Below are 280321 nucleotides of genomic sequence, written 5' to 3' on the forward strand. Positions count from 1 at the left end.
AAAAGTCCTGTTAAGAAAGACCAAAATCTTTTTACAGTGAGAACATTTTAATATGAATAATTAAAAGAGAAGAAAATCTTTTAATTAGTGCAAATGTAAATCTGAACATGCGATGTTCCTCTGATCAGTAAAACCCTTGTTATTAATATCGTTATTGAATTCATGGTAAACCACATATATTCAAAAATTAAACGAAAACTCCTGGTCTAGAATTGGCTTAGCTACCCGATTTAAACCTAAAACATTTAAATCATAAGTGCTATTTTGATAAATGTTTATTGGAGTCAACAGTTGGAAAATTCCTGTTTTTGTTACATTTGTTTGGAAGTGAACGGATCCTTCTTCAACCTATGTGAATATATAGCACCTCAGAGATTAAAACTTTCTGTTTGTTACTTGTGATTTTGATGCAGAAAATCAGCCTGACAAATGATCAGATAAATTCTAAGTCCTATTGAAATTGTAATTCCTCTATCTAAACACTAGAGGGAACGTGTGGGTTAGAAATTTCAGGGTACACCCTGCTTTCTGATTCCAGCTTGCATGAGTGCAAAGCTGCCAACCTGTGGCCATTTCAGATAATGCGCTCTGATTGCTAATTTATAATCCCCTGTGATGTATATTTGAATTGGATGTCTAAATTCTCGATAATTATTTGCATTTACAGCTTTGCTCGTGCGAATATTATTACAGGGAAACAAAAGAATGTTCCCTGCCTTTGACTGTTTACATTTACTTTGAGTTTGGTTCAAACATGATTTGAATTAAAATGTAATTGTTAATAGTGGAAATCTAGATGTGTCAGGTCAACCACTGATTGACCCACTTAGAAGGTAAGCCATCTAGTGGCAGTCTCCTGTTAAATCGACTAACATACCTCTGTCTTTCCATTCTGTTTTGAAGTGCATGCCCACTTCTACCCTTTTTAATTAATCTCACCCTGTTTGATTAATTTCATAATTATTAATGATAACTTACAAGCTATCAATGGTTATTATAGGATATTATTCCGACTTTCCTTTTAATTCTTACATGCTTATTTTAAATTTTGATTTGAACCAGTTTGAATTTTTAATTTGAATTAAGTTTTCTGCTCAGCAGGTTAAAGACAGAGAAGCAGTACTTTCCCCCCCCTTGTGGTGAAAACCAGCTACTCCTTCTCCCTTGTTTCATTCCTGTCTTTTAATTTGATGTTTATTATTTTTCTTCTCTCTTTTGACTTAGGTTATTTTGATAATTACCATTATTATCATAATTCATTTGTTTTGTTTTATTGTTATTAGGTAAAGCTGTTACCTTTCCTCTCTACATATATAGTTACTCAATTGATGTTAAACAAACCAAACCTTAATTAACTTTAAGTTTCCTTTGTTCATCCTTTGTGTATTTGATTGTAGAACTCCCTTGGTGATTGGACAGTCATCTCAGGTTTCCAGTGAGCAAGGCTGCCCGACCGGTGTTACGATACTGGCTGCGAGTGAAACTCGGTCCCTCTTGTCTCAAGAGACATCAGCAATTTTGGCACTCCAAAGGTTGTGCTAAAAGTCACAAGCCGTGCTTTCCTGCGACACGCCAGAGTAACGGAGGACCGGGGACACTGCGGTTCAGTGTTTGGGGAGCACCGGGGAGGTTGACCAAGCCACTGGTTCCCACCTGAATGACTTCAATTCAACCAGGTGAACCAAAAGTGATAAAACCTATCCACTTATTATAAGCCACAGAATATTAGATATTCCCCCGGATATATTTTAAGTGTTCTGACCCTTTTGCTTCTTTAAGCCACACCATATTTCTAGGTTTCCTACCCAGATAGCCCACTCACCTGTTGGCCCTATCTTAAAACCTAGCAGTAGGCTTAGGCCTCCTTATTCTCACTAACACACTGTGTTTCTATTGTTTGTATCTCATTTCAAGTGTTGTTTCACTTTGATCTTTTCTACCCTCTGTTCTGTTGTGATTTGTCTCTTTCATTTCACATAGAGACAGTAACCTGGGAGCCACCAACGAAGTTAAATAGTAGAGCGACCACCAGCAGCCGGTGTCATCACACGACCCGCTAGGCTACTGCCTGTCAAATCTCCATTTCAGGTCCTTCGTTGACCCAAGTTAATTGGCTACTTAACTGTCTGACTGTTTGCATCAGTCAGCCCCAAAATTCTCATAAACGGCACAGCCCGTATGAATATAGCTCGTTAAATGTAGAACGAACTTGCATTGGTCTTTTTGTGTGTGTGTGCTGTGCTTCTCTCGCCGACAGAGAATCAGGATGTTCCAGGCATCCAGTCCAGCAGTCCACGGGGGCCACCTCTCGACATGGTTGAAAGCAGTGACGACCCCCTTCCTGCCCAAGGACGCCAGTAACCTGCAGCACCCAGAGCAACTAGACACCGAGCTAGATGAACTGATGGCACGCGATCCAAACCAAAGCGACTACTACAGAGAACTCGCCAGGATCTTCGGAAGCCTAGTTCCCATTCTCGTCGCCCAGGCACCGCTCAGTGAACGGAGCAACATCGCGGAGGAGGCCTGGAAGGACCAGGCCCCAACCCAGAGTCATCTTGATCAGCTTCTCCTCGAGACCCAGAACCAGCGCGAGAAAGAGGACGACACAGATCCAGAGCTACAGAAAGGAGTTGAAAGACTTCACAATGCCCTGCAAGATCTTCGCCTCGACACAGATCAAAGAGAACATCTGGAGAGAGAAGCCAGAAAAGAACTCAACAAAAAACTCCAGCAAGGCGACGCTCTCCTAAAAAGAGCAGAGACTGAACTAAAAAATAAAAATAGACTATAAAACCTGGGCCTGCAAAACACACTTGCAAGCGGCCCAAGCTAAATTCAACAAGCTTACTCTGCAGAGAGACAAGCTCCAAGATGAACTTTACACTGTTCACACAGAACTGAGACAATTTCACAGATTACAGAGTGGCTGGATCGGAGAAACGCACACCACAAAATTTCTCCCGGGCCGCCACTCCAACCCTTTCAGCCAAGAACCCAGAGCTGGAAAAGGGGGTGTAATCTCCCTTCTAAGGAAATGACCAGCCAGCTTGCAAGAACATCTGTCAACAACAGAGGGAAGAGAACCCTTCCAGAGAACGCATGTCACCAAACCCTGCACTGCTCACAGAGAACTTCACAAGCTAGCCAGAAGCATCTCTACATTCAATCCAGATCCTGCAGGAGGACATGACGTTCATGCTTCTTTACAAGCCATTGACTTTCATTTGCAAACTGTCGCTAACGTGACAGATGTGAACACATTGTACCTGTTAAAAATCACGTCCAGCCGTGATGTGCATTGCTTTCTGGATCGTCAACCAGAGACTGTCAAAGCGTACTACCAGCAACTGCTACAGACTTTGATTCTTGAATTCTCTGATCCAAACTCAGATCATGGGCTCCTTATTGCTATGGACCTCAAACAGGGCCGATTTGAAAACCCACAGACTTTCTGTAGTCAGCTACGAAACACCTACTTCGGAGCATGCAACGAACCAGGTATGGAACAGGATTTCAACTTAAAAACTCTGTTCCTCCTAAACCTACATGCTAGTTGGAGTTTTCATCTCAGAGTCCCAGCGTGTCCCCGTAACAGGACTACACAAGAGTTACGGAACTTAGCCCACAAAGCTTGCACCAAGCAAAAGACGATTTGTGAAAAGACTGTGAAATACCCCAAAGTCTCTGTCTCTGAGCACTGCTTGGAGTTAACCCTAGATGGCGCCCTACAACACCACAGTCACAGACATTTTTACAGAGAGTCAATACCGTTCCAAGCCAGCAGAGGGCAACACAGTGCAGCCACGTCTGAGACAGCAGAGATCCTGAGGGTGCTGAAAGTGCTTCTTCACATGAAAACTCACAAGGAAGATGAGCCAAGCACCCAGAACACTGCCCGTCATCTACAGACCACAGAGCTAACTGTCACAGCACAAGGTGACAGCAACACCCAAGCTCCACAGTCAACACCTGCACACCCTGAACGAGACAGCACAGGTCCTCACGCCAGGTACCACAAACACAAGGTACCAGAAAATGCTGTTTCGACTACCTGCCTTCGCAGCGAGCTACACAAGACCACCAACCACCGATCGTCCCACCTGCCCTGATGCCAACATTCCTGGGCAGCCCTGTCAAAAAGGGGGTGGGTCGAAAAGGAGTCAACAGGGAAGACCTGATCGACACAGGATTAAACCTGACGGTGATCTCATCTTACCTTTTCAAAAGACTCCAATTTGAAGCTAAGAGACAAGATCGAACTCTTACACCTCAAACTTATCAACTGAATGTACAGGTGTACAGACAGGATGACATCCAGTTTGAACAGGTTGTTTCCATTCACCTGACATTCGTTCCGATGAGTCTAATACATCCCATGTATGTCCCACCAATGAACACTCATACATTGCTCATCGACATAGACCTGCTAGAACACTTTGACCCTTTTCTGAACTTCAAACAGCTAAAAGACTTTGCTCAAGTGCGAGAACCTCTTTCTCTCCAGCCACACAGGTTGCTAGAGCCAGACTGTCAGGTCGCAGAGGTCACGGGAACTCCCACAGAGCCAGACGGTCAGGTCACAGAGGTCACGGGAACCCCAGCAGCCAGCCATGAGTACAACGCCCTAACAACAGGCCCAAGTTCAAGCCTCTGTACCTTAGTCAACAAACAGGGTACGGTGGTACCAGCTTACACCAAAGGGGTCGCTGTTCGGCTCAACCTGCAAGGTGGTCAAACCTTACACCACACGCTGGGTTTCTTCCAATCCTCACCTGAATGTGTGGAACTCGGACTCACACTTGCAAACAAGCATGTCAAACACCAACACCTGTTCCAGCAATGTGATAACATCACAAAAACACACAATGTGATCGTGTACTGGAAGAAGGAAAAAGGACACTCAAAGTTACCAAGTCTAGACGAGGACTTTAAAGATCACACTGACACCCTTGCCAAAACTGGCACACTAAACAACATTCTGTGGTCACTCCCAACCCACCCACCCACATTCAAGGTTGAAGTGATTACACACAGCACAAGAACTTTACTAGCTAAACTGCCTACCTCAGAATCGCTTACGCAGGCTCCGTTGTCTACACAGACCAACATAGCGGACATGCGGGCTTCTGAAACCTTGATAATGACTTTGATTTACCACCTCTCAGACCCCTCCATCCACCCTGGCAACCAGTCTACAGTCACTGACAACCAAAGCCCCAGACCACTGCATGATACACAAACCATGCTGCGTGCACAGAACAATATTGTGGGTTGTGCACCGTCTGACATCACAATGCCAGGGCTTGTAATGCCACGGAGCAAAAGGGGGATAATGCCAATATATTTCCATGACGCAGCATGTGCTGCACCACGCAGCACCAGAGCCACTGACAAAACACTGAAGCAAGCGTCATGCCAGCAGCAAGATGTGGCAAAACATGGGCGAGGGCGAGCTAAACCCAGTCACCGCCCACGAAGCAAAGAGACTGTCCTGTCCAACCAAAGACAGGCCTTGTTTGTTTCTTTCTCCCCTTTCTCTCTCTCTCTCCCTATTATCTGTACCAGGATGATGCTGCGGTTTGCCGTGCCGTGCTGTCAGCCAAAGAGAGGACAGCTGCCACCGAGAAAACCGCTGAGACTCCTGACTACCGATTACAGGGCACACTACCCCAGCACTGTAACCGAATACAGCTGTACAAGGTTCCGATGGAGAGAGGACTCCCTCACTCACACTGAGGCCGATGTCAAACACCTGTTCAGCCAACATAAGAAAGTGACGGTTACACAAATGGAGTTAGGTGGACACCACCACCGCTCCAAACAGTTCCCGGGAGCTTTGCTTAGAGCCGCTGCTGCCGCCAGAATGTTTAACATTGTTATGTCCAGTGTCAATGCAGCGAACCAGACTGTAAACTCCTTGAAACCACTGTTTACTGTCTTCCAGAAGGACTTTACCCAGACTCAGCTGTTTACAGCGTTAACAACAGACATGCTGTGGGAGGTTAGCTCCTCCAAAGACAGCCTAACCACGAGTAAAACCCCACCATACATGATACCCTTAAGCCTTGTGTTAACTGTGCTGTCTTACACCATCACCATGCCAGCTGACCAGCTACGAATGCACCTGGCCAACTCTCTGGATAGCGCCTTCCTACGGCACGTAAACCCCAAACAGAGAGAAGTGAACGTGCTCCTGAACCAACTCATCAGCGAGTCAAACCAAGTCTACAGACCTAAAGACATTGTCAGTGTCAGGATGTGGAAGAGCAACACCCACACCAAAACACACATTCCAAATGTGGTGGCCTACCACGACAGCAACACACAGCTGTACCTGGCCCCAAACATGCACATGTGTACTTTAACCAAAGACATTCATTATCTCTGCCTTAGCAAACCCTTCCTCAGACACAACTCTGAAGGAATCTGCGAGCTGCAACCCTGGGTCAGCGATACGCGCTGCCCTGCCGAAGCCAAGCCTCGTACACAAGTCACAGAAACGCAAGCAGAGATTGTGGGTAACAGATGGCTCGTCAACACTCCTGTGCGCTCAGCTATGCTGACCTACGACCAGCATGACACCGCCACCCGTGCCAACCTGCTGGACCAAGTACTGAAAGGTACCACCCAACACATTGACATTACTCCTGTCGATACAGCCCTCCAAGCACTGTCTCGACAGCCCATTCTGAACCAGTCATCTGCGGTCCTAGCCTGGACTGCTGCCGACACTGCACGGTGCATCTCCACCGTCATTGGTCCCGCCCTTACTCTTGGCGTGACCTTCATCCTATACAGGATACTCAACGAGATGCAAACCTCTACAGCCAAACTCACGACAACTGTGGCTGGAGGTCTCCGATGGAATCCCCGGAAAAGGGACGCAAAGTCAAAGACAATACCGAACCTCACCAAGCTGAATCCTCAGCTTCAGGAACCACCTGTCATCATGACCCACCTGCTGCATGACCATCACGATTCACCTGTCATCTGCCCATCCGGATGATTGCCGTCCGATGATGTCCACACAGGGACTTCATCTGACGTAAAGGGGGAGATGTAACAGATATGCAGGTCAGCGATTCATGGGTTAAATTCTGTTTTATAAATTCAGACTGTTGGTACTAAATGCCAGCCTGGCTGGACTTAAATTACTTTACGATACCCATGCGAGCCTCAAAGGATACCTGAAACCAAATTCCTTAACACACACACACACACAAAAAGAAACCTTTCTTTTTGTTCCTTACTTTTGCAAGTCCTTTATTAAATATGTATTTTATATGTTTGTGTATTGCATAAAATGGTTAATCCTGGGTAAATGGTTAAAGTGCTGACTTATAAGTGGAAATGCTTGATTTCAATCTTATACTTTCTCAAAAAGAAATGTTCTGCAACCCCCACACTCCTTGGTAGCTCGTAAAAGTTTACGACCACACAGGACAGGAGAGAAGCCAAGTCACTGGCTTCTTTTGAACAATGCATTCTATGGAATGTATTCATTAACTTTCTGTTTTCATGTTTTATAAATGTATTACGTATTCCCTTTTGGTACATTTAGATGTTTCCCAACATCTGCAGTGTTATCATGTGTTAAACAAATCTTTAAATGTGTAATTCGATCTAAAAATTAGATCTTTGGTCATATATATATTATTTCTAGTCTTGTTCTAATCGTCATGCTTTGACAGACCCACTTATCTAGAGCAAAGTAATGAAAAATGTATTTAATCTGGAATAATGAACTTGCTTTAATATTCCTGATGAAATCGGACAGGCCCTAAATCATCAGGGGGTTGTCTCAACCGAGACAAAGGAACTTTCCCTCCGCTTCAGATCGCGGACATTCATTGGATGCTCCCTCGAAAATGGGCGTGAACTATTTCAAGCTATAAGAATTGACCAAACAAGGTCCACCCTCTCTTCTTGCGCTCTTCTTGCTCTTCTTCCCGTTCTCCGTTCTCGGACACGTCGCTCCGCGCGGCCTCGGGCCGCGCTCAGTTCTCCTCCCCCCTCAGCACACGGACTGAGGAGAGGAAAGCCATTTTCATGGCTCATTTGGAAACTTTCATTTTCGTTGTTTTGTTTTCTTTTCTTTACTAAGTTTATTCAACGATTCGCCTCTCCACACAATGAAGACGAATTCTGGAACATTGTTTGTTGAACCTTTCAAATACCGCGCGAAGATGAACGAACACCTCTTTGCAACAAAGGAACACGTGACTCCACGCTCACGCCAAGATCCAGCGCAGCTTGCACGCGCGTCACACGGCCTCCGGCCCACGCGCGCAGTTTTCAAAGGACCACGTGACATCACACGTGCGTCGCCGGTACCACGCTCACCCACTGGGCCATGCAAGTATCGTTTTCTATGGAGATTTAAATGCTGCTTTAAAGTGTTGCTATTATTTGATTCGTTGTTGGTTCCACTAAGGTTTACTGACTGATTTTCATACCTGAGCTCATTCTGTGATCTCTCTCGCTTTCTACACTTCTCTCTCTCGCTCTCTCTCTCTCTCTCTCTCTCTCTCTCTCTCTCTCTCTCTCTCTCTCTATTATTTGGATTCCGTTATGTCTGGTAAATGTTTATTGTCTGTATTTTCGTATGCATATTTACTCTGTGTGATTTGTAGTTTGATGTATTACTAGTTGAATTATTAAAAACCCATATATAAAATGATTGGCTTTGGACTCCACCCCACTCACATTACGAGTCACTGAAATGTTTTGGTCTTTAGCTACAAGCTCTAAATTTAGAAACTAAATTTATCATAAAGATAGGATAATATTTTCATGGCCAGAGAATACTTTTCCTTGAATTATAAGGCGTGATAACTTTATTGAAAATTGATAGGTCTACAGTGGTGTGCTGGACATACCACGGTTTGATCTGCAGTAATTTACAGTAAGAGATCACAATAATTGATATGAAGAATGTAATATTGACATATTAATGAGTAAATCACAGTGCCCTGTGATTAGTATTGGTATTGGCAATTGAGCTATTTTTCATAATCAATAAAATTAAATGTAACTGTCATCTGAGATATATATTAATCAAATTCTTGATTAATTATTCAAATTCCCTATATATCATTTGAGTTAATTACTATGTAAAACTCATTGTTGTTACATTATCTGCTGTCAGAAAACAATATAGATTATGATTTTACCTTTTATAAGGCTCTTTAATTTTATTTTATACCAGCCAGTCTAATACATTGTTTTCTGTAATACATGGAAATCTAAAATTCACATATAAAAATTCAAAAAGATGAATGTTTTATTTTTTTTCTTTATTTCTTACTTTTTTGTCATTTTTACAGTGATATTCTCTGAATGTTAGTGTATTTTGTGATTATATTAAAGTAAATATCGTATTCATGCAGGTTAGTTTTAGAGATGAGAGCTTGCTCAATTACCTCAATTTTAAGAATTGAATTGATCAGTTTGAAGAAGATGGCTCACAAGATGAAATACTGTTTAGAAGTTGTGAAGGGTGACAGTTTCACTGAGAGTCAGCTCACGTGCATTTAGTTATTATTCAAACTAAGGACAAATGTAGGCTACATTACACAAATTGTTGCATACATGCCAAAACACACACATGCAACAAAAAAAAAAAATAAATAAAAATAAAAAAAGAAATTAAAATCATATAAAATTAATTGTATTTCATCTTTGTTTGAAATAAGTACGATGTGAATCAAATCTATAATCTGTAGAAAAAACTAAATGTGAACATCCATCCATGAAAACTGGAGCAAAAGCATGTCGTAACAATTCAAACTGAAATAACCACTAATTTGGCAAAACAAAACATTTAAAAATCAAGATTGTTTTGGAGAAAGTGTGATGTACAAAGTGCTTGAAGAAGCTTCAGTTTTTGACGTCTTGTTCAGGAGTGAGAACGAGCTGCTCTTGACTGGTTTCTGGTTGTCAGTTTTCCACTGATTATCAGTTTTATCTGCTGGTTTGTGCTCAGTGTGGTTATAGTTCTCATCTCAGCTCTGACTGTGGTTTCACTAATAGATCTTTATCATAAGAATCTGAAAATACATAAATGCATGTTAGTTCTGCTGCAGGTCTGTGTCTATTACATTAACATGATCTTTTCTAAAATAACTTTCAGGTCACACTTGATTTTAAGGTCCAGTTCTCACTATTAGCTAACTATTAACTATGAAGTGTGCCTCCTTATTACTGCTTATTAATGGATAATATGGTATGGTATGCATTGGTTAGGATTAGGGATGTAGATATATGGTCATGCTGAATATGTGCTTGATAAGTACTAATAAGCTAATATTCGATTAATATGCATGCTAATAACTAAACTAATAAATGGTGAGAATTGGTTCTTATAATAAAATGATACCCGTTTTTCTTTTGTTGTTGTACAATCTACAGATTTTTTTTTTTCTTTTTTGTTCCCAATAAACTAATTTAATCATTTATCTGCTCATATCATGACAACTTTTAACTGTTTGGATTTCAGAAAAAAATAAAATCCTTACCTACCCTTCATTTTTTTCTCTCTATTCTCTCCAAGTTTGTATTCTTCCTCACTCCTGGTTGTTTCTCACTGTGATGGCCGACAACGTGGCCACACAGCAAGGTGGTAACTAAATCACACACACAGACATGAATCTTTTTCTTTAATTTGTTTACATGCAATTTTGTACATGCAAAAGTTTATTTCATAACTAAACATTTTAGTTGCAGATCACCTTATATATATATATATATATATTCATAATAAAGACAGACACATATTTGGTTCATTTTCACCACTTTATTTCTAATTTACACTTTTACCATACATGACTAGTTTGGGTGCACACTTTTATGAGTGGTATATTGTGTTAACAGTTATTTCTTTTGAGTTTAAGTTACCTATGTGTGAAAGGCAGAGGTTTGACACTGTCTGGGCAAAGCCAGTGGCCGCCATTTTGTTCCAGTGGTTGAGCCCATGTTGCAGATTAGCTGGGGGGATGTAGGGTTGTTTGTTTATTAGTTTGTTTTTGTTTATTTTAATTGTTTGTGTATATAATTAATTTGTTTATGACCCATGTCTTTATTTTTTGTGAATGAATTACAGTATTCATTCTAATTGGATTTAATTGGTGTTTGTTGTTCTTGGTGAGCATAATGGACTAGTCCTTTGTGTATATAAGTTTCCCGATGTGTGGCATTTGGGAAGCCATGTTTTTCTTTGTCTGGTTTGTTGGTTTGATTATTGTTCAGTTTTGATTCTCTTTAGTTTACATTTTTTATGGACTCAGACCTGACTTTATATTCATTCAGCTTTCCAAGTTATTTAATTTGTAATTTTGTCTGGCATTTAATACATAATTTTTTGGTCGGAAATCCTGTGTTCTTTGTCCTTGACTGCTTGGTCCCTCACACTCACTTATAGCTCTGATATCAGTGTCTGTGTGGGGCCTCACTTAAATGTGCTCTAATCAATTCTGTCCACTTAAAGTTGTACACTTAAAACTGATTACTCACATCACACGAGACTCGAGTCATTTCAGTGACCATGTATCAGGTATATAAAGCTCTGGATGAGCAGCTGAATGTTACATCCATCAATAGAGCTGAAGGTACATGTGAACACAATCAGAGCTGTAGATTTAGCTAGGGCTGATGCAGACATGACTCTACTAACTTACTGAAAACATTAAATGTTTCATTAGTAATAACCTGTTACTCAGAATAAAACTACAAATCTACACTGGATTTATAGAGTTGCTACAAAATTTGTTTACTTTACTTGTGTAAATACTTTTATACAATTATGGAGATTATTCATGCCTCTTACTAAAAAAGTCAGAGCTCAGATATGAGAGATAAGATCAAACCAGCAGATAAACCAACAACCAGAAACCACCAGTAGAAAAAAAGAAAGAAAGATAGAGCAAAGACACACAGACAGTATGACAGATGAAATCAAATCGAGTTTGAAAACGTTCTTACAGTATGTCATGAGAACAGTGCTGTAGAAATCTGAATATATCTGACAAAAACAAAATTGTGTTTTCACTTGAAGTTATATGAAATGTCATATAATACATGTCATGCATAACTATTTTGTTGTTGTACATTAAGGTTTAAAAAAAAAGTGAGGACTTCAGAATTGTTTAGGCGTTCCTCCACTACACCTCGAGAAGGACTATTCTTCTCCTTCAAACTCTCTACCATCTCTGAAGATGCTGCTGAAACACTCAGATCTACAGTCTCAGTAGTAGTTACAACATTAATAGATTAAAAAGGTACAGGACTCACATAAGGTTTCAGCAAGTTAACATGACAAACCTGTGTTTTCTTACGTAGAACAGGAATGCTTAAAAAAAATAGTTATTTGGATAACACTTAGTGATCGTATAGGGTCCAGTAAACCTAGCCTGGAATGGACCAGACAAAACGGGTAATAAAGCAAGTACTTGATTGCCTACTTGAAAACTTCTGGACTTAACATTTCGATTAAAACAACCTCTGAATCTTTTCCTTAATTTTTTGAGAGCAATAGCTCTAGCTTCATAGAGTCTATAACAGAAACTACTCACATAGTCTAAAATATTCTAACATGGATCAACTGTTTTCCACTCATCTGCCAAGACAGCAATAGTGCCCCTAACAGCGTGTCCAAACAATAACTCATTAGGGCTGAAACATGTGCTTTCTTGCACAACCTCATGAACAGCTAACAGCATCCAAGTCCATCCTCCCAGTCTCAGTTCAGTTCAACACAATATGATCTCAAAAGTGACTTAAGGGTCTGGTGGAATCTTTCCAGTCCTCCCTGGCTTTGAGGGTGATAGGCACTCAAGATAGTTAACCCTAACCCTAAGTTGTTTATCTGCATGAAAACTTTAGAAAACTGTCTAGACATGTGAGCTCAGCACTGCTTTACAGCCATTACCAGAGAAACCTCCATCTCTCCTGCCCTTAAAGGGGAAAAGTCGTGACCTAGTGGTTAGAGAGTTTAATTCGAATCTCAGGCTGGCAATACCATGATTGAGTGAAAGTGAAGTGAAGTGACATTCAGCCAAGTATGGTGACCCATACTCAGAATTTGTGCTCTGCATTTAACCCATCCGAAATGCACACACACAGAGCAGTGAACACACACACACACTGTGAGCACACACCCGGAGCAGTGGGCAGCCATTTATGCTGCGGCGCCCGGGGAGCAGTTGGGGGTTCGATGCCTTGCTCAAGGGCACCTAAGGCGTGGTATTGAAGGTGGAGAGAGAACTGTACAAGCACTCACCCCACCCACAATTCCGTCCGGCCCGAGACAAGAACCCACAACCCTTCGATTGGGAGTCCAACCCTCTAACCATTAGGCCACGACTTCCCCACAAAGGATTGAGGTGCCCTTGTTCAAGGCACTGAACCCCCAACTGCTACCTCAGCGATGCAGCATAACTGGATGCCCACTGCTCCGGGTGTGTGATCACTGCTGTGTGTGTGCGTGCACTTTGGATGGCTTAAATGCGGAGCACGAATTGGGTCTCCATACTTGGCTGTATGTCACTCACTTTTTCACTGAAGCGCCTCCTGCTGTGGCAGAAAATTAATTTGCAAATATATGTATAAATGGGGGCGGGTGGAGTGCCGCCACATATAGAGTGTAAGGCTGTGGGAAACACTGGTGTGAAATATGCATGCTCAGCCTTTGATCACGGTAAAGGTCCAACATAATCAACAATCAACTGGGACTCTTTCCCAGTGGTCACGTCTTTAACATTAGTACACGTTCTAGTTCTGTTGGAGAAGAATTTTCAGAAGGAAATAAAGGTGTCACTAAGAATGCTCTCAGGTTCATTAGGCACACATTTCTTAGCCATCACTTGAGTTATCACACATACAGGGAATATATTTAGACAGTCAGGAGACCTATCTAGTTTCTCTATATCAGAAACTATGATAGGTGGGAGGACAGCATCTGACTTCTCCCAGACATTTCCCATGGAAATGTAGAAATTAAACCAACAGGTTTAACAGCTTTCTCTTTCTTTTTGAGAGCAACACAGTCTGACATTTTATGTCCTGGCTTTCTAAAATAAAAGCAAACCATCTCACCTTTTGTTCATATGACTGAACTATTGTCAGCTGAAGTGTTTGACACAGCATTCTGATGTACAACCATATTTGTATTGTTCTCAGAGACACTTAACATACATTTGCTTAGATTATTTAGGTGACTAGTAGACATATGATGAGTAAGAGCAAATTAATCTTCCATTAGAGCAGCATCGGACAATTAAGTCACTTTGTGTTCATTTACAGTAGATATAACATAAAAGAACTTAGAACACAATTTTTAAACTCTTCCAGAAGAATGAGCTCTCTAAGCTGTTCCTCTGTTGCAACTTTTACAGATGAACACTCCTGGTCAAACAGATTTTTTTTATCTCTAGAAAACTCAAGGTATTGGTGGCAGTGTTGGCGCAGTGGATAAGACACATGCCTTTGGTGTGAGAGACCTGGGTTCGAATCCACTGTGAGACACCAATGCATCCCTGAGCAAGACACTTAACCCCTAGTTGCTCCAGAGGCATGTGACCTCTGACATATATAGCAATTGTAAGTCGCTTTGGATAAAAGTATCAGATAAATGTAAATGTATGTGCACTTCTCAGACTAATGACTCCTGAATTTTTGACAGTATTCAGGGACTCAAAATATTGGAATTACTTATCGACATCCTCGCTAAGAATGGTGGCATTAGTCATTATGTTTTATAAACATCAAAAACAGGTATAACATGCACATCAGCTGACACAGGAATGGGAGTTTCAACACTTTTTGCTTTTAGCTCTTACTCAAGTTTTCTTCACTGAAACTATTTATTTCTCCAATTTTAACTCAAATTGCTGTTGTAACTTCTTAAACTCAATATCATTTTCTAACTCTTTTTGTTTTAGCGTGCAAATGTAATGCTCAGCACAAAATGTTTTCTCATCAACACAACTGTTTCTCCTGCAAAGAAATCTCACCAAACTTCACATATGCTCAGGGTCATAAAGAGGAGAGGTTAAAGATGTGTCAGGGTTAACAGGTGTCATGAGACACCACTAAACTAGTGGTGCCAGTAAGCTAGTAATCCAATCAGCCACTTAGCCAGGGATCGTCACATACATGCTCCAGTTTAAAACACTTCCATATATAAGACTTACCTCAATTCATTCCTCAAATTATCTTTATATTTTGTAGATATCACAAACACAGATGCGGAGAAAACAACAGTGTTACTTTAAATGAAAATGAGAGACTTCAGTTCCTAACTATAAATGGAACTAACTAAACCTACCTGATCTACAAAGGTGTACCAAGAGTCTATCCCCAGCTGAGATTACAATCTCCACCTAGAATAACCTTCAAAAATAACAAAGGCAAAATAAAAAACTAAAATAACAAAAAGTGTGTCGATTGAAGGATTATAAACCCAGCTGAGGACACTCTAACTACCCGAAGTCTCCTCATTTACAAAGGCAAATACACTGAAACACCACAGGTGCATCTCATTAAATTGGAATGTCATGGAAAAGTTCATTTCAGTAATTCAACTCAAATTGCGAAACTTGTGTATTAAATTCAATCCACACAGACTGAAGTAGTTGTTGGGAACTAATCTTCAGCAGAATTCTTTATTGAGAACACGCTGTGTGGCGCTGTAGTCAACAAAAGTCTAACTAGTCCTTAAGACATTGTAATTTCTATACATTTCAAGGAGGCGGGATACACAGAGGTGGAGACATCCTAAACAAAGCATGCAAATGCAATACAGGGATCGGCCTGTTACTGGCGACTTTTCTATCTTTGATCTTGTCAGCATAACAGTGTCATTTAAATACAGAGGTGCCTGACATTATCACTTCCTGACAGAGCCTATCCAACATGAATAATACAAAAAATCTCAAATAAATTAGCAGTTTAGATTAAAGATGTTTAGACTTGCCCAGGTCCATTTAAAGAATGTTTGTGTTAATTACACAAATACAATGTTTTGCATAACCAGTAATAAGTCTGGACTAAATCGGCAGTGTTTAACTAGCCTACTCAGCCCATTTTTATAGTAGACCTCATTTCTATGTGAAGCAATATCTTCTGAAATATCCACAATCCACACAGCAAACGGACTTGGCCCAAATGTGGCCTGGTGAAATCCATGCGGGCCAGATGTAGACCAGATCTGGGCTGAAACTGTTTGCTGTCTGGGCTCCTGTCAGCATTGGCATGTGCCCTTTCAGCCAGAGCTGGGCCATGTGTGGCAATGACGGCACGCCGTGGATCAGGCAAACAATATGAGGGCCGATTATTGGTGGGAGGAGTGTGGCCCAGATCAATCCAGTGATACATGGCCCCAAATCAGCATAATTTGTGACCTATGATAAACAAGATAAATACAATATTGCATGATAATGGAATATTGCATTAAATGATCACATACAATTTAATGAAGTGTAGTATTGTTAAAATATTATCTTTGGAATGACAAGTTAAAACAGAATGAAAATTATAAGCAAATCAGTTAACTGCATTCAACTGCACTTAATAATAATTTTATAAAATGTTATATTATTTAACTATTATCATGTAATATTAATTTGGTTTACCATGGGACACACACTGATCTATAATAGAGAGTGGGGGGCACATCATTTTTATTAGTATGCTGTCATGCACAAGCATTAAATGATCATGAAAGTGTCTTATTTTTATTTAAATCCTCTGTATGTACATAGAACATTTTATTAATGATGTGTTTACTGAATTTGGTCCTTAAAAAACACTGCCTTAACACATTAAGCCATGTCACATGTTGTCCATAAGGTATTCTATTGGAGGAAAATGTTTAACGTGGAATTAAATGCATTGCATTCTTCCCAGACAGCAACATAGTGATGGCCCAGATCCGGCCCACATCTGGCCACGTGAAATCCATGCGGGCCAGATGTGGGCCGGATCTGGGCAAAAACTGCTTGCTGTCTGGGTTATTATGGCTTTATTTTCTAGTCTGTACATAGTATTAATTACTACTAATGTGTATACTGACTTTTGTCTTTTAAAAACACTTTGAATTAATACATTAAGAGAGGTTTAGCACTTTACTAGAATGTCCCTGTCGGGTCGTTACTATAACAACAATCATTCTATCATAGTGATTCAATAATTTTCAATCATTCAATCATTGTTAAAAGAACCACTTTTGTAATGTCAAAATCACAAGAAAATTTAGTGGTGATAATGAGAAAATACATTTTGTTATGTCGAAATCACAAAGAAATTAAGTCATGATCATGAAAAAAAAAAAAAAAAAACCTTTATATGATGAGATCACGATAAAACATAACTTTGGTTCCCTGAGATACGGGAATGAAAACAAAATATCGGACTATGCAAAAGAATCAGTTGAATTTAATCATTTATATACTTTCACAAAGAGAAAATAAAGCTTTATATGTTGAGATTTATTCACTGGCAATGTATATATTTAAATTAATGCAAATTTAATATGAATTGTAATCCATATGTTGCTAATATGATTCAAAAATTAGCAGCAAAAGACAATTTTGACTCTGAAATCATTGTACTCTGCTGTAATTTTGTAATCTACTTTAATTTGATGTGACAGATATGGATGAGTGGCTTAATTGAATTATATATGTCACTTTACTCACTGCTAATTGAGTTTTGCAATCTCAAATCCTGAATAATACCTGCTCTGAAGCAGGGTAGTCAAGTAGCCTAAGTTACCATGGCAATGAAACCCACTCAAAACCAACCAACCTTCTTAAGCCCGAAAACTCAGAATTTGCTCAAACTAAAAATGAACTTACTTGGGTAAAAACTGAAACTGGCTTTGTGCTACAGGCTACTGCTCTCACTGTGTTGGAAAGAAAGGCCATTCCAGAGACTCTCATTCAGCTCGTTATAGTAATGAAGGCCATCTCCGAGCACCACATCTTTCATTTTAGTATTCTTTTACATTTCTCTAGTTAAATTTTAGGCTAAAATTAAAAGAGATATTTAAAGACATGGACAGGAACCATATGTTTATTTTGAATCACATTATATTACATGGTAATTTTCACATCCATAAATGTACACTGTAGTAAGTGGTCTACCAAACCCAACATTTTCCTATCAACAACAAAATGAAGCTTTCTTCTGAAACGTTGCAAAAAACTTTAAGCCATATTTGGACTATGAACCTCTACAGCGACTCAGATTTCTTGTTTTAATTAAACACGTACACACACACTATTTTCTTTGTGTGTGTGCGTGTATTTGTTTATTATTATGATTGAGCATTATTCATTCTGTGTTTTTTTAGTTCCCTGATGATACGTCACTCATACTGCATCTTGTTAAGGAAAGTCATGACATTTGCCAAGTATGGTAGCCCATACTCGGAATTGGTGCTCTGCATTTAACCCATCCAAGTGCACACAAACAGCAGTGAGAAGAGAACACACCCACGGAGCAGTGGGCAGCTAGAGATCTAGTGCCCTGGGCGCAACTGGGGGTTCAGTGCCTTGCTTAAGGGCACTTCAGTCATGGGTATTGAGGGTGTAAGAGAGCTCTGTTCATTCACTCCCTTCTATCTACAACTCGTGCCACACTGTTTAAAATGATTTGGGCTTTTAGTCAGAGGGACTATTTTTGTCAAGCTGAGAGAACTCATTGCCCATTACAACAAAATAAGAAGTTGCTACAACTTCAACTTGCAAAAAAGTGCGTAAACTCATTAAAAAATCATAATAATCCGTTCAGTTCACTACAGAAAATAGGTCAAGGTGGACATTTCAACCAACACGCATGCGCCCGCAGTGACGTCATGCATCATGATATTTTTTTGAAGCACCCCTGGGCACCGCCATTGGTTAGCGGACCCCCACCTACTATTAGCATTCCTTTGACTCCCATTCATTTTGGCGTCACTTTGACAGCGACTAACTTTACATCTGAGGCATTTAAAGACTCCATTTGTCCATTCATTATTTCTAAAGAAACACGAAAATGTATAATGTATAATGTATATTGTATCTTATGTTGTGGCCCCGTAGAAGCAGTTTTTGTTAAAAAAAATAGTCTAACGATTGCGTCATAACCAGCGACTCTCTGTGGCACAGTAGAGAAATTACCATATGGACAGGAGGAGAAGCTCGCAGGCAATCTTTTACTATCTATGAGGCAATCGGGGGGACGTGGAGGCATGAAGTCAAGGGAGAAGCCCATAGAGAGTCCATTAAATAAACGGGACAAAATTATTCAACAACGTCTGCAAGACGTGACAAAATTATTCAACAACGTCTGCAAGATTCGGAGGGGTGATTCAGATTTCTCTTTGCACAGCTGTTAGAAGACTTACAGGTTGCTCACGCGACATTTACGTCATCAAGTTCAGTTTGAGTCTGCGCACTACGCTCGACCCCCAGGAAGTGCGTGCTTCTAATTGACTTCACTTGTCTCCGTTGAATCCAGTGGGGACGCTGTGTCCATTTCTTTTACTTTCTATGTGTTCAACTCTCGGAAATCTGGGCTGACCGCCATCTTTTTTTCCTCTGACCCGAGCCGTTCAAATAAGTACATTTAATATTGTTTTAACTTAGTTCATCTGTTGGTAATGTGCATTCATCGTCTAATGTCTCTCCGTCTCAAATGATCCGTAAACATAACCTGTGATAAATTTTTCATGGTCATTCATTTTTAGGAAATATGTTAGCATGTTAGCGCTGGAATGTCACAGCAAGTATTTAATGTAGGGTTGAGCCTCATATTCGACATTAACAAGTATTCGGCACCGATAATATACTCTTATACAAGTGAAACGATGCGAGACCTGTCCTCGTTATTATGGAAAAATGTGTGAACAGTGGGAACATTATACCCAGGTCAACCCGTGGGGAAGGAGTGCAAAATAACACTGACCACCGCTGTAGTGTATGGACTATATTTTTTATGTTGAGTTAGATGCGTATATATAAACACGTAGTCTTTAAACACATTGTTTTCATGTATAGTGATATGTGTACCGTTACACTCTGTATCCCTGGCAACCCCCAGCAGGTGGGGTGAATGGTCACGCAGGGGTGGGGGGGTTGGGGGGGGGGTAAAGTATGAAGAGTTACAACAACTTAAATTTGAAAAAAGCGCGGAAGTACAGTAGGACTTCATCAAAGTAATGGTGATTGGAACCCCTTTGGTCATTGAAAATGTGAAAGATCCCCTTCCAGTTTCCTAATATGATGTTGCCATTGTCATTGAGGAAAAGATTGTCATGCGTCATCTTGGTGATATACCCAACGTTTTTGTGAACCTGATGGGCCTGCTGTACATGCTGAACCTTGACTATCCAAAAGAGACGAAATATACTTTTGAGGTGAGTCAGTGCTTGTTCATGGGAATCGAGTCTGAGATGTGCACTCCCAGGTTCAACTCTCTAAAGAATAAACTGCTCAGTTAGAGAGATGGCTCAGGAGGATGTTTCTGTATTTGGCCATGAGGAAGTATTGCAATTTTCTTGCCATTTGTCCACTATGTAGTGAGAGGAAATACATGTAAAGCCCTTCTGTGGGTCACAACAGTTTATGTTTTTTATGTTCTAACAGATGTCTATTGCTCTCTATGGAGGAAATGTGTCTTGCAGACACTAATTTGTATTTTATGTTGTAGAGCAAACATGTATCACAGGTTATGTTTATGGATCATTTGAGACGGAGAGACATTAGACGACGAATGCACATTACCAACAGATTAACTAAGTTAAAACAATTTTAAATGTACTTGCTTGAACGGCTCGGGTCCGAGGAAAAAAGATGGCAGTCAGCCCAGATTTCCGAGAGTTGAACACATAGACAGTAAAATAAATTGACACAGCGTCCCCACTGGATTTAACGGAGACAAGTGAAGTCAATTAGAAGCACGCACTTCCTGGGGGTCGAGCATAGTGCGCAGACTCAAACTGAACTTGATGACGTAAATGTCGCGTGAGCAACCTGTAAGTCTTCTAACAGCTGTGCAAAGAGAAATCTGAATCACCCCTCCGAATCTTGCAGACGTTGTTGAATAATTTTATCCCGTTTCTTTTATGGACTCTCTATGGGCTTCTCCCTTGACTTCATGCCTCCACGTCCCCCCGATTGCCTCATAGACAGTAAAAGATTGCCTGCGAGCTTCTCCTCCTGTCCATACGGTAATTTCTCTACTGTGTGACAGAGAGTCGCAGGTTATGACGCAATTGTTAGACTATTTTTTTAACAAAAACTGCTTCTACGGGGCCACAACATAAGATACAATATACATTATACATTATACATTTTCGTGTTTCTTTAGAAATAATGAATGGACAAATGGAGTCTTTAAATGCCTCAGATGTAAAGTTAGTCGCTGTCAAAGTGACGCCAAAATGAATGGGAGTCAAAGGAATGCTAATAGCAGGTTGGGGTCCGCTAGCCAATGGCGGTGCCCAGGGGTGCTCCAAAAATATGAAACCCTGCCCCCCTGGTTGAACATGATGCATGATGTCACTGCGGGTGCATGCGTGTTGGTTGAAATGTCCACATTGACTTATTTTCTGCAGTGAACTGAATGGATTATTATGAGTTTTTAATGAGTTTACACACTTTTTCCAAGTTGAAGTTGTTGCAACTCTTCTTACTTTGTTGTAATGGGCAATGAGTTCTCTCAGCTTGACAACAATAGTCCCTCTGACTAAAAGCCCAAATCATTTTTAACAGTGCATCCATTGGTCTGTGCAGTGAATATAAAACAAACCAATGCCTTGGCCGCAGAGCTGCACTAGCCTATGGGGGTAAAGCCCACAAAAGCCTGTCAGAATGGGTGGGGTCATCTAGATATATAAGCGGCACATCACCATAGGATCCTCAGATTATTCTCCTTCAGCGACGACTACAGATCTTCTCTCTACGAGACTGAGAAAGCCTTCGCTGTGATCAAGCCTTGCAGTGGATTGAGAGACCTCTTCCTGCTCAGTCATTCTTGCAGCTTCATGCCACCTTTGCACCTGCAGCAGCAACATCTCTGGTTCCCTGCTGCTATCCAGTGGATTAAGAGAGCAGATTTAAAAGTGCTAATTTCCAGTGTTGTTTCAAATGCTTCACCGTCTCTGTCACACTGCAAGCTGCCCATGCTGAAGCTGTGCTCTCCGATACGGAATGTCCTCGTTGTGAGGATATGAGTCTCACTCTGTGTCTGAATGAAGGATGAATGGAAGAGCTAAACAGTCCCTAAACAGCTTAAACTACTGTTTCAACTATTAAAATAGTTCACTTTTTATGTAATAGCAAAGTGATTATGTTTCATTTCGTTTTTTTTTTTAAGTAAATTTAGAAAACGTATGAGGCATTTTTTTTTTGTTTGTTAAATTTATTTATTTATTTATATATTTATTTTTTTAAGTAATGACCAAGCTGCCAGCGGCAGACAGTGAGCCTACTGTACGTTTGATCAATTTAGCCTTCTCAAATCATTACGACTTGTCTAAAATTAAATTCATAGATGTAAAATAGTTGAAGCATATTGCAATGTTTAAACGTTAAACCTAGATAAATGTGTGCTATAACTAATAGTCTGTGCGGAGACGCTTCGGGACATGGAGATGCCAGCGTGATCCCTTGCATTTTGTTTCAGTGGATACACCGTCATTTTTGCTCATAAGGGTAAGAGTAATACATCATCCATAACTGCAAAGGGTCTACTTTTATTTGTGTTCACTCACAATATCAACAAACTGTTATGCTTTCTGTCATGTCATCTTTAACAGGAGTACAAAAATGAACCGACACTCACAGACATGATAAATAAATCTATAGAAAGCTTTAAATGACTACTTAATGAAATAAAACAAATTGAAATCAGAAACTCTTTCATTATAATTATAATCCATAAAGTTTTCTCTCTAGAGGTGCGTCTAATGGGGAAATGGCGAGACAGGCAACTTCATCCTTGCGACACAGACTCAGAAAACACTAGTTTATCAGTAAATAATTCAAATATCTGCTTACTATTCCCCCCGTCACATTTATGATAATTACTTTTGCCGGTGCTTTACAAGCTTAAGCCTATTGAGTGTACTTGAACAGAGAACTGTTCAGCTGCGCTGCTGCTGCGGGACACTAAACATTGTCAAGTCACTCTTAACAGTCACAGCAGCATGGTCTTGTGTTGTTTCTACCAGTGTAGCAATTTTGTTTCATCACTAATGGAGTCTAAAATATAAAAGTAGGGCGAAGTCTAAAACAGGTGAGAGGATGCTCAGGCACTACGCCGACCCGTGTCTGACAGTGAATAGTTAGAACAGTCTCTTACAGAGCATCATGGAGGAAAAAAATAGCATCTGCAGTGGAAGGTTTTAACCCAGTCCTCCTCTCTTCTATCACTATTCCCGATGTGCTGAAGACACGTTCACTGCTGCTGCTGCTGGCACGGACACTAAACACAGAGCGAGCCAGTCTTGACATTTGCGGTAGCAGGGTCTCGTGCTGTTTCCAACAGAGCAGCACATCTCATCCATCACCTTCCATGTTGCCCAAAATTTTGCATTTCCTCTGGTGTTTTTTTTTTTTTTTTTTTACCGTTTTAAGCTGGCCATCTGCAAATTTTCTCTTACTATTTTCCATTATTTGCACGAGGTGGGTCGCATTGACGGAAAACCTTCTGTGTGCGTGCGTGTGTGCATGCATGAGACTGTCATGTCAGTCATATGTCAGTGTAATTGTCAGATTATGAAAGTTACAATGTTATGAAATGTCTTTCGGTGTTTGTTTTTTTATCGTTGACCTCAGCTTCTCATTTTTTTTTTTATTAATGTCTAAAAATATAAAAAGAATGATAGCCAAAAAAAGGCCCAAGGCCCGGCCTGCACGTGAACTATGATGTGAAAATTGGCCCGAAGTCCAGCCCCAGGGGCGTAAATAAATCGGGGCCCATCGGGCTCGGGCTGAAATGCAGGGCTTTAGTGTCTGTTGTTGAACCACAGGGAGACTTTCAGAGTTGCAAAGACTTTTTCCCCTCTCGAACGGCTGGTCACACAGGTACAACCTATGATTTTTTTTTGTCGCACCATTGTGAAATTAGGTTGGATGTGCGACTAAAATGGTCGCACTCTAGAGCCCTGTGTCCATAGCTCCATGTATGTGGCTCTTTCCTTTGCCAAGAGTACGCTGTCTCCCAGCCAATGGATATTATTCCTGGGAACAGTTATTGGTTTACCCAAATGAGGGTGATATGCACGCTGGCCACAGCAGCTCGTGGCATCATTAAGGGTTGGAGCAACTCGCCCTCTCAAAGCATTTCAGAAGGCCAGCTTCACATCAACTGGCTGGAAATGCTGGCAGTATACTTAGGCCTTCAAACCTTTCTGGCAGACCTGAAAGGTCACCATGTCCTGGTCTGTTCAGACAGCATGACGATGATGTCCTATATAAATTTCCAAGGCGGTCTCTCCTTGAAGTGCCTCTTTACACTAGTGGAGCGCCTCTTGGTATGGGCTCAACACAACTTGTGCTCTTTATACCAGGCAGGTTGAACCTAGCAGTGGACATGATGTCCTGGAACAACATCTAGGAGGAGTGGATGATCCAACCGCAAATGGTTCAGGAAATCTGGAGATCTTCATCAGGGCAGAGGTCAACCTCTTCACCTCAGAAGACAACTCTCATTGTCCAACTTACTTTTCAAAGAACAGGGACGCCTTTACACTTTCCCTGATTGCTCTAATCCCACAGGCTATCGGGTGAATTAGGAAGCATGGTCCTTCTGGTGGCCCCACTCTAGAGGAACCAGCTCTGGTTTTCAGAGCTGTGTCAGCTGCTCTCGGCATCCCCATGGCCTATTCCACTGAGGCGGGATATCCTCTCTCAGATTAAAGGGACATTATGGCACTCCCAGCCCAAACTGTGGTCCCTGCACCTTTGGCCTTTCAATGGGAAATTATGAACATCCCCAAGAGCATGCTAAACACTATATCTTAACCCTCTGGAGTCTAAGGGTATTTTTTTTGGGCCTGGCAAAGTTTTGTCATACCCTGACATTTGTACTTTTTTCAGTTTCTTATACACATCTAAATGGCTAAGGTCTAGTCTCAGTGTAATCAGCACAAACTGGGCTATAATAATATGTGAGCAGCATGTATGTACATTATTGTGTTTTTGAGAAACAAAAATATGCGTGGTTAGTGAAAACTAAAAATGTTAAATCACTTGAATAAGGCAATAAAACATATAGAACATTGTTTCCCGGGACTTTTGAGAAGTGCTGCTACAAGACGCCGTTATGCCCTTAAATGGTATTTCTTCTCTGTCTGGTGTACAGACCCAATCTCATGACCCAATCTCAAACATGTCTCTGATATTGTCCTTCCTGCAAGAGCTGTTGGATAAGGGCTGTTCCCCTTTCATGCTCAAGGTCTATGTAGCAGCCATAGCAGCCTTTAGGGCAGGAACAACTTGGTGGTTCATGTTATGAAGGGATCTAGAAGGCTCAGCCTGCCTCGCCTATCACTGTGCCTACATGGGATCTGCCCACAGTGTTGCTCTAAAGAGCCCTCTATTTGAGCCACTACAATCCATTTACCTTCATTCTCTGACACTTAAGACTGCTCTGCTGCTAGCATTAACATCAGTAAAGCATATGGGAGATTTGCAGGAGCTATCAGTCAGCCCCACCCGCCTTGAGTTCTGGCCCAACGACTCCAAAGTTGTCCTGAAATCAAGGCATGGCTATGTACCTAAAGTGCTCTTGACTCCGTTAAGAGCACAGGTAATTTACAAAAAAGTTGTGCAGTAGCTGGCTGAGTCTCGCTGTCCTCGTTCACAAGATTTTATAGGCTGGATGACCTTACAGGTTTGTCCTTTCTGCATAGCAGGGCACTTTGTCTTATGACTACCAGTTTGGAGTTTGACTCCTTCAAGCTATGTTCGAAGTATGTTCTTGGCCCTCAGTGAGTTCCCAGGCTGTACTGATTTTTTTTTCTGGAATGATTATACAAGGCCGCGCTCACCTCTATAAGTTTGGCCCTATTGCCACTTGCAGGGTTTTTTGGTTACTTGGTCCCTCTGTGCACGGGATTTAACTGGTTCCCCATAAGCATCTTTAACAAGATGCAGAACGTAACCTAGATTCCCTGAGATACGGAATGAGTACTGCATACTTTGCCATGCTATGTAGCTGCATTACTCAGTCGTCGCTTCAGTTGAAGTAACCTGAGGATCCTCTGGCGATGTGATGCTTATTTTTTTTTATAAAAAAAAAAAAATAATAATTTTATTTAATTTTATTATTTATTAGATTTTCAATTTTTGACAATAAACATGCCAAAAAGAAACACAACAAACAGCAACACATCTACCAATCCCTCCCACCCCACACCCCGGTCTCTTTTTAATGGGGTAAAAAATGAACAGATAAGTCTACAGAAGCTGCTGTTGTCCATACTTTTAGTGTTGAGATTTGAGCCAAGTTCACCCGAGCTGTGGATTTTTCTATCATTATAATGTCCCGAAGTTGAAACAACCACTTGAATATTTCCAAGGTATGTGGTGGGAGCCAGTGATGAGCTATTGGTTTTTTGGCAGCTTAGAGAAGTCAAACTGAGAGTCATCATTCAGTAATAATACAGAGGGTGTCACTGGAATGGTGATGTGCTGCTTATATAGCCAGATGCCCCCACCCATTATGGCAGGCATTTTCGGGTTTTAACGCCATAGGCTCATGTTACTCTTTGTTTTATATTCACTGCACGAATCAATGGGCGTGCATGTTACACTGCATTTCTAAAAAAGGCTACAGTCATTGGAGAAATAAGCTTATTTAACAAAACCCAGTACTCAGTCCATATCTCAGGGAGCCAAGGTTACATTAGTAAATGAGTTTGTTACTCTTGCATTTCTGTTTTATTTATATGTTTATTATACTGTTTGCATACAATTTCTTAAGAACGTATTAACTTTTATGATTTCATGATCCTTTAACAAGGAGCATTCCAGCTTCCAACTTTTTTTTGTATCCCAACCCAACTTTGAGAATAGGGTAAAGGCAATATATATTTTTTTTAATCGGCCAATAAGAGTCTCATTGGGCAAGAGTCCCGATAACGGCCCACCACTAATATATATATATATATATATATATATGGCAAGACAAGAGGTGGTGGATTGTGCATTTATGTCAACAAAGCTTGGTGTACGAACACTGTCATTGTTGGGAGACACTGCTCAGCTAACCTAGAGTTTCTCATGGTTAAATGTAGACCTTTTTATCTGCCACGGGAGTTCACTTCCACCATAATAACCGCAGTCTATATTCCACCGGATGCTGATGCCAAGCTTGCTTTGAACGAACTTCATGCAGCCATTAGTAAACAACAGACTGCTCACCCGGAGGCTGCTTTTATTGTCGCGTGTGATTTTAATCACTGCAAATTAAAAACAGTACTCCCCAAATTTCACCAGCATGTTTCCTGCCACACCAGAGGAGACAAAACTTTGGATCATGTTTATACAAACATTAATGGAGCTTACATCGCGAGCCCCCTCTACCACCTCGGACAGTCTGATCACCTTTCTTTGTTTCTCACCCCTAAGTATTCACCCCTCATCAACCGTGTGAAGCCATCAGTGAGGACCATCAAAGTGTGGCCAACTGGCTAACCTGAAAAGGGGCATCAAAAAGGCGAAGTACTGCTACAAGTTGAAGGTAGAGGAGCACTTTTCCAACTCTGACCCCCAACACATGTGGCAGGGCATCCAGATCATCAGTGACTACAAGTCAAGCAACTCCACACCAACAGTCACGGACGTCTCCTTCCTTAACGAGCTAAATGACTTTTATGCTCGCTTCATGTGCAGAGCAGCTTGCAGGGGTCTTCACATACATTTTCAACATGTCCCTCATCCAAGCAACTGTGCCAACATGTTTTAAGTCCACATCCATTGTGCCAGTACCAAAACACTCCTCCCCAACGTGCCTCAATGACTATCGCCCCGTAGCACTCACACCCATCATTATGAAGTGCTTCGAGCGACTGGTCCTAGCACATCTCAAAGACTGCCTCCCACCCACACTGGACCCACACCAATTTGCCTACTGCAGAAATAGGAGCACAGAGGATGCAGTATGCACAGTGCTGCACTCTGCACTCACACACCTGGACCATAACAACAAGTATGTTAGGATGTTGTTTGTTGACTTCAGTTCAGCATTTAACACCGTCATTCCCTCCAAGCTGACCACAAAACTTGGAGACCTGGACATTAACACCTCCCTCTGCAACTGGATTATGGACTTTCTGACCAACAGGCCTCAGCATGTTTGGTCAGGCCACAACCACTCCACCACCATCACACTTAACACTGGCGTACCACAGGGCTGTGTGCTGAGCCCATTCCTCTACTCCCTTTACACCCACGACTGCAAGCCTGTGCATGGATCCAACTCCATCATTAAGTTTGCAGATGACACCACGGTGATTGGCCTCATCAGTGACAACGATGAGACTGCCTACAGGGAAGAGGTACAGCACCTGGCCACATGGTGCGCTGACAATAACCTGCTCCTTAACACCAATAAGACCAAGGAGCTCATTGTGGACTTCAGGAAGAAGAAAGGAAGCACGCATGACCCCATCCACATTAACGGGATGGTTGTTGAACGTGTCTCCAGCTTCAAGTTCCTGGGAACCACCATCTCGGAGGACCTGTCCTGGACTACAAACACCTCCAGCCTCGTCAAAAAGGCTCACCAGCGCCTTTTCTTCCTCAGGACACTGAAGAAGAACCAGCTGTCTTCAACCATCCTGGTGAACTTTTACCGGTGTGCGATCGAGAGCATCCTGACCAGTTGCATCACAGTCTGGTATGGGAACTGCTCAGTGGCTGACCGCAAGGCACTGCAGAGGGTGTTGAAAACTGCCCAGCACATCACAGGGACACCACTTCCTGCTCTTGAGGACATCCAGAGGAAACGCTGTCTACGTCGAGCTCGCAGCATTCTCAAGGACTCCTCTCACCCTGACCACGAACTGTTTAACCTCCTCCCCTCCGTAAGGCGTTTCAGGACCCTACGGACAAGTACCACAAGATTCAGGAACAGCTTTTTCCCTAAAGCTGTCTCCTTGCTGAACTCTGCCCTCTGACACCCCTCAACACCCCCCACACCACACACATAGACTCCTCCCCCTCTTCAACACTCTGATTTATTTATTTACTCACAACAAGCAAAAAGTTATTACTTGCACTACTGCCTGTTCATCCAGGAACACTGTATAATCCATTTGCACATTGAAATATTTTTTTTTCTATGCACTTTACTGTCCATTGCAATACTGTAAATTATGTTCATAGTTCTGCCTATAGTGTACATACACTTTTACATAGCCCATCTGTATAGTATGTTCATAGTACACCTATCTGTATATCGTGCTTATAGCATTTAATATCTGTAAATTATGTCCATAATACTTATCTGTATAGTTATTGTACATATTATAGACCTTTATTCTGTACTTACTGCTTATTGCACTTCTGGTTAGATGCTGCATTTCGTTGCCTTGTACCTACATGTGCAGTGACAGTAAAGTTGAATCTAATCTAATATATATATATATATATATATATATATATATATATATATATATATATATATATATATATATATATATATATATATATATACAATAATAATAATAATAAATTACTATTAGAATGAAGGGGAATTTTTGTAAGAAGTAGCAGGCAAAGAAGGCACTTAAAATTACTTGTTCTTATTTAATCTACTTAAAAAGAAATTATGCAAATAAGACCATGATTGTCGTGCAAAGTTAGAGTCATGCGGTTCTTCTTTCAATTATGAAGGCATTGGGATTCTCACAATGTAAACTGTTGAACCATATAAGTAGCTACCACTCACCGTTGTGTAAGATGTTCTCTGGTAAGCGGCAATTCAGCTGTGCAGTATATTTACCACTAAAATATTTAAAATATTGCTTATTACTTATAAAGGCCTGAATGGTTTAGCACCTCAGTATTAGAATGAGCTCCTTTTACATTATACTCCTCTACGTCAGCTACGTTCTCAAAACTCAGGCAATTTGATAATACCTAAAATATCAAAATCAACTGCGGGCGGCAGATCCTTTTCCTATTTGGCGCCTAAACTCTGGAATAACCTACCTAACATTGTTCGGGAGGCAGACACACTCTTGCAGTTTAAATCTAGATTAAAGACCCATCTCTTTAACCTGGCATACACATAACATACTAATATGCTTTTAATATCCAAATCCGTTAAAGGATTTTTAGGCTGCATTAATTAGGTAAACCAGAACCGGAAAAACCTGGTTTCTCCCAAGGTTTTTTTCTCCATTCTGTCACCGATGGAGTTTCGGTTCCTTGCCGCTATCGCCTCTGGCTTGCTTAGTTGGGGTCACTTCATCTACAGCGATATCATTGACTTGATTGCAAATAAATGCACTGACACTTTTTAATAATTATAATAATAATTCCTTACATTTATATAGCGCTTTTCTAGGCACTCAAAGCGCTTTACATAGTCAGGGGGTATCTCCTCATCCACCACCAGTGTGCAGCATCCAGCATTTAACTGAACAGAGATGACATAACTGAATTCAATTATGAACTGACTTTAACTATCATTTTGCATTATTTACACACTGTTTTCCTAATGGATGTTGTTCAGTTACTTTGACACAATGTATTTTGTTTAAAGCGCTATATAAATAAAGGTGACAAGGTGACACTAGACTAGTGGATGTCTGGACCTCATGCCACCCTTATGGACTCTGTTTCTGACAGTTCGGTTCTTCTTACAGTCATTTGCACCAAAGCAGAAGGTACTGAGTCACAATCACCTATAACTGGAATGACTGATATCTGAAGTTTAATTTACTCTGTGTTACAGTGTGATGATTAAAGTGTTCCCTTCCTTCTTTGAGCAGTGTATGTGTGAGTGGGTTTTAACTGAATTATGCATTTTTCTTGGTAACTAGTCAAGTAATAAGTTTGATATTTGATCTCTTACTGAAAGCCCAATCAGAGCTCAGATATGAGAGTGTAAATCAAACAACCAGGAACTAGTGGTAGAAAGAGGAACAGACAGAACAAAAGAAGAAATCACCCAAGATTGGAAACGTTCTTACACCATGAGCACAGCACTGTAGTCATCTCCTGAATACATCTAGGTAAGACGATTGTTGTTTTTAAGTCATTAAAATGAACTGAGCTTTGTATCTTCTGAAAGCAGATTAGCATTTTCAGTGAAGATACTCCCTCTCTTATTTATTCAATAACATATTTTCAGCTGGATATTTCAAAGAGTTCAAAGAGAAACTGGAATATGGAAACGTATCCATTTAACTGGAAGCTGAATCTTGACCGGCTGGAGATGAAGGTCAGATTTTCCATCTTCATCATCATCAGTGCGTGTGCAGGTCTACCAGCTCTTGTTTGGTCTGTCAGTGATCTAATTCATCACAGAAAGAATGGACACCGTATTTCAGTCTTCATCATCCTCCTCCTCCTCACTGACTTTGTTGAGCTTTCCTTGAGTCCCTACATACTGATAAAAGAACTCTTAAATGAGATCCCCTTCTGTATGGATTGGACATGTTGGGCTTGCTGGGCTTTGTGGTGGTCTTCAAGAGTCTGTGGTCTCCTCTTAAACCAGCTGGTGGCACTGGAGGGAATTCTCTCAGTGAAATATCCATTGTACACGGCTTCTGTTTCCTCTTCAAACTACATTATAATTTTCTACATAATCATGTTTCTCTGTATACTTTACTGGAGGATTTTTATGTTATTTGAAAGTCATTGTTTTCTTTTTATTGTTTTTGTGTTGATTGTGTCAGTGATCACATGGATAATATCTTGTGGAGCTTCATGTTCTGCTGATCGTCACTCTCATACGTCCAGGAAACCAGATCATCATATTATGGTTGTTTTCATATTCAATCTGGTGTTGCTTTATCTGCCCTTTATTCTAATCTTATTTTTGATCTTTACTTCATTCTTGCATAAGATTCATAATGTTTTTTATATTCCTTGGCTGTTAATGAGTGTGAGACTGATTTCAGATCCTCTTCTGTGTGTGCTGGTCTGCAGACAGAGTCTCAGAATACACACATCACTAAAACCAGAAGAGACTAGTTTAGTCTGATGAGGTCTAAAGTCTTTTCTTTAGAAAACTTTACCTTACAGCATTACAGAGCATAAAATTTTACTTTTCACTGCATAGTGTTTCATATAATTAAATTCTTAATTACATCAGAAATACAGTATATGACTTTCTTTTACGGAAGTAAAAGTAATTCAAAGATTTACTTGAGTTCAAAAAGTACTACATCTGTAATGTTCTTAAGCATTAAACTCAAGTAAAGTATTATTACTTATTGACTGTCTGTGGTTAACACCCATGCATAATTCTTCTCGTATGTTTTTTCTTTTCCACATCTTGTGATCTTATTATTAACTGTTTATTAACTATTATTAATGGCTATCTTTTATTTTACTGTATAGTAACCAGTCTAATAGATAATATTATGTAATAAATGCAACTCCAAAATCTACATGTAAAAAAAAAAAAAAAAAAAAAAAAAAATGTTATGTTTTTGTATTTTTATATTTAATCTTTTGTAAACTTGTTTTTTCCCCATTAAAATTGCATCACCAGTTAATGTTGAAATATTGAAATAATAAAAACATTTTAATTTCATTTTGATATCAAAAAAATTAATTATTATATGATTAAATAGAATAATTGATGATTAAATGATAATATGATTATAAATGAGAAAAAAAATAATGAAAAAAGAGAAATATAAAAATGTAGTTAAACAGAAGCAACACAGAGAGTCTGGTAAGGAGAATCCTTAGATCCTTCACAATGGTAATGTCACTAAATCTTGTCATGGAAACATTGTTTATTTGAAAACGAATCTATGGTAATGTTAAATGTACAAATTTTATAATAAAAAGATCTTTATAAACTTTTTTAAGCAATAAACAGCACTGTGTGTACACAGGGCTACACACGGACTATAGCTGAGTGCATTTACTGCTGGAGGATCAAACAGATGAAGTGCACAGAATGCTTTCAATTTTATATTTTCATATTTTATTATTTTACTTTATCTTATGAGTTATGTTAAAACCCTTTATATAAAGCATGTCTCATGTTGAGGACAAACTGAATTATGCACTTTCCTGCAGTATCCTCAATTATTATTTCAGAAGTGCTCATATCAGACTACTGTATATTGTTAGATCATGCCTCCACAATGGATAATTAAAGTCCAGCCCTGGACACCAGATCTTGTCAGGAAAAAATGTCTAAGAGTCAAAACCAGTAAACAGTAAGTCTTAATTGGTACCCAAAACTCTATTAACAGTCTTCTATCAGTCAAAATGTTGACTGAGTAAAGCTAGAGAAGAGCAGAAGCAGGAGAGGAAGTAATGATGGTAAAAATTAGCTTATTTTTATCAGTTTATTGAATAGTTTTGCAATATGTTTCATTGCTCAGACTTCTGATGTCTGGTAAACACAAATCCAGGATGTAATGTTATATAAAAATGCATCATAACATCCCATCCAGATTATTTATATGAATAAAAACATTAAAAGAAAAAAATATTTATCATAAAAGGCCTATAGCATCCTCATTAACACACTGTCGGATTTCCCTCAAAGAACATCTCAGGATCCAACTTTAAACATAGTTTGCTGAGAAGGGAAGAAGATGATGCGTGCCTTTGCCAAACTTCTCTTCTCATTCTCTTCTGTAACCATGTTAAGTCTGTAAAGATGTTTTCAACATGGTCTGCCATGAGGAGATCACATGACCAACTTAATGTTACACTTTTATCATATAAAGCCCCATACAATACTTTTAATTACTGAACAAATCAACCATGGCTGATGATCACACAAATGTAGATGCTAAATACTTGATGCTACATAGAGTAATGTTAGGTAGATAAATAAATGTAAGATAAATTAAATACATTAATTAGGTTCTGCTGCTATATTCACTGACTCTGAACAAATCTTAAACATCGTAAACTATTAAACAAACTGGCAAAATGGTTAACAGAGAGATTTTATTTATTTGAATGTAGCTCAAAAATACAATATTTGAAATAGTACATTGAGACCCAGAGGACTTATTAAAGTCAGTGCAGTCATTAAATTTAAACTGACATCTCATCAGCGTTGGGTTCTCTGTGTGTTTGTGGTGTCTGAAAATCTCTGAGACTTTCTCTGCAGACCAAAACACACAGAAGAGGATCAGAAATCACTCTCAAACTCATCAGACAGACAAGCATCACACACCAAGATATGGGGACTCTATACATGAATATATTCACAAAGATGAACAACAAGAAAGGTAAGTAGAACACAACAAATGTAACCATAGCAACAGTGAACACTGAATGTGTGCTTAATCTGACAGGAATTGGAGAGGCTTTACAAGAGATTCTGAATGATACAGTCAATGAGATCAGATGTACCAAAGATATGCCAATACAGAATAAAAATGATATGGAAGAGAGGGGCAAAAATATGAGGATTAAGATATAACTACAACAACCAGAACACAGTGGATATTTCAGTCTCAAAACCCCCTCTAGAGCCACCAGCTGATGCAGCTGAAAACCACACCAATATAACACTGCCCAAAACAGGAAAATAATGTCATGGTCCCAGTTTATGTATCCTGTGAGTAGCTTTATCACTATATATACATTGAGGAGCAGTTGTATCAGGTCACTGAGGAGGAGGAGGACGATGAAGGCTGAGATGTGGCCTCTGGTCTTTCTGTGAAGATGCAGAATACGAAAAGCCCAAACCAGAGCTGGCAGACCCACACAAACACCAGTGATGAGGAAGACTGACAGTCCGATTTCTACGCCTGAATAATTTGGAATTAGATAAAAATCCATTTGTGTTATATACAAATCTTTGTTAAACAGCAGTAGTATTTTCAGCAGATGTGTTAAAGGTGTCCCGATCACTGTCGCTGTTTTTGTCCTTTGTGGTCACTTTGAGTTGCTGAAAGACGAAATGTAGAAAAGAGCAAGTGATTTACCTTCCTGCATATATATATATATATATATATGTGGTTAAATCAAATTTATTTATAGCGCTTTGTACAATTCAATGTTTTAATACACTATTTCAAAGCACAGATACAACACAAATAAAGATTAAAGAAAACTGAAAAGGATACAGGGAGATAAAAGTTATTTTATAATAATATTGAAAAGTTCAAAACAGTATATTTTAAATGCACTAAATTGCACAATCATCATCACAGCATAACATAATAACGTAATTATATTTTACATTTTAAACATAAGCCCTACCTATGTACGTAAAATATTACTAAGTAAAATATTACTATAATGTTGAGCTAATATAATTTAATATACATTTACAAATAGTACATTTTCCTTTATTTGCAACTAGTATGCAATGAAGTGTCTAAATACATTACATTAAGTTATTAATTATATTATATGTTCTTTATATTCTTTTAAAAATATATTATTTCCATAATAAGTACACTTTTGTTTTTAAAAGTATGCAAAAGTGTCACAAAGGTAATTTTATATTTCTTAATTGCTGGCAAATCTTAAATATATACAATTAACCAAAAAGAGATTTGGCTAAGATATTTACAGTGAAATAAAATACATAAAATAAAATAAAATACAATTTTACATTCATTACTAAAGAGAACAATATGCTCACCATATAAAACAATACATCTATATTGGTTATTTGAATGCAAACAATCAAACTAGAATTATATCAGATTCACAAGGTTAATACCTTACCTGAATGACACTGAGAGATGTCTTGAGATTCTATGTTCCGTCCTCTGACTCTATCTCTCTCTCTCTCTCTCTCTCTCTTTCTCTTCTAGTACGATTGTGAGTGTGGGGAGGTGGGTAGTACTTTTTTTGCTGTGTCTGTCCTAAACTGTGTGTTTCTAGTTTCTGTGCATTCTGGGCCGCGTGCTATCCACTTTATTGAGGAAGCATGTCGGCCCTGTGCATGCAGAGGTTAAACTAATTTAACAAGGTAAAGGTGGGGTCCGTGATGAGTGTGGAAGACTGGAGAGGTGATAGGGAATGAGAGTGAGCTTTCCGCCTCAAACACAAACAGTGTCATTGTAGTTTTTCTTGACAGTATAGATACAGCTAATAAAATAGTTGAGCACCTAATAGTGAACAGTGGTGAATTTGTCATTGTTCTGCCCCTTTCTCTACCAGCTAAGCGAGTCACTTTGTCAAATGTCCAAGCTTTTGTGGGTGATGATATTTTCATTAAGGCTTTATTTCGATATGGCATATTGGTTTCCCTGATCAAAAAGATCCCAGTCAGCAATGTGTCGCCTCTGATGAAACACATTGTTTCTTTAACTTTTATGATCACTAACGATGACACTGATCTGGAGATGTAGCGGTTTTAGGATTGAAGATTTTATAGTTATTTGTCACTACTGAAAATATACTCTTTTTGAATGTGACAATTTTGGGCATTTAATTTGCAACTGTCCTGAAAAAGTTGCAGTAAAAGTAGGCAATGTAGAAAGTGAGAATTCTGAAAGGGGTTATGCGGCTGGTGTTTCCGGTGCAGCTGCAGTGGTATCCCTGGGGGAAGGCTCGGTGGTGGGGGCTGAAGGTCTATCCAGTGAGTCTGGAGAAGTCTCAGAAGAGGCTAATGTGGATCCTTTAGGAGTGTTGACCCTGGGAGAGCTTTTCAAGGCCCTACAAATTGTGGATTCTGGGAGGGCACTAGGACTGGATCGCCTCCCAGTTGACTTCTATAAGACTTTTTGGTTGGAGCTGGGAGAGGATCTGCTTGAGGTACTCAGAGTGTTAGAGGGCAGGTTGTCTCTAAGTTGCTGAAGCGTGGTTATCACATTTATTCCAAAAAAGGGGAACTTACTGATAAGGTACTTTCTGAACTGGTTCCCTGTCTCGCTTCTTTGCAGTGATTACAAAATGCTTTCCAAAGTTTTGGCTAATAGATTGCCTGAAGTGATGGATCAGGTCATCCATACGGACCAAACATTGTGTATCCCTGGTAGATCTATTCTTGAAAATCTTTCTTTAATTTGAGATATTTTTCATGATTCTAAATTGATGAATTTAGATTGTGGCTTGTTATCTCTGGATCAAGAGAAATCTTTCGAACGAGTTAAACATTCTTATTTGTGGAACACTTTTGCTGCTTTTGGTTTCTGTTAAAAAAGGTGAAGGTATGATCAGAGTACTCTATTGTGACATTGACAGTGTACTGAAAATTAATGGTGGCTTACTGTATGTGCTCCTTTTCAGGTGTCAGACAAGGTTGTTCCTTGTCTAAAATGTTGTAATCTTTGGATATTGAGCCACTACTTCAACAAATAAGAATTTATGTGGCTTATGTTTACCAAATATGTGGTTACCACCTTGGGCTCATGTAGGAAGCCTATATGGGACTAATTGTGTTTGCCCTTGTCTTACCTATAAGTGTATCAAAGTGAGCCCCATATGTTTTCCGTAACCGTAACCAGGGGCGTGTGCAGGATTTTATATTTGGGGTGGCAAAGAGGGAGCAAATATAGAGTTAATACTCACCATATATTCAATTCCCTAACACCAGGGTTAGGGAGTATAACTAGTTACATGTGATGGAATTACGTCATTTAATTACAAAATAAATGTAAGTGCAATCTATTACAGTTACTGAGAAAAAAAATTGTAATTAAATTACAGTTAACTTTGAAAATGTTAACAGTTGCATCTGATTTTTTTCACACAAACACACACATACAGATTTGATTTATTTATTTCTTAATTGCACTGACTGCTTTAATAAAAGGCACCAACGTTTCAGGAGTTTGTTTTTTTTTTCTCCGAAAGAGAGATGAACGAAAGCGGAGCTTTTTCAATGAAAAAATGCTCACAGTGCACAAAGATTGCCTCCTGAAAGACATCATGTGCGTGCTCTTCACCCAAACAAATGACGCAAAGATTGTGCGTCATCGGGTGTCAAATAACGCAGACACGGATGCACACATTGTCTAAACGCTTGCTAGTAGTCACCATGATAGACAGAGAAAGATCGCCCTTACCGTTTCTTTCAGATGCACTCTTCAAACAGAACAGTCAGTGAAGACAAGGAAGAGAATGACATGTTCTCCCGGTGCCTGTTTATAGTTGCGCCGGTAGTAACGTCAGAGGCTGTCGCCGGGCAACTTGTTGGTGTTTTTTCAATGTATATTTCAGACACAGGTCATGACGAGGTGTTCCTCAATAGCGACCCCTAGAGGATGCAATTCGAAATTCGAAAATTCCTTGAAAGGGAACTTAAAAGTACTGTTGACAGTTAAAAGGAAAGTCCACATGGACATTGACTTATGGCAGGGGAGTGTATTGTAGGGTAACAAAGAGTAGTTATCATAAGAATTGCCTGTGCGTGAGTTGAAAAGTGTGGACCGGGAAAAAACACCATTTGTTGTTTGGTCGAGGAGAGAAAAAATGGGAAATCGGTTGTGTGTTGATCTGGTTGCTGGGCATTTTGGAGCAGTCTACGATCACAATGATTTCATATAGAAATATCTGTGTAGAGGAATCGTGCAGGCCACAGAGATAGAGCGTGAGTGATATTTGATGGAAACGTTAAGTTTAGGACATGCTATTTGTGTTGTGAAGTGAAAGGGAAAGTAAACTAAACTCTTTTGTCCTTTAATAAAATAATATTAGAGGGGAGAATGGAGGCTCGTGAAGGCGCATGTGAGGTGACATTTGTGTGAATTTCTAATGTGATGCAACACCCCACGGAGTGAGTAACATTTATTTCATTAGTTTTTGATAAATATATATGTACACTCATGTAAAATGGTACACTAGTTGTATACTGTTTTAATGACAATGTTTCTTTGTATTCATTAATAACCTGTCCTTCGGAGAAGATGATAATAATAGCAATGTTAATTGAGATGTACAGAATATACAATGTAAAATGTGTTTATTTGAATAGTTAATAGTTAATAGTTAATAGTAAGTGGTTTATGAAAATGTATATTTGATTATACTTTTCTGTTTGTTCTTCCTTCAGAAAGCATTATAAGCCACTACTGTTGTCTATCTTGCGGTTAAGTGCTTACATCCAGTTTATTTGTACTTTGTTTAATTTATTTCTTAATTGATTTATTATTTTGTTACTGGATGGCTATCCGTGTAAAGGGAAACAAAAGGGAAATTGGCTTAACTGGCCTAAGTCATTTAAGTAACTGTTAAAACTACTTGAAGATTATAACTTTGGTTTGTTTCTTTATATCTTTGGGGAAGCATGCTTTTGGTTGTGTTCATTCTCCACTGTTTAAATTCAATTCAGCTCAACTCATTCCCCACTGTTAGAAACCTTGAGTATTAATGCCACGTCTTCTGCGTTGATGGCGTTGATTCTATGTTGATGGCCTCCTTTACTGCTACTCAGACTACTGCACAGTGTTTAGACATACTCATATAGAGTGAGTGTAGTGTGCATGCAGCGTGATAGTATTTTTTAGCCAGTTAGTTTGTCAATTGTGTTTCTATTCGCTATTGTTGTTTGCACTGCTTGCCACATGTGCAGTTTATCCCTCTCTGTCAGCGGTGAAGGTTTAACATGTGATAATTGAAGGCTGACAGATAAGATTTCAGAACTTGAGACACATGCAAATTTAAAAATGAGAAAAGTAATAATGTGAAGGCTGCGGATACAGCTTTGGATGCAACTAGCTCAGGGAGTCCATTGTACATTGTTTATTTTCTGGTTACAGGGCCCCTGCAACATGGCAACTGGGTGACTATGAGGTGGCATAGTCATGGGTCAAAACACTGTTCTTCCAGTCCGATCAACAGGTTTTCTCCACTCAGTGATGCATCCACTGAGGAAACTGATCACAGTGCTATAGTTATTGGTGATTATTTTGTACTGCACGTGACAATAGAGACACCACCCACCATAGTCCAATGTTTGCCAGGAGCCAGAGCTCCTGACATCTTGGCAAATGTAAAAGTTGTCAGGATTATTGACCTGTGTGTGTGTGTGTGTGTTTTGCTCTCAATTACCCAATTTTCTCCCTCATGTTGATAGTGTTAATTTGATTCCAGGTGTATCTCGTTCCTTACAGATTATCATGTGTTTAAAAGCCCCAGTCCACTCAGTTAGTGTTTGTTGGTCCTTGAATTATATACTTGTCAGATGTTCTGTTTTCCCCGTGTTACTGTTGTGGATTATAGACTTTTGCTTTTACACCACGTTTATCTCTTGTTCCTCACACAGCAAATTTTGACAAAAGTGCTGGCTAATGGTAAATGTGAATTCATTAATGTTGTTATTCATGCTGGCGCTAATTATGTTTGACTTCACCAGTCTGAGATCATTAAAAATAATAATAAAGAGGTGTGTGAACTTGCGAGTATGTTATCAGACACTTTAATATGCTCTGGTCCCCTCCCTGCTTACCGTGGTGATGTCATAGCAGACTGTCTTCACTTAGTGACTGGGTATCTAAGTGGTCCCCAAAAAATAACATAGGTTTCATAGACAATTGGACAAATTTTTGACCTGTTGAAAGAGATGGTGGACACATGCTCCCTCCAATTTCTAAGACAAGTGGATTTTTAATTCAGCTTCCTAAAGACAAAAAAAAAGCAAAATACAATCTAATCTGTGATTTAGATTGTTCAGTGTAGCACGTTTCCAGCTGCTAAATTCAAATCTGTTTTAGCTGGCTGGCGCTGAGTCAGAGACATATGCGTTTTTACAGTGCTGCATTATAACCAATCACACATGATTCTGTTTAGAGTATGAGAGGAAGTGGTTAAGGAAGAGAGAACCTGAAAGACAGTAGGAATGAGGCAACAGGGTGCCTGGACACAATGGGACAACGCGATAAAGAGGAAAGTGACATGGAGCTGTGGAAGGCAGAGCTACAGCGGATCAGGTTTCTCATCCAAGCGGTATATGATGTGCTTCCCTTTCCAACAAACCTTCACATATGGGGCAAAGTGGAGTCTCCAGCATGCCCACTATGCTACACTCCCCTGGGAGGACCGCTTGGAAGAGGCCTGGCCAGGTACAAGGGACTGGTCAACGAGTGTAGACAAGCCTAATGGAGAGCTAGGTGTCTCCCAATAGAGGTAGGATGCAGAGGTTTTATAAACTGATCCCTGACCAGAGCCTTCAGTTTATTAGGTATAGATGGGGTGATGAGGAGCAGAGCCATCCACAACACCAGTGACGTGGCAGAGAAAGCCTCAAGATGGCTATGTCTAAAGAGAGGAGATCCATGGAGGAAGGGTAGCTAGATTTGACAACTGGACACAAACTGTGGTCTGATCAACCAAAGCTGGGTCGCCTGGATGAGGGTGAATGATGTTGAAAGACCTGAAACACCCAATGAGTCCAGGGACATCCCTGAAGATGTGTCCAGTAGCATCAGATGATGTATTTGCACAAACAACACGTATCAGAATCTAATCATTGTCCAAATCGTACTCTAGATTTAATATTGTCACGTGGAATTGATGTTGATAGTGTTGAAATTATGCCGCCACGAAATAATATCTCAGATCATTATCTAGTCTTGTGCAAACTTCAAGTATGGTAGAACCATGACTTCTACCTCAAAAGACTGCCTTGTAAATAATCTTCCTGATTTATTTCAATTCCTCAGCATATCCAATAGCTCAGAACATTGAACTTGATGGTGTAACAGAAACTATGGACTCTCTCTTTTTTAGCATTTTAGGTATGGTGTCACCCTTATACTTAAGGAAGATTAAGTAAAACATTCTGACACCGTGGTATCATGAGCATATTCGCACCCTAAAGAGAGCAGCCCGGAAAATGGGGTGCAGTTGGAGAAAAACAAAACGTATTTCAGTTTACATAGTGCAGCGTTTAGTTTGACAGGCATTTTTGATTTAGTCTTAGTCTTTATCTTCTGAAGAAATTGTTTAAAAGTCATACCCACAATTTAGCTATTTGAGTTTTTCATAGTTTTAGTCTTTTGCTTTTTTTTTGTCAACTTTTAGGCATTACATTTAGTTGCCAACATTTATTTTGCTAGCTATTTTATATAAAGATTATTAATGACTGCTAGTTCCTCGTTCATCGTTCGACACAGCAGTCCAAAACAGTTAACAGATAAATGAGCTCTCTATATAAAGCATAATGACAGAAAGACAGATGTTGTGCTGAAAGATGCACAACACACATTCTTCCAGCCTATGAAGTCATTATGTACAGAGCATTTACAAAACAATAATTTGGGGACAAATATAATGTGATGTTATGGGAAACTAGCCTATGTGAGTGGCACTCTGTGGTACAGCAGGATTTGGAACAGTCTTTAAATTTAACTTAATATTTTTAAACATTATAAAAGGAATGTTCTGTTATGTTCTCAGCTATGTTAAAAGCAAACCTACACCCTTGAACCACAGTCAGAGCTCATATATGAGACCTGAGATCAAACCAACAGATAAACCAGAAACCAACAGTAGAAAAAAGAAAGTGCACAGACACACATACAAAGTGAGAGAAGAAATCAGCCAAGATTGGAAATATTTTTATGATCACAGTGCAGCAGAATTATCCTTAATATATCTATGTATCTGAATAGAAACGTATAGGTAAGACCATTCTTTTTTTTTTTTTTTTTCTTACTTTAAATAATTAAATATCAACTGACATGTAATACAGACTAAAAAATGCAGGAATGTTTTCAACCTAATTTTAGAGTTGTTTGTTTGTTTAGCTAACATTATGATATTTGTATCTTGCATATTTTCAGCTGGATATCAAAAACACAGACTAGAAGATGGAACAATTTACAGAATCATTTTTGCAATTATTCCACAATTCTTACCCAGAAAAATGGATGCTGGAAGCTGATCAGCTAGAGAAAAAGATCAGATTGTCCATCTTCATCATCATTAGTGTGTGTGCAGGTCTACCAGCTCTTGTTTGGTCTGTCAGAGATCTCATTCATCACAGAAAGAATGGACACCGGATTTCAGCCTTCATCATCCTCCTCCTCCTCACTGACTTTGTTGAGCTTCTCTTGAGCCCCTACATCATGACAAAACATCTCCAAGATGGTTTCGCCTCTAATAAAGATTGGACATATAGGGTTTGTTGGGCTTTATGGTGGTCTTCAAGAGTCTGTGGTCTCCTCTTAAACCAGCTGGTGGCACTGGAGGGAATTCTCTCAGTGAAATATCCACTGTACACTGCTTGTGTTTTCTCTTCTCCTCGTTTCATAATTTTCTACATACTTGTCTTTCTCTGTATCATTATCTGGAGGATTTTTATATTTTTTGAAAATTTTTATTTCCTTTTTATTGTTTTTGTGTTTATTGCAACAGTGATCACATGGATACTATCTTGTGGAGCTTTATGTTGTTGTGTTGATCACCACTCTCACACATCCAGGATACCAGATCATCATATTATGGTTGTTTTCACATTAACCCTGCTGTTGCTTTATCTGCCATTTATTATAATCTTATTTTTCATTTTTACTTTACATAAGATTCATTATGTTTTTTATATTCCTTGGCTGTTAATGAGTGTGAGACTGATTTCAGATCCTCTCCTGTGTGTGCTGGTCTGCAGACAGAGTCTCAGAATACAAACATCACTAAAACCAGAAGAGACTAGTTTAGTCTGATGAGGTCTGGTAAAATAGACTGGTTGTGATGTCATGATATTTGATTATGAAGTACAGTTTGTTTAAATGTTTCAGTATAAGCTCTTATGATAACCATTGGGCTGATAATGAGAACGGCACACTGTCTGCTGTTCACACGCATGTACTGTATTATGCTTCTCATACTTTTTTTTTTTTTTTATGATTATTAGTAAATAAATTAGTAAATACATTGTATTCTATAATGTAGAGAACTCCGAAATGTACATGCATAAAAACTGTTATGAGGTTGTATATTTTTATTTAACCTTTATCCATCTCTTCTATTTTTCTTATATATATATATATATATATATATATATATATATATATATATATATATATATATATATATATATATATATATATATATCATAAATATAAATATCATTAATACAAATGAGGACAGTGGAAGTGATCAAAATCAACAATAGAGAAATTATATACTAGTGCTATAACAAGTCTCGGTTAGCTAAACGCAGTACACGTAGCAAGTGCTTTTAAATGATATAAGTAAAATGAAATTAGCAAGCTAGTGTTAGAGGTCTTTTTTTGTTAATTGTACAATAAATCAAAATAAAACTATTAGATTAGAAAGCTTTTTTTTAAGTTTATAATTAGAATAGTGAGTGCTAAAGTTAGAGGGTCAGATAAAGATGCAAGAGATGTGTTTTTTTAATTTAATTTAAAAGTCCGTAAAGTGACTTTGTGCTTCTTTGGGATGGCACAATCAAGCGACGTTCACTTGCAGAACCAAGCTTCTAGAGGCACATAAGTCTGAAGTAACAAATTTAGGTAAATGGGTGCAGAGCCAGTGGTAGATTTGTAGGCAAACATCAATACCTTGAATTTTATGGGAGCAGCTATTGGAAGCCAGTGCAAATTGATAAACAGATGTGCTATAATGCTATAATTTGAATATATATATATATATATATATATATATATATATATATATATATATATATATATAACGGTAACATCCAGATGTAAACCTAATCATCACTGGGGCAAAAGCACATCATACACATTCATTTGAATGTAACCAGCAATTCCTCCAATTGTAAAATAGCTACAAATTTAAATAGTTTTGGAGAAACTGTGAAGTACAAAGTGCTTGAAGAATCTTCAGTTTTTGACGTCTTGTTCAGGAGTGAGAACGAGCTGCTCTTGACTGGTTTCTGGTTGTCAGTTTTCCACTGATTATCAGTTTTATCTGCTGGTTTGTGCTCAGTGTGGTTATAGTTATCATCTCATCTCTGACTGTGGTTTCACTAATAGATCTTTATCATAAGAATCTGAAAATACATAAATGCAGGACTTTTAATAAGTTCCCCATACCTACACTCTTCTTTACGCACCATTCCCTCTCATGTGTTCAACTTTACTAAGATAAACTGCTCTTGAGGTCCACCAAGAAATCTTGTCCACTTAAAGTTTTACTCTTAAAGAGTAATCTTCCAGCAAATGTTTACACTGATTACTCGCATCATTTTGAGACTCAAGTCATTTCAGTGGCCATGTATCAGTTATATAAATCACTATATAGGATGAGCTGCTGAACAATGATGCTACATCCATCAATAGAGCTGAAGATACACGTGAACACACAATCATAGCTGTAGATTTAGCTAGGGCTGATACAGACATGACTCTACTAACTTTCTGAAAACCTGAAATGTTTCATTAGTAATGATACTTTTACCCACACAATACAACAATTTGTACAAATCTACACTAAATGTATAGAGGTGCTACAAACAGTACAGTTGTAGTTTACTCTGCTTTCTTTTCTTAATATAAAAAATGTTTACTTAAACATTGTGGTGTAAGTAAACATTATTCATGCCTCTTACTAAAAACCAGTCAGAGCGCAGACATGAGAAATGAGATCCAACCATCAGTTAAACCAACAATCAGAAAAAGAAGTAGAAAAAAAGGAAGAAAAACAGAAAGTGTGTCAGATCAAATCAACCGAGATTAAAAACATTCTTATGCCATGAGAACTGTGCTGCAGAAATCTCCTGAATAGATCTACACTGTAAGAAATGATTCTGTGGTCATGTAGATTTGAATTAATGTTTTGGTTAAAATATATTCAATATAATTGGGTTTATGATTTTGTGGCAAATATTTAATTACATTTCAAATAAAAATGGTTGGAATAAAATCTACCCATTGTAGTTAAATAAAACTTAAGCATTATATTTACCTGATCCCAAATGGAGAGAATATTGAGTGAATTCAAATTAATGTAATCAGGCAAATTTTAATTGAAAAGCACTTCCTGTCAAAGTGCACCTTTTTTTTCTTTTTAATGACAGCTGGACTACAAGACATTTGAAGAGAGTAACGTTATAGGCTACAGACAGTGAATTTTCGTTTTCTTCTACATTGCTCATCTTGCTAAATTTAACTGGTTGACTTAGGTAAGAAAACGTATTTTGTTATCACTGGGCTAGTTAGAAGAACGCATGTAGTGGTATATTACAATATAAAATGAGTTACCACAGAAAAAGAGGCTCAGCAGCAACACAAAGTTGACTTCTGTCGGAAGGTTATAGTGTGATGTTGTTGCGTTATAATATTAACACAGCATTATACATTTTGGAAGAATTCTTATGTATTGAATCAAACTTTTATTTTTTGGGATGTGTGTTAGCATTTTCACTGTCATGGTTCCTAGTTCTTTTGCGTGTTAATATAATATCTTCAGTATGTTTTTATGAAATTGCGTAAATAAGTACATTGGGTTTAATTTTAAGGTTCCATAAAGAGCATTATTTGGGGTTATCGCTGGAAGAGCATCATATATTTCAGACGGCACTTGAAGCAGTTCCATTGGCTTTAATTCTCGTGTGAAGCTCGTCTAATGTAACTTCTCTCTGTTTTTTCACCGTTTTGTTGCAACTTGCAAATGTGAAGTAAACTTAGCTAAATCCATGTGAAGTCAGTCTATTAACAGTGTTATGTTTTAGAGACGCAATTTTATTTCTTTCCATGCATCTGTTAATTTTATTGTGGTAATGTCCGTCCTTAGCGGCTAGCAGCGAACGTAACTAGCAGGAGGGGAGGAATTCAAATTCAGATGGCAAAAACTCTCTCATTTTACAGCTAAACTGTACACTAAAAGTTTCTATAAACATTTTAGTAACAGAATACTGTATTTGGATATTTGGAGTTTCATGAGCTGAACTCCATTGGAAGAAATGGCCATTTAACATAAAGATGATTGGTGATGAATATCTTTTTAACTAGCTAGCTAATCATTTAAGTTACGTTTTTACCTAAATAAGTCCAAATTTAAACACAAAATTTTTGTTGAATCAAACAGTGGCCCCTACCATCACTTTACTCTTTAAAATATCATAATTTTACTTGTCCCGAAGGCTTATTTCAATTTGTGTATTTTTATTGGGGAGTTCTGGATGACTTTACATTTAGAGTCTGAACTTCTGTGCTTTCGGCGCCTTCAGCGGACTCAGTGGGGCAGGTAGTTATAGCAATCTAGGACTTCAGTGTCTTGGAGCACTCTGCCACCGTTTTTTTTTTTTTACTTTGAATAATAATTTCTCTGATATGGTTTTCCACAAAATAAGTTAAATTATATCATTGAAATCCTTAAAGGATTAGTTCACCTCAAAATTAAAATGTCCTTATAATTTACTCCAATGCCATCCAAGACATACATGTCTTTATTTCCTCAGTGGAAGAGAAATTAAGTTTGAGTAAAACAAGTCCAAATCAATGCGGTTTCAAAGGTGTTTTAAGTGCTTCAACAGGCTGTGGACAATCACAGTTTAGGATTAGTGGTTCATCTAGCAAAACAATCGGTTATTTTCTAAAAAAAAAAAAGATATATATTTATATACTTTTTAAGCACAATTATAATATATTAATAGGAAGCACCGGGGACTACGTCATCCCTGAAAGGTCACGCTTAACAGTGCAGGCGCTGGCGCAAGTACTTCTATCTAATGGCACTTCCGCAGGCGCCATCGAAAATGACCTTTCAGTGAAGATATTCTCAGTGCTTCCCTTGAATAACCAGCTCAAGACGAATAATAGTGCTGAAGTATATAAATATATATATATATATTTTTAAATGACCTATCGTTTCGCTAGATGAACCCCTAATCCTCAGCTGTGATCGTCCTCAGCCCGTTGAAGCACTTAAAACACCTTTGAAACCGCATTGATTTGGACTTCAAAACATTGGAGCCCATTGAAGTCCATTATTTGAAGAAACATCCAGAATTTTTTCCTCAAAAAACATAATTTCTCTTCCACTGAGGAAATAAAGACATGGATATCTTAGATGGCATTGGGGTGAGTAAATACGTAATTAGGAAGTTTTAATTTTGAGGTGAACTAATCCTTTTCAAATGACATCAACTCCTTTTCCCCAATTAAAAAATCCAGGATTTATCTAAATATGTAAATATTTTGCATGAATTCATTTAATTTTTCACACAGGGATGATTTTTATCTGTAGAAATGTGAAACTGACAGGCACTTTTCATATCTAAAACTTTGTTTTCCTTAGGTGCCACCAAATGAGTTGGCAGTGTAAAGTATGTGGATTCAGAGCGACAACAAGGGGTGATCTTCTGCAGCATTACAGAGTACTGCACAGGACGTTTGAGATTGGAAAATTGGTAACTTGTCTTGATTATTATTGTCCATGCTCCTTTAAAACATTAAGTGCCCTCCGCACACATTTGTCAAGGTATCATACAGAGGATGAAGCTAAGGGGCCAGGTGTAGTCCTCTCTATCACATGTGTTATTTGCTCCGCTAAATATCCCAATGAAAAATAATATTTCCAACAACTTTGGAATAACTCAAGGAATCGTGAAACCGTAGAGTGTGTTTTTGTTGGATGTACATTTAAGACCAATATATATGGAACATTTTTTTGTGCACAAAAGCAGAAAGGACAACCCTCAATCACTTGAAGACTTAAATCCAAATGTCATTGGTGAACACCAAACTTTACCAAATGAAACTGATCCTTTACCCCCAGGTGATAGTGATTGTGATGATAGAGATACCAGTATAAATCCTTCAGTGGATATATCAAAAGAAATTCACCAAAGAATTGGCTCACTTCTCTTGAAGCTGGAAAGTGTACACAACGTTTCTGGAAAATGTTTTGATGATTTGGTTGAGGAGCTTTATTTTATATATACCGCTTCTGCTCCAGTAATCCGTCAGCTTGTCGATACCAGTTTGAAAAAGTACAATTGTGCTGTGGAGGAGGACCTTGTTAACAAATTGGTGTTGGAAATATGCAAGTCACACCCTACAAGCAAGGCACTGGGAGAAGATGGGCCCTTTGGTTCTGTACATAAGAGAAGACAGTATTTCAAGAAACAGTTTGAATTTGTCCAGCCAGTAGAGTATATCCTTGATTCACAGGAGAATCTCAGCTTTCAATATGTGCCCCTTCTTCAGACCTTGGAGCATATATTGACCAATAAGGATATTGCACATGAGGTTTTGAAAAAAAAAAAAAAATCTCATCCACTCAGTATGATTCATATCAAGATGGTTAAAATTTCAAACAAAATTCATTTTTTGCTGTGGATGAACCAAGAATAGTGTTAATTCTCTATGCTGATAATTTTGAGGTTTGCAACCATTTAGGGACATCACGTAAGAAACACAAGATCACTGCAGTTTATTGGATCCTGGCAAATGTACCACCTGGACTGCACTATAGTCTTTCTGCAATAAACTTGGCCATTCTCTGCAAAGCCATTGACATTAAACGGTTCAGCTATGATATTGTTTTAGAGCCTCTCTTGAATGATCTGTCTGTTTTGGAACAAGAAGGAGTTTTTGTTGCCTGTGCTGGAAAGAACATAAAAGGCACCGTATATTGTGTGGCAGCAGACAATCTTGGTGCACACTCTCTTGGTGGACTTGTTGAAAACTTCATTGGTCCATACATTTGCAGGTTCTGCTTAGGATCTCAATCTGAATACTCTCAAAAGGAAGTACGCTGTGGGGAATTTCCACCCCGGACTGAGGAAACTCATAACTTGCATCTCAAAACTCTAGATGACCCCACCTTGCCTCATTGCTATGGAGTCAAGAAAACTTGTCCACTGACTAAGAAGCTGAGTCACTTCAGTTTTGTTAGAGGTTACCCTCCTGATAAAGAGGTTTTAGTTAATTTCAAATTTTCAGACACATGACTCAGCCTCCACAGCGGAATGGCAGATCTTTATCTTCTATTTAGAAATACAAAGGTGTTACTTAACTGTCTAATGTCACCACGGTAATCATCAGAAGCCAATAAGGAGAAGAGTCGTAGCTCAGTCAAACTCACACCGTGTTTTTCCACAATCCTTGTTATTCTTTTAAAGAATATATAGCTCTTCCCCCACTTGAACTGTTAGAAGTCCTCTGCTCCTCTTTCTCAAGATCTTTGTAATCTTGTCGTTGAAAAGCATTTTGATGGGAATGGTTATAGGCGCATTTCCAGAATGCTAAATGTTCCTGTGAGGACTGTGGGGGCCATTATCCGGAAATGGAAACCGCATCAGTTCACCATAAACTGGCCAAGATCAGGTGCTCCATGTACGATCCCTGTCCATGGAATAATCAGGAGAGTTCTCCAAGAACCACTTGGGCAGAACTTCAGGAAGACCTTGCATCAGCAGGTACTGTTGTTTCAAAGAAAACTATAAGCAATGCATTGAACTGCCATGGCATCCAGGGACGCTCACCACGCAAGGCTCCATTGCTGGACAAAAAGCATGTTGATGCTCAGTTAAAGCTTGCAAAATATCTTTTGGAGAAGCCTGTGGAAAGAGTCCCAAGGAACCTTCAAGTTTTAAAGATCATTTGTGTGGAAGAAAGGGCCAGAATCACTCCTGAGCAATGCAGATGACTAGTCTCTCCATACAGGAGGCGTCTAAAAGCTGTAATCACCAACAAAGGCTTTTCTACAAAGTATTAAATAAAGTGTGTTCAATAATTATTTCCTGTGTCACTTCATTATGACTCAATTTGTATACTTAGATGTTCTGATTTCTTTGTATGAATTACATTTTTGGCTTGATGGCTAAATCTGGTTGAAATTTGGTGTGAAAAGCCCACTTATGCAGTGTTCACACCAAACACGAATAGAGGGTCAAATTTGCGTCTACCACGTCTAGTTTGCAGCTTGAACATTTTGAGATCATTCACTTCATTCGCACCTGAAATTAACTTCACAACAGACGCAAATTTACGTCATGGGGGGGCTTCACGCAGGAGTTCTTGCAGGGTTTTCAACCGGCATTGTTACTTGGATAATCTTCAAAATATTAAAAAAATGTATTTTTAAAAGTATTTAAGGCGAGAATGTAGTTGTTTTAAACTCAAATATGTGGTTTATTTATAAAGACAGCGTCTATTTAAAAGTGTTTCCCGATTTCAGAGATGAGCTCCATGCGATCAGCGATCATGTATCCACCGAAAGCAGCCTCACCTCGGCTAGACCTGCTGACATTTTCCGCTGGCTCTGTCTCTTTAGTGGTTCAAGATAAAATATCATTTGTTTGGGGTAAAACGAAACATTTATCTCTTGCCTTTATTCAATTAATCTATTAATGTTATATATGTGGCATGAAGTGGTCAGGTAGGGGACCCACCAAAAGTGGATATACATCGACTACGCCACCCGAAATATACAGGGACATAACAGCCCTACGAAAGGGCACACAGGTTCGTTGCCAACAGCCAGGGTGAGCATGGAGACAGATAGGATAATATATTTGCAATTTATTTATATACACACACACAACTGTAATGGTTCAAACATTGTTTTTGGATACAATATAAAACATGCACTCCAGCTGATGATCATGACATAACTTTGTTCACAAAGATCAACAGTGACTTGACTTTGTTCATGAAGATCAACTGTGGCCTGACTTGACTCATGAAGTTAACTGTGGTTTTACTTGACACATGGTTTAACGGTGACTTGACCTGACTCCGGACGGTCAGCGGTGACTTGAGCTGACTCTGGATCCTGGTATGGTGAAGTCTTCTGTAACGTGGACTCAGAGAAGTTCAGATCCATATGCAGTGGTTCAATAAAGAGAATGGTCAGACAGGCAGTAATCAGAGCACAGCGTCAAGTATGTCAGGGATATCCAGAATCAGTAACAGTAACAAGCAGAGGTCGGGGCAAGCAGCAGAGAATCACAGTCGGTATAAACAATCCAAGGTCAGACACTGAAGGAACAAACACAGGGAAAACGTAAGGAACAAACACAGGGAAAATGGGAGGGGAAAAACACAAGGAAAACGGAAGGAACAAACACAGGGAATACGCTTGGAAATGCCAGACAGAACTAAACAAGACTTTGCACTTATTGAGAGTACAAACATAGTTTATATAGGGGAGTGGTAATGGGGAACACCTGGTGGGAATTAGCCCTAAGCATGGGATTATGGGAAATGGAGCCAGAAATGGAAATAGAAGATGCCGGAGTCCTGAGTGGAGTGTCCTCTTCATGGCACTCACACAATCATGGGCACTCCAGCTGATGATCGTGACATAAGGTTAGATGTTTGACATTTGTTTTATTTATTAGTATAGAAATTACAGAAAATGTTGCTAAAAGAATGCAGATTCATACTGTCTGAGATTAAAATAAAAAAGTGTAATATCAAATAATTGCTTTATGTTATTGCACTTTATAATTATAATATAACCTGGGCCCTCATTAACAGGAGACATATGTGCTGAACACATCTAAAGTAAACTCATCCCAGAACAAAACCTGCTCCAGAGCCAGTAATGTTCAGAGGATGGGTTGCTATGTCTACATACTCTGAAGGTTATTTCAGTTTTTGCATTCAAACGTTGAATTATTATTTACATATTCATAATCTAACCCAGGCATGTCACACGGCCTGATTTCTGGAATACAGCAGAGTTCACTTTATAATACTTTTAACATAAATAGAGCTTTGCAATAGACTTCTGAGTGTGACAGCAGTATATGCAAAATTCTAAACGTGCATTAAAGGGTTTGTTCACCCAAAAATCATAATTATGTTATTAATAACTCACCCTCATGTTGTTCCAAACCCGTAAGACCTCTGTTTATCTTTGGAACACAGTTTATGTTCCATGTCCAGAAAGGTAAGAAAAACATCATCAAAGTAGTCCATGTGACATCAGAGGGTCAGTTAGAATTTTCTGAAGCATCGAAAATACAGACTCGGTGTTCATCTTCAGTTCTCTCTTCACAGCAGTTCAGTCAGTGTACTGTTTGAGTAAATGAATTACTCTGAATTACTCCGTTTAAAACGATTCAGTTCAATTTGTTGAACTGGTTCAAAAAGATCCGGTTACATCGAGTGATTCGTTCACGAACCGGATACATCACAAACTGCTTTGTTTTGAACTTTCTCACAACAGACACAGAAGAGAAGACAATGCTGAATAAAGTCATAGTTTTTGCAATTTTTGGACCAAAATGTATTTTCGATGCTTCAACAAATTCTAACTGACCCTCTGATGTCACATGGACTACTTTGATGATGTTTTTCTTACCTTTCTGGACATGGACAGTAGACAATAGTTATTTATTTTTCATTGGCTCAAGTTAAAAAAATATAAATCTGAATCATTACCCTATTTTATTTTTTTTATTGGATGAATGAAAACACTATATGTTTTATTCGCACCAACAATATTTGATTTGAACATTTTGGAATAATCTATTTATATAGCATACTTTTATTTAGTTTGTAAATAAAAACACTGGTACCATCTGTGTTTGTATTGAATGTAGGCTACTTACTGTGCAGTTTCTACAATTAAATTCAGATGGTTGCAGTTATTGTTTTCAATAGCCAAAAGCCAGTTTGGCATATTAAATACCAAATAAACATCTTGTTTATGCACACATTCCTTCTTTATTGTTTGTTGCTTAAAGATAAAAAACTGTTTGTTAAAATGTGAGAAATGTGATTTACAATGGGAATGAATGAAAGTCAATAATTAAAGGTTTATATTTCTCTGTGACTGATAATAGGAGGTCTCTGGAGGAGGTTTCTGATGGTTCTTGTTCACAAATGCATGTTAACTGAAGTCATCCTGAGGTCCAACTGTTGCTTGTGTGATAAAAGAATAAATCACTTCATCATCATCATGAACCTGCATGAACATCACAAATATTGTCAAACAAGAAGCAAGTGTTTACACACAAATTATAAGTATAGCATGATGTTAGAGCCTAGAAATAAAACCGTTATAGGTGTACAAACTGTTAAGAGAAGGTGGATGGCGATAGTGGGCATCAACAGAAGAACAGGGAAGTGTTTTACTCACCTTGTTATTTTTAGCTCTGCTTTTATGGTTTGTGCCAATCTCAGTATAAGTCACATCATCTTTCTGCTCCTAAACATTAATGTTAACATACTGAAGTTATGATTGAATCAGTTGTTTCCAATATTTTTATTCCCAGTCAACACGTGAGATCATGCGATAATCACAGTGACATCACAGGATCCTCATACTGCGATCCTCACAGTGTCTAATACATGAGCTCATTATGGATTCAGTTTTGACCAGGTTGTAAGGAGGCAGTTTAAATATCGTCCAGTGTGAATAAGATAATCTACATCTATAAGATTCCTAAATGTCTTGCATTCCTAAATGTTCAAGTCATCCCGAAAAGCCTGCAATACAAGCCTTTTGGATTGATGCGTCAATTAAATGGTTTTGCTTTAAATACTGTGTCAGTCGTTGTGCCAACACACTGAATAATATATTGCCGTCAATGTTCAGCAGGTTTATCTGGCAGAAAGGTTCAATTGAGGGTGAGTTCTTTTCTTTTGGGATGAACACACATCACACTCTTCGTCAGGCTTTCGGCATGATTTGCTTCTCCCTTGACACTTTCATATTTTTCCACAGAATTTTCAAAACATCTGGAGCATTCTTATAAACACTATACGGTACGCCATTAGGACCTGGTGCAAATGCCGATCTTGCTTTTTACACTGCCTGCTTCAACTCATTCAGCTTAGGAGGGCTGATATCAGACTGATGTTGTGGTGCTGATATTGGTGGGTTGTCAGTGGGTACAGCTATTGGTTCATCTTATTTATTTTATTTTATTTTATTTTTTATCACTATTGATTTTTCTCAAATGCTCTTCAACTGGATCTTTTCATGTTTTCAGGGATCCACTCTTCTCCTTCCTGAATATGACGTTCACTTAAAACTTAACTTAAACTTAAACAACTTAAAACAAACTTAAAAGGGTCTTTTAAAAATCGGTTCTTGCTTTTCCTTTCTTCTTCCAGTGCATCCATAGGCTTTTTTAGTCGTTAACTTTGTCCCTGGCTTTAGGTTGTATATCACTATTTATGATTTGTTATACTTACCAAATCAATAGATTACATATGATTACACTAACTCGGAATCATATTTCAGTACAGGCATGTTTTGTAGAAGCATGGATGCTAGATTTGTTTAATATTTAGTTTAATTAATAGTTATTTTCACCTGTAAGGATGTTAGCAACTGATTGCAATGACGTATTGTTTTCAGTGTTTCAGGATGTGTCAAGTCTTTCCAAGGGGACAAAGAAATCGAAGTTCAGAAATAAAAATGAGTCACCAAAACGACACCGGAAGCAGAATGCATCTGTTTATTTTAAATTTTTGTCAAAAGCCAACACTAAACTGAAAATAGCTCAGAATGTGCTCCGGTTGTATTGTAAACAATGACATCCTCTATATTGCTTATCAATAATCAATATTAATGAAGAAGATCACGCAGATGATATGGTATGTTTGTTTGTTGTTGTCTTTTAGATATGCTGTTGCTTGTAAATGCTACTGCTTCTGTTAGATTTTAATATACAGTTTTATTCTGATTAAAACTTTAATACAGCACAGCAACCATACACATGTCCATGTATAACCATTACATCCCTTTGTTGCATGTTCCAGACGGCGGAGTTTACCTGGGTTTGTGACATAACGGACCTGGGAAGAAGCTCCTTGTAGTCCCTTACCAGCCGTTTTAGTAGGCATTAAACGGCCAGAATTTTATTATTTATTAGAATTAACTATATCTCTGTTTGCATTGAACGTTCAGCGCTGCAATGTTGCAGATATTGTTTATGTTCAAACAGCAACATAACTAACATTAAAAAAGTGAAATTGCAATCATCCACCCCTTTAAATTTCACCCTATTGTAATTTTTTTCTGAAGTAAATAACCTTATTAACAAATATTCCCAAGCTGTTTTATTTAAGCTAATACTTGGAAATTGTTGAAAGTTTTCATGTCCATTTATTAGTCCATTTGTAGCACACAAGCCACTCAATTATTGCAGCGTTTGTGCTTTGTTACTACAAAGTCTCAGTCTTTAAACATCGAACAATAAATGTGTTTTTTTTTCTGTGTACCCCTCATGCCACCCCCTATATACTTTATTAACAAGTAACTAAGACTTTACAACAAGGTTCGATTAGTTAATGTTAGTTAATGTAGCCTATTAAAGTATATTATTATTGTAAAGTACCATGTAAAGAATGTACTTTGAGCGTTCACTTGAAAATTATTAATGGATTGATACGAATCATACACAAGCTTTATGAGCAAAAATTACAGTTTAAAAAATGCAAGTGATCACGCTGATGCCTCCATGTCCTGCAGAAAGTCTGCTTTAGCATCCACTGCATGATTGGATATGCACCTAAAGCAGGATTTATACTCTCGCCTGGCTGTGCTTCGTGAACCTCCGCTGACTGCGCGCACCTTTGCACACGGATGAGGCCTTTATACACGCACGCACACCGAATTTTGAATTTGCATGCGCTGTGACCTCACGCTGACCATAGCAGTCTATAAGCAGACAGTGAGTGTGCAGATGAGAATCATGTGAGCTCATGTTTTTTTATCATGTTTTACTCACCTTGTTATTTTTGGCTTCGATTTTCCAGTTTGTGTCAATCTCAGTGTAAGTCGCATCATCTTTCTGCTCCTAAACATTAATGGAAACAGTGAAGTTATGATTGCATCAGTTGAGTCCATTTTATTTATTGTTATGTGACATTTAAAAAGAAACAGTAAACGTACTAACTTTTCATTCAGCTGATGCATTTATCTAACCTGACTAATAAAAGTACAGATAACTGAGACCTTCTGCTCTGGAGCAGTGATTATAGACGTAATAATAGCTAGCTAATGTATCAATCATGAGTCATGAGTCATTATGATACTTACCACAGAGTCATTAGTCCCTTTTCTGTTATCTGAAAAATAATGGGAATATTTATGAGAGCTCACCAACAAAAATAATGCAATCAATGATTTATAAAAGTCTAGATTAATTATAAAAGTGTAGATGAATTATAATGCAGATAATACATTTCATGTTAGTTTGTAGATTACTGTTCACTCAAGCCAAACATTTGATCACACACATTTAACATCACATCCTAGCAGATTTCTGTGATGAAACTGAAACTGATGATCTCTTAATACGTGTAAATGATTTAAACTCGAAATACTCACCAGCTCTTTTTTTGCGAACCACCCAAAGAATAACAGCAGTAACCAGAACAGCTAACGCAGAAGCAGCAACAATCACGATTACTGATGGAGAGAATATAGAGAGACACATTCAGATTCAGATGAAAACAACAGCAGAACATCTACTGTATATCACAGATATAAAAACAACTACTACGACAGATACATAAAATCATAAGTAACATGATTGTTTAGGATAGTTTGGAGACTTGATATCTCATTGACATGATGAAATAATTCTGGATTGGTGGATTGGTGTTGATGTACAAGAGACATGACATGAAGTCAAAGTTATGATCAGCTGTTATAACATCTCCACAGAGAATCTGTTGTATATTTAGAGACTGATTCTAGAAGAACAACAGAATGTGAATAAAACCACTGAAATCACCCACAAACACACAGAAACTGACATCAGTGCTTTTGCTGATTTTATAGAGGAAGGTTTTTTTAGTTCAGATTCACCATATTCAACAACTATATTTTAATGCATGAACACAAAATAAATCTTACAGACATTCCCTTCGCAGGACTGAATTTGATTTATTACAACTGTTATTTTACAGCAGCTCCATATCAGTGTAACTCTCTGTTGAGGTGATGTATAACACAAATGTAATTAATAAGAGCTCACTAAGTGATCACTAAACCACTGAGCTGAGTAAGACATATAGAAATACCTCTCTGTGTAGCTGTTGTCTCGGGGGTTTGAGGAGTCTGGTTCTCTGTATAACGAGGAGGATTTCAGTTCTGATGCATCATATTTGATCAAATACATCTTAGCTCTGTTTGACTTCATTGTTCATCGACTGCTGATGTGTGTCAGTGATCATGTACCTTGTTCTGTAGAAGCTGCTGTAGTTTGACTTGCTTTCTTCTCAGAGTTTGAGCTGCTGACTGGAATCAGTGTTGAATCAGCTGAAGCTGCAGAAGAAGAATGATCAGAATATTATTATTATTATTATTATAAATACACTACTAAAAACTGAAAGTAAGACTCAGGCAGCTCAGGCAGAAGTTATTAATACCTCATTTATATGAGAGTGAAACACAGTGAGCTGCAGACAATAAACCTTCAGTTTGTTCTGAATCAATGACATATAGACTCTTCTGAAACTGATTAACCTCTTAACTGCCCCCCTCTTAACCCCCCTTTCTGAACATAGAGATGAAAGTGTGCTATTCAAACTTAAATTGTTATAATTCATGAATGTTTTGAAATACATACTTGAGGTTGGTCTCTTTTTTAAAGAAGACAATCAGAAGAAAAGAAAATGAAAGTATAAAAAAGTTATAGAAGTTTGCATTTATTAAACTGTTTTTATTTTATACTATATAAAATAAATATTTTATGGAAATAGGTTTAAAAAAAACAAGGTTCCTATACAATTTTGTTCAGGTGTGATATATTACATTGCCACCGGGTGCCATACAAACTTCACTGTTTTTTTAATGCATTTTTGTATAACAAATGTATAAGTTTCTCTCTCAATATTACTTATATCACACAAAAATAGAATCTTGATAATCAGACCTTTCCAATGATATGTATTTTGTCAAGATTATAAATATTTGATTTGAAAAGACTGTAATAAATTTTGTAATATGACACCGTCACTAAGGGGATGAGCCTGCTAAAAGATTTTACCTTTTCATTGCAATGTACAAATTGGAAATTGTTTTATCAGGATGAATTTTGAGGTTTTAATCTTTCAAATGATATATACCTCATGATGATTACCAAAACATGATAGAAAAAAGTAAACGTAAAATATTTTTTATAAATGTAATTATCAATGAAGATTCGGGAGGAGCGCGTCAGATACTTAGCCTAATCATCACAGGTGGACCACAATCAAGTAATCAATCCCACAGTATAAATATCGCTGACTTACCTCTATCCATTGACGGTTTATCAGCATGCTGGTTCGCTTCGTCAGTCACCTTATCACAGACCCAATTTTCGTACCAACGAAGAGCGCTAAACAGGGGATTTATAAGACCTGCTGCTTTTGCCGGACCCGAGATCATTTCTACCCAGCCAAACACGGCCGTCGAGCAGCATTAAGCGTCATCGCGACAGCTGCTATCCTCGCCAAGCCACACATCGTGGCCAATAGACCGTGCAACTCCAAGCTCGTCTTGCTCGATACACGATCGTGCCGCCCGAGACCGAGCTCTCGTCGAGCGCTGGACTGCAGCAGAAAGAATCCAACCACGGCTCAGTTTTTCACCACGGCGTTCCGGCCGAGTGGCAGTTTGAGGCCGCTTCCTCTAGCGGCGCAGACTAATACATTTCCAGGCGAAGACGCTAAAAAAAAAAAAAACAGGTTCTTCTTTTTCTTCATTGGATCTTTACGGCAGTTTGCGTTCAAAGTGTTGCATCTAAAAGCAGTTTTGCGGCTAAAGTTTTGTTAAACTACGTCTTGACGTAGTTCCGTCTTCTTCTAGTAGCGTTTTATGGCGGTTTTGGCAAACCAACGTAAAGGTGCATTACCGCCACCCGCTGATCCGGGGTGTTGATCCCGCATATATTTGGACTACAGATACACCGTTCCGTCGGATGATGATGCCACTTTTTAACCACGAAGCCAAAGGCATTAGGTTAGATTATTGTAATGCCTCGTTCTCAGGCCTTCCAGCTAAATCGTTGAGCAAGCTTCAGTATTCTGCCGCACGCTTGTACTTCTCCTCGCGAACACATTACACCGGTTCTTTCACAATTACACGGGCTTCCCGTAAACGTGAGAATTGATTTTAAAATTTCTATCTTAACATACTAGGCACTTCATGGGACTGCACCTGAGTATCTTTGTGAACTCATCAGTCCTTATATTCCATCACGCTCTCTTCGCTCTAGTAACTCTCTTTCACTTCACCAGCCATAATGTGAGCTAAAGACCATGGGGGAAAGCGCCTTTTCATATAAAGCCCCTAAGCTATGGAATGTACTTCTACACGTCAGATATGCACCTATGTTGGGCGATTTTAAAAAGTTGATTAAGTCACATTTATCCAAGACTGTCTGTCTTTAATGAATTGTTGTATTGCTTTTGGCGTTTGTTTCTACAAATAAAATGCATTATTATTATTATTATTATTATTATTATTATTATTATTATTATTATTATTGTTACATTCGCCTTACCGCGCACGTTTAAACCTCGCCGAAATGATACAGACATAAGTTCTAAAAAAAAAAAAAGAAAAAAAAAAAAAAAAAAAAAAAAAGTGCCTGCTAAATGCTTAATTTAATTTAAAATTTTAATTTCCATGCAAGTCTTCTGGTAGGACCAAATCATTTAGGGACCTATTTTACCATTCACTGGCGTGATCACTCAAAATTAATCTAAAACGCATCTGCCCTCGTGTTTAGATGCAGGATAGCAAGTGTGAGTAAAATTACCATCGCCTTTTAAGGACCGTAATACGGAAAACCGGAAAGTAAATCTCTTTAGAAACCACTTGGAAGCGAATAGCACATAACTGCTGTTAACCCATTTGCTGCAAGCATCGCCAACGGCCCCAGTCTACGTTTCATTTTCACAGCACGTTAAACATCACTCTCTTACTTGATCTGGATAAACCGCGCATCAATATAAGTCCAAAGACTTTGGCTTTCATATTTGACCAATATTTCGCTAAAACATAATTCCAGTGATTAATTTTCCATCATGTCAGGAAAACTATTCCTGAACGGTAAACGTCAAAGTGTTAGCTCGTGGACAAATGTTGATCATGGATCTAGTCAGAAAGAATCATGAACAGAAACATCTTTATTTTGGGTATATAATTTCTGCCTCCATGCCAAAAATAGGGGGTGTCTGGTAAGGGGTTAACGTTACTGCTATAATCATGTCTTTCGGTACAACGCCTTACAAGACTAAAAACATGCTCAATCGTTTCCAAAAGCCTCTGTTTCCACAGTCCATAATACAACGTGAAAACAGCGTTCCAAACGTATCCGCTCGGGAGTCCGTCTAAAGAGCCCGGAGGCCAAATGAGAGGAAAGATGCTTTTCCAACAGGAACATAATAAGGTGGACAAGGCCTGAGGAATTGTCAAATCAGGCAACAAATTGCTAAGCTGGTAACACAGTAGGCTACCCATCCATTTTTAGCTTGCCCCATCAAATATTACTAACACTTTTTACTCTTCCCACAGCCAACATCTACAGCAGCCGAAGCAAGTAGCCTTTTATGTACCTCCTCACTGCCGCAGCAGCGTCTGCTCCCGCAGGAGCCTTTCCTGTACCTCCCCACCGCCACTGCAGTGTCTGCTCCCGCAGGAGCCTTCCTGTATCTCTCCACTGCCGCAACAGTATCTGCTCCCGCAGGAGCCTTTCCCGTTCTCCCCACTGCCACAGCAGTGTCTGCTCCCGCAGGAGCCTTTCCTATACCTCCTCACTGCCGCGCAGTGTCTGCTCCCGCAGGAGCCTTCCTACACCTCCTCACTGCCGCGCAGTGTCTGCTCCCGCAGGAGCCTTTCCTATACCTCCTCACTGCCGCGCAGTGTCTGCTCCCTCAGGAGCCTTTCCTATACCGCCTCACTGCCGCGCAGTGTCTGCTCCCGCAGGAGCCTTCCTACACCTCCTCACTGCCGCGCAGTGTCTGCTCCCGCAGGAGCCTTTCCTATACCTCCACACTGCCGTAGCAGTGTCTGCTCCCGCAGGAGCCTTTCCCGTTCTCCCCACTGCCGTAGCAGCGTCTGCTCCCGCAGGAGCCTTTCCTACACCTAAATATATAAAAAAAAAAAAAATAAAAAATAAAAAAATACCACACATCACCTCCGCCTAAAGGCATGCCATGCATCCGAGGTTGCGGTGATAGCATCATGTATCGACAATAGCCAAGACGATATTAGGCCCATTTTCCAACCAACGTTTTTTTTATAATAATCATTAGGCGGCCTACCTTAAATCGGCTATCAACCGCTCCGTTATCCCATCTCAGCACTGCATTTCCCGCTCGCCCGTGCTCTCAAAGGATGATGTGAGCCCGTAGGTTTAAAAAAAAAAAAAAAAAAATACATGAACTAGCAGTATTTAAATATAGTATTTATACTTAATACCAGTGTATCAGTACGTCCGAAAGTATATTTTTTGATTATTGGTGATTCCATAGGCTCTTTTCGTGCACCTGCATGGTCAAAATGGTAAATAGTAAGCTCAGACAGTATAAAGAATCTTTCTCTTACTCCACCCATGCACAATTACATCGTCGATATGTACCATCGATCTCACGTGCTGACAATGACCACATCGCCGATACATGGCACCTATTTGGGGTACACTGGCACAGGAAATCCAATTTATTTTTGCACGTTTAATTTCGGATACTATGACTGCACCAAGATTTTTTCTGACTCATTATCGGAAGCAGCTCATTGGATTTGCTAAACAATTATTCAAGTAAGCCTCACAGCGTCTACCGTCGTAGACAAATAAATCATCTTTAGTATCGAACTCCCTGCCAGGCCCTGCAAGAGGGCTCCCGGTTGAACCAACCTTTGCCTTCTCCGTTCAACTATCAGCAAAGCTTTCTCGTTTGACATATTAAAATCCTGCCAGATGCTTTCCCACTTAAGCAATCTTGGACTTTCCATCCGACCACCAGCGAAGCTTACCCGATTAAAATAGGCCGATTAACCGATAAAAAAAAAAAAAAAAAAAAAAAAAAAAAAAAAAACGACATTTACCTATCGAACACCAATGAGTACATTGCAGCCCAAACAAATTTTCCCTCCGATGGCAAGATGTACCCATCCAATACCGCAAGTTACGCTTTCGCCGAACACCAACGGGCTCTTCGCAGATAAAACAATCTAAATTTTCCCTCCGATGGCTGGAGAGACTACCCATCTGGTGTCGCAAATTTTAATAAATATAATAAATAAAAATAAAAAATAAATATAGAAAATAAATAAATTAATAAATAAAAAGACACCGGATGCTGGCCATAGCCTCCGGACCAGATAACCTTACCTTTTTCAATCCTATGGCCGGCAAGGCTTCTCTCTTCGATGCCAAGAGCTTGCGCTCCCATCGGATGCTGACGAGAGCCTCCCGGCCAGACAACCTCACCTTTTCCATTCTGCGGCCAGCAAGGCTTACCCGTTCGTTGCCAGGAGCTCACACTCCCTTCGGACGTAGGTGAAAGCCCCCGGCTACCTGCTTTGCCATTCTGTCTTACGTACGGAGAGGTTTACCCATCCATTGCACGGAGTCAGGGCTCCCATTGAATGTAGGTGAGAGCTTCCCGGCTAGACAACCTTACCTTTTCCGTCCTTTGGCCAGCGAGGCTTAACCGTTCTATACGGGAGCTAAGCTCCTGTCGGACGAAGGTAAGAGCCTCCCGGCCGGACAACCTTTTCCGTCTTTCAGCCAGAGAGGTTTACCCGTTCGATTCCTGGAGCTAAGCTCCTATCGGACGTCGGTCCGAGCCTCCCGGCTAGACAACCTGACCTTTTCCACCCTCGGCCAGTGAGGCTTACCCGTCCGATGCGAGTGCTCCCATTGGACGCTGGCGACAGCCTCCTGGCCAGCCAACCACGACCTTACCGCGTGGTTTAGGTTACAAACCTACAAGCAAGCTGTTCAAATGCTGCAAGTACCAAACACACAATAAACTCTCCTTCCTTCCTATGGTCGCCAAGGCTAACCCGTCTCTTGCCGGGAGTAGCAAACTCCCTTAAAACGCCGACGACAGCCTAACGACCACACAAACTTACCTTTTCCATCCTACGGCCTGCGAGGCTCACCCAGTTTTGTCCCCGCCGGACGCTGGCAAGAGCCTCCTGGCCACCTATCGTTACCTTTTCTGTCCGCCATCCGGAGAGGCTTACCCGTTCGATGCGTGTGCTCCCTTCGGACGCCGGCGAGAGCCTCCCGGTTAGACAACCTTACCTTTTCCTTTTCTATGGTCAGCGAGGCTTACCCGTTCGATGTGTGTGCTCCCTTCTGACGCTGGCGAGAGCCTCCTGGACAGACTTGCTTTACGTTTCCACTCTACGGTCGGCGAGGCTTACCCGTTCGATGTGTGTGCTCCCTTCGGACGTCGGTAACAGTCTCTCGGCCACGCAACTTACCTTTCCATTTGACGGTAGGCGAGGCTTAACCGTCCGACGCTACGAGTCTCGTCCTCTCGCCAAATCCTGCAAAAAAAAAAAAAAAAAAAAAAAAAGCTACCCTCAGCTACTCTCACATCTTTTAACCCCGTCTGGCGAGGCTTACCCGTTCGATGTTCTGAGTTAGAGGCCCCATCGGATGCTGCGAGAGTCCTCCCAGTCGGGTTTTCCTTTCCAACCCTCCCCGTCCGCCGAGGCTTACCCGTCTGTCGCGTGTGCTCCCTTCAGACGTCTGGCGAGAGTCTCCCGGACGGGCCTATGCTTGCCAGCCGCAAGCGAGTCTCATCCATCCGATGCCGTGAGTCGGGATCTCCCTTCGGATGTTGCCAGAGTCCTCCTTGTCGGCTAGCCCAAAAGCTTTTTATCTGCCAAACCGAGAGGACCCAGACGTCCGTCATCCTGAGTCTCAATCTCCTGTCGGAGGCTTCATGGGCCCTCTCGGTCAGCGTTAGGCCCTTCACCCACTGAATAGCAGGGGCTATCAGCCAGTAGGGCCCGTACGCCGACACCGTGACCTATTCCGGTCGAGGCAACTCGGGTCCTCCCGGTCGGGCACCACAACCACGCTGCTCCTCCTCATCGGCCGGTAGGGCTCACCGTTCCAACGCCAAAAAGCTCCAGTTGAGCATCGGCCCGAGCCCTACCGACCGGGCGCCAACAACCACGTAGTTCACTAGCTGCAGCCGGTAGGGCCTACTCTCCCAACTCCCATGTCGCTCCCTCCGGAGTACGTAGGCCCTTCCAGCCTGCCAACGAGATGACTTCTCAGAAACCAAATCAGCCCCCGCCAGTACTCTGCTTTTATGGGGGGGCATTCTTTAAACTGGCGGCTGTCCTCTTGTACATTTGCCTTTTTGGGGGGTACTCTAGGTTCGGGCAATTCCCGAGCTCGGAGCCCTTCCCCGGACAGCACGCCAAATACGCATACCATACCTCAGCTAATTATATGTAAGCGTGAACTAGTGAAATGTAATTATCAATGAAGATTCGGGAGGAGCGCGTCAGATACTTAGCCTAATCATCACAGGTGGACCACAATCAAGTAATCAATCCCACAGTATAAATATCGCTGACTTACCTCTATCCATTGACGGTTTATCAGCATCCCTCCTCCACCCCATCTCCTCACTTCAAGTTCACTTTACAATATACGGGGAAGGGGGGGTACTCTAGGTTCGGGCAATTCCCGAGCTCGGAGCCCTTCCCCGGACAGCACGCCAAATACGCATACCATACCTCAGCTAATTATATGTAAGCGTGAACTAGTGAACTCCTGTTATGATGTCTATGTTTGGAGGTGCACTCTCGTCATAACTTAATATATTACTGTCTTTATATAATTCTTAACAACAAACAGTGGTAAAATATCTATTTAGGAGTCTTATATAGTTTGTGATGATCTGATCAGGATTTAATCATAATATACTGAAGTGAGCGTGTGTCAGTTTGCGGGGTTAAAGAAATGTAGTGTTGTTATCTGAACACATGTCAGTGTATCTGAGTGAGGTCTTCAGGTCACAGTAAACATTGATCTTAACAGCTGATTCTGGACCTGCTTGTGTAGGAGCTGCAGCTGATTTAGAGCTGGTGACTGGAGACGGTGGCTTTGTTTTGCTTGGAGCTGGAAAAGATGAATGTTCAGATACGTCACAGACTACCATCATATTTAAATGACTGATGATTAATTGTTCATATAAATCATTTACTTGGATACTTGACAGTATATGTGGCTGAGGTCTTCAGTTGATCTCTGTGTTTAAGCTGACATCTCCACTCTCTGTTGTGATCTTCATTCAGGAGTGTTGTAGTCAGAGAGATGTTACACTGTTCTGAGGAGAATGAGATCTGAAATCTGGAGTCTGTCTGCAGATTCACACCGGCCTGATTCACCCAGATCAGATCAAGACCATCAGAACGGACTGAAGTATCACAAGAGACTCGATCATCATTATATAACTGACAGGAGAGAGTCAGAGAGCGGCCTGATCTGATCTCAGACTGTGAGGATGATGAAGACACTGAAACAGAAAATCAGACAGAGATTACATGACAATATTACTGTTTAATTCAACATATAATCATAATATTCACAGAAACACTGACCATGAAGAACATGCAGATAAACACGTGCATCATCTACATAATGTGTTGTATTCACATATTGTCTGCAGGTGTATTCTCCACGATCTTCTTTTGTGACTTTCTTGATGTTCAGAGAGCAGTCAGAGCCCAGACTCAGTCTCTCGTGTCTCTCTATGTCAGTCTTCTTTATTCCTCCAGCAATCAGTTCAACTGACTCTGACGGTCTGTTATAGAGCCATGTAGTTGATGTGCAGCCAGAAAGAGTATTATTACAGGACAGACGGACATCTTCACCAGAACTGAAGAACACACGAGTCATGTCTGCTTCACTCATACCTACAGATAATAATAATAATAATAATAATAATAATAATAATAATAATAATAATAATAATAATGTGGGTTAATAACTTTTTGAGACAAAACATTTAGCTACTGTAACTGTGGGTTTAAAAATGAAAATATTTTCAATTTAGATGTTTTGAGAGATTAATAATATAATGTATTTATCACAATTATCCCCTTCAATTCAAATTTACCATTATTATTTCAAATCTATGACACTTATTGTCTTCTCACTACATCTAAAACACTGTCCACAGAGAAGGGTTCAATCATTCATATATATATATATATTATTATTATTATGAAAAATAGCTTGTTTGATCAAAAGCAACTCTTAATAATATCTCATATTAAATCAAAGTTGTTTTCCAGCACACACGTGTGTGTTTCATAAGGTTTTAAAGTTGTGTCCTCTCTTTCTGTCAGCAGCGTCAGATCTTGATTAAAATGTAAAATCATCAGGGAATCTGAGGGGCAGCTGTCTCTCTGAAGGACCCTCGTCACATTCCTCCCATATTTTTAGATAATTCTCCTGAAGCAGGTTCTGTTCGTGTCAGCAGAGAACTGCTTCATCAACTCTATTTGTATTGTGAAAGAAATACCAAATTTGTCAACACTTTCAGATATTTGTTGAGAAATTGTTTGTTGGAAATGTTAAAAACCAAAAGAGAAAAGTTGGGAGGTTGAATCAAAGTATAGTTCAATTTGTCTACAAGATTTTATTTTTTTTCAGTATTGCAGACTGTTTTGTCCCACTTTCTCAAGAATCATTGAAATACAGTTTGAATAAACTCTTTGTGTCCTGTGACCACAAAAAATGGCCATTCTGAAAAAGAGAGATACAAATTGCATGTTTAAATTAACTGTTTGTCTTTGTTCAGTTACTTCAGGAAACACCTTGTTGGTGCAGAGTAATGTCTCGAAGCTATTTTATTATAATAAAAGCGAGAGATAGTGATGACAACATTTGTGCTTGTTTCTCAGGGCTCTGATATTACTTTTCTTTTTAGGAGCACTGCTAAATAAAAAATAAATAAATTGGAGCACAGTCAAATAATTAAGGAGTACCTTCTTTATTCTTTAGTTGTGACTACGCTAATTTGTCCTGCTTAGTAAAACTGGCCCATAATGGTAATGTGGTCCTAATATTTTTTTATTATTTTTTTTTTTACCTTCCACATTTGTTATAAGGTTTGGTTTTCCACCTTCTTCAAAATAGAGTTTATGTTCAGCAGAAGACGGAAACTCATTAAGGTTTTAAAAAACTTTTAATTGAGTACATGAATCTATAAAAACAAAACACTAACTTATTTTAATTTGGGGGTGAATAATTCCTTTTAATGTTCATAAAACACCAAACAAAACAAGAAAAATCACTCAATACTCTTGACTGAAAAACTTTAAAACAATTGCTTTAATAGGAATCAGTGTATATTGTGTTTTATTTTTACTTCTGCTAAATACTATTGTACCTGAAAAAAAAAAAAAAAAAAAAAAAAAAAGATTATTATTATGTTGGCTTGGCAACATGCTATTTAAACTTCTTCTTTTCCTTTTTCTTCTTCTTCTTATTTTTCTGAGACTTAACGCTACACCTCCTAGGGCTTTAAAGCTACAAGCCCCAAACTCGGCCCCAAAGGGGTCTTACCCATAGACTTACATTGCCTGAGAAAAATTGCGCCCGTAGTTGCAATACCCGTTAGAGATTAAGGGGAGGAGTCGGATTTCGTTTCACTTTTAAACCGGTTAAAAATACAAGTTCAGGGCTCTCAAGTTTTGAACGGAGTTCAGAGTGAGACTTTTGCGGCGGCCGCGATGGTGGCAGGGGTTTGATGGGGATGACTATCTGATCTCATAAATGACACATATTCTTACAAATAAAATATTTATTTAATTCAGCATTTATTTGTGTGTGTGTGTGAGTGAGTAAGAGAGTGAGTGAGAGAGAGAGAGAGAAAATGGTCAGTGTTGTTTATTGTTTATTGTGTTATATAGCACTGTGGTTCCAGGCCAGCCATTTTTACTGTCATGATCGATGACAGGGTTCCATCAAGTGCTAAGCTGTTCCTGGTTTTGGTCTCGTTTAACCCCACCATGGACAAAACCCTCTCAGCATAGGCATTTGAATGCGGGAGCACCAACACTAATGCAGCTATTTTAGAAATCCTCCCTGCTTCTGTCCCTCACACCTTGATGGACACAGGAGTTTTCGTCTGCAGACTAAGCACCAAAAAGAGCTGGTGGTTCCCATTGTGATGAATGGCCATCGGGTTGACCACTCCTTCTTAAAGGAACACCTATAGGTGGCTGCTCTACTTAACCCTCTCTTTTTCCCTGTTTCCAGTGGGTTCTCCACTGTTTCCTCTATGGTGTCCTCCACAGTGTCTTCCATGGACCCATCCTCTACTGGCACCCTAATTGCCTCCTCCACTGTCTTCTCCACAGTCTCATCCTCTGACCTAGCCACCTTTTTAGGGAGCTGATCTTTTAGAGCAAAGCATGAAAGCTCCTTTGCCTCTTCCCCTGGCATCTTTGAAATAGATGAATGCAATAATTAATATTATACATTGGATAACATAATGAAATATCCTAGGCAAAACATTTTCAAAATGGGGACCAGGATGTTGTGCAGTAGAAATACAAGGAAGGAAAAAACTACAAATAATTCAAACTATAATGGGTACTGCCAACAAGTATTATGGATAGGCCTATTATAGAAGTCTCTTATATAAAACTGTCAAAGTAGCCCCCATCCCCTTCAATGTGTAACGTTAGCTATAAAAAAAATAATAGTGGGCTAATAATAGGCGCAAAAGCTACAGCCGACCATGTACGATGGCCAAAATTGCGTGTGTGTCGGGTTCATAATAACCATCAGACCAAAATATATCTTAGACTGTTTTAAAAAATATATTGAATAAAAAAATAATAATCATATAGTGAAAATAGGGGTCATTATCTTGGCAAGTCAATGGAGTTGAACAAAAACTGGGGGGAGGGGGGGGGTCACATATATTCCCCAGCATTGGTGCGATGACTTAGGCCTACTGTACTCATAGGATGTTCTTCTCCCACGTTGATATGTCTGTAGAAATTAGTTCGGCGACATGTAAATCATTTAAAATGTGACAGCCGCTGTCCTCTTCTGTAACCGTTACGTTACCTACTTAAGCGAGAGTCTGAATCTGTTTTGCGCACCAGCCTTTGGAAATCTTACCCAGATACAGCAATGCTATTTTCTGATTGGCTGATCGGTAGCTATATTTTTTATTCGATTAGCTGGTGCGTCTCAGGGCCGTCGGAGAACTCACTTGATTCCTCTACGTTACCTGTTTCACTGTTTAAAAAATAGCGCCGCAACTTGGTGGGCGTTATCCTCATAATGTCTCTGCGTGAGAAATACAAGGTGTGGCGTGTGAACAGGTTAAAATGCGTGGGTCTCACGCCTAATGCGTGAGACTTGAGAGCCCTGCAAGTAAATAATCCAATTTCCCTCAAACTGACAAGCTAAACCAACATATCTGATTATTACAGGGGTCAGGGCTCATTAATAATTTATTTCTGGGCAGAGAGCGGTCAGAAGATGAGAGAAGAATCAGCTGATGCTTAGCTCAGGCTTTCTCCACGGAGCTCACAACGAGCGAATTTATTCTTATTTAAGACCTTTTAAAATTAAATTATATCGGCAATTGCACGCAATCTACCCGTTAGAACACACCAAGAGCTAAATTCAGATGTTTCTGAACTGTTTAAAGTAATAACATGATATATTCGCGAGCTCGCGATGTATTTCTCTGAACACTTGAAGGCCACATGACAGCCGCGTTTCGGGGCGAGATCGGACAAATAAATAGGCTACACCATTCGGTTGTTAAGTGATGACGTAAGAAGCGATGTTTCCGGGTCCAAGCCTCAACTCGCTTCACTTGTGAATACGACCTCAGCAGCCGTTTATGAGCACTGTTTATTCATATTAATAATTTAAGCTAAACGTTTTCAAACTTACGGTATACACTACAGTCTCTGTGCTCACAGCGTCCCAAACACAAATAATATTTACATATATTTTTTTATATCTATATTTTCATTGTCTGGCTATATGGGACTTTGGTATGGAGTTTAAGGTTAAGATCATAACCTTTTCGCTAATATTCTATCAGATTGTGAGTTTATATTAGCACCTTTTGTTGTTTTCTCATTGTAACTGATAGAGCGTTTGGACACGGAAGCTCTCCTACGTGACGTCAGACTTAACAAGCGAATAGACATCATATAAGTAGACGCGGGGTTGGTCCAAGATGGCGACCGGTTCGGATGTCTTATTCTGAGCTCCGAGACTCTGATCGAGTACTAATGATTTAGATTACATTTTTGAGACTGTATTATCGACAAATGAAGGAGTGGAGTGTTGCTCGTGCATCCAGTAAGTTTTTTCACTCGAATAAAAGGCCCTTTGCCTAACCAAAGTCTTGCTAAACGAGGACACGTGCCCACTGTGTTGTAAGCTAAAGTTTTGCTAATGAGCCAGGACAAGTGTGCTACGATGTCAAAGAGAGATGCTAAGAAGGTGAGAAAGGAAGGCTTGTTATTGGACATAGATGCTGAAAGTTTGTTCTCGGTTTTATGTAAACCTCTTCCTGATACTCCAACAAAAAGCCCAAATCCTAAAAAAGTCTGTACTAAAGAAGAAGAAGCAGTTTCAAATGCTGACATCCTAAAAGCCATTAAGGGCTTAAACAACCGTTTTTTGAAGTTTGAAGAAATTATTATGAAAAATACAGGCGAGATTGCTAAAGTGCAAGAAAATGTGACAGGGTTGGAGATTAAGTGTAAAGGTACTGAGGATGCAGTAAAAAAGATGAGTGACCAGATGACTATCCTGAGGGAGAAACAAGAAGAGTCGGAGCGGTACAGTAGGAGATGGAATCTTCGTCTTCTGAATCTTCCAGAGAGCAGCAACGAGGACGTGAGGAAGGAGGTGCTGGAGATTATTGCGGAAATCATTCCAGAGGAAAAGAGCAAGCTTGGGTTCATGGTGGACACTGTGCACAGGGTTGGACGCCCGAGAGAGGATAAAAGCACACGTACAATCATTCAGTTCACCATGCGCACCTTCAGATTCAGACTATGGAGAGCTTCTCTCGACGCTGATGTCATGAAGAGAAAGAATCTTCGAATGACGGAAGATCTAACCCAACTGGAGAGACAATGCAGAAATAAACTCTGGCCTCTTGTTCAGAAAGCACGTGCTGACAGAAAAGAAAACGAAATGGCAGGGGTCTGCTGTCATCATTAACGGTGTGAGACACACCGCATAATTTGATAAACTTCCCTTAATGTGAGGTTAAATGTTCAAGTTAATGTCACACGATTAGCTCTTTTGGTAGACAGTTAAAAGAGCAATATGTTCACTCCAATAGTTAAAATAAGAATGTTAAGGAGTTTATTGAGGTACTCATGTTCAGAGTTTTCTACTTGGCGGTAAGCTAATACTTTATATTTTCTATCTCAGGTCTTTTTTCTCTTTTCCTTTAACTAACTTAGTTCTCATAACTTTAACAGACATCCAGTTCATTATTTTTCTATTTTTATTTTTGTATTATGACAGACTTCTGTTTTAGTTCCTTAAAAATAATATCTTTGAATGTAAGAGGTATTCGCGATAGCACCAAGAGGAAATCAATTTTTTTATTCAGTAGACGAAAAGATGCTGATTTAATTATTTTACAAGAGACTCATTCGGTGGACGATGATGTGAAGTTTTGGAAAGCACAATGGGGAGATATATGTTATTTCTGTCATGCCTCACAACAATCTGCAGGTGTCGCCATTTTACTTAATAAATTTAAAGGAGATATCATTGAATCGACCTCAAACGAGGGTAGATGGATAATCTTGGTTCTCAAATTAGACAACTCTTTTTTTATAATTTGTAATTTATACAACTATAACAATACAGCTCAAGCTAAAATAATGTTTTTACAACTTTGTTTGAAACTGGAAGCCTTTAAAAACAAATACAAAGGGGCACATTTAATTATTGGAGGTGACTATAATGATGCTCCAGATGATCTTGTAGATCGAGTACCTGTAAGATTAACTCCACATTCAAGATTCAAAAGTACTGCATATATTTGTGAACAACTAGCAATTATAGATGTTTGGCGTTTTCTAAACCCTGATATTAACGAATTAACCTGGAGCAATGTTAGTAGATCCTCTCAGTCTAGAATTGCTCTATGGCTTATATATTCTTCTTGTCTGCAATTTGAGGCAGAATCATCACATAGTTATGCTCCATTTTCTGATAATAAATTAATTGCAATCCATTTAGCAGGAACAAAACAACAAAATGGTAATATACGTGGTTATTGGAAACTAAATAATAATTTATTAAAAGTTGAGGTTTGTGATTTAGTCAAAATAACAGCAAAAAGTATATTTGATAATAAAGATGTGAATCACATACAAAAATGGGAATTTTTCAAATTTAAAATTAGAGAAATAGCAATTAAACGAAGTAAAGCAATTAAAAAAAAATAATATAGCAAAAGAAATAAGCATTATGGATCATTTAAATATTTTAATGATGAAGAATAATCTTTCAGAGGAAGAAGAAAAACTATAATGAAAAAATTAAAAGAGGAAATAGATGATATGTATATTGATATGGCTAAAGGAGCTTTTGTAAGGTCGCGAGCAAAATGGCTAGAGCAAGGAGAAAAAAAAATTTGAGTTATTTCTTTGCTTTAGAGAAACGAAATCGCAAGAGAAATAATTTAACTACTCTTAAAATTGATAATAACATTACTTCTAATTCTTTAGATATTTCAAGATATGTTGGTACATTTTATAGCAATATATATAAGTCTAATATTCAATTTATTGAGTGTGATAAATTCATTGATTCAGTTAAAGCATTTACACCAACTATATCTGAACAATTTAAGTTAGACTGTGATCGTCCTATTACTAAAGCGGAAATGTCAGAGGCTGTTTGTTCAATGAAAAAAAGGAAATCACCAGGTAATGATGGGCTTTCAGTTGAATTTTATTTGCATTTTTGGGAAATTATTGAAAATCCTTTATTTGAGTTATTTAAAGAATGTATGTTAAAAAAGGAAATGTCTTCGAGCATGAAGGAAGGTTTAATATGTCTTCTCCCTAAGCCTGATAAAGATAATTTATTGATAGAAAATTGGAGAGCTATTACACTCTTAAATATTGACTACAAAATTGTATCATTAATTTTTGTTAAAAGATTAAAAAGAGGTCTTCATGAGATAATAAGTGAAACACAAACAGGTTTTATGTCTATACGTCACATTAGCTCCAATATAAGACTTGTTCTAGATTATTCTGATAACATTAATACTGATGCACTAATAGTATTTCTTGATTTTTATAAAGCATTTAATACGGTAGAACACTATTTTTTATTTAAAGCACTTCAGATTTTTGATTTTGGACAAAATTTTATATCTATAGTTGAAATGCTTTATACAAATATTGATAGTTCTGTGATATGATATCCCAACACAACCAAAAGATTCCCTGTACTGAGATCAGTTCGCCAGGGTTGCCCTATTTCACCATTTTTGTTCCTGCTGGTGGTTGAATTACTATCATTACATATTAAACACAGTCCTATTATTAAGGGATTGTCTATTTTCGGTAAGGAAATTAGAGTAGCTCAACTAGCGGATGATACAGCTCTCTTTTTGAATGACAAACATCAAATTGATAAAGCTATAACCCTAATTGACCAATTCTCTGCTGCTTCGGGTTTAATGCTTAACAAATCTAAATGTGAAGTCCTATGCCTGTATCAGACTGAAGATAAAAAATTTTTTTTAATTTACCTGTTAAGAAATGTGTAAAATATTTAGGTATTCATATCTGCAAGGATCACAAACAACGTCAACAACTAAATTTTTCATCTAAATTGAAGAAATCTAAAACAATTTTAAATTTATGGATTCAAAGAGATATTTCTATTTTAGGAAGGATTCTTTTGACTAAAGCAGAAGGGATTTCAAGATTTGTTTATCCTGCTCTCTCTCTTAATGTTCATGATTCAATATGTAAAGATATAAATACCATATTTACAAATTTTGTCTGGAAAAACAGACACCATCACCTTAAAAAAAGTGGTGTTCTCTGGTTCGAAGGATGAAGGCGGATTTGAATTTTTGGACTTCTGTGACTTAAATTATACCTTTAAGGTGAAATGGTTGAAGGAATGTTTAAGGACACCTGAATCATTATGGTACTTTATCCCCAATAACATCTTTAATAATGTAGGAGGCCTAAAATTTTTATTGAAATGTAACTACAATATTACAAGATTTCCACTAAAACTATCCCAATTTTATCAACAAGCTCTTTTGGCTTGGAAGCTCTGTCATTCTCACAACTTCTCTCCACACAAGTCCATCATTTGGAATAATGAATGCATTACTAAGGGGAACAAGTCACTCTATTTGCAGAAATGGATCGATAGAGATATTATATTTTTAAAAGATCTTTTTGATGGTAATAATCAATTATTTAAGTATGAAACTTTTCTCAGAGAGAAGGCATTTCCAATAACATTCAAAGAATATAACTCTGTTTTCAAGTCTATATCTAATGGCATATTAGAACTAATGAAAAGTTATAAAAAACATAACAAAGTTTCCGGTTTAAATACTTATCTTTATATAAACGGTATGGATATTATGAGTAGCAATTGTACTAATAAGCACATTAAAAAAGGTTTTTCAAGTTTAAAGAAAATAACACCTCGTGGAAAATTTTTCTGGAATTCTCATTTTCCTGAGATCAATTGGCATGAGGTGTGGCTTGTTCCTTTTAGATTTTGTATCACAAATAAAGTTAGGGAATTACATTTGAAAATATTACACAATATACAGTCAGGTCCATAAATATTGGGACATCGACACAATTCTAATCTTTTTGGCTCTATACGCCACCACAATGGATTTGAAATGAAACGAACATGTGCTTTAACTGCAGACTTTCAGCTTTAATTTGAGGGTATTTGATGGCGGCTCCACGGCTCGTTCGTGCCAATAGGCAGTAGCGTTCGATGGGGTGTCTACCTATATATGTCTATGGGCTACACATTTCATTCACACTGACAAGCTAAACCAACATATGTTATTATTACCGGGTCAGATCTCATTAATAAATTATGTCTCTGGCCAAAGAACGGAGAGAAAGACGAGAGAGAAATGAGCGCTTCATCAGCATTTTTTAAGGGCTTCCAAAAATAAGAGAGGAGAGGACGCTGGCGCGTTTTGGCTGCCGCTTCTCACTCCGGACGAAAAAGTTTGTTTGTAACAAAAACGGTTTTACCTACTGACTTTGTTTAGTACCGGTGGTATCTGTTCCTACCTCAAGATTGTGTCTTTGCCTGGTCGCCGCATTTGCTGCCCGTCACGTTGTGATTCTGCTGTGACCATCAACAAGCTAGCCCCCGGGGTTGCCTTCGGCCCATCCCCGCTATTTTCTGCTCGAGCAGTGGATTACAGCCCGGTTACTGGCCGGCCTGCACTCCGGAGCAGCCTGTCAGCTATGCGGCTACTACTGTTTATGACTTTCCTGCTGGCCTTTCTGTCATCTACGGCTCTGACCATGGCACTTCGATACACGTCCTTGCAGCTTCTCAGATTTAACCACCGCGCACCTCCTTCACTGGACATCATCTCTACTCTGCAACAACACTGTCTTCTTCGTCGTCGCCCTTATATCCACCGAGGCTCCCGTCGTAATCTTCATTACTACTTCAGTGCCGAAAACAGTATTCCATCTTTCTGGTCCGGCCGAAGTTCACTCCAGCCTGGAAATTGGCGCAACAACAACATCCGCATACGTCATCCGCGCACTCTTCACGCGACTTCATCTAACCTCCTGCCCGTCTCAACTTCCGCCATTTGGATTTCAAAACAAAAGCCTCTTAAGACAGCGCTATTCAATACAAGATCACTCAACAATAAAAGCCTGCTCCTCTGTGAATTCATTACTGACAATAAACTGGATTTTCTCTGTCTTACCGAAACCTGGCATAAACCTATGGATTATTTTGCATTAAATCAGACCACCCCACCTGGATACTCCTTCATTGACAACCCCCGTCTGGACCGGCGAGGTGGTGGCATCGCAGTTATTCACCGCAGCGATATCTCCATCCGCCCCATCCCCATCCCGGCTGTATCCTCATTTGAACACTTGGCTTTCAGACTTCCTGGTTCCCAATCACTCACTGCTGCAGTCATCTACCGCCCTCCCAAACTTTGTCCATCATTTCTTTCTGATTTCACAGACTTCGTAACTCAGCTGTCTTCCATTTCTCCGTCCGTTCTCCTCATTGGTGACTTCAACATTCATATCGACTCTCCGACAGCAAAATTCACATCTGACTTTTTGGACATTTTAAACTGCCTCAACCTTACCCAGCATGTCACCTCACCCACACATAATCATGGACATATCTTGGACCTGGTCTGTTCCACACCCTCCCTCACCATACATAACCTTTCATTGACTGACCTCACAATTTCTGATCATCTGGCCATCACCTTGGATGTCATTACCCCCTCTCCTACCATCAAACACACAAGAACAATTACATTTCGAAACCTGAAATCTATTAGTCCCATCTCTCTCAACTCATCCATATCCCATGCCATCTCTACTTCTTCACTTCCCTCTGATCCGATTGCCTCTGATCTAGTCAATTTCTACAACCACACACTCTCCACCTGTCTCAACCAAATAGCCCCTCTTAAAACTGCCTCAGTCTCCTTCTCCACCTCTGCTCCTTGGTACACCCCAGATCTTCACATTCTCAAAAGACAAAAAAGACAACTTGAAAGGATCCATAAAAAATCCGGTCTCACTGTCCATGCACAAGCTTACAAACACGCCATAACCACATACAATTCTGCTCTCAAAACTGCCCGGTCCAATTTCTACTCACAACTCATCCACTCAAATTCTTCTAACCCCCGCACATTATTCTCCACATTTGCAAAACTGACCAAACCCAAGGACAATATAACCTCCACATTCACTATAGACAAATGCAATAACTTTCTGTCATCCTACCATACCAAAATCCATACAATACACTGTTCACTAGCATCCACTTCCTCCGCTTCTCCTCCTTCTGAATATCAACTCCCTCTGCTCACACACCACAGCTTTTCCTCCTTCTCTCCACTGTCTCCCTCTGACACCTCCAAACTCCTTTCGACCATGAAATTCTCAAACTGCCAGCTTGACCCGATCCCTTCTCCTCTCTTCAAAAGCTGTCAAGAAACCCTTATTCCTCTTATCACCATCATCATCAACACTTCCCTTACGTCTGGATCTGTTCCATCCCCGCTAAAACTTGCATCCATCACACCCCTCCTGAAAAAACCTGGCCTCAACCCTGATAATCTGGATAACTTCAGACCCATCTCCAATATTCCGTTACTTTCAAAAATTCTGGAACGTGCCGTAAACACACAACTCCATCAATATCTCCACTCCTCTCAACTCTTCGAAACATTTCAATCCGGATTCCGTCCACACCACAGCACAGAAACAGCCCTTCTTAAAGTCACAAATGATCTCCTCATTGCTGCCGACTTTGGTTTCATATCCATCCTCCTTCTCCTCGACCTCTCCGCTGCATTTGACACTATTGACCATACTGTCCTTCTCCATCGTCTTCAATCTATTGGCATCTCTGGTACAGCACTTCGCTGGCTCACATCTTACCTCTCTGATCGTCACCATTTTGTCTCTGTTAATAACTGCAACTCCCACACCTCCCCTGTCACCCATGGCGTCCCCCAAGGTTCCGTTCTCGGTCCCCTCCTCTTCACCATCTACATGCTTCCCCTCGGTCAGATCATCCGCAACCATGGACTCCATTTTCACTGCTACGCAGATGATACCCAAATCTACTTTTCCACCAAATCCATCTCCCCGGCTATTCTTTCCACCATCACCGATTGCATTTCTGACATTAAAACCTGGATGGACAATAATTTTCTTAAACTCAACAGCAGTAAAACAGAACTCCTTATCACGGGCCCAAAATCTCTCCTCTCCTCTATTCAGAACTTTACTCTCCTTATCGACGGACATATTGTCACCCCCTCCCTCTCTGTCCGAAACCTTGGCATCATAATGGACCCCACCCTCTCATACCGAACACACATCAACCATATCACTAAACTATCCTTTTTCCACCTCCGCAATATTGCTCGCATTCGCCCCTCCCTTACCTTAGCAACAGCTGAAATTCTCATTCATGCATTCATAACCTCAAGACTTGACTATTGCAATAGCCTTCTATACGGACTTCCTACCAATCAACTACAAAAACTGCAATACATCCAAAACTCAGCTGCCCGTCTCCTAACCCACACCCGGTCAAGAGAACACATCACCCCCGTTCTCCGTCAGCTCCATTGGCTACCTGTTCACTATCACATTCAATATAAGCTCCTTCTCCTCACCTATAAGTCCCTCCATAACCTGGCCCCACTCTACCTCACTGAGCTCCTGGAACAGCACCAACCCACCCGCCACCTCCGTTCAGCTGGCACAAACCGCCTTGCTCCGATCGTCCGCACTAACCGACGGACTTTGGGGGATCGAGCCTTCGCTATCACTGCCCCCACCCTCTGGAACTCACTCCCTACATCCATCAGAAACTCGGACTCACTGCCAAACTTCAAATCAGTACTCAAAACCCACCTGTTCAAACTAGCTTTTCCCTAAACCCTTGTTGTTTTATTTTGTTTTGTTTTGTTTGTTTCCCCATGTGAAGCGTCTTTGAGTGTCCAAAAAAGCGCTATACAAGTTTGATGTATTATTATTATTATTATTATAATATCAAAGCAAGTGAACTAATCCACCCATTAGAACACAACAAGAGCAGAATTCAGGTGTTTTTGAGCTGTTTATGTGTGCAAAATGAAAAATAATTTGACAGCGTGATACAGCTTATGAATACTGGAAGGAAAAAAAGTCACGACAGCCTTTTAACCCTGGAGTCGATTAACGCATTTTGAGTCATTTTCTCCTGATAACCCCGACAATTACTTAAATTACACTTTCAGTTTTAATCGTACAGATAAGAGCAATACACCAATCGAATCTGTAAAGGGTCTACTTTTTTTGGATACAAACATAATAACAACAAAACTTTGTGCACTTCTAAAATAAAGATAACAAACAAGATGTGCTGTCTGCAGCCTTGGTCTGCGCTGATCTTCATTTACAAACATGTCATTAAAATGAACTGTAACTCCATGAATACTCAACAAAGAGACATGAGAGATATATCTATAGAAAGCTTGACATGTCTACTTTTAAACAAGTGCTCCCGAGCAAATATTCTGTGATAAAGTAATCCATATTAAAACAACGCAATGTCATTTTTTCACGTCTCCCTTCATTATATCTAATGTGTATGGAAGGCCAAGAGGGTCAAATACACGTGAATTTTAACTCGTCAACAACACGTTAAATACGTGTATTTCATGCGTAGACAACACGTATTTAATATTATTTTTTTTTATCGGCGCTGCACAACATGGTAAAGTCATTTATATATTTTTTTAAGAGCTTCTTAAAATACTATATTACTCCGATATAATATCCAATATTATTTAACGCGTTAAATACGTGTTGTTTACACGTGAAAAATTAGCGGGTATTTAACGTGTATTTCACATGTTAAATACACTTGAAATACACGTGAAGTACACGTTAAAAATCAGTTTGAAGAGGTCAATGTCATTGGCTGCTGAGGACTTGGGTCAAACCACTTCTGTGAGCTTAGAGGGGTGTACCATTAATAGACAGGCAACCACCATTTAACATGCTATAGATCAGCTTATTCAGCCTTATTATTTTGTCTTTTTTCTTTTCGGTTTTGTATAGCCTATAGAAATAATATATTAAAGTTTCAGTTTTATGAAATATTTATTTTATAATAAATATAAAAATTTTGTGGTGATAGTTTAAAGTTTATAAAAGTTACAGTATTTTGTAATGAAACAGGACTTTTTGTTTAGCTCTTGACTCGCTGAAGTATACTATATATAGTGTCCCTTCTTTAATTTTTCAGTAATGTGTGATAACTTAAAATATGTTGTCAGTACTATTAAAATAAGATTAAATTGAATGGTATTTAGGAGGTTTTTTCATGACTTTTTTCGCATTCAGGTAGACAACCCTGTCGTAGCTGTTATCATAGCCTAGGCTTTTTATTAAAAAAGAAAACAGCAAGGGACCATGGAAAAAGACTGTTGCAGGTGTATTTTTTATGGTATTATTATTTTTTATTTTCTGCTGCGGGGCAACTCAAGAATGTTGGGCACACAAGTACTGTGGCTCTTTTGCCCCATGGCCAAGATGGCCAAGCTTAGGTGCTTATGGTTTAGGTGCTTTAGAACAATTTCTAACAAAAAGACCTGCAGAAGAAAAACCCAGCACAGCATGTTTATTGGACTTAGCGAACATTGTCTTAACTAAGAACTTTTTTCGTTTTCAGGACGATTTTTATTTACAAATCAAAGGTACTGCAATGGGTAGTAAAATGGCACCAAACTATGCTTGCTTGTATATGGGAATTTTTGAAAATGATTTTATTCTGAATGAGTCAAATTTCTTTTTTCCTAAGATTTTGTTCTACAAACGGTATATTGATGACATTTTTATGATTACCAAGGCTACACCTGCAGAGATGATGTTATTTCTAAATTATCTTAATTCAAGGAATGAGCATGTGAATTTTACTATGGAATATGACTCTGTTAGCATTAGTTTTCTTGATGTTAGAGTATACAAATGTGACGGCAAACTTCATACCGATCTATATCGTAAACCTACGGATCGAAATACCATTTTGAGAGGGGATAGTTTCCATCCTAGACCTTTAGTTAAGAGTTTGCCTATCAGTCAGTTTAAACGTGTGCGTAGAGTGTGCAGCACGGATGAATCTTACACTTACCAATCTAATCAGTTAACTAAAAGATTTCTGAATCGTGGTTACCGTATGGAATGGATAGAAAATGCCAAACAGAAGTTGAATGATACATCTCAAATGCAGTGTTTACAAAACAAAAGTAACAACAAAACGCAGGCCTTCAATGCTCCCATTTGCACAACGAAGTACTCATCTTTGGGTGCGGAGTTTCGTAGAATTTTGAAAAAACACTGGCATATTATTTCTAGTGATCCTAGTTTGTCTGGCGTTTTTAAAAACAGTCCTAAATTAGTTTTTAAACGTCAAAATAACCTCCGTGATTGGTTGGTAAAATCTGAATATCCTGCACGCATGAAAGGTATTCCATCTCTTCCTCCAGGTAACTACAGGTGTGGCAATTGTGCTCAGTGCGCTTTCACACACAAATGTAATTCTTTTAGTCATCCACGCACTGGTCGCGACATTCCGATACGAGGCACTATCACATGTGCTTCAACCCATGTTATTTATTTAATTCGCTGCCCGTGTGGTCTTGCCTACGTGGTAAAACATCCAGACAATTACGTATTCGTATTTGTGAACATCGCAGTAACATCAGGACCGGTGATATGCGCAGTCCCATTGCGTCTCATTTTAGGCAAATGGGTCATAATGTCAGTGTGTTAAAGTACATCGGTATAGAAAAGGTAACTAAACCATCAAGAGGTGGAGACTATGAGAAGAAATTATTACAGAGAGAATGTTTTTGGATTTATTCTCTAAATACTTTGTCACCATTAGGGTTGAATGAGGATTTTGATATCAAGCCATTTCTATAAATATTTTCATATGTTTTTTTTTTTTTTTTCCAAGTTATTTGATGCTGCATTTTGAGTGTTTGTTATATGATTTTCAAGTTATTTGATGTTGTTTTTTGAGTGTTTGTCATATGATTTGTTTTGGTCACATGATTTGTTTCTGTCACATGACTTCTAAGTGAGGAAGTCTAATTAAGGTGAGCACCTGTTATGTATTTAAAGGTGTTCCTCACTTATTGAGATTGTGCCTGATGAAGACCTGAGGGTCGAAACGTTGCCTTGTAAATAATTAAATACACTTTTGTATGGAGCAGTATTTTTCAGTGTGCAGACTGCATTTTTGTATTTACAAGATGGCCAAGCTAACATCAAAGTTAGTTCACTAACTTTTAATTCTAGTTATTATTGTTATTATTATTATTAAAAAAATGAATACATTTTTGCCATATCGCCCACAATACACGCTAAATTCCCCACCAACCATCACCCCCCCCCATATTTATTATATTGGCTAGATCGATATAATAAACATTTTCAAATTTGACAGAGGACAGTGATAAATCAAAGACATGAGAAAACATCCTCCCTAAATTTTTAAGTACCTCTTTTTTATCTGTTTTTTGGAATATCTGCTGCATAAATCATTATGTCTATAAGCAGTGCATGTATATTTTTATGATCTCGTTTGAATTAATTATCAGATAAAACAAATATTAAAATTAGTCATTTATTAGTTGTATCATTTTACGACCCTTTTTTTTTTTTTTGATGCCTATTTAACTGTGTAAAATATTAAAATATGTTGTGAGAATAATGATGAAACAAACTATATGCACAATTTAGAAGTGGGCATTAATGAGGATAAATCGCAGCCCACGTCTCACAAGGTAAATATTTCATTAAAAAAAATCAATTTATTACAAACTAATTTTTGAGAAATAAGTAATGTTTAAATTTTTCATAATTATTGAGGGGAAAAGACATTATGTAAGCTGTGAGTACATATATGCTGGAAAATGAGCAGTTATTTATTCCATAATCACCTGGGTGCTGATAGTGTGCATGCACAGATGAGACCTGAATATAACACGTTAATGTGTTTTTAAACTAAACCCTTTTAAGTTTTGTCAGTTTAAACATGTAAGAGCCAAAGGACGCAAGCTTGCATGTGGAGTGAGAAAAATTGTCACTGACTACATGCAGCCAATAACCCGTTCAAAACCGGGATATTAGCAATAACCCGGTCGCGCACGGTCATGTAAACACCGGCAAAAACCCAGATATGCTCATATCCCGGTTTTTAAAAACCGGGATATTATACCTGGGGTACCCCTTTTCTAACCCGAATATTTGGTCTTGTAAACGCGTTTCGGCATATCCCCATCAAAATGTGTGTTCTGCGCATGTTCTATTCGCAAGGAATCTTGGTCTTTTGAGTCTTTGGATACAGGAAGAAGAGTCGGAAATGACGCATATTGCGTCTTACGTCCAGACGCCATTTACATCGGGATATTGGCGAATGATTACACATTCCATGTATACAGGAGTAACTCTCTCTGCTCACGCATGTAAACGGGTTATCCCGAATGTTTCAGAAACCGGAATAGTGACCTTAACCCGACCATAACCCGAATTTTATTAGCTTGTAAACGTAGTGACTGTCTGGGTGAAGTTTGTCCCTCTGCAGCTATGTTAGCCCTCTGATGTAATGGTGCCCAGTTGGCTGCTGAGTGATTAACAATTCATTAGCAGCCAGGCTGGGTGCTATATAACAGTCTTCACTGTTTGGTTAAGAGAGATTCCCTGGTCTACAGTTTTGTTGCGGTTTGGTTGTGTGGCTCCTTCGTGTAATCAAGGTATTTGTGGGTCTCTATACAATGTAGCAGGCAAAGCATTTAGTGTTGTTCATTTAATACTGGGTCATTGGACAATAGGTGTAGACGCTTCCGGGTAGTCCTGCGGTGTACTACTGAAGGTATTTGTGTGCATTTTACTGCTTTATTACGTGGGTGTCATTGTTGGACATGCTTTGTGGTTTAAGCATATTTGCACAACGGTCTTGGGCAAGGCACCTGCCGGGTAGCTGTACCACAATTAAGTCACAGCATCTAAAAGGTAAAAATGTATCATGGGTGAACCAGTGTGTTAGCCAGTATGCTAGATTTAAAACCGTGTAAAATGAGTTTGTGTTGTCCTGATAATGCAAGGCTGTGTTAACAATTAACCCTTGATAGAAATGTATTTAATCCTACTCCTTAATTCCTCTTCTTTCTTAGTTATTTTGTGGCGGCCATTGTCTAGTGCCCCTGTCGGACCGTTGTGGTATTGGCTGTTTCAGTAGTAGCTGTGCAAAAAATTTAATGCGATTTTCATGCACATTTCATCAGTAAAGACGCTCCTTTAATTAGAAGTATTATCTCCAGCACCGTGTGTTCAGATCAGGGTTGCCAGGTTTTCACAACAAATCATGCCCTGTTGCTTCTCAAAACTAGTCCAAACTAGCCCAATCGCGTTCCCAGGAGGTTCCTCGATTTAAAAAAAAAAAAAAAAAAATCACAAGTTTCACAAAAAACTCAAAATAATTAAGCTTGGAGTCCGACTGTCGGACGCATACATCGTTACTTATTATACATTTACTATTATATATTCTTTATATTAAATTAACCTTTTAGCATCCATATACGTCGGGAACATGGCAACATTTGGACTCGTGCCGAATGAGAGAGGTAGGCGTCAGCTTCAGCTTACATTAATTTGTTTTTTTTATAGCCTAAACTTTAGAGGATTTGATTTGAAGAGAAACCAATAACTGTTGTTATAATGTTTTTAAACATTTTGCTTTAGACCACAGGCATTTTAGCCTTCATTACTTCGGAAAGTAATAGGGCTAATAAAAATGGAATGTGAGCCGCAATTTTTATTTTATTTTTTTTTTAAACCATGCAGCAAACTTCTTTTTTTTTTTTTTTTGAGTAAGGAAAACTCTATACTTTATTATTATAGGCAAATAATATTGTTTTTAAAAAAATAACATTACTAACCGATAAATATTAGCACTTTTTTTTTATAATTCTACTGCTCCAAATACCTGTTGGTTTTTTTTTTTTTTTTTTTTTTTAAATAACCCCTATATGGAGTCAAGATATATTTTTGTTGTTGATATGGACTACGTTGATGAGAGTAATGTTCACTCAAGCTTACACTGTGATGTACCTGAGAGGAAACCGAGATGACCATCTGATTTTCACCAGTAAGAACAAAGTATTTTAAAGCTTGTTGTTTTACAGAACATCCAAGTTACAGTACAGACCAAAAGTTTGGACAACTTCTCATTCATAGCATTTTCTTTATTTTCATGACTATGAAGATTGTAGAGTCACACTGAAGGCATCAAGGGCTATTTGAGCAACAAGGAGAGTGATGGGGTGCTGCGCCAGATGACCTGGCCTCCACAGTCACCGGACCTGAACCCAATCCAGATGGTTTAATATATGCAAACCGTAAAGAAGCAGAGATCAGTGAGTTCCTCACTTTCCGGGCTGAAGCAGAGATCGTTTGCTTGCTTCAGTGAAAGTATAACGTGCCTAACGTTTTCGACTCGTACATTACACGTCACTCGCTGATGTCACGTGTCGTTACGGGATCTTTACAGGTTGTGTGTGAAAGCATGCGCATATCCAGGGTAATCACTGGTAGTGTGAAAGTGCAAAATCTAGCAATCCGGGAACAATTGCAGGAACACTTTACCTGTGTATTTGCCAGAATGGCAGTGTGAAAGGGGCTCAAGAGAATGCCGAGTGTGCAAAGACGTAATCAAAGCAAAAGGTGGCTACTTTGAAGAACCTACAATATGACATTTTCAGATGTTTCACACTTTTTTTTTTTTTCCGTATATAATTCCACATGTGTTAATTCATAGTTTTGATGCCTTCAGTGTGAATCTACAATTTGAAAATAATTCATGAAAATAAACAAAACTTTTTCAATGAGAAGGTGTCCAAACTTTTGGTCTGTACTGTGTATATATATGACATGATAATAAGGCTTGAAGTTATGAAAAACATTTTAAGGAAAATATAATTATGTTTTCATATTTTTTTTTTTTTTCTTCTCAAACCTTGTTTTTTTTTTTTTGTTTAAAAACACCCCTGGCCAAACGGGGTGCATCTCTTTCCCTCTTTGATAATTACTGTAGTTCCCATGTTCTGAACATCACATCCTTTCTTTTCTACCCAAATGTTATATATATGTGTGGCCGGCTTGACGTCCTTCTAATATATTAAAGGAAGAGACCATTCCAAGACATCTACTAAAAAAGGATTCTTTTATTCTTGACTGAGCCTCAAAAGAAGACCCAGCATTAAATGTTTGGTTCGGGGAAAAATAGTTTTTTTCCTCAGGACTCCGATCCAATTAAACAAGAGAAGTTTTATAAAACAGAATAATAAAACAAAACAAATGATGTTACCCAGTTCCCTTCAATGGGCACAGAATGTGAAATAACATAAGAAAAGTAAATTACAAAAATAAGTCCTTTTACAGTAATAATCTCTAATCAAAACACCAGATCACAAGTTCCAATTTGACTTGAAATCGTGCAACCAATGTTAAAGAACCAATAAAGGTGTATAAAACAACGCCAGTGGCTTATATGTGCTGTTATATGAGATTTTGGATTACCAATCACGTGGAAACTGGCACGTGCCTCACAATCTTGCTCTCCCCTGCTCAATCTCCGTTGAAGTAGGCCTGAATCCCCTCCCCCACCGGAGATTTCTCATATACAGCAACAAACACTAATATAAACACTGAATTGTCATCTACTCGTGCAGACACACAACTGAAACCACCACAGGTCCACAAGTTGAGAATTAACATGGATTATATCCGTTTTGCAGTTTCAAATCAACTATTTCCTCCTCACTTGTAACTGCTGCTTCTATCAGCGCGCTCTCTGTTCCTTTCTGACGCACACACGCTCTCGTGCATATGATCAAACTCTTAAATGAGACAGCACTGCATAACTGCATCATAGCACAAACTTCAAGGGAAAAATCACCAGGGGAATTAAACATCGGCTATTCCTGCCCCGGTTACATATGTATATGTGTGTATGTGGTTGAATAAAAATATTTGGACATTATTTATAAAAATTACCTCAACTTAGCACGAACAAGCTTGTTAGCTAGACAGTTAGCATCAGCTAACAATATTTACTTTTTATTCATAACTATACTGAAAATCATTCATGTCTGTCTACTCGTCTAGTTAATCCAAACAATATACATATGTTTAATACGGTGCCTGTAAAGTGAACTGTTCCATTTACTTAGTTTTGTTGTGTCCATGAAATAATAACTCGTGGGAACGTGATAATTAGGGCTGGGACAACGCGTCGAGGTCATTGATGACGTCGACGCAAAAAATACGTAGACGCAAAATATGCGCATCGATTCGTCGACCTGTTTTTATTTCTCTGAAAATCGTTTGCAAAACGTTTACCTTATGTGTGCTGAATATACGCGATGGCCGGATCAACATTCTGTCCAACGTTATATACTAACCAATCCAGGGGTTTTTCAACATTGATCTTTTTTTTTTTTTTTTGGGCGGCTGTCAAAGCCTTGATCTCTGTGCCTGACAGGGCGCGTACAAGAGAGAGCCCCGGCTGCGGGCGCACGCTCACAGTCTTCAAACTACACGAGCGCTGTTTTGCTTGCTCTCTCTCTCTCCCTCGTGCATATTAAAGGGGGGTGGGGGGTGAAATGCTATTTCATGCATACTGAGTTTTTTACACTGTTAAAGAGTTGGATTAGCATGCTAAACATGGACAAAGTTTCAAAAATTAAGTTGTACGTTTGAAGGAGTATTTTTGTTCCAAAAATACTCCTTCCGGTTTGTCACAAGTTTCGGAAAGTTTTTTTCGAGTATGGCTCTGTGTGACGTTAGATGGAGTGGAATTTCCTTATATGGGTCCTGAGGCACTTCTGCCGGAAGAGCGCGCGCTCCTGTATAGCAGAGCACAGCAGAGACATTCACTGATCAGAGCGAGAGCGCCGCGAAAAGTCACAAAAGAAGAGTGTTTTTGGTTGCCAGGGCAAGACAACCCTGCACAGATTACCAAAAGAGAAACAGCATTAAGGGACCAGTGGATGGAGTTTATTTTTACAGAGCATCAACGGAGTTGTGCAAGTGTTTGTGTTTGTTCCCTGCATTTTGAAGATGGTTGTTTTACAAACAAGGCCCAGTTTGACGCTGGATTTGCACATCGTTTATTTCTTAAGGATAATGCAATCCCAACGAAAAAGGGTCAGGATCGTGTGTTGGAACCGCAGGCGGTGAGTAAAACTGCTTCAAATATCTCTGTGTTGTTAACTTAGCTATCAGCGAGTAAGCACATCAAGTAAACAACATGCGATGTTGTTACCAAACTGCACTTTCCACATGTACAGCTTAAAAAAAAAAAAAAAAAAGACGACATAAAGTGGAACTTGTTCATTTTCCAAAACCGCTAAGCAAATATATACAGTTTCAGTACATACCACATAGAGACGTCGTTGCTGATGCTGCTCTTGTTAAATTTCAGCCTCTGGATCTGATTCTGGATCATAAATAAACGGCTGAATCTGACTGTTAGCCATGGTTTGTTTTGGATGTTTTTTCCCTCATGGTAATGTCACAGCTTCCAAACGCTCTCAACACAAAAGCCTATTCGCGCTCGTGATTCTTTAGCTCCGCCCACACGTCACGCCTCCAGCCGGTCGTGTTTTTCCGGGAAAAATCAGTACAGACTATCTTTCTCTTATGAATATAATAAAACTAAAGACTTTTTGGAGTTATGAAGGATGCAGTACTACTCTATGACTGTGTCCAAATTCAGGGTCTACATCCTTCGGAGGACTCATTTGAAGGATGTTACGTCACAGCGCCGCGACGAAGGCTGTCCAAATTCGTAGGATCCTTCAAATGCGGCCCACAAATGTGTCCTCCTTTTCCCCGAATTGGAAGGATGGGTGTGGTGGATCCTTTCGCGTCCTACCTATCCCATAATTCTTTTCGGCAGGACGAAGCGAGCGGTAGTGGAGTGGGGGAGGAGTATTATTTTCAATGTTTTTTAAAAACTGGCTTTTCTAAAATATATATTTTCAGTGGTTTTCTAGTTAGGCATTTTGTTTTAGCGTTAAGCATTTTTTTTTTTACATTTGTAAGTGTATATGTAAATCCCAGCAGACACGTGACGCTTATCAGCCATTTTCTGTTTCTGTCAGTCTTTCTTTTAACTCTATAATTAAAGGTCTTGTTTTTAACACCATCAGCTCATCCTCTGGGTGTTAACCTCTGATCTCACCAACTGACCATTGAGCTGCATTGCAATAAGTTTCTATAAAATACTGTTTATCAGATAGGTGTTTTTGATTCTATTGTTTAAAGTGATCTCTGAAACTCAACTCTGTTTTTTTTTTTTTCAAAAGTGCACTGAAATAAACTGATAACTGTAGACATTAAAAACAAACACTGTAAACACAACACATCTACATCAATAAGTCAACCATCCAACAGCTCTCGAAAACCACAAGATTAATAAAATAAAATAAATAAACGTTCAGTTTTAACAAGTTTCTATTTTTTTTTTCTTTATTTTTTTTGTTTTGTTTTGTAGCTGTTAATATTACTAAACACGTGACTACAGACTGTGAGAACTCAGTTTTCACACACTTGTTTGACACAGTGAACAGTGCGGTCATCTCTAAAGCCAGTTTAGACTGATGGCTGTGAATTTTCACACATTCTGATGACATTTCCTCTTTTTCATTTAAGTGATTTTCCTTTAATATACTGTGCCTTTTTGCAAAAGTTGCTACAAACCATTTACGAATGACTGTCAGACTATGTTTACATGACAACAATGTAGTCAAATACGGAAAAAAAATGTCATTGTTCTTTACATTTTTTTCATGTATACACAACATTTTTAAAACTATTTGCGTTTACAGATATCTGCAAAAAGGTCAAAAACACTCCATTACATAAACCAGGCCAGTAGTTGGTGCTGTCCTCTTGTTAGTAAACAGCATCTGTAGGGAAGTAATGATTATATGTTGTATATGATGCGTCTCTGCTGTTGGTTGTAGCAGAGCCCATCTACGGAGAGCCTTCCCACTCCCTATTAGGTCCTATTGTACCGAATTTTGGTTGCAGTTCCGTGCCGTGTCTTTCAAAACAACAACAAAACAAAAACTCTTTTAGCACGTGTATTTACCTGTGTCAGCTGTGTTGTCGATGCCTCGAGAGAAAAGAAAGTGCAGAATACGGAAGCACCAGAGCCATTAAATAATACATTTTTCAATGGCTCTGGAAAGCACCATAAGCTGTGTCCAAATTCAGGGTCATCCTTCGGAGAACTCATTTGAAGGATGTTACGCCAAAGCGTTTTTGTTTTGTTGTTTTGAAAGACCACGGCGAATACAAACACAATGGCTTTGACCATTAACACAATCCACATGGGTTACCTAAAAAAAGGTGATCTTGGTTTGTTGAAAAATTGGAGACCTTTGGCTGATTTATGCACTGACTGTACATTTTTGGCAAAATGGCTTTCTAATAGATTGAAACTTTAGAAACTTTTTAGAATGTATGGTTAATGAATATCAAACATATTGTATACCTAATAGAACAATAATTGACAATCTGTTTCTGGTAAGAGACATAATAGATATTGCCGATTTGAACAATTTTGCAATTGATCAGGAAAAAGCGTTTGACAAAGTCATTTTTATTTGTTTGAAACACGTGAAGCTTTTGGGGTTTGTCAGAGTTTAATTTCATAGATTAAAATGTTATATAATGATGCATCTGTAGTGGTGAAAGTGAGGCTTAGTCGGACCATTCCAGTGTTGAGAGGAATTAGACAAGGATGCCCTTTATCAGGGATGTTGAATTCATTGGCTATTGAAAACCTATTTTGTAAATTAAGGAAAACATTACAAGTAGTTTCTACTGAAAAAAAAAAACTATTAAGTTTGTTGCATATGCTGATGATGTTACAGTTTATATTAAGGATGAGAGGGATGTGTCTGTTTTAAAAAATAATCTTTGAAAATGTATGAAAATGCATCAGCTACAAGAGTGAATTAGGGTAAATGTGAAGTTTATTTTATTATTTATTTATTTTATTTTTTTGGACAAAAGGTAAACAGAAATCCACCAGAGCTCTCAGGTCATGTTAAGTGGAGTCAAGGGGGGTTGAAATGTTTAAGGGTTTTTTTAGGGTCTGAAAAATTGGGAAGGAATGATGGAGAAGATGTGTAGCCAGCTGTCTAAGTGGTCATGGGTGCTACCACAGTTGTCCTATAGATAAAGAGTTTTGATCACAAATATTTTAGCAGCTTTGGCCCTGTGGCACAAAATGAATGTCCTGGATCCACCAGATGATACTGTCTATGAATTACAAAAACATTTGTGTTATTAAATTAGTGACTTTTTTGGACTGGACAACACTGGACTAAAGCTGCTGTTCTTTTCTTACCAGTAAATGAAGGTGGACAAGGATTGATAGATATTAAAAGCAGAATCAATACTTTCAGGCTGCAGGCAGCACAACAGTTGATATATACTCAAATGCTGGACTGATACAGCTCAAACTCTGTTACACAAAATTGACATTTTTAAATTTGATTTACATTTATTTTTAATTAATTTAATAGAAATTGATTTAATAGAAACATCTGTGTTTTATAAAACTATGCTGAGAACATGGATTTCAGTTTTTCAAGTGAAGAGAGACCTGCCTGTTTCTGAGACCTGGATAAACAAAGAGCTTCTTTTAATGATTCCTTCAAATAAAGGTGCTTTAGTTCAAGAAGCCTTCAGAAAGTAATCTTGCAATGCATGCTGGGTATCAGCATAGTACAAGACTCACCCATGTATCCCAGCATGCATTGTAGCATGAAACATTTTATTGATTGTCACCATTTATGAGATTAATATGCTGATTCTTAATGTCTGTGGTGTTTGTATTGCTTCAGATGAAAACTTTTTATGAACAGTGACTTGTAAAGTTATATCATCAGTGTTTTTTTTTTTTTTAAAGAACTACTCTCAAGCTATAAACGACACTAAAACAATTCAACAACCATCTGATCTGAAATTAGACTTCTAATGATGCTAGTTGCCAACAACTTTTATTTATTTTTCTTTACATGGCTTTGCTGGATAAGCTAAACAAGTTTTGCTATAAATACAAAGTTAAAACAACCAGTGTAACAATGCCACCAAAACAGCAAGGGTCAAATGACATACTGGTCTCCTTGATGGTGATTTCAAATGAAACAATATAACATTTAAACCTCTGTTAGTTCTCAATAAGTGCTTCAATAGACATCTGACAGAAATAAAGTCAGTCTGGTTAATAATGAGAAGCTGGTAAAGCTGTTTTAGGAGTTGTTTAATTAGACCTTGAGAGATCTTTTCAGTTGATTTCATCTTCATATGTGGCTGAAGTCAGTTGTAGTTCTCGTGTTTCTCTCCTTCAGTGATTCTGCTTGTCAAGAGTAGCTGTTCATTATTAATGTTTAATCATGACATTATTATCTTCTTAACTCCAGCACTGCTTCAGTGCTCCTTAACACTATTTAGTGTGGAAACACATCAACACTGAGCAGTGTGGGGACTTTGCTGTGAATGATGCATTTGAATCACATTAAGTTTATAGATTTATGTTACAACTATGTTATCTAAATAGTTGGAAAATTGTTATGTAATTGAATTACATAAAATATAAATTTAGACCGAAACATTTGCTAAATTGTTCATGTTCAATAATAAAATTTGTTCTCTGATTGACTAATTTGCTGCTAGACTCCTCATATGAATGTCTGCATGTATTATTCAGAATGTTTAGTGTCTGTGGTATGAAAATGATCGCTGCCAGACCCCTTCTGGGGACAAAAAACGCTAAAAAAAACAAACATGTAATAATTCAGCCATATTAACAGACCAAACTCACTAAACATCATACTAATAAAGTGTACTATTTACAGAAAAATGTGATGATCCCTGAATTTGAATTCAACGCATCATGTTGTGGAGATGCCTTCACACGACATCATCACTTCTGTGCAGCTGCTGTTGTACAGTAAGATATTATCATTGGATCTATTCAAACCGTACAATAGACCGTTCGACCACTAAATCCAGCAGTGTCCACCATAATATCACAATAAATGCACTTAAACGTGAGTGTAACATGAATGTTTTTACTGAATCTTTGCAAAATGTGCCTTTCCTAATAATTTGCTAGTTAGATGAATGTGGCTAAAGTTTACCATCCCTCAGAGAGCTTATTTGCATTTTTAAGTGGTATTGGCCCGATACTGTACTCTTGTACTTGTAAAAATGCCATGATACCAAAAAACGATACCCACACAGTATCTGAACAGAGCTGTGTCTAGAAAAAGAAACACTGACAACAGAACAGCAGTTATTATGGATTGAGCACACGGCTGCACGGATGCATGATCTTGTTGAGTGAATATCTCACAGACATCACTGGAAAGTTTGTAGTTTGGTGGGAAATGTAAAAAGCCAACAAGAAAAACAGTGCACAAGTTACTAAAGTTATTTGATGGTGAGGAGAGCGAGAGAAACGTAAAAGAGCGAGCAAGAGAGAGAGAGAGAGAGAGAGTCAGATGATCGTTATCACGTTGACCATTGAGCTGCATTGCAATAAGTTTCTATAAAATACTGTTTATCAGATAGGTGTTTTTGATTCTATTGTTTAAAGTGATCTCTGAAACTCAACTCTGTTTTTTTTGCATGATCGTTATCACTGTTCGCTCCTTTAGCACATGTTTTTGGATCAAAACCAAATCGTTAATATTAAACAAACAAAAATATATGGGCATTCACTATAAACATTTATTTTAAATGTCAAGCATACATGATTAAAGCAAAAGTGAAACAAGCAGAATGTGTGAAATGCACTTGGCTGGAAGTGTCTTCCTCATTCTGCACCAATGCAAACTTGTTTAGCTTGCTCTAAAACTATGGTTTTAATTCGTGCACATGGGTCTGCGTACATCTAGCGTGACGCAAGTTAAATTACCAAAATAGTATGCCATACTCATATAATATATAAGGAGTGGTTCCCTGCATTATTTTAGGAAAATGTTTTGTGATTACACACTCTAAAATATGCAGGGTTAAATACAGCCCAGCGTTGGGTAAAATATGGACAAACCCAGCGATTGGGTTGTTTTGACCCAGCATTTGGGTTACTACCCAGAAGTTTGGATTAAACATTTTACACAACAGCAGGGTCAAAAGAACCCAATCGCTGGGGTTGTCCATATTTTACATAGTGCTGTGAAATATTTAACCCAGAATTTTTGCAGTATTATTGAGCTCCAGTAATGGAGCAGCTCTAATGCACCATTAAAATGAACAGTGAAAAAACTTGTTGTTTTACACTACCATTGAGACATTTTTACCAAACTGTTACAGAATGTTCATTAAGACCCTGAAGAATTCAGACATTTGCATCACATTTATGAGTGTAACAGTATGACATACAACAGGGGTTCTCAATTCGAGTCCACTTCCTGCAGAGTTTAGCTCCAACCCTAATCAAACACACCCGAACAAGCTAATTAAGGTCTTTAGGGTCACTAGAAAGTTACAGTTTTATCAATATTGGAGCTAAACTCTGCAAGAACCTTGGACCTCGTGGGCCAGAGCTGAGTCTGACATACACAATCTCAAATGTGTGAAAAATGTCAAACACCCCAATTTACACATTCAAACTCAAGCCAGATTTATTTGCTAGCGTGATTGAATTAATCAAATCAATTTTGAATGATTCACGTTTTACAGATCTTGTATAGTGTATTATAGTTCATAAACAGACAGTCTTTACCTTTGAGAAGTGCACAGAGAATGATCCGTCCCAGCAAACACATGTGACGCTTATCAGCCATTTTCTGTTTCTGACAGTCTTTCTCTTCACTCTGTAATTAAAGCTCTTCTTTTTCAGCTCATCCTGTGGGTGTTAACTTCATCTGATCTCACCAACTGACCATTGAGCTGCATTTCACCCACACTATGCTGATGTGAAAAATCATCTATGCTGCATTTAGCAGTTAGGTTGGTATAGATTCTAACTTAGCAAAGCAAAATAAATGTATACAGTAACTGAAAAGTAGAAAACTAGAACATTTGTTTAAAATTTGTATATATATAAAAATATATATATATATATATATATATACATATATATATATATATATATATATATATATATATATATATATATAAACAAATTACCGAAACTTAAATGAGAGTATAAAGATCATCATTTAATTAATGTTTTTTTTTTTCCAAAAATAGAATGTAATATAAAATGTATTATTATTATTACTATCTTTATACACATTATATCACCATAAGTGCATTAAGAGTTTTGAATTGCACTTGTTTTCAAGTACCTCACAGCTGACAATTCATAAAGAAATTGTGTTTGCCGTCTGTTTATAAGAATAGAGCCCTGTGTATTAAAAATAAAACAGTTTGTTGTTCTAGAGAAGAGTCTGTTGAATGATTGAAATGTAAATTTACTCTAAAGATATATTTATGTCTTGTATTTAAAACAATTTATATCAGATGTGAGATCCACCCTATAACAGTTTTTACAATTAGCAATCTTTAATGTCTATTTTATTGTTATCATTATTATTAACAATTTAGTTCTATTGTTCTCAGAGCTGTGTACTCGATGTTGAGGTTTAGAAACATGTCACTGCAGAGTGTGAGAACTCAGTGAGTTTGACCACACTGGTTTAACACACCCAGTTCAGACTGATAGCTGTTAATTCTCACACATTCAGATGCAGTTCCTGTTCTTTCTTTAAGTGAACGACTGCATGGCTTCCAACTCATTCTTTTCAGTTCATGAACGCATTCAACATTTTTAGTTAACACCGGTTAAACCAAATTTAAATTTAATTATCCAAATTGACCAATTGCAATTTCCACTTTGTCAGTGTTGTCAAGTTCCCCTAAGCATGATTCTCTGCATGAAGTTAATAAAAAATTAATGTCACTGTGTGTTGTTAGGGGTCATTCTAAAACGCTTAACGTGAAAAACACTTAACATGGCTTAATGTACTAAGACAGTGATATTAACAGACCAAACATACTAATAAAGTATACTATCTTTAAAAAATCAGATGAGCCCTGAATATGATCTCAACACTTTTAATTACATGCTAAGCCTTTTCCCATAGAAAACCATCATAAGAAAGCGCTTCACATGGCTTAATGTACTAAAACAGTTATGTCAACAGACCAAACTCACTAAACATCATACTAATAAAGTATACTATCTATAAAAAAAATCAGATGATCCCTGAATAGGAATTCAACACGTTAAGCTTTTTCCTCCAATAGAAAACCATAATAAGGCTTAACGTGTTGAATTCATATTCAGGGATCATCTGATTTTTTGTAGATAGTATACTTTATTAGTATGATGTTTAGTGAGATTGGTCTGTTAATATCATTGTATTAGTACATTAAATCACATTAAGCGTTTTTTCACGTTAAGCATTTTAGAATGTCCCTGTTGTTAGTTCTCTGCTAGAGTTACATGTATCATCGGTTTAATAGTGCAGCAGTAGTGCTTGAAGTTGACCATTATGTTATATTATGGTTACATTTTGTTATATTATACCATTATGTTATATACTACATTTTAGTCTTTATCGACCAACATTCTTCTGACATGTTGCCAATACTTACACTTAAAGCTTCAGAGGTGTTAAGTAAAGTACTTTTTTATCAGTACTTTTAAACTTTTACTTGAGTAAAAAGCTTGAGTTGATACTTCAACTTCTACAAAAGTATTTTTAAACCATTGTATCTATACTTCTACAAGAGTAATGAATGTGCATATGTTAGACGCCAGTGTCAGTGTCCACGTGACTGAAACAAAAAAACAACTATATAAACCAACATTCGTTTTGAAAAATCACGTGAATGAATGCAATCTGAGTCGGTGTATCAGCACTGTAAAAAATGATTTAGTGGCTTAGTAAATTTCACAAAAATAAAGAGATATATTAACTTAATAAAATCTTTTGAAACCATTTAAGTGATATTTTGAGTGGGTCAGGTTAAAAAAAAAAAAAATCCAACAGGTAATTTCTGTAAAATGTACATATATTATTTAAGTTTATTTAATGAAAATAAATAGGTATTTAACTAACTAATTATATTTTTAATATAACCTCAATATTTCTGGTGAATTCTAATATAAATATTTGATAATTATTTACTTGTACTGACTTGTACTGATAAGTATTTCCTACCAATTTTCCTAGATAAAGTTCCAGCGTAATAAACGACAGTTTAAATAAATTGAGTAACTTTCGTGGCTAAAGTGATCACGTGTGCAGCTCTGCAGAAAAAAAAAAAAAATCTGCTTTCCTCTGCAACAACGTTGACTAGCCATACTCCTCGCATCTCCTGGTAAGCAATGTTAGTAAGTTAATCCTACTTACGTTTGTAACACTTTATTAAAAATTGTATAATTATTAAGCATTTCCTAACAATTTTCTTTGTATTTTACGTCATCTTGAACAAGTTTCGCGGCTTAATCGAAGCCACCTGAAGGAAGGCTTTCCTCAGCAACGGCAAGGCCCGCACTCCGCTCATATCCTGGTACGTTATGTAATTTAGCCAGCTAATATACTTAATTCTGAAGTTAATTATTAAGGATTTCCTAACAATTGTGTGTGTATTTTGCGTCATCTTAAGAAGTTTAACAAGTTTCGCGGCTCAAGCAAGAGGCACCTGTCACTGACAGACTGCTTTTCTCAGCAATGAAGTGAACAGCATTACTCGAATTTCCTGTAAGTAGTCATTTTATAACTGTGTATTTGCAATACTTTATTCAAAAGTTGATTAAACGTTGACCGTGTAAGTGTAGTTTTCTAAGTAAGTTAGTGGCGCAGCCATATGTATGTTAGCTAGTAAGTTACCAGTAATATAGTTTTTTTTTTTTTTGGAGTGGGTTAACGTTCGTACTATTTGTATCACCTTTTATTTCAACTGCCATTTGAAAGTCTAATGAAAGTCTATATTTACATATATATATTCACCGTACTTTTACAAGTCGCACCTGAGTATAAGTCGCATCAGTCTAAAATTACGTTATGATGAGGAAAAAAACATATATAAGTCGCACTGGACTATAAGTCGCATTTATTTAGACCCAAAAACCAAGATAAAACCGTCTACATAGATAATTACAATTACAGTATACAGTAATTACTTTATGCTGCTCAGCGGTAGACTACAGGAGCACTGAGCAGCATAGAGCACCCTCTCGCGGTGGAGATGGTAATGTTTTCTCTTGGTTCTTGTCAAATTAATTTTGATAAATAAAACGCACCTGACTATAAGATTGCAGTACCAGCCAAACTATGGAAAAAAAAAGTGTGACTTATAGTCCGGAAAATACGATATATATATATATATATATATATATATATATATATATATATATATATATATATATATATATATATATATATATATATATATTAAAGCTGAATTTTCATTCTTTTACTCCAGTCACTGCAGCTGTTCCACAACAAATCCGGACCTGGTGGGTATTGAAGGACAGTGGGGGAGGGGTGCATTGTTTTTATTGAGTAAACTTACTACATTTCTTAAGAGTGTGTTAAATATATTAATTTGAATTAAGTAATATTTTTGTTCCCTGGAACAGATAAGTTTAGTTTTCTATCCTTAAATAGTTTGATAGAAATTTCACAAATATATTAAGTGTATTATAGATAAACAATTGGTTAGTGAAATATTAAATTGTTTTAGTGGGAAAAAAAGTGAAAACATAGCTGTACATTATAGATAAAAGTAACTTTTGTATTTTTAGTCAATTATTTCTTGTATGTTTACATTAATGCATTTGGCAGACGCTTTTATCTAAAGCGACTTGTATTGCATTTCAATAATTTTGATTATAATAATTGAAAAAATTTCATTTAAAATCTTATAAATTTTTGCTAGCGCCCACACTCTACTGTTTGAGCTACAGGAAAGCTATCTTTTGTATAATCAAGTAAACGATGTTCAGAGATTTTAAGTTAATAAAGTTAAATATCACTGTAATATTTACTAAGCAACATAATTATTTCAAGTGTTAAGGGTTGAGTCTGAGGGTTAATGCAATGCAAAAAAAAAATTCAAGTAGTGCAGTTAAACAAGCTTTTTTGTTTCAAAACCATTTGTCATTTTACTTAAATCTTAAACATGTTTATTTATAAAAAAAAAAAAAATGGTTGAAATAATGCGGACCTCAATGAAAACATATAGCATTGATTTACAGCATTGAAGCTTGCAGTTGGTCTCTTTTCATTTTTCTTTTAGGTTTATTGTTAAAAATAAATTTCCCTATGTAGAAAATTAACCTGTACTCTTGTTAAGAATACTGTTCATTTTTGCTACTCCTCCCCCTAGTAAACTTTGTTTGAGATTTTAGCTGTCATATGGTCCAACAGGATGTTTGCTTCTTCAGGTGCTATTTGTTTTGTGTATTTGTCACTTTCTTGTAACATTCAGGTTTGAATGTTAGCTCTAACCAGTTATCTTTACGATTTGCCTGCAGGATTCAGCTGATCTACCCTTCTTTGTACAAGTGCTGTTGGTAGAGGAGGCCATCAAAATCTACATCCTTCGAATAGTCAAGCGGCAATTATTTGTCATTTGCATAGTTAACACTGGGGAAAACTGGGCATTGAAATGATTGTGACGAGGCTCAGACACACGTTGACAATAACAAGTCATAAGACACAGACGTACATGGAGAGCACTGAGATTGAGTGACTACAGTGCCCTTAGACAGAAAGACATAGACAGAGCAGTATATACAAATAAGTGGAAGTAACAGGTACAATAAAGGTAATCAGTGTTTAGAATATATAGAGTACATAAGAAGTCCTGAGGTAGTATTATGATTACTGAGGTAGAACGGTGTCTAAAAATTTCTTTGTAGTGTGACGTAGAGCTACATGGAGGAAAATTAAAGTGGCAGTGCAGATGCAATAAATAAATTTAAGAGCAGCACACATTGAGATGTATTCCTGAGTAGAGCACTGTCCAAAAGTCATTGTAGAGTGTCACAGAGACACATTAAGGAGTATTTAACAAAAAAAGTGGCAGTGTAAGGCAAGTACAATGAAGTAAACATAAGTGTCACAGGTCGGAGCGGACCACAGATGTCGGTGGGGCCCTTCCAGTCCCTGCACGCAGAGTAAAGAAGGCAAGTAATTCTGATGAATTGGGCGGGGTGCGTACCTGACGCCGTTCGCTACGAGGTTCTGGGTCCGCGGTTGGAAACACCTAAAAGGTCCACAGGTAAGTATGCAGGTGAATATATTGGGTTCTTGGCCTTCGGTTTATAGGTAAGTATGCAAGAAAGATACACAATCCTTAACTTCGTCCAGGTAAACCCTACGGATGGAGTTTGCAAGGGCGATACACTGGTATTTCACTCGGGGCGTACAGGTAAGTATGCAGAAGGACAACTGGGTCTTTGGACGTACAGGTGAGTATACAAGGGCAACTAGAGCTTGACTCTGGGCATACAAGTAAGTATACAAGGACAATACGCTGGCTCTTAGCTTTGGGCGTACAGATGAGTATACAAGGACAATATGCTGGCTCTTAGCTGTGGGCGTACAGAAGGGCATACAAAGAGCAACTGGAGTTGGACTTCGGGCATACAGGTAAGTATACAAGGGCAATACGCTGGCTCTTAGCCTAAGGCGGACCAGACAACGGACCAGAGATCTAGACAGGGGCGAACCTCTGAAAGCACTCCACAAACAGGTATTCATACACAAGGGCTACACAGCTGGATGTTCGTATAGCAGCCAACACTTTTCTCAGTCGTCGTCCCCCACAATATGCACACTGTTCCATACTTGCTACTGTTGACACGTCACCACTCGGCGGAGTAGGGGTCCAAAGCCACGAGCGGGCATGTATATAAAAGATGGTCATCTCACAACACCGGTGCACGTTCTTCTCCACAGGGTTTTCTCTCCCAGCCTAGAGGGTGATTACTGACGACATGACACAGCACGACACTGCAGACTTCAAGTGTACACACAGCAAAGAAAAGGACTCACCCACTGCACTCCACACACTCACAGTGAATTAGGGTCAAAACCACATAGGACCGGGGATTAGTTCCTGGACGTTGGGGGCAAGCTGATTGTTAAGTAGTCTTATGGCTTGAAGATAGAAGCTGTTCTTCAGTCTGGTTGTCCGTGAACGGATGGATCGGAAACGTCTGCCAGATGGCAGTGTGGCAAACAGGTGATGAGCAGGATGAGTGCGGTCCTTGATGATGCTGCAAGCCTTTCTCAAGCAGTGAGTTTGATAGATGTCCTGTAAGGCTGGGAGTTTATGTCCAATGATGAGCTCTGCTGTACTCACCACTCGCTCTTAACTGTTTCTACTATCTCTCCATTGATGTGAATTGGAACGTGACCCTCTCTCTGTGACTTCCTGTAGTCCACAATCATCTCCTTGGTCTTGCTGACGTTTAGAGAGAGATTGTTATCAGCACACCATGTTGTGAGTGCATTAAACTCATCTCTGTAGGATGTCTCATCGCCATTAGTGATGAGTCCTAAGATAGTTGTATCGTCAGCAAATTTGATGATGGTGTTGGAGCTATGCTTAGCAGAGCAGTCATAAGTGAACAGGGAGTACAAGAGAGGACTGAGTATACAACCCTGTGGGGCACCAGTGCTGAGTATAAGTGAGGAGGATGTGTGATTGCCAATTCTGACCACCTGGGGTTTGCCGGTCAGGAAGTCCAGGACCCAGTTACATAAGTGACTGTTAAGATCCAGATTTTTCAGTTTGGCTATAAGTTTGGTAGGGATGATGGTGTTAAATGCAGAGCTGTAATCAACAAACAGCATCCGCACATAGGTATCTCTTCTCTCCAAGTGTTCCAGGGAAGAGTATATGGCCATTGCAATGGCGTCATCAGTGGATCTGTTTGAGCGGTAAGCAAATTGTAATGGGTCCAAGGTGTCAGGCAGAGAGGAGCAGATGTGGGATTTGACAAGTCATTCAAAGCACTTCATGATGACTGATGTCAGTGCTACAGGGCGGTAGTCGTTCAGGCAGTAGACGGTTGTTTTCTTGGGAACAGGGATGATGGTGGTTTGCTTGAAGCATGTGGGGATCACTGTAAGTCTCAAGGAGAGGTTGAAGATGTTGGTGAAGACATCTGCTAACTGGACAGCACAGGCCCTCACGACACGTCCGTGTATGCCATCTGGACCTGGAGCTTTGCGGCCGTTGACTCTCTTGAAGGCCTTACTCACTTTGTGTGTGGTTAGAACCGAGGGGCAGGTGTCAGTGTCAGCAGGTATTTTCACAACAGGAAATGTATTGTCTGCCTCAAAACGAGCATAGAATGTATTGAGCTCATCTGGTAAGGAGGCAGACAAAGACACACCACTGCTTTTCCTTCCTTTGTAGTCTGTGATGTAGCATAGACTGCTCCACATGCGTTGGGGGTCAGAGCCATGCTATTCTGACTCCACTCTGTCCCTAAAGTCTATTTTGGCTGTTTTTATTGTTTTTTTTAAGGTCATACCTGGACTTCTTATAGGCAGTTAAATCACCAGAGTTGAAGACAGCAGTACGTGTTCTTAATTTGGCCCGCACCTCACCGTTGACCCATGGTTTCTGGTTTGGAAATGATTTAACTTTAGTGAATGGAACAACATCCTCTGTGCATTTGTTAATGTAGCCTATCACAGAGTCTGTGTATTCTTGTATGTTGTCTCCAGCTGCATCTTGAAACATCTGCCAGTCTGTGGAATCAAAGCAGTCCTGCAGTGTGGAGATGGCCTCTTCACTCCATTTGTAGACTGTTTTAGAAACCGTTTTTTCCTGTTTGCGGCATTGTCTGTAGACTGGTAACAGCAGTATTCTAATGTGGTCACCAAATGCTGGTCGGGGGAGGGGTTTGTAACTGTCCTTTAGTGTTGAATAGCAGTGATCTAATGTCTGATCACCTCGTGTGGGGAAATTTATGTGTTGGTAGAATTTGGGAAGAACTTTCCTCATATTCACCCTGTTAAAATCCCCAACAACGATAAAAGCAGAGTCAGGTTGAGCAATTTCCAATCCGTGTACGGTGCTGTACAGTTCGTCCAATGCTTTAGTTTTGTCCACATGAGGCGGGATGTAAACAACTGTGAGAATGACTGAATTAAACTCCCGCGGGAGGTAGAAGGGACGCACTTTAACGGAGAGCAGTTCAATCTCAGGGGAGCAGTGTGTAGATAAAACTGTAACATCAGTGCCCCAGCGAGTGTTAATCATAAAGCACACACCTCCACCTCTGCTCTTACCAGAGTTTAGCGATCTGTCATGACGACAAACGGAGAATCCAGGCGGTGTAATGGCCATATCGGGTACTTCTAAGTGAAACCACATCTCACAGAAAGCCAGAACGCAGCAGTTACGAATGTCCCATTGGTATGTGATTCTCGCATAAAGTTAATCAAGTTTGTTATCCAGAGACTGTTTGCTGGCTAACAAGATGGTAGGGAGAGGAGGATTACAACTTCTTTTCCGCGATCTGCATAGAATCCCAGCACGCTTGCCTTTCCTCCTTTTCCGACGGTGTCTTAGGACGCAAGCCGGCAACAGAGGGAGCGCGCAGACGCTGAAGCTGGAGTTCAGAGGCGGCGTTGTTTGTTTTGTGTAAACTGAAGTTTAAATTTGATCGGATATCCAGTAGTGTTTGCCGATCGTATTGTATTAGAGTCTGTACTGTCTGAGCAAAAGTAAGTATACTAAGTAACACGAATAACACAAAAAAAAAAATGAAAAACAGCTAAGTTTGCACAGAGCGCTCGTCAGTGATGCCATCGTAGCGGCACGCCGGAAGTGTACACTGTACTGTACAATGATCGGGACAATGATGGGGCAGTCAGCGATGTAGGAGTTGTGATTGAGGACATCACTGTCCTCAGCAATCTTGGGAATCTCAGCAGAGCCTGTTGCTATCTTTTGGGACTCACATATGCATGGGATAGTTCACCCAAACAGAAGATGTTGTCAAAACGTACTCTCCCTCAAGTTGTCCCAAACCTGTACGAGTTTCTTTCTTCTGTTGAACAAAAAAGATATTTTAAAGAATGTTGGTTAACAGACAGTTGAAGGTTGTCATTGACTTTTCATAGTATATATATTTTTTTCCTACCATGGAAGCCAATGGCAACTTTCAACTGTCTGTTAACCAACATTATTTAAAATATATTTTGTGTTCAACAGAAGAAAGAAACTCGTACAGGTTTGGGACAACTTGAGGGCGAGTACATTGACAACATCTTCTTTTTGGGTTAACTATCCCTTTAATATTGATGTAAGTGTTGCTTTTATTTTTTTATGGTTTAATGTTGAGTGTGACTGCAAATGGCTGGTATGCACCAGGAACAAAGTAAGAAGTCATTTATCTTATGGCTATCATATCTTACATGCAATCTACTTGAATTGAATTTGCAATGAACTTGATGAAATGAAGATAATCATTGTGAAACAATCGTGGTGATTTCTATGATCGTGGCTCCTGATTGGTGGTCCTGTGTCGTACTCTGAGAGAGGTTCAAAGATGGCCCTTGTCACAGTCTTCTGAAGAAAGCATGAAGAAAGCAATAATAATGATGTTAAACTGAGGTCCTGGCTCTCTGTGGTCATTTAAAGTCCCAGGATGTTCATCCAAAAAGATTCGGAGTGTAACCCCGGTATCCTTGCCAGACTTAAACATTGGCCTCTGACCATCACCATGGCCTTCTAATCATCCCCATATCCTAATTGGCTTCTTCACTCTCTCTCCTTTCCACCAATGAGCTGGTGTGTGGTGGGCATTGCATCATCCAGGTGGAGATTCTCCCTTTCATGTAAAGTGACATGAGAACCCAGAAAAGCGTTATAAATGTAATTAATTATTATTAGATCTATTTCACACAGTGTGATTTGCAATGATGTTATAGGATTGCTAAAATTGTATGTAGAAGGCTTCTGCATGGATCTGTCTGGTCAATGTAGCTTGTCTAGTGGTCTTGGCATCTCCCTGTGGTCCTGTTTGGTATCGCAACCTGACTTCTGCAAATGTGTTTATAAAAAGTGCTGCAAACTACTAATTGTAAAGCATAAAATTTCCTTTTCTGTGAGACTGCTTTACAACAATGTGCATCATGAAAAGTGCTATACAAATGAATCTGAATTAAATTGCAAACAATTATTTATTTATTCATTGTGGCACGATATACATTCAGTGCAAATTATGAAAATTAAAAAGTACTTTTTAGTACTTTAGTTTTTATTTATTTATTTTTGGGTGGGGGAGTAGGGTTGAGTACTGCCACTTTTTTCCACTTCAACCTCTGATGTTCTGCTCATATGTAACCTATGCCCTTGTCTCAAACACTTCTCTTTGTTCACTATTTCAATGCTATTTTATGCTTTTTATTTTGGGGGGGGGGGGGGGGGGGGGTGAACTTACATTTGAGCTTACATTCTGTTCAATGAACAATAACCTGCAGAGTCCACTTGGTGGCCCAAAATGTCTCCCTCTCACTCCAGGAATGCAAACTTTTCTCTTTTAATCATTCCTCAGTGACTAATTTATTTCACATAAATAAAAAATAAATAAAGTCATACTCTTTCTTTTTTTTTTTTTTTTTTGTAGTGGAAGTAACTGGAAGCCACAACAACTGGACCTCAAATCAAAAAGAGTTTGCAAGCAAAAAGTAAAAGCCACACAAATGTAATAAAATATGAATTAGCATAGTTTGCATCGCATCAGCTGTGCACTGACTATAGGTTCACAAACAGTGTTTAAGTTGTTAACAATGCCCATCCATAAACCAACTACTTTATCTATGTACCTCTAAATTGCCACATTATAGTTTTCCCCATTCAATGACTTAACACATTAGTTATGTCAGGGTTGTCAAATCTTTTTAGCATTATTTTAAAACTGTTGATTGCAGTGTGCCAATATAACAATGGCGTACAAACTACTTACCTGCTCATGAGATATATTTCTTGCATATTAGATTTGTAGAATAAAGAAATGAGAGAATCATGTCAGTGTGTTTCAACTTTATTTAGACTTTATATCTTAGCAGCAGCTGATTCCATGAAAAACTTAATTCACCACGGACAAGCTGCCCTTATATTAAGCCTTTATTTCTTTTATCACATACTTTGCATTGACAGTTTCTCTATATTCTTATCTCTATTAGTATCTGTATATATTTACATTTGAAATAACCCACATGAACACTAGTGAAATGGGACATTAAACAGAGTGATGGAGACATGCAGGTATGAATCTCATAATTCAGTACAAAAGTGCAGTTTTATGAATTAAGACAACAGTGGAGACAGAAACAGGGCCATCTACAAATGCTAAGAAATGAAGCCAGAAAAAAGTGATCAGAATCAGTGTTTTCATTCCTTTAAAGTCCAGATGAGTTGTGTGTGTACGTGTAAAAATGGAGAAAATCCAGCATGCAGTCACTCCAGATTTGTGTAAATTCAGGCCAAACATTCAACTTCAGCCTCATTAAGAGCAAACAGACAATAATTAAACAGACAAATATAAATGCAAAGTGCATATTAATGCTGTTTGACACAAATAAATAAATCAATAAAAATTTATCATAATAATCCATACCCTGCCAGAAAGGGGCACTAGAACAGTGTGTACAGCCCTCTTATTAGACAAAATACTTATATAAAACAGAAAAATATACAAAACTATTATGAAAGCATATGTTCATTCAGAAAATTAATAAATACTATGGTGTAACTAGCAAGGATAGAAATGATTACTGACATGTAAATCTGAATATATATATATATATATATATATATATATATATATATATATATATATATATATATAAGTTGGTATTGAAACTGATATAAGCATCGTAGCTGTTTAAAAAATAGCTTTTTTTAATAAGCTCATTTTTAAACAGCTACATTTCTTATATAACTCTTTTAATACCAACTTTGTCTTCATTTTTATCAAAACCTTTCAATGGTTGAGAATTTTTTTTTTTTCTCTATTTATAATAAATATCATAAATTACATTAGTTCAGGGCTGCGTTTCCCAAAAGCATCGTAATCATTGAAACCAATGGAGCTATGATCAACTATGTTGCTTTTGGAAAACTCAGCTCATATCAGTATCTCCACATTCATATATTTATTACACATTCACACATTTCTTTGCTCAGTCCAGACCTGTTAAAATACACTTCTAGTTAGCTATATCGGCTCAGAAAATAATTAAAGCCTTACAAGATTGCATTCGTGGACCAGAGAAATGAAAATAAAACATAACCCACATTCAGCAATCTGGATAAGAGCTTCTTCTGAAGGAATAAATATGATTGGACTGACAAGGACATTGCATTTCTTCCCTATAATATAAGTATTTAGTACAGTAAAAGAGATTGAGAAGCATTTCTAAGTTTGTGCATGCTTTGCCTGCTCATTAAGAAAAGGTGCATCAACAGGCCTAGGTTTACACCTAGAAACTTCCTACAAAAATAAAGTCCTACTACACACTAGAGGGCAGTGTTTGCTCAGGTATATACACAGCAGCTGCGTTCAGGTTTCTGTCACGCCAAAATGTCTTCAAAACACAAATAAAACGCCTGCCTCCACAAATAAAATCACTATTGGTTTCATGCTAGTGTACAGTATGTGAATCTTCTTGATCAGTGAGTTCTCCACTAGTTAGTGTGTGTCTGTACAGATTACAAAGATCGAGTCCTAAAGCACCATTAGTGTAACATGGCTCGCGCTACTCTTAATAAATGTGTGTTTTTACATCTCTAGGAAAGGTTTAGACAGCGCTAGCACATTAACACTCATTCGTTACCAAAGGACATTTTACGCAAATCATTAAGTAAATACGTTGTCTTTGAATCTTACAGTAAAGCAATGAGCACATCTTGAATTGATTGGCTACACATTTTCATGCATGCATTGCCTACTCGTAAATGTCTTTTCTAGCACATCTCTATCATCTCCGATCTGGTTTCAATCCGAATCCGTGTAGTGTGAACGCAGACTATTGAGGGAAATCACTGCACGTGGTTTGAGCAGCTGGCAATGCTATATATGTCTAATGATTTCTAGTTTCAACACTTAACTATAGACTATAAGCAACTATACATTTCCCTCGTGTTTATAATATTATTCAACATGACTTTTCCATAAATGGGTGAATAATAACGATTGGGGAAGCAGCATGCAGTAGGCTAATTGTAGTCTCCTTCAGTGTGAATGAGGCAGCAATATCTTTTTTTTTTTTTTTTTTACAATCAATACTGCAGCTCAAATTCCTCTAAACTGCTATTAAATGAACAAGATATATATAAAAATGTAAATTAATTGAAAGGTAAACAGTATGTTCAAATTCAACTGTATGTGGCTACTTGGCCTCTTGACATACATGCAAAATGTAAATAAAAATATACATATCTTTCTAATATCTTATACATAATCAGTGTTTTCTTTTAATAAACATTCCCGTGTGTCACCCTGGATCCATAACAACCTTCAAGATATTATTTGCCACGATTTCAAATAAAGTGGCTGCCAATACATTTCACAAATGTACTTTCACCATGATCTGAAGCTAAACCAAACCAAACCAAACCAAAGAGCCGTAATATTTCAGGAGGTGTTTGAACAACATTCAACATCTAAAATACATCATCAACCAGCATTTGTGATTTTTTTAAAGCTGGGGAAGTAACAGTTCACAGATTCTCAGTTTTAGGGCCAGTTTGATGTTGTGTACCATTTGGTTAAATAAATATTCAAACATATAGAAATCACCGAACATGCAGAATTCACCATACTTCTATTTATTACAAGAAATGTGGTTTTCTTTTCATGTCCTTAATATGTTATTAGCATATAAACATAATAGAAAGAATAAAAACAATGAACAATAGCCATCAACTCACGCAAAATAAAAATAATTTTGGACACTATATCTGTCATATCACAGAATAATTGTTCCAATCCAGTGATTATTCATCAGTGCAGCACATTCACAGTGTGAACAAACGGCCTGCAGAGACTGAGAAATGAGCAAACGCTGCCTGCTGTAATCACAGCGTCTGTCTGCGCAGAAATCATCACCGCTCCCTACAGAGTGATTAACACAACCAAAAATCTTTCTGATCACAGAGCTTCATCCGCTTTGCCCTTTGGCTTTGACCACAGCTGTGGTGCATGTTGTTTGAAAGTAAAAAAGAAAAACACGATAACCTGTATAAAGGTTTTAACACCGTGTCGATGAATCTCATCCAGTTCAAAGGATTCTGTACAAGAGTTATCGACCAATGCCAGTTTGGTGCACCGTTACAGCTCTAGTCTAACTGCACTTCAATGAGTGGTGCACAAAAAAGTTTACATTATTATTAAATGAATACTTGTTTTCTAGAAGAAGAAAAATTCTTAGTAATTTTGCCATGTTTTCAAGTACAAATCAAATACAGACCTAAACATCTCTAAATCAAGAGCAACAAGATTTAATATATTTACAAATGTAAAAAAATAATAATAACAAAGTTAAAGTAAAACATGGAATCAGTAGCCAAATAAAAATAAATTAATAATAAATCAAAGGGAAAACAAGATTATTTTTCTTTCCACACTTATTGCTTTTAGCATGAACCAGGGTTAGTATAGCTAACTGAAACTGAAAGAAAAACTAAAACCATAACACTATCATTTCTGTTATTTGACATTATAAAGGTTAAATAAAATGTGAGCCTGTACCACAAAACCAGTCTTAAGTGTACATTTTTATAAACTGAGATTTAAACATCTGAAAGCTGAATAGCTTTCCGTTGATGCATGGTTCATTAAGATCGGACAATATCTGGCAGAGATGCAACTATTTGAAAATATTGAATCTGAGGGAGCAAAAAAATCACCTTTGAATTTGTCCATATGAATATATTACTAATCAAAAATTACATTTTTAAATATTTACGATAGGAAAGTTACAAAATGTCTCTTTGGAACATGATCTTTTCTTAATATCCTAACGATAATTTTGACCCATAACATATTTTTTGGGCTATTGCTTAAGACTGCTTTTGTGCTCCAGGGCCACAAGTATTCAAGTAAAAGTATTATATAATTGTGGCTTGTTGTCAAGGCAACTTTTTTATTTTAATTTAGTTTAACTTGGTGGACTAAAACAACTAAAACTAAAATAAAGATGAATAAAAAAATACCCAAACTTTAGGCAAAATTAAATATTGATTCAAAATATGAATAAAAAATATAATAATTTGTCAATGATACTAAAATAACACTGACATTCAAAATGAAATTCACCCATTGAAGAAAACAAGACTTAATTTTCTTAAGAAATTTCCACTCTCAATAAATTTAAGAGTGCTCAGATATTTGCACTGGAAAACAAAACAAAGACACTAAGTAAGAATTTTTTTTAGAATACATATTTATATATAATTAATTGCAGCCAAATCATTTTTTCAAGAAAAGTCTAATTGTATATCTAATGAAGTTTGAGCTTAAAATGAGACAAAAATAAATAAATAAAACTTAAGTCAAGATATTTTCTCTGAAAAAGAGTTTTGCTTCTTAAGTACAGTTCAGCGATGCTCTTTGTTTAGATATTTGTTTAGGATGTTTCGATATTTTCCAGGAAAGCAAGACAAATATTAATATTAAAGTGTGTAAAACCCCATGAACTCAGGGTTTTAGATGAAGTGTGAAGGAGGCTGGGAAAAATGCCTACGGAGGTAAGTTAAAGTCAGCAGGAAGGGTCATCAGACCGAGATGGGGCAGACGATGACCTTGTCCTCCAGCAGGACGCTGACCACCAGGAAGACCATGTAGAGCAGGAACATGATGAAGCCCAGCAGTTTGCTCATCTTCCACTTACAGGCGGCGATGGAGATGATGACGAAGAGCAGCATTATGAAGAGCAGCACGATGGCGCAGAACAGACCGTTGCTACTCACCTGAACCGGGCTCATACCGTTTATAATGGAGTACAGCAGCCATGGGAGCGGTAACCTGAGAAACAAAGAAACACTGAACATTAAAACTGTGCAAAACTCAAACTGAGTGAGCCACTCAATGCACAATACAGCACGATGAAATACAAAATAACATTCTTTCAAAAAAATAAACCTGCGTGCAAAATGAATATAACGCTTTTAGACAACTACGTTCATTGTAATTAAATTAAAATAGTTTTAAATTGCTATCGAATGCAATATAGTATTTTGACCCACTTAAGTAGGACTTAAGTTCATCTTTATATGTTATATTAAAATTACTTCTGTCGTGTTTGAAATATGGTTAAAGTACTGCTGGATGTGTTCACAAGCATTTATGATCCAACTAAAACATACTTTGATGTAATTTCTATTGAAATGTTTGTCATACTCTTAAATATAATTGTAATTAAACTTTTGTAATGATGCAAAACAATTAAAATGTATTAACTTTAAATGCTAGTTTACAGATAATCAAGAAAGTCACATGTGCTTTAGCATGTCAGCACAAAAATAAGTTAATTAAAACACAGGAGCTTATTAAAAAATGATTTAAAAGTAAAAGTTTTCATTTTACATTAAAGAGTGCACACTGTTTATATGCTCACTAAATCAACATTTAATTTAAAATACAGTTAAAACTGTAAAAAAAATTATATTATTACAATTTAAAATAGCTGGTTACTATGTCAATATATTGTAAAGTGTAATTTATTCCTGAGATCAAAGCTGTATTTTCAGCATCATTCCTCCAGTCTTTAGTGTCACATGATATTCAGAACTCATTCTAAGATGCTGATTTGCTGCTCAAGAAACATTTCTGATTATTATCAGTGTTGAAAACAGTTGTGCAGCATAATATTTTTGTGGAAACCATGAAATAAGGCCAAAACCATGATATAAGGCCAAAACAACAGCATTTAATTTAAATATATTTTTTGCAACATCTTTACTGTAATTTTGATCAATTTAATGTCTGCTTGCTGAAGAAAAGTATTAATTTCTTAAAATAAAACAAAGCGTACCCCACAGTGATGTCAAATATGTTGGAGCCCACAGAGCTGGACACTGCCATGTCTCCCAGACCCCTTCGGGCCACAATGACACTGGTGATCAGATCAGGGATGGAGGTTCCCGCCGCCAAAATCGTCAGTCCCATGATCTCCTCAGTGATTCCTATAGTCTCTCCAACCTGCAGAGGTATGAACAATAAACAATCATACAAATATGGCCTCAAATCACCATTGAGTTTAACATCATAACACACTATCAATGGAAGATTACTTCTCAGCTGTGGCAAGAATTTAAAAGACTCCATGACATCAAACAAACAAAGAGTGTTTTAACTTACTTAAGTAGGACTTAAATATTTTATTTATTTATTTTTAGCATTTAATATAATTTAATGTGATTTCTATTTAAAGTTGGATTAAATTTATGCTATTAATATACTATTAATGTTACAGGTTTAGTTGTTGGGAGATGGGACGTTTGACACTGAGGCTCTGAAGCCTGTTTTACTGTATTGAAGCAGACATGTTTGAAAGACTGTTGAGGCTTGTATCAAATCTCCATGATCACGTGACCAAAGATGTTTGAGGCTTTATACATCACAATGAAACTAGATGATTGATTTGAATCTTTGGCATGGTTTTATTCATTATAATGAAATGGAAAATGTGTGGTGTTCCCTCCCTGTTTCATAGTAACAGAGTAACACTTTCATCTGAGGATAATGATTCTCAGAATGAAGACACAGCTGCTGTTGCGGAGTATTGCTTTTGTGATGAAACTGGAATCAACAAGATGTGTGAATCCTTTGAAAGTGGATGTTATAATTGCACCTAATCATTAGTGATGTTTGGTTCTTGAACTAATTGTTCTTTTGGGCTGGTTCTCAGGAAGCAACCAGTCGAGCTGGTCCACAAAATCTTTAGTTCGAACTTTAGAGTCAATCTTTAGTTCCAAGTTGCTGCGTTCACAACAAACGTGAATAGAGCGTCTGGCGCGAATGATTTCAACGTTAAGTCAATGTAAAGACACGTTTTAACACGTCTGGAGGTCTCGCGGTGCGAAGGCATTTAGTGCAGCGCGGCAGAAACAAATTTTCTTCGTTAGTGCGAATTAAGTGAATTGAGTGAATTCGCGTCTGACGCCCAAGTTGAAAAATTTGAACTTTGGCATCAATTCGCGTGGTGTTATCCAATCAGGAGCCTGCTTGCTGCTGTGAAGGCAGGCCCGCCCGGAGTCAATTATTCAACATGGAGGAACGACTGATATTGTCTGAGCAGTCAGCCAGAGCTATATGACACAAGTTCATATTTCTATAGATACAGGAATAAAAAGGACCTCTCTTGGAAGAGTGTGTTGTAAATACACATTTCACTTTTGAGTCATGTACACGTTTATCTTCCTGCCATTTTTTACTATTTTCCCCCTAATTTATAAGCACACTTCTCACAAGGGTTTTTTCAAAATATAAAAAAATAATAATCTCCAACAAATGGATAACCAAGGTCAAATGTTCTGAATAAAGATATAAATCTTTAGTTCCAAGTTGCTGCGTTCAAACCAAACAAATAAAGCATCTGGCGGGAATGATTTCAATGTTTAGTCAATGTAAAGATGCGTTTAAACACGTCTGGAGGTCTCGCAGTGCGAAGGCATTTAGTGCAGCGCGGCAGAAGCGCAATTGCCTCATTAGTTCGAATGAAGTAAATTGAGTGTCTGGCGCGAATTGTGCTTTTTGTGCATTTACACGTTTGACGCGAATTCGCGTTCGAATGAAATTGGGGCATATTATCTGCAAGTAGCCTATTTTAATATAAAAAATACAAGTACAATATGAGTGCACATTCGATACCATTAAGCCCACTTCTCACAAGGGTTTGTCAAAATATATCGACATCCAACAAATGGATAACCAAGGTCAAATGCTCTGAATAAAGATATAAAAGCCCTGATGTGAACTAGTTGTGTCTGTTGTCCTGTCTGGTCTTACCTGATGAGCCCACCACACCATCAGATAGGAGTATCCCGCGATCCAGCAAATCGCTCCAAGGAACGTAATGGGAAAAAACTTCTTGGAACGCTGAAGAAAAACACATGAATCATCTCATGGTTAATCACAGTTCTCACATCTACATCAAACACTGTTTAGACGGAAACTCACAGCCTTCCGGACGTCCGGCAGCGTGATCCACAGAGGCAAGACTATGGGCAGGATCAAGAGATACGTGAAACGCTTGCGTTTCGTCTCAGGCCAAGACAGGCTCAGAGGCTGATCTTCCTCATCATCCTCTTCACCCTGATCAGAGAGAATGTGTGAGATGTCAACATCTCCAATTATCTTCAACAAACACAAAGTACTCCGATAAATTAGACTGGGCTTCTGTTTCTCCAATTAAAGCTTGTGTAAATCCTGCGGGATGGAGGAGCTTGTGTCAGAACATGTAATGTTTAAATGCAGCTATAAACCAGGGTTATTATCACGCAATAAACTAAAACCATAAAAAAAAAAAAATGCTTAAAATAATCATGAACTGAAATAAAATCTTATTTTTTTAACTTATTAATATATATATATATATATATATATATATATATATATATATATATATATATATATATATATATATTTTGTTTTAGCTAAAGTTTTAGTGATTTTGTCATGTGTTGTCATGTTAATGAATTAGTTTTTTTTATATTATTTTTGTTATTTGTATCATATATACTTTAAAATCTAAATAAAAACTGAAAATATAAAGAAAATATGAACTTATTCAGAATATTAAAAACCATATGTCAATGATGCTACAGCAACACTGAAAGAAAAAAGTATTTTTACATTAAAACAAAAACTATAAATATAATAAAATAATTCAATATATTAATATAAACTATACTAGTATTTAAAAAAAATAAATAAAATAACACCACCATAAACCCAAGTGCCAAAGAATCAGCCGTGTGTGTGTGTTTCCGTATCAGTGGTGTGTTACAGTGAATGCAGATCCTGAGAGATGCTCTGTCAGACACCTCAGAATCACTGCTGCGATGAAGCTGCTCAGACGGAGCAGAAACAAACTCCTCCTGTCTCCACTGTTCTCGCTCTTTCTCTCTTCAGGCTGCTCAGAAACAGCTGCACTGAACGTGTGGAGGGTCAAGTTTGTGTGAGAGCAGGCAATCAGAATGTGTGTGTTTCCCTTTAAGAGCAGTTACTATGGTGATAAGCCATGTGTTAAAGGAGGAGAGGTTTTGATGATGTGCAGGACAGAGCCGTACAGAATAGTTCACCCAAAAATGTAAATTCTGTCATTAATTACTTACTCTCTAGGCCAAACATGTAAAACCGTTGTTTCTCTTCAGAACACAAATTATAATTAAGATATTTTTGATGAATTCTGAGAGCTCTCTGACCCTCCATAGACAGCAAGAGTTCTAACACACGTTCGGATTAATACGTACACAACATAAACAATGCATCCATTTTAAATGAATGTTTCATACAAATGCAATGAAGTTTAATTAAACAATATATGTTGAAATGTTGAATGTTGTTTGTCACTATGTTTCTGGATGTAAAGGAAGAGTCTGAATAAACATCAGTAACTGATTCTCAGTTACATTTCAATGTTTCCTCTTCTGCTTCAACACCAATGATATATTTTCTTCAACTAAAAATAGCTGTTGGTTGAGAATATTTTTAGATATATATATATTTTTTTATGTCACCTTCAGCTGCATAGTGTGTGTGTGTGAGAGAGAGAATACTCTCCGCTCCCATCGCTGTGTGTGTGTGTGTGTGTGTGCAGTGCTCCATGCTTGCACTGTGACTCAGACAGACTCTGACTGGTCCTTCTCCTTGTAAACCTTTAGAGTCCCAAAACAGGACAACGTCACATCGTGCCACATGCTTCCTGTACTCTTCAGCGTTGATATCTGACCTCAACAACACTGAGAAACCTCTGTACCCATGGAATATCCAAACAATAAACACACAATTACGTTGATAGATTTGTTGGTATGTTATTTTCTTGAGATTTGGGGCATGTGTATAACAATATTGAAAAATATACATCTGAAATGCTAACTTGTGCAGCGATGTAAAAGGCTATAAATAGCATATTTTTACAACAGTAAACAAACAAATTCCACTTAGTTCAGGGAAATTCTACTTGCAGAAATTTACTTAGTCATGAAATGAAACAAAATATTATACAAATTTGCCTTTCTTATTTTCATTTTAACATATAGATAAATTGAATTAAGACCAAAGATTACCTGTTAGATTTACCCCAAATGATATTTTATGTTTAACCACTAAAGACACATCAGAGCCAGCGGCACATATCAGAAGGTCTAGCCGAGGTGAGGCTGCTTCTCGTCGGATAGATGATCACTGAGCTCCCGCTGATCGAGTGGAGCTCATCGTCTCTGAGATCGGCGAAACACATTTTTAAATAGGCGCTATCTTTGAGTTTTAAACAACTACATTCTCACCTGAAATACTTTTAAAATTACATTTCATGACATAATAACAGTAATATTTTGAAAATGATCCAAATAAAAGGTGGTTGAATCACAATGTTACATGAACTGAACCAATCAGCATGTTTAACACCCAAGTCCCGCCCCCGAAAGTTCCAGAGCTTTGAAAAAGTACTACCTCGCAAGCAGGGACTTTCTGAGGGGCATTTTTTTTACCCGGAACTTTATTTAGTTCCTGGTTCCTGCGGTGGAAACACAGAGTACCAGCCCCAAATCCTTAGTTCTTGGGTAAAGTTCCTGTGGTTGAAATGCGGCTGAATTCAGTCTGTGTGCATTGAACTTATTTAATACGTGAGTATTTTTCATGAATGAATTTCTTGAGATGCACATGTATGTGTGTATATATAGAAAGAAAGGGACCATAACATCGGTGGCATCAAAAAGTATGAAAAGCAATTCCATAAACAGGTTAAATTTAAATGATGGCCTAACATAAGTTTGAATGCTCATTGTGGCTGTTGAAACTACAGAATATTGTTGTCATGATACTGGAATTTCAAACTTCAATACGATACCTTGAAAAATATTGTTATTCGATACCATTTTCGATACCACAGAGAAAAAACTGCCACAATATTTTTTTTTTCTTTTTCTTCTTAAATAAATACAACATATATATATATATATATATATATATATATAGCCTTCGGTCAAACTGATTTGCTCAGTAGGCGAGCACCAGCCAATGAGAGTCTGTTTGCGCATTAGTTCTGCCCACTTCTAATTTTTACAGGAAAACAAGGAAAATACAACAAACAGGAACATACAACAAAGAATATCATTTAGCGCGTCAATTCTGCTTGTATGTAAGACTCTCTCTCTCTCTCTCTCTTACACACACACACACACGCGCGTGTGTGAGAGAAAGCAATGGTGAGTTGTGCGCCTTAGAGCTCAACTCATGTCAAACACAGGTGCACTGCGTGTCATTGAGATCTGCTTTGTACTTTATCAGCCAAAGCTGGTCGCGGGGGTGCCACACTCGCCATCTTTCTATTCATGTTTGCTGTTTAACCAGCAAGAATGGCACTGCGGCCATGTGTGGTGTTTGTCAACACACCTTTGAAGAGAAGTGAATGTGAGAGCTCAGATGGTTTTCGTGTATCGAAACTTAAAGAAATTAGTATTGGTACTGTTCAGATATTTTAGTATCAATACTTACCGAAATATTGTTATTTTTGACAACACTACTACAGAATATCAAATACGTCTTTATTTTTAGAAATATTCCAGTACAGTATGTCCAGACATCACATAATCCTAAAAGTAGGAATCTTTCTCTTCATCAAAAATTTATTGTATGATTTTACACACACGAGGGTTCACTGATGGCTTTGCTATCATTCTCTCATCTCCTCTCATGTCCCTCCTTCTCTTTTTTTAGCAACTTCCAGGACAATTTGTCCAGACATAAAAAAGATCCTAAAAGTAGGAATCTTTCCTTTCATCCATAATGCATTGTTTGATTTGGCACACATGAGAGGGCTGTATTATTAAAAAATATGATTATATATATAATCAATAATCAATTATTTATATAATTATTATTAGTCAATAAAAGATCTAATTTGTCTGAATAGATGCCATTTTTAATGCAACGCAAACAAAAATTGAAGCAAGTGAGGCCATGCTACAGATTATGTGTGTTATACCATCAGATTATGACTAAGGTAAAAAGTTACTTGGATTTACACTATATTGCTGTACAAATGAGAATTGTGTTTATATATTGAAATTTTTTTGCTATAATTATTAACATAGCCGAATGGAATTAACTGTGTGTCGGATAATAAAGCTTCCTCTAGTGAAAAAGTGAATCTTGTTGACTCTCTTATATTAGTTTAGAGCTGTTTTAGATCAGAAAAGGTGGTTGATCTGTGCAAATTTCTCTCCTGATTCAGGCCAGACCAACACCAAGAAATTTGACAACACCCATTCACTGCAGAATCAAATCTGATGAAGAAACAAACTCAGCTACATCTTGGATATATCATATAGGATCCCTTTCAGGAACTTGAACTGCATTGGAAAACGCAATGGGAATGCCCTTCAGCATGACCAGCTATGAATCACATGTGTAATCAGTCCAATGGATGGGTGAGACATCATAGGTGGGTGACATAATGACCAGGATGCTATAAAAGCATGAGAGATGGGGCATTATCTTTTCTGTCATTAAGCAAAGCTCTGTGTGTGTATATCAGTCATACCATTGTGAGTCTATTTATTTTTTACTTAAATCTATCGATTTAAATCTATAAATTTATTGATAACTGTCAAGTAGCACAATCAGTAACATAAAAAGTTCCAACATGTAAAAAAGGCTGAGAGATTGACATCCGGGCGAAAGCAGATCATGTTTCAGATTGTGCGTTCCACCCTGTCCACACTACATCACGAGAGGAGTCCACAGTTTGTGTCTCCTGAGTCACCCGACTGCCGACTGCCCACATTGGTCACATTGCTCATGGCTCATGCACTGGTGGTGTTCGCAGATGGATCTGCGGAGGGAACAGAAACGGACGAGTTCCTATCTCCGTCCTCACCTGCCAGATCCACTCGCTCTCTGGGATCGGAAGCCTGTTCCTGTTCTCTGTTACAGAGGACCACTTATAGTGTGGGATTCAACCACGATGCACACACAAATATCCCCTGCTCAGATCGAGTCGATCCAGCAGTCAAAGAAGTCAAAGAAGGCCGGTCACTCACTGTCAAGCAGTTTCAGAAACTACTGGGTTTGATGGCAGGTGCGTCCTGCTGTACATGAGATGCCTACAGTGGTGGCTCAAGTCGTGATGCTTGTTTTTTTTTTGTCTCAGTGACCGTTGATGGGAGCTCCTTGTCTGCGTTTAATGCTAGAAATGGATGTGTTCCTCACCGTTTGGGGTGCAGACATGAGTGGCCACCCCATCTGCGGTCTGTGGCATGGTCGCCCTCACATGTGGCACATCATCTGCCTGAAGATGTTTGCCATATTTCAAGTATTCATACATTTTCTCCCAGACCTAAGAAATCACCATGTGTTCATGCACACCGACAACACAGCAGTGGTATCTTCAGTGTTGGGCAGTAGCTACGCTACAAGCAGCGAAGCTACTAGTTTAACTACATTTCTCAGTAGCTTGGTCGTAGCTTCACTACTTTCTGAATCAAATATCTTTTCAGTAGCGAAGCTCTTTTTTTTTTTTTTTTACCAAGTAGTGCAGTAGCTTCCACACAAGCTACATTTTCACAAGTATTTCTGAAGCTCAAACTCAAATCAGGAAATACAACTGCTAAGATCGCTGATCCTGGATCAGTAGTGACGCGACGGCGCTACTTCATCTTGTTCGTGTTTACGGTGGATAGCAACCAACCATCTTTATGATGCATTACCGCCACCTTCTGCTCCGGATGGTACCACTCCTTGGCCAGTCACGCAAAAAATTATTTGATGAAATAATGGCATAGGATGAAGTCAGAGAACAGTTAACCCCGAGGAGTGAGTCGCCGTGGCCGTACCTCGACAAGTACATGGCACTGACCGAGATAACAGAGAGAAAATATGTTTTCAGATGCTGCTTGTAAAAATTAGCAGGGTCCCCCTTACGAAAGGAAAATATATTTACCAATATATTTCTTAAAATAGATTGTGATATATTGTAATATATTATTTTCCTTTTTATTTCTAATATTTTATATATTTGAATACATTTAATAATATATTGATGACACATATATTATATAATATATTGCAAAATATACAAATGATTGCCGCTTTCAATATATTGCAATATATTGGAAAAAATAAATATATATAAGAATATATGCCTAATATATTACATGATATTTTCCAATATACTGCAATATATTTTTGGGCCAGCCTGGCCATTTATTTATTTTTTGGACTGTTTGGAGGTCTTGCATTTTGTTCTGCAAAGTCCTACAGTATATTAAGCATGCCCATGCAACAGGTGCATACACTTACTTGTGCGCACATTGTTAATTACATGTATTTTGATGTTTTTGTTGCCAAATTGATAAGGAACACAAAAAACTATTAATCTAAACAATTACACCTGCCTATCTGTTTGACTGACAGTTTTAAGCACTGAGATAGCACTGTCTTGAATAGCATTGAATAAAACGTATTCAACATAAAAATGTAATTTTAAAAGTAGCTTAGATGTAGCAAGCTACTGTTTATGTAGCTTAGCTTGCTACATTTCCCGGGAGGGGGGGGGGGGGGTAGCTTCAGTGTAGTGAAGCTTCATTTACTGTAGAGTAACTGGTAGCTTAGCTCACTACATTTTCCAAGTGGCTTGCCCAACACTGGGTATCTTATATCAACCACCAAGGAGGTCTGCTCTCACGCCGATTGTATAAACTAGCGTACCAGATCCCTCTGTGGTCCTGTTCACATTCCTGGGGACCTCAATATGGAAGCAGACATCCTTTTGAGGCAGGAGCCTAGGACCAGGGAACGGAGGCTTCACCCCCGAGGTGGTGAAGCAGATATGGAGAATATTTGGCCAGGCCCGTGTGGATCTGTTTGTGGCTCAGATAACATTGCACTGCCCCCTTTGGTTCTCCCAGACTCATGTGGCTTCAATGGGGCTCGATGCTATGGCATAGGTCTGTATGCCTTTTCCCCAATTTATCTGATTCCGGCGAGTTCCGGAGAGAGTGCACTGGGACGGGGTTCGTCTACTGTTAGTAGTCCCATTCTGGCCAGGTCGAGTATGGTTCTCAGACCTAATCTCCTTGCTCGATAGCTTTCCTTGAGAGATTCCCATTAGAAGGGTTCAGAGGGTCACTGCAGTCACCCAGATCCAGTAAATTTCCAGATCAGATGGTGGATCAGCACCTAGAAAGGACCTCTACATCCCTGAAAGACAGCTGAGACCAGGACTAGAGCCCCAGATACAGATCCCCTTTAAAGACACTATCTCAGATGACCACCAGGACAAGACCACAGGAAACAGATGATTCTTCTGCACAAACTGACTTAACTGCAGCCTGGAATTGAACTGCTGGGTTTGTCTGGTCTGAGGAGAACTGGCCCCCCAACTGAGCCTGGTTTCTCCCAAGGTTTTTTTTCTCCATTATGTCACCAATGGAGTTTTAGTTACTTTGCGCAATATTTTTTGTTTAAAGTGCTATATAAATTACTTTTTTAAAGGGGGGGGGGGGGTGAAATGCTCGTTTTCACTCAATATCCTGTTAATCTTGAGTACATATAGAGTAGTACTGCATCCTTCATAACTCCAAAAAGTCTTTAGTTTTATTATATTCATAAGAGAAAGATAGTCTGTACCGATTTTTGCCGGAAAAACATGACCGACTGGAGGCGTGACGTGTGGGCGGAGCTAAAGAATCACGAGCGCGAATAGGCTTTTGCGTTGAGAGCATCTGGAAGCTGTGACATTACCGTGAGGGAAAACCCATCATCCAAAACAAACCATGGCTTGCAGTCAGATTCAGCCGTTTATTTATGATCCAGAATCAGATCCAGAGGCTGAAACTGAACGAAAGCAGCAGCAGCAACGACTCGCTCAGAGCGGGGCTCGAACCCGGGTCTCTGACATGGGAGGGGACGCACTAACAAGGAGGCAGAGATATTTGAAGCAGTTTTACTCACAGCCTGCGGTTCCAACACACGATCGTGACCCTTTTTCCTTGGGATTGCATCATCCTTAAGAAATAAACGATACGCAAATCCGTCGTGAACTGGGCCTTGTGAACAAGCATCTTCGAAATGCAGGGAACAAACAGAAACACTTGCACAACTCCGTTGATGCTCTGTAAAAATAAACTCCATCCACTGGTCCCTTAATGCTATTTTTTTTTTTTTTGGTAATCTGTGCAGGGTTGTCTTGCCCTGACAACCAAAAACACACTTCTTTTGTGACTTTTCGCGACGCTCTTGCTCTGATCAGTGAATCGCTCTGATCAGTGAAGTCTGTTGTGCTCTCAGTGCTCTGCTATACGGGAGCGCGCTCTTTCGGCAGAAGTGCGTCAGGACCCATATAAGGAAATTCCGCTCCATCTAGCGTCACACAGACCCATACTTGAAAAAAACTTTCCGAAACTTGTGACAAACCGGAAGGAGTATTTTAGGAACAAAAATACTCCTTCAAATGTACAACTTAATTTTTGAAACTTTGTCCATGTTTAGCATGGGAATCCAACTCTTTAACAGTGTAAAAAACTCAGTATGCATGAAATAGCATTTCACCCCCCCTTTAACACGACAGGGGATAGTGCAGCCTGAAGTGCACAACCCACTTGACTCGGGAACAACCACCGCTGAAGCGCTGTCTTGCCAACACACAAAGCTTCAGAGAGCATGCTGAACTCGTAGTTCACAGAAGACACAGTTGAGCATGGGATGGATTGCAACTGCTGCCTTATTATACTCACGTTGTGATCAGCTGCATAATTGTATGCCAATGTGCACTGGCTCATTTAGTTTACACTCGAAGTAGATTGTTCTATCGAAGCAATATCCCAATTTCGCCAGTCGACGTGATGACGAGAGGCTCCGACTGAAAGGGAACGAGAGTTACCTTACGTAACCAAAATGTCACATACGTAACCTGGGATGTACTCCCACAGTATTGATCCCACTGGCATAAATATGTTTTTGATTTAATCACAATTCACTTAGGTTTGATCTCTCTCTCTCTCTCTCTCTCTCTCTCTCTCAATATATATATATATATATATATATATATATATATATATATATATATATATATATATATATATATATATATATATATTGCAGTGTAGAAACACACTGAACCAAAATACTTTCCATAATGTAATCTCTCTAGTTCTTTAAAAATATATCACATCACATTTAAAACACATCGTTCAGAGCATCACTATCTAATCTATAATTTAAAATGCTCTTGTTTACTCCAAATAAAGTCTAACAACAAGTAAATAAAAAAAACTTTTACTTTGTGAAAAAAAATGCATGAAAGTTGATGACCCTTAAACCGGCCAAAATAAAACCCAGTTTAGCAGTGTTGTGTTTGTGTTGATCTAAAGTTCACGAGTCATGGGCTCTCGTGAGCATGTTGTCACGGTGACATTGAGAGGGTCTCTCTTGGTCTGAGTGCAAGCTGGGCCATCTGTTCTGCTGGCATGATGCCGTGCCAACAGGGGGCAGAGGAAGAGAGTGCTTCATCTTCTGAATGCAGTGTGTGTGTGTGTGTGTGTGTGTGTGTATGTGTGTTTGTGTGTGTGAGGAGATGCAGGCCAGCAGGAGGGAGACGGATGCTCAAATGTGTTTTCCATTGAGTCATCATAAGCATGAGGTTTCTGCAGTCCTGCCGTGACTTGGCTTTCACTTTTGTTTCCAAAGTCAGTGCTATGATTCACTTTCTGTCCCGTTTTAGTGTTGAAATCAATGTGCGTAATGAGTTGAGTGTACAGTAGCATGTGCAAATCCGTCTTATTTTAGTATCACTGCAATATTATCACAGCTTTCGTTGCTATTTTGGATTTTTTTTTTTAGTTTCTTTTTCATTTTTTTCCATTTTAATTTTAGTTTAAGTTTTTGGAAATGTTGTTGTCTTTTTGTCGTTTTAGTTTGTCTTTTTTTTAAATATCTATATAGTTTTCATTAATTTTAGTTTTAGTTATTTTAGCAAGTCATGTTCAAATAAAAGTGAGAAATGTTGCTTAAAATAAGTTGAAGTTTTATGTATGTTATATTTTAGTTAACATTTATTTCAAGTAAATGTTTATTTTCATTTTAGTTAATAATGCCACTGTCAGATACACCTACATCTTGGATGCCCTTGAGGTAAGCTAAAACATATCAAAATTTCATTTGAAAGTGAATCATCCCTTTAATGGATCACGTTTCCTTCTGGAGCATAAATGAATGTTTGAACCCTTTTCAATAGTTGTGTTTGAGTCCCTCAGTTGTCCTCAGTGTGAAAATATGCATTTCAAAATCATACATTCTCTGCTGGAAAGGGTTCAAATATGCAAAAGATGATGTAAAAGGACATGGAGGATTTTTTTGGAAGAACAGTACTTAGTTTAACAGTTCAGAACAAATGAGGTACTCATGAAAAACCATTAAAAAAAAAAAAAAAACGTTTGAAAGTTTGTTTTGTTAAAAATATGTAAGCATATTTTGTGTATAATATCTTGGACATAATATTTATGAAATGTTATTGTTGTCATTATTATTATATGTTTCTGGACTGACTGTTCTATTATAAATACCAGATCATACTCGTTTCTGTGTAAAATTCCTGAGAAGCAGTGGATTGACAGGTTGACAGCCAAAACATTAACCCTGGTGCATGTGTGTTTAAATTAAGTGTCATCGTCTCACCGTATCTCCGTCCTGTCCAGCGGGGCCGTTCATCGGTGGAGTTATGTCCACCTCCACACTTGAGCTGTTTGGCAGATTTTTATCTGTAACACAATCAGAAAGGTAATGAGGAAGTTGTTTTTTATTTTATTTTACTAAATGGGCAGATTAAGTCCCCACATAAATCCTTCTAAGGCAGATCTAGCATCTTTAGCTGCTGTTTATTCAGAACCTCACGCGATGAGTGCCACTTTTGTAGAATGCTAATTTAAAAGGTCTGGAAATGTACATTTTAAACTTCCCATATAGTTCCTTTCAAGCCCTCACAAATGTAGCCTACCTTTATATGTTACAGTATTTTCTCTTTTTTTAAGGGATCTGAAAGATTATCACATTCTAGCTAATGTATATGTCTAAAACAACATTGTATTATCACGGTGGGTTTGTTAGCAGAGAATTACTGGCAAAAATGGAGGGAGTTTAGCAGATGGGTTTGAAAGGGTTAAATATGTTATGTGGTCACATCAAAGCTGCACTCAACCACCCTGCTTTGATGCTAATATGCTAATATGGAACTGTTAGCATAATCTCCAACTTGAAATGAAACTCCATGTGTAAATTCATCACAAACAGTATTATATGATTAAGTTATATTTAGATACTTCCTTTCATTTCTATAAAGTGCACAAGTAAACTTAAGGAGATTTTTGCACCTGATCAAATTGGACACAGATTGGAAAAAGCTGGTTCTTGTTCACTTCATCAAATGATTTAACATGCAATGGCAAATTTAACAGAGCTAGACACAGGTTCAGTACATAATTTACTGTGTGAATTCACTTTACCTCACAAATCTTTTTTTTTCCCCTTTTTTTTTATACCAACACTTACCAGCAACTCCATTCGAGTCCTCCACTTGGCACTTCTTTTTGGCAATATTTTGAAGGACGGACGCCTTCTCGCGAAATTTTCCTGAAAAAAAAAAAAATTCATCCATTGTGAATGATTTGGAAAAACCAATTTTCCCAGCTAAGTGAGCATGTTTCATTATACCCTTAACTCTCACTCACATTTTTGAACATTGACTTCACTCACTAATTTTTTATAATTCATGAATGAAAATATTTTGTAACTTGATATTGATGTACCATTTACATGGGTTAAAATGGGTTTTAAAGGATGAATTTTGAGATTTTAAGTTTTCAGTCGATATATAATTTCAGATGATTTCTAAAATGTGATAGAGAAAAAGGCAACAAATAAGTCTTTTTTTTAAACAAAGGTCAAAACTCCAGTTATTATTTAGATTTTTTGAGGGTGCACTCTTGTCATAAATTAATCGATTACTTTTCCTACATAATTTTTAAGTAAGAATATTGGTAAAATATATATTTGGGAGTCTTAGACCTTTCAACGATATATAGTTTGTCAAGATTAGATTAGATTTAATTGTAATATAGTGAAGTAAATGTAGGCCTCCCACAGAGGGGACGGGTGACAGTTAACAGGTTTATACTCACTAGATATGACATGGAAACAAAGTAAAGCACACGTTAACCTACTGTATGTCTCTTGTAAAAAACAAATAGTGTGCTTAATTGCAAAATGCATTTTTTTTTAACTATGCTTGTAGATAATCACTTTAATGACACGTTCTGTTTCTTAACACAGTTAAATACACTTTTTAAAAGAGAACTTCAAAATAATGTCAAATTAAACATTTTAGTGCTTTAAAACACACTTATGTGTTGACTGTCATACTAAAGCACATTTTAAGTAAATGATTAGACTTTTACGTAATTTACTAGATTGCTATTTACTGTATTATAAATGTGAAGTTTCAAATATATTCAAATGTCTGACATTCAAGTTCAATAGAAATGTAACAGAAATTATTTCAACGACAATAGAAGTAACTATGAAAGCACATATAAAGATGTAATTAAGTCATATTTAAGTGCATTGAAATCAATCTAAAGTTGAGCAAATTGCATCTAATATAAATTTAAACAATTTTCATTTAATTGCAATAAACATGCAATTAAGTGTCTACAGTTCACACTTAAGTATGCTCTTTTAAAGTATTTTCATCACATCATAAGTACTAATTTAGCTACAGTGTACATCTGTTTCACACGGTTATCACTGTGCAGACTTTACAGATAAAAATAGTTTAAATGTATATAACTACTTTAATATTAGTTTGTGAGTGAGGCCTAAAGAAATAACACTTAATCACTATGTTTTAGTGAAAGCAGTCACTCCAGCATGTGTCATAAACATTAACACCCTTAAACTCAATCTATGTTTACTATTTAGCACTGCCTCTTATAAAAAGGTCAAAATACAATTTGACCTTTAGTGCCACCTTCAAACCAACAGCACAGTAAACCCAGATGCTTGCCGCTGGTTTAAGAGATTAGAGACAATGTCTATAACTCAGCATGACGAGAGCAGCACCAGACCCATGAAGCAAACATCATTACAGTTGAGGGGAATTAAAATCTTGGGCGGTCAAACACAAACAGCAGCAGCTTGTTCCTGTCTCGTTCTGTGTGTGTTCAAATGAAACTGCATGTGCACGAGCATGTATTAAAGCAATGAACTTAATGTGTGATGAGTTGGTCTTACTTCACTAATGGAGAACATCATGATCAGTGAAAGTCTTTGAGCTTCCTTGAGGAATCACTGACTCTGACTGGCTGATAGACAGACTGTCTGTCTGGCTCGATTGGTGCGGTGACCCCGATCAACACGTACATGTATTTTATGTGACCTACATATCATTAACACACCTGGAACATCTGGGATATAAAGTGGCTTTGGAGATTGAACTAAGTAGGTTTGTGTTGTTTGTGCTTGTGGTCTAGTAAAAATAGTTAGTAGACAGGGCAGATTTCAGTTTCTCTGAACAGTAGAGGTTATTTGAGTTTCTCCAAATCACAGCAAATATTCCCTTCTGAAAATAAGTACTCATAGAAAAAATACTTATTACAGAAATAATAAACATGTGCTTCTCAATAAATTACAATGTCATGGAAAAGTTCATTTATTTCAGTAATTCAACTCAAATTGTGAAACTCATATATTAAATACATTCGGTGCACACTTTTGTTATTTTAAATGTGATGATTTTGGCGCACATTTAACAAAAACACAATCTCAACAAATAAGAATACTTCATAAAACCAATAAAAAATAAAACAATTAGTTAGCCTTCTGGAAAGTATGTTTACTTACTGTACATGAATTTAATACTCGGTAAGGGCTCCTATTGCTTTAATTAATGCCTCAGTTCGGCGTGGCATGGAGGTGATCGGTTTGTGGTGCTGCTGAGGTGGACTGGAAGCCCAGGTTTCTCTGACAGTGTTCTTCAGCTCATCTGCATTTTTTTGGTCTCGTTTCTCATCTTCCTCTTGACAATAGCCCATAGATTCTCTCTGGGGTTCAGGTCTGGTGAGTTTGCTGGTCATTTAACCAACTTTTGATGCTTTTGGCAGTGTGGACAGGCGCCAAATCCTGCTGGAAAATGAAATCAGCATCTTCAAAAGCACTTCAGCAGAAGGAAGCATGAAGTGCTCCAAAATGTCTTGGTAAACAGGTGCAGTGACTTTGGTTTTCAAAAAAACACAATAGATCAACACCAGCAGATGACATTGCACCCCAAATCATCACAGACCGTGGAAACTTAACACTGGACTTCAAGCAACTTGGGCTATGATCTTCTCCACCCTTCATCCAGACTCTAGGACCTTGGTTTCCAAATTGAAATCAAAGACTTTGGACTAATGGCAACAGTCCAGTTCTTCTTCTCCTGAGCCCAGGTAAGACGCCTCTGACATTGTCTGTGGTTGAGGAGTGGCTTAACAAGAGGAATACAACAACTGTGGCCAAATTTCTTGACACGTATGTGTGTGGCGGCTCTCGATGCCTTGACCCCAGCCTCAGTCCATTCCTTGTGAAGTTCACTCAAATTCTTGAATACAGTTTGCTTGACAATCCTCATAAGGCTGCGGTTCTCTCAGTTTGTTGTGCATCATTTTCTTACACACTTTTCCTTTCCACTCTACTTTCTGTTAACATGCTTGGATACAGCACTCTGTGAACAGACAGCTTCTTTGGCATTGAATGTTTGTGGCTTACTCTCCTTGTGAAGGGTGTCAATGATTGTCAGAGACCATTTTGAAGGCTCAGGAAACCTTTGCAGGTGTTTTGAGTTGATTAGCTGATTGGCATGTCACTGCATTCTAATTTGTTGAGATTGTGAATTTTTTTAAATGTGAGCCAAAATCATTACAGTTAAAAGAACCAAAGACTTAAACTACTTCAGTCTGTGTGCACTGAATTTATTTAATACACAAGTTTCACAATTTGAGTTGAATTACTGAAATAAATTAAATTTTCCTCGACATTCTAATTTATTGAGATGCACCTATACTTACATGCAAAATTAATGTAATGTTTTCAAACAGTTGCATGTTTAATCAAATTATAATTATATATATATATATATATATATATATATATATATATATATATATATATATATATATTAAATGCAATTTGCTGAACTTCAGAGTGTTTTATTTTTTTATTTTTTGGCCTACTTAAGTTGGACTTATTATATGTAATTTCATAATTACTTTGATTGTCTGTTAAATATGGTTAAAGTACTGCTGAATGTACTGACAAGCATTTATGAGTGAGAAAATGTATGTAATGATTTCAGACAATTTTGGAATTAAATTCAATAAAATGAAAATGCATCATTGTTAACATTTTATTAAATCTAACTTTAGAGTGATTTGACTCACATAAGATCTTTATATTTTATAAGTATTTTGTCGAAATATATTTGCTATTAAATACTTTTCAATGATAAAAAGTTGCAAATTAATTTAAAATAAACCAACTTGAAACATAATATTGAATAATACACTATAATACACTAGGTAAAATTAGTATATTAGTTCTTTGCATGTGCTTTGTACGTTAGTCAACACATCAAAATAAGTGTACTTCTTTCAAAAATGACAGAAATGTATTAAAACATAATAGTTTGAAATTTACTTTATAGTAAAACTTATTTGACATTATTTTGACATATAAGTGTACTTAAGTGTGTTAAGAAAGTATTTCCCTTCAAGTCACTTATGTAGCCTTTATTTCATTTTTTTTAAATATGTGCAAATGCAGTTGTTTAATAAATACTCTCTAAGATTTTAAATACACTGCAATGGTGCCTTCAATTCAATTAAGTGCTCTTCTTCTTCTTCTTCACAGGCGTTTTCTGTAGACAGGTATTGTCCAGGTTATTTTTAGGTTGCTCTGAATACAACCAGAGCTTCTCTAAATAGAGTCAGATGAAATATTTACTCATGTACCATCCTTTGCTGAATGTTACAACTTCAAAGTCTGTTTAGTACGGAGGAGGGAACTAAAATTAGAAGCCCGTCACTCTGTGTAACTCAGAAGTGGCATTATTGCGTTAGTGAGACGTGTGTGAGAGAGAGAGAGACGGGCTGTTTGTTATTATTGCATTATCCTTCGCATAACTCTAGTTATAGAATGACTCACTCTCTGTCTCAACACCGTGACGTATGTATCGTACCATCTATTTCTGTGTGTCTGAATGCAGTCGGCTGTTTTATCTGACTCTGGCGGATTGCTGAGCGGTTACAGACGGTGACGAGTAATGCAAAAAACTGTGTACATTCCACCCACCGTTCTGGCAAATGCATTTTATAGACTATTAAAAACACTCTTTCTTTAATGCATGGATGTGTTTATTGAAACAGGATGTTTGGGAAGGATATTTAACAAATGTCATTAATCATGGCTTGATACTTCCTAGTCAGTGATATTAGAAAAGAGACTTTCGCAGTCTTTAAAACATATGTTTGGACATGTTCATAACTGGCTGAATCCTGAATATTTTCATCTACTTTCCTTAAAGAGAAAATCTGCTAAAGGCTATTTATGTTATAATTCAAATTCTAGAAAATTCTAATTTTAACCCAAAATTCACTATATTCAATACATTTCTAAAGCCTTTAAATGATCAATATGATCAAAAGTTTACTGAGACAAATTATTAATTATAAGATATAGTGTGATGAATAATATTTCATCGTTTTATGTCAGTATCTGATATACTGTTATAAAGAGCTCACTGATTTACATTAAAAACATTTATATAAAATTAGATCCATTATAAACAAACAAGGACACACTTTCAAAGAACAACCAACAAATAAATAAGTAAATGAAAGGGATGAAAGAAAACAACCGTGAAAATTCAAAATGATACTAAATTAGGGATAAAACCTACGATTTGCACTTATGTGAGTGAAATCTCGGCAAAATTGTCATGAAACTAAAGATGGAGAAGAAACTTCTCTCTCAAACACACATAAACAAACGGCATCGTGGGTAGAGAGGTGAAGAGAACGAGAGAAAATGAGGGATGACAGAAAGAGTCTTACCTTCCTCGGTCATTGAGTGATAATATTTTAGCTTGCCATAAGTCCCCAGCTCTACAATATCACACACAGAGACAAAGGTAAGGAAACACACGCTGGCACACGTCCACCAAAACACACACACGAATATATAAGTGTCAGTGAGAACGAGGAGGTGATGTGGCCAAAATAAATCTCTCTCTAGGCCGGTCTCACAGATACAGAGCCCCGCACATGACATGCAAGAAAAAAGAAATAAACTGTGCGCACGATTTACTAATTTGTTCCCTCGATTTACTAAAGCGTGTAAACATTTACTATTGCGTTCCCTCGATTTGCTAAATTGTGTGCACGTTTTAGTACATTGAGAGAACGAATTAGTAAATCATTATATTTTTTCCTGCTTGTCATGTGCGGGGCTCCGTACACAGACATAAGTGCAAAACAAAAGAACAAAAAGACAAAGAGGAGGAGAAATAAAAAGCTTACACTGAGATGAACACTGTGAGTGATGTGTCATGATGCAGCTAATTTTTTACTTTATTTGATCAAAAACAGATAAAATAAATGTGGAATATTATTACACTTTAAAATAACTGTTTTATATGTTAATATGCATTAAACTTCCATTTATTTCTGTGATCAGAGCTGTATTTTCAGCATCATTACTCCAGTTTTTAGTGTCACATGATCTTCAGAAATAATTCTAATATAAACATTCAATAAACATTTCTGATAATTCTTATTACTACAAACAGGTTGACTGTTCTGCATAACAATCTGACTCGTTCTTCCCAGATATTCTCAACCCAAACAAAGTCCATTTTCACACTATTTTCATTTTACTGTTGATCTGACTGCTGATTGGTCGGTGGTTAGAGGTCACTCTGTCATGACTTTTAGCTTCAACACAGCATGATGTGTAAAAAGTTTTTTTTTTTTTTTTTTTTTTTTTTTTATAATTTTAAAACATTATACATGACTGATCTGAAGGGGGAATTTAATATTTAATTGAGGATATTGCATCTAAAATAAATTTTAGATTCATGTAGTATATAATATACAATGCTTCAATGTAATGCATTTTTATCAGTAATCATTTTTCTGCCATAAAGAAAATTCAGTGGTTTTATTTATTATTCTACTTCAGATATGACATAAACATGTTGTTGTCCGGCGGTGACCTTGTAGAATGACCTCTGCACTGCTGACCGCTCATCCCAGCGGCACAAAGCTTTTAACATCGATTCAGCCGGGACGGGTGTGTGACGTTACGTAATAAAGGTCACATGAAAGACCCGATCAGACGCATCTGCGCCTGCGATCAGTGGAAGAGCGTCTTTATGAATGTGTGCAGACGCATCGCTCCGAACAGAGAGGAACTGATCGTCTGGCGCGGGGTCGAGCTCAATCATCAATACAAACCGCCACGCAAGAGGTCAGACACACACACACACACACACGTTTCATTTGTCGTGTCTGAGAAGTGAGAAAGCTTGTGCAGTGTGTGTCTGTGTGTGAAGAGAAGTGATGTGGAAAACCAGGCTCTAGTCATGTATTATGTGTTCAATATCAATTAATGACTTATGTAATTCATCAGTTCATCAGATGAGGGTGTTCTTCTCCAGAACTCCATGTGCTGACAGATAGACGGAGACTCGTCACATTAAACCACTATAACACAGTATATGACCAACACAACCACAGTGTGTCTTTGTGTTAATGTTACACCTGTAAGATGTGTTTTAAATCTTAAAAAAATAATAAATGAAATCCATCAGCCATGATTTTTTTGTGTGTATGTGTCTAAAACAATGCATATATCAGTTCAGGTTGTTATGAGCGATTAAAGTCATTATTTACACATGCTCTATGTGAAAGATCAACACAACAAAAATAAAATCAGGGTAATGGGTTACACGAGATGGAGCTTGAGCAAGGAAAAACACAATGAAAAGTGACAAACACATGGAAAGTTGAAAGGGAGCAGGACGAGCGGCATCAGCGGGGACTGTGATGACAACGAGATTTAGAGAATCACTCACCAGAGTCAGCGAATTCTGAGGAAACAGCAGACAGAGAGAAACAGAGACAGACAGAGAGAGATGAAGCAGAAACAAAAACAATTTAGCCCTGCTGCAAAGCCATGTAGAGAATAAAAGATGAGGTTTGATTTAACAGCGTAACCCACGTGTGATGAATGTGTGAGTTTACCGGCGTGTGAACGTGTCAGAAGTGTTCTGCTGATGCCACACTGACCTCATCCACACAGGTTTACTTTATATAGTAATACAGAATACAGTGCACAACTTCTTTATAAATAAACTTGTGTTACTTATATTAAAATCTATTTATACATCTAAAATATATAAACAAATAATTCAAATTACATTTTAAAACTGAAAAATGTGCTTGATAAATTAGCAAATACATAAATAAATTATTAATTAATGAAAATGTATAAAAAATGTTATAGCTTTATAAAATTATAAAAATGATAAAAACAACAAAATGACTCAGATTAAATAGAAAAATAAAAACAAATGTAAAATATTCAAAAACTTATTTTATTTATACCAAAATAACACTAGCATGACAGCCACACATCTACTCCTAAACTGCGGTTACACTGACCATCACTGAGGTGAAATCACTTCAGCAGGAATCTCTGTGATTGAGAGTCCCACACAGACCGCTCTGACCCGCAGAGAGCTGCTTGCTTTGAATCTGGTTTCTGAGTGAGCTGTGCTACATCGCTACACTATTGACAATAAATCATGGAGCCTTTTTCCATTCACTAATATGACCACACATTTATGCAATGTCATAAAAAATCTCTCTTACTTGAACGTTTTATACATTGTTCACCACAGTATTAAATCTCTCAAGCAAACCATCAAACACATCAGTTCACACTGAAACACTGCTGCACTTCATCAAACATCACCAGCTCAAAGAGTACACACACTTGTCAGATCACAAGAGAAATGTGAAGTGAAATCATATTCCAAAGAAATACCAGAATAAAAGAAAACAGGACATTGTAGGAAATAATGTGGTTTATGGCATCCATCCCCCATAAAGCATTTAAAAAAGAGGGGTAATTTCAAATACACAGTACATGTCTATCTATCTATCTATCTATCTATCTATCTATCTATCTATCTATCTATCTATCTATCTATCTATTCATTATATTTTTATTTTGTGTTGGAAAACGGCATAAATTCACAGGATTTGATGAATTCACTTGAATATGTTTATTATTGCTTCAATATGTACCACATGAGAAATATCACAAATGAGACCAGAATCTTAAATGTATGGTTTAATGTTAATTCAGAACACTATTCTGCTCCTACTCAGTGTGTGTGTGTGTGTGTGTGTGTGTGTGTGTGTGTGTGTTACCTTCACTGAGAGGATCGAGTGTGTGGATCATCAGATGGAAGATGCTGTTCCTCATTAGACTGTTGTGTAAAGAGGCGGAGCTTCCTCCTCTCTGCAGCCGGGGCTTGGCCTGTGATAGGAGGAGAAACACGTCAATCAAATTCTTCTGGACATCCTGACTCGACGGGTCAAGGGTTAATCTGTCTTCAGAGCAGCTGATGCTATAGCAATCTGAAGAGTCAGCTGCTGATTAACACAATCATACAGGTGTCAGGAGTGTGTGTGTGTGTGTGTGTGTGTGTGTTGTGCTGAGACAAACACTGAGTAAATTGCTCTGAGGATCAGGGATCAGTGCTGGCAGATGTCAAGGTGTCTTCTCCCTCTCTCTCTTACCATCAACACATCTGTCTGTCATTTTTTTTTTTTTTTTTTTTTTTTTTGGGGGGGGGGGTTATGTATTTATCCATCCATTCATTTATTTATCTTATCCTTCTGTTATCTTGAAATAAATATATTTAATACAATATTACTAAACTTCCAGGAGTGGCTCTTTCTTCTATTGTGGATCACAGGGTTTCATTAAATAAACATCATGCTTTACAACACAGCACAAACACGAGTAAACAGACGTCTCACACACACACACACACATGGACAATACTCACAGACAGCTTGCTGTCATCCTCCACTGCAGTAGGGCTCAACTTCACAGTCAACTGACGAACACAGCACAGAGAGAAAGAGAGAAGAGACAACAGCACAGAGATGAGAGACAGGAGCAGCGGACAGAACACCGACATCAGACTCTAAACACACACACACACACAGACAACATCAACATTTGACCTCTAACTCACAGAGTGTGTTTGACCTACGACCTTTACATACAGAGTGTTTGACCTTCAACATTTACTGGACAAGCATGAATCCACCAAAGCTCTGTGCGATGAGTCAGTTAAAATATATATATATATATATATATATGTGTGTGTGTGTGTGTGTGTGTGTGTGTGTGTGTGTGTGTGTGTGTGTGTGTGTGTACTGGCACGATTGTTCAATTAATTAGCCAATTACATTCATCATTATAAGTAGTAATAGGCTGAATTGCAAATAGGTAGCTTTATTCTCATACACGCAGTGACTATCCATCATTACATTTTTATATTTATGTAGCATACACAATGTAATCCTTTTGTTTTTAATATTTGGCATATTTGTGTGATGCACATCCCTGTGTGTAATAAGCAAAGTCAACGTGCACTGTGGACCCGCCCAGAGGAGCATTTTCTACCAACGTGATCTTCAAATAACAAAAAATATCGCGCCATTGACTTTAGGCTTAAGACCATGTTGGAGTTGGTCTATGGCGCAGTCTATTTTCAGCTCCTTAAAATAGCAATGCGCCTGAACACAGCTTTTTTTTAGACCAGCATGCCCATGGGCATTTGCTAATTAAACGACGTGGCACTGGACGGGAAAATGTGAACGGCGCCGGACTGAAACTAGCAAACACACTTGTGATGCGCCTTGCGTTGCATTGTGCCGGGTCTATTATAGAGCCAAGAATGTTTGACCTCTGACCTCACAGAGTGTGTTTGACCTCCGACCTTTACATACAGATAGTTTAACCTCTGACCTCACAGAGAGTGTTTGATCTCTGACTTCACAGAGAGTGTGTTTGACCTCCGACCTTTACAAACAGAGTGTTTGACCTCTGACCTCACAGAGAGTGTGTTTGACCTTTGACCTTTACATAATAAATATATGACCTCTGACCTCACATACATTGTTTGACCTCTAAACTCAACAAAAATGTCTAACCTCTGACCTCACATAATCTGTTTGACCTCTGACCTCACAGAGAATATTCTGTGAATCCTGACACTACTAAATGTGTTCTGATCTATGACTTTGCCAAGTGAGTGCTGTGACCTCTGATGATGTCAAGTGTGTCCAAGTGTGAACGCCCAGCAGCCAATGACACTTAAAGGAACACTCTGACTTTTTGAGACTTTAGCTTATTCACAGTATCCCCCAGAGTTAGATAAGTCCATACATACCTTTTTAATTTCTGTGCGTTCTGTAAGTGTTATTTGACGCACCCACCGCTAGCCTAGCTTAGCACAAAGACTTTTACATGTAAATGGATAATGGTAGCATAGTAATCCCAATAAGTGACAAAATAATGCAAACATTTTTCCTATTTACATGTTGTGATCTGTATAGTGACAGCGTGTACAAATAACAAGGCTATATGAGACAGAGACCATTTTTAATTGTATAAATACTGGGAACTATATTCTCACTAGGCGTAGGAGCACACACAGGTTTAAAGACTCGTTTTTGCCCCCTACAGTGAAATTCGGTTAGGCATACATCCGCACTAAAATATCAAGGTGAAAGTCCTCATAGCTCGCCTAGTATAGACCCAGCTCTCAACCCAACTTTGAGAATACATACAGTCGGCATCTAGTCATAGTTGGGGGCGGAGTCAGTGTGGGGGAAAACACAGCAAACATCGTGTGTATTTGAATGACAAAAATGCACATATTAAGCACTCATTCCCAGTGACGCGTAGAACAATTGTAGTCTCTTTTAACTTTAATATTCATATACACTAGTCTATATCGATATTTGATTCATTGTACAGCCCTAATATAGATGTATTTATTCAAAAATAGCCAAATCCCATGACGTTCTGCTTTATACAGCAAGCTCTATTTTTGACTGGATTCCACAATTCTGTCCCTGTCGTTTCGCAAACACAGACGGGGTGAATTTATGAATGAAACACTAAACTAAGTTGTTACATATCCTCACGCTTTTTTAAGTGGGTATATGAAAATCTTTGGCCTTTTCTAGTGGTATCACGTAGACTACACCTCGTAGCAGATGCGTTTCATGTGAGTTTAGGTTCGACACTAGGCTAACGTTACATAGTTTTACTTAAGGTAGAATGATTAGGCTAATTATATATGCATGCCACTTTCTGAAACAACCTTACACAGTTTTGATAACATTAATAATGAAAACAATGTTAACGTAGCCTGCCTGTGATGAAATGCCAACTGCACACATACACATGCTTAGTCTTGGGATTTCCACAACTTCCCTTGATCATCCTCACAATGTATTGCTTGTAGCCATTTTGTAATTCTTTCCGGTTCTTTATTAGGAAGGATGTAGAACTTAATTTGTTAGTTTATTGGACGTACAGAAAACGACACAAGCACAAGACATGATTGTCTTGTGTATTTCAGTTAGCGCCAAGGTAATGTTTTCCCCCACGGGCTAAATTCACATCATGTGACGGGGCGTTCCCGGGGGTGTTCCCAGACCGACAGTCTGTATGTACTGTATAGATTAATGGCAATATTTTTTTGTCTCCCGATAATAGTCTCCCGTTAACGCCGAAAACGGCCTACCACTATATATATATATATATTTTATTTTTTTTTAGGGGGGGGGGGTAATTTAAATGTGCTTAATGAGTTGTTTTTTAGATTATAATAGAGATTTATGCTGTATGATAATAAATTATATTTCTAATACCTATACTTCTTTAGAAGAAGAGGCAACATCTTAATTTATCATTTATTTAATTCATTTATCTTAATTGCAAATCATAACATGTGAAGTTATCAAGATATTTCAGGACATTTCCGCTTCCAAATAAAAAAAATATATATATATATATATCAGTCATTCATTATTATGTTTAATTGTGATGTTCTATAATAATATCTATAAAAATTATATAATAATGTTCTACAATAATATCTGAAATTATAACAGTGTTCTGTCTTCTATTTTTATTGTAAAATAAAGTAGCTATTTTTCATTATTTTGCAAAAACTGTACAGTTTTATTTATTTTACAGTGTTATTTATTTATATATAAGATTCATTTTTAATGAGCCAAAAAGAATACACGTCACACCTCTGTTTATCAATTTGCACTGGCTTCCAATAGCTGCTCGCATAAAATTCAAGGCATTGATGTTTGCCTACAAAACTACCACTGGCTCTGCACCCATTTACCTAAATTCGTTACTTCAGACTTATGTGCCTCTAGAAGCTTGCGTTCTGCAAGTGAACGTCGCTTGATTGTGCCATCCCAAAGAAGCACAAAGTCACTTTACGGACTTTTAAATTAAATGTTCCTTCCTGGTGGAATGACCTGCCCAACTCAATCCGAGTCCTTATCCGTCTTCAAGAATCAGCTTAAAACCCATCTCTTCCATCTTTATTTGACCCTCTAACTTTAACACTCACTTTTCTAATTCTATTCTTTAAAAAATCTAACTACCTTTCTAATCTTTTTCGTATTCTATTTTCTTTTCATTTATTATGCAATTGTATATGTGTGTGTGTATATGTGTAAAGACCTCTAACTAGCTTGCTCTATTCTTTTATTTTTTTATTCTATCTGTTTTCTTTTTATTTATTGTATTAGTTAAAATCCCATGCTCCGTGTACTGTGTTAACCTAACTGAGACTTGTTATAGCATTTATATATCATTGCTCTTTTTGTTGTTTTTGATTGCTTCCACTGTCTTCATTTGTAAGTCGCTTTGGATAAAAGCGTCTGCTAAATGAATAAATGTAAATGTTATTTAATTTGTAAACGTTTGACAGTTTTGAATGATGTCTTGCTTCTATCTGTATGACCAACCAGCACTGGTATAACCTCACACACACACAGACACAGCATATGCTTCAGAAGCAGTCAATCCAGCCTGGAGCAGCATGGTCCAATCTATTCTAATCCAGTTCAGTTCAGAACTGGTCTCATTTTGTCTGTTGTTCATGCCAGAGCAGGCTGTAAACTGTATCCTTTCAGTGTTCTCATTCAACAAACTGTAACAAAGCACCATCGAGCTGAAAGGTCATCCGTTCTGCAGGTAAAGTAGAACCATCAGAACCTCAATCATGATGGAGAAGACTCTAAAATTAGCTCTTAGGGATAAATTAGCTCCAAAATAAGAGCCCTGGAAGGCCATTTTAAAAGGAGAAAATCAATTTATATTCTCTGCACACAGTTCACGCATCACTAGCCTGAAGAGACCTGCTGTGTGAGTGTTAAAATCAGCATCCATCTCCATCCCTTTATTCAACTGTAATTTCAATCTATTTGTATTCAGAGAGTGGAGAACACTAAAGTTTCTTTTTGAATCTTTCCTTTTAGTATCTTCATCAAATTTCCAATATAACTCCACATAAAAATAAATACACAAAAACAGAATAAATGGGCAAATGCATGAATAAAAGCACAAATTAATACATTCAAAAAATATATGGATGAATGTCTGAATGCATAAATAAATGTATGCATGCACAAAAAAAAAAAAAAAATGATGAAAAATGTATGAAGGCAAAAAGAATAAACAGATACAGTCAAAATTAACTGCATAACTGTATAGAAACATAAATGGAAAAAAAAGTATAACAATATAGATAAATGCATACACGTACAAATTAATGCATAGATAAATAAATATTTAAATAAATCTAAGCCCCAGTTACTAATTACTGACCCAATTTTCTGCAAGCAGAACTAATTAGAAAAGCAGCCACTTACATCACCTATGGGAATTTCAGGACAAATCACAAAGGAGGAGATCATCAATCTCCAACATTTAAAAGAAATAAGAAAGAGCCTCCTCATTTAATTGAAGGATGAAGCCACTAAATGTCTGCATGTCTCTGTAAACAACACAGCACCAGATCACTGCTCCAGCTTTAACACCAGTTTATGTTGAACATGTAATATGTGTAAGTGAAAGGCACATTAACTAACTAAAAGGTGCAGGTGTGCTCAGGGATTTTAACTAAATGAACATTACATTTTCTCTAAGCTCCTTAGAGCAAGATTTGAAGATGTGAATCAAAAGTAAAGCTGATAATAAGAAGAGTTGAGCTGACAAATTGAAGGCATTACAAATTAAACATTAAGCCTTTTACTTAAAATCATCTTGCAAAAAAATAAATAATAAATGCCCCAAATTGTAATTAAGCATTATTTGTATGATACATCTTCAATACTTCAATATGATACAATACTTTGGCAGTAATTACAAAGGGTCAGTTTCATATTAAATATGGAGGTCATGATGTGGGAGTGACTGTGTATGTGTGTGTGTGTGTGTGTGTGTGTGTGTGTGTGTATGTGTGTGTGTGTGTGTGTGTGCGTGTGTGTCAGGGTCAGGTTGGAGATGGAATGAGGGCCAACAAACAGAATTGACAAAGGTTGTGATTATGTTGATGATTGCAGTCTGCTGAATGAACATTTCTAGAGTAAATTCATTCATTATGATAATCAGCCTTTCACAAGCCTCATCACAGAGACCTGCTTTAACCTGCAAAGTACCACCGACTCCAACACTGTGACCACTGCATGTACACACACACACACATATATATACCAATCATATATATCTCAAACTAGGAATATAAAAACTTAAATTATTTAAAATATTTAAAATACTTATAATTACTTTAATGTTTAAATTTCCATCCAAAATTTTGTGACTACTAATTGGAGATTTTTTTCTACATTACAAATCATATAAGCATTCTTTTTATTATTCAAAATATTGTTAGCAGAACTGAGTGAATTTAATAGAATAAGAATTGTAATATGTTTTACTTCATCAAAAATTACACTGAGCATAACTGAATTCTAAATTGTAATAAACATAATTTTATTTTCATTAACAATCATACTAGTATAACAATGAAAAAAAAATCAATTTATTAATAAATCAAATATTTTTTTCTTCATTACATCATATTATGAGAATAACTATTTGAGCCAACTGAAAATTGAATGTTAATTTTTCAGTGAAATATTTTAAAGATTTTGAAATATTTCAAATGTCAGGTCCTTTAAGAAACCCTAATAGCTGACCCCCCATTTAAACCATAACTTGCTTTTTTTATATTGTCAGAAAAGTTTTCAAATGCATCGTGCAAATTCACCCAGCAACAGCAAATATTCCTGCAGCTGCACTCTCACAGCATCATCATCATCATCATCATCATACGATGCTTCAGTATGGATTCCTGCATCACTGCTCTGTCCTCAACTTTAGCTACTTCCCTAATCTTTTAAAATAGCTTGGATCGATTGAGCCTCGGGTTTCTGTCTGCAGCTCCTCACCTTCAGTCCTCATCATGACTGACCTTGTGCTCAGGATCAAACACAGACTGACTGATATACATATACACACACACACACACACACACACACACACATAATTACACATTCAGGACAAGGAACACATGACTCCTCATATTATAGAATCAGTGGGAATGATGTCCATGTTTAATTGATCTAGATTGTGTTTACTCACTATGTTGTCTAAGAAATGCATAAGAGTGGAAATTTCTCTGGCGTAAAAAGCACTTTCAACAAATAGGACACATTTCAATCTCTGTGTACTTAAAAGCATTAGAGGCACAAATTAATCCTATCAGATTTGTTAGAAATCACTCTGAAGACACTTGACCTTCTTGACTGTAATCAGCATTGTGTCTACGGAGCGAGATTAGTCTCAATAATAATTCACGCAAAAGACACAATGCTCACAAGTAAGATCGCCATTTGCTAACGCGACCAGTGTAACCCAGCGGCTGCTGTTATGATTTAATATTGATTGATTCTTATGTTTATTTAATAAAGAGTCATTCATGTGGATCACATGCCACATTAAGATATTCATTTTAAAACTCATTGTAAAGCATAAATAAATTGTAAATACAATATAGTTTTTGGATATTTTTCATGCAGTCTCTTGTGTTTTTGTTTACTGAGAGTATGAAAGGGCTGTCACAGCCGTCCTGTGATGGCACGCCGTTTAGCTGATGGAAATGTATGTAATAACATGCACGCATTAGAGACCATGTACATACTAATTATTTCAGAACTGTGAGGTTGATGGTGTACAATTTGCCGAGCGCAAACTGTGATTTTGGAACTGTAACTCTTTTAAGACAGTCACACTGCAACCCATTCAGTTTTACAGTTTTAACAGATTTTTGAAGTCATGCATTATTACTACATTCATTTTAGAATAGTAAAACAATACACCTTAACTAGGTTAGTAAACTGAAACTGAAACTCCATACGCGTCCCACATTTTGCATTCAACCCTATTAACAGACAATGTAGATTAGAAGTCGATATAAAAAAAAGAAACTGCGACTAACTTCTGTATTGTGACGCATGTTTGAATGAAACTGCTTATCAAACAACAAACAGCAGGGCATGGCTTCATCTTATCCATCAGTTATTGATTAGATTGCGTAATGTGAGTGCTGCACCCCAGAATAGAGGCAGATCTGAATGCAAGGTCATATATATATATAATTAGTTTTATTACGCTGGGATATACCGGTCATAACACAGTATATCAGGCATAAGTGGTTTAATAACTTTTCATCTTAGGTATTCCAATATATAACACATTACTAAAATCGAAAGTTGCAACTGTGTTATTTAATGAACTAACAGGAACTAAGAGTTGTATTTTTTTTAAATAAAGATTAATAACTTCTGTAGCAAATGTAGCTATTGCTCATTGTAAATATTAATGGTTAACTACTAACCAACCATTAATAGTCAACCATTAATATTCACATTGAACAATAGCTACATTTGCTACAAAAGTTATTAATCTTTGTTTAGTTTTTTTTTTTTTTTTTTAAGAATTTACCATTGGCAGTTTATGTAAACTAATGAATTAACTAATGTTAACTAATGAAGCCATAATTTAAAGTGTGAACACACAATAAATAATCAAAACACTTTCAAACAATATCTAGGGCATGTTGTAGTCCAGGTTAAAATGTAAAAAAGTTTGAAAATAAAGAGCCTACTAATTCTAAAAAGTAAAAGTATTTTGCACTGTTATGAACAACACAGCAAATCCACAAATCGTATGGCTATTTAAATATGAAGTAGAGCAGTTGCTGCATTTATGGGGTTTCCAGGGTAATGGCTGCATTTTCTACAGTTTAGCGCCATCTGTTGTCAGAGAGTGAATACGCTTTCATTCAGCGCGTCTCTAACATGTTTCTCCATGTGCTTCTCATGCATGCTTGTTTACATCAGAGCATATGCTCTTTCAAGCAGCATGCAGCGGTGTTGTGCATTTTGAACAGCTGATGGGAAAAGTATTCTTAAAATGCGTTCCAAATTCCAAATAATTTGTGATATATAATAATTTGTGTTATTTTTATTCATGGTATTTCATGGTATTCATGGTATTTAGTAGTGCCCACAATAATAATCTCATGTTATACATTACCGTGATATTGCATTACTGAATACCAGCACATGATGGAAACACACATTTTGTACCCTATTCTTGGAAATCTTTCTTTTTTTTCATGGATTGAAGTAATATATGTTTATTTAAGACAGAGATTGATATGCATATCTATTTCACATTTAAATGTACTATTTAGAAACTCTTTTAATGCTGATGAGCACTGATATCAGCAAATTATCTGGAGGCATGGTAATCAAGCCCTCAGACAACAGATGAAATAGTGAACTGAGGGTCTCTGTGTAGTTACAGGGTCAAGCTTTCACTGGTGTCAGATGTACATGATGTTATTTTTAGCATTCATGGGGTGATAGCATCAATACCACTTAGTCCCTGATGTGTGGTGTTACAGATGCAAAAATCACCCAAAGCTTTAAACCCAATCATGTTTCTATGCTAAACTGAAATAACCTTAACCCCTTTTTTACTGTTAACCCAAATTCTTAGAAACCACATTATTATAAACCATACGCTCTGTGTAGAACAGCTGTGTCTAGTAAATTTTAATGTGATTTGGTGTTCCCCAAGAATTTATGCTCAGACCGTTCGAACTCTTCAATAAATAATATCAAATAATTTGTTTCTTTAATAAAGCAAGTAAGTTAATAAATAATTATATTTTGACACACACGCATATATATATATATATTATACATAGAACTTTATTTTATTATAATTTTTTGACACATAATATAATATGTTTCGTTTAATTTTTACATTCCATTGCATTCTGCCACTGCATACAGTTCACAGGTTTTACAAGTATATCTATATAATCTATAATATATATAAAAACAAATGCATGGATAAATCATTCACAGTAAGACCAGCAAAATGCATTAAGATTTTTTTTTTACTACTTTAAAAAAGTAATATTCCTCAAAACTGTGACAATCAAGGAGACATTTAAATCTGTTACTCAATTAATTGCAAAAAAAGGCCAAATATCCAAAACATAAATACTTAAATTTCACATCACCTTAAATTAATGTAATCAGTTTATGCCTAACAGCATGAAATATTACTAAACCTGATCAAATAAAATTACACAAGATGTAAAAATATCCACAATGAATGGACATTGTAAAAAGTAATTTATTTTCTGAGAAAAACGTGGTATATTAATGATTATAATAATAATAAATAATACTACTAAAAAGAAAGTAAACCATTGCCATTTCTGGTATAAAAGCCTGGACTGCTGGTTAATGTGGTACTAAAGCACAACCTTAAAATCTGTAGATAAATGGAGTCTAAGGCTAATCTGCCCTCCCACATGGACCCAGATGTCACAAGCTCTCTCGCAAATATGAGAAGAGGCAGATCAAAGCTAGTTAATAAGGAGATTAGAGAGATTAAAAAATGATCACAAAATCCGCAGCAAACACATCACACCTTTGCTTGCAGCCGAGCCGGAAGAGCTTTACATTACAGACTGTCACAGTTTTCACTCTGTTCAACACTGTTAATCTTGCAGATGGAAAAGTCTGACAACAACAATGTCAAGGTCATGGATTCTGTACATATGTACAGTACATGTCTCAGTCACCAAATGAGAAGCGTTTGATCATTTGAATTATTTACTCAGCCTCATGTAGTTCCGGTCTCATGTCACTTTCACTATCCCACTTAATAAAAAATAAAGATGTTCAGCATAAAACCTAGCTGCTCTTTTGGATATAATAAATGATTTAAGATGGCAAGCTATTAAAAGTAACTAAAAGGAGTCCATATGACTTCTTTCAAGTCTCCTAAGGCAATTAACACTTCAGTGTGAAGAACAGCTAAAATGCGTGTTTACGAGTGGAAAGCGTAAAAATCAAAGGGCGTATATGTGAGGATTATTGGATAGAGATGATTTCTCCGCTGTTTGAGCATCAGGAAGGGAAATGAAGAAAAAAACCTCTTATTCACCATCTCTGCAGCTAGACGACAAAAATATGCAAAAATTAATACAAGTTTATATAACAGGCATTCAGAAAAGTGTGAGATACACAAGCGCTCTTCGAAAATCCTCTTCTAAATCTAGAAAGCCTTTTAAAGATTACAAGCCTTGCTCAAACAGCATGCAGAAAAAAAAATCATGAATAAATCATGTTGGCGTATAATATTATCTCATATGTAACATTCTTATATTTTATATTTCAGAACTAAAAATTATCAGCAAAACATGTCTGGTCAAAACATGATTATTTATATTTTATATTCATATTTTATATTTCTGGGGCATTTGGGCAGCATACAAACATCTCTTCTGTAAGACAGATCCCTTGTGTTTTAGTGCTATATAAAGCCAAGCACACTGAAGTTTGCTGCCCGAAGGCATTTCATAGAAATAAGGGCGCATTTTTAAGACAATGTCAGGATAAAAATAGTACAACTTCTGACATGCACTGAAGCGGATCAATGACAGTTTTAAAATAATGGACTAGCTAGATGATTCTGGCAGTGTCTGTCTTTGGGAAGATAATATGTATGGTCTGTTTTGATATGCTGACTAAAGCCAAGTAAAGTAATAACCATAATTACACCATAGACACCAAGCATTGATAAAGTAATAGCCCAAAAATGGCAATTATTAATAATAACCGAAAAAAATACTACTTTTTAATTACCTTTAGTACTACTGTGGGTAATAACTACTGGATTGGGAAACTCTACTAAGATGTTTTATGCATAAAGGAAAATTCCCTAATGTGGTTTGATTTCAATAAGTAGTATCATGAATAAAACATTTTATAATTTACTTTAGTAAAATTAATAACATACAGTAGAAAAAATATTATACTATTCGGAGTTTCTTGATTGTGTAAGCAAAATGCTGTTTTGTTAGCCTTGTGAAAGCATGTTCACAACAAAATAATTTTAAGATCAAATTCATCTTCATCATTTCAGAAATCCATTACTTCCTACTGACGTGGAAGTGAACGAATGATCTGGAATCGTCTTAGCATTCTCCACTCTTAGGCTATATTTTATTTATGCACTCGATATAAATCCAGATTTACAAGGCAGCTTTTCGAGCTCATACCTCCAAAACTAATTTCCATCTCTTGTCACAAGGTAAGACTAAATCCTTTGGGATAATAGGAGCGTCAGTAGCAAATCTCCTGGAAAGGTCCTTTACCTGAACCAGTACAGAGCAGAAGACTCTCCAAATACTCTGCCTGCATTCTCATTTCACCACAGAACTCCCACACAAATCACACGGTAAACCAGCTCTCGATTTCTCAACCCTGAGATGAACCGACTGAGTTCTGCAGATGATACATGCAGCCAAAAAGGACGCTGTTGTCTCACTTTAAAAATGCATTAGAAGATGATAGATTTTTTTTAGACTGCAAAATATCTCAACATTCTTAATTAAACAAGATACATTTTATGAAATTTATAATAAAGTTCTGGAAATATACAGTATCTTGTATCCAATTGGAAACTGCTATATTTGTTATAAGCATCAATGTATGAAAAAAAAAAATATATGTGTGTGTGTGTCTATATATATATATATATATATTATATATACATTTTTCCATGATGCAATAATGCAGTTGAAATCTGCTATATTGTATACTGTATATATAACTACAACAATTAAAAATATATTTTCTGCAAAGCACACAACTCTTTTTAGCCCATTAGACAACTATCTTAGACGTTTTTCTGAAGTAAACTGTATCTTGATTTAAAGGTGCTTAGATATTTTACAGTTCATCATCCACATTTGTGCAGCATTTACAGGGTTTGAACTCCAAGTGCCAGTATTTAAAAGACTAAGAGAAGGCGAGTCCTTTCTACTTTCATGTCCTCATCCTGTGTCTTAAAATATTAATACAGTTGATGCTTAAACTGAAACTGTTACAAAATGTAATTTAATTGAATTGACTGAAAGAGCATCATTAGCAATGATTTTGATTATGATTTACAATTTTTGAGGAACCATCCTTCCTGTTTGCTTAGATACCAGAAACTGGTACAATTTCAACATTTTAAACTGTGGTTAAAAATAGTTAACATAACTTCCAGTCTACCACTAAACATTGGCTTCCAATGTTGCTTTTTTTTTTTGTTGTTGTTTCTTGCTTATGCTTAGAAATATTATAGAAATACTTAATTGAACTACAACACAAGCATATTAATTTTAAAAAGTGAAAGAGTTCAGACGACACCATGCTGAAGTTAAAGACCACAGAAAGAGGGGGCATCTCTGGGACTAGAATCACCTGGCTGGAGGCTGCCTTTGAGTCATGTTTCACCATCATTAAAACACTGCAGCACCAGTGTGCTTCTCCTTCCCTTTTATTAAGCTGTTTTCCACAAACGCTTCACCTCACTTCATATCACCATAGAGACCTGTCTGGTGTCAAAGCAATTAGTGTTGAAGAAAGACAGCGGTGGCCATCCTTGACACATCAGCCTAAGCTAATGGCGCAGTGAGATACATCTGTTCTATTGAACTTATTATATCTCTAATATTATGTTTTTTGACATCAGTACACAGAGATCCCTACCTCCAGATTAACCTTGCATGACTCCTGCCCACTTAAGTCTCCATATCTGAAACACAACAGCAGATCCTGATATTTATAGATGTTTTCTAGCTTTCAACAGGACACAATTTGTTCAGCTTAACCCAGCAGGGTTTCGGCAACACTTGACATTGTTTATTCCCTTGTGAAGAGAATGATGCAATGAACATGACTCCACAATCCCCTACTGCTGCAATACGGCCTCATTCGAGATCCAGCACCGCAAGACTCCTCCCGGCCAAGACTCCTTAATCAGTGTAGGAACTCTCTGGCCCAAAATCTCAAAGAAAATGGTGGAGGGATAGAAGACTTTCGTCAAGAAGACAACGTCTTTTCAGACGTTGGTGATTGTGAATGTGACTTATAGCAAAACTTTTACAGTATGAGGCACATGATGCTGCTATCAAGTTGTTTAAAAAGGGAGCCATGCCAAGAACAGACAGTCTCAACAGAACTGAACCCATTTCTACCCCTGATATAGGTGTGTGTATTGTAGGAGCTAGACAACATATGATGACGTTTAACTATACAGCAGTGGTAACCCATTTCTTAGGGTAATATTTTCACCCTTACCCTATATAATTGGGATTAGGCAATAGTTTTGAAAACAGTACCTTGCACTATATAACAGGGACATGCATAATACTGCTCTGCTTTAAGATCTTCAGCTGCTAACACAAAGGTTGCAGGTTTCAAGATTTGAAATAGATGACCAAACATTACAGTCCTGTGGGAGTAGTGAACTGCTGCTGAGGCCATGTGATGTACCAGCAGGATCTGCAAGGATGTGATTTGAATGACTGCAGCATTTATCCTGAAGGCAGTTTGCTGAATCTCTGGATGTTTTGAGTTAAATGTGCAAAAAATTGTGCAGACTGTTTAAATGTATCTCATTAGATACGTCCTAATCAATCTGCAAGCAAGGGTGGTTCTGTGCCAAATCAAACAAATGTATTATTATTTTTATTTTATTTTCTGAAGAAAGATGGACATGCATAGTGAAAAAAGCAATAATATTAAATGTCATGGATGACTATTTACTGGATAAAACACAAATTAAAAATTACAATCTTTGCTTTTTTTTTTAAGTCCCTGTATGGTTTGGTTCCAGAGATCCTGGGATTTCAATATGACTCCAGGAGCTATTAAAGTGTACACATTTTCAGAGGTCAAAAACCAAATGTTGGTCACTTTGCAAAAAAATATGATACTTCTTTAATTTTAAAGAGGATTGTCAGAAGAACAAAAAGTTGAAACTAGAGATATATCTTATTTTCTTCTGTCAATACTATTGCACTGAACATACATCTGAGTGCCATAAATATATATATTTTTTTTTTTCAAAATTTGTGTGCCTATAGCTCAAGAAAAATAGTAAAGTTATTACAATGTGATTTTAGACTCTTGTTTTTAATAAACTTTTCATTCATAATCTTCATTTTCAAGGGCCTTGTTCAGTCCCAGAGATATGGAGACCTCAATAAGGCTCCATTTTTAAGTTGTTGAATATTAGCCATTTTTGGTAGTTGAAAACCAAAACCCTTTATTCACAGTCATCCATTAACGTGCATCTACGTGAATCCCACAGAGAGGCTCAAAATCACTTTCCAGAACATTCTCCATCACTGTTCCTGGCTGGTGGAATGATCTTCCCACCCCTATCTGGAAATACTGGATCCCTGGCAATTTTTCATGCAAAAGCTGACAACTCATCTCTTTCGACACTACTTGACTTCATCCTAAATTAAAAAAAAAAAAAAAAAAAAAAAAAATATATATATATATATATATATATATATATATATATATATTATATTTACTTACTCCTTTTCTTTCTAGTTTGTACTCATTTGAATGATGCCTAAAACTTGGTATTATGAGCACTTCCTGTGTCTGTTGGCCTCTTTAAAAAGAATCACTTTATGTATTTCCCATTTGTAAAACTAATTGGATAAAAACATCTGCAAAATGATTAAATGTAAATGTAAAGACAACATCAATCTGTTGCTTGGCAACATTTGAGGGCTGCTTTAGGTCCAGTATTGTGTGTTTAGAATATACATGACTCTTCATCATCCTCATGAACTCATAATGAGGAACTCTCCATTCAATCCTGGCCTGACCTCCTCCAAACCCCACTGTCCAGCAAAATAACCTGTCAGTCACTGTCCTCTTCTGTTGATCTCCTGCTTATCATACCTTGTGGTTTGAATAAAGACCGATTACTTGCTTTCTATAACAAAAGTGTTACTGGTGATTGTTTAAGTCTGTACTTAATAGCATGAGGGAAAGTCATACAGTAGCACCAACAAACATATGCAGGACAGAATAGTAAAGCCCTATCTGGTGCTGTGCTTTGTGACGTGTTGTTAACAAATGCTACATACCAAAGAATATTATACTATGTGCTAATCTGATACTATTGGCCTCTCCCAAATAATGCACTTGATGTGGACTTATGTTTCCTTAGACTTCATGGACGTGTTTGAGTGAAGACCACATCAAGTGCATCATTTAGGACAAGGGTGTCAAACTCAGTTCCTGGAGGGCCACAGTACTACACAGTTTAGATATAACCCTAATTAAACACACCTGATCCAGCTAATCTAATAATTTAGGCTTATTTGAAAACTACATGATATGTGTGCTGGAGCAGGGTTAGAACTAAACTCTGCATGGCTACGGCCCTTCAGGAACTGAGTTTGACACCCCTGATTTAGGATGCTCCCTTGGTATGAGGTTAATATAGGAAGGGGTTACAACCCTAATCAAATGCACCTGAAGGTTATTAAGTCCTTCAGGAACACTTGATAATTGCCAGCAGGTGTGTTGAAGCAGGACTGGAAATGTAATCTTCAGGAAGGCAGGTCTGAAGCTGTGTTTCCCAATGCTGTCCCCGGGGGCACCTAACAACACCCATTCTGAACACTGTCTCCTTTAACTGACCCATCCATTGGTCTTTAAAGGGTTAGTTCAACCAAAAATGTTATTAATTACTCACCATCATGATATTTCAAAGCCGTAAGACCTTTTTTTAATCTTTGGAAAACAAAAATGAAGATATTTATGATGAAATCCGAGAGCTCTCTGTCCCTCCATAGACAGCAATGATATTACCATGATCAAGGCACAGAAACATAATAAGGACATTAGTAAAATAGTTCAGGTGACATCAGTGGTTCAACCATACGAAGGTATCAAAATACATTTTTGCACAAAGAAAACAATATACAGAATTGCTAAATAAATTATGTTTTTATTGTTTTCTTTGCGCACAAAAAGTATTATGATAGCTTTGAACGGTTGATAATATATATACGATCATATTATGAATCCAGTTTTATTAACCAGTGTCTTTGCTGCTGACCTTCGATGATCCAATTCAGCCATACTAAGCAAAACTGATACATTTGTGTTTTATTTTTTGGTGTTGAACTTTATTCCCCTGAGTCATATTGTTCATGCGATCTGTTTGATCCGTGCCCTCTACTGTACAGACATGAAAGTACATTTCCTTCAGCCTGAGGCGTATTCATTTCACTTTTGGTGTGAAAGGTGTTTTACATTTGCAAATGAAAAACTTTTTAAAATTATAAACAAACAACCAAGCCCTGCCCAGATGTAAAAAGTAATATAACAATAATGCAGTTAGTTACTTTATTAGGAGAAACACAATAATGCATTACTTTTAAAGTAACTTTCCGCAACACTGGTCCCAATACTAGCCAAATACCAAGTGTGACCCTGGAGTACAAAAGCAGTCATGAGCAGCACATGTGTTGTTGTAATAATAGCCAACAATACAGTACAAGGTTCCAAATATCATTTTTTCTTCTTTTTTTTTTTGCCAAAAATCATCAGGATATTAAGGAAAGTTTAATATTAAGGATTTTTTTTTAATTTTCCTACCATAAACATATCAATATATACATATATATATATGTGTGTGTGTTTTTTATTAATAATATATGCATTTCTAAGAACTTCAGTTGGACAACTTGAAGGCAATTTTCTCAATATAGAAATTTCTAACTCTGACCCTAACCCTAACCCATTTTTTTCACCCTCAGATTCCAGATTTTCAAATAGTTGTATCTCAGCCAATTATTGTTCTATCCTAACAAACCATACATCAATGGAAAGCTGATTTATTATATTTATTTATGATTTATTTATTCAGTTTTTTAAACAATGACCCTTATGACTGGTTTTGTTGTCCAAATTACTTCTCAACCAGTCCCAAACTCAAATGGGGGGCTGCTGACACCACTACGTCTGGACAGTAAGAGGAAGGAACTCACCTTTGGCGGGGCCTCCACTTCAACCACCTGGTTTCTGTGAATGATGCCCTTGATAAAAGTCTCTACATTCCCATTGAACTTCATGAAGACCACATATGTGGCGTAGGTCATCAGCAGACTGATACTCTCCCAGTACATGATGTAGTTATCCAAGAAGAAAACGATGAGCATGATGAGGCCGACGATGTAGAAGAAGACGTCCCTGAACAGAGGCCACCACGTCAAGTTCAGGATCTCTCTGGAGAAGACGGCACACATTCCGATGACGAACAAGATGTTGAACACAGCAGACCCGACGATGGTCCCGATGCCCACGTTACTGTGGGAAATGAATACGCCGATGACAGAGGTGAAGAGCTCAGGAGCCGAGCCCCCGGCCGCCATAAAGGTGGCTCCTGCCACATCATCGGAGATCTTGAGTTTCTCTGTGATGACTGTGAGCGCGGGGACAAAAAACTCATCACAAACAATAGCGAGAGCAATGAACATGTAGATCATGCCGAACATGTGTAAGACGACAGCACCGTGCCGACGGTCCTCCAGGCTGAACAGGTCCGTCGGATAGTCCCCCTGACTCTCGTTTGACACCGCGGATGAGCGCATCGCTAGGGGTGTGTCCTCCGAGAGGTTACTGTGGTAACTCAGGTGTGTGGAGAGCAGTGTCCTGTGTGGGGCGTGGCTCTGTAGCCCCTCCCACTGAGCAGTAGACCTCCATGAGAAGGCCACTGCACTTATTGCTATGAGACTAATGAGAAGGCCAAACACCCGCACAGGCCTGAGTTTCTTCCAGGAGTGCTGGCGGACGCAGACAATCAGATGGCTCTGGATGTCAGAGGCCATGGCTGTTTCTCTGCTTCAGTGCTCTCTCCCTTTATGCTACAGACGAGCTTAGCACATGCTGAGAATGCTACTTGTACAGTAAATCCAGACGTCCTTCAGCACACCAGAGGCTTCCTCATATTAGCCTGAGAAAAATAATCAGAGAGAGAGAGAGAGAAAGAGAGAGAGAGAGAGTGCAGGGTCTGTGCGTGTGACTCCGTGAGCATCTGCGATCGCTGACTTGTTCTTGCTCTCAGCTGCGTCTGCATTTTCAAGGTCACAGTGAAACAGCACAATGTCAGAAGCATGTCTGCATCCCTCTCGCGCTCCACGCAGCACATTTCACAGCATGAACCTTATATAACCACAAATAAGAGCTCAAAATCATTCCCATTCTGACAAAAACAGATCTCTTCTCATTTTGTCTCATTGCTGTCTTATAAAAATGAAGAATGTAACTTTCATAGTCTACTTATAGAAGTCGTCTTTCCTCACTAGACCAACAGAACTGCCTCCTTGATGAGCACGCTATTAAAATACCAGAACTAACGAATGAATGGCAGTTTTGTAGTGTGATGCACATGTATGCATGCATGCTATAGTCTGTTAGTATATTAAAGTAATTCACATCAAATATTGTATTGAGGCATTTATGCTTAAGGCTGATCAAATCAAATAAATGTCCAGCTTCAATGCAGGATCTGCAGTACAGAAACTAGATGTTCTGGATCATTTGGTAAGATATTAGTTCTTCTCTTGGTCTTTGTATTCATTTATTTGTTGTTTTTTGTATTTATTTATTGTTTCTTATAATTGCACTGATGCATATATAGTGGTTAAATATGAGTTGGTTTAATTATTTTTTTGGGGAATTTCTGATATTTTGATTTGCTGGTTGCTTGTTTCTCTCTCCCTCTCTCGCAGTGATTTGTCATTTCATGTAGTGGACACCATAGTGGTCAATTTCTCCATGCATAGCAATGTCACTTCCAATCATGCTGCCATTTATCATGTTTCTTTAAAGGGGGTATGGCTGTCATACCTGAATAATCACCGTCTGTCTGACATGCAACAGACCTGTCATTCTCATGACCTCTGAGCTCTGGGACCAAATAATATGGATAAAATCACGATGAACTGTCTCGATAGTTATATGAAGGTGAGTTCTGATCTAATGCGCCGTTATCTGTTTATACTCATACAAACACTAATGATGCATCACGTACAATGTAACAAATTCCGAACTGTTTACTAAAATCAAATAAACACACTGATAAATAAAGTCACGGATCGAATGAATGAAAAGGGCACTTACATTCACAGGTGACGGATGAACGTGGCGCGTGCAGCAGGTTGACAGTCCGCGTGCGTCCTCTCTCGTGCCCTCCAGTTATTCCTCTCCGACTCTGATGATGATGATGGTGATGACGATGTTATTCAGGGGCGGAGCTCCGAGCGCGCATCTCTGTGTCAGGTTTCATGGTTTTATACGCAGACATCACCTATTGCGAGGAGCAGCGATCAGACTGACCACAGCCCCGCTCTGTGTGTGTGTGTGTGTGTGTTCGCGCAGGTGTCGTCGTGGTGCTCAGTGACGTCACGATGGCCGAGTGGAAGCGTTGCCGTGGTTACAGTAGCAGCGTTCTCCGACTCTCGCATCATCACGAGTTTAGACCGACAGAAACATCAACGAAACATCACTGTGCTCACAGATGAACATGAAAATAGCAGAAATGTTTAATATTTAAAATACATTTAGACCTTAAATGAAAATAAATAAATATTATATATATATATATATATATATATATATATATATATATATATATATATATATATACATATATATATATATATATATATATACATATATTTAAATAAATTACAAAAACTAGTCTTGACAATGTACTTTTTCAACAAATTATTTAAAATAGTGATTATGTTTACTGTTAGTCATATAGTATAGATCAGTGGTTTTCAAACCTGTGATGGTGTTGCAGGTGGACCGCCAATTACTATTAAAAGAAATAACTATGCTTACACTATTCGAGCTCGCTGATTGGTTTAAGAATAAACTGCCAATTTATCTTAGATATTTTTTGCTGCATATGCTACAGAACAAACTTGCAAATGTCTGTCAACGTGTTTCCTCCTGACTCCTTGCTCCGGTGATGATCTACCCGCTGCCGAGCTCTGGCTGGATCTGGTTTTCCCATTTTGCTGAACGGTGCCAGCCCGAGTAATTTTCTGTTCATTGCCATTTCATTCAATAAAGACAGTTAACAATCTAGCTTCTGGGTATAAGTTATTAACCCAACAGTAGCAGGGTCAGTTAATGTATGTGTTTGGTTGCGTGGGCCACGAGTTGAAAAAGTTTGGGAACCATTGGAATAGATAGTGATAAAAATCCCCATAATATTAATGAGAATGTATTCATGTGTGCGTAGCTTATTCAGCCGGAGAAGAAGGAGAGTGAGCTGACATTGATCATGTGTTGATGCCCTAAATCTGTCATATTTGTCTCAGATTGAGACTCAGTTTTTACACTTCTAAAGTAATGCTGTGTTTACTGATGACAGGAGTGTGAAAGTGTTGCTTGTGCTGTTGTTTGGGAATGTTTAATCGACTAATCATGTTTTGTTTGGTTTTTCTGTACTGTGCAGATCTATACAGTGCATTTTTTTGCTGAATCTATTACAATTGCCCACTCAGAATCCAGAACACTCTCGCCCTCATTAACACACACACACACACACACACACACTTCTGCTGTCTCATTGAAAGTCAATGGTTGATGGACACAATTCAGAGTGAGTCATGATTTACAGTCTGCTTGTGTTAGCTCATCTCTCTCTCTCTGTTTATAATGATGACAGAGTCTGTCCTCATGATTGCTCGCTGATTTTGAAGGTGGAATATAGAGTAGTTTATGTTTATTATTATTATTATTATTATTATTATTATTATTATTATTATTATTTAATAAAAATAATACATGAATATAAATGATTTTAACACCAACAGATTCACAAGATAGTATGTTTAGCCAGCCAATAACAGCATCTAAATACTACCAAACATTTGGAGCCCAACAAATAATAATGTTATTATTAATCAAACAAAACATTTGCTCATAATCAACAAAGCATCAACAACTCTTACTGTTTCTTCTAACACCCATAGTTCATGACCGATATAAGCACTTATTTATCATGTAATATAATGATCTACTCATATACTGTAAAACATATATTGTATGCTGTAATATATATACAAACACACATATGATATAAGATATTTGTTTTGCTACATTCACGTTTAATATCTCATGTGTAATTCAGAGCTTGTCATTTCTTTAAAATGGCTTGTAAAACTGACAAGAATTTCTGAGTGAACATTTTCTTTTTTCTATTGTAGATCTTCAATTCATGACCAGAAAATGATCTGAAAATCTAACTTGTGTTCTGTAGAGAGTCCACCATAGAAGCTGCTCGATGTTGCCACCTTGGGGCAGAAGTGTGTCAGATACTCCTGGAGTCCTGGGCTCTTTCATAAAGATACAGTTTGGCCACAAAATACTAGGATTTATCGAATTAAACATATTTGGACAGATCTAAGCTGAATATTTCATACCTATACAATTATGGACTGGAAAAATAATAAATTATACATATCTATATTATCATGTTTATCACTGCACACCTCGCATCACTTCCTCCTCACTCTTAACCTCAACATGTTTCCTGACACAACACATACCCCTCCACGTCATCTTTCGACATAACCAACACTTTGAGAAAATTCTGAAAGTCATAATAATAAGATGCTTTCTCATAATTATGAGTTAATATAATATAGTATAATATTGAGGGGGAAAATATCTTTCTAGTATAGCTAGTATTTGTTAATATACGAGGCAATAATGATAGGTTAATTAATAATAATTGAATAACACTGTTAAAATACATAGGCAAGGCAAGGCAAGGCAAGTTTATTTATATAGCACATTTCGTACACAATGGTAATTCAAAGTGCTTTACATAAAAGAAAGTAAAATAATCATGAAGAAAAATAATAACAAAAATAAAACAAGTAATTTTAAAACTTTTAAAATGATTAAAACATTTAAAAACAGTTAGAAAATGATTTTACATAAAAATAATAATAAAACATAAAACAGTGAAAATATAGCGCAATCAGTTCGGACATTGCACAGTGCTCATTCAACAAATGCACAGCTAAAAAGATGCGTTTTGAGTCTAGATTTAAATGTGACTAGTGTTTTAGCACATCTGATCTCTTCTGGAAGCTGATTCCAACTGCGGGCAGCATAGTAACTAAAGGAGGACTCCCCTTGTTTTGTGTGAACCCTTGGTATTTCTAACTGACTCGATCCTAGTGATCTGAGTGCTCTGTTAGGCTTATATTCAGTGAACATATCTGCAATATATTTCAGTCCTAGGTCATTTAGTGACTTATATACGAGTAAAAGTAGTTTAAAATCAATCCTAAATGTAACTGGAAGCCAGTGTAAGGACCTGAGGACTGGTGTGATATGCTCAGATTTTCTGGTTCTAGTCAGAATCCTGGCAGCAGCGTTCTGGATGAGCTGCAGCTGTCTAATGGTCTTTTTTGGGAAGGCCGGTGAGGAGCCCATTACAATAGTCCACCCTGCTGGTGAGAAAGGCATGAACAAGTTTCTCCAAGTCTTGACTGGAAACAAAACATCTAATTCATGCAATGTTTTTTAGATGATAGTATGCTGATTTAGTTACTGCTTTGACATGACTACTGAAACTAAGGTCTGTCTCCAGAATCACACCAAGATTCCTGACTTGATTTTTAGTTGTTTGACCCCTAGAGTCAAGGTATGCATTCACCTTGAACTCTTCATCTTTGTTTCCAAATGCAATGAATTCAGTTTTTTCCTTGTTTAACTGAAGAAAGTTCTGGCACATCCAATTATTAATTTCATCAATGCATGTAGTCTGTACAATGCATCAAGGCTGTAGTCATTTGGAGATAAGGCTAGGTAAATCTGGGTATCATCAGCATAGCTGTGGTAGGCAATTTGGTTCTTTCTCATTATTTGACTTAGTGGGAGCATATACAGGCTAAACAAGAGCGGTGCAAGAATTGACCCTTGTGGGACTCCGCATGTCATGAACGTCCACTTAGACTTATGCTCTCCTAGACTCACATAATAGCCTCTCCCTTCTAAGTATGACCTGAACCATTTGAGTACCATCACAGAAAGACCGACCCAGTTTTCCAGTCTCTCTAGTAGTATGCTATGATCCACAGTGTCAAACGCAGCACTGAGATCTAGCAATATACATAATGTAATGTAATACAAAATAAACAATTAATGTACATTGCATGTGTGGCAGAGTGGGTAAGTTCCCTGTATTTAGAACGACATGACAGCCTATCAGAACATGGTACTGCTGATATAAAGGCTATATTAGGCTACCTGGGATGCATCATTGCTAGCTGTGCCCTTGGTGTGTGTGTGTGTGTGTGTGGGTGTGTGTGTGTGTGCGTGCGTGGGTGTGCGTATGTGTATGTGTGTGTGTGGATTCTGCTTAAAGCTGAATATCATCTGCTTTGCGGCTGAGAATTGTGCTGTGAGCAACTGTAAAATTTGTTTGCCCGGGTGACCAAAATCTGGACAATATCTTTTGGAACATCCCGTCCTGTGGGGGGTTGGGGCGATTGCTTCCTGCATAAAACGGGATTACGATGACGCTGCTGTTTTGCTGTGTGTTTTGTGTTTATTAGTTCTTCTTACTCTTGGTTGTAGCTGTTCCAGTAAACTCAACACTGTACATGTTGGGCTGTGTGCTTTGGCCTGCCCTCCCATCCTAGAATTACCAGCTTTCTGTAAGCGTGTTTGTGTGGTTTTCTTTGGTTTTGGAGTATTTCTGTTTCCTTTATACTGCTTGTGTATTGTTTTGTTTGGTTGTGCCATTGTATGATTTGTCTTGTTTATTGCATGGTTTCTTTATTGATTTGTTTGGCCTAGTGGTTAGAGAGTTTGACTCCTAACCCAAGGGTTGTGGGTTTGAATCTCGTGCCGGCAATACCACGACTGAGGTGCCCTTGAGCAAGGCATCAAACTCCCAACTGCTCCCCGGGCGCCGCAGCATAAATGGCTGCCCACTGCTGTGTGTGTGCACTTTGGATGGGTTAAATGCAGAGCACGAATTCTGAGTATGGGTCACTATACTTGGCTAAATGTCACGTCATGTAACTATATGACGTGCCTTTATTTATTTATTTTCTGAGCACATTCAAATAAAAAACACATCAAACAATGCCTGATTACTGAACTAAGTTATGTTTTGTGTTAATACTGTCAAAACACACAAGGTTTATGTACAGCCTCAGTTGGTTATGTTTAAAATGAAAGAAACAGATCCATGTCTGTATATTAGATGAGTGCAGGTCTTAAAGGTACAGTACTGAACATGCTGCCACTGTAATTAAAGAGATAAGTCACCCTAAAATTAATTTCTGTCATTGTTTATTCACTCACATGTTGTCCCAAACCCAAACCTGGAAGTCACTGTGAACCAGCAACTGTTTGGTCTTCCACCTTCTTCAAAATAGCATTATTGTTTAACAGAAGAAGAAAACTCATTCAGGTTTAAAACTACTTTTGAGTGAATACATGAAGGTGAAAAACAAAAACACTAACCTATTTAAATTTGGCTGAATTATTCCTTTTATGTTAATAAACACGAGACACAAAGAGAAAAATAATTCAGTACTCTTGACTGAAAAACTTTAAAACAAGCTTAACTTTGGTCTTCGTCTGATTGTCACCAGAGGTCATCTTCTGATTACATAGACTCTCACACAATGATGCTCAGTGACTATTGTTTTTATACTGCTTATATATATATATATAAATATATACAGTACAGACCACAGGTTTGGAAACTACTATTGGAATTACTATTTTTAATGTTTTTGAAAGAAGTTTCTTCTGCTCATCAATCAAAAATACAGAAAAAATGTAATATTGTGATATATTTAAAATAATTGTTGTAAAAATTATTATACTTTAAATTATCATTCATCTCTGTGATGCAAAGCTAAATTTTTAGGATCATTATCACATGATCCTTTAGAAATCATTCTAATATGATGATTCATTATCAAAGTTGGAAACAGTTCTGCTGCTTAATTTTTTTTCTGAACCTGATACTTTTTTAGGATACTTTGATGAATAAAAAGTAAAAAAAAAAAAAAAAAGAAGCTATGTTTTTAAAATATAAATATTTTGTAATAACAATATACACTACTGGTCAGTAATTTGGCGTCAGTATTTTTTTTTAAATAAAATCAATACTTTTATTTAGCAAGGATGTGTTGAATTGATAAAAAGTGACAGTAAAGAAAATATATTATTAGAATATGTATTATTAGATTTTTTTTTTTTAATAAATGCAGTTCTTTTTAACCTTTTATTCATAAAATATATTAGACAGCAGAACTGTTTCCAACACTCAGAATAATAATAATAATAATAATAATAATAATAATAATAATAATAATAATAATAATAATAATAAATCAGAATATTATAATTATTTCTAAATGATCATGTGATAGACTGGATGTTACATGTGGCATTGAAGGCTGGAGTAATGATGCTGAAAATTCAGCTTTGCATCACATGAATATATATATATATATATATATATATATATATATATATATATATATATATATATATATATATATATATATATATATATATATATATATATATATTAAAGTATATTCAAATAGAAAACTAATATTTTAAGTTGTAATAATATTTCACAATATTACTGTTTTTTTTTCTGTATTTTTGATCAAATAAATGCAGGCTTGATGAGCAGAAGAAACTTCTTTCAAAAACATTAAAAATAATGTTTCCAAACTCTTGGTCTGTACTGTATATATATATATATATATATATATATATATATATATATATATATATATATATATATATATATATATATATAGAGCAGGTTGATATTGAAACTGATTGTAATCGGTTGATTGGTCGCAGTGGTTTCAATCACACTCACGCTCTCTCTGGACCAATCAGGACTTGGCTGCATGCTATATAGGCAGGGGTTCCCTATGGACACTCCTTACTCTTTGTTGCCGGAGGCACATTTTGGCTCTTGACTCTTCACGTTGCAGTCACAGTAATTTGACAGTCTCTCCCTGTTATAAACCCGATCATTCCTGTGATGGAACCGGGTTGAGTTTGGCTGCTGGCTCGGTGTAGCTGTATTATCGTCACTGTTGGTGTGAGGCTCCTTGATGGGGTTGTAAACCGCTTCGCTTGTGCTGGTATCTGCACCAGCCCCTCTTTTCCCTGTCACGCTGCTGTTTTGTCTCAGCTATTGTTTTAACTGTAAACTGCTTAACCATATAGCTACAGGAACTCACTTCAAGCTCTGAACGCCGCTACGTGCCTTCCAGCACCAGGACCTGTTGCCCAATTGGGTGTCTGGCAGGGCTGTATTTGAGTGATTGATGCCACAGATGATAGCTTTGCCTATCTTTTGGACTGACTGTGCTCCTTAATGTGTGTGGAGATTGGGGTCTATGTTTATGGGGTTTTGTTAAATTTTTTGATTAAGTGATTATTTTGGTTAATTTATATTTCTTAAAGTTTTGATAAAGATTTTCATTTTTGCTGAAGCTTTGATTTGTTAAACTTTGGTTCTTTTTGTTAGGCTCTAGGCAGCTATTAAGTCCCCTTTGCTTCCTAGAATTGCCTTAGATTGAAGTTGCTTTTGTTTTCATTTATTTTTGGCTTATTGATTTATTTCCCTCCCCAATAATTGACTGTTCTCTCTCCCACAGTGCTGAGTGCCAAAGGGGTGGTGTCGATGTGTGCTGTGTTTCCCCTTGTTTGCTTTTTTTTATCACAGTGTGTGTGTGAGTGTTCACGTGTGATTGGGGAATCCTTTCCTGCGATCCCACACCCCTTGACCCTACCTCTCCACTGGTAAGGCCTCAGCACTAATTTCCCCTATTTTGGGGTGTATAGTATCTTACAATTACTAAAATATAAGTTTATGAATAAAATTGTCTTTTAACGGAACTACGTCTCTGGCTTCATGCATAATTCAAACCTGTGTGTTTTTTTGTATCTTGGTGGTTTAACTATTGAGTTAGTCAAATCCTATTCTCAGGGTGAAATTCCCTGGGTGGCGTTGCCGGTAAAAGTCCTACTCGCAACAATCTGGCGTAGTCGGCAGGGTTTGTGCATTTCTGAAAGCCATAGACGTTTGTTCCGGGTTTGTTTATTGTATTTGTATGGTGTGATTTTGTATTGTGGGCTATTGTGTTTAACATCAAAATAAACCTTATTTTGTTTATTTTTATTTAGAGACAAAACAGCAGCTGGCTTCACCCTTTTACAGCTTGTGACGAACTGCTGTCACCTTCCTTTTCAGCTACATTGTACCAGTAGGGCTTAGCTATGGGTGAGGAGTTACAGGAGTTGAGGGAGCTGTTGGCACAGTTAAGAGCGGATAATGAGAGGATGCGCCAGGAGCAGAATGTTAACGCTCCTGGTCACAGCTCTGCAGTCCCTGCTACTGCCATGGTTAATGCCCCTGTAACTGAGCGACTTATTGTTGTACCTCGAGATCGAAAATGTCCCATGTTCCGGGGTAGATCAGGTATAGGGCTCATAGAGTGGCTTGATGAGGTGCAGGCCTACATGAGGGCATGCCACCTGTCTGTTTCTGATCAGGCCTTTTTCTTATTTGAACATTTGGAGGGAGAAGCGCGTGAAGAAATAAACCATTGGCCCAGTACAGAGCGAGGTGATCCAACCAAAATTATAGCGCCATTACAGGAGTTGTATGGCTGTTGTGAGTCCTACGTAGCCCTTCAGGAAGCTTTCTTTTCTAGACGGCAGCAGGAGGGAGATATACTGCAAGAGTTTTCACTTGCCCTGATGAGTCTTATGGCCTCTGTAAAACAGAGTGTCCCCAGTGGCATGCCAAATTCCGAAGTATTGTTGCGTGACCAGTTTGTGGAGCACGTGCTTGAAGTTGCTCTCCGCCATGAGTTAAAACAGTTTGTGCGCCAGAAGCCTACAGCGACTCTGCTTGAGGTTAGGGGGAGGCCATCCAGTGGGAGCACAATTCGGTGGGGGCAGCCACTGGCTCTGAAGTTATTCCAAGGGTTTTGGAGGAAGTTCCTAAGTTGATTTCCTCATGTCATTTGGACATGACTATGGGAGGGGTTGATGCCCTTTGCTTGGTGGACCCAGTGTGTCTGCAGTTACAGAGAGTTTTTTCCTCCAGCATTCTGAGCCATGGGGTAGAGAGAAACCCCAATTTTGCCACTGGCTGCAGCTCAGAGCAGCCAATGGGCTGGCCATCCCTTATATTGGCTATCTGGAGTTGGATGTTAAACTTTGTGAGAAGTCCGTGGCAAGGTGCAGTGTACTGGTGGTTAAAGATACCCCCAGTGATGTGTCACTTCACGTCCCCGGTGTGTTGGGAATGAATATCATCCGCAGGTGCTATAGAGAGTTTTCTGGCCAGCATGGCTTGGCCTTGTTCAATCTGCCCTCAGTATCTAGGGCTCCAGAACCTGTTGTGAAGGCATTGCAACGGTGTCACCAGGCCAGCGAGCAGGCTCCCCAGGGCGTTTTAGGTAAGGTGAAGGTTAGGGGTAGGAAGTCCTGCCGCATCCCTGGTGGCATTATAAAGACCATCGCTGCAACCTGTTCAGTGCAGTATTCTGGATGGACTGTACTGTTCGAGCCTTTGGACTCTGGTTTGCCTGCTGGACTTCTGGCTTCTCCGGCCCTGGTTCAGGTGGTCGGGGGTACTGCTTATATACCCATTGTGAATGTTGGCTCTGAAGTTATTCCAAGGGTTTTGGAGGAAGTTCCTAAGTTGATTTCCTCATGTCATTTGGACATGACTATGGGAGGGGTTGATGCCCTTTGCTTGGTGGACCCAGTGTGTCTGCAGTTACAGAGAGTTTTTTTCCTCCAGCATTCTGAGCCATGGGGTAGAGAGAAACCCCAATCTTGCCACTGGCTGCAGCTCAGAGCAGCCAATGGGCTGGCCATCCCTTATATTGACTATCTGGAATTGGATGTTAAACTTTGTGAGAAGTCCGTGGCAAGGTGCAGTGTACTGGTGGTTAAAGATCCCCCCAGTGAGGTGTCACTTCACGTCCCCGGTGTGTTGGGAATGAATATCATCCGCAGGTGCTATAGAGAGTTTTCTGGCCAGCATGGCTTGGCCTTGTTCAATCTGCCCTCAGTATCTAGGGCTCCAGAACCTGTTGTGAAGGCATTGCAACGGTGTCACCAGGCCAGCGAGCAGGCTCCCCAGGGCGTTTTAGGTAAGGTGAAGGTTAGGGGTAGGAAGTCCTGCCGCATCCCTGGTGGCATTATAAAGACCATCGCTGCAACCTGTTCAGTGCAGTATTCTGGATGGACTGTACTGTTCGAGCCTTTGGACTCTGGTTTGCCTGCTGGACTTCTGGCTTCTCCGGCCCTGGTTCAGGTGGTCGGGGGTACTGCTTATATACCCATTGTGAATGTTGGGTCGATCGATGTGGTATTGTACCCTCGCACTGCTGTGGGTACTCTGGATAAGGTCAGTGTTGTCAGCTTGCCTGCAGGGGTCACCGAAGTGCCATCTGTTATTGCTGCGGTAAGGTCCCAAACTGTTCCTCCTGGGGTGCAAGACCAGATTGAGGCCATGGACTTGTCCTCACTGCCTGTTGAAGAGCAGAGCCGGGTTCGTTCCTTTTTGCAGGACTATACCCCTGTCTTTGACACTCATGACAGCGAGATGGGTTGTACAAACCTGATTTCTCATGACATCCCTCTTTTGGATGATGTCCCTGTCCGGCAACGCCATAGGCGCATCCCTACTTCAGAGTATGAGCTGGTCAAGGACCACATCAACCAACTCTTGGAGGCACAGGTAATAAGGGAGAGCAGCAGTCCCTATGCCAGTCCCATTGTGTTGGTAAAGAAAAAAGATGGGAGCTTGCGTATGTGTGTTGATTACAGGCAACTTAACAACAAAACGAGGAAAGATGCTTTTCCTCTTCCCCATATTGATGAGTCTCTGGATGCCTTGACGGGTGCCCACTGGTTTTCCACTTTGGATTTGGCCAGTGGCTATAACCAGGTCCCTGTTTCTGAGGCAGATCAATCGAAAACAGAATTTTGCACCCCATTTGGCCTCTTTGAGTGGAATCGTATGCCGTTCGGGCTTTGCAATACGCCAAGCACTTTTCAGAGGCTGATGCAACGCATATTTTGTGACCAGCAGTGTCAGTCATTGCTTTTGTATCTTGACGACATTGTGGTCTTCTCTTCCACGGTCGAACAACATCTAGAGAGGTTGGGATGTAGTGTTGGGGAGGCTTCAGCAGCAGGGCCTAAAGGCAAAGCTTAGCAAATGTGCATTTTTCCAACAGGAAGTGTGCTACTTGGGCCATCTCATTTCGGAAAAAAAGGTGTCTCCACAGATCCCAGAAAGGTGCAGGTAGTAGCGAACTGGACGCCACCTACCACCATCTCAAAGTTGTGGCCGTTCCTTGGTTTTGCCAGTTATTATCGCCGCTTTGTAGGGAGGTTTGCCAAGTTGGCGGCCCCGTTGCATAGGCTGGTTGCTGAACTGGGAGGCTCAAGGTTGAAGAGAAGAGCAGAGCTGTCTGTGAGGGGACATTGGACGGAGCAGTGCCAGTGTAATTTTGAGGCACTTAAGATCAAACTCATTACTGCAACTGTGCTTTCTTATGCCGACTTCTCTTTGCCATTCATCCTTGAGGTTGATGCAAGCTACGGGGGACTTGGGGCAATGCTCTCCCAGGAGCAGTCAGGCAAGTTTAAACCAGTGGCTTATGCCAGTCGAGGTCTGAGGCCCACTGAGCGCAACATGCAAAACTACAGCTCTATGAAGCTGGAGTTTTTGGCCCTCAAGTGTGCAATGACTGAGAAGTTTAGGGAATACCTGCTGGGCCACAAATGTGTTGTCTTCACAGACAACAACCCCCTTAGCCATTTGTCCTTGGCAAAGCTTGGTGCTACTGAACATCGTTGGGCAGCACATCTGTCGTCCTTTGACTTTGAAATCAAATATCGATCAGGGAGAAGCAATGGAAATGCAAATGCTCTGTCCCGTCAACACCCACCCAGCATTCAGGATCTAGAGGCCGTGGTCCCTGGTACATTACTCCCAGGTTCCTTACAGCATGCCCAAGTGAACCAAGTTGAAGCAGTTCAATCTGCTATTGTTGCCTTACCAGAATATACACCTTTAGATCTCAGTGTTTTGCAACAGGCTGATCCGGTCATTAAAGAGGCTCTTGTCTTCTGGCGGAAAGGTAATCATCCCAGTGGTGAGGAGTGAAAGGCAGTCTCACAGCCTGCCTTGGCATTGCTCCGCCAGTGGGACCGGTTGATGGAAAGGGATGGGGTCTTGTATCGCCAGGCTTTTCGCCCTGATGGCCTTGAGGCAGTGTCCCAGCTAATCTTGCCAGCTTCCTTAAGGGAAGAGGTGTTGACCAAGGTTCGCCAAGACCATGGTCATCAGGGTGTGGAAAGAACATTGGAGCTTTTGCGACGGCTGTGTTACTGGCCGGGTATGTCCTCTGCAGTTACACAATGGTGTCGGGCCTGTGAGAGGTGCCTAAGTGGCGAAGGACACCCAGCCAGCTGCGAGCAGCTTCATGGGGCATTTACTGGCTTCAAGGCCAAATGAGATTGTAGCTATGGATTTCACAATATTAGAACCGACTTATAATGGGTTGGAAAATGTCCTCATTATGACCGATGTGTTTAGCAAGTATACGCTTGTGGTCCCCACCCATGACCAGAGAGCCTCCACTGTGGCTCAGGTTTTGGTGACTGAATGGTTCTCAAAGTTCGGTGTTCCTGCTCGTATACACTTGGACCAGGGCTGTAACTTTGAGAGATCTCTGATCCAGCAGCTCTGTGGGCTCTATGGCATCGAGGAGTCCCGTACCACTCCATATCATCCAGCTGGTAAAGGTCAGTGTGAACGCTTTAATCGGAACCTGCACAACTTGTTACGCACCTTTCCAGTGTCTCGGAAGTGGGACTGGAGTTCCTGTCTTCCGCAGGTGCTGTATTCTTATAACACCACCCCTCATCAGGCCACTGGGGAGTCCCCTTTTCTGTTGATGTTTGGGCAAGAGCCCAGGCTCCCAGTTGATTACCCATGAATGGATTCAGGAACATCAGATGCCGGAATTTTGATCGGCATGTTCAAGACCACCCTCTGAAATTAGGTCAGTTGGTGTGGTTACGGAACTTCAGTACCCGAGGTCATCATAAGATCCAAAATCTGTATGATCCTGTTTCATATAGAGTTCTGAGGGCACCAGCCGAAGGTGGAGCTGTATATACCATAGCGCCTGCAGACAATCCGACTAAGTCCAGGCATGTTAATCGTGCCCTGTTGAAGGCTGTGGTCAGGCTAGACCCTTCTGGTGGTCCTGCTACCTCCTGCTACCATGCATAGACATGTGCATGCTCGAGAGATCACATCCGGGGCTTTCCGGGCTTGCACAGACTAAAGCCAGAGCGTGCGCACACGTCACATCAGGAAGCAATCGCGCACAGATCAGTTGGACGTGGTTGTGAACAAGAGGTAAAAATTATATAAATACTGTTCGTTTTCTTACACAAACCGCTCGTTTCGTGTCTTAGGTCATCAATGTGTACTTACGATGGGGAATTGTTTAATTTGGACTCCTCTGTGTATGCTCTTTGAGGCGGTGACCATAGACATCCATTATGTGAGTCACAGACAAGAACGGATGGACCTAAAAATATCAAAATGGGAGATACTGAGGAAACAAAGAAACCTACATCTTGGATGTCCTTGAGGTAAGCTAAAACATATCAAAATTTAATTTGAGAGTGAACTATCCCTTTAAAGCAATCAAAAATGCAACATCCTAATTTCTAAAAAAAAAAAAATCCTAAAAAGATAAAGAGACAATTTACAGTACTAACAATTCTCTGAATTCGTGATGTGCTCATTTAGTCTCAGTGACACAGAACACAGCACCAGAAACAGAGACGTTCAACATGACATGTTCACAACAGATTCCTGTGAACAATGTCAATCACATTCAGACTAGCTTCTGAAAAACTCTCACATGTGTTAAATAATATCTCAAATTATGTTCACAGCTTTGAGGTAAAGTATTCTCATTCCTAAACAAATCTAGCAAGTTCTTCATTTGTGATACATAATCTTATACATTTTATTTAACATCTAGTTAACCCTTTGAGTTATTCTAGTTTCATTTATTTCACCAATATTATGATGTTAATAGAATTAGATTCTGTACTGAATATCACTAACTTTGTACTTATTTTCATTGAGTTCCATAATGTATTTTCTTTCGTACTATGGAAGTCAATGGGAACCTCCAGCTTTTTGATCACCAGCAATCTTCAAAATATCTTCTTTAATGTTTGTAATAAGAAAGTTTCACTGTAGAACTGCAGACATCTCAATTTCATTTTGGTGATGAGAGTTCTTCCTTCCTAAATAAAATAAAATAAATGAATAAAAAATGCTGACCATTTATCGCTGTCATGATTCAGATTGTTAGAGATCAGTGTGAATCATCAGGTTTTGTGATGTTCAAAACTCACCAGCTCTTCTCGCACAGATGATCTGAAGAAGAATCACAGTAGGAGCAGCAAACACTGCAATCTCTACAATACTCACAATCACTACAGGAACCACGTGTGGACAGAACAGCGAGAACGAAGAGAATCAATCTCTGAAAATGTGAATTGATTATTAACAATGAACAATTACTGACAAACCATTTATAAATTCACTGATAGTTTCAGTTTATGTCATTCATTACCTCTGATTAATGATCCAGCAGTCATACAGACTACAGTTTCTGATGCTGTGTCAGCTGCTTCTGTGGATCATGAACATTAGTTCAGTTCAAACATCACGTGACATCAATAAGACATGCAGACACTGTAAATCTGTGAGCTGAAGTCATCTCAGTGTTTGAAGTAATGAGCCATTTATCTAATTTAGAGATGCAAAAACCATAAAGGATTATTTCATCAAACCATTTATAAATTCACTGATAGTTTCTGTGCAAAAAAAGAGAATTGAAAGACTGATGATGTCTATGTTTTTTAAAGGCATATTTTGCTATCTATTTAAAGTAACTAAAGTGTAGACAAGACATAGTGTATCTCTGAAGGCATCACTGATGATCTTGTCTCCTGAATTCTGTTCAGTGATAATGGAAGTAAGACTTTGCAGATGAACCTCTTTTGATCAGAAACAGCCCTGATTACAAAATTGTCACAGGCCAGAGCGGACCACCAATTCAACGGGTCTCGCTCCTCCCTCTAACTTCCACCTCGAGGAGGTCCCACAACACCCCAATGAATGGACGGACAACCAAGATTAAAATGTAACAATTTTATTTGTTTAAAAGTTTGGGGAAAGGGGTAAGGAAACTTTAAAACTAATGATGACTCGAACTATTCTTTATCCACAAATACGGATTCCAGTCTCAAGAACACTCCTCTTCAGCCCTTCCTCGACAACACTCCACTTCAGCCCTTACTTTCCAGCCGACTCCACTCCAGGTAAGTTTAAAGCAAGAGCTAGGCAGTTGACGTGCAGGGACTTTCTGGCCCTGGGGGGAGGAGGGTGGACTTCAAGACCCAAGGCTGGGCTGTTAATGTCCAGAGGTTCCAGCTCTCAGGTAAGTACAGAGTTCAATACACAGGTGGGTATTCACAGGGCTGAGCTGTTAGCGTGCAGGGGTTCTAGCTCTCAGGTAAATACAGAGTTCAATACACAGGTGAGTATTCACGGGGCTGGGCTGTGAATGTGCAGAGGTTCTAGCTCTCAGGTAAGTACAGCGTTCGATACACAGGTGGGTATGCACAGGGCTGAGCTGTTAGCGTGCCGGGGATTCTAGCTCTCAGGTAAATACAGCGTTCGATACACAGGTGGGTATGCACAGGGCTGAGCTGTTAGCGTGCCGGGGGTTCTAGCTCTCAGGTAAGTACAGCGTTCGATACACAGGTGGGTATGCACAGGGCTGAGCTGTTAGCGTGCCTGGGGTTCTAGCTCTCAGGTAAGTACAGCGTTCGATACACAGGTGGGTATGCACCGGGCTGAGCTGTTAGCATGCAGGGGTTCTAGCTCTCAGGTAAATACAGAGTTCAATACACAGGTGAGTATTCACGGGGCTGGGCTGTTAATGTGCAGAGGTTCTAGCTCTCAGGTAAGTACAGCGTTCGATACACAGGTGGGTATGCACAGGGCTGAGCTGTTAGCGTGCAGGGATTCTAGCTCTCAAGTAAGTACAGTGTTCAATACACAGGTGGGTATTCACAGGGCTGAGCTGTTAGCGTGCCGGGGGTTCTAGCTCTCAGGTAAGTACAGCGTTCGATACACAGGTGGGTATGCACAGGGCTGAGCTGTTAGCGTGCCGGGGGTTCTAGCTCTCAGGTAAGTACAGCGTTCGATACACAGGTGGGTATGCACAGGGCTGAGCTGTTAGCGTGCCGGGGGTTCTAGCTCTCAGGTAAGTACAGCGTTCGATACACAGGTGGGTATTCACCGGGCTGAGCTGTTAGCGTGCCGGGGGTTCTAGCTCTCAGGTAAATACAGAGTTCAATACACAGGTGGGTATGCACAGGGCTGAGCTGTTAGCGTGCCGGGGGTTCTAGCTCTCAGGTAAGTACAGCGTTCGATACACAGGTGGGTATGCACAGGGCTGAGCTGTTAGCGTGCCGGGGGTTCTAGCTCTCAGGTAAGTACAGCGTTCGATACACAGGTGGGTATTCACCGGGCTGAGCTGTTAGCGTGCCGGGGGTTCTAGCTCTCAGGTAAATACAGAGTTCAATACACAGGTGAGTATTCACAGGGCTGGGCTGTTAATGTGCTACTCACCACTGAAGATATTCAGAGGTCTGTATTCCAAGCAGATACGGGTTTAGTCGATGACGGACGGCTGGTGGGCCTTACAGGTGAGACTGCAAACAATACTGGGCTTCCCGCCCAGCTTGACAAGGGGGCACACGGGGGAGGATCGGCTGTTGTCCTTCGCTTCCCTCGTCAAATAAACAGCACAGACGACACGCACAGGGCTGGTGGTTGCCGACAAGGCCAATGACACAACGTCACATGGATAAAAAGGATAAGGCTTTGATTTAAAAGCTTACAGAGATTGCTGCGTGGGCAACATCATCCAACCTCCTCCAGAGGCGCCTCCAACACGTCCGAGCTCCAGCTTACTTAAGGTAAAGACTGTGGTTGCCACCAATACACTACTCCTCTCCGTCAGGCCTCTTCCTACGACCAGGGACACAACCACGGACAAACACCACACACCACAAAGGCACTACAATTCTTCTCGTGTGTACACTTCAATATAGCAGCACTCACCGCACTCCACACACTCAGTGAAAGAAGATCGGTGGTGTATTCCCGTTTCGGGCTCAGAGTCCTGACAGGGCGTGTCAGATGGACAAAGGCAGGAGGGCAGACCACAGCAGGCAGATATATCGTGCACCGGAGTCTCTCCGTCTTTCCCAGCGATCTCCAACGCAAGGCACTACTATCAACACTGAGTAAACACACAAGCACTGAGGATTATCAGATCAACACAAGAGGGAGAGGGGGGGGATTATCCACTGCTACGGAGAAATATGCAGTCGGAATCCTTTCTTAAAGGCAGTTAGTCTCCCTCCACATCCGTCATTCACTCTCCACAATATACAAGAAATGTTCATAAAGTCTTCACCCACCAGTGCACAGTGTTGTCCTCTCCCAACACGAATTCAATGATCTCCTTCACTCAGGGGCCTTCCAAACGTAGGATCGCTCCTCCAACTCAATCCACAATAAGAGGTAAACACAACATACAAAAGGTCGATCACTTAACTTCCTCCGCACTTCCAATATCCATTTTCCTTGGATTCTCCGTTGCAGCCCGTAAATCGCAACATCCACGCCTAGAGCTGTAGTCAAGTCCGGCTTTGTCGAGTCCAAGTCAAGTCCAAGTCCAGGACTAGTCGAGACCGAGTCAAGACCGAGTCCAAAGAGGTTCGAGTCCAAGTCAAGTCCAAGTCCAAAAGTTTCGAGTCCAAGTCCAAGACCGAGTCCAAATTAGAGAAAAAAGGGTCCTCTTCAAGACCACATACTTAACTACTGATAATGTTTGTGATGCGAGAGAAAGCATATCTCCTATTCTAAGAAAATCATTTTACATTATTATTTGTAATGATCAAAAAGCATGTGCAAAGTAACAACTCTGTAGGACAGGGGTCTCCAAACTACATCCTGGAGGGCCAATGTCCAGAAAAGTTATGTCCAACTGGCCTTAAAACACCTGGAAGATTAGTGTGTCTAGTAAGAGCTTGAGGGTTAAAGCTAACAGGGGCATTAAACAAGATCCTGGGCCCTATGCATAGGCAGTCCTGATGGGCCCCCATGGCCCCCACCCATGAAAATATCCAGGTAAAAAATATATATTTCAGATTCATACTTTTCAAGGGCCCTCTCTTCCTTTGGGGCCTTGCTAATGAGTACTGGTTTTACCCCCAGTCCGACCTGGGAGCTAAACTTGGATAAACAAACAAAGTTTGGAACTTTTATAATTTTTATGTACTTAATTTTTTGTTGACATTATATCTGTGGTCAAAAATGTATATGACTATGCCTAATTGGCACAGTGAACAGACACATGCAAAGCTCGGGATATGACAAATGCGTGCAGCAAGGCTAGAATGGATACGTTTGGCTCTACTGGGCATGCGCACATAAATACAGCGACATTTTTGTCATACTGTAGCTACTTAGTGCTTGCATAGACTAGTCGAGCTCTGTCGGAAACAATCGACTACTCCAGCATGCATTAACCATAATGAATACAAAGTGTTTGCAAGTACGACGTGAATTTTTAGAATTACAATATTGCGTGGAGCTGTTACTATATGGCCTTATCTATGTTGCATGTAAAAATAAAATGTGTAATGTAATAATTAGGGTTGTGCCTGAAGCCGAATATGGCACGGATAATGGCTTAAAAAACGAATAACGCTCAAGGAATAATTCTGCCTGAATACTCGGCTAAAGCTGACAGAGTCTGGTGTTTGCTAGATAACAGGTGAGCCAGGGCATCAGCGCCAGAAGTGAATGAATGTAAACTTTATGAGTGAAAAGAGAGCAAATCAAACACCGCATTGTTGTCGCCTCTCTGTTTATCTCTCAGAAATCAGAGCGTTGCAAGAGGAATTTTACCTATAATAATACATCATAGCTACACGTTATATTATTTGTATATATTTAAAAGGCAAATATTGAAAGCTTAGGCTACCATGATACGAATGAATGGAATAAGCACAGCGCGCTCACCAATCAAACAGCCGCGCTGCGCGTCTCAGTCTCTCAAAAACCAAATCAGTTCTCTCTCAAGAGTAGGCTAATAATCAGCTTCGATACGGATACATTGTCTACTTGTCCTACATGTTTGCATATTTACCTTTTGCTGGTTTGCGCGGAACACACACATCTGTTTTGTGAAGTTCATTAACATTAAGACTCGCTCAAAGTGTTCTGCGTAATGAGAATGTGTGCATTGAATAGATTCAGTCGTGTTCAAATGATCACTAAACGTTTGTCATGACTCTCTGCTTGCATGATAAATATTATTTTAGAAATTAATAATTATTTCAGTTTAACACGACATACTTGTTCAGTGATAACTACGAAAACATATATAAAAAGTCATAACAGTCTTATCAAGTAACTGTACGATATTGTATCCGAATGCAGATAGGAAAAATTTTGTGATTGTTACAGATACAAATACTGGCTGTTACATGAAAATGTAAATATGTAATGTCATATATAAAGTTTTTAAAATTTACATATGTAATTGTTGCATAAGGCTATACATTAATACGCATTTATTGATAAAAAAAGAGGCTATCTAGGCTATCAAAGGCTATCTAGGTGTAGACGTAAATAAAACACAATCTAACAGGTAGAAAATTTAATTAGAAACATCTAAACTTTTCAGGTCGCAGTAAGTGCACCATTGGTCATGCACATCCTTTCCCGGAACAATACTGAAAGCTAAGGCAAGATGGAGTAACAGATGATCATAGTTGTACAAGGAAAGCCATTTTTTAAATGAATCTATTAGCAAAGCTACTACAAGGGATATTTAGTGCTGGAAATCCATTTATTCTTTGCTGAAACTTCTGCGTCATCATGGAGAGTGGGTCATGATTGCCCAGCAACAGCAGACGCCACTGGAGCGCAAACGCAGATTACAGAGTGCTTTGGAAATAAGGAGAGCGGCGCGCCTAGCGTTTTCCACACGTTTTCAGTCGCGACATCATGCAAATGTGGTTTTGTTTTGAAGGAGACATTTTTTATTTAATTTTTTTGCTGGACTCGGTCGAGACCAACTAGAAGACTTGGCGAGTCCAATGGCCAAGTCCGAGACAAGTTCGAGTGCAAATTCAACGAGTCCGAGACAAGTCCGAGACGACAGAAAAATGTCTCGAGTCCGGACTCGAGTCCAAGACCGGACTCGAGTACTACAGCCCTATCCACGCCACACCAGCCACTTCCGTATCATGTGGAACAACAGCAGAACAAAAACTTCCCTCCTGTTCATAAACCAGCCCCTTTTATATCACTGCATCCTTCCCGATCCTCCAATCGGTATCCGACACGTCCTCTTCCCACACCTGACATGTATTTTGGCTAATTTTCCCGTCTTGGGCCAACCGGAACAGAACTTGTGTTTCACTTAAATTAGTCCGGGCTAAATTAGTCACCCAGTGACATCCTCCCCCGCCAAAACGTTCTAGTCCCTAGAACGTGGTTGTTCAACCCAATCCCCATACCTCTCGGGGGGCCGTCCTCGGTTCTCTCGTTGGGACCGTCTGGGTGGTGATCCGGGGTCCAGTCCCCTTGGTTCAGCCTCTGGGAGCCTCGGAACTATGGCCCATGCTTGCAACGGCGGAGCGCACACAGTCGGAGCTGGTAATGCCTCTAGGGGAGGTCTAGGGTAGTTCGGGCATGGCCGAATCAAGTTGCGATGTAATACCCGTTCTGGTCCAGCCTTCCCCTCAGGTCGAAGTACATAGACCGGCTGCCCCAGCCGCTGTTGGTGCTGCACCACTTATGGAACAGGCTCCCAACGATCACTCAACTTCCCTTTCCCCTGTCGCCGGTTGTCCCGTACCAGCACTCTCTCTCCTGGTAACAACGGGGCTTCCCGGGCCGTCCGATCATATATCTGTTTGTTCTTAATTGCGGCAGCATTTATCCTCCCCGAGACTTGCTCATAGGCGGAGTGAAGGCGCTGGTGGTGGCACCTTACCCACTCGGTCAAACTCAAGGTCTCTTCCAACGTGGCCACCCCCAATACCAAGTCTGTCGGCAACCGCACATGTCTCCCGAACATCAGGTAGGTCGGGGCGTACCCCGTAGTGCTGTGGACGCTGTTGTTATAGGCCTGGACCAGTGCAGGTAGGTTACTCACCCAATCGTTCTGACGTTCCTGGTCCAGCGTACCCAGTAGGCTCAACAGAGTCTGGTTGAAGCGTTCGCAGCACCCATTCCCTTGGGGATGGTAGGGGGTAGTATGGGTCTTAGTACATCCATACACCCGACACAACTCCCTGATCACTCTGGACTCAAAGTTCGGCCCCTGGTCACTGTGCAAGAATTCTGGGCATCCGAAAGGCTGAATCACTGCCCTCCATAAAGCGGTGGCGGTCACGTTGGCTGTCTGATCCAAAGTCGGGATGGCCCACGCATACTTGGTAAACAGGTCGGTGACCACCAAGATGTTTTGGTAGCGGTCCATGGGCCTGCCCAAGGTCAGATAATTCATGGCCAGGATATGCAATGGGGCCCTGGCCTGTATCGGAACCATCAGGGCCTTCACCTCCTTCCGAGCCTTAAACAGGGTACATCGAGGGCATACTCGAATGAACAAACTCACAGCGGCCTCCATCCCGGGCCAGTAGAAATGTCGCCGCAGAAGCGACAACGTCCTCTCATTCCCCAGATGCCCCAATTGTGTATGGTAGGCCTCTAACAAAGCCTGCACCTGGCCTCCTGGCACCACCACCTGGCGGACCTCCTCTCCCGACTTCAGGTCTTTAATCCCAGCTGGCCAACTTCGACTACCAGATCCAATATCGGCCAGGCCGAGAGCACACAAATGCCGACGTCTTGTCCAGACTCCCGGAGGCACATCAGATGGAGAGTGAACGAGAGTTACCGATAGGCCCGGAGGAAGGGCTGACAGTGGGGGTTGTAGAGGTACCGGGGGCTCCGCAGGAGGCTGTGCCAGTGAGTTGGGGCTGGGACCCGCAACGATGGAGGGAGCGTCAAGAGGAGGACCAGGATTTGAGAATGCTAGGTCATTGGTTAAGACGGGGGAGGGGGCCAACGAAGGTGGAATGGCGAGCCCAGACTCACAAGGTGAGGAAGTTATTGGGGCAGTGGGCACGCCTTGGCTTGAGAGATGGGGTGATGTGCATGCACCGCGGTGCTCTCGTGAACACGTGTTGAAGATTAATATTTTGTAAATAAATCGGTAAATTATGTTTAATTATTTTAAGCAGTAGCCAATCCAACCAGGCTGTAAATCACAAGCTCTTATCCTAAAGCTTTTAGGCAGCATTTATTTGATCAGAAACAGTCATATTTTTAAATATGATTGCAATTTAAAATAACTGTTTTGTATTTAAATATATTTTAAAATGTAATGCATTCATTTTATCATTACTTTATTCTTCAGTATCACTTGATACTTCTAAAATCTTTGTAATATCGTACCCTTGGAATTATAAGGTTCTATCTGACATTTGTCAGAATTTAGTTATTTACATATTCTTATTCTGTGACCACTTCTTTACATTATGTGATGTTGTTGTTTTTTTTAAGTTGTGTACATTTTGGAACTTTTTATTTAGAAAATAAAAAGGTTTTTTTTCTACCTGGAATGCAAAAACTTTAAATCTCAATATCTCAAAACTGTTCAGATGGTCCGCAGGTCCATATGCCAGAACAAAATAAAAAATGTGTTCTATAAATATGTTCTGACAGCGCATTTGCGTACCGACATGGTTGTCTGCTGTTAATACACTTACCATTTTAGATCACAAACTTTACTATATAAGTTTTATTTTCAACCTGAAAGAATAAATCTAAATCAAAACTGTGACATTCATCCACTGACGCTCTTTAATCCACAAACAGTAAAAGAAATCAGCAGCAGTGCTAAATCCAGAAGCGCATATACTTACTTGCCGGCAACCTGCCATAATAAAAGCCTGCTGATTTTAAGTTTGAACATGATGAAAACCCTTTTATTTATACATTTTTAGATGCTTCTATCTAGAGCAACTTAAAATTGGGGAATACATAAAGTGATTCTTCCTAAAGAGGCGAACAAACAAATGTAGTAGTAAAAATGTGCATTTTATTTTTATGTTTACTATAGACCCCTTAATCGCCTACGTCACTGTGACGTCACCGCTCTAGCTGGAGGCAAAACATAAGGCAGAACTCATAGCAGGTGCGCAAAAAATTTGAGGTTTTGACTTTAAAATGTCTGCTTGTTGGGTTTTTAGCTGCCAGAATAGAAGGAACAGCACTTTTGTTTCAAAATTAAAGTTTTACCGGATCCCGGCAGACATTCCTTCACAGAAATCAAGAAGACAATTGTGGTTGAATGCAATACGGCGTACAGACTGGACGGAAATGATCATAAATAATGCTCGTGTTTGCAGTGCACACTTCATATCAGGTAAAACAATCTATGCCCTAGTGGGTCGCGGTGGTATTGCAGGTGGGCCGCCAATTATTTCCTGTTCATTTCCAGTCCATTCTAGGGCTGTGCGATTAAAAGAAATCGTCATAAAATCACAATTTGAGCGTGCACAATTTTTACATCGCTTTATAGCACGATTTTCTGTGGCCCTGACCTCCTGTAGTATGCTATCCAATCCAATCAGAATGCATTGCGCCTAGCGCGAGAACAGAACAGACTGGGCATATGCCTAACTCCAGGTTCACACACCGTCGGTGATGCGCCTTTTTTCAGAGCCCATGTTAACGGATCAGAGCGTTCACACTGCACGCGGTAAAAGGCTAGAGTTAAAACATGCGAACCTAATTAATATCTAGCACATGAAACAGAGAAATTCGCACTTGTGCATTATTTTAATGTGCTTTCGCGTTATATTTATGCGCTCTCGCTGCTGACCGCATACATATACTGTAGGGCTGTGCAAAAAATCAAATGTGATTTTCATGCACATCTCATCAGTAAAGACGCTCCTCTAATTAGAAGTATTATCTCCAGCACGTGTGTTCAGATCAGGGTTGCCAGGTTTTCACAACAAATCCTGCCCTGTTGCTTCTCAAAACTAGTCCAAAACTAATCGTGATTCCAGGAGGTTCCCAAATAAAAAAAATAAAAAAAATTGCCGTTTTAGTGAGTGGTATAACACTCTCTGTATCCGATCAAGGTCTTGAGTCATGGCTGATGCGTTATGGTAGCATAAAGCGAACCTTGCTTATTGATAGCCCTGCCTCTGAATTTCACAGACAGGCTATCATAGAGTTCCAATATAGATCAGCCATGGATACACTGCGACCCTTGTTGCCATTAACAATCGCTAGTACTTCTCATGCAGATATAATTTTTAACGTGCGTGCCCTGAGCAGTGTTTACACACATGCAACTGGTGATGATGTCACTAGAGACTATTTGGATGAATTGTAAGAAATAGCTAGAGTAAGCGGAAAACCTTATCAGCTTGTGATTCAAGAGGAGCTAAGGAAGCTTAACCCTCTGGAGTCTAAGGGTATTTTTGGGGCCTTGAGAAGTTTTGTCATGCCCTGACATTTGTGCTTTTTTCAGTTTATTATAAATATCTAAATGGGTAAAGTCTAATATCACTGTAATCAGCACAAACTGGGCTATAATAATATGTGAAACCCATGCATGTACATGATTGTATTTTTGAGAAAAAAAATGTTATGCATGGTTAGTGAAAAACTAAAAATGTTAAATCACTTGAATAAGGCAATAAAACACATACATAAAATTGGTTGCCGGAAAAGTTGAGAACTGGAGCTTGTAGCCTAGAATTTTTCTTTCTGAATGATGTGAAAATCATCTTGTTTACTCACTCACAGAAAACAATATATTGATTTAAATTTTCTAAAACACTTTTTGTTGGTAAAAGTCATAAGCGAGTAGGCGTCAACTATCATGAATATCATTGTGATTTACACCTGAGAAAACAAAGGCCCGCATAATGAGCTGCATAATGAGCCTCCCATTCAACTGTGCCACTGTGAGGGAGGACTTACAAGAAAGAGAACAAAATAAAAGTATATAATTTTATGTTTGTAGTTTATTAAGAATATATTTAATTATCCCACAACATAATTTGATATCCACTTGGGGGAGCAGTTAAACAGTTTATTAGGAACAATCAAAGCTGACTTTCAAATTTTTTGGCATCCTTTCTCTAGTCACACAATCCTTCAGAAATCCTTTTAACAATCTTATTTTCTACCAAATAAACCCCATTTATTATCATTATTATTATTATTATTATTATTAATGTTGAAAAGAGCTGATAATATTTTTCAGGTTTTTTTAGGGGGAATAAATCGAAAGAACTGCATTGTTTTTACATTTGTTAGAGTTATCTCTATTTGTCACATTTATATTATTTACATCAAGCTTTTGAATGGTATAGTATTGTATATTGTTATTGAAACTTCATAATGTTTCACTTGATTATACATTTAGTCAGGAATTATAGTTTGGAAAAAGTATTTGGAAAAAGTCTAACTAGTAAAATGTTTACACATTATGTGAAAACTAGTACAAATAAATAAAAAGAGACTTACTCATGTTTATGATCTCTGCTGAATAAAGTGCTTCATTCTTTTTTCTGAGGAAATCCATTTCTCAAATCCTCAACCACATCACATCTTTTTGGGGTGAATTATGTCTTAGTCCTCTCATCGCGAAGCAAACAGTAAAATAAAATAAAAACTTGAAGAACAGTCTCGCTGCTTTTTCTTCTGTGTGGGCGTATTCAAGCGCGCGCTTCAGTTTGAATCTGAATAGCGCGTTCAGTGCGGGGGCGTGGTCACATTAAATATAATGAAGGAAGATATGAAAAACAGACATTGCGTTGTTTTCATATGGATTACTTTATCTCAGAATATTTGTTTTCGGCAGCACTTGTTTAGTTTAAAAGTAGACATTCCAGGCTTTCTATAGATATCTCTCTCATGTCTCTTCGTTGAGTATTCACGGAGTTACAGTTCATTTTAATGAAATGTTTGTACATGACGATCAGCGGAGACAAAGACTGTAGACAGCGCACCTTGTTTGTTATCTTTATTTTATAAGTGCACAAAGGTTTTTTGTTATTATGTCTGTATCCAAAAAAAACTAGACCCTTTACAGATTCGATTGATGTATTGCTCTTATCTGTACGATTAAAACTGAGAGTGTAATTTAAGTTCTTTTCGGGGTTATCAGGTGAAAATGACTCAAAACGCATATATGCGTTAATCGACTCGAAAGGGTTAATGCTGGTAGCTCTCTCATTGATAGGTCACCCATGCCTAGTGATGGTCCTGTTGTAGCTGAGTCTCAAACTCCCCAATTATCTCAGTCACAGGGAGCAGGCGTGGAGGCACTTGCTTCTCCATCTGCAGACCAAGTGTTCTTTCCGAATGTTCAACAAACCAAGGACCCAAACCTGACCAAGACTAATGGGGCAAATGCAGTGCCTATGTCTGCTGCCTTGTCCATGGATGTGTTAAGTCCCCCTAGCATGCAGCGAGTAGTGGTCGAGCATGTTGTGCGGACTACTGATGCTGTATCAGCTCAATATGTCCCTGTGCGTTTGCGATCGTTCTCAGGAAAAATCCCCAGACCCCCTAATGAACCAGATTACAATACTTGGAGGGCGAGTGTTGACTTCTTGTTGGATGACCCCTCCATTTCGGACTTATCGCGTACCAGGAATTGAGGGGATGAAGGTGAATTGTTTGTTGGATACTGGGTCCCAAATGACCACAATTCCTTCATCTTTCCACAAAGCCCATCTGGCAGACAATCCAGTGGTGCCGTTGAATGCTTTGTTAGCTGTAGAAGGGGCCAATGGACAGTCTGTTCCCTATTTAGGGTATGTGGAGCTAACTTTAAACTTCCCTAAGGAATTTTCGGGTGTAGAAACCGAAATTGACACATTAGCCTTGGTGGTCCCTGACCTGGTAGGAGTGCAGCAAATATTAATTGGAACAAATTCCCTTGACACTCTGTATGAGATTCATATTGAGGGTGATGATGTTAAGCCTAACTCAGCCTTCAGTGGGTATTGTGCTGTACTTAAGATTACCAGGTGGTTTAGTCATCGCTAGTGGTCTACACGCACTGCCTATGAAACGTTTTTTCCATGTGCCTGTGCTATTAAAGAATGAGACACATGCTGACATTTCGGTCTCTCCTAAAACAGTATTAGCTGAGATGTAATCTGTCCAACAGGTTATGGAAGTCCCTCAGAGGGATGACCCATCACAAGACCTGGCAGAATCAACAAAGCCACATATAAACACTGATTTCGGTGACTCACCTTTGCCGAGAGAATGGAAGAGTCGTATATCCACCTTGCTGAGTTCGATGCCTGAAGTTTTCGCCTTGCATGATATGGATTTTGGCCATACTGACAAGGTGAAACATCGCATTAAGCTCAGTGATGAGACTCCCTTCAAACATAGACCCAGACCGATTCATCCGCAAGATGTTAGTGCAGTCAGGAAACACTTGCAGGAGTTGTTGGATGCCGGTGTAATCAGGGAGTCTTAATCTCCATTCGCATCTCCTATTGTTGTGGTGAGAAAAAAAGATAATTCAGTTCGGCTTTGTATTGATTTCAGGAAGTTGAACGTGCAAACCATTAAGGATGCCTATGCCCTTCCAAATCTTGAAGAGGCATTTTCAGTGCTTACTGGCTCCAAATGGTTTTCCGTTCTCGACCTGAAATCAGGATATTATCAGATTAAACTGGATGAGCAAAATAAGCTGAAGACGGCTTTTGTGTGTTCTCTTGGGTTCTGGGAATTTAATAGGATGCCCCAGGGAATAACTAACGCACCCAGTATTTTCCAGCGCTTAATGGAGCGCTGTATGGGGAGCTTGAACCGGAGCAAGGTACTGGTCTTTATTGATGATAATGAGCCTCAACCGTTTGAGTCCTCAACCGTTTGAAAGAGTACGGTTTAAAATTTTCGGTTTAAAACATGTTGTGTCTGAACATGGTGTGACTACTGACCCTAAAAAAATTGAAGCCGTAAAAACCTGGCTGAGACCACAAAATCTTAAAGAGTTAAAATCCTTTTTAGGATTTGCCGGGTATTACCGGAGATTCGTGCAGGACTTTTCCAAAATTGTCAGACCCTTGAATTACCTCACGGCAGGGTTTCCTCCTGTTAGGAAGAAAACCAAATGTAAGGAAGTAAATCAACCCTACTTTAATCCAAAAGAGGTGTTTGGGGATAGATGGACTGTGGAGTGCCAACAAGCATTCAAAGCCATTGTCGACAAACTGACAACTGCTCCAATACTTGGCTATGCTGATCCAAAGCTGCCCTACCTGTTGCATACCGATGCCAGCACCACCGGGCTGGGTGCTGCTTTGTTTCAAGAGCAGGAGGGACAGCTGAGGGTCATTGCATATGCCAGTCGTGGTTTGACCCGTAGCGAGGCTAAGTATCCAGCTCATAAATTGGGATTTTTAGCACTGAAATGGGCGGTGACAGTTAAGTTAAGCGATTACTTGTATGGGAGTGAATTCACAGTTGTGACTGACAGTAATCCCTTGACATATGTCTTAACTTCAGCGAAACTCGATGCCACAAGCTACCGGTGGTTGTCCAGTCTATCCACATTCAACTTTAAGATGCCCAGAATCAGGACGCAGATGGGTTAACTCGATGTCCCAATGGACAACTCACAGATGACCCTGAGTCTCGGAAGGAATGGGAACGCATTTAGCAGTTCACATTAAATCATATGGAGGTCAATCAGGGTCAGGAGGTTATGCTTCCAGAAGTGGTGAAAGCCATTTGTGAGAGACATCAGATTGATCATCCCTCATCTGTTGCCTTGGTCGAGTCCCATGGTGTGACTGCAGATGCGTTACCTCCGGTGTTCATGGATGAATATGATCATGGTTTACCTTCTTTTCCTAGGTTGTCTGAAGATGATTTAAGGTGTAAACAGAGAGAAGACCCAGAGATGAACGAAGTCATTAGATACCTTGAGTCTAGTGTGAAGGGTAAGCCAAAAAACATGGTTTTGTGGCTTAAGGAATGGAACAAGTTTGAGATGATAAATGGGCTATTGTATCGTAAGTTTGTGGATCAAGGAAGGGTCCAGGAACAATTAGCATTGCCCCAATGTCTCAGAGAGCTTGTGCTAACTTGTTTGCACGATGATATGGGCCATTTAGGCATAGAGAGGACTCTAGATCTTCTTTGTTCCCGGGTTTTATTGGCCACGAAAGGCCAATGCTGTAGATCAAAAGATCCGAGCTTATGAGCACTGTACCAGGTGGAAGTCCACAGTCCAGAAGGCTGCTCCGTTGGTAAATATACAGGCTAGCAAACCATTGGAGCTGACAGCAGCAACACGAAAGACATTTTGATCATTACAGAACACTTTACGAAGTATGCAGTCGCAATTCCGACCCGAAATCAGAAGGCTTATACGGTTGCTAGGTGTCTTTGAGACCATTTCTTAGTGCATTATGGTTTCCCAGAGAAGTTACACAGCGATCAAAGGCCAGATTTCGAGTCCAACATCATCCGGGAATTGTGTAAGATTGCTGGTATACGTAAAGTTAGAACAACGCCCTACCACCCTAGGGGAAACCCAGTAGGGTAATTTGACAGAACACTATTGCAGATGCTGGGTACCCTAGAAAACAAACAGAAATCTCATTGGAAAGAGTATGTCAAGCCGCTGGTGCAAGCGTATAATTGCACCAGAAACGATGTCACCGGTTATTCACCACATGAGTTGATGTTTGGCAGGCAGCCTCGGTTGCCACTGGACATTGCTTTTGGTCTATTGAATGATGAACCTTGCCACTCCCACTCAAAGTACGTAACCTCTTTGAAGAACCGGTTGGAAGAAAGTTACAAGTTGGCTTCAGAAGATAGCGAGAAAGTGGCTGAACGGAACAAAAAGAGGTTCGATAGAAAAGTGGTGGTTTCTGCTTTGGAAGTAGGTGATAGGGTGTTAGTGCGAAATGTTCGATTGAGGGGGAAACATAAACTGTCAGATAAGTGGGAACCAAACGTGTACATTGTCTTAAAGAAAGTATACACAATTGTCCAGTGTATACAGTCTGTCCTGAGGGGAAGAATGGTACTGTCCGCACTCTGCACCGAGACCTGCTCTTACCTTGAGGGTTTTTCCTGGTGTTGAGTTGGAAGACACTACTTTATCCAATGTGCGTTCAAAGCCTCAAACAAAACCTCACTCAGGTGCACAAAAAGCTGATGAGACAGAAGTTTTAAATAATAAAGAAGACTCAGACAGTGAATCCCTTTGCTGTTTTGTACCTAGAGAATTAATAGACGTAACTTCTCATTACATCCCACCTGAAAGTTCTTGTCATTTGGAGTGTTCCCCAGTTGCAGATTCAGTTGATCTTGATGCAGCAGGTTAGAGTCAACCAAATGTTGATCTTCTGGAAGAGAGACCACAGTAAGTTTGTGAGGTAAATGGACAAACATGTGATGAAATGAGTGAGAACTTACCTGTAAAGGATGGAGTGGAATCCGAGAATGTAGAGGGTGATCTTGTAGAACATGGAGCAGACAACCCTGTATTAGTCTCTGGGGAGGTTGACTGTGACACCTCAGAGGTTGTTAATGGGTCTCCTGAGACACTGATTGATGTAGTTGTTAATCCATTTGAAGAACTGAGGGTTGTTCTGGATGAGGGGAACAATCCTGCACCCGAGATTGTACCTGAAGTGGGTTCAGGGGAAGGGATACTTGAAGATGAAAACCCACAATGTGAGGGTGTAAGACACTCTACAAAGCAGATCAAACCACCAAAGAAATTTCACTATCCTCGTTTAGGGAATGCTTTGATTTCTGTGGTTCAGTCTTTGTTACAAGGACTAAGTACTGCTTTTGCTCAGTCTGAGGAAAATTCTGATTTATTTTGGAATAAATGTGCCGTGGTACCGGGTGACCCCTTGTCAGTACTTACTACGCAGCCTCATACATGCCCGAGGATGTGCATATGATCAGAGGGGGAGGGTGTAACCCAGGTTACAAATACTCAGATGAGCTGGGAGTAGTTATGTTCATGAGCTCTGAAATGGCCAATAAGAGCACATTGTGTATATAAGAATTGACCAATCACGAGTAAGAACTTTAGATTAGATTAGATTAACATTAGATTAGAGAACATTTTTTTTTTCCTCACGTGATTGGTCCGTGCGCGCTCTCTCTCGCTCTCTTGCTTCGTTGGAACAGAAGTGAACGGAGGTTTTTCAGGTCTCTCCGATTGATATGTAAAAAATTTGATTAATCAAGTAGCAATATTTGATTAAAATACGAGTGATACTCATTTAAAGATGCTGTGTCGTGACTAGAAGCAAAGTTGATAAAAATAAGAGACTGTTGAGTCGTTTTGAATTTCTATTGCAGAGAGGAGGCCTCGTTTAATGCATAAAGTGTTATCCATTAATTAAGCATTTCATAAAGAAGCAAAAGACGTTTTCGATCGAAAATCGATTTCAGGAAGTTTAGGAGTGAAAGACAAGAGTGGAAACTGAGTTTGTTTGAACTACAAGAGATTAAAACAGTCGATCTCATCTGTGGTCTTGGTGAGTTAACTATTTCATGTGTTACTCTGTGAAAGGTTCACATAAGTGAAAAATGAGAAAAGATGCTGTTATTGGGTAATTAATTGTGAACGTTTTTTTTTTTCTCTCTCTCTCTTGTAAGACTACATGGGATACATTTTATGCTTTTGTATACTTTTTATGCTTTGTTAGATGTAGTTATATGTGCTTGTTCTGAAAATGATATTAACAATGATTTTATGACCTTGTTATACAAGGTCAGTTTTTTTTTTTCTTTCTTGTTTTCTTTTACTTCTGGTTCGAGTTCATCATTGCCTTATCGAGTGTGTGCTGCAAACTCTGAGATGACGCTGTTTGGAGATCGATGTTTCACGGAATGGAGTCTCTGGATTTCGTCCAAACTCTCGTGTTCATGGAGGGAGTAAGGACTGGCGAGCCACAAGGAGTTTCCAACAAGTGCTACTGAATGACATCGACATTGCTGTGTTGAACTGGACGGTAGGAAAGTGAATTAGTAGGACAAACAGTGCATTTCACAATTCTCTTGGGAAGGATCTAATTGTTCGAGACTGAGTGACTAACTATTTCGTTGTCGTTTCTGAATTCAACCACATTCACAAGTTTGTGAATGAAACCTCAATTACTGAAACACAAAATCTGAAGATCAAGCTGTTTTTATTTTTTCTCTACCTTTATCAAGGGTATTTGCTTACATGTGTATATATATTGTTTTTTTTTTTTTTTTATTAAATTGAGAGAAGAAAGGGAAATGTATTCCTTGAAATACAGAAAGTGTATCCAGTAAGGGTTAAGTGTAAAATTTACCTGGAATCAAACTTTCACTCAAAGAGGTGAGCACAGAGTCATTAATACACACTTTTTTTTCTATCAGAACAAAAGTTTTTTTTTTTTTTTTTTTTTTTTGATTAAACAAAAATCAGTGATTCCTAAAGAGTACACAAAGGGTTAACTTCTCATTTACTGATGAGAAGTGTCTGAAGGGGGATTGAAGTTGAGTTTTCTTAGTTTTCATTTGAAGCCCTTGAAATCTGTAAAGGGAAATAATTAAGATATTATCACAGCCACTTGCAGGCCATATTCAGAACCCATCGTGCCTGCAGTACTTGGTGCAGCGGGTTACACTTTACTGATGAGATGTGCATGAAAATCGCTTTCGATTTTTTTGCACAGCCCTAATATACTGTATACACACTGCAAACACCTGAGGCCGGTGACACACTGGATGCGTTGCATAAGCATCTCAGCTGCGTGGCGTGTCTGTTTTTAATTCGGCTCCCATGTTAACAGGTTAGAGCTTGCAGACTGCCTGCGTGAGAAAACGTGTGCATGCTAGAAATAGAACCAACGCCTATTTTCACGCGAAAGACAGTACACTGACTAAACTGCTGTCAAGAGAGAACAGAAGATGAACACCGAGCCAGATAAGGACTCGTTCATGTTGATGGAGCAGCAAATAGGTTCAGTACACAGCAAAATGACATGACAAACTTTTTTTTTTTTTTTTTTTTGGAAAAGAGCTCTTCATATATAAATTTTGACTTGACTGACTTACTAGCTTACGATTTAAGATTCAAACTCTCTTCAATACAAAAACATTCCCTGTGTGAGTTCCTGTGTTTAATACGAATATCCACTCGATTGCTAATGTGACACTGATTTATACAACAGTTCAACAAACGAAAAGTATTAACATTAAGTGATGTTCATTTTAAACACAGTAATAGGCAGTATTGTTTGCTACAAAAAATAGCTCCAGCGAAAGCTACTGCAGAACAGCACCTCACAGCAGTGTTTGTGAATGAATATGTGGCTTTGAATAATTTCTAAGAGCCAATAATTAAATTATTAATTAATAATTACAGCCATTTGATTCCTTGCTGAATTAATGAATGCCTCACTCAAAATGATACTGGGGGTTTTAATTTAATATTTAAAGCATCACTTTGTTTTTACCATCATTGCATATTTCTCTATTGAATTTTATTTTTTATATAAAGCATTATTTATTTTATAAAGGTATTTGTAAATGTAAAAAAAAAAAAAAAAAAAAACTAAATATTGTCCCTTACTGAAAAAGGTGTGACTGCAGAGAGGGGTTATGCAGATGGGTGTTAAAAGCCTAAGGGGGTACAACTCTAAAAAGTTTGAGAACCAGTGGCCTAGAGACAACACATCCCAGCATAAACATTCCCAATAAATTAACTACATTTAATTTTAACCGAAAAACAAAAAAAATAGGCTACTATGTTTGATTTGACATGGCAGCAAGCACGTAAAGAGCTGTTCCTTTACAATCACTAAAAAAGTGTCCCCCATTTACATCAAAGTGAATACAGCACCATGTTATAACTGTTGGGAAATCAATGGTTTGATTAATATGTTTTTTCTTGTGCTTGCAGGTTCATTCTGAGAGTAAACCAAAATCAAAATCACAGACCAGCCGGGCATCTGGAAAAAGAGTGCAGAGAAAAATCGCCAGCCTGAATCCCCTTGTGGCATCTTTCATCAGTGAGCTTGTTGATTCAATTGGCAAAATTATTGAAAGAAAACACGACTAAAACATGTTTTTACTGTTTGATTTTTGTAATGGCTATTCTGCTTTTCAGCATGTTTAAATTTTTAGCCATGTTACAAATACACAGGATGAATTCAAACACATTTGTAGAATGTACCTTTTAAAGTAAATGTTAAATAATGAAATGGTTAAATAATGAAACAGCATATTTTAATGACAAATGTCCAAGAGAACTAATGAACTTGTTAAATGTTAAATGTTAATTTGTTGAACTTGTTAAATGTTAAACAATGAAACAGCATATTTTAATGACAAATGTTCATGAGAACTTATGAATTTTTGAGGGAGTAAAAAACTTATATTTTACAGCTAGTTGTTTTTCATTCGTTAAAAATCAGTTACACCTGTTGTTAATTTCATTAATTGGTTTGTCTTTTTATACTCTGTTTGGTTTTGTTGCTTTGTTTTCGGAGTATTTTGAGTTATGTTATGTTAAATAAAACTTTGACTGCTGCGATTAGCAGACATGGGGACTTGTGACTTGGTGACTTGGACTCAAGGTGACTCGAGTCGCTATTTTTATGACTTGAGACTTGACTTGGACTTGGAAGTTAAAGACTCGGGACTTGACTTGACTTGAGATACGATGACTTGAAAGACTTGAGTGTTAATCACATCATGTTTTCAGTTTGAATATAAAATATATATATAAAAAAAATTAAAAATAAAGTTGATTACTCCGCTGGAGCGCAGGCTAAGAATAGCGTTGCCATGACTGGATCAGGACACTATCATCAGTCATGCCCTCTCTACCTTACACACACCACGCCCACTTAGATCAGATATCACATCACATCAACATGTCAGCCTGAGGGTTACCGACGGTCATTGTTTTTGTCTTCAATAATTTGCACCTAAACGCGTGAAAAACGCTGGGTGCACCGCTTTCTCCTTCTTTCCAAAGCGCTCGGGCATTTGCGCCCCGGAGGCGTCTACAGTTGCTAAGCAACCATGATGTGCTCTCTCCATGGAGACGCGGAAATTTCAGCAAAAGATAAATGGATTTGGAGTTCTAAAAATCGCTTGCAGTAGCTCTGCTACTAAATTTATTTCAAAATGGCAATCCATATTCAGCTATAATCAGCTGTTCCTTCATCTTGGCTGAGCTTTCAACATTGTTACGGGAAAGGATGGAGCTGATTGTTTGGGCATTCTGAAAAGTTGAGATGTTTTTAACTCGATGCGCCTGAAAAAACGAGCGCGTCGCACCGCTTCCATTATGAGCGCGCATATCGCGAGCCTACCATGGAAATATGTGCATATGTGAACGGCCCCAACGATCCGCTACCAGGCCGTCAAAAAAAAACGAATTCCAAAAAACGCTAGGGCTGGGCTAAGGGGGCTTAAGGCCCGAATATCTTGTTACCTTGTGTTTATTGCATTATTGTACTAGAACTTTACCACTGTGTGCACAGCAAAGCGTTGCCCAAATGCCATGTCAGATAGCTAATATATCATATATTTGTATCTCTGTATAGAAGTCAATCTGTTGCAATTTGATTACTGAAATTGTTTTAGTCTTTACTACATTATATTTACTTGTTGACAGGACGATATGATGTCTGCTTGCCTTGGAAATCCTGTTCATCATGCTCTGCAGAATGGACTCCCGAGGTGAAGGACCTGCTCATTTATCGGTAGTGGCGAGCTAGCACCAGCTGCCAGACCCTGTACAAGTTTGATGTCTTCACCTCGTCTGAACATATGAAGGTGACAGCACCAGCTATGTCCAGGCAGGCCTTCCTGAAAATGTTCGAGCACAGATCTGTTCAAGCAGGAAGGGTAAATATGCCTGAATATCACGGAAACATATATCAAACAATATTATATTACTATATACCTAATATTTAATTGTGGGCATTGCTTAAAAAAATCCTAACCGATCATTTCTTAATAACATACAGGTACTATCTGTGCTGATACATTTCAGCAAAGCTTTTTTGAGTTTACCTTCTGTCAATACAAAGAAGAGGATATGTGCCAGGTCCATCATTTTGAGTGTCCAGCATGTTCTCCAGACAAGTTGGCTGTCTGCTCTGATGGAAACCGAAAACATTACCGCTTCAGCAAGTCAAAAGGGTAGGTATAGGTATTTTTCAGAAGTTTATTTTAGACTTGTCTTACACAAATACTAGCTCTTGGGGTTGTTTTTGAGTGATCATGACTTACATTTTAACAAATAGTAAATGTAGTACTTGTGATTTTTATTACTGATGCATGTTATATTATCATGGACAGGACTCAGGACCCATGTATGAGGGCTTGTTCCTGGCCAAGGACGAGGAAGTTGCTACCTTTGTTGACCTTGTCAGAGGCAACATGAGAAGTGTACGAACATTTGATTTATTTTTTTATTTTTTTATAATAGTTGTTTATACAGATGTGTTGTGTTTTTATGTATCTTAAAATGTGTTGTAGGCAAATGAAAGTGCTGTGTGCGGCACTGCCAAGTTCAAGACAGAGAGATGTCAAAAATAGTCTGGTGCTCAGATAGACGAGGAGGGCATTCAAGTTGCAGTTTGCAGGTATTTATCAGTTTATGCATGATTTTTGAGTCGAAATTTTCCAAAGCATTTTTTCAAATTCATGATTATGTGGCTCTCAATTGTCAAAACACCAGTCAAACTGCTTGCTACTGAAAAACACAGAAAATCTAACCTGATTCTTATGTTTATGACAGATGACAGTTTCGGATGGACTCTAACCACTAGATTTTGAAAGGAATGAAATTATTTCCTTGCGAAATTAACTCCCCAAGCCAAAACTCAGGAGCTCACAGAAAACAGATACAATTCTGCCATGCAATAAAACAATGAAACTCCACTCCTCTCCTTGCCTCTGACTCTCACTCTTCTCCTCCAAAAGCAAGAATTTCTATATGTATTGTTATATCTTGTGAAAATGTTCTTTTTTCCACTTCATGTTTAGTATCATTTTAAAGGTCTCTGTGCGATTGGTAAAATGGTCTCAATTTCACAATCGTCATTTATGTTATGAGAAGATTAAGAACTTTTGTAGAATTGTGTTCTGCTTAGAAGGGTGTGTTCCCCTTTAGGGGTCTTTGAGAATGTTTAACTCCAACCAGGTTTAACCCTTATGTGACCACGGGAACCTATTGAAACAAAATGAGCGTTATGTTTTTACAACTGATTTGAAGATTTCTTTGCTGTCTGGTCTGAGTATTTAAGGGAAGTGACAAAACAGTACGGGGGATTCTGTTGTCAGATCAGCCCATAGTGTTGAGTATATCTCATATGCTCCATACTATGTGTCTTTCTGAAGTCAGGTATATTATTATTTACTCAAAAATGTAATTGTGTTAAACACATTGTGCCCATAGAGCACATTATATAGTTGTTTGTGTTACTACCTGTGAACATTGGCTAGTTAAGTTTATTCTCTAAAACACCTGAGTGCTTTGCTATACATTTTAGAGCATGTCCTAAATTAGAATAACTATTACATGTGTGACTATAGTAAATTTGTTTGTCTCCTGCGTGGATAACGTGGTCGTTCCCTGTATGACTACAGTGTCTGTGAAGGAGCAAAGTTGCCATGCGGTAACAATGTGATTCACAATAGCACTATCCTTTCTAAATTGGCTTCTGATTGTTTCATTATGTGATTTGATATGATACAATTATACCTGACTAATAATGAATTGTTATATTTGATTTATCCTAAACTCATCTTATATCATTATGACTAGTAAATTGTGAGGAGGATTTTGTTACCACAAATCTACGGCCAGGCATTGGTCAAACTGAAGGCTCGAGAATGATTGGAGCAGTAGGCACATCATCGGAGACCTTCTGATTTCTGTCTGTCGCTGCTGTAAGCAAGTTGTATAGGAAAAGACTAAACAAACTACAAAACATGTATTAGTCTAAATACATCCTCTGACTAACATCAAACTGGCGAGTTTGTGATCGTAAGATCCACGTAAATCTAGAGAGACTTAAAAGAGACATTAGGTCCCCAGTGAACGGATAATTGATGTATAGTGAGTCCAGAATAATCAAATATCAAAATTGATACATAATCAACATTTGTGATCAGTTTTTAAATAGAAACATTGTCTAAACTTAATGATCACATGAAATTGGAGTCAGATGAGCATGAAGCTAGACAAGGATTTAAACTAAATCCTGATAAATTCAGAAGCACAAGTAAAAGACCGAATACGCATTAAACCTTCGACCAGGCCGCTTGATTCTGCTACTTGGGTTTGCGGGTGGATCCTTACAATTTTCTTTTGATTTATCAGATATGGGTTTCTCTTACGAGGACTGAACCATAACCGTGGATAAATATTTGCTTACCCAATGTTTCTTCAAAGAGAGATGTCAAAGAAGGCAATTTTTACCTTCTTCTGTCTGGATGTTACATGCAGGTAATCCTCATTGTCATATTACAAATCCAACTCCATGATTAAATTGTCTTGTTTTTCAGCTTTACAGTGATTTTAGATTTCAATTAAAAGGGGATCTGTTACACTCACATGATGCTGCTCCTGCTTTTTAGGCACTGGCCCTACCTTAACAAAGTAGCAGAGGGTTTACCAGAGCTTCTGCCATTGACAGAAATGAGGTCATGCCAAAGCCAAACAGCAAAATGCGAGGTAGATTCAATAACTTGCGCATGTTATGCCTGATTGGATGATGTTATATAAAAACTTCTGAAGTACTGCTACATAATGCTTCTCACTCTGTGTTGCAGCTGAGATGGGGTGGCAGATGCCAGGATGGAGCAGGAAACACGGTGGGAGAAGAAGTAGAGCAGGTATGGTATTATTGTCAGTATTTTAACTATGGCTACAAAGAGTCTTAATAGAATCCATAACACCAAAAGGTACTTATTTGTAATCGAAGTAACAAGTCTGGTGTGAGGGTTAAAGTACATCCTTTATTTATGAGTTCAAATAAATAATAGGCAGTTCAGTTTTCATGCATGCGTAAGGGGTCCCAAATTCATAGGATAATACAGTACACACGTTTTCTGTTAAACCGCAACCACAAGATCTATGGTGTGTAGGTAATATTTTTTATGTAATGGAGACAAACATTTTATTGTATTATTTTCTTTATAGGTGAACAGCTTTCTCTCCAGGGCAGAACTTGTCACAAAATACTTGACAAAGGCTGGTTAGTGTTGCACTTATACTTCACGCTGCCATAGCCTAAATAAATAATAACTATTACTTCAAGGTAATTACCCGTTCAACTAACTTTTAGTGATAGGGTTTAGGCATGTCTGTTGGGTTTCTCTTTTTGCCTTTTGGTTGTAAAATCATACTTTTTGGCGTGGGTGCATTGTTTTCATTGGGAAGAGTGAACATGCTTACGCGATAAGCCATGGGTTGGAACAGAAGAAAGAGGGACAACCTTCATCAAGTGTTAGCCATCAGATATGTCAAAGATAGGGTAAATTATAATTGATATAATCTTAATATAATCCTAAAAACTGCCCCTTTCTCTCAGTGCACCATCTACAGCTAGATCTGAAACTATTTGTTGATTAATTGTTTAATCATGTTACATAAAATAAATATGTGACTATTTGGATATGACCTTGTTTTATTAATTTTAAGTAACCGAGGGGAGGATTGGTCTGTTATCTTCTAAGATAGTAACCTCACTGTTGAACAGACATTTTTCTCCTATTTACAAGTCTGCTTGGTAGTATACACAGATATTTAACGTGCCATTTAATGTAACACCTGTTCTGATGAATGTCTTGTACCAAAAGCTCAAGTAATTTTATTTATTTATTTATTGTTTTTGCATTGTGGTGGTGTGTAGAGCTTTTTTTTTTTTACATTTGTTTTATTTTTAAAAGATCACAGAAGCCCCTTTCTCACTGCACGTCGGACCCGCAATATTCCCGTAACATTGCCTGGTTGCCTTCTGTGTGAAAGCAACCACGTCCCGGAATTGATAACCGAATTGAACCCGGGTCGGGGACCTCGTAACATTGCGGTAATTGATCCGGGACGAGCGCTGTGTGAACAAAAGCCAGATCTAATTCCGTATCGAAGTGATGACGCGTGTTATCGCGCGACTCTTTTACCGGCTGTTTTGAAGGAAGATCAACATTCGCGACGAAAACATATATGCAAACAGTAATGAAGCAGAGATCAGTTAGTTCCTCACTTTCCGCGCTGACACCGAGATCGTTTGCTTGCTTCAGTTAAAGTATAACGTGTCAAGCGTTGTTGACTCGTACATTACACGTCACGCGCTGATGTCACGTGTCGTTACGGGATCTTCAAGGGTTGTGTGTGAAAGCACGCACATATACCGGGTCATCACTGGCAGTGTGAAAGTGCCAAATCTAGCGACCAGGGAACAATTACAGGAACACTTTACCCCTGTATTTGCCGGAATGGCAGTGTGCAAGGGGCTAGAGAGGGCAAAACTGGAAGCTGCCAGTCTTAGCAAAATCAAGAAGGAGCACAACCTTGATCAGGAGACAATACAACAGTGGGTGTGTGATGTCAGACAATGGGCGGTTACAGGTAAAACAGTACATCTATTAATGAATGTACCTTTATACAAATAATAAAAGGTGGCTATATTTTGAAAATGTCACTAATTGTCTCTTGTCCAACTGTTTTGTTTCACCTTTTTAGAGAGAGTCTACACTCCAGGTTGTACTGAAGAGCTAAGGGCTGACATTGAGAACATCACTGTAACCCTTTTGCACAAGAAGACAGATCTGTATCGTCGACATGGTTTGTTGTCAAATCAAGTTAAGTTAATAACACTTAAAAAAAACGGCATTTTGATTTTCATATAGCAACCAGGCAAGACAAAGAAAGAAAAAAGAAAATGACACAGTTGAAGAAGAAGCTTCGTGAAAAGGTCTTGCAATACAACACCGTAGTGGAAGGAGATCCGATTGACGAGGAATTGGCTTGCAGTCTGACAGAGGGATACATCCTACCATGGGAGAGACACAAAGATGGTATATGTATGAATTGCTAGTTTACCATTTTCCTTTTTGTTACTTATCATACAACAACAAAGGAATGGGATGATACATTGAAATAAAAAATATAATGAATACCAAAATATAGAAATATTTATCACGGAGCATAAACATTGAATGTCGACATCAACACCATGTTATTCTGCTGTACAAATCGCAAATAAAATGCTTGACCATCACAATTTCACAAGCTCTCCATCCAAATCATATTATTGTTACTTGTATTCATATTTTGGAATGGTTTATATTCTACAGAACCAATGCTGTCACTAAAATGATTTTTCAGAAATAACATAATTATGTTATACTTATATAATATAATAATAAACATTCCTTTGTCCACTGTTCCATTCCTTTCCCCAACCAAAGGCAACACGTGCAGGTTGAAGAGATCTATCTTCGACCAGGTAATGCTGCTGAAACGCTTGGAGGAGGAGAAGAGCATGCTGTTAAAGGAGATGTCTCAGCACATCAAGTACCTTCTGAAGCAAGTCACTTAGAGGACAGATTTTGGAATGCATCAAAACAAGCAGTATGTACAACATTTTTAGATTTTAATATCATTCATTAATATATAATAAATAGATATATAAATAAAAATATATAGATAATAAAGATATAGATATAAATCTCCAGGGAGCTATATACATTAATAATAATAATAATACATTTATTTGCAATGCGCTTTTCTTAAACCCAAAGCGCTACAGTACAAAACACCAAAAGCAATACAACAATTCACTAGAGAAAGACAGTCTTGAGTAAATGTGACTTAGGGTGTACTCACACTAGGCACGGTTGCCATGAACCGGGCCCGAGTACGATTGTCCCCCCTCCCCACTCCCCCTCTGGCCTGCACTCACATATAGGGTTTCAGCATTCGTGCCGGAGCATGCTTACGTCATTATGGTGCGACGGTTTCGGGATAAACAGGAAGAGCGGTGCTCTCTGAACACAATGGAGTCCATCGCTCTGTTTTCTTTGTGTCGTTTGGTCCACAGCCCCCTCTGTTGTACATTTATCGTCTTAGAAACTTCGAATAACAAAGTGAGACGTTGCTTCGTTTTATACGTTTAATGGAAAAAAAGGAAGCGAAAGTAAAATAAATACAGCGTGTGCTTGTTCAGCAAAACGTTCACAAGATGGCCGTTGCAGCATTCACAGAACCAATCACAAACCCTCCCGTGAATCACATGACCTTTACCATTGCTCAATGCATCCTGGGTAATGAAGTCCATTCACAAATCAAAATGACACAATGTTTTAACCACATATATGTATCTGTAACATGAACTGTTGATCTAAATGTTGTGTATTAAATGTTAACTTACTAAATTTTAACTTATCAATCTTAACCTTCGTATCTATTACTTAAATAGTTTTCTAACAACAATTTCTCAACATCCTCCCCCCCATAAACCACAGTTTATATGATTTCCAAAGGATACAAAAGCTGGATGGGTCTCCGCAGAACAGTCCCTGAACTTGTGCGAACTGCACATGACCTCACAAGACCATCACGACCTGGAAACAGTTCCTCAATTCTTCCTAGCCTCCAGCTCTGTCTTGGGGTATTATCTTCTCCGATGAGCGCAACATCTCCGACTTTCAGCAAAGAAGATTGTGGGGTGTCGCAGCGATGAGCCGACTTCAGATTCAGCAAATACTCTCCCCGCCATCGGTTCCAGATGTTATTCATAAGTCTTTGCCTGTAACGCCACCTTCTGTTCATCTCCTCCTTGTTCGCTGTTGGATGGTTAGTCTCCACTGCACATGGTTTAGGAGGCAAGCAGGTCAGTCTCTGACCCACCAAGAAATGAGCAGGTGTCAGTGGTTCTGGCTCATCCACCTCATTGTGCACATAAGTGAGCGGCCTCGAGTTTATTATGGCTTCAGCTTCAATCAGAATGGTGCACATTTCTTCAAAATTGAGTTTAGCTCTGCCCAGCACCTTTCTGAGAATAACCTTGACTGACCTAACCAGCCGCTCCCAGAATCCGCCCCACCAGGCTGCTCTTTCAGCGATGAACCGCCAGGTGATGCCTTTCTCTGAGAAGAACTCCTGTAGCCGTGGATCTTTAATGCCTTTCCAAAGCTCCTTCAAATCTTGATCAGCTCTCTTGAACGTCTTGGCATTATCTGAATAAATCACCTTGCATAATCCTCTTCTTGAGATGAATCTTTTCAACGCTAACAGGAAATTCTCTGTGGACATATCTGAGACCAGCTCTAAGTGCACTGCTCTTGTTACAGCGCAAGTAAACAGTGCTATATATGCCTTTGTCATAACGTTCTGTGTCTTGACATAGAGTGGCCCTGCGAAGTCCACACCAGTGATTTCAAATGGCGGTGACTCTGTTATCCTGTCTCTTGGCAGTGGCGCGGTAGTCTGCTGTCCAGCCTTTGCTTTAAATTTCTTGCAGATTACACATCTGGACACAACCTTCTTCACTACCTGCCGTCCCCTCAATATCCAATACTTCTCTCTTGTCTGTACTAAAGTGTCTCGTACACCTGCATGCATTATCTTTTCATGTTCATACTGCACCAACATTTCTGTGTATCGGTGATTGTTGGGCAAAATCCATGGGTGCTTTTCTCTGTAAGAGAGATCAGAATGCTGGAGCCTTCCTCCCACACTGAGCAGCTCATCCTCGTCCAGAAATGGTTTTAGCTCTCGGATTCTGGAGTCAGTGTTGGGACATTTCCCTGCTTTCAGCAGATCAATTTCAGAGCTGAAACTCTGGTTCTGAATCACCTTAATCCAGTTTTTATTTGCTTCATTCAGCTCTTCTGCCGTCAGTTCACCACTGATGTTTATGCTTGAGCGGATGTTGGTGATAAACCTCTTTATCCAGGCTGTTACCCGGAGCACTGTTTTTAGTTTGCTGTACTTCTCCAGACATAAAACAGGGCTTAAGAAGTCTTGGTCTTGCTTAACAAGCTGTACAGCAATCTGGTATTTGGATCTGAGTTCAGACTTTACCTCATCTTCTTGAACATCTTCCAGAGTGCTCTCTAACTGATCAGTTGACATTCGAACACAAGGACCATTCCACCACAATGTGCTCTGCTTCAGGTCCTGCACAGTTAGACCTCTGGTGGGAAGATCAGCTGGATTTATTTTCCATTTGCAGTGAGACCATGACTGTGGATCAGTTAGAGACTGGATTTCCGTGACTCTATTTGCTACAAACTGTTTCCACTTATGAGCAGAACCACAAATCCAATGCAGCACTATCATTGAGTCTGTCCATAGTCTGAGTTGTGTCTTGTCTAGTTGCAGTGCTTTCATGAGGGTGTTCCCCAGCCTGGCTGCTATTACAGCACCCATTAGCTCCAGGCGTGGCAGTGTCATCCTTTTGAGTGGAGCCACTCTGGACTTAGATGCAACCAGGCTTGCGGTCACTTCTCCTTCTTTTGTTTCTCCTTGAAGATAAGCGACTGCACTGTACGCCCTTTCACTCGAGTCACAGAACACATGTAGCTTCAACACTTGACCACCCTGCCGTGGTATGTGTGTTTGGTACCATCGTGGAATTGAGAGCTGATGCAGTTGAGGGAGCTCAGAGCACCACTGTTGCCATTTCTTCGTCAGATCAAGTGGCAATTTCTCGTCCCACTTGATCCCTCTCTCCCACATCTCTTGGAACAAGCACTTAATCCTGATGGTGAAAGGAGTCAGGAATCCTAAAGGGTCAAAAATACGAGCAGAAGACTGCAGAACACTTCGTTTTGTGTTTTCTCTTTCTTTCAGAATATCAAGCAGCCCCCTGAGGTCGAACACAAAGTCATCAGTGGCTGGTCTCCACACCATACCCAGCACCTTCAGCACAGACACGTGTGACTCTGGATGCACAGCACAATCCATCAAGCCTTGCTGCCATTTTTCTTTCAGCTCAGGAGAGTTTGTCATCCATTTACATAGCTCCATGCCTGCAGCAGACATAATGTTCCTGGCTGTCGTCGTCACTGTATGTGCCTCTGTCACCCCACTTGCACTTGAAATGAAATCATCGACGTAGAGTGAGGAGCTGAGGGCTTCTACCACTTGTGGGTGTTCAAGCTCGTACTGTCTTAAATGCTTCCTTATGGTGGCTGCAAGTAAGAATGGGCTTGATGAAGCTCCAAACACCACTCTCGTCATTCTGAGCAAGCGCAGCGTCACATCCTTCTCCTCTGTGGGTGGTCCAGTGAACCACAGAAATCTTACAGCGTCCCGATCTCTTTCTGAGAGTGATATCTGCAGAAATGCTTTCTTGATATCTGCCATATATGCAATTTCATGCAGTCTAAATTTGATCAAAATACTCATCAGATCGGGATTCAGATTGGGACCTGTTAAAAGACAGTCATTTAGTGAGGGACTTCTGTCTTCGTGGGATGACGCATCAAACACAACCCGCAGTTTCGTTGTTGCCTTATCCTCTCTCAATACAGCGTGATGAGGTAAGTAATATATCTGACTGCCTGGTGGTGATGCATGCTCCCTTGGCACATCCTCAGCCATTCCTTGGTTTAAATAGTCCTCCACAACTTCATTGTATCTGCTGTACAGTGTGACATCCTTGCTTAGTTTCCTTTTCAAACTCTCCAATCTTTTTTTTGCGATGCGGTAATTGTCTTGAAGTGGAGGATGATGTTGTCGCCATGGCAACTCCACTTGGTAACGCCCATCCTTGAAGATGGAGGTTTCCTCGAACCGCTGCAATGCTTCTACATCCTCTGGGCTCTCAGATTTCTCATTTATAATGCCCAGGGACTCAAGCTCCCAGAATGTATGCAGCTGTTTATCAATCTGTGCTTCCTCGCTGAGCTGAATATGCATGCAGGTTGTCTCTGTCATGCTGGACACTGCTACTGGGCCTTGCACTGCCCATCCAAAAATGCTCTCCAATGCCACTAGGCTCTTTGTCAGTCTCTCTACTCTGCCTGATACTATCTGCCAGTAATAATCAGATCCGATTAGCACAGCAAGCTCCGTTTTATCATCTCCAGCACAATCCGCTAGTTGAAGACCTCTGGTTTTCATTTCCATTTGTATATGTTCACCAGGCACTTTCATCAGCGCAGTGCACACTTTGGGGGTGACAACTGCCTCGATTTCAATTCCCTGCCGATTATCCCATACATTCTCCAAACTGAGCTTCACTATGTTGCGACTCACCGTTGTTGGAGCAGAGGAGCCAAATGTGTGAAGAGTAAGTGTCCCTTGTCTAGTAACAGGTAGCTGCAGCGCCTTCACCACATTCTCATGCACAAAACTCCCCTGACTGCCTCCATCTAACAAGCAGCGGACCATCTTCCTGCTGGTGGGTCCTACAACCCATGCTTTGGCAGTTTGTAGCAGCACAGTGTTCTCAATGTCAGGTTTGCATTTTTCTGCTTGGGGAATTACTGAGGAAATAACAGTGTCAATGTTAGCAGCTGCAGCAGGTGGAGATGTTTCAATTTTCTCACAAATGGCTGCATGATGCCTGCCTCCACATGTGGCACATGACCTGCACTTTGACCTGCAAAACCTGGCGATGTGTTTGGTCCCCAGACACACAAAGCACCTGCCAAGCTTCTTCAGTTTTTCCTTACGTGCTGACACCGGGTGGTCTGGACATTGTTCAGATTTGTGTTCAGTGCTATCACAGAACAGACAGTTTTGCGTTTTCTGGTCAGCAATGTGTAGTGCAGCTGCAGATGGCATGCTTGGTTTCTTTGATTTCACATCATTGGCTGAATGTGATTTGCTGCATGTTTTGTTAGCAGACTGGTTTTCTCTCTGGTTGTATGATTTCATCATTTGTAAAGTTCTCTCTCGGCTCTGAACCTCTTTCTGCAGGAACTTCAACACATTAGGCACATTCCATTCATCATCATCCCCTCTGTGACGGCTGTATTCAAGAGCCATGTCGTCTGGCATCATCTGGAGTAATATTGGGCACAACATACTGCCATAAGTGTCCGATACCACTCCCAATGACTCTAGGCTTCTGATTTGAATTTCACAGTCATCATGCAACTGCCTTAATGCACTGACATCAGAGGATTTCTTTACAGGAGTGAGATTCAGAAGCTTTGACATGTGAGCATTTACAATGAGATCTTTCCTTCCAAATCTGCTTTGGAGAATATCAACTGCAGCATCATAGTTACTGTCTGTCAGTGTGAGTCCTGCTACTGCCCTTGCAGCTGTTCCAGTAAGATAAGTTTTCAGGTAAGTAAACTTTTCTTTTTTGCAAAGTGCACTGTTGCTATGAATAGCAGTCTCATACTGGCTCCAAAATTCTTGCCATACACTAACATCTCCGCTAAACCTCTCAATTTGTAGCTTGGGCAGTCTTACTGTCGGTTTATTTTCGCTAACGTTACCATCACTTGACTGAGCAGGCCGTGGGTTACTCACAGTTTCATTTCCTCGAATCACTCGGTGAGCTCGCGCTTTCATCTCGATGACGCGGTCTCTGTATTCCTCTGCGAGTTCAATCTCCGCCTCCACGTCCTCCAGCGAAGTGTGTTTCTCCACTATGCTGTCCAGCTCGCGCAAACTGTCCTCCTTTGCTGACAACACGGCTAACATGTCCCGCACACGATCGATATCCTTGTCTTCCTTTAATAATTCAACGTCCATCTGGTTCAGCAGTCTTGTTGTGGAACTCCGTATCGTCCGACGCTTTCTTTTGGACCGTTCATATTGTTCCACACCGGTCTGTCGCTCTTCGTCACTCATAGTCTTCTGATTCCCGGTTTTCGGCACCAAAATTTGTTGTACATTTATCGTCTTAGAAACTACGAATAACAAAGTGAGACGTTGCTTCGTTTTATACGTTTAATGGAAAAAAAGGAAGCGAAAGTAAAATAAATACAGCGTGTGCTTGTTCAGCAAAACGTTCACAAGATGGCCGTTGCAGCATTCACAGAACCAATCACAAACCCTCCCGTGAATCACATGACCTTTACCATTGCTCAATGCATCCTGGGTAATGAAGTCCATTCACAAATCAAAATGACACAATGTTTTAACCACATATATGTATCTGTAACATGAACTGTTGATCTAAATGTTGTGTATTAAATGTTAACTTACTAAATTTTAACTTATCAATCTTAACCTTCGTAACTATTACTTAAATAGTTTTCTAACAACAATTTCTCAACACCCTCACAGCCTGTTGTTAAACAGATGTGTCGCGTTAGTGGCGCGAACATTTTCACGTAATCGTGCTGCTCGTATGAGGATGTTTGCAAGTTACCAGCTGAAGTGCAGCAAGGACTTTGCAGTTTTTAGTTTTTATGCATTTTGCACCTCTGCCGTAGACCAAAGCGACCCTTTCCCTGCCATGTTGGTTTTGGAGCGTCGCAAAACCGTGACGCAAAGCGTCCTTTTCCGTGCTCCGGCACGGTTAGCGCTCACACTGCATGCGAACCGCGCCCGAGTCCAACTGAACCGTGCCCTGGCCCACCTCTTCCAAGCGGGCCAGGGCCGGCTAATCGAGCCGCGCCCGGGCACGGTTCGGAGCATTCACACTAGTCAAACGAACCGTGCTTTGGTGGTCAAACGCACTCGGGCACGGTTCAAACTGGCTTGTGTGAGTTACACCCTTTATCAACTTTTTAAAATCACCCAACGTTGGTGCATTTCTGACGTGCAGAGGAAGTACATTCCAGAGCTTAGGGGCTTTATATGAAAAGGCTCTTTCCACCATGGTCTTTAGCTTACATGATGGCTGGTGAAGTGAAAGAGAGTTAGTAGAGCGAAGAGAGCGTGATGGAATATAAGGACTGATGAGATCACAAACATACTCCGGTGCAGTCCCATGAAGTGCCTTGTATGTTAAAATAAGAATTTTAAAATCAATTCTCACATTTACGGGAAGCCAGTGTAATTGTGAAAGAACCGGTGTAATGTGTTCACGAGGAGAAGTACAAGCGGCAGAATTTTGTATATACAGAAGGTTGCTTACAAGAAAAATTTGCTGCAAAAAGGTTCCTGTGACGGTCAATACATCTAATTTGAGGTCATCATCGGGACATTCTAAAATGCTTAACGTGAAAAACCCTTCATGTGGTTTGAAGTGAAGTGAAGTGAAGTGAAGTGACATTCAGCCAAGTATGGTGACCCATACTCAGAATTTGTGCTCTGCATTTAACCCATCCGAAATGCACACACACAGAGCAGTGAACACACACACACACTGTGAGCACACACCCGGAGCAGTGGGGAAGCCACTTATGCTGCGGCGCCCAGGGAGCAGTTGGGGGTTCGATGCCTTGCTCAAGGGCACCTAAGTCATGGTATTGAAGGTGGAGAGAGAGCTGTCCATGCACTACCCCCACCCACAATTCCGTCCGGCCCAAGACTAGAACTCACAACCCTTCGATTGGGAGTCCAACCCTCTAACCATTAGGCCACGACCTCCCCTTTGATGTACTAATACAGTGATATTAACAGACCAAACTCACTAAAAATCATATAAATAAAGTATACTATCTACAAAAAAATCAGATGATCCCTGAATATGAAAACTGAACGCGTTTAATAACACGTTAAGCTTTTTCCTTCCATAGAAAACCATCATAAGGCATAACGTGTTATTAAACGACTGGCATTCATATTCAGGGCTCATCTGTTTTTGTATGTTTAGTGAGTTTGGTTTTTAAAAATCACTGTCTTAGTACATTAAGCCATGTTAAGCGTTTTAAAGTGTCTTGTCATCCTGCGCAGCTGCCCCCTCAAGCATCAGGTCGTGGAGCAACATCAAAAAGAACAGCTGAGACCAGCCGACACTTAGGAGTAGCTGAAGCCTTTGCGAAATCTGTCAAATACAGCCGTGAAAGTAACAGGCTGTATTTGGTGATGCAATAATCAGTCTAGATTTCCGCTGCTGTCCAAAGTCGTGCGCAAATACGTGTAATACACGTTAGAAGTCTTTAATTTCTTTTTAAAAAAATATATTGCAAAACGCATGTTCTTGTTGCTGTTTGGCATTTAACAGTAAACAAAAATGTTTTAAAACGTGTCTCTCTGTCAGTTAAAAAAACAATATATGCTACATAACTCAATGATAGAGCTTTGTATGCAGCAAAATCAGGATAAATTAGGCATTTGAAAAAAAACGGCGGTAAAACCGCATATCGCGCTTTTGAGCCACCCATATAATAACCGCAGGGGAAATTTCTTAACCGCGACAGCCCTAAAGCAGACAGTGTAAAAAAGCCTGTGGACCGTCAGGCCAGATTTTTTGTACTGCCGTTCTAATTGTCTTCTGGCAGCTTTCATTAGACGTAAATACGGGGTAAACCATGGACAGGGTTTCCTAAAAGTAACAAGCCATTCTTGCACAGGTGCAAACTCATCCAAAAGTGTGGAAAGCATGGAATTATAGTGCTCCACGGAGTTAGTAGTGGGAAGCCCAGAGACTAAAGTCGAAAAAAAAAGTGTGAAGTCCATGTGCTTGATGTTACGGAATCGTGCGCTCAGAAATGGATCGTGAAGACGTAACATTTATGTCAAAAGTAATAAGTCTATGGTCACTTATACTCATGTCATTACTATCCAGAGATTGGATAACAACACGAGAAGAACATACCACATCCAATATATGGCCCAGCCTATGGGTCGGAAAAGTAACATGCTGTTTAAAGGCAAAACCATCCAAAATGTCCAAAAAGGTAGCAGTTTTGACACAGTTTGGATTATCAATATAGAAATTGACATCACCAGTCAAGACCATAGACGGACAGAGTGGACTAAGAAGTGTCAGCAACTCAGTAAACTCAGGTGAAGCACCATTGACTTTAAAAACCAGACATTCAAATGATGAAACAGTAGGAGCATCAATAACATCGATTTATATATTTAATACAAATATTGCAGCCAAGCCACCACCCTTACCCGAAGCTCATTGAGGTGTGATCAGACATTAAAGGGGGGGGGCTGAAATGCTCGTTTTCACTCAATCTCCTGTTAATCTTGAGTACCTATAGAGTAGTACTGCATCCTTCATAACTGAAGCTAAAGAATCACGAGCGCGAGTAGGCGTTTGAGTTGAGAGCATGTGGAAACTGTGACATTACCGTGAGGAAAAAAAACATCCAAAACAAACCATGGCTAAAAGTCAGATTCAGCCGTATATTTATGATCCAGAATCAGATCCAGAGGCTGAAATTTAACAAGAGCAGCAGCAGCAATGACTACAGCAGGACGTCTCAAAGTAGTATGTATTTAAACTGTATATATTTGCTTAGCGGTTTTGGAAAATGACTAAGTTCCACTTTATGTCGTCTTTTTTTTTTTTTTTTTTAGGTGTACATGTGGAAAGTGCAGTTTGTTGACAACATCGCATGTTGTTTACTTGATGTGATTACGCGCCGATAGCGAAGTTAACAACACAGAGATATTTGAAGCAGTTTTACTCACCGCATGCGGTTCCAACACACGATCGTGACCCTTTTTCGTTGGGATTGCATTATCCTTAAGAAATAAACGATGTGTAAATCCAGCGTCAAACTGGGCCTTGTTTGTAAAACAAGCATCTTCGAAATGCAGGGAACAAACAAAAACACTTGCACAACTCCGTTGATGCTCTGTAAAAATAAACTCCATCCACTGGTCCCTTAATGCTTTTTTTTTTTTTTTTTTTTTTTTTTGGTAGGTAATCTGTGCAGGGTTATCTTGCCCTGGCAACCAAAAACACACTTCTTTTGTGACAATTCGCTCTCGCTCTGATCAATGAAGAGGTGCGTTCCATTCGACAGGGTCCCTACGCAGTGTTCACTGCTCCCTACTCCCTGAGCACGGTATATCATTTGAAGTGGACTTCATTGACAATAACCGCTCATTTGGAACGCCCTGTAAACGTCATCAAAGAAAGTCAACGATGGGGTCAATGATTATGATATAACATAAATATATTGGACTACATTCATATTTTAATTTTAATTTACAATCACATTTAAAATATGTACACTATACAATAAAAAAGAAAAAACATTGAGTACTATATAATGAAAAATGTATGTTTATCATACACTTTAATTGCCTATTGCTGCTATTATTATTTTACTATTAAAGGAATTTAAGCCGTGCTGCAACTGTCATACAAATATGAAAATAAACTTTTATTTGGTTAACTGTGTATATATATCTGTTTTTAATAAATAAATAGCGGTCTCGTGCGCCTTCTTCCCGCGCACAGCCGTATAGTAAACACTGAGGTAACGTAAAATGAAGTAAAATAAAGAAAAATGGCAGAGCCTCATCTGCTTCTAGTCGCTTTTACATTATCATACCTTTTTACAATCCGTAATGAATATGAACGAACACAGCGTTCTGACTGGTGATGACGTGCTGCACGCAATGACAGTTGGGGGATAATCGCTCTCCACTTCCTGTGAAGTGATGTATCGATGTTCCCTTATTCCCTGTGCCGTGCGCAGTGCCCTTCGAACTGAACATATTTGCTCCCTTCGGATTGGAATCTCACTTAAGATGACGGAATACCCTGTGAAGTCCTCTTCGCAGTACACTTACGGTCGAATAGAACGCACCTAAGGTCTCTGCTCTGCTCAACGGGAGAGCGCTCTTCCGGGAGAAGTGCCCTTAAGACCCATATAAGGAAATTCCGCTCTATCTAACGTCACACAGACTGTAGAAAAGGAAAGTCAACTGCACCATCTGCTGGACACTCTTGGGTATCTAAATCACTTAATTTATGTAATTGTATTTCTCCTTTCCTTTGTTTAGACCACAAACACACACTCATGCCTTTATCCATATGACCATGCACAAGTTTGTATAGAGCAATTTCATCATATCAATGTAACCATCAAACTTGATGGATATTAAAGTAACCAAACTGGAATTCCTGTCTCTGTGTCCTTACCGACACTCCATGGCGATGACCAAGAATCATACCTAAGAATCAGCACACCTTCCCTTCACAGACCCATACTCGAAAAAAATCTCCTTCAAACGTACAACTTAATTTTTGAAACTTTGTCCATGTTTAGCATGGTAATCCAACTCTTCAACAGTGTAAAAAACTCACTATGCATGAAATACCATTTCAACCCCCCTTTAAGCTGACCAGCTATTTGGCACCAGAGTGCACAATGTTAAAGTTGTAAATATAATAAAAATAAAAAGTAATGTTTGAGTTGCAAATTCAGCATTGTAAATAGCAAAAATAGTTACAATTGTCATGTTTTGTTTGATGTGTCATCTTTCTCTAACTATTTTTTTTTTTCCACAATTGCTCTACAGGTTTCAGTGACCTGACAGAGGACACTATACATGGGCTCAACTTGGTGTTCATCTTCAGTTCTCTCTTCACATCAGTTCAGTCAGTGTAGTGTTTGAGTAAATGAATTACTCCGGAATATTGGTTTGTTTGAACTCAGAGGGAGTGTCAGCCACATTAAAAAAGTTAACAGCATAAGTGCATATTGGAGACGTGAACCGTTTAAAACAATTCAGTTCGATTTGGTGAACTGGTTCAAAAAGATCTGGTTACATCGAATGATTCGTTCGCGAACCGGATATCACAAACTGCTTTGTTTTGAACTCTCTCACAACAGACACAGAAGAGAAGACAATGATGAATAAAGTCATAGTTTTTGCTATTTTTGGACCAAAATGTAATGACATAATTTAGATTTTTGGGTAAACTATCCCTTTAAGTCGCACTGAACAGTCAAATCCTCTGGAAAGACTCCAGGTCCACTTTTTTATTCTAGTCCATCCCTGAAATCTGGTGATTCCCCGTAGTTACACTTCTGACATTTCACACATTGAATAAAACTTTACAACACATGGACAAAAACATGAGTTTAAACTGATTTTGGTAGCAGTGGTTAGCAGTGCCACAATCCAGCTGTGCCCACCACACGGGAGAGCACGGACCCACACCGCAGTATCGCACCAATTGAAGAGGAAGCCGAGCAACAAACCGCCTCACACCAACGCCCTTTCACTGCCATTCCCCCAATAAAATCCACCCTTCGGAGAACTTACCTGCATCCTCGAGTCGTGTATATACAGTACAGACTAAAAGTTAGTAATCATAACTATTTTTAATGTTTTTGAAAAAAGTTTCTTCTGCTCATCAAGCCTGCATTTATTTGATCAAAAATACAGAATTTTTTTTTAATATTGTGATATATTATTTTAATTTAAAAACATTTTTTTCATTTATTATACTTTAAATTATCATTTATTTCTGTGATGCAAAGCTGAATTTTTAGGATCATTATCACATGATCCTTTAGAAATCGTTCTAATATGATGATTCATTATCAAAGTTGGAAACAGTTCTGCTGCTTATTTTTTTTTTTTTTTCAGAACATGTGATATTTTTTTAGGGTACTTTGATGAATAAAAAGTAAAAAAAAAAAATTGTAATAACAATATACACAATATTTCACAATATTACGTTTTTTTCTGTATTTTTGATCAAATAAATTCAGGCTTGGTGAGCAGAAGAAACTTCTTTCAAAAACATTAAAAATAGTAATGTTTTGAAACTTTTGGTCTGTACTGTATATATATATATATATATATATATATATATATATATATATATGTGTGTGTGTGTGTGTGTGTGTGTGTGTGTGTGTGTGTGTGTGTGTGTGTGTGTGTGTAGAAACATATTTTGCATGTAGTTTTCCACATAACCTATTTCACATTAAGTGCATTGTCTACATTATGTTCCCTTAAAGTGAATCTCACACTCATGTGCTGTTGTGAAGTTCATTAATGCATAACTGGATCTTCCTGAGCTGTCTGCATTAGTTGGTTTTAGCTGTAATAAAATAACATCCGGTTTATTTGTGACTTATGTAAACAACCTACAAGGCAATATATAATAGTCATGATGCTCAGTCATTATTTGTTTTTATACTGCATTTTATTTTATTTTTTTATAGTTGCAGGCAGGAATTAGGTCACACACAACTAAGTGACAAAATAATGATATTTTAAAGCAATCATAAAAAGTTTAAGTGACAATTAACAGTCCTTACAATTCTCTGAATTCCTGATGTGCTCATTTAGTCTCAGTCTGAGGTAAAGTATTATCATGCCTACAAACAACAGCACACAGTATAAAGAACCAGGGTTGTTTTAATGAGAGAGAGAGAGAGAGAGAGAGAGAGAGAGAGAGAGAGAGAGAGAGAATTTCATTGTTGAACTGTAGACATCTCTATTTCATTTTGGTGATGAGAGTTCTTCCTTCCTAAATAAATAAAATCAATATAAACACATTACTGTTTTTTTTTTTTTCTCTCAGTCATGATTCAGATTGTTAGAGATCAGTGTGAATCATCAGGTTTTGTGACGATCAAAACTCACCAGCTCTTCTCGCACAGATGATCTGAAGAAGAATCACAGTAGGAGCAGCAAACACTGCAATCTCTACAATAATCACAATCACTACAGGAACCATGTGTGGACAGAACAGAGAGAAAGAAGAGAAGAACAATAATCACAATCACTACAGGAACCACGTGTGGACAGAACAGAGAGAAAGAAGAGAAGAACAATAATCACAATCACTACAGGAACCATGTGTGGACAGAACAGAGAGAAATAAGAGAAGAACAATAATCACAATCACTACAGGAACCATGTGTGGACAGAACAGAGAGAAAGAAGAGAAGAACAATAATCACAATCACTACAGGAACCACGTGTGGACAGAACAGAGAGAAAGAAGAGAAGAACAATAATCACAATCACTACAGGAACCATGTGTGGACAGAACAGAGAGAAAGAAGAGAAGAACAATAATCACAATCACTACAGGAACCATGTGTGGACAGAACAGAGAGAAAGAAGAGAATAACAATAATCACCATCACTACAGGAACCATGTGTGGACAGAACAGAGAGAAAGAAGAGAATAACAATAATCACCATCACTACAGGAACCATGTGTGGACAGAACAGAGAGAAAGAAGAGAAGAACAATAATCACAATCACTACAGGAACCATGTGTGGACAGAACAGAGAGAAAGAAGAGAATCAATCTCTGAAAATGTGAATTGATTATTAACAATGAACAATTAATGACAAATCATTTATAAATTCACTGATAGTTTCTGTTTATGTCATTCATTACCTCTGATTAATGATCCAGCAGTCATACAGACTACAGTTTCTGATGCTGTGTCAGCTGCTTCTGTGGATCATGAACATTAGTTCAGTTCAAACATCACGTGACATTAATAAGACATGCAGACACTGCACATGTGTGAGCAACTGAAGTCATCTCTGTGTTTGAGGTAATGATAGTTTCTGTGCAAGAAAAGAGAAGTGAAAGACTGATGATGTCTATGTTTTTCATGTTCTGCTATCTATTTAAAGTAACTAAAGTGTAGACAGGACACAGTGTATCTCTGAAGGCATCACTGATGATCTTGTCTCCTGAATTCTGTTCAGTGATAATGGAAGTAAGACTTTGCAGATGAACCTCTTTTGATCAGAAACAGCCCTGATTACAATATAAACACATGAAGTTATTAATACCTCATTTATATGAGAGTGAAACACAGTGAGCTGCAGACAATAAACCTTCAGTTTGTTCTGAATCAATGACATATAGACTCTTCTGATTAAGCTCTTAACTGTCCCCCTCTTAACCCCTTTCTGAACATAGACTTAAAAGTGTGCTATTAACACTTATATTGTTATAATTCATGAATGTTTATTTGTAATACAACACCATCACTAAGGTGAGGAGCCTGCTAGCAGATTTTAATGTACAATTTCTATGGTTATGCATTTTCCAGTTTGAACATTGTTTTATCAGGATGAATTTTGAGGTTTTAAGCTTCCAAAGGAAAAAAAAAATTATGATGATTATGGAAACGTGATAGGTAAAAAGTAAACAAAAATATTTTTTGATACAAAGGTCAGAACTCTGTTATGGTGTATATGTTTTGAGGTGCACTCTTGTCATAATTTAATCTATTACTGTTTCTACATAATCATTAACAACAAACAGTGGTAAAATATCTATTTAGGAGTCTTATATAGTTTGTGATGATCAGATCAGGGTTTAATCATAATATACTGAAGTGAGCTTGTGTCAGTTTGCGGGGTTAAAGAAATGTAGTGTTGTTATCTGAACACATGTCAGTGTATCTGAGTGAGGTCTTCAGGTCACAGTAAACATTGATCTTAACAGCTGATTCTGGACCTGCTTGTGTAGGAGCTGAAGCTGATTTAGAGCTGGTGACTGGAGACGGTGGATTTGTTTCGCTTGGAGCTGGAAAAGATGAATGTTCAGATACGTCATAGACTACCATCATATTTAACTGACTGATGATTAATTGTTCATATAAATCATTTACTTGGATACTTGACAGTATATGTGGCTGAGGTCTTCAGTTGATCTCTGTGTTTAAGCTGACATCTCCACTCTCTGTTGTGATCTTCATTCAGGAGTGTTGTAGTCAGAGAGATGTTACACTGTTCTGAGGAGAATGAGATCTGAAATCTGGAGTCTGTCTGCAGATTCACACCAGCCTGATTCACCCAGATCAGATCAAGACCCTCAGAACGGACTAAATCATCACAAGAGACTCGATCATAATAATAATAATATAACTGACAGAAGACAGTCAGAGAGCGGCCTGATCTGATCTCAGACTGTGAGGATGATGAAGACACTGAAACAGAAAATCAGACAGAGATTACATGACAATATTACTCTTTAATTCAACATATAATCATAATATTCACAGAAACACTGACCATGAAGAACATGCAGATAAACACGTGCATCAGCTCCATGTTGTTGTCCATTCACAAATTGTCTGCAGGTGTATTCTCCACGATCTTCTTTTGTGACTTTCTTGATGTTCAGAGAGCAGTCAGAGCCCAGACTCAGTCTCTCGTGTCTCTCTGTGTCAGTCTTCTTTATTCCTAAAGCAATCAGTTCAACTGCCGCTGATTGATTTGACTTCTCTGCCGCTGACCCTGTCTCTGACGGTCTGTTATAGTTCCATACAGTTGATGTGCAGCCAGAAAGAGCATTATTACAGGACAGACGGACATCTTCACCAGAACTGAAGAACACTTGAGTCACGTCTGCTCCACTCATACCTACAGATAATAATAATAATAATAATGTGGGATAATGACTTGATTATGAAATCACTGATTCTTGAGACACGGGACAAAACATATCCAGCTACTGTAACTATGGGTTTTAAATGAAAATATTATCAATTATCAGTTTTTAGGGATTAATGATAGAATGTATTTAACTCAGTTATCCCTTAAATTTATTTTAATTTACCATTATTATCTCAAATCGATGACTCTGTATTGTGTCTAAAACAGAGAAGGGTTCAATCATTATATAAACTGATATAATATAATGATTGAACCCTTCTCTGTGCAACGTGGACACTGTTTTAGATGTAGTGAGAACACAATAAGAGTTTCTATTTTCATTTTATTTTTTTATGATGAAAAATAACTTCTTTTCTCAAAAGCAGCACTTCTATAATCTCTAATAATATATCATATTAAAGCGCGGTTGTTTTTCAAGCACACGTGTGTGTTTCATAAGGTTTTAAAGTTGTGTCCTCTCTTTCTGTCAGCAGCGTCAGATCTTGATTAAAATGTAAAATCATCAGGGAATCTGAGGGGCAGCTGTCTCTCTGAAGGACCCTCCTCACATTCCTCCTCTGCAGAGTACATCAGTGTCACTTTATAGTTTTACAATATTTTAAATCTAATGTTAATATTTCCTGTGTCACAACCATGATATGTCATGTTAGGGGGCTACCATTAACTTCAAATATTACATTAAATATTAACGTTTGTTAACGTGTTAAGTCTACTGAATGATAAAAAATAAATGTTGTTTGACTGGAATTATAGAAAATGCACATGCCCACACTAACCGTATATTTTTGTGAATATAGGAGATTGCCTGATATCCAGTAACTTATTGATTCTTCTTTTAAGAACTGTATCACACTGCAGCCCTCCAGACACTGCCATGAGGTTTACAACAGCTGCTTACTAGGTGTGCAAATTAAGCTTGAAAATATGATCACTGCTCGATACATGATGACAGAATGCAATGGGAATAATCATTAATATTGCTGTGCATGCATGTCTACTGTTAATAAAGCAATTTTGCTATTAATGCCTTATGAATATTAAAATGCAGCAGCTAGAGTTCTTCCTAGAACCAGGAAGTATGACCATATTATCTACATCCCTGAAAGACAGCGGAGACCACACAGATCCCCTGTAAAGACCTTGTCTCGGACGACCACCAGGACAAGACCACAGGAAACAGATGATTCTTCTGCACAATCTGACTTTGCTGCAGCCTGGAATTGAACTACAGGTTTCGTCTGGTCAGAGGAGAACTGCCCCCCCAACTGAGCCTGGTTTCTCCCAAGGTTTCTCTCTCCATTCTGTCACCGATGGAGTTTTGGTTAGAAGCATTAGACGTATACTTTTATGAGATGAGTTTCTATTGGTGTTTCTTGTGTAACCTTTCACTTCTCTTTGATGAAGGAATTTCATATTGCTTCTCTCAATTTGAATGGAGCACGAGAAGGGAAGAAAAGGTTTGAACTATATGAGTTAATCAAGATTAAAAGAATAGATGTTTTGTTTGCGCGAGAAACACATAGTGATGTTTTTAATGAAGATGATTGGGCAAGTGAATTTGATGGGTTCAATGGGTTATCTATTTGTAGCCATAACACATCTTTAAGTGGGGGTGTTGCTATCCTGTTCTCAAAGAACTTTATTCCAGTTTCATACCAAGTTAAAGAAATTGTAAAGGGAATATGTTTTGAAGATAAGAGCTCAATTAGAAAATCAGTTTTATGTTTTTTTTTTTTTTTTTTTTTTTTTTTTTTTTTTTTTTTAAATGTATTAATGTTCCCACCAATGCAGTTGAAAGAATTGTGTTTTTAGATATATCATGTAAAGCAATCAGTGATTGTAACACTGAGGATTTGTTTTTAATAGGATGGCACTTTAACTGTATGGAAAATGCCTCTGATAGAAATCATGTTGAATCTCATGTGGCTTCTCGAAAAAGACATGTTCATTTAATAGAAATGCATGATTTAACTGACATATATAGACATTTTCAGAGACAGAGGCAGTAAACTTGGATTCATTCACACAATAATATGTTGTCTTTGGAAAGGTTGGGCAGATTTTATGGTTTTAGTCATCAACTTAATGTTTTCAGGGATTGTTCTATTATTCCAGTGGGTTTTTTGGATCATAGTTTAGTGCAGTGTTTTTTAACTTTGGGATCCATAAAACCCAGCAGTGCATTGTGTCATTTTAATAACAGTTGATTAACTGATTTAGAATTTATATATATATTATTATTATTTCTTTTTTTTATGATTTTAGAACCAGAAAGTCTGATTTCCAATCATTGCAGCAGTGGATGGACTACAGTAAAATTCAAATTAGACAATTGAATCAACAGTATGCTTGCAACATCACCAGAGACTTAACTACTTTAATGGTATTTTTTTTTTTATTTGGAGAATTGTTAAAAAATATGAATATATGGCTTACGCTCTAAGGATGGTGCACTCTTGTTGAATCATACCGGGATTCGTAAGAGGACAGTTTAATTTTATGAAGAACTGTAAAGCAGTGAGCTTACACACAGGTCAGAGAGTGATGATGTGTTTATTGAGGGTCTTCCTCAGGTATCGGATGATGTCAATGGCGAGCTCTGTAGAGTGTTGACCTTAGAAGAGTTACAGAAAGCTCTTCAAAGCATGGAATGCAGCAGAGCACCAGGAATAGATGGCCTATCTGCAGACTTTTATAAGTCTCTTTGGCCTGAGATTGGTGCAGATCTGCTTGCAGTCATCAATGATAGTTTGAGTAGTGGAAGATTACCACTGAGCTGCAGCAGAGCGGTCCTTACTCTACTGCCAGACCTGAGTGATATTACAAACTGGAGGCCTGTCTCTTTGCTATGCAGTGATTATAAAATTCTGGCTAAAGCTTTAGCAAATAGCTTAAGTAAGGTTTTAGCTGAAATCATTCACTCTAATCATACTTATTGTGTTCCAAGTAGACATTTTTTTTTATAATATTTCGTTTCTTAGAGACTTTCTTGATATTGGTAAGCTCTTATTTTTGTTTAATATCAATAGATCAAGAAAAAGCGTTTGATAGAGTGGAACGTGGTTATTTATGGGATGTTCTAAAAGGTTCTGGACTGTTTTAAATAAAGTTTTTATTGATAAGTTAAGAGTCTTATATTGTGATGTTGAAAGTTTGCTGAAGGCAAACGGTGACTTATTTGCCCCTTTAGAGTTTTTAGAAGTATTAGACAGGGTGTGCTTTATCTGGGATGTTATATAGTTTGCAATTGAACCTCTGTTGTTGTTACTTGGGTGTACATCTGGGATATGATGAAAAATAATATGTTTGAAGGTGTAGAAAAAAAAATAGTGGGACGTTTGAATAAATGGAAATTTCACTTTCCAATATGTCTAGAGGACGGGTTTTAATTATCATCAATTTGGCAGCCTCTATTCTTTGCCATTGGTTAACTTGTATTGATTCATCACCGCTTTTATTAAAAAAAAAAAAAAAAAAAGTTCAATTAACTTTAATTAATTTATTTTTGGATAATTTACATTGGGTTCCACAAAGCATTTTATTTTTGTCTAAAGATGAAGGAGGACAAGATCTGATTAATTTGCAGTAGAGAGGCAGCTTTTAGGATAAAATTTGTACAATGGTTTATTGATACTCCTCTAAATTAAAATTGGAGTTAAGCTGCTTCTATTATTAAAAAAAAAAAAAAAAAAAAAGGTTTGGGCTTGGACAAGTTTTTGTTTTTGATGAACCCTAAAAAATGTCTGTTTCCAAGTTACCTGTTTATTATTGTAATTTATTTAAAGTGTGGTCACTTTTTTTAAGTGTTGAGATGTGAAAATACTGACTCTTTTATTGGACGCTACAAGAACCTCTGATTTTTGGTTCATGTTTGGATGTGTCGAGCGAAACAAGTTTTCACTGACTTACTTATCAAGTCTCATGTCGCTACACGTATGAGCCTAATTTAGAAATGTGTAATGGGTTTCTTTTAAGGTGTAGTAATTCAGTTTAGTCAGGGAAAGGGATAGAGAGAGATAGAGAGAGTTTTAGACGGAATTATAGCTGTTCATGCTTTTGTTTCAATAATTAATTGTGAAGTAAACCGAGAATGTCTTTGTTGTTTATGAAGAGAAACAGTGTTTCACTCTTTCATGTACTGTAATAGATTAAGACCTCTGTTTTCTTTGTTACAAGATCTGTTTAAATGGTTTGATGAAGTGTTTTCCATGAAGATTTTTATTTGTGTTTTTAAGTATTCCAGAAAACATTCCCTTGAATGTCAATTATTACATTTATTGTTGGTTAAAGTGAAAATGGCAATTATGTGATAGAAAAAGAAAAATGGAGGGAAATTTTGACACAGATGTTAAAATGATTTCAATCTTGGTAAAGTCAAGGATGTTATTATAAAACAAACAAAAATATGATGCATTTTTTTTTTTTATATTATTGATGATGTTTTGATTTTTAACAGTTTGTTGCGAGGGTCTCTCTACTTGGTAGAGAATATACACTCTTGTTTGCCTTTTTTTTGTAATTGTAATAAAATTTGTAATAAAATAAAGTTTGTTTTTTATTCTAATTCTCTCTCTGTCTGTCTCTCCCTCTCTATATATAGCCTATATACATCAGTTAGTCCCCCGAATGTTCAAAACATGGTTATGGTTTTGTGTTTTAAGCAGAAAATGAACCAAGGCAGAGTAAACTGATACTGAACATATGAGTTCAGGGTATAATTGCAGGAAACAAGGTTAACTTATACAAAGCCAAAAATATCAGATGAATAACTCAAACATCATTTTCTTATAAGTTTTATTACTGTAAAAACATTGTATTGTTTATCTGATACCAAATCTATACATTAAAAACCTAAAAACCTTAAGGCAGTTTTAGGCGCAAACTGTCTTTTCTATGAGTTTCACTTTTAGACGCAAAATTTGTGGTAGGAGAGTATTCAAATTAATAACAAAACGCGTTTTACAAACGTTTTCTTGCTCGTGTGACATTTGCGCCATTATTTAAAGGACCAAAGAAAGCATGTCATCCTGAATTTCCACTGCATGCATCTGCGTCATGTTTCTGCTACCATAGATGATCACGGTCACTCTAGTCAATGCAATGTTTACACCAGACGCGGCGCGACACTTTTTAAAAGCGTCCCAGAAGCAGCTCTCCACGCCGCTTCACTAAAGATAGGCGCCTAGTCTATTTTTGACGCACCCTGCTACCAAACCGCACAGAAAATACAAAATGAAAATCAAAATATAATGTTCAATTCACATATTCTTGCTAGGAAGCCAGAAATAGAAGACGAGAGGTTTATTCTCAAAGTTGAAAAACCTCACATTATTATATGACACCACAGATCATTTTTCCAATGGCAATTAAAAAAAAAAGCAAATGGTGTGGAGTTTAATTGCAGGAGTTGCAGGACTGGATTAAACAGAATTAAACCGGACAAAACATTAACATTCAGCCAACCATGTTAGAACACACAAAAATCAAGAAAAGCTAGTTGGACCATAGACTGTAGTGTTGGACAGGAAAATCATGTGTTCTCGTGAATCCCACCACTACACTTCTGATCTGTTGGCACTGTATGGAGGACGCAACGAAACCTCATCACAGCCGTAAAGCACCACAGACACATGCCGTGTAAATCAGGGATGATGCTTTTGTGTTCTTTAAATTGTGTGATTGTTAGTAAATCACCCGCAGACATTTCAACACGCATCAGTGCAGTTTTGGAATCCTGCTCTCGCGCTTATGTGTCCTGCTTAGTAAAACTGGCCCATAATGGTAATATGACTGTAAACATGATTTTATCTTTTGCCATTTAGCTTCCACATTTGTTGGTGAGATGTATGATATTTGTTTTATTTATTAGTATTATATAAATTACAGAAAAGTTTATCATTGCCTTGTTATTGCACTTTATAACTTTATATAACTTTATAAAGATATATAATGTGCAACACCGGTCAAATGACCTGGGCCCTCATTAACAGGAGACACATGTGCTGAATACATCTAAAGCAGGGAGGTCAAACTCAGTTCCTGGAGGGCCGGAGCCCTGCAGAGTTTAAGTTCAACCCTAATTAAACACACCTGATCCAACTAATCAAGTCCTTTATGCTTATTTGAAAACTACATGGTATGAGTGTTGAAACAAAACTCTGCAGTGCTCCGGCCCTCCAGGAACTGAGTTTGACACCTCTGATCTAAAGTAAACTCATCCCAGAACAAAACCTGCTCCAGAGACAGTAATGTTCAGAGAATGGGTTGCTATTACTACATACTCTGAAAGATATTTCAGTTTTTGGATCCAAACGTTGAATTATCTGTTGTATTCATAATCTAACCCAGACATGTCACATAACCTGATTTCTGGAATACAGAAGAGTTCACTTTATAATACTTTTAACATAATCATAGCTTTGTAAGAGACTTCTGAGTGTGACAGCAGTGTATGCACAATTCATAACGTGCATCAAATAATAAAACAGTATTTACTCCACATGACCCTGATATAATAACTTGATGAATTAATGAATTTCATCAAAATAGAATTGTGCATATTCAAACTCCAGACACTATGTCAGAGTAATTAACACATCACACACATATTTTATCTTGTAGATCATATACAGATGTCTTTACCTGTGAGAAGTGCACAGAGAATGATCCGTCCCAGCAGACACATGTGACACTTATCAGCCATTTTCTGTTTCTGTCAGTCTTTCTTTTCACTCTATAATTAAAGCTCTTCTTTTTAACACCATCATCTCACCCTTTGGGTGTTAACTTCCTCTGATCTCAGCAACTGACCATTGAGCTGCATGTCACCCACACTACACTGATAAACTGATACAGTATAACTGTATGCATTAAAAGCAAACATACTGCAAACACAACACATCTACTTCAATAACTCAACCAATCAACCAGCTCTCGAAACACAAATAAAATAAAAAAATTCTAATCAGCAATATTCTTGTCTATTCAGGAGCTTCAAATGTTGCCTACCTGTTTTTTTTTTTTTTTTTAGATTTTGAAACACATGACTACAGAGTGTGAGAACTCATTAGTTTTCACAGACTTGTTAAACCCACAGAGACGAGTGCGGTCATCTCTGAAGCCAGTTTAGACTGATGGCTGTGAATTTTCACACATTCTGATGCCATTCCTCTTTTACTTTAAGGCCCCGTCCACACGGAGACAGAGCTTACCCCAATCCGATCTTTTTTTTTCCTCGTCTCAAGAAATGTCCACATCCACACGAAACCGAATAATGATGTAGAATACATGCCAGACCAGTATGTGGCGCTGTAATTCTGCCACAGAGATTCACTAAAAACAGAGAAGAAGACTTGGACTATGCTCATAAACCTTGCGCGTGGTACACAAACGAACATGGAACAATACATTTATTAATCAGTGTTAATGTTAGTTAATAAAAAGACAATCGTTCAGTGTTTGTTCATGTTTTTGTTGCTGTTACGTGACGTAGAGGTGTCTGACTAGGGGGGAGACGTGGGCTGATGACGTCATCATTTCAGAAAATATACGGTTCAGCCGTCCAGACGAAAACGCAAAGACGGCATTTTCAAATGTATCCACTCTGGGACCCGGTTTCAAAAAATAGCGGTTTCACCTTGCGAAAACGCCGGATCCGTGTGGATAAAAAATGTGTGCGTATTCACAGAAACGCGTCTCCGTGTGGACGGGGCCTAAGTGATTTTCCTTTTATTTACTGTGCCCTTTTTGCAAAAGTTGTTACAAACCATTTACGAATGACTGTCAGACTATGCTTACACAACAACAATGTAGTCAAATACTGAAACGTTCTTTCATTGCGTTTTTAAAAGTTTTCACTTATACAAGACAACATTTTCAATGCGATTTGCAAAAAAGGCCAAAAATGCTGTATTACGTATGCCAGGCCAGTAGTTAGTACTGTCTCCTTGTTAGTGAACAGTACCTGTGGGGAAATGAAGATTATATGTTGTATATGATGCATCTGTTGGTTGTAATATTGGTGAAGTAAATCCACTCTTTGCTGAAGAAGTGTTGAGCAGCAACAACAGTACCATGTACTCTGCCATTGTTGTGTTTGTTCATGCTTGCCTTTAAAATCAACATGTACTGTGCATGTCTACATACTGAACACATATACCATCCTACACCACGCTCAGATAAGTGGTTCTCTGTACTGGAGAAAACACACTTTTCTTGGCATCAAGTCTTAATCCCAGATCTTTCATGTGACGAGAAAGACACCTCAATGCTGAACCATTATCTGCTCTCAGGAACTTCAGATGAAGAAGGATGGAGATAAGAGCATCTTTTTGATAGATTGTGACACACCAGTCCTCTGACTTGGCCTGAGCAAGTGTGCTGAACTTCAGTCCCCTGACTGAGCGGTTGAAAAAGCGCAGATCTAAAAAAGGACACAACACCACATCCTTCCTCCGAACAGTGAAGTACCGGCTGTAGGACCCGGACTCTGCAACCCAAGGAGGAACCACCTCGATGGCCTCCGTCCTCAGAGAGAGTCTACTTCTGTTCACCAGATCCTGCTTGGGGCCCACCAGAACTGGATTCTGGAAAAATGTAATATGTGTGATGTCTCGGCAGCGCGCATGTCTTTTTCTTTTCTTTTTCGCCACTCAGTCACACAGACAACATCAGTCTCCTCAGAGAAAGATGAATGCTGCAGCAAGCTCAGAGGGCAAAGGAACCGCAGCGCTGGCTTTCAAGCCTCGAGAACGAGCTCTTGAACTAGTGAACACGGGTGGAGATAGGACGAGCCGTCTCAAATCCGTTCGCCAGATCATTTTTGATTCCTGCGATCGCTGGTGCTGCCGTGCCTCAACAGCGAGAAAAGCACAATCAGCCGAATGCACGAGCACCCCTCCTCATTAATGATGCTTATTATAATATTACTTGTGTAACTGATGCTTGTGCAACTGGCGAGCTCATCATCGCCTTCCACATCAATCTCCTCAGAGAAAGCTGATACTGCGTGCTTCACTCTCAAGCAGACAACACACAAACTGCGTGTGTCACTACCCTTTTTTTTTTTTTTTTTTTTTTTGCTGGCAGGGAAAACACACAGCCTGAACGCTGCCTGCTCTTGCCCAAAACTTATCTTGATTGAAGCTTTGACAAATGTAGTTTATCAGTGGACAAATGACACTAAATAAGACTCACAAATATATAAGAGTTAATAAATAAGGACAGATTCTCTATTTTTGTGTAAACTTTTACTTTAGTGAAGTGACATTCAGCCAAGTATGGTGACCCATACTCAGAAATTGTGCTCTGCATTTAACCCATCCGAAATGCACACACACAGAGCAGTGAACACACACACACACACACACTGTGAGCACACACCCGGAGCAGTGGGCAGCCATTTATGCTGCGGCGCCCGGGGAGGAAAAAAAATCTGTAACATAAAACTGACTCAGGAGACACAACTACATTTTGATCTGTCTGTTTTGTCATCACTGATATAATATTATATTTTTTATATATATTTTGAATTAGACTATTTTATTATGTATCATTCTGTAATCAATTAATTGATTGGTTTTGTTATTTTTATTAGTTTTTTTTTTTAAACATATTTTTCACATTTTAGTTTTGTTACATAATTTTAGTCATATATTATTCTATGCTTTTTCTAAATTATTCAAATAACTGATGAATATTCTCTGAATGGATGTCATGCTGTGCTTCCAGCTGGTATTGTGTCAGTTTCTAGAAGGATGTGATTGATGTCTGACTTGCTCCTTCTAGGAATCTGATGAAGTTTGATGAGGTGGAGGTCACTGAGCAAAGACATCCGTCACTCTACAAACAAGACCACCCAAAACCAGCTGAGACTAAACAACCACACACACAGTGGAGCCCCCAAGGGCCCACCCCTGTGGCCACCCCTAGGACTATTTTCAGTGGGTACTATTAATTTAAATGCAGAATGTAAATTCACAATAATTTAAGAAAAAAAGTGCAGCACCTGCTGCAGCCACAGTTTTGCGTCTCTGAGCAACATTAAAGTGTTTCATTCCTGAATGAATCAACTATTTAAAAGATTCGGTTCAATCGCAATGACTCACTTATTAACAGTGACTCGCTGCCACCTATTTAATTTCACATTTTATGGAAACTTTTCATTTTTTAAATAATTTCAAACATCAGTTTTCAATGTTTTATCTTTAAAATTTCAAAACATTATTTATTTATTTGTAACTGCAGGTTAAAGTATTCCATGTTCCACGGAGCTGCATTACACAGTGTGTAAAAACATCTAAAGTGCACTTCAGATGCAGCTTCTGTTTTATCTGCATTGCAAAGATCAATTTTGTTGATACTGATTGCATTTGCTTGGTAACAGCCCAAATTCAAGTATTTGCCTTAAAAGATGGTGCACACTTTTAGAAGCAATGGTGTAAGGGTAAAAAAAAAAAAAAAAATCAGGTGTCAGCACAATTAAAAATAAGATATCAGCACAATAACACTCAGCAAAATAGTGCAATTATCGTTATCGATAAAATCCTTGAACTCACAGAGATATAACTTTTTGTCTATATTGCAAACCCTTATTTATTTTATTCTTTTCTTTATTTTAATGTGCAAGCCTAAATTTTACTGTGGTCTCATTTGGCCACCCCGTTAACATTTTCTGGGGGCGCCATTGCACACACACTTTCAGCTGTGACCACACACACACACACAACCACATTCAATCAAGTAAACAAATCAGCTGTTCTGAATTCTGTCATCACAAACCAATGCAACAATTCAGAGCATAATAAATCATCGTACTCCACAAACTGAGCAAAGCGAGCATTTCTGAAATCTGGCTCTACATTTATTTACCAATGCTTATAACAACTGCCGAGCAATACAAGGAATGCTAATATAATAGTAATTGACCATATTTCAGTCATAAACTATTGGAAAAGTTTTAGCATGTTTCGGTCTAGACAGGTGGAGCTGGGGGAGGTGGAGGGTTTCAGAGGAGGATACACAGTGAAATATTCAATGTTTTTAAAAACAACAAATTCATATTAAACAATTTTGCTAGGTTGTTACCTTTTTTTTCAGCTTTAAAGTCTCAAAAGCTTTTAGCTGTTAAAGATTTAACAAACTTTACATGTCATTAAGCAACTCACAGTCTGGCTCCTGGCATCTAACAGAAGAAGCCGACTGGATCACGATAACTAGCAAAACTTCTCTCCTTGATATTGCTTTGAATCAAAAATCTTTCCTTGTTTTATTGGCATACTCACAGTAACCACAGCTCCTCCCTCAAACACAAACCTGTTTCCTACATTATATAGCCTACACATCATGAAGAAACAAGCGTCATCCTTCATCATCCAAAGTGTTCCATGAAAAATAACTTTCATAGTGTTTTATCTTTCTTATACAGTATATTTCTCCAAATAGGATACATGTAATTCTTACTTTTTTATGTTCTGAAAATTATACTTTTGAATGTTCTATTTATGAATGTTCAAAATATTTAGTTAATTTAAATGTTTCAAAAACACAGTTTTTGTTATGCAAATGTTAAAGGAACACTCCATCGGTTATTTTTTTATATTTTCAGAATGTTCCAAAATAAAACTTCTTAGATGAATGTCATTTCAGAAATGTTTCGTGAATGATATAATGCACATTTTTGTGCTAATGTTTTAAGAACAGTACAAAAACCAGATAACACATAATATTAATGGAAAAACAATTGCTGTTTACTTTTAGCGAACCTTGACGGAAAGTTCAGAGAATGTTGTTTGCTAGCTTGAAATATCAAATATCATACATCATGGTTATATTTCCTAAATCTATTTAATTACAACAGTCCACAATGACCTCACAGTGATCAAGAAGTGTCTATAGCCCCTTTCACACTGCCATTCCAGCAAATACAGGGGTAACGTGTTCCTGCAATTGTTCCCTGGTCGCTAGATTTGGCACTTTCACACTGCCAGTGATGACCCGGTATATGTGCGTGCTTTCACACACACCCCTTGAAGATCCCGTAACGACACGTGACATCAGCGCGTGATGTGTAATGTACAAGTGGACAACGCTAGGCACGTTATACTTTCACTGAAGCAAACAAACGATCTCAGCGTCAGCGTGGAAAGTGAGGAACTAACTGATCTCTGCTTCATTACAGTTTGCACATATGTTTTCATTGCGAACGTTGATCTTCTTTCAAAACAGCCGCGCGATAACGTGCGTCATCACTTCGATACGGAATTACATCTGGCTTTTGTTCACACAGCGCTCGTCCCGGGTCGAACCCACGCAATGTTACTAGGTCCCCGACCCGGGATCAATTCGGTAATCAATCCCGGGACGTGGTTGCTTTCACACAGAAGGCGACCCGGCAATGTTCCCGAAATATTGCGGGTCCGACGTGCAGTGTGAAAGGGGCTTATGATGCAGCATCATAACGACTGTGTTACACAAAAACTCTTGTATTTTTCCAGATATAGCATTCACATAATGCACTCAGAATGCAACACAGTAACATCACACTTCATGTTCTGCTGGTTCACTTTGCTATTTCTATTGTCGTTGTCACTTTTACTTATTTTGCTAATGTAAAATTATTTTTGTTTGTGTTTTAAGACTTTGTTGTATATCATAAATTACTGAAATAGTTCACCCCAAAATTAAAAATCTTTCATCATTTATGAAAGAAGATGATTTGGAGAATGTTACCAAACAGTTGATAATAGACACTGACGTCCACAGTACTTTGCTCCCTCTATGGAAGTCAATGGCTACCGTCAACGGTTACCAACATTCTTCATAATATATTATTTTGTGCTCAACAGAAGAAAGAAACTCACAAAGGTTAGGAACAACTTGACGGAGAGTAAATGATGACAAAGTTTTATTTTGTGGTGAATTATCCCTTTAAGTTCAGACTAAAGACTGTACCTGTGTTAAACTTGTATTATAATGTTTCCAGGAGGAATGGGCGAATCGATCCTGAAGTATTGATATATCGATACTGATGCAGTATCGAAAGTATCGATAGTCAAATAAAAATTATTGATACTAGGTGTTTTTTATGTTACAGTGATTTTGTTTAAACAAAAAATAATGCCTACAACATGCCTTAAATTAAACGAATAACCTATGTTAGCAAATAAGTGTGTGATTTTCCTGCTCATCTAAGGCAGAATCAATCAATCACAGAGAGCCTTCACTCATTCTGATGTGCATTTAAACACAGCTGTGTTTCCCAAGAGTAGCCTACAATGAGAGAACATTTATGTTTTTTTGGAAAAGGCAGCCCAGAACAATGATAATATATAATGTCAGAAATTGTAATTATGTGTTGAAATATGATAGATTAAATTATCATAAATTATGCATTACTTGTTCATTCAAATGTCAATTAAAGTTAATTAAAGGTTATAATAGTTGACTAATATACTGTTCAAATGATGGTGTTAAACTAGGATTTAACAGCAAACTGTCGCATCATACCTGCATCTGTTTATTCACTTCCAAGGGTTTATGTAAATCATGACCTTTCCAATATTCACTCAAACACTGTAAAAAACTCTCTTTTTATATTTTAATGCAGATTAAAGACATTTATTTCACAGCAATCAAAATGTATCAATATGCAAAAATACATAATAATAATAATAATAATAATAATAATAGTAGCAAACACTTTCCACTCCAGTGTACATGTCCCCATATTGCTTGTTAATATAAATACGACAGGCTGGCAGTAAAACACACGTCCGTCAGTGTGACGTCATGAACACATTAACAGTAAAGTCACAGTTGTTTTATCTCCTGCATTGACTCCCGATACAGATGTTTATCGTCTTTCTATTGGCTGAAGTTTTTGGGGAGGTTTTTCTGGATGTTTTGATGACGCTGTTGATCCAGTCTGAATATTTGGGCACGAGGGTGTAAACGCCGGGCTTCCCCGAGCGTCCGCATCCGTCTCCCCAGCTGATGATCCCGTAGAGGAAGCTCACGCCGTCACACTCGCACGCTAACGGACCGCCCGAGTCACCCTGAACACATCACACACACATCAACACATCTGACAGAACAAACACCTCACTTATTCTACAGTAATACTCACGTGGATGGAAGCATGTTTCTGCCACAGAGGGAAAAAATACATTTTTTTTTAATATATATATATATATATATATATATATATATATATATATATATATTGCATAATTGCAAGATATAATCTATGAATTGTGAGTTCTAATGTCAGAATTACAGAATATGAAAAATGTTGCCGTTTCCCTTTTTATGCTTTATTCAGTGGCAGAAACATGCTTCCATGGGTATTAGAGCATTTACTGAATATTGTATATGAATGCATATATTAGTAATAATTATATTAATATTAGCCTAAAACAATACGAATTACATTATATATATATTATTATTATTAATACAGCAGTAATAGTGATATTAAGGTATTTCTTGAAAAAAGACATTCCTTATTACTACATTATTATTGCATATTACTATCACGATCAAGGTCCAGAAACATTATTAGACTTATGTTACATAAAATCTAAATCTGCAATCCAATAAACGTAATAAATAACATAGCATGACGAAAGGTGTGTGTGGTCTGACCTGACAGGCGTCCACACAGAGCTCACTTCCTGCACACAGCATCCCTGACCTGACCTCTGACCCGTAGACGTCTGGAGACGAGCACTGATCGAACGGGATGATCTTCACCACTCCCTCCATCAGGTGAGAGTACGAGTTCGCCTCTACATTATTAGAGAGTTATGTCATTCATTAATCATTCTCAAACCTGTAAAACCTTCCTTCATCTTCTGAACACAAATAAAGATATTTTTGATGAAATCCGAGAGCTCTCTGACCCTCCACAGACAGCGAGGATCCTTACTCACAGGCCCAACTATAAATAAATACAAACTAATTAAAACTAAAGTCCTAAATTTTTATTTTTTTATTTTCACAATTCACAGTATATAAATAAATATATGAATGAATGAATGAATGAATGAATGAATGAATAAATAAATAAATAAATAAATAAATAATATAGCTATAGCTTCTCAAAAACATATACAGAAGCAAATTGCAGCACTTTTAATATTAATGTAGCCCAAGTCAAACTGCCTAGCAGGACCACAGGGAGACACCACAGGACCACTACATGAGCCGCTTCAATGATTCAAGTTATCCCTCTATTTATATATTTCTCCTTTCTAAATGATGAACATATAATATTGATAGCTGCTGGTATAGACAGTGAATTTCTCTCAAATGTGCAGCTTCTTTTTTTTTTTTTTGTACAGAATTACACACACACACATACAAATCTATAATTATATATATATATAGGAATACTTTAAGAGTGTACATGCTTGCAAAATTCGAATAGCTTTTTGTTTCTTTGAGGATAGATTCAATATATTATTTAACCATAGACATTAAAAGTAAACATACTGTAAACACAACACATCTACATCATTAGCTCAACCATCAACCAGCTCTCGAAACACACAAGATGACTTCTAAATAAATAAATAAATAAACATTTAATTCCAACAATTTTCTAATCAGCAATAGTGTTATGTCTAAACAGGAGTTTCAAATGATTCCTAGCGGGTTTTTTTTTTTTGCTAAATTACTACACGTACCAAACACGTAACTACAAGTCTGTCGTCTACTACTGTGTGAGAACCCGTTAGTTTTCACAGACTTGTTAAACCCACAGAGAACAGTGCGGTCATCTCTGAAGCCAGTTTAGACTGATGGCTGTGAATTTTCACACATTCTGATGCCATTTCCTAATTTCCAGGGCATGGAGCTCCCGTTCCACCACATCCCTAAGATGCTCTATTGGGTTGAGATCTGGTGACTGTGGGGGCCATTTTAGTTCAGTGAACTCATTGTCATGTTCAAGAAACCGATTTGAAATGATTCAAGCTTTGTGACATGGTACATTGTCCTGCTGGAAGTAGCCATCAGAGGATGGGTACATGGTGGTCATAAAGGGATGGACATGGTCAGAAACAATGCTCAGGTAGGCTGTGGCATTAAAACAATGCCAAATTGGCACGGAGGGGCCTAAGAAAACATTCCCCACACCATTACACCACCAGCAGCCTGCACAGTGGTAACAAGGAATGATGAGACTCATTAGACCAGGCAACATTTTTCCAGTATTTAATTTTGGTGAGCTCGTGCAAATTGTAGCCTCTTTTTCCTATTTGTAGTGGAGATGAGTGGTACCCGCTTGGGTCTTCTGCTTCACAGTCATTTCACCTTTGTCTAATTCTTGAGAAGTATCAACTACTACATTTCTAAAATCTTAAAAATAGCTGTCTTATTTATAAATCTATTAATAGAATCGCCCCACCAACCCTGGGCGATTTTATTATAAAGAGAAATAGCGAGATGAAGACTAGATCATTTACCCGGGTGATTGTGAAGTACTATTTAGAAAATCTTCGTTTGCACAAAATGTCCTCTTTATTAAAGGCTGCACAAATTGGAATAGTATACCAACCATAATTAGAGAGAGCCCCACTTTTGTTTCATTTAAGAAACATCTTAAAAGATGGCTGAATAATAATCAAAAATGTAATCATTAAGTATGCAGGTCAAATTTGATAGGTAGTTTTATTTATATATTTATAATAAGCACTTTGGGATCTATATCTACAGGCATTTATGCATTTTAAATTAATATTATAATAAGTAAAATAAGGTTTAGGAACTTTTATTGTTGATTTAGCTATATATGTATATTTGTTGATGTGTATATTGTCTGTTTGTTTTTTTGGTTTGTATTTGTTTATGTTCAGGACTACGGATGGAAATTAGCATTGCGCTAAATCTGGCGTATTTACGTTCAACTTTGATTGTACGTTCATGAATATGCACTGTCCCATTTAAATAAATAAATTGAAATTATGTTGTAGCCCATCCGCCTCAAGGTTGTGTGTGTCGTGGCTTCACAAATGCTTTGCTGCACACCTCGGTTGTAACGAGTGGTTATTTCAGTCAAAGTTGCTCTTCTATCAGCTTGAATCAGTCGAGCCATTCTCCTCTGACCTCTAGCATCAACAAGGCATTTTCACCCACAGGACTGCCACATACTGGATGTTTTTCCCTTTTCACACCATTCTTTGTAAACCCTAGAAATGGTTGTGCGTGAAAATCCCAGTAACTGAGCAGATTGTGAAATACTCAGACCGACTCGTCTGGTACCAACAACCATGCCTCGCTCAAAATTGCTTAAATCACCTTTCTAATAATAATCCTTTAGGTGAGTGTACTTTTGCTTAAGGTAACATTAGAATGATAAGTATAATTATATATGCATGCCACTTTCTGAAACAACCTTACACAGTTTTGATAATGTTAATAATGAACACAATGTTAGCGTAGCCTACTGTGATGAAATGCAGACTGCACACATGCTTAGTCTTGGGATTCCTCAACTTCCCTTGGTCATCCTCACAATTTATTGCTTGTAACCATTTTGACATCCTTCCTGGTTCTGTATGTTTATGTAGCAGTATTGTTTATTTCTGTCGGGTTATTTAATATGTAGGGGGAGAGCCCTTTAATTGTGTCCCTTCCGTATATAGGGGTATCGCTATGGGTGTGTGTTCTGTCTTCATCATTTGAGCGAGACACTGTGTTTCCGGCGGGACGCGTGAATGTTTGTATGGTAAGAGCTGTTGGCAGTGACTGTTGCATGATTTGCTGTTAAAGGTTGGACAGGGGAACTTTGTGGGATGCCGTTGATTTGATGCGTGTTTAGTACACAGCAGTTTTGGTGCCGTGTGGATGGCACTACAGGTATGTTTTAACCGTTAAGGAACATATGATTGCTAGTAGCCAGGCTGGCCAAATTCATATTTTGTTATATTTTTATATTTACGGTGCGGGCCAACATGCAAAGGGACGTTACAGTGGGCTCTGGGATCATCTAAACCTCTATGTGGATGCTCCTTGTGCTGTCTGCATTGTTTTTGCTGCCGATTTCGACATCATCAGATTTGTCACCGTGATTATATCCTGTTTTCAGGATCTAAAGTGAGACTGGATTGTATGAGTTTGTCTGCTCTGTTGAACTGACGAGCATCATTAACTCTGTTACTCTCTTGATTCGACGAGCCAAACTGATGTGGTGAACTCTTTTAAAATTGTTTTAGATCGTCTGGGTTTCTGTTTAATGTTGTGGATATGATTGGTTTACTACGTGTGTTTTTGTTACTTTTTGTTTCTCTTACTTTCAGAATTGGAGCAGCTAGTTCCAGAAGATTAGCGTCTCTTGCCGATTGCGGTGGTGGGTTTGTTTCGCTCGAGTGCTGTGCTCACAGTGACGTGTGGCGTGAGTGTGCACGTATGATTACTGTATCACTTCTGCCAAGGCGCCCCATTCTGAAGTGAGTGTTTGTGTGTAGACTCTTTTGATATATTGGTGTTTTCATGTTAAAATTAGATTACTTTCTCATTAATGAGAAAGTAGTTTTTTTTTTTTTTTTTTGCTTTTGTTTCACACTCAACCCATGTCTGATACCTGAATCTGATATAATGATCCTCTGAGCCTTGCTCTTGTTAAGGGCATATCCCCAGAAAGAGACCCCGGGGTGGCGTAGTCGGGGACGCTAATACATTTTTAGTGTACCTCTAGTCATAAGCCGCCACATTTATTAGGAAGGATGTAGAACTTTAATTCATAATTTGTAAGATTATTGGCGGTACAGAAAATGTCACAGCAACTTTTCCGCATGATTGTCCCATGTATTTCAATTGGCACCAAGGCAACGTTTTCCCCCACGGGCGAAATTCACATCACGTGACGGCATTCCCGGTGAAGCCGTTCCCAGGCTTCATTGCTTTTGGACTCTCAGGACGTGTTTTGTTGGGTTTTTGCAAAGTTGGTGACTCCAAATGTCAACTCTATTGTCTCTCAATCCGTCACAAACAGTGTATGAGGATAATGGAAGCAATCAAAAACAACAAAAGAGCAATGATGTACAAGTGCTATAACAAGTCTCAGATAGCTTACATGTAACAAAGGCTTTTAAATATAATAAAGAAAAAAGAAAACAGACAGGAAAAAATACATTATATTTATATCTATATTACAGAATATAGATTTTAAAATGTCTTAAAATAATTGTTAGCCAACGTGCAAGGCATACCACAGCAGACTCAAGCTAGAAACATTTTTTGAAGTCACGAAAAACCAAAGAACCAAAGTACTGTTCACTCACCCCTCTGATTGAAGATCATTAGAGCTGACAAATTTGCCTTCAAAAAGTTACAATGGGTGTGACCCCCAATTTGACCCCGGGTGAAAGCAACGGCCTTTAAGAATTATATCACAACACGGAGATAGTAATTAAGCCAGCAGATAAGGGTAATGCTATGGTTATTTTAGACCGAGCACAAAACCTTGGGGAAGGACCAGAGCTTAATTTGTAAATTGCGAGGTACCGGAACAAAGCGGGGCAATGGATCCGGCACGCGATTACAGAAGAGAGAGGTAACGGAGCACTCACGCAATCACATTGGTGGACCAGTTTAAGTGATTAAGAGCGTGCATCAGTTGCTTTTACAGGGTCTGTAAGGTCATGAATAACATGAAAATGCCATGCGATTTTAAAACAAAAATTTCCAGCTCTAAAAACTTTTCTGAGAGGGGCTATGTGTCGCATGGTTTTAATAAATCTTGCATCTTTCAAGTTTAGAATGAGGGAAATTCCTGCATTTATTCAACATAGCTTGTAGGTTTGAATAATAAAATAAATCCACACAAAGTCTAAGATTAAATCAGTCATTTGAATCCATGACCTCTCTCAGAGCACGCTTCTCATCAGCACATTAGTGACCTGCACGCTGCGATACAAGACTCACTCATATTTCAGGACAGCTAACAGAACTGTCACTTGATTAATCGGGTCATTGTTGCATTGTCACAAAAATGTATAATAATTTGCACACCTTTTTAAGAATTTTAAGCCATTTGGTACTCAGGCGCTCTAAAGGTTGTATTATGTGCCCTCACAGTCACATCCAAAGCTTGTGCGTATAAAGCTGAACCTCGAGTATTAAATAAGAGTTATTTTCCGTAGTGTGTTGAGTTTATGCAACCAAATACACACAGTATGATTTCTGATGGGTGTTGACAAATAAAAGAGTTTCATAGCACACTCTACTAAAATACAGGGGGAAAGGAAAGAATAGGGGAAACAAATCAATAATTAAACAACACTGCGTCGTCAGTGTTGGTGTTGTATCAGCTACCAAAATCAGTTTAAACTCATGTATTTGTCCATGTTTTGTGACAACCTGGTCTCACAGGATTCCGTGAAATGTCCACGGCAACTTAACTCATAATCCATGAAGCCATCACGGAATTGCCCCAAATTCCGTCACGCGGCCACGGATATAACTCCAACGCAAATCAATGACACTGACCTTCTGAGTTTGTTTCAGTTAGCCTAACCAAAGTCCCGGGATGGCACCACGGACCTCAACAACCTGACCTCACTCACTGGATGGTGTAATGTTGCTGGCTTGATCGGAACCTTAAAAGCTTTATGTCGACTGTGTTGCAATGGCATGCAATTAACTTGACATTTTGTCTTGTCCTGTCATCATAGAATCCAGTTTGATGGCGTTTTAAACACATATTTAGGTGAGGATATGAGTGAGGTCAGGTTGTTGAGGTCCGTGGTGCCATCACGGGACTTTGGTTAGGCTGACTGAAACAATTTTAAATTTTTATGATGACAGGACAATGCAATAACTACAATATCTGTCAGGTTAGCATCATTAGAAACAAATATGTCAAATGTTGCGTTTCTTAATGAGAAAGCACATCCGTTGAGCGAGTTCTGTCCTCCGTCATTGAAACGGGTATCCGTGTGTGGACCACGGGAGATCAGTGTCATTGAGTTATATCCGTGGCCGCGTCACGGAATTTGGGGCAATTCCGTGGTGGCTTCATGGATTATGAGTTAAGGGCCTGTGGACATTTCACGGAATCCTGTGAGACCAGGTTGTACAAGATCCAGTTCTCAAAAGTCCCGGGAACCATTGTTCTGTATGTGTTTTATTGCCCAATTCAAGTGATTTAACATTTTTAGTTTTACACTAACCACGCATAATATTTTTCTTTCTCAAAAATACAATAATGTACATACATTTCACAAATTATTATAGCCCAGTTTGTGTTGATTACAGTGAGATTAGACTTTACCCATTTAGATATTTATAAGAAACTGACGAAAGCACAGATGTCAGGGCATGACAAAACTTCTCCAGGCCCCAAAAATACCCTTAGACTCCAGAGGGATGTTCCAAATTTGAGGTGGATTTCTCAAAAAAAAAAAAAAAAAGAGCTTTCTGTGAGAATTTGTTTGGGAGTAGTACCAAGCTTGTCCACTAGAGGACCATCAAACCCCATTAGTGACCATTTAAGGGTGTCTTCATTTCCATAAATGGTTTGAGTGACCTGTTTTTCCATTCTTTTCTCAATACTTATGAAGCACACATCGCAATCAGAAATATTAAGTGTCAGTATGGCAGTATTTGATTTCAATTTAACCTAAAAAAAAACAGATAAAAGTCACGCTACGAGAACCCTGGACTTGTGTTATAGTTCACAATGCATCAAAAATGGATAATCTATTGTTTTTCTATATATTCAAAACACTTTTAGACTTTTTTTTCCCTCCAAAAACACAATGGATGTTTTTTTTGAAAACTCTCTATGAAAATTAATAAAGATTTTTACTGTTTTTTCATGATTTCATCTATGCATCACTATTTCAAAGTAAAGATCAGAACGCACTCTCTGACTCTGAGTACTCTTCTTGAATATTAATAAATTACAGTTGCTCTGTATAATATTTAAAAGATCAGTCACCAAATATCAAAACTACAGTCTTTAAGCTTTCCAATGATCTATATTTTGTCAAGATTACTTTAGGTTCTGACTAAGATATTACTGTTTAAACATGTAATCGCAAGTGTCCCACCGATGGGCCAGTGACAGTTAACAGGACGATCAAATCTTTTTTTTTAATACTGACCAAATATTTAATTCAAATATCCACTTAATCTTTACATTTTGGCCACCATTTTAGGATAAAAATTATAGCCTTTATAATTCCTTCAACAAAAACATGGACATCACAACCCTTACAAATCTAATCCTTGGTCCGCTCGCTCTCACCTCATGTCTACGGCTGTCTGACAACTTTCTGGTGCCAAGATGAAAAAAAAAGAAAAAAGCCCAAGATGAGGCCTGTGCATCACTTTAAGGTACTTTTATAATCCTGTTAAACTTTGGATTTTGACATGTTCTTGTAAGAATGGTTACTACAAAATAACTGTGGCTTTGATCCTCCAATGGCTTCAAATAATAATTTACGAAGTATTCAGATAATATTTTTTGTGGTAATAAAAACAGACCTAAGCGAACAATCTTTTAAAATGCCATAAAATGCATGATATAAAAACAACATGGCAATAATGATTGGTTAATTAATAATAATTGAATAACATTGTTAAAATACATAATGCAATACAGAATAAACAATGAATGTACATTGCATGTGTGGCAGACTGGGTAAGTTCCCTCCCCTGTGTTTAGAACGACAGCCTATCAGAACATGGTGCTGCTGATAACACTGTACGTGTTGGGCTGTGTGCTTCGGCCTGTCCTCCCATCCTTTCTGTAAGCGTGTTTGTGTGGTTTCTTTATACTGTTTGTGTATTGTTTTGTTTGGTTGTGCCATTGTATGATTTGTCTTGTTTATTGTATGGTTTCTTTATTGATTTGTTTCTTGCTGTGTTTGATTTTGCTTATTTTGTAGTTTACTTTTATAAACTCTCTGCTTTTGATTTTTTTTTTTTCATTAAAGGGGGGTGAAATGCTATTTCATGCATACTGAGTTTTTTACACTGTTAAAGAGTTGGATTCTCATGCTAAACATGGACAAAGTTTCAAAAATTAAGTTGTACGTTTGAAGGAGTATTTTTGTTCCAAAAATACTCCTTCCGGTTTGTCACAAGTTTCGGAAAGTTTTTTTCGAGTATGGCTCTGTGTGACGTTAGATGGAGCGGAATTTCCTTATATGGGCCTGAGGCACTTCTGCCGGAAGAGCGCGCGCTCCTGTATAGCAGAGCACTGAGAGCACAACAGACTTCACTGATCAGAGCGAGAGCGTCGAGAAATGTCACAAAAGAAGTGTGTTTTTGGTTGCCAGGGCAAGACAACCCTGCACAGATCACCCCAAAAACAGCATTAAGGGACCAGTGGATGGAGTTTATTTTTACAGAGCATTAACAGAGCTGTGCAAGTGTTTGTGTTTGTTCCCTGCATTTCGAAGATGCTAGTTTTACAAACAAGGCCCAGTTTGACGCTGGATTTGCACATCGTTTATTTCTTAAGGATGATGCAATCCCAAGGAAAAAGGGTCACGATCGTGTGTTGGAACCACAGGCGATGAGTAAAACTGCTTCAAATATCTCTGTGTTGTTAACTTAGCTATCGGCGCGTAAGCACATCAAGTAAACCTTGTATACCTTTAAAGAAAAAAAAAGACGACATAAAGTGGAACTTAGTATACAGTTTCAGTACATACCACATAGAGACGCTGCTGTAGTCGTTGCTGCTGCTGCTCTCGTTCAGTTTCAGCCTCGGGATCTGATTCTGGATCATAAATATACGCTGAATCTGACTGTTAGCCATGGTTTGTTTTGGATGATGTTGTTTCCCTCACGGTAATACCACAGCCTCCAGACGCTCGTGTTTTTCCGAAAAAATCAGCACAGACTATTTTTCTCTTATAAATATAATAAAACTAAAGACTTTTTGGAGTTATGAAGGATGCAGTACTACTCTATAGGTACTCAAGATTAACAGGATATTGAGTGAAAACGAGCATTTCACTTTTAGGAATGACAAATGTCTCCAATCAGGCTCTGGTATAACTTAGTTTGCTGTATGTGATTAATTGTTCTCTCTTGTGTTTTAGGCTTCTGAGTAGGGAGGCTAATTCTAGTACCTGGTGGTGGCGTTTGGAGCACAAAGTGTGGATCGCCGTTCGTGATCACTTACAGTACCTCACTGTGTGTGTGTGTGTGTGTGTGTGTGTGTGTGTGGCCTACCCTGCTACAGTTAAGCCTTAGTCGTTCTAGTTATGTCATGTATGTGGTGTACTGAGTTGTAGTTGTTTAGCCCATTGAGCTATATCTAAGTCTGGTCGATTTATAGTTTTTTACCTGATTATAGTGAAATTAATAAATGTTTTGTATTCTGATGCCCATGTCTCTGCCCTCCATGGTAACGAACCCGTGTGTCAGTGTTTAGTTCCCCTCACTTTACAGGGGTGACATAGACAGCAATACATAAATTCTTGTTTTAATATTCATAGTGCCATTTACTCCTCCACAGATACACTACACATAGACTGTTATTACAAATGTCTGCAAAGGTCGCTAAAAGGTCTGATAACTGCTGTTACACTTAGAGGACGATCAAATCCTTGTTTAATACTGACCAAACATTTAATTCAAATATCCACTTAATCTTTAATTTTTGGCCACCTTTCTACAACATAAACATGTGGACATCACAACGCTTACAAAAACGAATACTTGTTTTTATTGGAGTTTTTTTTTTTTTTTGTCATTTCTGAATGCTTGAGAGACTTTAAAATCAATCAGACAACTGTTTTAGACAACTGACTAATTGTAATTTGTAAATAATACAATTTAATTACAAGTTAGCGATCTACATTGTAACAATAAAAACTCCAAAACTACGGGAACTGGCGGACAATCAAAATGAAACTTTAATGCTCAAAATAAACACAAAAAACAGCACGTCAGCCCCTCACGGACGACTGACGCACACAAATAAAAACCAAACACAACTAAAGCCCAGGCCTGGTCCTCTCTCGTCCTTCACTGTCGTCGCTCCGGTTTTATACCCCTCCATCTCCTCCGTGGGTCTCGAGACTGGTGGGTCGAGCAGGTGTCGCTCATCTCCAATCACTCCACCGGCCTGGCTCCTGTCTCTCGGCCCCTCGTCACATACATATTTTATTAAAGTTATATTATGACCCCTATATATAATGGGAAACACATCAAACAATGCTTGAGCTTGAGCACCTGCCCCTTTGCCCTTTGGTGTCCAAAGTGACCAGAGGCGTCATGCCCATTCAAAGATTTCTGAGCCAAGTTGATTTTAAATGCAGGTTCCAAACGACAAAAAAAAAAAAAAAAAACGGCAGAATAATATGTTTTATATATTTGATATAATCACACTGTTGTGATTAGATCGTTCAGCATCCGCTGCTAAATTCAAATCAGTGTTCGTTGGCTGGCGCTGAGCCAGAGACGTTCGTACAACGCTTCATGATGATAACCAACCAACGGTTCTGTTGCGCGTATGCAATGGCCAATCGGAGACGTGCAGAAGAGTCATCATGAAACGCGCTGTTTTTGTTCACTTGCTCGCTGACTGAATTATTTAGCGAATTCTTTCTTCAGAGAGAGAGAGAGAGAGAGAGAGAGAGTAAAAACAAAAAACAAAAATCCTGATGTGCATTATGTAATGTAAAGTGCTTCAGTGATTTTAATGGGAGTTTTTGAGAGTGCCTGAACTCTGGCTAGACTGAATGAAAATGTTATTTGATAATGTAATTGTTCTTTACTCTCTGTAAAATGAAAGTGTTAAAATAAGTAACTTACAATATTGTTATTAAAATTTACATTAAATGCAAATTCAGTCGTATTAAAAATATTTTATGGCATGTTATGGCACTTAAGTAAAAAGTCGGGGTTTTATGTGTAGTTAATAGATTACACTACCTTTCCATTTATTGATCAAATAACAATCTATAAAGGTGCAAAACGCGTTTACACGTTTGAGAACGAGATATTTCCTGATATATTAAGCATGTTTGGAATTGTTTTGAATAAAAAGGAAAGAATAAATAAAACATAAGCCTATATAAGTTATACGGTTCTTTCATAGCATGACTCAGTTGTTTATTGTTTTGTATCAATATTTAAGGTGGACTTATTGATTAGGTGCAATAATAGTAGTGATGGTTAAAATAAAAGATTGATAATGAAATAGTAGATTGTGCCTTGTTCCTAGTGACAGAAAGAGCAGGGAACAGCAAGCCAGGAGACAGAGGCTGGTGAGAAAGAGGAAAATGTAGAGGCACAAGCGTTTTCTAAAGTTTTTACTATAACAGCTGCTCTTAATTATTCTGTTGAACAGAGAAGAAAAAGCCTTCAGGTTGGGACAGTTTAAGACATTTCAGTTTCTAATCCCAGAGTTATTATTAGGTGGAAATATTGTTTTTCTTTTTTTTACTTTTAAACTTAAAATTGTCTCTTCTAATCTTTTCTTTTTCAAAACTGCATCACAGCATTTGCTGCCGTATCAATACATAATCATCTATATCAATACACAAATCGGCAAGGAATGCATCACAATATATTTCTGTATTGCTATTTTGTACCGCGCTATTTAAAGCCTTGTTCCATGTGCCCCTTTTATACTTTGAGCACCTGCCCCTCCAAAGGTCTCTGCACGGCCCTGATCTCACACTCATGTGCTGTTGTGAAGTTCATTACATGCATAACTGAATCATTCTGAGCTGACTGCATTCATTTGTTTTAGCAGTGAATAACATCTGGTTTATGTATGACTTATGGAAACAACCAGCAAGGCAATAGTCATGATGCTCAGTCACTATTTGTTTTTATACTGCATTTTATTTTTATTTTTTTTATAGTTGGAAGCAGGAATTATGTCACACACAAGTGACAAAATAATGACATTTTAAAGCAATAATAATAAAAAAAGAAAAATTCTAAAAAGATTAAGAGACAATTAAAAGTCCTAATAATTCTCTGAATTCGTGATGTGCTCATTTAGTGTCAGTGACACAGAACACAGCACCAGAAACAGAGATGTTCAACATGACATGTTCACGACAGATTCCTGTGAACGATGTCAATCACATTCAGACTGGAATCTGGAAAACTGTCACATAAGAAGAAAAAGAGTGTTAAATAATATCTCAAATTATATTCACAACTTTAGGTAAAGTATTCTCATGATACAAACAAATCTATCAAGGTCTTCATTTGTGATTCATAATCTTATACATTTCATTTACCATCTAGTTAACCCTTTGAGGTATTCTATTTTCATTATTTCACCAATATTATGATGTTAATACAATATGCATGATTATTTTAGACTATCTACTGAATATCATTAACTTTGTGCTTATTTTATTTTGTACTATATAAGTTAATGGGAACCACCAACTGTTTGATTCCCAGCAATCTTCAAAATATCTTCTTTAATGTTCATCATAAGAAAGCAGCTCATACAGGTTTAGAACGACATGAGGGTGAGGAAATGATCAAATAAATTTTGTTTTTGGGTATTTCATTGTAGAACTGCAGACATCTTGATTTCATTTTGGTGATGAGAGTTCTTCCTTCCTAAATAAATAAAATATAATAAATCAATACAAACAATTTACTGCTGACCATTTCTTCACAGTCATGATTCAGATTGTTAGAGATCAGTGTGACTCATCAGGTTTTGTGATGATCAAAACTCACCAGCTCTTCTCACACAGATGATCTGAAGAAGAATCACAGTAGGAGCAGCAAACACTGCAATCTCTACAATAATCACAATCACTACAGGAACCATGTGTGGACAGAACGGAGAGAAAGAAGAGAAGAAACAATAATAACAATCACTACAGGAACCATGTGTGGACAGAACGGAGAGAAAGAAGAGAAGAACAATAATCACAATCACTACAGGAACCATGTGTGGACAGAACAGAGAGAAAGAAGAGACAATAATCACAATCACTACAGGAACCATGTGTGGACAGAACAGAGAGAAAGAAGAGAAGAAACAATAATCACAATCACTACAGGAACCATGTGTGGACAGAACAGAGAGAAAGAAGAGAAGAACAATAATCACAATCACTACAGGAACCACGTGTGGACAGAACAGAGAGAAAGAAGAGAAGAACAATAATCACAATCACTACAGGAACCATGTGTGGACAGAACAGAGAGAAAGAAGAGAAGAAACAATAATCACAATCACTACAGGAACCATGTGTGGACAGAACAGAGAGAAAGAAGAGAAGAACAATAATCACAATCACTACAGGAACCATGTGTGGAAAGAACAGAGAGAAAGAAGAGAAGAAACAATAATCACAATCACTACAGGAACCATGTGTGGACAGAACAGAGAGAAAGAAGAGAAGAAACAATAATCACAATCACTACAGGAACCATGTGTGGACAGAACAGAGAGAAAGAAGAGAAGAAACAATAATCACAATCACTACAGGAACCATGTGTGGACAGAACAGAGAGAAAGAAGAGACAATAATCACAATCACTACAGGAACCATGTGTGGACAGAACAGAGAGAAAGAAGAGAAGAAACAATAATCACAATCACTACAGGAACCACGTGTGGACAGAACAGAGAGAAAGAAGAGAAGAACAATAATCACAATCACTACAGGAACCATGTGTGGACAGAACAGAGAGAAAGAAGAGAAGAGACAATAATCACAATCACTACAGGAACCACGTGTGGACAGAACAGAGAGAAAGAAGAGAAGAAACAATAATCACAATCACTACAGGAAGCATGTGTGGACAGAACAGAGAGAAAGAAGAGAATCAATCTCTGAAACTGTGAACTGATTATTAACAATGAACAATTATTAACAAATCATTTATAAATTCACTGATAGTTCCAGCACAGTCATTCATTACCTCTGATTAATGATCCAGCAGTCATACAGACTACAGTTTCTGATGCTGTGTCAGCTGCTTCTGTGGATCATGAACATTAGTTCAGTTCAAACATCACGTGACATTAATAAGACATGCAGACACTGCACATGTGTGAGCTGAAGTCACCTCAGTGTTTGAAGTAATGAGCCATTTATCTATTTTAGAGATGCAAAAACCATAAAGGATTATTTCATCAAACCATTTATAAATTCACTGATAGTTTCTGTGCAAGAAAAGAGAAGTGAAAGACTGATGATGTCTAATCGAAATTCACCTTAGCTGTGTTTGACTTTGTTTTTTCTTCAATAGATGTTAAACAAAAACAGCCTGATAGCCTCAGATAGTTTGATATATAATCCCTTTAATCATAATTAAATAATGTATTTACATATATACCAGCTTTCACATTGACTTGTTTTGTGAAAGAGAAAACACGTGTTTTAGGTCTACAAATTAAACAAGAGCAGTGATAAGCTTCTCTTAAAGTTTATTAATAATCAGTTATGTGTCTCTGTATAAGGAGGAGGATTTCAGTTCTGATGCATCATATTTGATCAAATACATCTTAGCTCTGTTTGACTTCATTGTTCATCGACTGCTGATGTGTGTCAGTGATCATGTACCTTGTTCTGTAGAAGCTGCTGTAGTTTGACTTGATTTCTTCTCAGAGTTTGAGCTGCTGACTGGAATCAGTGTTGAATCAGCTGAAGCTGCAGAAGAGGAATGATCAGAACATTTATTATATTATTATTATTATTATTATTATTATTATTATTAATAATAATAATAATAATAATAATAATAATAATAATAATAATACTAATACACTACTTAAAACTGAAAGTAAGACTCGGGCAGCTCTAGCTCACACAGACAGTTAAAGAGAAACACAGTCAGACATAAATGTAGAAATGAAAGGTTAGATGCTGTTAATTTGTCATGCATTCAATAAAAAAAGCTTTATCAAAGGCATGTTTTGCTATCTGTTTAAAGTCACTAAAGTGTAGACAGGACACAGTGTATCTCTGAAGGCATCACTGATGATCTTGTGTCCTGAATTCTGTTCAGTGATAATGGAAGTAAGACTTTGCAGATGAACCTCTTTTGATCAGAAACAGCCCTGATTACAATATAAACACATGCAGTTATTAATACCTCATTTATATGAGAGTGAAACACAGTGAGCTGCAGCCAATAAACCTTCAGTTTGTTCTGAATCAATGACATATAGACTCTTCTGAAACTGATTAACCTCTTAACCAGTGTTGTTTTTGGCAGCCCTTTTAGTTTTAGTCTTAGTCTTTTGGACGAAAATGCTTTTTAGTTTTATTCACATTTTAGTCACTTATAAACTTCGTAGTTTTAGTCAAGTTTTAGTTGACGAAAACACAAAAAGGTTTTAGTCAAGTTTTAGTCAATTTTAGTAAAAAACAAAAAAGCCAGGAATAAAAACATTCTTACTTTGGCAATTGTGGCTATATTTGAGAAATTGCTAAAGTGCAATGAACAACGTGCCCAAAATATAAGCTATTGAGGAACACATACTTATGCTCTACAACTTGTGCTTCAACTTGTCTGCCAGTGCAACACCAAGATGCATATTATTTGTAAACACAAACATCATACAAGCCTATCTAATAAAAGTGATACAAACAATCAGGGATGCAAACACATGTATTTATATAGCCTACACTACACACAAATAATATACAATTAAATTATGCTCATTTTAAATGTATTGTGTAGACTAGGTATAAAAATATAGGCTTTTAATAATGATAATATGAAACGCTTCAAAACAGAGCGCACAAAGCGTGTATGCACATCGTGGGTGCAGAATGATGTGCTCAAAGCAACATGGAGTCACAGTGTGCTGTGCTGCTCAAGTGCGCATTTAAAAGTACGTGCAACCCCGTCCCAGGTGCAGCCCCGCCTCGATCTGCAGACTGCAGCCGGGTGCTTCTCCAAAACAGGCAGAAATGATATGCATTGTGAGCGTCAGACTTATAATCATTTTCGTTCCATCTAGTCTCGTCAACGAAAACTCGAAAACATTTCGTCATGTTTTAGTCACATTAGAGCCATTTTTATCTAGTCATCGTCGCGTTATCGTCATAAAAAAAGGTGCGTCAACAAAATCATTTTGTTATCGTTATCGTTGACTAAAACAACCATGCTCTTAACTGCCCCCCTCTTAACCCCCCTTTCTAAACGTAGACTTGAAAGTCTGCTATTAACACTTAAATTGTTATTATTCATGAATGCTTTTTTGTAATATGACACCATCACTAAGGGGAGGAGCCTGCTAACAGATTTTAAAGTACCATTTCTTTGGGAATGTATTGTCCAATTTGAAATTGTTTTATCAGGATGAATTTTGAGGAATTAAGCTTTCAAATGATATATAACTTATGATGAATACAAAAACATGATATTAATGAAGTAAACTTAAAATATTTTGTGTAACTCCGGTTATAATGTGTAGGATTATCCTTGAACAGTCCATTTCATTAAAGGAACCCAACACCGCATTCCACAGTTCAGAACGATTCCCCATCAAACAATTAGTGTGTCATAAAACACAGTCATGGTGCCAAGATGCCTAAAGGAGATGTCACCCCCCTTTTCCTTCTCGTTTCTGTCTAATCTCATACCAGCGATGCCAGGACAGCAGGAAAAGATTTCTCTTTGTTCCAATGGCCAAGAAACCCTGTGGTGAGCCCAATGCATAACTCCCCAGCCTTATCAGGGAAGGATGCTAAGGCATTCCTATGTCCCAGAATCACCACAAAGCTTAAACCAGGGAACCTCCTTTCTGCAGCTGTAAATTCCCGAGACTTTGTCTCCCAAAACCAATAGACTGAAATTTAACCCACTTGTGGTTTAATACAAACAACGGTCTCAAAATTGCTTCCAATAAGTTGAATTGATTACAAGTTTTTACCTCACACATTTCTTAAGTACCATGTATGTTTTATTTAACCTGTGGAATTATTTCTGTGTGTTTAACTTTCCTTACAGCCTATTCGTAGGGTTTTCTACCTCAGTTATAGGAACTAATCACCAGAAAGTGCCTCATACATGTGTATTCTCTATATTGTGCATGCTTATCACTTATCACGGCTAAATCCTTATTTACTTCCACCTCAACTATGGGAAGTATTTGTATTTTGGTACTTACTTGATGGGTAAATGATTTCTAGAATTTTTATATAAAGTAGATGTGTATAGGATGCACCATATTTAAACTATTAAGTTTGCTTATTAAAGTGTTTAAACTCTCAGAAGTTTGGACACACGCGATCACGTGGACACTACGCTAATTACATGCAAGAACCGGAGAACGGGGCGTAGATCCCGCCCAAGACAATATCTGATTGGCTGTCACACTAAGAAGGATGGGTCAGATGGACACACTTATAACCCAATGACAACATCACTTTTCTCTGTCACTGTTTGAATGAATGTTTGTGTGTTTTCGTTAGTTTAGTTTGTGTGTATTATAGTAGTTCAATAAAACCTTGTTTGATTTTACATACATGTGTCTTGTGCTGTGTGCTTACAAGTTACTGCCTTAAACTGTAGATTCCGTTACCTTGCTCATAATCAGTTATCATAATTTTATTGTATTATTACCATAGGCTACGGGATAATATTTGTGTAGAATTGATAAAATACCCTAACTTCAACATATCGGTGGACGAATAGTTGATAAAGTGGTCAATATTAATTCTGAATAATTTGCATACTAATTCGGTTCTTATTCACTGTAATTAAATCCCCTTTGAGTTATATTGATCTTAATTCCCTTATTAATCTTACAGATATATATGTTTTGAGGTGCATTCTTGTAATAATTTAATCTATTACTGTCTTTATATAACAAACAGTGGTAAAATATCTATCTAGGAGTCTTATATAGTTTGTGATGATCAGATCAGGAGTTAATCATAATATACTGAAGTGATCTTGTGTCAGTTTGCGGGGTTAAAGAAATGTAGTGTTGTTATCTGAACACATGTCAGTGTATCTGAGTGAGGTCTTCAGGTCACAGTAAACATTGATCTTAACAGCTGATTCTGGACCTGCTTGTGTAGGAGCTGAAGCTGATTTAGAGCTGGTGACTGGAGACGGTGGATTTGTTTCGCTTGGAGCTGGAAAAGATGAATGTTCAGATACGTCATAGACTACCATCATATTTAACTGACTGATGATTAATTGTTCATATAAATAATTTACTTGGATACTTGACAGTATATGTGGCTGAGGTCTTCAGTTGATCTCTGAGTTTAAGGTGACATCTCCACTCTCTGTTGTGATCTTCATTCAGGAGTGTTGTAGTCAGAGAGATGTTACACTGTCCTGAGGAGAATGAGATGTGAAATCTGGAGTCTGTCTGCAGATTCACACCAGCCTGATTCACCCAGATCAGATCAAGACCCTCAGAACGGACTGAAGTAGCACAAGAGACTCGATCATCATTATATAACTGACAGGAGAGAGTCAGAGAGCGGCCTGATCTGATCTCAGACTGTGAGGATGATGAAGACACTGAAACAGAAAATCAGACAGAGATTACATGACAATATTACTGTTTAATTCAACATATAATCATAATATTCACAGAAACACTGACCATGAAGAACATGCAGAGAAACACGTGCATCATCTACATGATGTGTTGTATTCACATATCGTCTGCAGAGGTAAAGTCCACGATCTTCTTTTGTGACTTTCTTGATGTTCAGAGAGCAGTCAGAGCCCAGACTCAGTCTCTCGTGTCTCTCTGTGTCAGTCTTCTTTACTCCTCCAGCAATCAGTTCAACTGCTGTCTCTGACGGTCTGCTGTACATCCATGTTGTTGATGTGCAGCCAGAAAGAGCATTATTACAGGACAGACGGACATCTCCACCAGAACTGAAGAACACATGAGTCACTTCTGCTCCACTGATACCTACAGATAATAATAATAATAATAATAATAATAATAATAATGTGGGTTAATGACTTGATTATGAAATCACTGATTCTTGAGACATGGGACAAAACAGCTACTGTAACTGTGGGTTTTAAATGAAAATATTATCAATTTAAATGTTTTTAGGGATTAATGATAGAATGTATTTAACTCAGTTATCCCTTAAATTTATTTTAATTTACCATTATTATCTCAAATCGATGACTCTGTATTGTGTCTAAAACAGAGAAGGGTTCAATCATTATATAAACTGATATAATATAATGATTGAACCCTTCTCTGTGCAACGTGGACACTGTTTTAGATGTAGTGAGAACACAATAAGAGTTTCTATTTTCATTTTATTTTTTTATGATGAAAAATAACTTCTTTTCTCAAAAGCAGCACTTCTATAATCTCTAATAATCTCTCATATTAAAGCGCGGTTGTTTTCCAGCACACACGTGTGTGTTTCATAAGGTTGTAAAGTCGTGTCCTCTCTTTCTGTCAGCAGCGTCAGATCTTGATTAAAATGTAAAATCATCAGGGAATCTGGGGGGCAGCTGTCTCTCTGAAGGACCCTCGTCACATTCCTCCTCTGCAGAGTACATCAGTGTCACTTTATAGTTTTACAATATTTTAAATCTAATGTTAATATTTCCTGTGTCACAACCATGATATGTCATGTTAGGGGGCTACCATTAACTTCAAATATTACATTAAATATTAACGTTTGTTAACGTGTTAAGTCTACTGAATGATAAAAAATAAATGTTGTTTGACTGGAATTATAGAAGATGCACATGCTCACACTAACCATATATTTTTGTGAATATAGGAGATCGCCTGATATCCATTTACTTATTGATTCTTCTTTTGAGAACTGTATCACACTGCAGCCCTCCAGACACTGCCATGGGGTTTACAACAACTGCTTACTAGGTGTGCAAATTAAGCTTGAAAATGTGATCACTGCTCGATACATGAAGACAAAATGCAATGGGAATAATCATTAATATTGCTGTGCATGCATGTCTACTGTTAATAAAGCAATTTTGCTATTAATGCCTTATGAATATTAAAATGCAGCAGCTAGAGTTCTTCCTAGAACCAGGAAGTATGACCATATTATCTACAGCCCTGAAAGACAGCGGAGACCAGGACAACTAGAGCCCCAGATACAGATCCCCTGTAAAGACCTTGTCTCAGAGGAGCACCAGGACAAGACCACAGGAAACAGATGATTCTTCTGCACAATCTGACTTTGCTGCAGCCTGGAATTGAACTACTGGATTCGTCTGGTCAGAGGAGAACTGACCCCAACTGAGCCTGGTTTCTCTCAAGGTCTTTTTCTCCATTCTGTCACCGATGGAGTTTTGGTTAGAAGCATTAGACGTATACTTTCATGAGATGAGTTTCTATTGGTGTTTTTTGTGTAACCTTTTGCTTCTCTTTGATGAAGGAATTTCATATTGCTTCTCTCAATTTGAATGGAGCACGAGAAGGGAAGAAAAGGTTTGAACTATATGAGTTAATAAAGATTAAAAGAATAGATGTTTTGTTTGCGCGAGAAACACATAGTGATGTTTTTAATGAAGATGATTCTTTATGGGACTTTAATTTGATAGGTTCAATGGGTTATCTATTTGTAGCCATAACACATCTTTAAGTGGGGGTGTTGCTGTACTGTTGTCAAATAACTTTATTCCAGCTACATACCAAGTTAAAGAAATTGTAAAGGGAATATGTTTTGAAGATAAGAGCTCAATTAGAAAATCAGTTTTATGTTTTTTTTTTTTTTTTTTTTTTTTTTTTTTATGTATTAATGTTCCCACCAATGCAGTTGAAAGAATTGGGTTTTTAGATATATCATGTAAAGCAATCAGTGATTGTAACACTGAGGATTTGTTTTTAATAGGATGGCACTTTAACTGTATGGAAAATGCCTCTGATAGAAATCATGTTGAATCTCATGTGGCTTCTCGAAAAAGACTTGTTCATTTAATAGAAATGCATGATTTAACTGACATATGGAGACATTTTCAGAGACAGAGGCAGTAAACTCGGATTCATTCACACAATAATGTGTTGTCTTTGGAAAGGTTGGGCAGATTTTATGGTTTTAGTCATCAACTTAATGTTTTCAGAGATTGTTCTATTAGTCCAGTGGGTTTTTTGGATCATAGTTTAGTGCAGTGTTTTTTAACTTTGGGATCCATAAAACCCAGCAGTGCATTGTGTCATTTTAAAAACAGTTGATTAACTGATTTAGAATTTATATATATATTATTATTATTTCTTTTTTTTATGATTTTAGAACCAGAAAGTCTGATTTCCAATCATTGCAGCAGTGGATGGACTACAGTAAAATTCAAATTAGACAACGGAGTCAACAGAAAGCTTGCAACATCACCAGAGACTTAACTACTTTAATGGTATTTTTTTTTTAATTTGGAGAATTGTTAAAAAATATGAATATATGGCTTACGCTCTAAGGATGGTGCACTCTTGTTGAATCATACCGAGATTCGTAAGAGGACAGTAGAATGATATGAAGAACTGTCTAGCAGTGAGCTTACACACAGGTCAGACAGTGATGATGTGTTTATTGAGGGTCTTCCTCAGGTATCGGATGATGTCAATGGCGAGCTTTGTAGAGTGTTGACTTTAGAAGAGTTACAGAAAGCTCTTCAAAGCATGTAATGCAGCAGAGCACCAGGAATAGATGGCCTATCTGCAGACTTTTATAAGTCTTTTTGGCCTGAGATTGGTGCAGATCTGCTTGCAGTCATCAATGATAGTTTGAGTTGTGGAAGATTACCACTGAGCTGCCGCAGAGCGGTCCTTACTCTACTGCCAGACCTGAGTGATATTACAAACTGGAGGCCTGTCTCTTTGCTATGCAGTGATTATAAAATTCTGGCTAAAGCTTTAGCAAATAGCTTAAGTAAGGTTTTAGCTGAAATCATTCACTCTGATCATACTTATTGTGTTCCAGGTAGACATTTTTTTTTTATAATATTTCGTTTCTTAGAGACTTTCTTGATATTGGTAAGCTCTTATTTTTGTTTAACATCAATAGATCAAGAAAAAGCGTTTGATAGAGTGGAACGTGGTTATTTATGGGATGTTCTAAAAGGTTCAGGACTGTTTTAAATAAAGTTTTTATTGATAAGTTAAGAGTCTTATATTGTGATGTTGAAAGTTTGCTGAAGGCAAACGGGGACTTATGTGCCCCTTTAGAGTTTTTAGAAGTATTAGACAGGGTGTGCTTTATCTGGGATGTTATATAGTTTGCAATTGAACCTCTGTTGTTGTTACTTGGGTGTACATCTGGGATATGATGAAAAATAATATGTTTGAAGGTGTAGAAAAAAAAAATAGTGGGACGTTTGAATAAATGGAAATTTCACTTTCCAATATGTCTAGAGGACGGGTTTTAATTATCATCAATTTGGCAGCCTCTATTCTTTGCCATTGGTTAACTTGTATTGATTCATCACCGCTTTTATTAAAAAAAAATAAAAAAAGTTCAATTAACTTTAATTAATTTATTTTGGGATAATTTACATTGGGTTCCACAAAGCATTTTATTTTTGTCTAAAGATGAAGGGGGACAAGATCTGATTAATTTGCAGTAGAGAAGCAGCTTTTAGGATAACATTTGTACAATGGTTTATTGATACTCCTCTAAATTAAAATTGGAGTTAAGCTGCTTCTATTATTAAAAAAAAAAAAAAAAAAAAAAAAGGTTTGGGCTTGGACAAGTTTTTGTTTTTGATGAACCCTAAAAAATGTCTGTATCCAAGTTACCTGTTTATTATTGTAATTTATTTAAAGTGTGGTCACTTTTTTTAAGTGTTGAGATGTGAAAATACTGACTCTTTTATTGGACGCTACAAGAACCTCTGATTTTTGGTTCATGTTTGGATGTGTCGAGCGAAAAAAGTTTTCACTGACTTACTTATCAAGTCTCATGTCGCTACACGTATGAGCCTAATTTAGAAATGTGTAATGGGTTTCTTTTAAGGTGAAGTAATTTAGTTTAGTCAGGGAAAGGGATAGAGAGAGATAGAGAGAGTTTTAGACGGAATTATAGCTGTTCATGCTTTTGTTTCAATAATTAATTGTGAAGTAAATCGAGAATATCTTTGTTGTTTATGAAGAGAAACAGTGTTTCACTCTTTCATGTACTGTAATAAATTAAGACCTCTGTTTTCTTTGTTACAAGATCTGTTTAAATGGTTTGATGAAGTGTTTTCCATTGAGATTTTTATTTGTGTTTTTAAGTATTCCAGAAAACATTCCCTTGAATGTCAATTATTACATTTATTGTTGGTTAAAGTGAAAATGGCAATTATGTGATAGAAAAAGAAAAATGGAGGGAAATTTTGACACAGATGTTAAAATGATTTCAATCTTGGTAAAGTCTAGGATGTTATTATAAAACAAACAAAAATATGATGCATTTTTTTTTTTTTATATTATTGATGATGTTTTGATTTTTAACAGTTTGTTGTGAGGGTCTCTCTACTTGGTAGAGAATATACACTCTTGTTTGCCTTTTTTTTTGTAATTGTAATAAAATTTGTAATAAAATAAAGTTTGTTTTTTATTCTAATTCTCTCTCTGTCTGTCTCTTCCTCTCTATATATAGCCTATATACATCAGTTAGTACCCCGAATGTTCAAAACATGGTTATGGTTTTGTGTTTTAAGCAGAAAATGAACCAAGGCAGAGTAAACTGATACTGAACATATGAGTTCAGGGTATAATTGCAGAAAACAAGGTTAACTTATACAAAGCCAAAAATATCAGATGAATAACTCAAACATCATTTTCTTATAAGTTTTATTACTGTAAAAACATTGTATTGTTTATCTGATACCAAATCTATACATTAAAAACCTAAAAACCTTAAGGCAGTTTTAGGCGCAAACTGTCTTTTCTATGAGTTTCACTTTCAGACACAAAATTTGTGGTAGGAGAGTATTCAAATTAATAACAAAACGCGTTTTACAAACGTTTTCTTGATCGTGTGACATTTGCGCCATTATTTAAAGGACCAAAGAAAGCATGTCTGATCCTGAATTTCCACTGCATGCATCTGCGTCATGTTTCTGCTACCTTAGATGATCACGGTCACTCTAGTCAATGCAATGTTTACACCAGACGCGGCGCGACACTTTTTAAAAGCGTCCCAGAAGCAGCTCTCCGCGCCGCTTCACTAAAGATAGGCGCCTAGTCTATTTTTGATGCACCCTGCTACCAAACCGCACAGCAAATACAAAATGGAAGTCAAAATATAATGTTTAATTCACATATTCTAGCTAGGAGGCCAGAAATAGAAGACGAGAGGTTTATTCTCAAAGTTGAAAAACCTCACATTATTATATGACACCACAGATCCTTTTTCCAATGGCAATTAAAAAAAAGCAAATGGTGTGGAGTTTAATTGCAGGAGTTGCAGGACTGGATTAAACAGAATTAAACCGGACAAAATATTAACATTCAGCCAACCATGTTAGAACACACAAAAATCAAGAAAAGCTAGTTGGACCATAGACTGCAGTGTTGGACAGGCAAATCATGTTTCTCGTGAATCCCACCACTACACTTCTGATCTGTTGGCACTGCATGGAGGATGCAACGAAACCTCATCGGAGCCGTAAAGCACCACAGACACATGCCGTGTAAATCAGGGATGATTGTGTTCTTTAAATTGTGTGATTGTTAGTAAATCAACCGCAGACATTTCAACACGCATCAGTGCAGTTTTTGAATCCTGCTCTCGCGCTAATGTGTCCTGCTTAGTAAAACTGGCCTATAATGGTAATAAGACTGTAAACATGATTTTATCTTTTGCCATTTAGATTCCACATTTGTTAAAAGGTGAGATGTATGATATTTGTTTTATTTATTAGTATTATATAAATTACAGAAAATTTTAAAATAGAGTAAAATCAATCATTGCTTTGTTATTACACTTTATAAGTTTATATAACTTTATAAAGATATATAATGTGCAACACCGATCAAATGATCTGGGCCCTCATTAACAGGAGACACATGTGCTGAATACATCTAAAGCAGGGAGGTCAAACTCAGTTCCTGGAGGACCGGAGCCCTGCAGAGTTTAGGTTCAACCCTAATTAAACACACCTGATCCAACTAATCAAGTCCTTTATGCTTATTTGAAAACTACATGGTATGAGTGTTGGAGCAAAACTCTGCAGTGCTCCGGCCGTCCAGGAACTGAGTTTGACACCCCTGATATAAAGTAAACTCATCTCAGAACAAAACCTGCTCCAGAGACAGTAATGTTCAGAGAATGGGTTGCTATTACTACATACTCTGAAAGATGTTTCAGTTTTTGGATCCAAACGTTGAATTATCTGTATACGTATTCATAATCTAACCCAGACACGTCACATAACCTGATTTCTGGAATACAGCAGAGTTCTCTTTATAATACTTTTAACTTAAACATAGCTTTGTAAGAGACTTCTGAGTGTGACAGCAGTATATGAACAATTATAAACGTACATGAAATAATAAAACAGTATTTACTTCACATGACCCTGAGATAACAACTTAATGACTTAATGAATTTCATCAAAATAGAATTGTGCATATTCCAACTCCAGAAACTATGTCAGAGTAATTAATACATCACACACATATTTTATATTGTAGATCATATACAGATGTCTTTACCTGTGAGAAGTGCACAGAGAATGATCCGTCCCAGCAGACACATGTGACGCTTATCAGCCATTTTCTGTTTCTGACAGTCTTTCTCTTCACTCTATAATTAAAGCTCTTCTTTTTAACACCATTAGCTCATCCTGTGGGTGTTAACTTCCTCTGATCTCAGCAACTGACCATTGAGCTGCATTTCATCCACACTACACTGATAAACTGATACAGTGTAACTGTAGACATTAAAAGCAAACATACTGCAAACACAACACATCTACTTCAATAACTCTACCATCAACCAGCTCTTGAAACACACACGATGACTTCAAAATAAATAAATAAATAAATTTATTTAAAAAAATTTCTAATCAGCAATATTCTTGTCTATTCAGGAGCTTCAAATGTTGCCTACGTATTTTTTTTTTTTTTTTTTTTTTTTTTTTTTTAGATTTTGAAACACGTGACTACAGAGTGTGAGAACTCATTAGTTTTCGCAGACTTGTTAAACCCACAGAGACGAGTGTGGTCATCTCTGAAGCCAGTTTAGACTGATGGCTGTGAATTTTCAGACATTCTGATGACATTTCCTCTTTTACTTTAAGGTCCCGTCCACACGGAGACGGAGCTTACCCCAATCCAATCTTTTTTTTCCTCGTCTCAAGAAATGTCCACGTCCACACGAAACCGAATAATGATGTAGAATACATGCCAGACCAGTATGTGGCGCTGTAATTCTGCCACAGAGATTCACTAAAAACAGAGAAGAAGACTTGGACTATGCTCATAAACCTTGCGCGTGGTACACAAACGAACATAGAACAATACATTTATTAATCAGTGTTAATGTTAGTTAATAAAAAGACAATCGTTCAGTGTTTGTTCATGTTTTTGTTGCTGTTACGTGACGTAGAGGTGTCTGACTAGGGGGGAGACATGGGCTGATGACGTCATCATTTCAGAAAATATACGGTTCAGCCGTCCAGGCGAAAACGCAAAGACGGCGTTTTCAAATGTATCCACTCTGGGACCCGGTTTCAAAAAATAGCGGTTTCACCTTACGAAAACGCCGGATCCGTGTGGACGAAATGCCTATCCGATAAAAAATGTGTGCGTATTCACAGAAACGCGTCTCCGTGTGGACGGGGCCTAAGTGATTTTCCTTTTATTTACTGTGCCCTTTTGCAAAAGTTGTTACAAACCATTTACGAATGACTGTCAGGCTATGTTTACACAACAACAATGTAGTCAAATACTGAAACGTTCTTTCATTGCGTTTTTAAAAGTTTTCACTTATACACAACAACATTTTCAAAGCGATTTGCATTTCAGATATCTGCAAAACAAGGCCAAAAATGCTGTATTATGTATGCCAGGCCAGTAGTTGGTACTGTCTCCTTGTTAGTGAACAGTACCTGTGGGGAAATGAAGATTATATGTTGTATATGATGCATCTGTTGGTTGTAATATTGGTAAAAAAAGAGTGGATTTTTGTTGTGTTTGTTCATGCTTGCCTTTAAAATCAACACGTACTGCGCATGTCTACATACCGAACACATATACAGTATTGTTCAAAATAATAGCAGTACAATGTGACTAACCAGAATAATCAAGGTTTTTCGTATTTTTGTTATTGCTACGTGGCAAACAAGTTACCAGTAGGTTCAGTAGATTCTCAGAAAACAAATGAGACCCAGCATTCATGATATGCACGCTCTTAAGGCTGTGCAATTGGGCAATTAGTTGAATTAGTTGAAAGGGATGTGTTCAAAAAAATAGCAGTGTGGCATTCAATCACTGAGGTCATCAATTTTGTGAAGAAACAGGTGTGAATCAGGTGGCCCCTATTTAAGGATGAAGCCAACACTTGTTGAACATGCATTTGAAAGCTGAGGAAAATGGGTCGTTCAAGACATTGTTCAGAAGAACAGCGTACTTTGATTAAAAAGTTGATTAGAGAGGGGAAAACCTATAAAGAGGTGCAAAAAATGATAGGCTGTTCAGCTAAAATGATCTCCAATGCCTTAAAATGGAGAGCAAAACCAGAGAGACGTGGAAGAAAACGGAAGACAACCATCAAAATGAATAGAAGAATAACCAGAATGGCAAAGGCTCAGCCAATGATCACCTCCAGGATGATCAAAGACAGTCTGGAGTTACCTGTAAGTACTGTGACAGTTAGAAGACGTCTGTGTGAAGCTAATGTATTTTCAAGAATCCCCCGCAAAGTCCCTCTGTTAAAAAAAAGGCATGTGCAGAAGAGGTTACAATTTGCCAAAGAACACATCAACTGGCCTAAAGAGAAATGGAGGAACATTTTGTGGACTGATGAGAGTAAAATTGTTCTTTTTGGGTCCAAGGGCCACAGGCAGTTTGTGAGACGACCCCCAAACTCTGAATTCAAGCCACAGTACACAGTGAAGACCGTGAAGCATGGAGGTGCAAGCATCATGATATGGGCATGTTTCTCCTACTATGGTGTTGGGCCTATTTATCGCATACCAGGGATCATGGATCAGTTTGCATATGTTAAAATACTTGAAGAGGTCATGTTGCCCTATGCTGAAGAGGACATGCCCTTGAAATGGTTGTTTCAACAAGAAAATGACCCAAAACACACTAGTAAACAGGCAAAGTCATGGTTTCAAACCAACAAAATTAATGTTATGGAGTGGCCAGCCCAATCTCCAGACCTTAATCCAATTGAGAACTTGTGGGGTGATATCAAAAATGCTGTTTCTGAAGCAAAACCAAGAAATGTGAATGAATTGTGGAATGTTGTTAAAGAATCATGGAGTGGAATAACAGCTGAGAGGTGCCACAAGTTGGTTGACTCTATGCCACACAGATGTCAAGCAGTTTTAAAAAACTGTGGTCGTACAACTAAATATTAGTTTAGTGATTCACAGGATTGCTAAATCCCAGAAAAAAAAAATGTTTGTACAAAATAGTTTTGAGTTTGTACATTCAAAGGTAGACACTGCTATTTTTTTGAACACACCCCTTTCAACTAATTGCCCAATTGCACAGCCTTAAGAGCGTGCATATCATGAATGCTGGGTCTTGTTTGTTTTCTGAGAATCTACTGAACCTACTGGTAACTTGTTTGCCACGTAGCAATAAAAAATATAGTAAAAACCTTGATTATTCTGGTTAGTCACATTGTACTGCTATTATTTTGAACAATACTGTACCATCCTACACCACGCTCAGATAAGTGGTTCTCTGTACTGGAGAAAGCACACTTTTCTTGGCATTAAGTCTTAATCCAATATCTTTCATGTAACGAGAAAGACACCTCAATGCTGAACCATCATCTGCTCTCAGGAACTTCAGATGAAGAAGGATGAAGATAAGAGCATCTTTTTGATAGATTGAGACACACCAGTCTTCTGACTTGGCCTGAGGAAGTGTGCTGAACTTCAGTCCCCAGACTGAGCCGTTCAAAAAACGCAGATCTAAAAAAGGACACAACACCACATCCTTCCTCCGAACAGTGAAGTACCGGCTGTAGGACCCGGACTCTGCAACCCAAGGAGGAACCACCTCGATGGCCTCCGTCCTCAGAGAGAGTCTACTTCTGTTCACCAGAGTCTGCTTGGGGCCCACCAGAACTGGATTCTGGAAAAATGTAATACGTCTGATGTCTCGGCAGCGCGCATGTCTTTTTCTTTTCTTTTTCGCCACTCAGTCACACAGACAATATCAAGCTCAGAGGGCAAAGAAACCGCAGCGCTGGCTTTCAAGCCTCGAGAACGAGCTCTAGAACTAGTGAACACGGGTGGAGATAGGACGAGCCGTCTCAAATCCGTTCGCCAGATCATATTTGATTCCTGCGATCGCTGGTGCTGCCGTACCTCAGCAGCAGCGCGACCACAACCGCAAGATTGCATGCATGGACAAACTCCTTGGAGCGTGCCCGGCGAAAGTGGAGCGCTTAACAGCGAGAAAAGCACAATCAGCCGACTGCACGAGCACCCCTCCTCATTAATGATGCTTATTATAATATTACTTGTGTAACTGATGCTTGTGCAACTGGCGAGCTCATCATCGCCTTCCACATCAGTCTCCTCAGAGAAAGCTGATACTGCGTGCTTCACTCTCAAGCAGACAACACACAAACTGCGTGTGTCACTACCCTTTTTTTTTTTTTTTTGCTGGCAGGGAAAACACACAGCCTGAACGCTGCCTGCTCTTGCCCAAAACTTATCTTGATTGAAGCTTTGACAAATGTAGTTTATCAGTGGACAAACGACACTAAATAAGATTCATAAATATATAAGAGTTAATAAATAAGGACAGATTCTCTATTTTTGTGTAAACTTTTACTTTAGTGAAGTGACATTCAGCCAAGTATGGTGACCCATACTCAGAAATTGTGCTCTGCATTTAACCCATCCGAAATGCACACACACAGAGCAGTGAACACACACACACACACACTGTGAGCACACACCCGGAGCAGTGGGCAGCCATTTATGCTGCGGCGCCCGGGGAGGAAAAAAATCTGTAACATAAAACTGACTCAGGAGACACAATTACATTTTGATCTGTCTGTTTTGTCATCACTGATATAATATTATATTTTTTATATATATTTTGAATTAGACTATTTTATTATGTATCATTCTGTAATCAATTAATTGATTGGTTTTGTTATTTTTATTAGTTTTTTTTTTAAAAAACATAGTTTTTACATGTTAGTTTTGTTACATAATTTTAGTCACATATTATTATATGTTTTTTCTAAATTATTCAAATAACTGATGAATATTCTCTGAATGGATGTCATGCTGTGCTTCCAGCTGGTATTGTGTCAGTTTCTAGAAGAATGTGATTGATGTCTGACTTTCTCCTTCTAGGAATCTGATGAAGTTTGATGAGGTGGAGGTCACTGAGCAAAGACATCCGTCACTCTACAAACAAGATCACCCAAAACCAGCTGAGACTAAACAACCACACACACAGTGGAGCCCCCAAGGGCCCACCCCTGTGGCCACCCCTAGGATTATTTGCAGTGGGTACTATTAATTTAAATGCAGAATGTAAATTCACAATAATTTAGGAAGTGAAAAAAAAAAAAAAGTGCAGCACCTGCTGCAGCCACAGTTTTGTGTCTCTGAGCAACATTAAAGTGTTTCATTCCTGAATGAATCAACTATTTAAAAGATTCGGTTCAATCGCAATGACTCACTTATTACAGTTTTTTTCAATCGCTAACAAGCACTTAACCATACTTCAGATACTTTTTCTAAACTCTTAACACAGACTAACACCTACAAAACACAATTGGCCAAATGGATAATTTTCTTCTCAAAAACACATTTTGTTAAATATATACAAAATCTTCATTTCAAAATAGAACACATCTTTCTCTGCACACACCAACTTTACCAAAACACTGGAAATCTGACTCAAAATTAAATTATTCTGTCAAAGAATAACACTTGTTTTCACCTCAAAAGATACATGCAGTCAATCAAAGTACACCAGGTTTCAAAATACTGGATATTGTTGACATTACAAAAACTGCATAGATAGGGAATAGCTTTCCAGTAAAAAGCTATTTTTTTCCTTTACTGTTTACTGCAGGAGGTACAGTAGAAACACAGTATGATAGAACAGAAAAGGTTTGACAGTATTTCTTACAGTGAACAAAATATCCATAAAACACATAGCATTCTGAACAAAAAAACAACAATAGCAAAAAGGCCAGAATAAAAAAGGGGGGGGGGGGTAAAATAAAAACAATCTCTCACTGCTCCTCTCACTGCTCCTGCATCTCTCACTGCTCCTGCTCCTCTCACTGCATCTTTCACTGCTCCTCTCACTGCTCCTGCTCCTCTCACTGCTCCTCTCACTGCTTCTCTCACTGCTCCTCTCACTGCTCCTCTGACTAATCCTGCTCCTCTCACTGCTTCTCTCACTGCTCCTGCATCTCTCACTGCTCCTCTCACTGCTTCTCTCACTGCTCCTGCTCCTCTCACTGCTCCTCTCACTGCTCCTCTGACTAATCCTGCTCCTCTCACTGCTTCTCTCACTGCTCCTGCTCCTCTCACTGCTCCTGCTTCTCTCACTGCTCCTCTCACTGCTCCTCTGACTAATCCTGCTCCTCTCACTGCTTCTCTCACTGCTCCTGCTCCTCTCACTGCTCCTCTCACTGCTCCTCTCACTGCTCCTCTGACTAATCCTGCTCCTCTCACTGCTTCTCTCACTGCTCCTGCTCCTCTCACTGCTCCTCTCACTGCTCCTCTGACTAATCCTGCTCCTCTCACTGCTTCTCTCACTGCTCCTGCTCCTCTCACTGCTCCTGCTTCTCTCACTGCTCCTCTCACTGCTCCTCTGACTAATCCTGCTCCTCTCACTGCTTCTCTCACTGCTCCTGCTCCTCTCACTGCTCCTGCTTCTCTCACTGCTCCTCTCACTGCTTCTCTCACTGCTCCTCTGACTAATCTTGCTCCTCTCACTGCTTCTCTCACTGCTCCTGCTTCTCTCACTGCTCCTCTCACTGCTCCTCTCACTGCTCCTCTCACTGCTCCTCTGACTAATCCTGCTCCTCTCACTGCTTCTCTCACTGCTCCTGCTCCTCTCACTGCTCCTCTCACTGCTTCTCTCACTGCTCCTCTCACTGCTCCTCTGACTAATCCTGCTCCTCTCACTGCTTCTCTCACTGCTCCTGCTCCTCTCACTGCTCCTACTTCTCTCACTGCTTCTCTCACTGCTCCTCTCACTGCTCCTCTCACTGCTCCTGCTTCTCTCACTGCTCCTCTCACTGCTTCTCTCACTGCTCCTCTCACTGCTCCTCTGACTAATCCTGCTCCTCTCACTGCTTCTCTCACTGCTCCTGCATCTCTCACTGCTCCTCTCACTGCTTCTCTCACTGCTCCTGCTTCTCTCACTGCTCCTCTCACTGCTCATCTGACTAATCCTGCTCCTCTCACTGCTTCTCTCACTGCTCCTGCTCCTCTCACTGCTCCTGCTTCTCTCACTGCTCCTCTCACTGCTTCTCTCACTGCTCCTCTCACTGCTCCTCTGACTAATCCTGCTCCTCTCACTGCTTCTCTCACTGCTCCTGCTCCTCTCACTGCTCCTGCTCCTCTCACTGCTCCTCTCACTGCTCATCTCACTGCTCCTCTCACTGCTCCTGCTCCTCCCACTGCTCCTCTCACTGCTCCTGCTCCTCTCACTGCATCTCTCACTGCTCATCTCACTGCTCCTGCTCCTCTCACTGCTCCTCTCACTGCTCATCTCACTGCTCCTGCTCCTCTCACTGCTCCTCTCACTGCATCTCTCACTGCTCATCTCACTGCTCCTGCTCCTCTCACTGCTCCTCTCACTGCTCCTGCTCCTCTCACTGCTCCTCTCACTGCTCATCTCACTGCTCCTCTCACTGCTCCTGCTCCTCTCACTGCTCCTCTCACTGCTCCTGCATCTCTCACTGCTCCTGCTCCTCTCACTGCATCTCTCACTGCTCCTCTCACTGCTCCTGCTTCTCTCACTGCTCCTGTTCCTCTCACTGCATCTCTCACTGCTCATCTCACTGCTCCTGCTCCTCTCACTGCTGCTCTCACTGCTCCTGCTCCTCTCACTGCATCTCTCACTGCTCCTCTCACTGCTCCTCTCACTGCATCTCTCACTGCTCATCTCACTGCTCCTGCTCCTCTCACTGCTCCTCTCACTGCTCCTGCTCCTCTCACTGCATCTCTCACTGCATCTCTCACTGCTCCTCTCACTGCTCCTCTCACTGCTCCTCTCACTGCTCTTGCTCTTCTCCCTGGGCCCCTTGCTCTTACTCTTCCTCGTCCATACATTACAGTGTTTGTCTTTTCTGTTTCCAAAAATATCACTCTTCAAAATCCTTCTTTTATTGTATAAGTGTCAATGTAATAGAAAAAAATAACCCCTGCCATTGAGTCTAAGCCAGATTGGAATCAGTTGTGGTTGGCGCAATTTACACAAAATAAATCAGCTAAGATATATTGTTTTTGAACTGATATCATTGCAGAAGCAGAGGTTTTTATACTGTATCTAAGGTTTGGAACATTGTTTTTGCTATTGTGGGATGTTGTGTGTTAACATTTGTAAATACTACCAAAACGATCCATAATTTTGTTGGGAGGTATAGCTTGTCTGTTCAGAAAATGTAAGCATTGTGGAAATGTGTTCAATGACTTCAAACACAAACCTGTTTCCTACATTATATATATAGCCTACACATCATGAAGAAACAAGTGTCATCCTTCATCATCCAAAGTGTTCCATGAAAAATAACTTTCATAGTGTTTTATCTTTCTTATACAGTATATTTCTCCAAATAGGATACATGTAATTCTTACTTTTTTATGTTCTGAAAATTATACTTTTGAATGTTCTATTTATGAATGTTCAAAGTATTTAGTTAATTTAAATGTTTCAAAAACAGTTTTTGTTATGCAAATGTTAAAGGAACACTCCATCGGTTATTTTTTTATATTTTCAGAATGTTCCAAAATAAAACTTCTTAGATGAATGTCATTTCAGAAATGTTTCGTGAATGATATAATGCACATTTTTGTGCTAATGTTTTAAGAACAGTATAAAAACCAGATAACACATTATATTAATGGAAAAACAATTGCTGTTTACTTTTAGCGAACCTTGACGGAAAGTTCAGAGAATGTTGTTTGCTAGCTTGAAATATCAAATATCATACATCATGGTTATAATTCCTAAATCTATTTAATTACAACAGTCCACAACAACCTCACAATGATCCAGAAGTGTCTATAGCCCCTTTCACACTGCCATTCCGGCAAATACAGGGGTAACATGTTCCTGGAATTGTTCCCTGGTCGCTAGATTTGGCACTTTCACACTGCCAGTGATGACCCGGTATATGTGCGTGCTTTCACACACAACCCTTGAAGATCCCGTAACGACACGTGACACCCGCAATGTTACTAGGTCCCCGACCCGGGATCAATTCGGTAATCAATCCCGGGACGTGGTTGCTTTCACACAGAAGGCGACCCGGCAATGTTCCAGAAATATTGCGGGTCCGACGTGCAGTGTGAAAGGGGCTTATGATGCAGCATCATAACTGTCTGTGTTTCACAAAAACTCTTGTATTTTTCCAGATATAGCATTCACATAATGCACTCAGATTCCCAGAATGCAACACAGTAACATCACACTTCAAGTTCTGCTGGTTCACTTCGCTATTTCTATTGTCGTTGTCACTTTTACTTATTTTGCTAATGTAAAATTATTTTTGTTTGTGTTTTAAGACTTTGTTGTAAATCATAAATTACTGAAATAGTTCACCCCAAAATTAAAAATCTGTCATCATTTATGAAAGAAGATGATTTGGAGAATGTTACCAAACAGTTGATAATAGACACTGATGTCCACAGTACTTTGCTCCCTCTATGGAAGTCAATGGCTACCGTCAACGGTTACCAACATTCTTCCAAATATATTATTTTGTGCTCAACAGAAGAAAGAAACTCACAAAGGTTAGGAACAACTTGACGGAGAGTAAATGATGACAAAGTTTTATTTTGTGGTGAATTATGCCTTTAAGTTCAGACTAAAGACTGTACATGTGTTAAACTTGTATTATAATGTTTCCAGGAGGAATGGGCGAATCGATCCTGAAGTATTGATATATCGATACTGATGCAGTATCGAAAGTATCGATAGTCAAATAAAAATTATTGATACTAGGTGTTTTTATATTCCAGTGATTTTGTTTATTAAACAAAAAAATAATGCCTACAACATGCCTTAAATTGAATGAATAACCCATGTTAGCAAATAATTGTGTGAAAGGGATTTTCCTGCTCATCTAAGGCAGAATCAATCAATTACAGAGAGCCTTCACTCATTCTGATGTGCATTTTAATAGAGCTGTGTTTTCCAAGAGGAGCCTATAATGAGAGAGCATTAATGTAGCCCAGCATTAAGCATAAAGGCAGCCCAGAACAATGATAATATATAATGTCAGAAATTTTAATGATGTGTTTAAATATGATAGATAATAATACATATTCGTTATGAATTACTTTTCCATTCAAATGTCAGAATAATTATTAGTAATAATTATTAGTAATAATTATATTAATATTAGCCTAAAACAATACGAATTACATTATATATATATATTATTATTATTATTAATACAGCAGTAATAGTGATATGAAGGTATTTCTTGAAAAAAGTCATTCCTTATTACTACATTATTATTCCATATTACTATCACGATCAAGGTCCAGAAACATTATTAGACTTATGTTACATAAAATCTAAATCTGCAATCCAATAAACGTAATAAATAACATAGCATGACGAAAGGTGTGTGTGGTCTGACCTGACAGGCGTCCACACAGAGCTCACTTCCTGCACACAGCATCCCTGACCTGACCTCTGACCCGTAGACGTCTGGAGACGAGCACTGATCGAACGGGATGATCTTCACCACTCCCTCCATCAGGTGAGAGTACGAGTTCGCCTCTACATTATTAGAGAGTTATGTCATTCATTAATCATTCTCAAACCTGTAAAACCTTCGTTCATCTTCAGAACACAAATAAAGATATTTTTGATGAAATCCGAGAGCTCTCTGACCCTCCACAGACAGCGAGGATCCTTACTCACAGGCCCAACTATAAATAAATACAAACTAATTCAAACTAAAGTCCTAAATTTGTATTTTTTTATTTTCACAATTCACAGTATATAAATAAATAAATAAATAAATAATAATAATATAGCTATAGCTTCTCAAAAACATATACAGAAGCAAATTACAGCACTTTTAATATTAATGTAGCCCAAGTCAAACTGCCTAGCAGGACCACAGGGAGACACCACAGGACCCCTACATGAGCCGCTTTAATGATTTAAGTTATCCCTCTATTTATATATTTCTCCTTTCTAAATGATGAACATATAATATTGATAGCTGCTGATATAGACAGTGAATTCCTCTCAAATGTGCAGCTTCTTTTTTTTTGTTTTGTACAGAATTACACACACACACACATACAAATCTATAATTATATATATATATAGGAATACTTTAAGAGTGTACATGCTTGCAAAATTCGAATAGCTTTTTGTTTCTTTGAGGATAGATTCAATATAATATTTAACCGTAGACATTAAAAGTAAACATACTGTAAACACAACACATCTACATCATTAGCTCAACCATCAACCAGCTCTCGAAACACACAAGATGACTTCTAAATAAATAAATAAACATTTAGTTTCAACAATTTTCTAATCAGCAATAGTGTTATGTCTATACAGGAGTTTCAAATGATTCCTAGCGTTTTTTTTTTTTGCTAAATTACTTTACGTACCAAACACGTAACTACAAGTCTGTAGTCTACTACTGTGTGAGAACAGTTAGTGAGTTAGTTAGTTTTGTTAGAATGAGTTAGTTTTCACAGACTTGTTAAACCCACAGAGAACAGTGCGGTCATCTCTGAAGCCAGTTTAGACTGATGGCTGTGAATTTTCACACATTCTGATGACATTTCCTAATTTCCAGGGCATGGAGCTCCCGTTCCACCACATCCCTAAGATGCTCTATTGGGTTGAGATCTGGTGACTGTGGGGGCCATTTTAGTTCAGTGAACTCATTGTCATGTTCAAGAAACCGATTTGAAATGATTCAAGCTTTGTGACATGTTGCATTATCCTGCTGGAAGTAGCCATCAGAGGATGGGTACATGGTGGTCATAAAGGGATGGACATGGTCAGAAACAATGCTCAGGTAGGCTGTGGCATTAAAACAATGCCCAATTTGCACGGAGGGGCCTAAGAAAACATCCCACACACCATTACACCACCAGCAGCCTGCACAGTGGTAACAAGGCATGATGAGACTCATTAGACCAGGCAACATTTTTCCAGTATTCAAATGTCCAATTTTGGTGAGCTTGTGCAAATTGTAGCCTCTTTTTCCTATTTGTAGTAGATATGAGTGGTACCCGCTTGGGTCTTCTGCTTCACAGTCATTTCACCTTTGTCTAATTCTTGAGAAGTATCAACTACTAAATTTCTAAAATCTTAAAATTTTTAAAAATAGCTGTCTTATTTATAAATCTATTAATGGAATCGCCCCACCAACCCTGAGTGATTTTATTATAAAGAGAAATAGCGAGATGAAGACTAGATCATTTACCCGGGGTGATTGTGAAGTACTATTTAGAAAATCTTCGTTTGCACAAAATGTCCTCTTTATTAAAGGCTGCATAAATTGGAATAGTATACCAACCATAATTAGAGAGAGCCCCACTTTTGTTTCATTTAAGAAACATCTTAAAAGATGGCTGAATAATAATCAAAAATGTAATCATTAAGTATGCAGGTCAAATTTGATAGGTAGTTTTATTTATATATTTATAATAAGCACTTTGGGATGTATATGTACAGGCATTTATGCATTTTAAATTAATATTATAATAAGTAAAATAAGATTTAGGAACTTTTATTGTTGATTTAGCTATATATGTATATTTGTTGATATGTATATTGTCTGTTTGTTTTTTTGGTTTGTATTTGTTTATGTTTGGGACTACGGATGGAAATTAGCATTGCGCTAAATCTGGCGTATTCACGTTCAACTTTGATTGTACGTTCATGAATATGCACTGTCCCATTTAAATAAATCAATAGAAATTATGTTGTAGCCCATCCGCCTCAAGGTTGTGTGTGTCGTGGCTTCACAAATGCTTTGCAGCACAGCTCGGTTGTAACGAGTGGTTATTTCAGTCAAAGTTGCTCTTCTATCAGCTTGAATCAGTCGGCCCTCAGTTCTCCTCTGACCTCTAGCATCAACAAGGCATTTTCGCCCACAGGACTGCTGCATACTGGATGTTTTTCCCTTTTCACACCATTCTTTGTAAACCCTAGAAATGGTTGAACGTGAAAATCCCAGTAACTGAGCAGATTGTGAAATACTCAGACTGACTCGTCTGTCACCAACAGCCATGCCACGCTCAAAATTGCTTAAATCACCTTTCTTTCCCATTCTGACATTCAGTTTGGAGTTCAGGAGATTGTCTTCACCAGGACCACACGCCTAAATGCATTGAAGCTACTGCCATGTGATTGGTTGATTAGATAATTGCATTAATGAGAAATTGAACAGGTGTTCCTAATAATCCTTTAGGTGAGTGTACTTTTGCTTAAGGTAACATTAGAATGATAAGTATAATTATATATGCATGCCACTTTCTGAAACAACCTTACACAGTTTTGATAATGTTAATAATGAACACAATGTTAGCGTAGCCTACTGTGATGAAATGCAGACTGCACACATGCTTAGTCTTGGGATTCCACAACTTCCCTTGGTCATCCTCACAATTTATTGCTTGTAACCATTTTGACATCCTTCCTAGTTCTGTATGTTTATGTAGCAGTACTGTTTATTTCTGTCGGGTTATTTAATATGTAGGGGGAGAGCCCTTTAATTGTGTCCCTTCCGTATATAGGGGTATCGCTATGGGTGTGTGTTCTGTCTTCATCATTTGAGCGAGACACTGTGTTTCCGGCGGGACGCGTGAATGTTTGTATGGTAAGAGCTGTTGGCAGTGACTGTTGCATGATTTGCTGTTAAAGGTTGGACGGGGGAACTTTGTGGGATGCCGTTGATTTGATGCGTGTTTAGTACACAGCAGTTTTGGTGCCGTGTGGATCGCACTACAGGTATGTTTTAACCGTTAAGGAACATATGATTGCTAGTAGCCGGGCTGGCCAAATTCATATTTTGTTATATTTTTATAATTACGGTGCGGGCCAACATGCAAAGGGACGTTACAATGGGCTCTGGGATCATCTAAACCTCTATGTGGATGTTCCTTGTGCTGTCTGCATTGTTTTTGCTGCCGATTTCGACATCATCAGATTTGTCAGCGTGATTATATCCTGTTTTCAGGATCTAAAGTGAGACGGGATTGTATGAGTTTGTCTGCTCTGTTGAACTGACGAGCATCATTAACTCTGTTACTCTCTTGATTCGACGAGCCAAACTGATGTGGTGAACTCTTTTTTTAAAATTGTTTTAGATCATCTGGGTTTCTGTTTAATGTTGTGGATATGATTGGTTTACTACGTGTGTTTTTGTTATGTTTTGTTTCTCTTACTTTCAGAATTGGGGCAGCTAGTTCCAGAAGATTAGCGTCTCTTCCCGATTGCGGTGGTGGGTTTGTTTCGCTCGAGTGCTGTGCTCACAGTGACGTGTGGCGTGATTGTGCACGTATGATTACTGTATCACTTCTGCCAAGGCGCCCCATTCTGAAGTGAGTGTTTGTGTGTAGACTCTTTTGATATATTGGTGTTGTCGTTTTAAAATTAGATATTTTTCTCATTAATGAGAAAGTAGTTTTTTTTTTTTTTTGCTTTTGTTTTACAGTCAACCCATGTCTGATACCTGAATCTGATATAATGATCCTCTGAGCCTTGCTCTTGTTAAGGGCATATCCCCAGAAAGAGACCCCGGGGTGGAGTAGTCGGGGGCGCTAATACATTTTTAGTGTACCTCTAGTCATAAGCCGCCACATTTATTAGGATTTATTAGGAAGGATGTAGAACTTTAATTCATAATTTGTAAGATTATTGGCGGTACAGAAAATGTCACAGCAACTTTTCTGCATGATTGCCCCATGTATTTCAATTGGCACCAAGGCAACGTTTTCCCCCACGGGCTAAATTCACATCACGTGACGGCATTCCCGGTGAAGCCGTTCCCAGGCTTCATTGCACAGTGAATGCTTTTGGACTCTCACAACGTGTTTTGTTGGGTTTTTGCAAAGTCGGCGACTCCAAATGTCAACTCTATTGTCTCTCAATCCGTCACAAACAGTGTATGAGGATAATGGAAGCAATCAAAAACAACAAAAGAGCAATGATGTACAAGTGCTATAACAAGTCTCAGATAGCTTACATGTAACAAAGGCTTTTAAATATAAAAAATAAAAAATAAAATAGACAGGAAAAAAATACATTATATTTATATCTATATTACAGAATATAGATTTTAAAATGTCTTAAAATAATTGTTAGCCAACATGCAAGGCATACCACAGCAGACTCAAGCTAGAAACATTTTTTGAAGTCACAAAAAACCAAAGAACCAAAGTACTGTTCACTCACCCCTCTGATTGAAGATTAAAGAAATTGACAAAATCATTAGAGCTGACAATTTTGCCTTCAAAAAGTTACAATGGGTGTGACCCCCAATTTGACCCCGGGCGAAAGCAAAGGCCTTTAAGAATTATATCACAACACGGAGATAGTAATCAAGCCAGCCGATAAGGGTAATGCTATGGTTATTTTAGACCGAGCACAAAACCTTGGGGAAGGACCAGTGCTTAATTTGTAAATTGCGAGGTACCGGAACAAAGCGGGGCAATGGATCCGGCACGCGATTACAGAAGAGAGAGGTAACGGAGCACTCACGCAATCAGATTGGTGGACCAGTTTAAGTGATTAAGAGCGTGCATCAGTTGCTTTTACAGGGTCTGTAAGGTCATGAATAACATGAAAATGCCATGCGATTTTAAAACAAAAATTTCCAGCCCTAAAAACTTTTCTGAGAGGGGCTACGTGTCGCATGGTTTTAATAAATCTTGCATCTTTCAAGTTTAGAATGAGGGAAATTCCTGCATTTATTCAACATAGCTTGTAGGTTTGAATAATAAAATAAATCCACACAAAGTCTAAGATTAAATCAGTCATTTGAATCCATGACCTCTCTCAGAGCACGCTTCTCATCAGCACATAAGTGACCTGCACGCTGCGATACAAGACTCACTCATATTTCAGGACAGCTGACAGAACTGTCACTTGACTAATCAGGTCATTGTTGCATTGTCACAAAAATGTATAATAATTTGCACACCTTTTTAAGAATTTTAAGCCATTTGGTACTCAGGCGCTCTAAAGGCTGTATTATGTGCCCTCACAGTCACATCCAAAGCTTGTGCGTATAAAGCTGACTCGCCAGTATTAAATAAGAGTTATTTTCCGTAGTGTGTTGAGTTTATGCAACCAAATACACACAGTATGATTTCTGATGGGTGTTGACAAATAAAAGAGTTTCATAGCACACTCTACTAAAATACAGGGGGAAAGGAAAGAATAGGGGAAACAAATCAATAATTAAACAACACTGCGTCGTCAGTGTTGGTGTTGTATCAGCTACCAAAATCAGTTTAAACTCATGTATTTGTCCATGTTTTGTGACAACCTGGTCTCACAGGATTCCGTGAAATGTCCACGGGCCCTTAACTCATAATCCATGATGCCATCACGGAATTGCCCCAAATTCCGTCACGCGGCCACGGACATAACTCCAACGCAAGTCAATGACACTGACCTTCCGAGTTTGTTTCAGTTAGCCTAACCAAAGTCCCGTGATGGCACCACGGACCTCAACAACCTGACCTCACTCACTGGATGGTGTAATGTTGCTGGCTTGATCGGAACCTTAAAAGCTTTATGTCGACTGTGTTGCAATGGCATGCAATTAACTTGACATTTTGTCTTGTCCTGTCATCATAGAATCCAGTTTGATGGCGTTTTAAACACATATTTAGGTGAGGATATGAGTGAGGTCAGGTTGTTGAGGTCCGTGGTGCCATCACAGGACTTTGGTTAGGCTAACTGAAACAATTTTTAATTTTTATGATGACAGGACAATGCAATAACTACAATATCTGTCAGGTTAACATCATTAGAAACAAATATGTCAAATGTTGCGTTTCTAAATGAGAAAGCACATCCGTTGAGCGAGTTCTGTCCTCCGTCATTGAAACGGGTATCCGTGTGTGGACCACGGAAGGTCAGTGTCATTGAGTTATATCCGTGGCCGCGTCACAGAATTTGGGGCAATTCCATGGTGGCTTCATGGATTATGAGTTAAGGGCCCGTGGACATTTCACGGAATCCTGTGAGACCAGGTTGTACAAGATCCAGTTCTCAAAAGTACCGGGAACCATTGTTCTGTATGTGTTTTATTGCCCAATTCAAGTGATTTAACATTTTTTAGTTTTACACTAACCACGCATAATATTTTTATTTCTCAAAAATACAATAATGTACATACATACATTTCACAAATTATTATAGCCCAGTTTGTGTTGATTACAGTGAGATTAGACTTTACCCATTTAGATATTTATAAGAAACTGACGAAAGCACAGATGTCAGGGCATGACAAAACTTCTCCAGGCCCCAAAAATACCCTTAGACTCCAGAGGGATGTTCCAAATTTGAGGTTGATTTCTCAAAAAATGAGCTTTCTGTGAGATTTTGTTTGGGAGTAGTACCAAGCTTGTCCACTAGATGACCATCAAACCCCATTAGTGACCATTTAAGGGCACCTTCATTTCCATAAATGGTTTGAGTGACCTGTTTTTCCATTCTTTTCTCAATACTTATGAAGTACACATCGCACTCAGAAATAGTAAGTGTCAGTATGGCAGTATTTGATTTCAATTTAATCTAAAAAAATAGATAAAAGTCACGCTACGAGAACCCTGGACTTGTGTTATAGTTCACAATGCATCAAAAATAGATAATCTATAGTTTTTTCTATACATTCAAAACACTTTTATACTTCTTTTCCCCTCCAAAAATACAATGGATGTTATTTTGTGAAAAGATTTTTACAGAATTTCCATGATTTCATCTATGCATCACTATTTCAACAACCCGTTCTCATCAGTCTGCGTATAAATAACACGACTTTACACTTTCTATTTGCGTGTAATGCATACGCCAAATGCCATTTTTGCGTGCATATGATACGCCAATCCTTCCCATTAATTTCGGTGGAGAGCAGATGCGTCCAAATAACACGCATCATCTTCAGCGGCAGTGACGTCACCAGCGAGGCTCGTTCAGTTCACCTGATGCGCGTACACCTTCAAACAGGTAAGCAAGGGTAAATATATTTTTCTTCTTCTTCTTTTTGTAATGATATCACGTGGTTAAGCGTATTGTTTTAATTATTTCAGTATTTCTGCATCACGTTAGACAGGGTCGTGTTTTTAAAGGGCAGTTTATGCTCAAATTATGGGTCAGTGGGCTGCTCAGCTAGCCTACCATTGTCATTAGCCTAAGCTAACCTGTACTGTATATAGACCTGTTGCAGTTTTAAATAAATAATGATGTGACATATGGGTCTTCAGCTTTTAGACATGACTAATACAAGCACAACAAAGCACCCAAACCCAATATCGCGTGATAATCGTGATCGTGTAAAAGTCCACACATTTAGCATATTTTTACAATACTAGCCTAACTTTTGCTTGACCACGTCATGTGTAGCCAATACACACACAGTAACTACAGCATATTTACCATGCTTCTCCTACTGTAACCGTAGTTTTACTCTGGACTTTGTAACGCACATAACCACGACATTTACTATGGGTTTACCATAGTAACCATAGTTTTACTCTGGTATTTGTATTTACTAACACACAATAACCACGACATTTACTATGGGTTTACCATAGTAACCATAGTTTTACTCTGGTATTTGTAGTTACTAACACACGGTAACCACGACATTTACTATGGGTTTACCATAGTAACCATAGTTTTACTCTGGTATTTGTAGTTACTAACACACGGTAACCACGACATTTACTATGGGTTTACCATAGTAACCATAGTTTTACTCTGGTATTTGTATTTACTAACACACAATAACCACGACATTTACTATGGGTTTACCATAGTAACCATAGTTTTACTCTGGTATTTGTAGTTACTAACACACGGTAACCACGACATTTACTGTGGGTTTACCATAGTAACCATAGTTTTACTCTGGTATTTGTATTTACTAACACACAATAACCACGACATTTACTGTGGGTTTACCATAGTAACCATAGTTTTACTCTGGTATTTGTATTTACTAACACACAATAACCACGACATTTACTATGGGTTTACCATAGTAACCATAGTTTTACTCTGGTATTTGTAGTTACTAACACACGGTAACCACGACATTTACTATGGGTTTACCATAGTAACCATAGTTTTACTCTGGTATTTGTAGTTACTAACACACGGTAACCACGACATTTACTATGGGTTTACCATAGTAACCATAGTTTTACTCTGGTATTTGTAGTTACTAACACACGGTAACCACGACATTTACTATGGGTTTACCATAGTAACCATAGTTTTACTCTGGTATTTGTAGTTACTAACACACGGTAACCACGACATTTACTATGGGTTTACCATATTAACCATAGTTTTACTCTGGTATTTGTAGTTACTAACACACGGTAACCACGACATTTACTATGGGTTTACCATAGTAACCATAGTTTTACTCTGGTATTTGTATTTACTAACACACGGTAACCACGACATTTACTATGGGTTTACCATAGTAACCATAGTTTTACTCTGGTATTTGTAGTTACTAACACACAATAACCACGACATTTACTATGGGTTTACCATAGTAACCATAGTTTTACTCTGGTATTTGTATTTACTAACACACGGTAACCACGACATTTACTATGGGTTTACCATAGTAACCATAGTTTTACTCTGGTATTTGTAGTTACTAACACACAATAACCACGACATTTACTATGGGTTTACCATAGTAACCATAGTTTTACTCTGGTATTTGTAGTTACTAACGCACGGTAACCACGACATTTACTATGGGTTTACCATAGTAACCATAGTTTTACTCTGGTATTTGTATTTACTAACACACGGTAACCACGACATTTACTATGGGTTTACCATAGTAACCATAGTTTTACTCTGGTATTTGTAGTTACTAACACACGGTAACCACGACATTTACTATGGGTTTACCATAGTAACCATAGTTTTACTCTGGTATTTGTATTTACTAACACACGGTAACCACGACATTTACTGTGGGTTTACCATAGTAACCATAGTTTTACTCTGGTATTTGTAGTTACTAACACACAATAACCACGACATTTACTGTGGGTTTACCATAGTAACCATAGTTTTACTCTGGTATTTGTAGTTACTAACACACAATAACCACGACATTTACTATGGGTTTACCATAGTAACCATAGTTTTACTCTGGTATTTGTATTTACTAACACACGGTAACCACGACATTTACTATGGGTTTACCATAGTAACCATAGTTTTACTCTGGTATTTGTAGTTACTAACACACAATAACCACGACATTTACTGTGGGTTTACCATAGTAACCATAGTTTTACTCTGGTATTTGTAGTTACTAACGCACGGTAACCACGACATTTACTATGGGTTTACCATAGTAACCATAGTTTTACTCTGGTATTTGTATTTACTAACACACGGTAACCACGACATTTACTATGGGTTTACCATAGTAACCATAGTTTTACTCTGGTATTTGTAGTTACTAACACACGGTAACCACGACATTTACTATGGGTTTACCATAGTAACCATAGTTTTACTCTGGTATTTGTATTTACTAACACACAATAACCACGACATTTACTATGGGTTTACCATAGTAACCATAGTTTTACTCTGGTATTTGTATTTACTAACACACGGTAACCACGACATTTACTATGGGTTTACCATAGTAACCATAGTTTTACTCTGGTATTTGTAGTTACTAACACACGGTAACCACGACATTTACTGTGGGTTTACCATAGTAACCATAGTTTTACTCTGGTATTTGTAGTTACTAACACACGGTAACCACGACATTTACTATGGGTTTACCATAGTAACCATAGTTTTACTCTGGTATTTGTATTTACTAACACACGGTAACCACGACATTTACTATGGGTTTACCATAGTAACCATAGTTTTACTCTGGTATTTGTAGTTACTAACACACGGTAACCACGACATTTACTATGGTTTACCATAGTAACCATAGTTTTACTCTGGTATTTGTAGTTACTAACACACGGTAACCACGACATTTACTGTGGGTTTACCATAGTAACCATAGTTTTACTCTGGTATTTGTAGTTACTAACACACGGTAACCACGACATTTACTGTGGGTTTACCATAGTAACCATAGTTTTACTCTGGTATTTGTAGTTACTAACACACGGTAACCACGACATTTACTATGGGTTTACCATAGTAACCATAGTTTTACTCTGGTATTTGTAGTTACTAACACACGGTAACCACGACATTTACTATGGGTTTACCATAGTAACCATAGTTTTACTCTGGTATTTGTAGTTACTAACACACGGTAACCACGACATTTACTATGGGTTTACCATAGTAACCATAGTTTTACTCTGGTATTTGTAGTTACTAACACACGGTAACCACGACATTTACTATGGGTTTACCATAGTAACCATAGTTTTACTCTGGTATTTGTAGTTACTAACACACGGTAACCACGACATTTACTATGGGTTTACCATAGTAACCATAGTTTTACTCTGGTATTTGTAGTTACTAACACACGGTAACCACGACATTTACTATGGGTTTACCATAGTAACCATAGTTTTACTCTGGTATTTGTAGTTACTAACACACGGTAACCACGACATTTACTATGGGTTTACCATAGTAACCATAGTTTTACTCTGGTATTTGTAGTTACTAACACACAATAACCACGACATTTACTATGGGTTTACCATAGTAACCATAGTTTTACTCTGGTATTTGTATTTACTAACACACAATAACCACGACATTTACTGTGGGTTTACCATAGTAACCATAGTTTTACTCTGGTATTTGTATTTACTAACACACGGTAACCACGACATTTACTGTGGGTTTACCATAGTAACCATAGTTTTACTCTGGTATTTGTATTTACTAACACACGGTAACCACGACATTTACTGTGGGTTTACCATAGTAACCATAGTTTTACTCTGGTATTTGTAGTTACTAACACACGGTAACCACGACATTTACTATGGGTTTACCATAGTAACCATAGTTTTACTCTGGTATTTGTATTTACTAACACACGGTAACCACGACATTTACTATGGGTTTACCATAGTAACCATAGTTTTACTCTGGTATTTGTATTTACTAACACACGGTAACCACGACATTTACTATGGGTTTACCATAGTAACCATAGTTTTACTCTGGTATTTGTATTTACTAACACACGGTAACCACGACATTTACTATGGGTTTACCATAGTAACCATAGTTTTACTCTGGTATTTGTATTTACTAACACACAATAACCACGACATTTACTATGGGTTTACCATAGTAACCATAGTTTTACTCTGGTATTTGTATTTACTAACACACGGTAACCACGACATTTACTGTGGGTTTACCATAGTAACCATAGTTTTACTCTGGTATTTGTAGTTACTAACACACGGTAACCACGACATTTACTATGGGTTTACCATAGTAACCATAGTTTTACTCTGGTATTTTGTAGTTACTAACACACGGTAACCACGACATTTACTATGGGTTTACCATAGTAACCATAGTTTTACTCTGGTATTTGTAGTTACTAACACACAATAACCACGACATTTACTATGGGTTTACCATAGTAACCATAGTTTTACTCTGGTATTTGTATTTACTAACACACAATAACCACGACATTTACTGTGGGTTTACCATAGTAACCATAGTTTTACTCTGGTATTTGTATTTACTAAACACACGGTAACCACGACATTTACTATGGGTTTACCATAGTAACCATAGTTTTACTCTGGTATTTGTAGTTACTAACACACGGTAACCACGACATTTACTATGGGTTTACCATAGTAACCATAATTTTACTCTGGTATTTGTAGTTACTAACACACAGTAACCACAACACTTACCAGGATTTTACCACAGTAACTGTGTTTTTACTCTACACTATTTGTAATACACAGTAACCACTAAGTTTGCCATGCCTTTAATATCTTTTTTTGATGTAATTGTAATTCAGTGTTTTTTCTGTCTTGCAGTTACGTCGGATTACATGCTCCACAACAACCTGTAATCCAGCAGATCTTTAAAGAAGCCATCTCTTGTAAAATCTCTCTCTCTCTCTCTCTCTCTCTCTCTCTCTCTCTCTCTCTCGCTCTGCTAGAATTAACAGGGAAATTGAACTCCACGCTCCCAATGCTGATATTGAAGAAGCTGTCAAGGGGGCTGAACAAGTCCTTCAAAGGATCAACCCTTCACAGGTAATGTTGAAGACTCTTAGTTATAACTGATTTGCTTTAATGAACGCATCCTTATATTATGTGTTAATCAAATATTTTGGTCACAGATCATTTTAACACACTGTCTCAACATGTTTATATTTCAGGAAGGCCTGTCATGAGATTTGAATTTGACCATCTTGTGCATTTATGAAGAAGACCAAAAGCTGCAAAGGCAAACACTTCCAATGGTACGTCAGATACATTTTTCTCAGCATTTGATGTTTCTTAAATTTTGGTTCACTTAGCCCATCAGGAAGAACACTCAACAAAGAGCATGTTGTAGTAGTAATAATTCATCCAATAATCATATTATATTGCACAAGCGTACTTGTACAAAATTCTACAACTTTTACTCCTACTGCTGTTATTGGCCATTACCACAGCTCCCATCAGATTGTGCCCATTGTAAGAGTGTTTATATCATGAAGTTTAAATGAAGTCCATTGTATTCTTTATTAATCTTTACAAATTGGGGCCGCCTCTTCCTGTTTCAACAGTACATGATATCTGTCCACACCTCATAGTCTGCCTTTCTTTCTTTGGTGATGTTACTGAACACATCTGTCTTAGAAGCAAGAGAATGGAAATCCTAGTTTAACTTTTCAAGTGCTACAAATCAGATCTTCAATGAATTTGGGCAATCAGATCACTTAAAGTTGTTCACACAAAGACCAATAACTATAATGAGAAGTATTTTAGCATCCACACCAACAGACAGTACTGTTCTCTTAAATCTCTTAAATGTTCCCCTCATTCTGTTAAATTTATACACAAAATTCTGCCTTTCTCTGCCTTTTTCACTTCATCTTCATGCTGTACTCCTTCACTCACACATTCTTTTATGCTCTGTTGTAAGGCAGAAACTGAGAGTTTGCATGATGGCATTTTCTCAGACGCTGAATCTGATGTGTACAGATGAACTCAGGAGCCTACTAGAGTTGCCAAGGAACTTGTGCTTGAAGTATATAATTATATCTGCTTTATTTATATTTTTAAACAACAATAATGATTAAACATGGGGGTCAATAAATATTTTCTTGTTTTACAGCTGAAGACCAGAAACGCAAAGAAAATCAGTCAAACCAGTCCTAAAGAAATGAGGAATGAACATGGACTTCTTGTGCCCCAAAAGAAAAGACAGAAAGGTGAAAAGTTTCACATTTCCATTTGTATGTCTGAATTCAATGCAGTTATGTGTGGTACAACATTGATGTTGATCTCTCAAAAGACTTTTCAAGTCCGCAGTTATAGTTTTTCACATATACATCTTTTTTTATAGCTCCTAAAATGAGCAAATAAGCTGTGCATCATCTCTGTGATTTGGGAAGGAAATGACTGAATATGGTGAGTACTGACACCTTGCAACTGTATTTCACCAACACTATTACTCTAGAATGGTTATTGCTGTTATTGCTGACTTATTGTTTGTCTGTTTGTTGAATTAAGATGAAGCCAGTTGATGAAGATATCAATTGAATGGCCACCGAGTGCATCACTGCTACCTGAACCCATCAGTTATCTGCTGTGAATACTGCATTCACAAACCGCTCTACTGCGACAGCTCAGATGTTACGGCATGTAAAAGTAAACATCACAGCTAAACAACGAGAGCTAGTTGTGGTGGGATTTTTTGGCCAATATCCCCAACAAGAATCAATGTTAGTCCAGTGCACATTATAAATAAAAATAACTATATTTATTGTTTATTGATTTACCATACCCTAAAAGTTTTGGCCTCCAGGACATCTAGACCAGGTGGAGTGTGAGGAGGACGTCAGAGACTCCAGCGCCGAGCCATGGATTGCTCTCACTGTTACCATCAGGCATGCGTTATCACAGAACCTACACCACAGACAGTGAGACAAGTTCCCTTTCACAGGCATCAGACTGAACTGAACTCATACCAGTAAAACCATACACACCCACCAACCTCATATGCCCTGCACTCTTCTCAGTTATGCTGACTGGCTCAATATTATTATGCACCTGACATTCTGTTTGCACTAATTCATACCGTGCTTTACTGCAGAGATGTATGTGTACTGTGATTATTATTGTTTTCAATTCATGCTCTCTGTATAGCATAATTTTTAACATATATTGTTCTCTACCTGAATTGAGTCCCTTATATATGTGTGTTTCATATATATATTCAGAATTTGTATTTCATATATATTCATGAATTAATTCATTTGTCATCCATACTGTCACGCTGCAGTCTGCAC

At 38.3% G+C, this 280321-nt stretch overlaps 4 protein-coding genes and 2 long non-coding RNA genes across 9 annotated transcripts; 1 reads left to right on the plus strand and 5 right to left on the minus strand.

Annotated features, from left to right (window-relative positions):
- Positions 1-53715: 53715 nt before the first annotated feature.
- LOC113098810 (uncharacterized) lies at positions 53716-221025 on the minus strand. Its single transcript, XM_026263902.1, has 11 exons — positions 220959-221025; positions 213933-214283; positions 213530-213847; positions 213376-213444; positions 58197-58283; positions 58040-58084; positions 57342-57422; positions 57051-57079; positions 56740-56808; positions 54138-54206; positions 53716-53963 (listed from the first exon to the last, which is right to left on the minus strand). Exons 1-11 carry the CDS (start codon positions 221017-221019, stop codon positions 53889-53891), a joined length of 1254 nt encoding a protein of 417 aa, XP_026119687.1. The 5' UTR covers positions 221020-221025; the 3' UTR covers positions 53716-53888.
- LOC113098808 (sodium/potassium/calcium exchanger 2-like) lies at positions 108060-156296 on the minus strand. Of its 4 annotated transcripts, XM_026263898.1 has the most exons (12): positions 155913-156296; positions 153779-154860; positions 136283-136333; positions 135639-135747; positions 134276-134290; positions 132255-132305; positions 126661-126741; positions 125791-125873; positions 115072-115206; positions 114901-114990; positions 112925-113091; positions 108060-111915 (listed from the first exon to the last, which is right to left on the minus strand). In XM_026263898.1, the coding sequence occupies exons 2-12, from the start codon at positions 154616-154618 to the stop codon at positions 111666-111668; spliced, it is 1872 nt and encodes a 623-aa protein (XP_026119683.1). In that variant the 5' UTR covers positions 154619-154860; positions 155913-156296; the 3' UTR covers positions 108060-111665. The 4 variants fall into 4 exon arrangements, with proteins under 4 accessions (XP_026119683.1, XP_026119685.1, XP_026119684.1 ...); XM_026263900.1 differs by lacking the exon at positions 132255-132305; XM_026263899.1 differs by lacking the exon at positions 136283-136333 and having other exon boundaries at positions 155913-156295.
- On the minus strand, positions 170142-170581 carry LOC113098811 (uncharacterized). Its single transcript, XR_003289204.1, has 3 exons — positions 170519-170581; positions 170298-170378; positions 170142-170186 (listed from the first exon to the last, which is right to left on the minus strand). It is a non-coding gene; the product is annotated as an uncharacterized LOC113098811 (long non-coding RNA).
- A 6962-nt stretch (positions 221026-227987) lies between the features above and the next one.
- Positions 227988-229218, minus strand: LOC113098805 (hepatocyte growth factor activator). Its single transcript, XM_026263896.1, has 2 exons — positions 228960-229218; positions 227988-228370 (listed from the first exon to the last, which is right to left on the minus strand). The coding sequence occupies exons 1-2, from the start codon at positions 229077-229079 to the stop codon at positions 228137-228139; spliced, it is 354 nt and encodes a 117-aa protein (XP_026119681.1). The 5' UTR covers positions 229080-229218; the 3' UTR covers positions 227988-228136.
- Positions 229219-247196: 17978 nt separating this feature from the next.
- On the minus strand, positions 247197-255025 carry LOC113098806 (uncharacterized). The gene is made up of 4 exons (XM_026263897.1): positions 254890-255025; positions 247852-248169; positions 247455-247766; positions 247197-247369 (listed from the first exon to the last, which is right to left on the minus strand). The coding sequence occupies exons 1-4, from the start codon at positions 254948-254950 to the stop codon at positions 247203-247205; spliced, it is 858 nt and encodes a 285-aa protein (XP_026119682.1). The 5' UTR covers positions 254951-255025; the 3' UTR covers positions 247197-247202.
- A 23198-nt stretch (positions 255026-278223) lies between these two features.
- Positions 278224-279204, plus strand: LOC113098807 (uncharacterized). Its single transcript, XR_003289203.1, has 3 exons — positions 278224-278284; positions 278953-279057; positions 279145-279204. It is a non-coding gene; the product is annotated as an uncharacterized LOC113098807 (long non-coding RNA).
- Positions 279205-280321: the final 1117 nt, after the last annotated feature.

Source organism: Carassius auratus, unplaced genomic scaffold, assembly GCF_003368295.1.
Source record: "Carassius auratus strain Wakin unplaced genomic scaffold, ASM336829v1 scaf_tig00216683, whole genome shotgun sequence".
Taxonomy (NCBI): Eukaryota; Metazoa; Chordata; class Actinopteri; order Cypriniformes; family Cyprinidae; genus Carassius; species Carassius auratus.

Excerpts from the sequence above, each read along its gene's own strand:
- LOC113098808 (XM_026263898.1), bottom strand. The coding sequence starts at position 154,618 with ATGGCCTCTGACATCCAGAGCCATCTGATTGTCTGCGTCCGCCAGCAC. Across the intron at positions 125,874-126,660 it reads GGACTCGAATGGAGTTGCTG|ATAAAAATCTGCCAAACAGC; the intron begins GTAAGTGTTGGT and ends ATTGTGTTACAG. Across the intron at positions 114,991-115,071 it reads TGCCGGACGTCCGGAAGGCT|CGTTCCAAGAAGTTTTTTCC; the intron begins GTGAGTTTCCGT and ends GTTTTTCTTCAG.
- LOC113098810 (XM_026263902.1), bottom strand. The coding sequence starts at position 221,019 with ATGGCTGATAAGTGTCACATGTGTCTGCTGGGACGGATCATTCTCTGT. Across the intron at positions 58,085-58,196 it reads AGCAGCTTCTACAGAACAAG|AGAACCAGACTCCTCAAACC; the intron begins GTACATGATCAC and ends CTCGTTATACAG. Across the intron at positions 57,423-58,039 it reads GACAACAGCTACACAGAGAG|TAATCGTGATTGTTGCTGCT; the intron begins GTATTTCTATAT and ends TCTCTCCATCAG.
- LOC113098805 (XM_026263896.1), bottom strand. The coding sequence starts at position 229,079 with ATGGAGGGAGTGGTGAAGATCATCCCGTTCGATCAGTGCTCGTCTCCA. Across the intron at positions 228,371-228,959 it reads TCTGTGTGGACGCCTGTCAG|GGTGACTCGGGCGGTCCGTT; the intron begins GTCAGACCACAC and ends TGATGTGTTCAG.
- LOC113098806 (XM_026263897.1), bottom strand. The coding sequence starts at position 254,950 with ATGGCTGATAAGCGTCACATGTGTCTGCTGGGACGGATCATTCTCTGT. Across the intron at positions 248,170-254,889 it reads TCTCTGTGCACTTCTCACAG|GTATCAGTGGAGCAGAAGTG; the intron begins GTAAAGACATCT and ends TATTATCTGTAG. Across the intron at positions 247,767-247,851 it reads TTCTCTGCATGTTCTTCATG|TGTCTTCATCATCCTCACAG; the intron begins GTCAGTGTTTCT and ends TTTCTGTTTCAG.